Source organism: Phyllostomus discolor, chromosome 13 (genome assembly GCF_004126475.2).
Source record: "Phyllostomus discolor isolate MPI-MPIP mPhyDis1 chromosome 13, mPhyDis1.pri.v3, whole genome shotgun sequence".
Classification (NCBI taxonomy): domain Eukaryota; kingdom Metazoa; phylum Chordata; class Mammalia; order Chiroptera; family Phyllostomidae; genus Phyllostomus; species Phyllostomus discolor.
This window is the reverse complement of record NC_040915.2, coordinates 43,088,669-43,358,058: the sequence shown is the minus strand read 5'-3', so window position 1 is coordinate 43,358,058 and position 269,390 is coordinate 43,088,669. Positions and strand designations below refer to the sequence as shown.

The 269,390-nt window shown below is 66.6% G+C and overlaps 2 protein-coding genes across 13 annotated transcripts; one reads left to right on the top strand and one right to left on the bottom strand.

Moving 5' to 3' along the window:
* The first annotated feature begins 79,288 nt into the window (after positions 1 to 79,288).
* Positions 79,289 to 89,493, top strand: LOC114509847 (refilin-A). 3 transcript variants are annotated; one of them, XM_036013956.1, is made up of 4 exons: positions 79,289 to 79,603; positions 79,833 to 80,148; positions 88,148 to 88,257; positions 88,734 to 89,493. In XM_036013956.1, the coding sequence occupies exons 2-4, from the start codon at positions 79,942 to 79,944 to the stop codon at positions 89,065 to 89,067; spliced, it is 651 nt and encodes a 216-aa protein (XP_035869849.1). In that variant the 5' UTR covers positions 79,289 to 79,603; positions 79,833 to 79,941; the 3' UTR covers positions 89,068 to 89,493. The 3 variants fall into 3 exon arrangements, with proteins under 3 accessions (XP_035869849.1, XP_035869850.1, XP_028384199.1); XM_036013957.1 differs by having other exon boundaries at positions 79,298 to 79,603; positions 79,966 to 80,148; positions 88,734 to 89,492; XM_028528398.2 differs by lacking the exon at positions 79,289 to 79,603 and having other exon boundaries at positions 79,690 to 80,148.
* A 5,245-nt stretch (positions 89,494 to 94,738) lies between these two features.
* Positions 94,739 to 246,372, bottom strand: NCOR2 (nuclear receptor corepressor 2). Of its 10 annotated transcripts, none has more exons than XM_036014359.1 (50): positions 246,080 to 246,372; positions 226,506 to 226,551; positions 202,104 to 202,303; positions 196,964 to 197,091; positions 195,082 to 195,259; positions 190,194 to 190,373; positions 186,389 to 186,502; positions 179,870 to 179,926; positions 175,487 to 175,539; positions 170,989 to 171,055; positions 167,654 to 167,826; positions 166,777 to 166,870; positions 164,262 to 164,440; positions 161,315 to 161,369; positions 158,461 to 158,559; positions 155,590 to 155,592; positions 150,143 to 150,270; positions 148,945 to 149,117; positions 146,893 to 146,955; positions 136,569 to 136,711; positions 129,751 to 129,898; positions 126,929 to 126,979; positions 125,598 to 126,225; positions 119,915 to 120,035; positions 118,835 to 118,991; positions 116,764 to 116,925; positions 115,711 to 115,850; positions 114,942 to 115,044; positions 114,642 to 114,746; positions 114,302 to 114,405; positions 113,410 to 113,560; positions 111,799 to 111,939; positions 111,396 to 111,485; positions 110,632 to 110,927; positions 109,028 to 109,382; positions 107,691 to 107,912; positions 106,928 to 107,182; positions 106,209 to 106,358; positions 105,945 to 106,076; positions 105,614 to 105,815; positions 104,052 to 104,596; positions 102,979 to 103,128; positions 102,657 to 102,802; positions 102,120 to 102,313; positions 101,157 to 101,306; positions 100,347 to 100,492; positions 100,184 to 100,237; positions 97,529 to 97,750; positions 96,414 to 96,593; positions 94,739 to 95,881 (listed from the first exon to the last, which is right to left on the bottom strand). In XM_036014359.1, exons 3-50 carry the CDS (start codon positions 202,206 to 202,208, stop codon positions 95,700 to 95,702), a joined length of 7,674 nt encoding a protein of 2,557 aa, XP_035870252.1. In that variant the 5' UTR covers positions 202,209 to 202,303; positions 226,506 to 226,551; positions 246,080 to 246,372; the 3' UTR covers positions 94,739 to 95,699. The 10 variants fall into 10 exon arrangements, with proteins under 10 accessions (XP_035870252.1, XP_035870253.1, XP_035870254.1 ...); XM_036014360.1 differs by having other exon boundaries at positions 100,347 to 100,495; positions 106,928 to 107,179; XM_036014361.1 differs by having other exon boundaries at positions 104,166 to 104,596; positions 106,928 to 107,179.
* Positions 246,373 to 269,390: the final 23,018 nt, after the last annotated feature.

Sequence of the window (269,390 nt, the reverse complement as noted above, 5' to 3'; positions counted from 1 at the left end):
TGGGGACGCATCTGCCAGGACTCGGCATAGACCTGAAGGGACGGCCACTGTCACACCAAACCACTTCATTGCCCGGATGTAGTCGTTTGCTGATAAGACACGTTTTCAGAGTCAAGGGCAGCAGGCTCAGATTGCTCCTGCCGATTTCCAGGGGGGTTATGCATTTCACAGGCTCTGTTTCGTGTGCACCCTGCTCCTTACGCCTGCTAAAAACCACAGCCGGGAGTGTGTTCCCCGGAGACGCCCCCTCCTCTGACACCCTCCCCGTCCCGCCCCGGCCAGCTCCTCCCTGCCTGGCGAGTTTTGGTGGGAGTGTTGTGTGCGAAGAGTTTTAAACCCAGGGCCCACAGATGGGTTCCAGAGAGGTCTAGAACCTTCTTAAAATCGTGTGCAGGATTTTGTATGTGGGTACATGCATTTTCCTGGAAAGGAGGGCTGTTGTTAAACCCGTGGCCCTTGTAGACGAAGAACGATAATGGAGGAACAGCCACAGGTTGGGCCACGGAGCTCTCCCCCGTGTGGGGACTCCGGGCCCCCGGAGCCGACAGCAGATGCCGGACATGGTACACGGGAGGAGGCTCACCGTGCCGGGCTGGGAAGAGGCACGGGCCGTTGGCATGAAACGGAAGGTGCATCTGCGTGCGTGCGTGCATGGGTTCACGTGGCTCAGGCAATGCACCGTGTTGAGTGTGATGTCACACGCTCACAGGAGACGTGCGTGAACAGGGCTCGAATGCCCGCCAGTGAGAGCAGCAGCCAAGTCAGAGGGCCTGCCCGGGGCGGGAAGGGCGCTCCATGGGAACAGAAAAGGCGGGTGATGCGGTGGAGGCGGTTCCTGCCCTGACACTGGCCCCAGCGCCGGCACAGGCCATTTCAGAGTCCCCGGTGGGCCTGCTCACGGCGCTCACTCGGTGCTGCGGCCCTTGGCATCTCATGTCTGGCCCACGTCACCTGCCTGGAGCACAGGGCGAAGGTCCTGTCTCATCACGGTGTCTGCAACTCTGTAGGCACCATACTGGAGCCAGTGGTCGGGCTGCAGGTCCGAGTTTGAGCCCCTGACCCCTCTGATATGTCGGAACGCAGCACCCTGGTGGTCACTGTTTTCTGATCCGTGTTCACTGGTCGTTGCTGTTACGTCTCGTACCCAAGAATTGTTTGGACGAGTCCGTTTATTTTCTTCAATGTTCCGTGCTCTCTCTTCCAAGAATCGCTGTGCAGTCACTGCTTTGAAGATCTGGAACACACACACGCAAAGGAAGCAAATGAGGAGTCTCTCTCCCTGGCAAAGGTGGAGAAGGGACCCCCTGCCCCCCACAAAAAAGCCCAAGTCACATGTCATAATAGATTTTAAAAACAATTAGAATGGAAAAATAAAGTTCTCTCTCTTTACCCCCTGAGCTGGTAGACTCAAATTCATACCTTCCGCCCTGGCGTATGTGATCGTGAGTTACGGAGAAATTCGGTGGCTTTTTTTTTTTTTTTTTTTTTTTTGCAACTGTGGACAAATCAATTAAAAAAAATAAACGTGAAGCAGTAGCTCTGGAAGCCCAGTGCCCCCACCCCCGACCCTCTGCCCGTGAGCTCTGGGCGCGGCCTCAGGGTGGGGGGCTGCGTGTTGACTTTTGTGGACTCCGCTCCCTCGCATTTTGTTTTCTGAAGCCCACAGACGCAGGTGGCATGTGTACTCACGTGTCTCCCCCAGGTGTGTGCCTTTCCCAGTTGTAAATCAAGCTAGCAGGGGGTCCGGTGAGACACGTCCTGCCCTCCGGGGAGGCCACTCCACCTGCGCGCTGGGACTCGGTGATTCCCTGCTGGTCACAGAGCTGCAGGAGGGTGGGCTCTCCCAGCCTGCGGCCCAGGTACTGGCCACCCCCCACCCCCTCCCCTGCAGAGAGCCCCCCTCCGGGTCTGCAGCAGCAGCACGCTCTGCAGAGGGGGCCCCAGAAGACAAGCCTCATGCAGCCCCCAGAGCAGGTCGGGCCTGCTGGGAAGGGACCCTCCAGGATGGGGCTGCTTGGAGCCTGGTGCAGGGTCAGGGCTCCAGGGCGGCTCCTCCCTGAGGCTCCTGAGAGTGGGGACCCTGCTGTCCAGACCCCAGGGCAGCGCAGACTGACCACATACCTCCAAGATTTTGATAGCAATGGTATCGGGCAAGCCCAGCCCGACGGGAATGCCCGCCCCGTGTGAACATGATGACGCTCCGGTCTGCGGCCGCCTGTGCAGGGCACGAGCCTGTCAGTGTTCCCAGCCCTTTCCCGACGTCCTCAGCGTCCTGGCTTCACGCTGGCCGCGGTGTCCGACCCTCTCCAGGTCACAGGGCAGGAAGGCGTGTGAGTAACTCTTCCTCCAGTGGAAGGGTTTCAGCCTCAGCGAAAGTGCTGAGCAAGATCCTGAGAGCCCCTTGGGCTGCCAGATGCCCGCGAGATACAGATCTTCCGCCTCGCAACGCAGGAGGTCGTTGGCGGCCCAAGGGGCCCAGTCAGGGACCCCGGGGAGCGGCAGGGGCTCCTCGGCGGCACTGAGCGTCGACCCAGGACTCCTCCCCTCCTCACGCTCTTAAACGCACAGAGAGGACTTGCGGCCAAGATGGAGGCAGGGGTGGACACACTGTGCCTCCTCGCACAACCAAGACAGGGATGACAACCATTTAGAAACAGAATAACAACCGGAACTGACAGGAAATTGAACTGAATGGAAGTCAGACAATCAGGGAGTTAAAAATAGACAGGTTCCTCCAGATGGGTAGGAGGGGCGGAGTCGGGCAGCGGGGCGTGGGTCGAGGTGCAGAGAGCGGGGAGCGTTGGGACCGGGCCCATAAGGCTCCCGGGGCGAGCAAGCGGCAGCGGGCAGACCCAGCGAGGCGGCGACTGTGAAGCGAGGCACTATGGGCAACCCAGGATCCCAGCGCCGGGAAATAGAGCCTCGGGGCACTGATTGAAAACACCTGTGGGGGGTGAGGCACAGGGAGAGACTCCCAGCCTCACAGGAGAGGTCCTTGGAGGGTCCCACGGAGTGCACAAGCCCACCCACACGGGAATCAGCACCAGAGGGGCCCCGTTTGCTTGGGGGAAGTGGCTGAAGGGACTGAGGTCCAATGGAGAGTGGAGCAAGCGCCATTGTTCCCTCTCGACCCCACCCCCACATACGTCACAACCCAGTGACTGGGGTGCCCCACTCTGGGGAACATCTAAGGCTCCTCCCCTCATACGTAACAGGTGCGACCAGACCAAAGCAGGGGTGGGGGTGGGGGGGATGGCTCAAACAGAAGAACAAATGAAAGCCCCAAAACCAGTACTTTTTAGTGACCGAGAGATAGCCACCCTATCAGATGCACAGTTCAAAGCACTGGTGATCAGGATGCTCACAGGATTGGCTGATTTTGGTTGCAAATTAGATGAAAAAATGAAGGCTAGAATAAGTGAAATGAAGAAAAATGCAGAGGGAACCAATAGCGATGGAATGAAAGCTGGGTTTCACATCAATGGAGTGGACCAGAAGAAAGAAAAAAAAACATACAATGAGAAAAGAATGAAGACATAAGAATTCAAAAAAGTGAGGAGAGGCTTAGGAACCTCCAGGACATCTTTAAACATTCCAGCGTCCGAATTATAGGGGTACCAGAAGGGGAAGAGGAAGAGCAACAAGTGGAAAGCTTATTTGAACAAATAATAAAGGGGAACTTCCTTCCAATCTGGCAAAGGAAATAGATTTTCAGGAAGTCCAGAAAGCTCAGAGAGTCCCAAAGAAGTTGGACCCAAAGAGGAACGCACCAAGGCACATCATAATTACATTAGCCAAGGTAAAAATGAAGGAGAGACTCCTAGAAGCAGCAAGAGATAAGAAGAGAGTTACCTACAAAGGAGTTCCCATAAGACTGTCAGCTGATTTCTCAAAAGAGACCTTACAGGCAAGAAGGGGCTGGAAAGAAGTATTCCAAGTCATGAAAGACAAGGACCTACATCCAAGATTGCTCTATCCAGCAAAGCTTTTATTTAGAATGGAAGGGCAAATAAAGTGCTTCTCAGATAAGGTCAAGTTAAAGGAGTTCATCATCACCAAGCCCTTATTATATGCAATGTTAAAGGGACTTATCTAGGAAAAAGAAGATAAAAAACATGTACAGTAAAATGACAGCAAACTCACAATCATTAACCACCACACCTAAAACAAAAACAAAAACTAAGCAAACAACTAGAACAGGAACAGAAGCACAGAAATGGAGATCACATGGAGGGTTAGCAACAGGGGAGTGGGAGGAGGAGAGAGGGGGAAAAGGTACAGAGAATAAGTAGCAGAGATGGTAGGTGGAAAATAGACAGGGGGAGGGCAAGAATAGTATGGGAAATGTAGAAGCCATAGAACTTATGACAACTGGACATGAACTAAAGGGGGGAATGTGGGTGGGAGGGGCGTGCAGAGTGGAGGGGAATGGTGAGGGGGTAATGGGACAACTGTAATAGCATAATCAATAAAATGTATTTTAAAAAAGACATAATGACTGAATAAAGGATGATTACTTGGAAGTGTGCTTATAAGAATGACTCCAACCTGGCTGGCATAGCTCAGTGAATTGAGCTCGGGCTGCAAACCAAAGCATCGCAGGTTCGATTCCCAGTCAGGGCACATGCCTGTGTTGCAGGCCACGGCCCTTAGCAACTGCACATTGATGTTTCTCTCTCTCTCTTTCTCCCTCCCTTCCCTCTCTAAAAATAAATAAATAAAATCTTTAAAAAATGACTTCATTAATAGGTCTAAGCAAAAAATTATATAATTTTCATAACACTAAAAGTGTTTTTGATCAAATCTAATGCCTATTCCTAATAAAAAAAACTTGAGAAAGTAAAAAAGAAAAAAAAAGAAGAAACAAAACGCACAGAAAGGCCCCCCACTTCCCCAGGCTGTAAGGGCACGGCCTCCGACGGTCACATCCAGCGTTAACACGCAGACCAAGGGCACAAGTGACGGCCTTCACGGTCTGCAGGAGTTTGGGGGTCACGCCCCAGGGGCGCGGCTTCGGAACCAGTCATCACACATTTGCCTTCAGGACTCAGGTGTGAAGAATGTGGTTAGGTGAGCTCACCTTCCGGGAGCAAAGGTGAACCACACGGGCAGCTGGGAAGGGGCCAGTCAGAGGGCGGAGGAGGCCCAGGCTGAGACTCGCTGCCTTGGGGAAGAAGGGCCACCTAGCGGGTGCTGGGGCGTTCACAGGGAGCGGAGTATCAACCAGATGCTGAGCGGCCTGTGTCCTCGGGGCAGCCGGGGGGCGTTTTTTCAAGCCGTAAAACCGTGGGACCTGTTTGACTTTCTTTTATGCGACAAATAAAGAAGTGCCACTCCTGGAGGACCATGGCTTTGCTATTCCCTTTCCACTGGAAACAGTTGCTACCACCTCTGTCAGAGCGGATACATTCAAAAACAAAACTAAGACAAAACTGGAGAGAGAGGTTTTATTATCACGGCAGAGCTGCACGCCCGCTGTTTTCCTCGGGGAAACGGAGGGAAGCACAGACCGCAGAGCGTGAAAAGACCTGACAGTTCTTTGTTGTGTGGCCGCAGAGGCAGAAAATGAGATCCTCGGTTACTCTGGGTCCAGCGCGTTGGAACCTGGTCACTTCTCTTTGGAACACGGAGCAGAGATGTGGCTTGAAATGAAGGGGATGCGCTGCCCCTAGTGGTCAAGAGAGGTGGGTGGGGGGCCGGACCCCGTCCTTTGTAACTGGCAGGTTCCGGTCCCCCAACAGCCAACCCTGTCTTGAGACGGGGAAGGCGCACGGAACCCCCACCCCCTGCTTGTTGTCTCAGACCCTCGTCAAGTTTGTTGGTTTTTTTTGTTCACAAAGTTTCGTTCTGGTTTTCGTGTTGCCCACCACAAACACCGCAGAAGCAGCCGCTCTGGGTCATCACGCCTCACGGTCCCAAGTGTGAGCTCACCCTCTCTCTGCTTCTCTCACCCGATGTAAGCGTTGACGGCCCCGACGCCCCACACCCACGCACTGCGTTTCACCCCTCCAAATTCTTAGTTAACGCTAAGTGCTGTTAACTCCAGCGAGGCTAGTTCTTAGCGATCACTCATGTGGAAGACAACAAAAGTATGAGTAATAACACTAAGGAGACTTTCTGGGGGGGAAAGAGGTCGTATTATATAAAAATAAAAGCACGATGCAATGTCATCAGGCCGTTTTGGGGATAACAGGAAATGAGAATTGACGGTGTAGACTTCACGAGGTTACAAACCATTGCTTCCTTTGTGCTGCGGATTCAAATGCAGTTTTCCTCCCCAGGATTCTGCCGGTACACGTAAATCAGACCACTGATAGCGTTAAAAAAAAATCTGTGAATAACTGCATAGCAAGGGGCGCCGGGAATCATCTGTCACCAGACAGCCCGTTGCTAACACCATTCCTAGGGGTCTGCAAGTCCCAGGCACGGGCGTCTGCAGCCAGACACGGTCTCCCCTTCTCTGTCCCCGTGGGCCCACCGGCCACTGTTACCGAGCAAAGGGGGTCCCGCTGGAGAGAGGAGGAGGCTGGAAAGCTGGCCCAGCTGCCCAGCAGCCCCGGAGAGAGGATTTCAGCCCGGGGATCACCACAGCTGGTGGTTAACCCTTCGCCTCCCCTTCCCTTCCGGGCAGAACTACAAGGAACGTGTGATCTGTCTTTACATACTTATCGTTGTAGTGGCCGCAGCCATTCGGGGGGGGGGGGGGGGGGGGGGGGGAGTCCCCTGCTCCGTGCACGGAACACGGGAAAGGGTGTTCAGAGATTTTCGAAGGAGAGGAGATGACGCTGGCCAGACCCCACGTGCCCTGAAGTTACCGTGGGGTCCCGCCACCCACGTCCGGGCCTGCAGTCCAAGGAACCGAAAGTGGCGTCGGAAGGGGCATCGGAAGGGGCATCGGCAGGGGCATCTGCACCCCGGTGCTCGTGGCTGCGCTCCTCACAGCGGCCGGCAGGGGCGCCAGCCCGGTGTCCATCGACCACATGCGGTCCCTCCGCACGCCGAGTATCATCGGCCTGGTAAAGGGAGGGGCCCTGACCCGTGCTGCCACCCGGAGGGACCTGGGGGACGTGATGCCCCGTGCAGTGAGCCGGGTGCCAGAGGACGACGCTGCACGATTCCACGCACAAGGGGGACCCAGACCGCCACATGCCCGGCAGGGAGCAGGGCCGGGGTGGGGGCTGGGAGTCCGTGTCTGATGGGGGCGTGGCTTCAGTTCGGGAGGCTGGGACAGTTCTGGAGGCGGGTGGTGGCGGCGGTCACACAACCACGTGAATGGCTCAAGGCCAAAGGGCTCCTCGCTACACCCGTGCAGCCCAGGAGGCGAGAAAGCCTCCCCAGCGAACAATTACGGCTCAGAGTCCTAGCCATCCCGACGGAAGCGTGACCCAGGCACAGAGGCAGCGCGGAGGCCGCACGGACAGCCCTCCCGGGGCTGCAGGAGCCGGGAGAGGCTTCCAACAGCGGGGCTTCAAGGGATGCGTAGGAGTTCGCCCACCCAGCGCAGCGGGATAGGGGAGGAGACACACCACCCCGTGGTTCTCAAAGTGCGCCCTGCTCCAGAGCCCCCCCCCCCCCCCCGAGGGCGTGTGAAACCGAGGTCCCCGAGCCCCGCCCCGGGTTCCGGCTCAGCGGGTGTGGCCGTGGCGCCCGAGAACCACTGTCTCTGTGAAGTCCCCGGGGGCTGCCGTCACCCCGAGGAGCACGCTGGGGGAACTGCAGAGGCCCTCGAGGACCCGAAGCCTGCAGGCACGGGGCGTGTTTGGGGACCTGTACGTCACCTCACGTCACCAGAACCAGGTGTCTGGGTGGTGCGTGGGAGAGTCTGGGGGGGCCTGAGTGTCGGGGAGCCGTGGGCAAGGGGAGCAAAGAAACACACGTGTGTATATTCTGGCAGCGGAGGCGCTGTGTGTGATAAGGGCGCACGGTGTGATGAGGTGTTCAACCCTGATGATGGGTGATACGCTCTCTCGTAATGTTCAGCCCACGTGATGTGATATGACGCATGATATATGATACGGTACAATGTGATGGTGCATGGGCGTTGCGCCCATTGTACAGATGGGGTCCTTGTGTAGCTGTCACATGGGGAGCCGGCTGGACAGAGAGACGTAGGAGGCAGGGGCCCCTGGGCTTGGTGGCTGACGGGACCTGGAGAGGGACATGGACATCTAAATTCTGGACTTTGGAGGCAGATCACCAGGGGATGCAGTGACCGTGCCTGAGGTGGGGGGCAGAGGGGTGCGAGTGTGCAGTGTTCTGTCCGGATCGGGGCCAGGTAGTCCCCTCCCCCCACAGTCCTCGTCCTTCCCCGCCCACCGCTCCCTCCCCGGTCACCTCTGCCTTTTATTTTCTCATTGCACTCACTGTCTTAAGGTTTCCCTGCTGGCTGGCAGGCTAGCGAGGTATTCACCGACGTCTTCATCATCCTCGTGCACTTAGGGTCTGACAGGAAAACTACAATAAGGCGGCGGCTGGACAGGGGGCAAGGGACGGGACATTAACCCCCTGTTGGAGTCCGGGCTGCTTGAGAGAGTGTCTTCTTTCTAGGAAGAAAAATTTCCAAGAGGAAAGAATGGAGCCATCGATACCCCCGCGCCCTTCCCACCACGAACTCTTCTGGCCCTGCCAGGTTCCCGCCCCTCCCCCCTGGGGCCGTTCAGAGTGGACTGCCGACGGGGTCTCCGGAAACGAGGGTGTTTTTCCCACCAGCCACAGCGTGGCACGCTCCGCAGAAGAAACAAAACCCAGTCGGTCTTCCGGGGCTTGGCCCGTCTTCCAGTACGTCCGGCATCTCTTCCCCCCCGAGGTCCTCACACGTCGGAAGGGTTTCCCCCCAGCCCCTCCTCCCGCCCGGACACAGCAGCTTGCTTTGCCTCGAGCCTCTCCGTCTGTCCATCCATCCATCCGTCTGTCATTCCCTCCTCGTCGCCCCGTGCATTTCAGAGCGGGACGCAGATGCCTGGGCCCCCCTGGCCGGCTGTTGCTGGACCACAGGCGGAACTCAGCGTCCGCCGACCGTCTCCCCGTGGGGCCGTCTCGCACGCAGCCACAGGCACTCGTGTTCAGGGCTGCATGTAACGGGTCAGGACACGCGCCCACACCCCTGGGCCCCTCTCTGGAGAGGGGGCAGCGTCGTCGCCCCAGAGAGCTGCCCCGGCCAGCCCCCTGCCGCAGGCGACCCCCATCCTGGTTGTCCTACCGCGCCCGCCCCCGGGACTCCCCGTGCCAGAAGCACACCGTGTGTGGCTGCTTCCACGCGGCACGGCGGTGTGGGGCGTCCGTGCGGGCTGTGTGTGTTGAGAGAGGGCCTCTGCACGGCCGCCCGGTGTCCCGGGGTGTGGGTGCCCCCCGTTTATCCCCCGGACCCCCTGTCGGTGGACACCCCAGCTATTTCTCCTTTCCGGCGGCTGTGAACAAAGCCGCCGTGAACATCCACGTTTGGGGCGAGCGTGCATGCATGTGTGTGTGCGCGTGTGCATGGGTGTGCGTGTGCGTGTGTGTGTGTGCACGCGCTCTCCCGACATCTCACCGCTGGTTGGTTTGAACCACAGTCCCGCCCAGGCTGCAGCCTCTGTGCCTCTCACGTCTCTGGGGTCTGACGTGGGGGGAGATGTGCCCACAGGCGTCACCCTGACTTCTGCTGAGCCACTGGTGTCGCCCTTGGGTGTTGGGTTGGAATGGCTGCGGGTGCCCCCGGCCTGGAGTCTGGGGCGGGCAGGGAGCCTCAGCACCAGGCCCGTTGCCCTGTCCCTCCGCGGAGTCAGGGAGGACGCGCTGCCGGGCTGCAGCCACCAGAGGGCGCTCGGCACCCGGCACGATGGAAACTGGCCAGGCCCAGCCAAGAAAGAGACGGTGTTTTTCCAGAAAATGTCCTTTGAAGGTTGGCCTCCGGTGTTTTCCGTTCCATTGAACTCACTGGTGACGTCCGTTCAATTGTTTCTCACATGTTTACTGGACACCCCCACGCCTCACCCCTGTGCGGGGGGCACTGTCGGGGTGAGGGAACAGGCATTTTCCCGGCTCCCGGCTCTGGCACCAACCAGCAGGGCCCCGGCCCCAGGGCGGAGGGGTGGCGTGACCTGTGACCCTCAGGTGGCCGTGAGCTGGGATGCGGTGAGGTCAAAGGAGCGCCGGCGAGGGGCCCGAAGGTGCTGGAACACAGGCCTGAGCCCTTCAGACACGGGGTGTGGACCTTGCCACCCTCCGCCCCTCCAACGCCGGGCGGGGGAGGGGCGCTCACCTGGTCGGGGCAAATTTTTCAAGTTTCCTCCCAGACCAAAGGAAACTTTAAAACCCGCAGACCTGAAGATTAAACCTGCAAAAGTGGCAGGTGAACATGTTGGCCCGTCCTATATTTTTGTTAGTGAAAGGAATTTTTCACTTTCATCATTGAATTGAAACGTCGGCCAGGCCCAGAGAATTTAATCTCCAGTCACTTTGTACTGAAATGTTTCACCGTGAAGAACATTTTTTAGTTTTCGCCGTGAATTGCCATCTGTAGGTCCTTTTTCTGTGCGTTGCTCTCTTCCGGGAATGCTGGCGAGGAAGACAATGATGGTGATTCTGGTTTCAAAACTAACTCCGTTTCCACTTTATTTCTTCTTTGTGTTTTTATTGAATGCATTGGGGAGACATTGGTTACTAAAATTAGATGTTTCAGGTGTACAGTTCTAAACACGGCTTCTGCGTGTTATACTGAGCGTTCCCCACCCCAAGTCCAGTCTCCTTCCGTCACCATTTCTCCCCCACCCCGCCCCGGGACCCTCTTCTGCTACCCCTGGGTGTTCCAGCCGCAACCCCAGCCCTCGCTCACCACCCAGTCTCTGCAGAAGGTGGGATGTGGAAGGCGTGGGTGTGGCCGCCGTGCAAGGAAACGCGGCAGCCAGGCCTGGGGTGGGGGGGGGGGGTTCAAACAGCTGCGAGGAGTCATGTTTATTCTCTCAGACAGAACCCGCCCTGCCCACGGGCTGCCGAGCGTGCTCGCGCGGACAGATATTCTGCAGGGAGAGACTCGAGCCCTTGCTTCCCGTGGAGTCCTTGCTCCGGGGCACCTGCAGGCCTCGTGGGGGTGCGGTCCCGGCGGCCGGGGCCCGAGTCTGTCCCAACTGGGTGTGGAGGGCGGTGGGCTGTCCCACGGCGCCTGGGGACGGGGAGGGTGGCCCCGGCCGCCTTGGTGCCTGACGGCTGGTTCCACGAACACGTTTGTGCTGCGTGTCCTGGCGGAGCTGCCTCACCAGAGTCAGCGAGGACAGAGGAAAGCCTGTCGAGTCTGCCTGCTCCCCGGGAGGGACCGGTCTGGGGGGGCGGGGAGACGAGGGAGTGGCCGCAGCCGGCTCTGTGGGCCCGGGTGCAGACGGAGCGGCGTCTGGGCTGGGTCACCAGGGACTTAGTTCCCGGCGATGAAGGGATCCGACAGACTCCTTGGGGCGATTCCTTTCCCACCAAGAGGCGTTTCAGTCTCTTCGAGGCTCCTGTCCCCCGGGGGTCTGGGGCTTTTCGTGACGGGCAGGGTGGCGGGTGCTGGCCCAGCCCTGGGGAAGCGCGGGCGGGAGCTGGAGCCCCACCCGCGGACCTTGCCGCACCTGCTCCGGGGCCAGGGGGCGTCCGGGGAAAGACAGTTGCCCTGTCTTATCAGTGGTGTGGGAGGAGACGAGACGTGAAGGGCGTCCGGAGAGAAAGGCGGCGTGGAGACGCACGTGAGGGGCCCCCCAAGTGTCACCTCCCACTTTCTGGGGCCCCGAGTGTCACCTCACTGCATCTGCAGTGACCCTGGGCACCATGGTCAGCTAAGTGCCGGCTCGAGGTGAGAAAGGACCCTTCAGCCCGGCAGCCCCTCCCCGGCTCGGGTGAGTGGGAGTCCAGCCCTGGCTTCAGGGGCAGAAAGAAGAGGGGGGCTTAGTGGGCGGAGAGAAGTGGGGGAAAGAGCCTCTTCGGGAAATGAAGGGCGGCCACAGAGGAAGGGGGGGAACCCCACCTCCCACGCTGACGTGGACCAGGGAAAAGGGCAGACAACCAGGCAGGGCCCGGGTCAGGCGGGCAGGGACCGGATCTGCCGGCTCCCTTCCAGCTCCTTCTGCCTCGGTGCGGCTTCCCGTGCTCTGGGAGACACTGCCCAGGGAGCTGGGGGCTATTTCTGCAAAGCCACCCCCCCCCTTCCTAGACTGAAGCCAGACTGCCCGCGGTCACTACAGAGAGTGGCCACCAGGGGGCAGCCGAGCACAGCTCATGGGAGCCCCAGCTCCACCTCCCCACACCGGACGGCGGCCCCCTCTGCCCCCTCTTTGGGGTCCCCCTCCGCTTTCTCCAGAATCCACACGTTTCCTGTCACACGCCGGCCTATTTTTAAACCCACTTTCCATGAGCCGGGAGCCCAGAGTGGAAAAGAATACATAATGAACGGCGGGAGGAAGTGGAGCCTGGGGGTACACGTCCCTGGCGGGGCGTCGCGGCCCGCAGAAGTCGCCCCCTTTCAGACCATTGTGACTATTTCTGGGACGAGAGCCGGTCTCGGGGGGCTGGGGGGGGAGGGGTGGGAGGGGGGCGTCCCTGGTCCGCCATCCTCCGATCAGCACACAAACCCGGGGTCCGCGGCGCGAACAGCGCCCCCTTTTTATTACGAAACCTTTTATCTCAGAACCGTAAGCATGTCATTCTGCCACGTGACAACGTCACTCTCAGGCACACCCTGTGACACTGTAGCTGACGTGTCCAAGTGGCTGTCCGCCCCTCGGGAGACAGTCACAGGCCCCACCGCCCGCACCCAGGCGGCCTCGTGCCTGCCGGGCCCCGAGTGTCGCCCACCTGCGTGGGTGCGGGCGGGGGGGCACGGGGCGCCTTAGACACCGTCCGTGTCCTCCGGAGGGTCGCCTCTGGTGGGAAGGAAGGCGGCGGGTCTGCGGGGGGCTCTGACAGAGAGCGCGGCCCATCGCGGCGGCCACCAGGGAGGCACCCCGAGTGCTAAGGGGGGCAGAGGGTGTTCTGGGGGACGGGGCCCGGAGTGGGTTCAGAAACCACACATATCTTGTCAATGGGGTTCGTTGGCCAAGCCCGTTGTCGGCATGGTGAGGAAGTGTCCACCCCCCCCCACCCCCGGCAGGAGGGACAGCAGAGGGACCTCGGACGCCCGGGGCACGTCTCGCCACAGTGGGCGCCAGGCAGCTCGGACGGTGCCGTGGGAGCTCTTTTCCCCGCTGCTGTGGGTCTGCAGGGGGTCCCTGGTGAGCCGCCGCACAGGCGGGCGAGCCAGGGCTGCAGTGGGTGGACCCGGGGGAGGGAAAGAGGGGAACGAGGAGAGGAGAAAGGGCAGAAAAGGTTCCGCTGAGCCCACAAACCGAGTCGGGGCCGGGAACTCGACCCAGCGATGCTGCGGCTGGTCAGGAAGGACGCTTGGGCCCAGGCGCTGGGGGGTTCGACAGGAAGAGCGGGGGGTGGGGGGGGCCTTGCCCTGCCGAAGGGCGAACCTGGTGCAGAGCCACACTAGGTGAGGAGGGAGGGAGGGTGGTGCTACATCGAGCACAGAGCAGCGGACCCGGGGGCGGGCAGGGGGCCCAGACACAGGCCGCTGGAGGTTCCGGACTGTGTCACAGGAACCGACCCCTCCTGGGCAATGGGGGGCGGGGCAGTCCGGTCAGTAAACAGTCTGGGGGGGACTGAGTCTCTGGGAGAAAAACCAGTCGAGAGGTCCACCTCCCTCCACACACCAAAGACGTCTTAGTGGCGCCAGGGAGGCATGTACGTTGACAAAATCCGGACGAACTAGAAGAAAATGTGGGTGAGGGTGTTTGGGGGCTCCCTGGACCGGGGGTCCTTTTTTTCCAAGTGCGGGAACCGCAGGAAAAGCTGCTCAGTGAAGAAACTAATGGATCGGTCACATAAAAAATGCTACGTTCCACGTACAACCTTTTCTTTTCCTGTAGAAAGTGAAAGGCCAGAGATGAACTGTGACAACACATGCTTGTCCAGGTACATCAACGTCACGTCCTGAGACGCACGGGGCACAGGCATGGACCGTGTAGAGTGAGGTGAGGGTCCCGGCAGGGGAAGGGGTGCCCCGAGGTCCTCACACGGTCCCGTGTCTGGGTCCAGAGCGGACCTGTGGGCCCGCTGGCTGTGGTTGGCACCCAGGAGCGCCCTGGGCGAACGGGGGCCGGACGCCCTTCTCACATTTAACTTGGGAGTCGGTGACCCTTACGCCACCTCCAGGCGGCCACCCTAAAGTGTGCAGGTTCCGTGCTGTCGGCCACGAGCCCGGGGTCTGACTCCCCCGGCCCCGGGGGGTGAGCGAGGGGAGGGCCTCCATCTGGTCTCTGCTCAGAGGATGTCCCGGTGATGGAGAAGGTGCACAGCACCCGCGGGCTACAGGGTGCGGGCGGGGGGCGGGCAGTGCCGTCACCTCGGCGTCCCCTCCTGCCCCGGTCACCCCCGACTGTGGTGCTGTGCAAACCCTGTGTCCCTGGGGAACAGGCTCCCCCAGCTTGGGGCCCCCCCCTGCACCCACCATCTTCTTGCTCACCCGTGTTCCCGGTGGGTCCCCTCCCCACTCCTCACCGGGGAGGGTGTGCAGACACACGAACTTGGGTCTGAGGGGGAGGAAAGGCTGCCCGGGGTGGGAGAGGTGATGACCTTCGAATCCAGTTCCCACCCCTTTGCTGTCTCCCGCCGCCTTCGGTCACGGGCTCCCCCTCTGGTAGTCAGGGCTTCGGGTCCTCGTGTTGACGAGAGCGGTTCCGGAGGCCTGGGGGGGCTTCAGGAGGGAGGGCACCCTTGGGCGTCTGAGGGTCTCAGCTGCAGCAGGGGGCAGCAGACCTCCCGGACTTCGAGCTTCGCAAGGACTAGCCTCACTCATCTGGAAGCAAACCTGGAACCCCGTGGCCGGATTTCTGCCCGGTGCTCCTGGCACCGGGAGAAGGAGGCGACTCTGGCCATTGCTGCCTGACACCCTCCGCCGGCCGCCTGCAGGCTCGCACCGCGGCCTCCACCTCCGTGTGGTGTTCCTGCTCCGGCCACCGCAGGCGGTGTCGCCGGGACCCCCTGCTTAGGGAGCGGCGGATGCTCTCGGCTCCAAGGGCCGTGTGGCCCGTGTCTCAACAGGACTTTGCCCTCGGAGCAAGAAAGCCTTCGCACACAGTATGCCAGCAGACGCGTGTGGCCCCGTGCCGATAAAACTTTATTCACACAAACGAGCGGGGGGCCGCTAACGGCTGTTCGGCCGGCTCAGTGCTCGGGCGTCGGTGTCCAATGTCTGAAAAGTGGGTTCTGATCTCGTGCGGCGGGGGAAGGCCCGGGGTGCCCGGTCCCTGCCGGCGACTTTGACAGGGACTCACTCCTGCCCGGTCCCAGGGACAGGCCGGGGCCCTCCGGGGCGTGAAGACGGAGGCGGGGCAGCTCCATCCCCCGCAAGCAGACCCGGCCCCGTGCGGCCTGCACGTCTCAAGTTCAGAGTCACAGCTGGAAGCGTTTTCCCAGGAAATTCGGCGATCACAAAGGCATCCAGGCCGTGTTTTCTCTGTAATTGGCTAATTTATGCCTTATTTACCTTGCGGACACGATCTGAGAGGCAGCGCCGGGGACCGCGGCCTCCCTCTGCTCCGCGCCGTCAGGGGAATGGATGTCTCCTCGCGTAGCAACGCTTTAACACGCGCCACGGGGCTTTGGAGAGAGTCCTCCGCCGCGGCCCCGAGGAGCGCCCCGCCCCCGCGCTCCGGTTCGGTCGGGTGGGAACTAGTTTCCGCCGAGAACAGGCAGACGGTTCCCTGCGAGCAGGATGGGGGGGTGGGGGTGGCGAGTCTCCCAGGGCCAGCGCTGCTGGACGTCACGGCGGGCACCGCCCAGCTCCAGGCCGGACCCCGCTGAAGCCCCTGGCACGGTCGCCTCGTCCAGCGCCCGGAGCCCGGCCCGCGCGTGGGCGCAGGCGTGGGGTGCGCGCCCCGTCCTGCCTCCGTCACCACGGAGCTGCCGAGGGGAATCTGCACGTACCGCACCGGCCCCCCCTTTGTCTTTCTCCTCTCGCCCCTCCCCCTCCCCCCTCCAACCTCCCCCTCCCTTATGCTGTCTCCCTCCCTCCCTCCCCCTTCCCCCCTCTGTCAGCCACAAACCCTGCACCTTTTAAAAATTACTTTTCATCTTGCAGTAATTGTGGGTTCTCCAGAAAACCGCATGAGTGGCACAGTGTACCCCCAGTGTAGTGAGCGGGCCCCACGAGGGGGCCGTGTCCCACAGGAAAGGACCCGGGGACCCCGCAGGGGACAGCGACCCTGTCCTCAGCCCTTGCACTCGTAAGGCCCACTTCCCACGCAAGCCGACTCCTTTTCAGGGCTCCTAGCCGGCCCCCAGATCGGTGATCCTGTGGCGGTGTTCTGCCTGAGACCCTTCTCCACCGCCCCCTTCTGCTCGGCCCTCGGGGCCCTCCCAGCCGCCAGCAGGGGGGGGGGGGGGGACCTGAGGACAGGCAGAGTCCGGGATCTTGCCGGCGGCACCGCTGGAGATACGTTCTGACGCCCGCCCTGGCCGCCCTCCACTCATGTTCGCCGGAGCCGTGGGAGGAGGCGGGGCTGAGATGAGCCCGCCTCGCTCCGGGCCAGACGCTCCGATGGCAGAGTCCAGGAGGGGGCTGTGCGAGGCCGAGCCCGCCGTTCCGACCAGTAGACGGCGGGGTGCGAGTCCCGGGAGATGGTGGGTGTGCAGCTTCCGGCTCCTCCCGCCGTCCCCCGTGACCTTCATCTCTGACTGGAGCGTGGGGCGGTCACCGGTGGGGGCCCGGGACTGAGGCCCGGGCCTGAGCCGCCGGGGGTGTCCGGGAAGGGGACCAGGCTGCTCCTGCTGACCCAGGAAGGATTCCCATTCCCCGAATCCCCCCCAGATCCCTTGGGGCTGGGGCACCCTTCGCAAATCATCATCGATTCCAGAACCTGGGCTGAGAGGTGTGGCCAGACGCCCTGTGATCGGTCCAGTTTGGACTCGGACTCCCTCTGGGACGAGGAGGTGTGGCTAGGCCCACCAGGTGGGGCTCGGGGACCGGACAACCTCGAGTGAGGGACCGTCTCTCCTGAGCTCCGGCTCCCTGTGGGGGGCCCAGCCCGCTGCTGTCCCCGTCCTTGTCACCGTGTCCCAGTCCTCCCCGGAGGGGAGCCTGTCCTCCTCCTGTCCCCAGGAAGGACGGCTCCCCACAGCCCAGACCCCGCCGTCCTCCCGCTGTCCCTAGCCTGGGGACCCTGCGCTCTGTTCACTGGCTCTGGCCCACAGCCCTGGCAAACGAGATGCTGGCATTTCGGGGGGCCAGCGCGAAAGGGTTCTACCCTCTGCTCCCCACCCGCCCCCCCTTTTAAAAAGTCGACCCCCCAGGGGCTGCGTTTCCTGCCGTTTGGAGGTTCAGTCAGACAGACGGACTGCCACCCTGGAGAGCCCCCACCCCTCGCCCCCCCCACCCCCACTCTGCCTTCTCCTCCGGGTCTGAGGGCCCACGGTGTCCCCTCTCGACGTCCGCTTCTGTTCGTCTCGAAGTTCCGGGACTTCTAGGAGGGGGGACCGTCTGGGGCGTTTTCCCTCTTTGCCCGTCATCTCCGCGCAGCCCTGTCCGTGGGCGGACCGTCTCGGCCGCCCCGTGAGCTGGAAGCGTGCTCCTCACTGTGGCTGAGCGAGCGCGGTTCAGCCGTGGAATGTAAACGAGCACGCAGCACGGGCAAGGAGGGGTGTGAGCGAGCGAAGAGACGGTTCGTTGTTTCTCCCCTCGGTGCCGTCTCCTGGGCTCCGTCACAGCCCTTCTCCACCTTCGCCGTGACCTTGCGGGCAGTCCCCAGCGCCCACCTGGTGGCACCGGTGAGTCCCAACAGTGTACCGAGTCCCATTAGTAATCACAGGCGCTTGCGTCCCTCTGCGGCTGTGAACAGCCCTGCACACCGGCTTTGTTCGGGACAGAGGGCGGGGAGGCCAGCGGCCAAGCTGACGTGAGGGTCTGTTTAAAGCGCAGGGGGCAGACACGAGGCCCCAGGGCCCTCCCCTTGCTCTATCCGGCCTGGCACCTTGCTTCTACCCGGCGGCAGCGCCGGGCTCTCACTTAACTGTTACGGAGTTGTTACATTTGCACAGCCCTGAAATTACACTCGGCCCTTTGAAGGTGACCACGAGGCTGATGTGGCCGCCCGGTGACAATGAGTCTGACGCCCCCGGAACTTTAAAGGCTCGTGACCAGGTCACACTTCTCTCCACTCTGTCATGTCCTCCCTCTTGCGCTTCTCCGGGGACAGGAGGCAGGAGGTGGAGTGGCCGTCCGTAGCCTGGACGGGCAGGCCCCACGCGTGGTGGGGAGGCAGCTGCAAGCCCCTCCGGGGGGCCGGGCTCGTTCTCCTGGCTGTGGAGGCCGATCGGGGGCCGACACGCAGGAACCTCAGAGAGGGGAGACGCTGTTCCGAGGGGACGTCAGTGACGTCCCTGTCACAGACATGCTCCAGCGGTAGCAGACTCCCGTGGGTGGGGGCAGGGGACCGTGGGCGGGAGCAGCAAACAGGGCCACCTCTGGCGTCCCTGTCCCTGATGGGGTGTGACGACGACCCAGCTGCAGGAGGCCCGTCTCCGCGGCTTTGGATCACGTCGAGCTCGAGAGGTGGTCTGCGATTCCTGGTGTCGTTTCTCGTTTTAACGAGAACGTTAGCATTCGCTCTGCTCCTTTATTCCCGGGGACTCCGGCTGGCGGACGGGTCCCCAACGCTGAGCTCAGCTCCTCCCCCCACCCGCCTGCCCCGAGGCCCACACTCATCAATCTTTCTCCTGCGATTTTACCCAAAGACCTTTTGTGTGCATTGAAAATGCAAAAGACCGACCCCGTGCCAAATTCCAGCAACGTGCAAATGCGGGGAGGCTGGTTTTCGGGGGTTCCCTGTGGCAGCCGCCACCGCGGTTGTTGGGTCGTGAATTCCACTGGCGAGGGAGGTTGACGTTTGGTCGTAAAAACGCCTCTCCCCTCCCGATAATCCCGTCTGCCCCCGCAGCTGTCTAGACAATGAAAAAATTAATGCCACGAAACAGAATAGTTTAAAAACCTTTGGGGCCAAATACATTCCTTTTTAAAAAAAAAAAAAATTGAACTCCACGGTGAGAAATGTGAGAGCAATTAGTTAATTGCACCAGGGATCCCGGAGTTCCAGCCTTGAATAGTAATCAGGCCTCGTGTCTGAGCAGCATTTTAATGCTCTGAAAAGGGGCTTCCCGTACGCTGTCCCCTGGGGTCCCCGGGAACGGGTGGTAGTGTTGTGGTGACCTTGCTCCAGGGTCGGAGGGACCGCCCCAGTGCGGCCCCGCAGCCCTCTGCTGTTGCTGTCACCTCCTCCTCCTCCCCCTCGAACAGCCAGCTCCCCTAGGGCGTGCAACCCCAGCTGTTCACAGAGGTCCGCGTGTGACCTTGCGGACAGCAAAGAAAATAGCGCATCCATCTTTTTATCCTTCAGCTCTTAAAATGCTCTGTTGGTTTTCCGTGGCTCTGGGATCAGATCCTCCCCAATTTCGCCCTGGTTGGTGGGGCTCAGTTGGTTGGAGCGTCGTCCCAGAAACCAAGAGGCCGCCGGTTCGATCCCCAGTCAGAGCACACACCTGGGTGGCGGGTTCGGTCCCCGGGGTCAAGGCGTGGACAAGAGGCAATCGATGATGTTTCTCTCCCTCCCTTCCCTTCTCCCTAAAACCAATAGGCATGTCCTCGAGTGAGGATAAAAAAAATGGTGCTGGAACAATCAGACATACATTGGCCAAAAAATGACCTCGCACCTAAGAGGGAAAAAATGTTTTTCCCATCGTGTCCGAGGCCTGGCATGACTCGGCCGCAGCAAACCTCCGCCCGGTCTCATGCCTGGTAACGCCCCCTGGCCCTTCTCCCCTCGGTCCAAGCCGGCCTTTGGAAAGTTCTGACAACACAGGTCGCCGCTGCCTGCACTGCCCCTTCACCCGCTCCATAGGAGCCGACAGCAGGGCAGCCGGAGGCCAGAGACGGGAGTCAACGCTGACGATCCGGCTCCGGACCGAGCGTGTGGGACAATTTCCGCTCCCCACGCCCTCGCTCCCCCTGGAAAAGTGTAAGGACACTCCGCCTGGGCCGTGGTATTCCGGACAAACCCCCTCTCGCCTTCCAGGGAGACCACGGCTTGGGTGCAGGTCTCCATGGACACCACGCAGGGCGGGAGAAGGGCGAAGCCACACCCTGCCCAAAGCCGGGCCACGGAATTGCGAGCGTGAATAAACACGCCCTCCTGTTAAGTTGCTACGTTTTGGACGTGCTTGCTACGCTGCAGCCGCTCCCTGGAGCACACGGTGACCGAGCACATGACCGAGACGTTGTGTTTGGCGGGGAAGGGGGGGGCGCCCCTGGCTCCCGTGGGCAGCTTCCTGCCGGTTTCTCCGGACGAGGACGGCCACGCGGGCGGAAGCACTCCCACGCACCTGCGAGGACCGGCGCCGCGCGCACTGCCCTGTCGCGCTGGGAGCCGCGGAGGCAGCTCCTTTTAGAGCCGGGGGCGGGGCGGTCGGGATCTTTGAAAACCGCGCTCTCTTCCCAGGCCAGGGAACCTGCGACTTTCCAGAACAGAGTGTTTTCAAGGAAGCTTCCAGAGGCCGGGCAGCACCGCGTTCCCGGGGGTGGAGGCCAGGGAACGCTCGGTGTGCGGGAGGATGGGCTCGGCAAACGCACGGGCAACCCCCAGCGGCCCAGCGGCGGGTCCGGAGGCGGCAACTGTTGTCAGCTCGGCTTCCGGCCGCACCCCAACCTTCCCCGCCGCCCCTGCCCCGCTCCCTCCAAAACCAGGGCCCTCCCCCCTCCCGGGGGCGGGGCTCAGCGCACGGGCGTGTCCTTGTTGAGATGCTCAGGGTTGTGGGTTCGATCCCCGGTCAGGACACATACAAGCAGCCAGTGAATGTGTGGATGAGTGGGACAAAAAATCCATCCCTCTCTCTCTCTCCCCCCACCCCCACCCCCATCTCCCTTCCTCTCTTCCTCTAAAATCAATAAATAAAAATTTTAAAAGAGAACGAGTACCCCTTAAGTCTGTAAACTACGACGCGGTTCTACAAACAGCAGCCCCGGTTGCACAGCCGGAGAACCCGCCGGAAGACATGTGCAAGGCGGGGGCATCGTCAATTCCAAACGGAAGGCTGGTTTCGCCGCGAGGGTTTGGGGCCCGGGCGGGGGGCGTGGAGAGCGGCCAGGGCTGGCGCGGAGGGAGCGGGGCGCGGAGGGAGAGGGAGCGGGCGGGAACCAGGGCGTGAAAATTCAACCAGGAACGGCCACCGGGGTTTTCCAGCTGGAGAGCGATTACGAACCGAAATGAATGAACCAGAACTCAAAGTCTCAATGTCCTTCCTGCGCTGCGGGAAAACTGAAAGTCTCGGTCCCCCCCAGATGCCGGTAGAAATGAGTGTCGGCCACTGTAAGAACCATGAGCGAGGGGCCGGCCTGTTCAGGTGGGTGTTTATTCTCTTCTCCTGTCTCCTCCCCCCTGCTCGCCACGGCTGTCCCAGCCCCAGCGCCAGTGCCACCCCCTGTTGTCATCACCCCCTCCCCCACTGTCACGGGGCAACCTTATTTTAAGTCCGGTGAAAGTGACTTTGCTATGTGGCTCAGAAACATGGCTGCCGTAACTCAGTGGGAGCCTCTTCCAGGAGGGCCCATTAGAAGGTGTCAGAAGCAGTTCGGGGTCCCAGCCTGGACCCCGAAGGAACACAGCCCTGTTCCTCCAGACACCACAGCGGGGCCAGAACCCAGACCCAGGGCCCTGAGACGTGGGGTCCACTCCCAGGCCTGTCGAAAACGCCTCGCCCCCTGACCTGGCCGCCGTGCAGACCCGAGATGGTGGTGGACGCGGTGAGGGCATCTGCTCCAGGGAGGACCGGAGGGTGCGAACCCGAGGCTCCACCGTCCGTGGCACTGAGGCCGGTGCTGTGGGTGGCAGGCTGCCCCCCCTCCCAGCCCTACCCCTCCTCCTGAAACCCTCCAGTCCCGGCCCAAGGGCACAGGGCTCCTTCCCGGACCCCTGAAGTGTCTTGGGGGTGAGAGGTCCGTGGTGCTTGCTCGCTCGTTGGCTCCTGAAACAGACCCTGGAAATAGAACAGGACGCAGGAGAGGCCAGAGTGCTCCTTGGGGCTATTAACACAGCCCTGGAAAAATCGATTTGTCCCGTGCCTCTGAAGCTGGCTGGGATGGAGGAGGCCGAGCGTCTGGTTTTCCGAGTAGCAGGAGCCACGGGGGCCCGAGTGCCTGGTTCTGGAAAGCGCTCTGTTTGGAGTGCAGAGGGAAGGGGGGCAGCTTCTGCCCGAGGAGCCAAAAATAGGGCCCCAGAGGAGGGTGCATGGGGGCAGGACCAATCTGTGTCCTTCAGGGCTGCAGGCTCCAAGCTCTGCCTCACGGGGGCCCTGGGGCGGCCGGATGGTGTGCTGGGGGCCCACCCAGCCCTGAGCCTGCTACCCCGCCCCCCCCGCTCCCCAGGGCCAGGGGTCCTCAGGATGAGGGCGAGTGCCCGCCCAGGGATGGCAGTGCCCCGCAGGCCTGCAGGCGGGGGGGGGGGGCGGGCAGAGAGCCCGGGGGCACCTGGCAGGAGATGCTCGATCTCAGGGGGCCCGAGCGGCCCCTGCCTCACCCCCACCCTGGCTGTGGCCCAGGGCAGCTCCGGGTACCTGGGACCCCAGAGCCTGCTGCCCAGTGGCCCGAGCTTGCGACAGACACTGTGCCAGGGCGTGAGTCCCAGACCTGAGGGGCAGCCGAGCGGCGGGCTCCAGGGGAGTGTGGGCAGGGCTGGGGCGTCCGTCTGCACCCACGGGAGGCTCCTGGAGGTGCAGGACGGGGGGCGATGATGCCCCGGTCTCGTTCATCGTCATCTCATGGTGGCGTGGAGGAGGAGCGGTCGGCCCCTGGCCGGGCCACTGTCTGTGGGGAGCCTGCACGGCCTAGGCCAAACGCTGAGTGGGAACCTGTGAATAGGGCTCTGGGGACGCCATGGACCCCAGATCTTCCTCCTGCAGGAAAGGCTTTTGAATAAGAGACCGTCCAGGTTCCCTCCTTCCCTCCCTGGGATTTGTGGCTTCGTTATTAACTGTGATGTCGGGTGCGGATTCTCCGGGGGCCACTGGGGCCAGAGAGAGGGCTGTGGCCCCGTCCGCCAAGTTCAAGGCCCACAGTGGCCATCCTGTCTTTCTGATGCCGCATCACGTCTACCTGCTCGTCTTCCTCCTTTCCTGTCCTGTAAGGGCTTTGTGGTGGCCCTGGTCCCACCGGGATCATCCAGAACAATCTCCTTATTCCTAGGTCAGCTGACTGGCAGCCTTGAACGCCGGCCACCGTGAAGCCTGACCCATTCCCGGGGCCGGGGGACTGGGGTGTGGGTGTCTCTGGGGCACCGTTGTCCCTCCCCCTCCTTACAGGGCCAGTCCCCCTGGACGGAGTGAGTGGGCCGTCGGGTGAGGTGGGCGCCGTGGGCAGGGAGGAGAGACTTCTGCACACCAAACAAAATCCATCGCCACCACGGCGGACACTCACTCAACGCCGACCGTGAACTTGGCCCATGACACACGTCCTCTCGTTGCATTCTGGGAGGTAGACGCTACCCCCGAGTCCCCGTCACAGAGGAAGCAGCGCAGAAGCTCATCGGATCAAGGAACGACTTTGCTCTGAATGGTCGTGAGTGGCCAGAGGCTGCCCTCACGCAGAGTACGGATGTGCTGATGAGAGTTGGTTCATTCAGCTAAAATTGATTATCGACGAGTGCGCAGTCTGGCCCCGAGGTCACCTTCCCTCCTTTGTCACGTGCCTGTCACTCGCCGACGGAAACACAAGGCCAACCTGCCTGCAGGTAGAGAGGGCGGTCCCTCTGGGGGCGAGCTGGGCTGTGGGGGGCACGACAGGTGGCCCCGGGCCTGTCTGTGCCCCAAGACCCCCAGGGTCCTGGCAGCTCTGGACCCTGGGGGTCTCGGGACAAGTGGCTCTGAGTTCTGGGGAGGGGTGAAGAAGGGTTTCCTTTCTTTTTTTAAATACATTTTATTGATTATGCTATTACATCTGTCCCATTTCCCCCCTTCATTTCCCTCCCCCCTGCACACCCCTTCCCACCCACATTCCGCCCTTTAGTTCATGTCCATGTGTCATAAGTTCTTTGGCTTCTACATTTCCCATACTATTCTTGCCCTCCCCTGTTTTCCACCCACCATCTATGCTACTCATTCTCTGTACCTTTTCCCCCCTCTCCTCCTCCCACCCCCCTGTTGATAACCCTCCATGTGATCTCCATTTCTGTGGTTCTGTCCCTGTTCTAGTTGTCTGCTTAGTTTGCTTTTGTTTTAGGTGTGGTTGTTATTAATTGTGAGTTTGCTGTCATTTTACTGCACACGTTTTTTACCTTCATGTTTGAAGAAGAGTTTTCTGAACCAGGAAGGACCACCAGACACGGAAGGAAGGTGGGAACACTGAATGGTGTCCCCCTGGCCCCTCACCCTCAGAGCTGCGGACAAGTTGGCCTGGACCTCATTGGGGCATTCCCAGGCTGGGCTGCTCAGGGACACACCCAGGGACACACCCAGGGGCACACCGGGCCCCAGTGCAGGCCCCTCCCGCCGCTCTGGCCCCTGGCTTCCTCACTGCCACCTGTTACCCAGGGTCTTCTGGATGCTTCTCTCCACTCCCATCCAGCTCCCTTTGTGCGGCTGGGAATTCCCAAACGCTGGGGCCAATGTGCAGAGCAGGCAAACCTGCCAGCGGCCGACAGAACTTTCCGGAATCCCTGCCTCCTCCCGAGCAGTGCAATGCACACCGTGTTTCACAGTTTACAGAACGGCTGTTTGTTGGTTTTCTCCAGGGAATCCCTCCCGGGGGGGTGGACAAAGGTCGGTGACTCTTCTGGAACCGTTTCAGGGCAAATATCGACACAACCTTCCTGGTGGCCTCCGGGGGCCCCGTGGGGGCACGCAGGTCCCGCCCTCAGCTGGACAGCTGTCCAGCCGGCACGGGAAAGCTTCCAGTTGAGGACAGAGGAAAGGTTTCTTTTCAGCCTCAGGCAAAAAATTTAAATTCACGCCTGTAGGCAGGACAGACGCACTAGAGGCTGGCGTGAACCAGAGCTTTGGGCATGAGAGGCCTTCGGTTGATCACGCAGCAGCCACGTGAAAGCCACGGGGGGGGGCGTGGAAGGCTGGTGAACTTGGACGTGGAGTTCCGCCAGGCTGGCCACCCGGTGTGTACGCCGGTTCCTGCCCCCTCGCCTCTGCGGGGTGTGCTCTCCGCCTCCTTTTCCGGCGTTTTCCTTCGGTCCGTTCACTGCCCAGGCAGCCACGGGGCTGCGGGCCCCGTTCCGCACCCGGGTCGAACCTTTGCTCCCGTCCACCCGTCCGAAAAGCGTTTCTTTACTTCCCCTTTCTGCTCGCCATGAGTTGAATTTTTAATCTTTAAAAATATGTATATTACCTTTAAGGGATGTTCCCCGGTGACAGAGGATTAGGAAGAAGACGGGCCCCCCGCACCGTCTCCGTGTTGTGCGGTCTCTGCGAGCACCTGAAACAAACCTGCCCTCTGCAGCGCGGGAGAGTTCGAAGGGTCAATCGGCTTTCGAAAATGAGAAGTTCAGGGTCACTGCAATTTTCTCCTCCTTTCTCGGCCAGAGAGGTGCCGTGGCTGTTTGCGGCCAGAATGCCTCACATAACCGTAACTGCAGCCCGACTCCCTTTCTTCTCCACCCGCCCCCACCCCAGACCCCGCCCCCCACTCCCGCGGAGCAGACAGAAACCAGATCCACCCCGCCCCCAGCCCGGTCGACGAAATCTCAGGTCAGGAACACACGAGGCTTTGTCTGGAAGGCGACCGATGGCGGAGAGAGACTCTGCCATCCCCATCGTCTCTCCCTCCTGGGGGTGCAGCTCCGTCCAGACCCAGGGGTCTGCCCTGCGCTCGCACGTGCATCTCGTAGGCGCTTCCCGGGGAGGACGCAGCCCGCCGGCCTGTCTGATGCGTGGTCCTGTCCCTCAGTGGTAGCGCTCTGCTGGGTCCCCGATCTGCTCGGGCAGACCTCTGGCTGTTAGAACTGTGCCCTGGTTTCCTGCCCTGGCCAGGCGGCTCTGCTGGTTGGAGTGTCTCCCATACACTGAAAGGTCGCTGGTTTGGTTCCCAGTGGGGGCACGTGCCTGGGTGGGGGGTTCTGTCCCCGGTCGGGTGCGTGCGAGAGGCAGCCGATGGATGTTTCTCTCCCTCTCTCTCTCTGTCCCTTCCCTTCTCTCTAAAACCAACAAGCATGTGCTTGGGTGAGGATAAAAAAGAAAGAAAAAAAGAAATATACCCTGGTTTCTTAAAGCCATCTGTGATTTAATTACAGCCCGGTGCCGGACCCCCAGAACGGCAACATCGGAGACGCCTAGAGTGTGCGCTGCCACGCCGCCTGTCGGAGGGGGTGGCCGGGAGCCCTGCACACGCGTTGGTGGTGAGAGTGTGGTGATTAGAAGGCCAGGATGGTGATAATCCTCCTCCTCCTCCTCCTCTTCCTCCTGCAGTCAATTCACACGACAGGATCACCCAGGTTAAACCGAACCTCCAGGGACAGTTGGTCCGTTCGGAATGCTGTGTGGCTGCCCCGTCTTTCTAGTCCCCATACATTCCCTCTCCCCCACACCAGGCCCGCACCCGGGAAGCAGCCTCCCCCCACTCTGGTCTCCCTCCCCGGCCGCCACCAGTGTGCTCGCCGGGTGCTGGGCTTCGCCCGTCCCGTGCGTGTCATGCAACAGCTCCCGACGACACGGGCCCTTTTACCTGCGGCTCCTCTCGCCCGGCGCCGTGGTTTGGAGGCCCGTCCCCGTGGTCACGTGGGTCAGGACGCCAGGCCCCTTTGCGGCGGAGTGATATCCCACTGTGTGGCCGGGCTGCCTTCCCGCTGCCCGCCCACCGGTGAGCGTCGGCGTGGCTTCCACCTCTCGTCTCCCGTGGGTGACGCGGAGACAGGTGCCCTCCGAGGGACGGACGAGTGGTTCTCGAGGCTGGGGGGTGGCCAGGGCATCGTCTCCCCCAGGAAACGTTCCCGGGCTCTGTCCTCCCCCCGCGGGGCGCACACCCCAGGTCTCTGAATCAGAGGCTGTTAACCAGCCTCTACGCTAATCTTCGCGCGTGGCCGCCGCTGTCCACGCAAACATCCGTTGCCAGTCAGGTGCCGGGAGGGTCCCGGAGCTGCGCGCAGCTTCCAAACAAGCGGCCAATCATGCCGGACCTGTGGGTGTGGGGACGCCCTCGGCTCTGCCCCTTACCTGCCAGGTAGCCGCAGGTGTGTCACCGAGCAGCGGCGTCATGCTCTTCCCGGGCCCCCGGGAAAGGAGCATGAGAAATAACACCCGCTCCCAGCGTCCTGGGAAGGGCCCCGCGGCGAGAACGTGAAATGCTGACCCTGGAGCCCGGGGGCCGGGTGCTCATTGTTGTCTCGCAACCGTCGGCGTTTGGGGGCGGGACCCAAGCATGCCCAGCTCTGTCCAGGCCCCCTGTGAGATGCTGGGGTTCTGTGGTCGAGGGCTTGGGGCAGTTACAGGGGGGCGCTAGCAGACGACCTGGGTGTTGCGGGGTTAGCCGTCCCCTCCTTTGGAGGGACGTTTCCGGATCATCGCCCGGGGAAGGAGACGAAAGACAAACCCAGAGGAGCTCTCTCTCGGCCTCTCTGTTTCTCTAGCACTCTGTCGTCCGTCCCTCCGTCTCTGCTTCCCCCTCTCTGGCTCCGCCTCCTTCCAGCCCCACTGCCGAGTCAGCCTAAACCGTGTCTGATCCATGCTGCTTATCGGGGACACCGATCTTTTCTAAACACGGGCCGAGCTCCAAGTCCGTCCCAGGAACACCCAGGACGTCTGGGCGTGCTTACCTCTGGATTGGGGCGAGCCGGGAACTTGGACCCGTGTTTGTTTTAACCTGGTGGTGGCTGGCGTCCGATCAGACACCGGCCGGCCTGGCCGGGCTCTGTTGGTCCAGGAGACAGACCAAAAGAATCAGAGAGGAATGCGTTTTCCCGTGTTGTGTGCACAACAGGTAGTTCCCACCTGCAGAGACGTCGAATCTGTGGGCGTGGCAACTCTCTGTGAGGGGGCGGATGGAGGTGGGATCTTGTCGTGTTGTGAAGGAAGAAGCTCGAGGCAGAAAATACTGAGGTTTTTTCCCAACCGAACAGCCATGCACCTTCTTCCCTTTCCCCCAGATGGGGGTGAATCCTGATTGGTGGAAGCACACACGTAGCCCCACCCCCTTTTGTCTGTTTCTGGCTTAGGCGGGGCCACATGTCCCAGCTCTGGCCAATGAGATGGAAGAAGTCTCTTGGGGGGGCCTCTGCAAAGAGTTCTTAGCTCCCATGCAGTGACAGGGAAAAGCCAGCGGGATGTGGTGTGTGGATGCTTTGCCCAGAGCTGTGGCAGCCTTCTTGAGACCATGAGGAGTGACTGTGAGGATGACGGTGAGAAGGGCTGAAAGGACAAGCCCAGGTGTCATCACTGAGGTGCTGAACTCACCACCCCTAGAGCCAGCTCTGCCTCCGGCTGTCTTGCTGGGGGTGGGGATGATCACTGTCTTCAGCACGGAAACCCTTTTGTTGGACTTGCTGGTACTTCCGGCCAAAGGCACTGCACCTGATGCAATGTTCTGTGACTCCAGGTCTCGCCAGAGCAGCACTGGGGCGAGGTTGGGGGGTGGGATACCGGGTTGGTCGGCTGAGTCTAGGTGGAAGCCTGCCCTTGGGGCCCCCCCGCCTGCCTCGCCAGCCTGTGCCTGTGGCCTCTTCAACGCCCGGCACATGGTGGCTCGGCCGTGGCTGGCCTCGAAGGGAACGGGCGTCTTCACAGGGACCCCCGGGCCTTGCAGGAGGAGCCACCCTCGGAAACAGCAGTGGCCCGGTCCCTGCCTCTCGCCTTCTCAGCGGAGTGGGGCCGGCCGCCAGCCAGCGTCCCCCGGCCGCGTGTATTCAGTGGGGACACAAGCGGTCGTTTTGGGGGACGGAGAAGTGATGACTGGCGAGTGCCTAGGATGGCGCCCGGCGCCCAGTAAGCGATCAGTATGCGCGCCCGTGGTCCTCGGGTCTTCTCGCTCACAGGCGGCACCTCAACAGGGATGCGTGTGGCCTGAGATGCCACCTCGTCGATCCGCGTGAGGGACCTACGTCCCCCTGAGAGGACTGAAGAGCAGACCAGGAGGAGAAGGGGGTTCTGGGACAGGGGAGTCGGTGGGAAGAGGTGGGAGGGGAGGGGAGGGAGGAGCGGCAGGTCCCCCCAGCCCAGGAGCCCTGGGTTGCAGAGAACGTTCCGCAGGAGCTGGGCCCTGACGTGGGTGCCCGAGATCTCTAAGTCCTGGCCCACCGCCCCCTCGCTGGGCTCCCGCCCTGAGCCAGCTGGTGTCCTGTAAGGGGGAGCAGATGGCTCCCCGACTCAAAGGCTTTCTCACCACGTGCCTTTTCCAGAGCCCCTCCTTCCCAGGGCTTCTGTTCCCCTGATTAAGTGCTGCTTCTAAATTTGTAGCGCGGAGCAAGGCAGCAAGCGGCTGACGGCAGCCCGAGCCTGCCAGCCCGCGCCCGTGCCCGGCGGCGGAGCTTCCGGAGCGCGGCGGCTCTGCGACCAGAGGCGCTCTCCGGGCCAAGCTGCCTGGCGAGGGGAGCCGGCCTGCGGTCCAAGGCTCTGGGCTAACGTTGCCTCCCAGCGCCCGGAGGAGCCACAAGGTCTGACTCACCAACGACGGCCCCTTCTTCCCGGCCGAACCCACCGCAGGCCTGTGTCTGGCGTGGCATCCGGGCCTACGCGGCAGGAAGGGAGACGCCGGTTGTGACAACCTCTGTGAGCAGATGACAGCCCAGCAGCCACGGGGAGTGCCGGGCCACAGGAGGGGTGCTGTGGGGCCAAGACATTAACCCGCCGTTTCCTGAGCCGGAAGGGTGAGGGAACAGAAGGAATCACCATGTTCAGCTGGAGCTCAGAGGCTGCGTGTGGTGGGGGGAACGCGCCACCCAGGAGAGCGCGGCAGGCTTTCTGGAAGCTCGGACTCTCAGCTCATGTCCGGGGGGTGCACTCCTCGCCAGTCGAGGCCCCTGTGGCCTGCTGGGTCCACGCGCCCAGCCCTGGGTCCAGCGTGCGGTTTGGGGATGCCCTGGGGAGCTCACAGCTAGTCCTGGGGCTCATGGACTCCCCAGCAGTGGCTGCTTCTCTACCACACGGAGCTGTCCCCCTTCAATGTGCATACTCTGTCTTTTCCAAGTTCAAGATCAAGTCCCTCCCTTTCCCCTCCCCCTGGGGCTGGTATGAAGTTAACCTCAGGGTCAGTGGTGTGGTGCCATTTAAATGATCCTGGGGGAACTCTCTGGGTCAGCGACATCTGGTGGCCTACCTGGGTACCCATTCTCTCTTTGTTCCTCAGAAGGAGAGTCTGAATAACGCACCCCACTAGACTGCATTTCCCGGCTCCTTTGTGGCTAAGGACGCCCGTGGGGCTGAGTCCTGGCCGATGTGAGTGGAAGTGTTGTGTGGCACTTCTAAGAAGTCTTCCGAAAGAGAGCTGATGCAACTGGGAGATGAGCCCCTTTTGTTCTTTTTTTCCTTCCGATTGCCTGGAAGGTAGGCTTGATGGCTGGAGCTCCAGCAGCCATCTTGGACCACGAGATGACCTTGAGGATGGAAGCCATGTACTGGGAGAACAATACAGAAATGTGAGAGGAGTCTGAGTCCCCAAGGGCTGAGTGTCTTGGACTACCCACTGCCAGGCTCCTTTTCTGTAAGGGAGAAGTGAACTCGTGTCGCGTTTAGTTGCCTGTTCCTTTGGGTGTTCTGTGTGTGCAGCCAAAACTATTCCTAATGCATATACATGTTCAGATCTTCTCTTTCTTATCCTGGTGCCTCGGTGCATGGAATCCGGCTCCTAGAGACTTACCGGTTTGTGTTAAGCTCACCCTTTCTGGCACATCGACCCTTGCTAAAGTGGAAGCAGGGCAAAGGTCAAGTTCATTTCTGCACCTCCTCCTGAGTTTGGTTCTCTTCTTCCAGGCTGCGGTCTCTTCCTGTCTGCTCCCCTCCCCCTCCACCCCCCACATTGGTTTGCTTCTAGTTCTTGGCCGAGTAGTTTTCCCCAGCTGGCAGCTGATTACGTCTTCCGGGACATTCGGTGTCAGTCAGGCCGTCCTTCCCTGCCGCGTCACTCCTGCGCGTGACAAAGCGGCCGTAATAACGGCAACCGGAGAAGCAGCCTCACCCCTGACTCCGCATCCCTCTGGAGCCCTGGCCCCATTCCTCCGCTCCCCTTTAAAGCAAAGATTCTGGAAGGTTCATCTAGACCAGGGCTGCCCCGCGGGGCGGCAGCAAGCAGCGTTCTCCTCGCAGCCCCGCGGAGGGCACCTGGGTGGGCAGCACAGGACCTGTGGGCGGCTCGGCCGGTGCCCCCTGCTCCCACTGCCTTAGCTCAGTCTCCTGGGAGCCCCCGGTCCGCGGGGCCTTTGCTCCCACCCCTCCCCCCGAAACAGAGCTCCTCAGGGTGCCCAGGGAGAGACCTCAGCCCTCGCCCCCTTCCTCCCGCCAGCAGCAGGTGCCGGCCACGCCTCCTACCAACACCCCTCTGTCCCCGGCTGCTGCGGGCCCTGCCCCGGGCTTTCCTCCTCCTCCTGCACTGACCTGGACTTGCAGCCCCTTGGCAGGCGTCCTCTGCACGGCCGCGGCCGACGGCCCCGCTGGCGCGTGGAGCAGTGCCCGGCGCCCGGCAGGCATCGGACGGACGGGTGCCTGGGGTCATGTCCGAAGGAGCTGGTGCCAGACGGTGGGATCTCGGGTGCCATGGTGGCAGTCTTGGTGTCTTAGGGTGGTGGCTATTTCTGCCAAGACACCAGAGACGTGCGGGGGGCAGGGGAGGCTGTGGGGAGCTGCTTCCTTTGCGTGGAATCACAGGCCTGTTCCTGGGCCCAGGCCCTGCCTCTAAAACACGGGGGGCTCGTTGCTCACAGCAGCCAGGAGGTGGAGACCCCCTGAGTGTCCGCCGGTGGCGGAGTGGGTAACAGGGGTGGGGCTTGCACAGGGGAATGCCACTCGGCCAGGAGGAAGAAGGCCGTCCTGCTGTTCTCGACCATGTGGGTGGGCCCAGCGGGCTCCGTGCGAAGTGAGATCACCCCGCCAGAGAGAGACACAAGCCCCACGCGACCTCCCCTTGGTGTGGAATCTGGAAACGCTAGGCTCTCGGAACCAGAGGGTGGAAGGTGGTTGCGGGGGGCTGGGGGGCAAGGCAGTGGGCAGGGGGCGTCCGTCTAAGGCGACGAACCCCCAGCTAGGCGACTGATAGTTTCTGGGACTCTAATACACAGCAGTAATAAACGCTGGGTTATATATTTGAACGTTGCTGAGAGAGCAGGTTGTAAATGTTCTCAGCACAAAAAATGAACGGTCATTCCGTGACATGCTGGGGCGTCCGCGGACGCCGGGGTGGCAAGCGTTTCGCAATAAGTTAGTGTGTGGCATCCGCACGTGGCCCCCTGGTGGTTACCCCGGGGCCACCCAGGGAGCCCGGGGCGGTGTCTCCATCTCAGGACCCTGGACCTGACCTCCACCGCCAAGCCGCCAAGCCCTCTCTCCACGTCCAGTCCCTTCACCTGGCCTCGTGCGGGCTCGGGGCTAGGGGGTGGGCCTCTTCGGGGGCTGCTCTGTGTCCACCACACTCCCTGTCGTCCTGCGTCCCCCCCTGTGCCACCGTCCCGGCGAGGGATGCTTTCATACGGCCACTTGTCCCAAGTGCCCCGGCCGCCTGCTCTGTAGACTTTTCCCTCTAACCAATATGTCATTTTTTTTTAAGATTTTATTTATGTATTTTTAGACAGGGAAGGGGGGGGAACATCAATGTGCGGTTGCTGGGGGCCGTGGCCTGCAACCCAGGCATGTACCCTGACTGGGAATCGAACCTGCGACACTTTGGTTCGCAGCCTGCAATCAATCCACTGAGCTACGCCAGCCAGGGCTACCAATGTATCATTTCTTACTGCCTTGCCCTTCTTACCCGTTTCCCCCACAGAACGCCGGCTGGGAGGGCAGGCATCCTGGTCACTTTCTACTACTGCCGCTTCTCCGGGGCCCGGCGACTGGGGGTGCTCGGTAAACACCAGTGAATTTACTGATTCCCGGCGGATGGAATGGTACCCAAGGACCCTCAAACCTCAGCCCCGCCTTTTCTAACCTGACCTTGAGACCCACCCACGGACAGGTTGCTCAGAACCTGAACCTCGGCCACGAGACAAGGCAGGGGACCCTCCCTCCAGCCCGGCCCTGGGAGACGGTGAGCCTCCCCGGGCAGAGTCCCCGGTCACCACTGAGGCTCCAGGGGGGACCCGGGACATGATGACCGCACGGCCGGCAGAGGCTCTGGGGACCTGAGGGAGGCGCTGTTCACTGAAAGGGAACGTGAGGGCCACCGGCCGCTGTCACACACGCGCTCTGTCCCACACGGGTGGCTCCAGAAGCAGACACCCGGTGCCGCTGCACTGTGCTCGCTCGCGAGCCCTGGCCCTGCAGCGGGAGGCTGGGTGGCCCCAGCAGCTGGCCTGCCTCCCGCAGGCGAGGGTGGGGTCTGCTCTCCTGACCTGTGGCTTTAGGCCTGGGGCCCTTCCTCTTCCTCAGAGACTGCACCGGGCACTGGCTTGGGCCCCAGCGGCCACGTGCACGGCCTGCTTTCCTCCAGTGGCAGCCGTCAGTCTGACGTCAGTCTGAGAGCACTTGCTGTCCTGCCGTCTCAGAGGCGCTCGGCCGCCTCGGAGGATGAGCTCTGGTTTATTCGTCTTCATCTCGTCCGGCGGTCTCGTCCAGCCCAGCGGGGCATCCTGCAGGAGTTTGGCGGGACTTCTAGGGAGCTCGCCTGGTGGCGACAGAATAACCCAGGGCCCGGGCCAGCTGGCTTCCCCAAAACACACCCTCTGACGGGGTTCGCGGCCCGCTTGGGCTGCAGCTGGGGGGAAAGGAGAAGAGACGGAGGGGGAGGGGAAGGTTTTCTGCAGGGTTCCGGGAAGCCAGATTTGGGTGTGCCTGAGGCAGGCGGTTCACGTTAAAGTCGGGGAAAAGGCCAAAACCCAGAAAGCCCCACCATGCAAAAGCACTAGACCCAAACAGGGGGGCTCTCCTAATGCGAAACCCACAAAAAACCCTGTCGGTTAATCATGCCCTCCTCACTCCCTAGTTCATGTTTTTTTTGTTGGCTTTCAAATTTGGGGAGCAGTGAAAAATATCCCAGGACTGGGGGGGCGGGGTGAGGACTCCCAGGGAATAACTGGACTCGGCCCCGAGGGCAAGCTGGGCGACTCGGCGACTCCGGGGAGACCGCTCGCCCTCTCTGGGTTCTCGTCTCCCTCGCGTGTGCCGTCAGGGAGACAGAGGCGTCCGGCTGCTGAGGCTGTGGGAGAGCCACAGGGAGAAAACTCACTGTGTGGTGATGGTCCACAGCACCCCTGCAGTCACGGTGGACACGGCTCCAGGTCGGGGGAGGGGAGACGGGGCCGGCCGGCGAGCGCCCGGGGTCTTTGCTGCAACCTCCAGAATCCTCCCGGCGGTTTTCTTTCACGGTGACTCAGCTAAGTTAGCTCTGACACAGGCAGGCAGTTAGTTACTCAAAGTGTAACTAACACTTCACCGGCACAGCAGCCCTGTCTGGCTGCTGTCAATCAGATCGCATCATTGTTGCAAAACCTCCACTGCTCAGGGCAGAGCCCCCCCCCCCCCCCACCCCCCCCCGCTCTGGCTCCGGGAGGTTCTCATCTTCACCGAGCAGTCTCGATGTACAGAGGCCGCCTGACGGGGGAGATGCTTGACGTCATGGTTTTGGGGTGCTGTGGTGCACAGCCGGTCCCTTTCCTTTTTACTGGAGAGGGAACCCGTTTAGCCGGAAAAGCAACGCCCCTTCTTCGAGTGACTTTGGCACCCCCACCCCCCATGAAAGCGGCGAGTATGGTTGGGAGTTTTCTGCTCCGGGGGCAAGACCCGTAACCACCTGGGGGTTGTTTCCGCATCCAGTTATCGTGGGCGACGGAAGCAACTCAGTGTGGCGTCATGAGGATTAGAAGTGACGTCAGCCTGAGCACCTGTGGGGCGGCTGCCTGGCAGCCAGCACCCACCCTGGGCCTGGAGACCGCCGTCTTGGGCAGGCTGCTCTCGCCCTGCATGGGGCTGGCGCATGAGGTCAACAAGACGCTGCCGAAATGTCAACGTGTGGCTCCCCGGGCCAGGCCTCAGGGCACGTGGCAGCTTGACCCCTGTCCCCTCTTCACCCCGGTCTCCGGGACAACCAGTGGCCACAGCACGGGGACCCTCTGGCGGCCCCGTCCACGGGTCTCTGTGGCAAGGACCCACACTGGTTTGTGAGTCCCATGGGCGGCCCCACCAGGCACGTGCAGTCCTGGGAGACCCCCTGAGCCGGGCCACTCCCGGATCCCGGCCTCCGAAACCAGGTTGGATGATAACTGACCACTGCTGTTGTCGGCTGCTAGGTTGTGGGGTGATTGGTCACGCAGGGCAGATGACGGCTGTGCCCTGGCGTCACACGGCACCGCCGGTCCGTGTTGACATGGTAAACGTGGGGCACATTAAACGTGCATTAAGCTCCAGAGGTGAACAGCAGGTACGTGGCCCCTTCCCACTGGGTGCGTGTCGACGAAGCCTGATGCACAGCACCCTCCCAGAGCGGGTGCTCAGAGTCTGTGCTGCGGGGGGGTTACCCAGGTAGGCCAGGGGGTGGGTGGTAAATCAGAGGTGGGTTTCAGAATGTGTGTGTGCTGTGACCTCCGTCACCACCAGGTGGCGCCCTGGAGGCCTTGGCGTCCCCTGGGGCCCAGGCTCTGCAGAGTGGCTCTCCGGGTCTGGGTTGGGTCCCACAGGCCTTGAGGGGCCAGGGCTCCTCCCCCGTTTCCCTGGACGGGGTTCTGCTGGCTTCTGGAGGTGCCGTTTCCAGAGGCGTTCTCCTGTCTTTACATACTCTCTGGAGACTTGATGGTGACGGCTCCGTATACGACGTTGAACCACAGGAAGATACCGTAACTTCCTCGCTCCCTCTTCTTTTGGGGGGACTAGAAACTACCTCTCCTTCTTAACAGTCACGTGCCGCCGTGCCCTCCACCCACGCGAACACGCACCCACGTCCCGGCCTGTCTTCTGAGGGTGGGTTTCTGCAGGTGGAGTCGCCCCACCAGAGGGGAACAGCGGTTTCCAGTGGAGGGGCCCGCTCACCGCCAGACGGCGGGTGTGCACTGTTCCGCAGCCTCGTCTACACTCGGTTTTTAATTAAAAAAGAAACTTTCTAAGTTTGGCGAGCTTCTAAAACACGTCTTTGTACGCAGTCCCACGGCTGTAGCCGCCCAGGTGAGCGCCCCCGGGAGACGCAGGAGCCCCTGCTGGACAGAAACGTTGTCGCTTCTCTGTTGGAGTGGCTGCTGCTTCCTCATTGGCTCCTAAGAACTGTGTGTGCGTGAAGGACGTCGCGTGCCGGGCCGCTGTCGGAGTGGCCAACGTTCTTCCCCGGTGCTGTGTCTGCCCTTCAGCTGCGTCCGCGACCTCACCCGACTCCCAGAGGTGGTGGTGTGCGTGCAGTGACATCTGTCCATCTCCCAGAGTTCTCTCCCTGTTTGCGGCTGAGAAAGCTTCGTCCCACCCAGACATCAGATAAGCATCTGCTTCTTTTCTTTTTTTTTTTAAAAGATTTTATTTATTTATTTTTAGAGAGGGAAGGGAGGGAGAAAGAGAGACAGAGAGAAACATCAATGTGCGGTTGCTGGGGGCCGTGGCCTGCAACCCAGGCATGTGCCCTGACTGGGAATCGAACCTGCAATGCTTTGGTTCGCAGCCCACGCTCAATCCACTGAGCTACGCCAGCCAGGGCTTAGTATCTGTTTCTTTGTTTTCTTGCTTGCTTGGGGGCTTTATCATTATTATTCTCTTGCACCGACTTCTTCTTGGATCTGTCTGGACTTTGTTCTGCTCTGTGATGCCGAGGAACCAACTTTACTTCTTTCTCCAAGAGCTGCCCCGCTGCCCCGGCGACAGTGATGAACTCCTTCCTCCTGCCGTGATTTGCAGCCCACGCCCACCGTGGGCTTCAAAGGATATGGGCTGGACCCTCGCCTGTGCACAACCCACCGTTTCTGTGCCCCTGAGCCCTCCAGGGGTCTCCGGCCCCCCCAGGCCTCTTCCCAGCCGTCCCTGTCCCTGCGTGAGACCTGTCTGTTCCCTCAGCCTTCTGGGGACGAGCCACACCTTGTCCCCTCCCTGCCCGCCCCCTCGCACCCTGTTCCAAGTTGCTCCGGTGCCCGGGGCACGGCGGCCTGTCCTGACGTTACTCTGACCCCCGGGTCTGCCCTGCCCCTGAGTTCCTGAGAATCGGGAAACAGCCCTGGACTTTTCCCCTCCCACCAAGAGCCCCGCAGGCAGTCCCCACGCGCCTTTGTAGGCCATTTGGTCCCGCCCCCCTCCCCGGAGTTTCGGGAGGCCCTTCCCGAGAGGAGCCGCTGGGCTGGGTTGTGGGGGGGCCCGGCTCAGAGAGCCTTCTGAAACCCAGTCTGCATCTCAAGTATGTCTTGAGCCGTGTTCAACGTTCTTAACGCTCTGCGAAAATTTGGATTTAATTAATTTTTCTTGCGTTCTGAAGTAGCGTGATCGTTCTATTTTTTTGTGTCCTGGCCCGAAGCCCTGCCACATTCGTGGAAAAACGGACGGGGCGGGGGCGGCGGTGGGAATTCTTCCTCGGCAGGATGGCTGGGAGGCCGACCGAAGTCACTGCCGGAGGGGAAACGGCTGGTTTCTGGCCCCGACTCCGCGCTCGGGGTCCAGCCTGCCGCGTCCCCGCCAGCCACACGCCGGCGGGCGTGACGGGACGCCTTCTGACCCCACAGCCCAGAGAGGGGCTTGTCACGCTGTCCTGTGTCAGCGCGCCAGCCGCCCCCTCCGCGGGCCGACGGCCTTGGAGCCGCGGAGACGCAGCGGCGGCGGCCTGGACTCGGTGGGCGGGGCTCCGTCTGGAACGCGCCCCGTGTGTGTGTGTGGGTTTCCTGTTATTCCTGTAACACATCGCCACGAACTCGGTGGCTACAAACCACACGCGTGTGCTCTGCTGCGGTCCCGGAGGCCAGGAGACCCACACGGGCCTCATGGGGCTGACGTCGAGGTGTCAGCTGGGCCCGGCTCCTTCTGGAAGCTCCTGGGGCCCGGCCGGCCTTGGCTCCAGCCCCCCAGGGCCACCCGCAGCCCTGGGCTCACAGCCACGTCACTCCGCCCCCTGTGCTCTGCCATCACATCTCTAACTCCGCCCCCTGCCCCCCCCCCCCACCAGGACCCCTGTGGTCGCACTGGGCTCAACCCCGTGATCAGGACACTCCACCCGTCTCGGGTGCCCCAACTTCCTCACACCTGCAAAGGGGCCGTGCGCGGCCACAGAGTCACCGGTTCAGGGGTTAGGACGCAGAATTCTTTGGGGGTCTTGTTCTGTCTGTCACCATGCTTGCCCCGTCCTGGGGCCCCTATCCCAATGACCGCTGCCTGCTGGCATTTGGAGATGGGGCCAGAATGGTCTTTCGGAAATGTATCAGCTGATAAATCGCGTCAGCTCCTGCGTAAAATCTCCCACTGGCTCCCCTGCGCTCCTACCGCCAAGTCCGGACTCCTTTCCGAGGGTCTCCCTGACCTGCCCCCCGCCCACCTCTTCCAGTTCGTCTCATGTCACTCACTCCAGGCCACTGGCCTTGCTGTTCCTCCAGGGTGCCATGCTTGTCCCTTCACTTCCTGCTCCCTTTGTCTGGAAGCTCTTTCCCTTGGGCTCCACAGGACCTGTTTTTCCTTGCAATCGTAGCCCCGAATCTGCCCTGAGTTTGGCAGACCCTCCCGTCTCTCCCCTCTCCATCTATGTTATTTATGGGCGCGCACACTTCTCCCCTGCCTCTCCCCCCACCCCAGAAGGCCTCTTCCCTTGGTCTCGATCGCCGCTGTGCTTGGCCCAGAGTGGGAAATGGAATGACATGTCTGATTATTTTAATCGATTAGCCAAGAACGAAACCCGCGGCTGAGGACTTAGTTTACATGTTGGCGTCAGACCCAAGCAGGTGGGTTTACTTTGGAGCCGAAATCGCCGGCTCCTCACCCACACCAACCCCCTGGAAGGCCCTGCATAGAATTGTTAATTTGCAGTTTTGTCTTTCTTTTTATGTAAAAAAAAAACAACAGTGTCCTCTGACGTTGGATACGCTTCACCCTCCCCCGGACCTGGCTGTGCTCTTGCCGTCAGGGCTAGCAATGGGTTAGAGGCCATGTGCCTGGCGGGGGGGTAAATGCTAGTAATAATAATAATAGTAGTAATAATAATAATAACAATAATTAACAATACAAGGATGATAATCACAGCAGTCCGAGAGCAGCGATAATAACAACCCTCACGGCAACCGCCTCCAGCCAGCGCAACACTGGCCCCACACCCGCCTGGGGCTGTGTCCTTGCGCCCATTGATGAGACAGGCAGCTGGAGGCTCAGGGGGTCGAGAACCCTGCAGCGCGGGCTCATGTGCGCCCGGCACTTAAACCCGCCTCCGCCCCGGCTTGGATTTCATCGGGAGGGCGCAGGGAGCGGCCCACGTGGGCTGACCTTTGGAAGGCGTGTTCTGTCCGGGCCCCCGGGTCCCATGGGCTCGGCTGAATTTTGCAAAAGCATCCTAGCGCCCTCCGTCCGGGGTCTGCCTGTCCTCTTCTTTCCCGACGACCCCGATGTGACCCTGCAAAGCTGAGCTCGGGCAGAGGCGTGTGGGGGGCGCTCTGTGCCAGTTACGCTGCGCACAGTCAGCCCTCACCCCTCCGCGTTTCCGGACTTGCGAAGCCGCCTGCTCACAGACACTTATGTCACCCCCGGTCAACGCTCGGGGCGCCTTCTGCGTCGCTGGAACGCACGTGAGGCATCGTTGCTCGCGCCCGTTCCCGGCGGAGGCCAACCGGGACCCCTCGCCCCGTCTCGCTGCGTCGCATGCTGCAGAAGAGCGTCCTTTCCCCCGGGGTCTTAGGTGCCACGTTTTCCGCATTTTTGCGCCTCGTGGAGGGGTCTCGGCTGTTTGAAGTGGGCCCAGGCGTGCCCCTAAGGCGCCGTCCCGTGTCCCTGAGCGCAGGAGGCTGTGACACGCCTCGTGGAGAAAACCCGCGTCAGAGAAGTTCCGGGCAGGCGTGAGTGATGGTGCCGTCAACCGAGTTCAAGGTGAAGGAATCAACGACATCTATTAAGTGAGGGCCTCGAAACAGAAACACACACGCAAGGAGCTCACGCATCGCTCGGCGGATGAACACACGGTGAGCGTTGGATGCGTTACGGTATCCCCGGCGCGCGGTAGGTTCCCGGGGAGCCGGAACCGCCGTCTCTCTCCCGCTCCCACGCCCCCAGGCTCAGGCCCCAGGCCCCGGAGCCCACGCACGGTCGGTGCCCGGTGAGCCCCGTTCCTGCCCGTGCTGTGGGGCTTCGCAGCCCACGGGCGCCCGCACCCCGGGCAAACGTGCCGGAGGTGGGAACCCGGGGCTGGGTTTCAGGAATGGTTCCCGCCTGCGCTCCGCAACCCCCCGGGGAGCTGCCCTGCGTCTCTCGGCCCACCAGGGGTGCGCGACTGATCACACAGCACGCCCGTGGCCAGCGCCCGGCCCCCGGGAGCCCGTGAACCGCCGCCCCACTTGCTCGTGCTGCTGCGGGCCTGCCCTGCTCTCGGCCACGTCCGCGGCAGCCTGCGTTATAAGAAGACCCTTCCTGCTGTGAACCCGGTTCCCTTTATAAAGCGTGGACTCCGGCTTCTTTCCCTTCCCTGGGCCCAGGTCCCTCGTAAGCCCCCCTCCCTCAGCCTTCTCCGCTGGTTATTCTGCCGCCTTTCATGGGGCCTGTGTGGCACCGGAGGGCTGACCACGCTCCCTCTTGTTTTCACGGGGCTGCTGGGGGCAGGGGGCCCCCCCGGAGGGGGCAGAGCTGGGGGAGCCCCCTGGGCCAGGAAACGGAGCCCCGCCCCTTTCCTGGGCTGGGCCTGCCCTGCGCCAGCCCGGCTGGGGAATGCCAGCTCAGCCCGTTTACAAGCAGGGCTTGGCCAGCGGCACGCTTTCCTACAGCAAGGGGTGGGGGCAGGGGGCGAGGAGAGGGGGCTGTCGGAGGCCCGGGAGTGCTCAGAGCGGTTGAGTTGGGGAAGGAGGAGAAGGGGAGAAAGCGTGTTCTGGGAGCCTCTGTGTCCGTTTGTCCTTGATGGAGCGACCTGTGTGTTCTGTGCGTGTGCATGGGTGTGCGTGGCATGTGCACATCGAGTGTGTCACCTGGACACACTGGGCTTGGGGGGCAGCACCTGGAGCGTGTGGATGGGGGGTGGGGCGGGGTGGGCCTCCGGCTCTCGCCCCAGGAGGAAGGTCAATGACCGGAGCATTCTGTTTGGGCTCTGATGGGCAGGGGCAGAGAAGTGCCCCTCAGTGTGGGCCCTGCCTTCCTGCCGCAGACCAGGGGCGAGGGGCCCAGTGTCCCAGCCCCGGGGGCGGGGCTGCGCCTGGACGTGATGGGGGGCTCCCCAGAAACTCAAGGCCTGAGGAAAACCAGAGGAATTCTCCCGCTTCTTGCTCACTCCCGAGACTCTGGGCAGGGCAGCGTGGCGCGGCCTGCCATTCCCCGGCGAAGTCGGACCCCAGGGACGGTTCTGTGTCACCCAGGCTGACAGCAGACCCAGCCTCAGGGGCCAAGCAGCCTTTTGCGACCCGGCTGCTCGAGCAGGCTCCGCCCTGGCGCCCCGTGGGGAGATGACCCCAGGGAGGCCAGGGTAACTTGGGTTCAGACGAGCACGAAGTAACATGAGGGAGCCAGTACTGGTTTAGTCACGAGTGATAAAGGAGCCGTGGGGATACAGGGAAACGTCCTTACTTCCTGGGGACACGAGCCAAGGAGTCTCGAGCTGAGCCACCACGGTGTCTGTGGTTTCCTTTAAAGTGGGACAGAGAGAGAGAGAGAGAGAGAGAGAGAGAGGAGGGGAGAAACGGCAGCATCTTGACCTGTTCATGATTGTTGACATTCCGCACAATGTGTTTCTCCTTTTCCTTCGCCTTGAACTTCTTCATAGTAGCAAGAAACTTTTTACATGCTTTGGGGGGAGAACCACTTAAGAATAAATCTAAGATATGGCATAAGAAAACTTTTGGGGGGCTTTCTCAAAGGAGAACCTCAAAATCAGAGTTTCTGCGTTCCCCGGCGCCAGCCCGGCAGAGAGGCGGGCAGGGAGGGGAGTCACCTGGAGAGCCGGCCTGGAGGAGTGGGGACAGGGGACAGCGGGCCCAGCCTCACCACCTCCTGCCTAAACACGGCCCGAAGACCGGTGGGTGTGAGCCAGGACACTGCACCACGGCGACGGCCCGCTCTGCGGGTCCAGTTTCTCCTTCCGCCACCAGCCAGCTCTGCTTCTGAAGCTCGGTCTCCCCCAGGAGCCGGACCCTGATGGACTGGCGGGAAGGAACAGGCCGCCTTCCCCCAGCCCGGACCTGTCCAAGCATCACCCCCACAGAAAACGCACCCCCACATCCAATCCCCCAACCCTACGCGGTTGGTGCCATCATCACCCCCATTTCACAGGTGGGGAAACCGAGGCCCAGAGACAGCCCGCATCCATGCAAAGCCCCCGGACTTCCCCGAGGGCTGAGGGATCCAGAACCAGCCCTCTTGTGGCTGCAGACTGACCTCGGCCATAATAACTCCAACAGACACGGTGGCGCATGCAGCCGGGGACGGCAGAAACCAGGGGGGGCCTGCGCCTCGGTGGCCGGGGGACTCTCCCCTCATTTCCCGTGAGTCTTGCGTGGCGCCTTCCTTAGCATGCAGCTTCCTCGCTCGGAACTGCTCCTCTCCCGAGAAGTCTGGGAGGGGTTGGACCTCCAGCTGGTTCGAGAAAAGCCTGCCGCTCCTTTTCATGAAACATACACACCCTCCTCTCCCAAAGGCAGACGGGCTCCCGGTTCTGTCCTTGGCATTGTCTCCGTTTTCAGGCTTCCGTGGTTGCTGCTTTTGGGTCCGACTCCACGTGTGGGTCGGGGCTGCAGGCACGGCGCGCCCCCAAGGGTGGCCCCTCAGGAGGGAGCCGGGTCCTCCCGCAGCTGGCCGGCCCCACGTGCTGGATCCGTACTCGGGGCCTCGGCTCCCAGCGCCGAGCCCGGCCCTTCTGGTGCTGCAGGCACTCCCTAAACAGTTGTTCAAGCGACACGTTTGCTCTCGGGCCCGACACAGGAGAAAGGACCATCGAGCGTGTCTCGGGCACTGCCCCGGAAGCCCAGCGCACAGATCTGGGGCCGTCTGTCGGTCTTCTGCATGGCTCAGGGGAAAAAAGCCATCAATTTTTCCCAAAATAGCACCTGCAGGATGTCCTGATGGGAGCCACACCGAGGCGCAGGCCACGTCGTGAGAGAAGAAAGGGCAGCCCCGCCCGCCGTGTGGGGCTGACTGTGTGGACTCCCGCCGCCGTCTCGGACGCTCCCGGTCCCGGGGAGCCTCCTGTCCCCCAGCGATGGCCTCTGAGCACGGGTGGGGGCGGGGCCGCAAGGCTAACTGGGGGACAGTTGATCCACCTCGACGATCTCAGTACAAATGTGGATGAAATGGTCTTTTACCAATAAGCCCAAAGGAGACTCAGTGTGCACTTGCCTCTGGGTCGCCCCCCTCACGGCTGTCCCCTGCTTGTCCCTGCTTGTCCCCTGCTGGTCTCTACCAGGGACTCGACATGTTTGGGAGGGGCACTGCAGCTGTCACATGGCCAGGGTTCGAATCCCACGTCCCCCGTTTATCAGATGCGTGCTCCTCTGTGAGGTGCTCTGCCTGTGCCTCAGTTTCCTCACCTGGATGATGGAGGTCAGTGTCTGCCTCAGGGGGCTGTGGAGGGGCGAACTTAAAAGCATTTAAATTGTGGCTGCCGCGCTCCGAGTCTGCTGACTGTTCACCATTTCTATTCCCACGGCTGACCGTGTTTGGGTAGCCGGCACCCTCACCCCCACAGCCCCCTAGTTGGGTCACGAGGTCGCTGTCTGCTGACTCCACCGCCCCGAGGCCTGGGAGTTGGCGGACCGCCCACCCCGAGGAGGCCAGGCCACCCATTTCCCCGGGACCGCTATAACAGGCTTCCCTGGACTTGGTGACTTCTAACTAATGACTCAGATGAACCCTTCCGCAGCTCTGGAGGCCAGAAGGCCAAGGTCAGGGTGTCAGCAGGGCCGAGCTCCCGCCAAAGGCTCCAGGGGAGGCCCTTCCTGCCGCCTGCAGCTGCTAGTGGGGCCGCGCTGTGTTGCTTGTGGACAGACACACCACGCCGGCGCCGGCCTCTGCCTCTGCCTCTGCCTCTGCCTCCCGGCCGTCCTCTGCGCCGGTCCCTCTGGGTCTCCTCCTCCTCTTCCTACGGGGGCACAGCACGGGGCTCGCTCGGCCAATTCAGGGTCGCCACACCTCTAGATGCTCCCTTCAATCGCATCTGCAGAGATGTGATTCCCGAACAGGGCGCCATCTGCGGCTTCCCGCTGGGCACGCCTCCTGGGGGCCGCCGCTCCGCCCACGAGGGCCAGCGACTTCTGGCTCCGGGACGCCTGCGGGGGGCCTGGCCCCGTCTCTCCATCCCAGGAGACACCAGGGCAGACCTCACCGTTTCCTGCGGAGCCTCTCGGAGCTCCTCGCCGTGTTATCCGGCCTCCAGTGCCTCCACTTCCAGATCAGCTTCCCCGCTGGAGGCCATTTCCAATGTAACAGTCACTGAGCACCTGCAACGTGGCTCCTGGAAGGGCCATCTGGTCGGCCCTCTCGGGGCTGTGTGCCCTATGGGAACAGGAGTAGCGATGTGTGTCTGCCTGCCTGTCTCCGCCCCCCCGGTGCCTCCTTCCGCCCAGCCCCCGGGGGTCCAGGCCCCGTGTCCTGTTGCCACAATTCAGGCACATTCATGGGGCTTTCTCCTCGGTTCGCTTTACCCACACAGACGCAGCGCACACGGGCTCCCCCCACCCGGCTGCACCGTCGCCTGCCTCTTCCCCCTGGAAGCTGGCCGCCGAGGTGCCCGCGCTGCCCGCGCTGCAGACGGCCGGCCCTTCAGCGTAAACACACGGCGGAGGCCTGGCTCTCCCGGGCGGGCGAGGGCGGGGGGAGGGCTGTGTGCGCCGCTCCTGCGGCGGCGGCGGCGGCCGGCCGTGCGAAGCACAGAGGCGGAATGTGTGTCCGCCCGACCGCGGCACTGGGGCGGCCTCCCCCGTCGGGGCCCCTCTCTCGGCTCCGGCTGTGTTTTCTCAGGTGCCGGCAAGCCGCTCGGGCTCCGAGCGGAGGAAGCCGCGGTCCCGCCTGCACGCCGCGCCGCCTCCGCGCCCCCGCGCCCCCGCGCCTCCGCACACAGGCCTTTTCAGGAGCGCGGGGGCGGACGCCGCCTTCAGACAGGGCGGCCGCCGGGACTTCCGACCTCCAGGCGCTCAGAAAGGCACCTCTTTATGTCGGATCAAGGGGTCTGGGCAGAGGAGGGGCTGGCGGGAGCTTTCAGGATGCGGAGAGCGAGCTGGCAGGTTGTGGTGGTTTGTTGTTTCAGGCCGGGGGACCCACAGGAGAAGCCGTGTGGCGGTGTGGGGGGCTGAGTGGGGCGGGGAGCGGGGCGGGGGGCACAAAATCTGGGCGGGAGGCCGAGGGCCTGGAGGCGGGGTGTGGCACACCGAGGCGAGGTGGGGAGGGCAAGAGGGCATTAGGGGGCCCGGGGGTTCCAGAATCGGGCAGGTTCACTCATTCCTCAGACCAGGGTCAGGGTTCTGAGCACCCCTGTTCACCCCACTGGTGAAGGAGGGTCCCCTGCCCTAAACAGTACGAGACGGCCAAACCGCAACCCAAGACAGCAGATGGATGAGCCTGGCGTTTCCGAGTGCCGATACTCACAGCCTGGGCGCGGGGGAAGGGCAGCACCGTCCATTCCGGGCCACATGGCGGGGGGCAGGGGGCGCACTCGAGCAGGGTGAACCGGCAGGGGCCGCGGGGGGCGGGCTGTGCAGTGACGAGAGGGCGGGGTGTCCCCGAGGGCGGGAGGACTGGTTGGGGCGCCGCTGCAGGCTGGCGGGGAGGCAAGCCCGTCAGGTGGAGCCCTTTGGCGGGGCGGGGGCCTGTCCGACGGGAGAAGGGGCCAGCACGCGGGGGCTCCATGGCGCCCGGGGAAGCACGTTCAGGTCCCAAGTCACAGAAGACAGACTCTTCCAGCCAAGCGCCAGCGAAGACACAGTTTACACTGTGGCAACCAACGGGCGAGATCGGGGGTAGCGTGTCAGTTTGCACATAATACGAGACGGAACAAATTTTCGTATATTTTATCGGTAGACTTTCAAAGTATAATCATCATTGGCGGCAACGTCTTATCGCGCGAGTCTACCAGTGAGAAGGATGGAATTCTTTTGCGGGGGGAGGGGAACGTTTTGCTGAACTGCAGTTCAAAAGTAGCGACCTTTGTCATCCCATCGGTGGCAAGCGTCATCCTGGGACATGCGCCCTTCTCTCGCGGGCCACCCACGGACAGTCCGTGGGGCAGTCTGGGTTTGGCCGCGGGCTGCGGGCTGCCGGCCTCTCATTTAGATACACCGTCGCCCGGTGCTGGGCGCCGCCCCAGGCTGTGGGGGGAGGGGCCAATCGGCGGCGTCACGCAGGCGCACTGACAGCTGTGATTAGGCGTTTCTGATGCTGCTTGGCGACACCGGAGAAGGCTTCTCGGAAGAGGTGGTGTCTGATGAGGGGCAGGCCTGTACCCCAAGACAAAGCGGGGGAACGCTGTCGAGGGAAGGGCCCAGCTAGTGCCCCTGTAAGGACAGGGGGAGGCCCCGCTGACCAGGCACCTGCTCCCCTTCTGGGGAAGCACAGCCTGTCGGGGGACGGTGGGGCCGGGGCAGCTGGACAACCCCTTGCAGGAAGCTGCAGAGGCACACTGGCTCTTGCGCGCCCCCGGGGTGACCCCTGCCGGGGCCCCAGGAAGAGCTCGCTCGCAGCCGTGAGAGCGCTGGGCTGCAAGGGCCAGGGGCTGAGGGCGGAGTCCAGGCACGAGGGAGGGAGGCGCGTCCTGAGGAAGGGGCGTGGGGGTGGGACACAGGGTGAGAGGAGAGGGGTTTCCCAAGGGCCACCAGTGGTGGAAGGGTGACCGGGCCTCTGAGGGTCTTTGGAGGGGCAGGTGACAGGTCCGTAGAGGAAGGGGCTGAAGCAGGGGAGGGACCGGGGGACAGCAGGCCCAGGTTGCCAGGCGGGCGGATACCGCCGGCTAATCTTTCCGAGGTGGAGCGATCGGAGACTGATGGGCGGTTGCCTCGGGGGATCAGGGGATCAGCAGGGAGGACCCTCGAAGGGAAAGGGGTCCAGGAAACTGGACGTGAGAATGGCAGCCACATTGCGCAGAGAGCGGAGGGGGCGCCGCACAGTGGGAGGGGCCTCTGGGCCGGCGCTGAGCTTCGCTCGGCTTTCCTCTGTCCTCTGCTGTGTAAGGGCCGGGCGCGCCCAAGCTGGGGCTAAAGGCAACGTTGTTGTTATCCTCACGGTGCTGGGAGTTGCCTGGCTCGCCTGGGACTCGCCTCCCCCGCATATCCACGTGGCTGGGTCCTTTGCCCCTTTGCTCAGCTGTCCCCCAGCCCGGCTCCCTCTGATCGGCCCCTGCCCTGGGGCTTGGCCCTCTGGGCCCGTCCCACCCACCCCGTGTTCTCCTGTTTCCATTGCACTCCCTCAGCTCCCAGTGGGCCACACCGTTCATTCATGAGGTCATCATATTGCTCAGCGGCCTTTCCTCCCACTGGCTCCAGGAGAGCCGGGACTGGGATCGATTTCATTCATTGATCTATCCCCAGGCCTGGCGCCTGGGCCGGCAGTGCCCCATAAACACGGGGTGAGTGAGTGAGGAAGTCCCCCTGGATGCCGTCCACCTGCCACCTGGTGGGGGGGGGGGGGTCCGTGGTCATCCCTCGGAAGGTCACGTCTCCTTCCGGTCCCTTCTCTCTCGTCACCACACTTCATCCCGCACCAAGGAGCGCTTACCACTGCCTAGTAATGGTCCTGGTCACTGATGTACCGGGTCCCCTTGGCCTTGTCGGGGGCACTCGAGCACCGCGGTGGCGGGGACTTGTCCGTCTCGCGCACCATGCCATGCCGCCCCTCCCACAGTGCCCGGCACGTAGCAGAGTCCCAGTTTCGGGAAGTTTCTATCGAACGCCCGGCCCCATGAGCCTGTTTTCCAATACAGCCCGAGCCTGTGTTCGCAGCCACACCTCCCCCAGGCCCGGAGCGTCCAAGCCCTTGGTCAATATTTGCCCAAGGACACTGTTTCCGCCTGCCTGCCTTGGGCGGGGGCTGGGTCGGGGAGTCCAGGGGCAGAAATGGGCGGCGCCCAGAGCCCGCGCGTGCCTGGCCCAGCCCGTCCACAATGCTGCTTTTCACCGCTTCTCCGAGGCGGCCGCGCACCAGCCCTCGGGGCGGCGGGGCCGGGCCTCCCCACAGTGAGGCCCTGTTCTCCCCTCAGCCCTCCACCTGAACCCTGCTGGCCGGGCGAAGCCCTCCCCAGGGCTGGCTGGGCTCTGTGGCAGGGACTTAAGTGGCCATGCCTGCCTTCTGGGAAGTGATGTGTGGCCCGGAGCAGCTGCATTATCACAGCTCCCCAGCAAATGGGCCCTGTTTTCCTTAAAGGGCCGGGTCTGCCCTGCTCCCCTCACCCCACTCCGACTACACCTGTTACCCGTAGAGCCTATCATGTATTGTGCCTTCCCGTATGCCCCCAGTACTCCCCTTTCATCCTGGCGAAGTCTGACTTAGCTCTTAAAATTCAGCTCCGGAGCCACCTCCTCCAGGAAGTTGGCCCTGAATGCCTCCCACCAATCTGCATTAAATGCCTCTCCCCTGACGTCCCAGGGCTCGTACTTGCCTGTGTGTGTCCCACGGGGTGATGAGTTCCCTGGGAGCCGCAGCACCGAGCGCAGTGGCCAGCGCAGAGCGGGCAGGCAGGGGCTGCTCATGAGCACGAGAAAGAAGGCGTCAAAGAATGGGCAAGCGGATGAGTGAGTGACGTGTCTGCAGCCGCCGTGTGGGCGGGGTCCGTGCAGCAGTGGTTTGCCGGTTCGCTCAACGAGGGCTGGTCTTGTGCTTCCTCTGGAATCCCTTAGCCCGGTGTTTTCAGCTCAGTTGATTTTTTTTTTTTTACTCCCCAGGACACACATGTCAATGTCGGCAGACATCTTGGGTCGTCGAGGCTGGGGGGAGGCATGTGTCCTACTGACATCTAGTGGGCAGAGGCCAGGGGTACTGCTGAACACCCTCCGGGCCCCAGACAGCCGCCGCCACAAAGGATCCTCCGGCCCAAAAGCCAGTGATGGTGAGGCTGAAACCCTCCCAGACGTTTTGTGAAGTTGCCCTGTGGATCCTGAGGTCCCCGGGGTGGGGGGGGACTGGCTCCCGCACGTTGTGTGACAAACCATCCTGGAGGGCCCAGCACTGCCGTCCGTGACTCCTTGAGTGTCTCTCGGCCAGCCGGGCGTTCGGCTGACCTGGGCTGGGCTCGGCTGGCCTCTGTGTGTCCGTGGGCCGCTGGTGCGTCAGCCGGGGGCTGGCTGGTTGAACTTGGCCTCAGCTGGGAGGACCCTACAGCTCCGTGCTGCATGGTCTCTGGTCCCCAGCCGGCTCACACCGTCCCTTCCACCACCTGCCGTCGACCGGAGCAAGTCACATGGCTGAGCTCAAGTCAGAGAGAGCGGGTCGGCCTAGCCTCGGGAGGGGAAGCTGCCCGGTCACTTCGCCAAGGGGCGTGGGGGTGGGGGCGTGGGTCGGGGACGGGCTTGGGTGTGCAGCCCCCTGCTCTCGAGGGTCAGGTGACGCCGGTGTTGCCCTGACTTCCTCAGTTCTGCTCACAGCCCCAGCGAGACCGAGCCACCTGAGAAAGGGGCACTCAGCTGCCCCCCAGCTGCCCGTGTACCCTGTCATGTGATGACCATCAGCGTGCCCTGGCCACCCTACTAGCCTCCGACCCCTCCCCACTGAAGGATTTCACCCCGACACTCACAAGAGCACACACACTGTGCCTGCTAGGCGTCCCCACCCGGCTGTCTGGACATGGCCCCTCACGTCCCCAGCACAAACCCACCCGCCTTCCTGAACTTCCCCTCCAGCCCACAGCATGGCCCCCTGCTGGCCTGAGCCGGAAGGGCACACCTGTCCCGGGCTCCCCAATGCCCCCACCCCGGTCCCCCACATCCGGTCAGTGTCCAGGCTCTGCCAATTTTACCTCCCAGAGGCTCCTCCGACTTCCTTCCCGATGCTGCCCACACTTGGCAATGCCCCCCCCTCCTTGGGTATTGCGGCCGCCTCTTCCCTGGGTCCCCAGGTCTGGCCGCGCCCTCTTCCTCCCTGCCCCTCCACTAGATCACCCCCAGACACCCACCCCGACACTGTCGCTGGACAGGAAGTGAAGGCTTTCCCAACCAGGAGCGTCTGGGCCGCACCCTGCGCGTCGCCTCCTCTGTCCGCAGGAGTCCCGGGGCGCACACGCACGGGACGTGAGACCAGGGACGGAATGGACATCAACTCTGTGAGCTGGGTCGCAGCACCGCCTCCCCTAGAGGGACCGAGGTGACCTCCTTTGTCGCCCGGCTCTGAGCTCTCAGGGCTCCCCCCCCCCCCCCTCACGGAGCAAGGCCCACCCCCTGCAGCCCTCCGCGCCAGTTATGGAGCGGTGTAACGACCCGCCCAGGGGCCGGGGTCCAGGGGTTCAGGGGGCAGCAGCTTCTCTTCGCTCCATAGTGTCTGGGGCTCCGGCTGGGGGGACCCGAGGTTGGAGGGGGCCGGCTGGCCGAGGTCTGAAGGGACCTGAAGCCTCGCTCGCCCGCACATCCGTGAGGGGACGCTGTGTCTCGGCCGGAACCTCTGCGGAGAGTATGAGCTGACACACGCCTGGGTGGACTCTCCCCGGGGCTGCCCGGGCTTCCGTGCAGGGGGCGGCTGGACTCTCAGAGCGAGTGCCGAGGAGAACCAAGCGGAGGCTGCGTGCTCTGATGGCCCAGCCTCGGGAGGAACACAGCAGCACCTCCCCCAGGATTCGAATTCCCAGCTTCCAGCTGGGCGCGGGGCCCCCGAGATAAAGACTACGCATTTCTTTGGGGCCAAGGACTGGGGACGGCCCCTCCCCCACTGGGCCCCCTCCCGCCCGCCGCCCACCTTCCCTCGCCCCACGGAGAAGGGTCTTCGATGAAGGAAAGTCCGGGCTGAAATTCGCGGTCCGAGTCTCTTTCACTTGGGCTTTGGATTCCTCGGTGACCCGTGCACCCACACCCCGGAAAAGCAGGTCCGGCTACAGGAAAAGACGAAACGCAGCTTTGTTCTTCCGCCGCCGCACTGCGCTTATTTCAAAGGAGATGCATCCGCAGCCTCCGCAGTGAACGTGGGAAGGATGCGCGCGGCACAGGAGTTCCACCGAAGGGTCTCCGGCTCCGGATGCCGCGCCTGTCGCTGGGCGCTGCCGTGGTCGGGGGCCCCGAGGCTGGCGTGCACCGTAGCGGCATCCCAGGCTTCGCTGGCTCTGCGGCCCCTCTGTGGTCTCGCCCGGGAAGCAGCAGGCAGCCCGGCCTGGGCGGGCGCTGTTCATGGAGCCCCAGCGAGAGCGTCTTCCCGGCGGTGTCTCTGAACAAAACCTGTCGGATCGTGTGACGCCATGGGAGCTTCAAGGGACATGTTCACAGGGAAGTGACTGGACTTGGAAAAGGAGACGCCGACCTCAGGGAAGTCGCCACCCCGAGGGCAACAGAGTGAGAACGTGTCACTCTTCCCCAGGGCGGGCCTGGGGGGAGTGTAACCGGACTGTGATCCGCTCTCCCCGCTGACCCTGTGCTCTGTCGCCGGGACCCCGTCAGCTGGGAGCAAAGGTGCGGCCCGGCTCCCACTCAGTACAGGAGGGCACAGCCTGGTGCACCATCCGTGCTCAGCGAGGGCTGATTATGCAGGGTCCTGGTGTGGCACCGGCCCCGTCCGCCCCCAGGTCCGTGCGCCCTCCGTCGAGGCCCGGGCCCTAGCTGAGGGCCCTGCGTGTGTGTCAGCTGCCCCAGGGAGAAGGAGAGCAGAAAGGGGAGGGTCCCCTTGGTGAGGCAGGCGGTCCCTGCAGCTGCGGAGCAGCACGGCCCCCCACCAGCTCTGCTTTGGGAGGCGCTGTTTTGAACTAACCCCCAGGCCTCCTGCATGGTGTGTGTGTGTGCGGGGGGAGCGGTTTGTCTCCCTTCCCACGTCTGCATTACTTTAAAAAACAGACTTCCCTCTCGTTCTATGAGACCCGACCCCTAGCCCAGCACCAGGCTCACAGCAGCAGACCAGGGCTGGTGGGACAAGTGACTGAGTGGGGGGGGTGGGCCCTGGCCTCCGCAGAGAGCCCTGGACCAGCTCTCCTGGAAGGAAAACCAACGAACAAAAAAGCCTTGGTGTGCAGCCCGTGCCGGTTTCTGTGGCGTAAGGACTCTCTCCCTGGCTGACCGTCAGCCACCAGGAGACGCCACTGAAGGCGGCACGGGGGAGAGGCACGGGGTCATCCCCAGCGAGCGCCTGGAGCCGCGTAGGCATGCCCTTGCGTCCCCTCTGCCATGGAAGAAACAGCCCAGTCCGTCAAAGAGCAGGCCACTCCCTTCGGGACTGGTGCCATTGTCACCGAACTCTCACATTCAATGGCCGACGGGCGTCTTCCTTGGAGAAGAAGACGGGAGCGAAGGGATGGAGACTGTCTTGCTGTGTGACCTCCCGCAGGCACTTTGCCCTCTCTGGGCTCCAAGGCGCGAGAAGGATGAGAACCAGGGAGTCGCGCAGCTTCAGGCCGACCCGGGGGAAGAACGCCGCCCGCTGGGGGGCGCTGCAGGAGATGCTCTTCGGTGGGACCCCGAGCACGTGCCCAGCGTGGCGGACGTCGTCGGGGGACGCCCCCACGCACGGCGCTCCGCCCCGGAGCACGCCCGTCCTCGTCACCAGCCAGACGGACAAACGCGCCCAGAAATCCTCCCGCAGGAATTCCAAAGCAGCCCAGCCCGGAGACCCGGCAGCAGGTAACCAAGAAAAACAAAGGAGGGAAACAAAAATCGCCTTATTCGGGGAGAAAGTTCAAGTGCGGGCCAGAGCCTGTTCATACGGTTTCAGGGCAGCGAAAGGAATGGAAAATTTCGCGCGCTCAAGTCTTTTTGCAAAAGCCCCCCGCCCCCTGCCCCCGGCTCCAGGGGCCTCGGTCCTGCTACAGCGCATGTGTGGACGTCCTGGCCGCCCCCGCCCCCCGCCGTCCCCGCCCTCCTCCTCTCCAGACACTGCGACGAGGGTTGGGTTTCGTCCCTGGTCTCCGCCGGGGCCAGGCAGGCATGCCGGCTCTCCAGTCTGGGTCGGAGGCTGGTGACCTTCAGGGCAGGTGGCGAACTCCCTGCCTAGTGAGGGGGGCCTGCTTCCCCCTGGGGGACTGTCTGGAACTTTGGGAGCGGGCGGCCGGCCCCACCACAGCCCTCGCAGCAGGGCTGTGAAACAGCCAGGTTGGGGGGCATCTCCCAGAGACCGGCCACCGGCGAGCGGTCCGATGCCGGGCGAGGCGGCGAGGGCGTGTGCCGTGCGGCTCCATTTACGCCGAGTCCGGAAGCCGCCCGTGACCCTGCAGGGTCGGGAGCCTCGCGCCGGCCGCGCTGGGTGGTTGTGGAGGTGGGACGGGCCCCAGGAGGGGACCCGGGGAAGGTGCGGGCCTTTCACCTGGCTGCTGCCGGGGCGCTCGCTCGCTCCGGAAACGCAGTCAGCTGTGCACGTCCGGTGTGTGTGCGCCTCTGTGTGAGCTCCGCCTCCGTACCGTGTGCTTAGGTACATCAGTGTAAAGGGAGACGCAGAGCTGCGTGGTGGCCCGGCGCCGCCCCGCGCCTGGATGCGAGCGATGCCCTTTCTGTCTGCTCTCGGTTACGGATGTGACGGCAGGTCATCGGCTTTGCCTGGGGCCTCGGGGGAAAGGTGGCTTTGTCTCTAGGCGAAGAAACCTGGCGTCGGGTATGCCGAGTGCTGGCACGCCTCACAGGCCCCAGAGGAACCCGTGTCCCTCCTGCGGCTCGGGTGTCCCGAGGTTGGACCTCGGCCACGGTCGGCTGCCCGGAGCAAGCCGGCTCGCCCTGAAAGTTGCCTCGTGGCCCTGGTCATGTCCTAGCAGGAGCCCCGGGCTGCTCCCCCGTCCCCCGCCCCAGCCTGGGGTGGCCAGCCCCAATGTCAGGGACAAAGACGTTTTTAGGAGAGCGACTGAGAACCATTTTGGCAGCTTCTCCGGATCTGCTGCAGCCTGTAACCAACCTCAGGGTCCAGCTGGGAGGTCCTTGCAGCCCGTGAAATTGACACGAGGCATCTAGTCACCAGGGCCGCCCTTGGACCAGAGTTCTCTTTCTGGGACACCTGAGACCCAGGTGGAGCATCTACCAGCTCCCATGTGTTCCTCCAGCGAGTGCAGGGAGCGTGCGGCAGGGTATCACCTGGATGGCGATCGGGGCCAGGGAGTTATGGGGGGCCATGCGAATTAGCCCGAGAAGAGGCTTTGTGGGGCTGGCCACGTGTGAGGGGTAGGGGAGCACCCTGCAATCCTGAGTGGGGAGCAGGTCAGCGTGGCCTGTTGGAGCTCAGACCCAAAGGGCGAACAGAAGTCACCAGGCGCAGAAGGACAGAAAAACCACCCCCGGAAGAGAGCGTGGCCTGTGCGAAGGCCCTGGGGCAGAAGCAAGCAGGAGAGAAGGCTGGGTGGCCAGGGCCCAGAGGGTGACAGGAGTGTGAACAGGCGGCAGGATCCGGACCCCAGGGGGCCTGAGGGCTCTCAGAAGACTCTCGCCTTCCCCCAAAGCCAACAGGAAGTCACTGGAAGGTGCGAGCGAAGACAGAGCTGGGCGGGAGCGGCGCCGACAGGACCCCATCTGCGTGCGGAGAGGCCGTGCTGCTGAAATCCCCGCTCCCTGCAAAGCTGCCCCCGGTGCGGAGGGGAGACGGACCGTGGCCTGTGTCTCAGGAAGTCCACGGTCCCGGGGGAAGGACGGGGACACGCCGGTGGTGAGGGGACAGCGCCCGGGCCGGCGACCTCCCTGGAGAGCCGCATCCACCGGAAACTGCACGGGAGCTGCCACACCCACATGCTCCTCTCACGTTTCCCAGCAGCCACAGTTTTTTCTTAAAATAAAAAGAAACAGGTGAAATTAATTTTAATACATGTTTTATTGAACCCAGTATACTTAACGCGTTTTCACTTCGGCATGTCATCGGCGTAGGACGTGATTCATGAGACGTTCCACGTTTGTCTGGCACTGCGGCACTGGAATCGGTGTGCGTGTGACCTCTCCCGCCCGTCCTGACTTGGACCGGCCACGTTCCCAGCACTCCGTCACCCCGAGAGGCCCGTGGCTGCCGGCGCACGCGGCGTGGGCCTGAGAAAGGGCGCCAGAGACCGAGCCTCTCCGGCAGAGCTGGTGGGGAAGGCGGGACAGAGGCTCCCGCCACATGGCGGTGACACGGAGCAAACCCCAAGCGAGGGAGCCCAGGCAGGCTGTCCGGTGCAGGCGTGTCCACGGTGGCGTGGTTTGTGACAGCGGGGGGGAGGACCAGCCTGGCTGCCCGTCCACAGAGGGAGGGAGCGCCCGTGGGACAGGTGAACGCCCAGGAAGGCCGGGCGGCTCGCCCACGAGGACACTGGACTGGAAAAGGCGGAGAGTAGCAAGTGCTGGCGAGGACACACAGAAGCCGGAGTGCGGTGCGCTGCCGGTGGGGACGCGAGGGGTGCCACCACCTGGAACACAGCCCTCAGTGCCGGTGGGTTCCACCCAGAGGTGCCGCCCGACCCACCATCCTGCCCCCGGGTGGGTGCCTGGGGAACCGAAAGCAGGGGTTCCAGCAGCAACGTGCACGTGGACGGTCTCGGCAGCGCCGTTCAGACAGACCGAGGTGGGGGCACCCCAGATGCCCATCGACAGAGGGAGGAGAGACAGACTGTTTATCCCGTCTGCACCGGGGGCTGTGACTCGGCCACGGAAAGGGACGGAGCTTTGGCGCCGGCCACAGTGTGGACGGACGTGAGGACGCGATGCTGTGTGAGAGATGCCAGAGGCAGAAGGCCACGTAGCGTGGGACTCCGTGTCTGGGACACGTCCCGAACAGCACCTCCATCCGGACGGAACGCCGACTAGGGGTGGCCGGGGGGGGGGGGGAAGGGAGGAGTGGGGAGTCACTGCGTCGTGGGGTGAGGGGCACGTCCTGGAACTAGACAGAGGTGACGGGGCCTGACAGCAGGGACAGGCCAGGTGGCACCCCTCCTTTGTGTCACTCTGCGTGTGGTCCGAGGACCCAAGGCAGCAGGGGGCCCCGGGACCGGGAGATCACCAGCCCGGCCGAGTAAGATGACGCCAGTGGGAGCCTCGGCGCCTGCCAGGCCTGGCAGCTACCCAGAGGCGTGGCCAGGAGTGAGTGACAGGGCGAGTGAGGGACCTCCGGCGGGGGGCTGCAGCCCCCAGAGGGTGTTGTCTGTCGGAGTGTGTCCAGGCAACAGCAGAACACGCAATGCGTGCAGACACACCACTCGTCCTGACTTGGGGGGCAGGCCGAGACGGGAGCCCTCCAACCTCGGTGTGCTGGGTGTCCAGGTGACAACGGGCTGTGTCCTCCCCGCAGCTCTGAGCCCTGCACCGGCGGCCACCAAGGCCTCCCACAGCCGTGTGACGCCGAGAGGGAAGGGGGTTTCGGCTGGGGCCCCGCCTACCCCTCTCAGAGCCGTTCTGTTCCAGGGCCGGTGCGTCCTCTGGGGGAGCCATGGGTGCCCCGCGTCCCCTCCCTGGCGCGTTGTGCTGTGGCCCCTGTTCTCCTCTCTCTTTGCAGCCACACCTTGTGCTCGGTCCCAGGGTGCGCGGTGGCTGAGAACCGCCTTTCAGGAACGGGTATGGGGAGCGCCGGACCTCCAGACGCCAAGGAAGGAGGTTGGACCCGTATCTCACAGCTCGTACGGAAGTCAACTCCAAGTGGATTGAGGGCTCCCACCTCAGACGTGACACCATGAAAACCCCGAGCCAAGGTTTGGGTGTGCGGGGGCTGTTTTGGGAGTGACCCCAGGGAGAAGCCGAGGGCAGCAGGGACAGTGAGGAGGGGGGGAGGGAGGAAGGGGCAGGTGGCTGCTCAGTCAACCGCTAAGGAGCCTGGAAGACAGGAGGGGTCCATGCCTTAGGGCCACCACTGGGGGCGCGCCTGCCCTGATGCCCCGAGGAGGGCATGGGCTCTGGAGCACGTCCGGGCCCGGGGCTCCCAGGACCTCATGTGTCATCCCGCTAGTCCCTGCAGGATGACAGTGGTCAAGACAGGGTCCCGCCGGGTCTCACTGTCCTCAAGGCCCCGTCACATCTCGGCCATTCACCTTCCACCGAGCCCCCCGAGGCCCCGCCCAGGCTGCCAGTGGCCTGGCTTCTAGTCCCGGCGCCCGCGCGGCGCTGGCCTCCTCCCCGCCTGTTTGTGCAGCTCCGCGCTGTTTGTTCTCTGAATCACGCGCCTGACTCACGGGCAGTGATTGTGGCGGGTCGCGCTGAGCTCACGCCCCCGGCCCTCGGCTGGCCGGGCCTGGGTGGGTCGCAGCTCCGGTTTACAGCCGGACTCCGATAGGACGGAGCTCAGGTGCCCGGCCGCCTGCGGTGCCCGTGTCCCTGGGGTCCGCCAGGTGCCCAGGGCCAGACTTTACGACCTCCGCTGCTTGGTGACCGCCTCCACGCGGGGCCCTGAGGGGCCTGGAGCTGAGCACAGACCTCAGGGCACCGGCCCGGGCGGGGCGGGGCTGGGTCACAGCCATCCGGAAGCCGGGGTGGGCGGCTGGTGTCCCGGGTTCAGGCCTGCGAGCTGGGCTCTGCTAGCGGGACTTGTCCTCCCAGCCCAGGGGAGAGGGTTTATTTGCCTTTGTTCCACGGCTCAGGAGGGCAGGGCCTGCCGGCCACCCCGCCCTGGGGAAGGCCAGCAACATGGACCACGCCTTCCACGTGCACGGGGCTCCGGGGGTCAGAGGGCAGCCGCCGCAGATGCAGGAACAGGGTCTCTCTGCACTGGCGCTGCGGGACCTGACTGACTCCGGGCGGAAAACCGGAGGGACCTAAATGAGATAAGCCACGTCCAGAAAGGTTACTCTTCAGTTTCCCTTGAGTCCAACGGATTCTGACCAGGAAAGAGGAAGCTCAGTGCCAATGAGTCACTAACCCCTCCAGAGGACTTCCTAATTTCCCCCTTCCCCCCTTCTATTTAACCCAGAGAGCGGACCTCAGGCTGCAAATCTCCAAGTTTCGTCCTCCTTTTAACAGTAATAACCTTGTTCCACCGTAATCATGTTTAGTTTGTAGGTTTACACATGGCCAGGGTTTCCATTTATGGGATTCGTATGGCCTTTTCTTTTAGTTTATTGTAAATTTGTTCCTTTACAGCGAGTCCGTAACATGTTCTGGGAGTAAGCGTGTGGGTAGGGGTCTGCACACCCCGGCCCTGGGTGCGAGGCAGGCTGCAGCCTGGTTTCCGTCTGTAACGGTCTGCTGGCGCGTAGCCACGCCACTGCTGGGGTTTAGCCACGCCCACTTCTGTTATGTGGCCACGCCCACTGCTGACATCTCTCTTCTCCGGCGGCATTCACCGCCCCGGAGCGGTCCAGCATTGATGGTCCGGCCCATGGAGCCAGACAGGGGGACCCTCCGGCCCTGTGCAGGACAGTTTTACCGACCCCTGGTAGAGGCCTCACACCGCCACAGCAAACACATGGACGGTGACAAGCAAATGTCTAAAGTGTCGGGAAGGATTGGAAAACCAGACACGTGAGTTCCGCCGGCAGGACCCCTTGGCAATCCTAGGAAGACGCCGACCTCCCCCTGTGCCCCGCCGTTTGGCCGGCGCCCTGTCGCCCCGAGACACTGCCGGGGGCCGAGTGAGCCGGAATCGGTGTCGCGGGCGCCTTCCCGGTCCCGGGCAGGCTGCAGCTGGAGCAGCCGGCTGGGAACTCGGACGGGGCGTGAGTGTCCGCTCCCCCACCCCCTTCCCGGCCTGGGCAACTTGGGTTCCTCTCCGGCTCGGGCTCCAGGCCCACGCCCCGCTTCCCGTGTAGTCAGTCCCCTGGCAGCTGGGAGCGACCCTCTTTTCCCGCTTAGTTACTCAGCTACTGTGTCTGCCTCCCGTTCGAGAAGCACGTACTGAGCTGAATTCTGAGTCGGAGATGAGAGAATGAAAGACACCACCTGTTCTCAGGACACCTTACGTCTTGTGGGACCCACCACCCCCATCACCACCCTACCACCAGCATCCCCCACACAGAGGAGCCAGCTTCAGATGCCTAAATGCTTGGAGTTCCCCAGGGGTGTCGTGGGCAGGTCTGGAGATACAGATGCTCACGGCCACTAGCAAACCCCTAAGTGGCCGCGGCACCAACCCCCCCGGGGAGCGCCCACAAGGAAGGAGACAGCTCGGGGCGGCCCCTGTTACGAAGACAGATCTTCACTGGCCTTTGCCCAAACCCCAGGAAGAGCGTCGGCAGCCGAGGACGTCATATGTTACGTCTGAGTGGCTCGAGAACGCAGTTTCTTCTCCCCTGGACACATTTGTCATCTGAGTGTGGCACCGGGAGGGACCCGGGATCCAGTGAGTGCGTCCCTGGGGGCACAAGGAATAAACTCGTGACCCAGGCTGGGAGGGCTCTCACTGTCCAGATGTCAAGACAACACACACACACGCCCGTGGCCACCGCCGTGGAGCTGGTGGCTGGCGCTCGCGTGCCAGAGGAGGGGACGGGAGAAGAAACTCGGGGTCGGCACACAGACCACAGCCCTCCTCATCCACCTCTGTCCCGGGATGCTGTGCAATCATTGCCCGGTGTTCCTCCTGCAGCCCAAGGGCCACAGGTGGCGTCGGGCCCCTGGGGTCGGGCCATGAGGCCCACGGTTGGCGGCAGTCGAGAAAAACAAGGGAGGTGTGCCCTGGGCACGTGTCCATCTCAGGAGCGGCAGCCCTGGGCTCAGCCAACCACACTGGCAGAGCCGTGTCTGGGTGAGAGGCGCAGGGTGAGGAGGAGAGCGCTGCGCTCGGAGGAGTCAGAGGCGGGGGCCGGGCTGGGGCGGAAGAAAGAAGCTGGACCGGGATAGGCGCATTGTCATCGTCCCCTGTGGTGGCCTCCGGCCACTCATGAGTGCTGGCAATGGGGCTGGTTCCCCCGAGGAACTGAATTTCGGTTTAACTGTAACACGCTTCAATGTAGAGGCCGATAACTTGCCCTGGCTGGTGTAGCTCAGTGGATTGAGCTCAGGCTGCGAACCAAGCATCGCAGGTTCGATTCCCAGTCAGGGCACATGCCTGGGTTGCAGGCCATGGCCCCAGCAACCGCACATTGATGTTTCTCTCTCTCTTTCTCTCTCCTTCCCCCTCTAAAAACAAATAAATAAAATTTAAAAAAAGATCGATACTTAATGTGGTGATTAGAAAGCTTTCCCAGTGTGACCGGACAACTTCGGTAGGGGAATCCTGTCTTCTATCTGTGTATTTCAGAAAATACACTATTGTGTTTCAAACTGCAAAACTGACAACATTTGCAAGTTTCCAATGAAAATGTAACCTCCAGATGGACTCGTATGTTAGCATAAAACACATATCAGGTTTCAAGGACTTCCTTCCAAAAAAAAAAGGTCTAAATAATAGGTTTTTAAATAGCAGTTGTATGTTGAGATCATATTTTTAGATACATTGGATTAGAGAGCATGTAATTTTTACTTTTTTAAGAGGAAGAAACTGTGTTCCGTTCATTTCCTTGCTCTGTGCCAGAGCCCTTCCGAAGACTGCAAACAGTGTAGCGTTCCAATCGGCTTCACCTGTTCCAATCGGCTTCACCTGCTCCTCGCTCCTTTTCTGAGGCGGCTACAGAAAACGTGAACTGCCGGGGGCAACAGCACGTTCTCACGTTCTCGCGGGCGAGGCTGCCGGGTGCTGCCGGGCCAGGGTGCCCGCCGGTGCTGGCCGTTGGCCCCGGCGCCGTCCAGGCGTCAGGAGGGGGTGTTTGCCGCCAGGCCGCTCCTCGCCCAGAGAGGAAGGACGGTGTAAATAGGAGCATGAATCATGCGTTAGAAATCTGCAGCTCCCAAGTTATCACTGACTCCGGAACCTTCCACAGAGCCCCGTTCCTCGAGGAGTCCAAGGGGAATCCGGACGTGGGTCACCCCAGGCATCGGACCAGACCAAGTCCGACTTCTCAGGACCCCCAAAGTCCCGACCACGCTGGTGTCTGCCACCACGGGAGATTTTGAAGTTCAAGATACGCAGCGATGCAACTCCTGTAAATCTAAAATTAGTTCCAATTAGAGAGTTCGTTAGAAAAATACGTCACAAGGCTTGCACCTGAAACCACTCGGAAGAGTCTCATTTTACGGCCTCAACGCATCACTTGGTACTTTGCAAAGAAGTCTTTTCTGGCCCCGGGCTCACACGAGGTGGCTCCCGCCCGCGTGGCTCTGGAGCCCTGGACCTGTGTGTCCTCACCAGAACCCGGGCTGGGTGTCGTGTGCCGTGAGAGGGAAGGCAGTGAGCGGCCCATGTGTGTCACCATGTGCTGGAGCTACAGCGTTGTCAACAGGCTGCGTTACATGGTTCGAGTTGATTTCGCCCGATTCTCTTACCCTGGCGAACCGGCATCTGGTCCTGTGTCCGCTGGGGGGGCTGACCGAGGGCCCTCGGCCTCTGCCCTGAGGGGTGATGGACATGGGTCCTGCTCCCACCCACCCGGGGCGGCCGCAGCCAGCTGTGAAGCTACGTCGGCCTCGCTTTCCTCCTCTGGAAAGTGGGTACCCGAGTGGGACCTATTCCGGGAGCTGTCACCAGGACTGAATGAGAGGCATCTCGAGTTTGCCTGTGCAAGTTCTCAGTAAATAAGTACAGTGTGACTTTGTGTCTCCGAGCCCCCTCCCTGCACCTGCTCCTGGGTCTGGCTCCTTTCTCTTTCCTGCCGGTCCTGCTCTCTCTCTCTCATCCCTCGTCCGCAGCACCGTGGCCCCTGTCCCCAAAACCTTCCTGTCCCCCAAGATGCTTGGCTGCCCCAATGCTAAAAAAAAAAAACACTTCCCTTGAACTTGCCTTACCACTTACTGTCCAATCTCCCCCTCACGTGCGGGGCCCAAATTTCGTTCCCCTACCCTTTGGAAGACCATTTTCTAGAGCAGTTTTAGGTTCGAGGCAGAACTGGGCGGAAGGGACAGAGGTGTCCCGTGTCCCCCCGGCCCCCCACGTGCACAACCCCCACTGTCAGCGTCCCCACCAGGCAGCTCACGTGGCACAGCTGAGGAGCCCACACGCACATGCCATGGTCACGCAGAGCCCACAGCGGGCACGGGGCTCACTCCTGGTCTGTGCGCCCTGCAGGCTGGACAGACGGCCGAGGACAGGGCCCTGTCACGACGGCCTCATCCAGAGGACGCTCGCCGCTCCGGACCCCCCCCTGCCCCGCAGGACCCTCCCTCCTCACCCCTCCCAGCGCCCGCCACCCCCCCCAATCTTTCCACCGGCTCCTCAGTCCGCCTGTTCCGGAAGGGCGTGGCTGGGACCCCGCAGCGCGCAGCCGCCTTCTCAGGCTGGTCCCTCCTCCAAGGGACGTGCAGTCACGGCTCCTCCCGGCCCGGGGCTCATGCCTTCCAGCGCCGAGTGACACACGTGCCGTGGTCCCAGGGGCCTCGCGTGTCCACCCACCCCCGCTGAAGGACGGGCGCCTCATTGCTCCCGGGTTGGGCGACAGTGAACAAGGCTGCTGTGAACACCTGTGTGCAGGCCTGGGTGCCGATGTGAGTTTTCAGCTCCTTGGGGTGAACCCCCAGGGGTGCGTGGTTGGCCCCCAGGGAAGCTCCCCGACTTCTGAGTTATCTGCGCCTCTCAGGACCCCGGCAAACCCTGCGTCTGCCCACACCCCTGGGCCCGAACCACCTTAAAACTTCGCCAGCGATGTTCACCACGGCAGCCTCTCACCCAAGCTTCGTTCTTCTCACCCCTTTCAGGGTAAAAACCACAAACGCAGGGATGCTTTTTTCAGAGTGCGTCTCATTACAGCCGGGCTGTGTCCCGGCTGGGGTCTGAGACACTGCCATTCCCTGGGGGGGTGGGGGCGTGGGGGGGCGGGCGGCGGCTCCGTCCTTGATCTCTAAGCTCTGCTGGCGTGCGATCCGAGCGGCCGCCCTTATCTGCGCGGAGGCCGGCGGTGCCCTGCGGGGGCAGAGGCCCCCCTGGCGCCCCTCCAGCCCGCGGTCACCGGAGAGCAACGCCAGGGTCTCCGGTCCAATCGTTTCTTCCTGCCACATGCTCAGCAGTAAACAGCTCTCCGGGACCCAAATAAAAAGGTCTTTATGGAGAGAACAAACACAAGTAAATGCCAGAACCCAATTTAAACGAATAAATAAACCCGTTCCAGGGGCTGCAGGCCACAGGATCAGGGGGAGACGAGCCAAGCGGGCTGGTTTCCGAATTCGAGGGGGGAAGCGAGATCCCAGGCCCTGTGAGCGACCCCCCCACCTCCAAACCTGGGGGCCCAGGCCTGAGGGCCCCACCTTCCTGAGGGGCCGGCAGGCAGCGCCCTGAACCCAGGAGCAGCGTCCCAGACGCGCATTCAGAAACTGGGCGCGCAGGCCCGGGGGTGCGGGCGCCCCGGGGTGTGCGGCGGGCTGGGGCCCGGGAGCTGACGCTGTGCTCGGGGCAGGCTCTAGTGACCGCCTTGTCCTGTCCTCTCAGCCACGCCGGCTCACGCGTCCCCTGCCAGCCTTGGGGACGCGGCCTCCCTGTCGGGGCCTCCGTCCCGCCCCCCCATCCCTCGACACGCCCCGCCGCTGACCCTCCTCCGACGATCTTTGCTTCTCTCCGCCGTCTCACGTGATGCCCGAGGCGCGAGCGAGGCCCCAGCCCCCTCGCCTCGGGGCCCCGCGTGCTCTGCCCTCTCTCTCTCGGTCTCTTGGCTTCGGCCCCACCCCGGACTGGCCAGCTGCCTCTCTCCCGGGTCGGAAATCCCGAAACGGGCCAGAACCTCACAGGGGAGAAGCCCAGACTTTGCCCTGCGCAGGGGCCACGGGTGCTCCGGTCCTGGCCAGGGGGGCGGCCGTGGGTGCAGCAGGCGCCTTAGCTGGACAGGCGGGGCCAGGTTTTCTGCCTGGTGTATGCCCCCCACCTCCGACTCCGTGAACTTCCGTTAGGCCTTCCTCCTCCTGGGCCGGGCCGGGAAACACGAGGGAATTGCACGCCCTCCTGGCCTTGAAGGAACCCCCGGTCCAGAGAGAGAAACAGAACCACAGCAGGATACAGTGAGCGGGATGGGGCAGCCAGCCGCCCCTAAATCCCTGCCGCCACCAGACTACATTTCCCAGCATCCCTTGCCTCTAGGTAAGGTCACGTGACGGGTTCTAGCCAATGGACCATGGGCAAGAATGATGGCCACTTCCAGGCCTGTCCCCTAAAAGCTCCTGAGAGACGCTGCAAGCTCTTTCCAGCCTCCCAGCTGGACACGCGGGACTGGGGGCGGGGGCGCGGGGGCGGGTGCTGGGTGGAGCCACGACAGGGAAGGAGCCTGGGCCCCCGGGTCACCGTAGCAGAGACCTCGCCGCGCTAGCGTGCGTGGGGCACAATTCCGCTGCGTTAAGCCGCTTAGACTTGAAGGTGGTTACCAGGCGGGGCGGGGGGTGGGGGGTCCTCTGTCGAGGAGAGACGCCGCGGTCAGCGGGCGGAGACGGGGTGACGGGCCGGGAGGACCCGATCCCCAGCACTCGGCCGTGGGCAATCCTCGCTTGGCGACGGGCTGGACCGGGACACGCAGAGAGGGAGCCGTGTTCTCCGTGGGGCAGGCGGACTGAGGGCAGGCGGAGGCGGCGTCTCGAGGAGGGCGGGCACGCCTCTGTCGCGCGGGGCGAACCCCTGGGGTCCTGGCTCGGCGAGAGGCCCCCACCAGCACCGCGGACCGGGCGTCGCGAGACCCGAGTGCGCACAACGGTTCAGAAGGGTTCCGTCTCCCGGCGGGGATTGGCGGCACCAGTGTTTCTCCCCCGCCTGGCAAAAAAAAAAAAAAAAAAATTACAAGGAACATTGGGGACAAAAAAAAGTTCACCTACATCTTTTTTTTAAAAAGATTTTATTTATTTTTTTTTTTGAGAGGGAAGGGAGGGAGAGAAAGAGAGAGAGAAACATCGATGTGCGGTTGCTGGGGGTCGTGGCCTGCAACCCAGGCATGTGCCCTGGCTGGGAATGGAACCTGCGACTTTGGTTCGCAGCCCGCGCTCAGTCCACTGAGCTACAGCAGCCAGGAAAAGTTCACCTCCATCTTTAATCTCTAGAGCACAGGCGGCAAACACAAGGCCTGTAGGCGGAATCCGGCCCTGCACCTGTTTTTATCCGGCCCGGCACCTTGTTTCTACCCGGTGGCAGCGCCGGGCTCCTTGCCCCTGGTTAAGGAGCAGTACACTACAGCCCTAGAATCACACTCGACCCTTTGAAGGCGACCACAAGGCTGATGTGGCCCCGGTGACGATGAGTTTGGTACCCCTGCTCTAGAAGCTTAGATTGTTCACAGCTGAAGTTGAAAAATATTTTTTTTTTTACCAACTAGAAAAATGTGAGTTAACAATGAATGTTCTTAGCTGAAGCAAAATTTTAAAGAGAAGGAAAGCCTAGAACGACCCCCCCCCCAGCCCCCCAGCGCCCACCGGGGCGCCCCTGCAGGCGAGCAGGCGGAGCGGACCCTCAGCCCGCCCCGGCAGGTCGCCGCCGGCCCCCGTCCTGCAGGACAATGCGGCATTTTCTGCAGGAAATGGGGCGTCTTGGCCACTCCGGCCCATCTGTCACACCTCCGGCTTTGATCGAAAGTCTGGCTTTCAGGGCGGTGGGCGCCATGGCCGCCAGCAGAGAGGGGGGAGATGGGGGGGGTGCCCTGAGAATGGAGGCTGTGTCTCAGCCGGCACACTGAGCCCTTGTGCGGGAGCGGCAGCCCAGCCGGAAGGCAGGTCCCACCCAGGTCCCCAGCCCCGGGGCCCCGAGGGGCCCGCCGGCCCGTGGTTTCCAAGCGCTGCCTTTCCCCCCTGAGTTAACCCTGCGTGTTGCCCGGTGGAAGTTTAACCTTCACCTGGCATGTGTGCAAGTGCGTGTGCATGTGTGTGGTGCGCATGCATGCTATAGGGGCACAGCAGAGAAAAGGAGCCGGGGGCTGAGCACCAAGTGTAGAAGAATTGTAAGCAGTAAACTCAGCTGCAGTCCCGTCGCCCTCGGGCCACGCAAGGATAAGTCGGAAACGTGTTTTAGGGTTGGCGCTGTGTCGTTGACAGCAGGAGGAGCCGTATGGGCTGAACTGCATCCCCCCAAACTCTAGGGCTGAAGTCCCCATCCCCAGCACCTCGGAATACGCCCGGTTTGGAGACGGGGCTGATGCAGGTGTCATTAGCTAAGGTGTGGCTGCACCGGCGTGGGGCGGCCTGATGCGGCTGACTGGTGCCCTTAAACGGGGGACTTGGCCCCGGGCTCACAAAGGGCGGAGCTCACTAAGATGCACTCAGCTGGCCCTGCCACTGGGTCGACACAGTCTAGAACCTTCTGCCTGTCAGAGGACGTGCTAGCTGTCCGCAGGCCCGTGGTCTCTGCCCTCCAGGACAGAAAACGAGCGAACCAGCAGAACATGCATGAGTGTGAATGAACTTACCACGTTAACACTGAGTCAGAGCAGCGAGTCTATAGCTCGGGTGGTTAGAGCATCATCCTGATGGGCCAAGGTTGCAAGTTCGATCCCCGGTCAGGGCACGTACAAGAGTCAGCCAACGAATGCATCGAAAGTGGAACAACAGACCTCTCTCTCTCTCTCCCTCTTCTCCCCATTTTCTCTCTAAAATTAATTTAAACGTTTTTTAAGTATTTATTTATTTTTAGAGAGGGAAGGGAGGGAGAGAGAGAGAGAGAAACATCAAGTGCAGTTGCTGGGGGTCATGGCCTGCAACCCAGGCATACCCTGACTGGGAATCGAACCTGCAACACTTTGGTTGCAACCCGCGCTCAATCCATAATTTAAAAATTTTAAAGCAGCCACTTGTAGAACAATAGATACAGGAAGATATATATATATATATATATATGCAGCTTAAAAACACGTAATGCAAATTTCAGTGATAAGTTCAGGCGCACGTGGAAATGCCGAGTGACATGTGCAGGACCCACGAGCACAGATGCAGGGTCGCCATCCACTGTGGTGGGGGCCCAGGACTCCCGGGGGTGATGTGTTCCCTCGGATCCAACCGCGGGTGCGTGGCCTGTTGCATCAGTCCTGAAATCTTCCTGATCGCCTGTCGTTTCCACGTCGAAAAGACCATCGGAGGACAGCCAGCAGGGTGAACCGGTAGCCACGTCTCCCCGTGGGCACACAGCCTCCTCCCCCTTCCGCGTGTGTCTCCAGACGGCCGCCCTCAGGGCCGGGCCGCCCTGGGGCCTCTCGGGGCTGGACTGCACTTGCACAGCCCTTGTTTCCGAACACGGCCACCCCCACGGGTCCCTGGGTGAGGACCCCCGCATGCCTTTTGGAGGGGGACACAGTTCACCGCCTCATGGGCCCTGACCCGCCAGTTCCTTGGCCCTGCAGTGAGTGTGCACACGTGTGCACACGTGTGAGCGTGCATGCACGTGTGTCTCTTCAGCGTCCCATCCAGAGTGCCCTGCTGTCGCACTGGGTCTCGATGGTCTAACGCCCCGGCCTCGGCACACTCTCTGACGGTCCCGGACGCCTGGTGGCCCAGAATCACAGACCCCGGGTGAGGGTCTCCGCCCTGGCCGCCCCTGGTGCCTCCTGGTCTGAGAGCTGCGGCTGTGCAGTCTGGGCTCATCCCTGTCCCAAAGGACACCAAGCCCACACTCGGGGCTGGGGCGGGGGGTACCGGCCCGCGGGCAGGGCCCAGAGAGTGTGTTTGGAGACTCCAAAGGTCTCTCTTTTCCACCAGCCCCACAAAGGGGGACTCAGAGCTCCTGCGTGGACAGGTGGAGCGGGCGATAGGCCGGCCTGTCTGCCAGGAGCAGAATGGGCCAATTCATCCCCAGGCCCTGCGAGCCGGCCAGGGCACACGGCGTGAGGCTGGCTCTGGGGGGGCCTCACCGTGAGTGGGCGGGGACCAGCTCCTGGGGCCTCCAGGGCAGGCCTCCCCACGGGAGGGGAGGAGGGGACCCAGCCCGGGGCTCTGCACGGAGCAGCAGACTGACTGAGGCCCAGGACTGGGAGCCTGGGCCAGGGGCGTCACAGCCCACCTGCTGCCTGGAGTGGCCCGAGGGTGGAGGCTGGGCAGCCTGTCCAGCCCCCCGAGAGGGCGGTCCCCGGCGTCCTCAGGTGTGTCCCCGTGGGAGAAACCCCGTGGGAGAAGCTGTGAGTCAGCGCTCTCACCTCGTACAGCCTCACGTGAACGTCCCGTTACCTGGGGCAGGGACAGGAAGGGGACCCTCTGGCCTCAGCACCAGCAGGGGGAACACACCTGGTTGCGTTCAGAGACCCCGTGCTGGGTGGGGCCTGGAGTGTCCCCTGCCGCAAGCCACCTCCTGCTCAGGAAAATGTCCTGGGGGCCTGCCTTCCTGCCTGTCACTCGGCCTCCGTTGGCTGGTTGCCCCGGGACACCCGTGTCCCCCCTCCAGTGGGGCTGCTGAGTGGGGGGAGCTCCAGAACCAGGAAGCTGGAGAAGCCTGGGCCCAGGTGGGGGTTTGCGACTGTCCCGGGGTCTCCCGGCAGCTGGGGCCCATGTATGGGGGGGCCACACGGACCGGGCTCCGGGCCAGAGGAGGACTGGGTTGTGGGCATGGAGGGGGCCCCCCTCCCTGAGCTGCTGCTAAGCTCCCCTTGCTCTGGCTGCAGAGAGCTCAGGGCTCACCCCTGACTCGGGTTAAAAAGAACCCTCTGGAAGGCATGCCCAGCACCCCCCCCACCGTCCAGCCTGGAGCCGGGCATGCAGAAGGATGGCGGTCCGAGTGGCAGCTGCCGCGGAGCCAACTTTGAACTTGAACTGTTTTGAAATCCAGCTCGTAAACCCCCAGCTCAGCCCGGGGGACTCTCCTCCAGGTCCGGGCGTGGAGTCTGCAGGAGGGGCCTGGGGTCCCAGCACAATGCGGCCTTCACGGGGCCGGGCGGGCGCGGGAGCGCGGGAGCGAGCGTGTGTGTGAGCCTGGGGCCAGAGCGCCGCGGACCGTGCCAGCGCCGGGCGCTGCCGACATCTGGAAAGTGTCGGGTTTACTGCCCGAGGCCGCGGGCCGGGTCAGCGCGGAGTACATGTTTGCTCGCGGCGCAGCTGTGCAAACTCCCGCCCGCCGGCCCCTCCGAAGACAGTGGCCCCTTTGTGTCAGAGCCCGCTCCAGCCCCGGGTCCGAGTCACCGGCCACCGGGGGCCGCCCCACACAGCTGCCGGCAGCATCTGTCTGGGGGGCGCTTGCTCCACCTCGAGGGGGGAAAGGTCGTCACTCGGGGGCACGTGCTCTGGCTCTTCTGCCGGGCTCCCCCTGCTCCCCGAGGACCCCCGTTGTCCCAGCTCCCTGTCCCACCGCCCTGGGCGTCCTCGGGTGTCCCAGACACCCCAGGGCACATCGGCGGGCCCCGGGGGAGCTGCCTCAGCTTCACTGGCTGCCCGGTGGTGGCTGTCACTTGGGAGGTCCTTCCCGTGAGGGTGGGGGGCGGGTCGTGTGTGAAGGGCGATGAGGCTGCCACCGTGGGTGCGTGCACCCGAGTGTGCGCACAGCGGGCGGGCGGACCGGAGACCCCTGGGAGCCGGCCGCCTCTCGGCCCGGGCTCCGCACGGCTTCGGGGGGAAGCCTGTGGGCGGGGAGTTCGCACGGGAACGGGGTCCCAGCACACAGGCTGTGCTCGGTGCAAGGGGCGCATTCGGGAATCACCCACAGAAAAGAAACGTGTACACACAACACACACACACACACACACACATATTTCACATTTTCTGCAAAGAAACACGCAGGAGATAGGGCCGGCCCTTCGGAATGCAGTGACGGTTCTATGGTTCTCCAATTTCTTCTTCATGTTTTTCACCTAAGGGTTCGGCTTACCCCACCATTTATTTACTGGCAGCCCGCTGGGTGCCTGGCCCACTCCCAGGTGCTGGGGATGGTGGGCGAGGAAGGAGGAAGGCGCAGCTCCCCCCTCCCCCCCAGGCCGCTGCCCGCTGGCCTGGCGGGCACGGGAACAAGAGGACCCCACCATCCGAGGGGGAGTTGCGTTCCGGGAAGACCGGAAAGCAGGGTGATGGAGGACAGAGGACCCGGGGAGGAGGGGTAGTCAGGGAAGGCTTCCTGAGGAGGTGGCATCTGAGCAGAGCCCCGAAGGGCGAGAAGACTCCATCCTGCCCTGGGTTCCAAGGAAAACAACTCGCTCCCGCCTTCCTCTCCGACAGAGGCCTGGGCACCGAGAGCAGCCGCCACGGAGCCACCTCCGGAGCCTGGGCCGGAGGGGAGGCTCTGAGAAGCTTCCAGGTGTCCAGCTGGCTCTGAGCAACATCCTGACTGGACCTCGGCGCCGGCAGATGCCAGGGGCTCACGGTGGGCACACGCTGCCCGTCTGAAACGGAGGGGTTTTCTTTAGCTGGTTTTTCTTTTCTTTCTCTCTCTTTCTTCTTCTTCTCCTTTTTTTTTTTTTTTTTTTAGCTCTCAGGTTTCCTTGTCCATTAGGAAACCCTGGGAAATTATTTGCTTAACAAGCGCATTCGGCATTTCTCAAAGTCTCTTTTTTATTCAGCCTCCTTTCCTTCGGCTCTTGTTTTTCTTCTCTTTCTTTGGGTTCGGAGCAAGAACTTCCTCCCACTGTGATAGTTTCCCCGTGAGCAGCTGAGCAGCTGAGCCGGCCAGAAAAACAGGGGCGGCGGGAAGCGTGGTGGAGCCGGAAGGCAAGGTCACGGGCAGCCCGGGCAGCTTCCGGGGGCGCCCGGGCAGGGGCCCCGCGGTCAGGTGGCCAGGCAGGCTCCACGGGAGTGTCCTTCCTGGCAGATGCCACTGCTCGAGGTCCCTCAGGTGGGAGGTGGCAGTGGCAGAGGTCCTGCTTGGCACGTCCGGGAGGGAAGAGAGAGAAACGCCCTGGTCCCGTCTGACGTCGGTCACAGGACACCCACCCGGCGGTCAGCGGGGGGACGCAGGCTGGGCCGCCCTTCGCCTGTAGTGCTAAATCTGGCCTGCGGCACGGTGGCCTGGGTTCCAAGGGTTAACCTTGGCCCATGGAAATGAACCTATAGCCGTGGAAGTAAATGGTGATTAAGCCCTTGAACATTTTACCAAAAAGCCTCTGAATCATAGAGCTGCCCGTTCCCCCAAATCTGATGGAAAGTAAATGGAAAAAAATCATTCTTTGTTGTTCATCTGCTCTAACAATTGGAGTTTCCACATGTTGGTAAGTTAAGATGAAAGTGGTTTATCTGAGACTTTTATCATTCTTCAAGTTGACATGTCAATCAAACCTCTTTTTCTCCCTTTCGTTTTAAAAATGTGGGACTTTTGACCCCTATGCTGGGTGGGTTCACCTCGGGTGCCCTGGTTCTGGTGCCCCCTGCCTGTCCGTCCCTCCCCGTGTTTGCCCGCCAGACCGGGCCCCAGAGACAGTTAAGGTAGCCCACGGCCCTGCCCGGCGTCCTGGAAGGCGGCCCCCCGAACACCACCGAGGTGGGGAGCTCCCTTTTCTGGAGTCTCCTGTAGGAGGGGAGAGCCCTGCTCCTCGCCTTCCTCGTCTCCTGTGTATCGGTCAGGACAAGCCGCACTAGCTGCTGTAACAAACAGCCCCCGGCTCTCCGTGGCTGAGCGGCTGTCGGCCAGCAGGCTCTTCCCAGCGTCACTCAGGGACCCAGGCCCCCTCCACCCCGTGGCTCCACCCTCCTGTACGCCCTTGGAGTCCTCTCCACTCAGCCGGTGGTGGAGAGGGCACGCGAGAGGTCCGTGGGCCCGGCCTAGAAGTGGTGCACGCCCACCCCACCCAGGTGCCAGGGGTCAGAACTCAGCCACGTGGCCACGCCTAAGTGCCCAGAAGCCTGGGGCACATAGCACAGCATTGTCCCCCAGAAGAAAAGGCCTTGGAAACCAGCGAGCCGTCTGGCCACACCTCTTCCCCTCCTCCCTTCAGCACCACCGCCCGGTCCCGTTCCTCACGGCGCGGTGTGTCTGGCGAAGCCGCCGGGCTCCCCCTCACAGAGCGGGAGGTCCTCTCCTCTCCCCAGACCTCCCAGGGTTGGTTAGTGCGCCGCCTTGCCGGTCCGTGCTTCGGAAGAGCCTGGCCCTCGGAAATGGTCTCCAAGTTAAGTCCTTCTGCTCCAAGTGGGAATGCGTGTGTGTGTGCAAAATATCTGTGCAAATAGAGTGAGATAAAGACAACACAGATGATCACAGAGACACGTTCTAGTTGAGAATCCATCCATCCACCATCCATCCATCCATCATCCATCCACCATCCATCCACCATCCATCATCCATCCATGCATCCATCCATCCATCCATCATCCACCCATCATCCATCCACCATCCATCATCCATCCACCCATCATCCATCCTCCATCCATCCATCCTCCATCCATCCATCCATCATCCATCATCCATCCATCATCCATCCATCATCCACCATCCCTCCACCATCCATCATCCATCATCCATCCATCATCCATCCACCATCCATCCACCATCCATCCATCATCCATCATCCATCCATCCATCCATCCATCATCCATCCATCCACCATCCATCCACCATCCATCCATCATCCATCCATCCATCCATCATCCATCATCCATCCATCCACCATCCATCCATCATCCATCCATCCATCCATCCATCCACCATCCATCCATCATCCATCCATCCATCATCCATCCATCCATCATCCATCCATCATCCATCATCCATCCATCCATCATCCATCCATCATCCATCCATCCATCATCCATCCATCCATCATCCATCATCCATCCATCCATCATCCATCCATCATCCATCCATCATCCATCCATCCATCATCCATCCATCCATCATCCATCATCCATCCATCCATCATCCACCCATCATCCATCCATCCATCATCCATCATCCATCCACCATCCATCCATCCTTCCATCCATCATCCATCATCCATCCATCCATCCATCCATCATCCACCATCCATCCATCATCCATCCATCATCCATCCATCATCCACCATCCATCCATCATCTATCATCCATCCAGCCTAGCATGACTGCCGCCCCCTGGCCCCGGGCACCCTGCCAGGCACCTGGAACCTTTCACGTGCTTCCGACTCAACATCCTTTTTCTTCACTTTCAGCCTGAAGCTGTTCGACCAGAATCCCTGCCCAGACTTGCGTCTCCCTTGAGCAGTGAGCAGAAATGGTGTTCGGCTGCCCTCCTCCGTGGTGTGCTTTGCCGGGGACACCTGCGGGGGACGGGGCCCTGGGCCCCCCCCCACCTTGGCCCCTGTCACTTGAGTGTGGCAGGAGCTAGGACAGCTGTTCCCTTCTTCGCACGCCTTCCCTCCGCCCCCCGGGCCTCGCTGTGGCTCTGACCAGGTGAGACTTGTCTCCTGTGATTTTTAATGCGCACAGGTGTGGGGTCCTGCCCGCCTCTGTACTCCGGTGGGGTCAGCGGCGGCCCTGTTAGCCGTGTGTGTCATGATGGCTCTTGCAAAGTCATGTTGCTTTTTGGACGTGACTCCTTTTCTCTCTCTGGTGCAACAACTTATGGTCCCCCAAACCCTCCGGTCAAGAAGTGGTAGGTCAGCCTTATGGGTTCCGGCTGCCAGCCTCACCGTTTCATGTGACGGCGCGGTTTCCGGTCCGAGGCCGTCACTTGAAGTGGCTTTGGGTGGCAGGGCCCCTGGGGGACACCCCAGACATTCACCTGTGTAGGTCCGCCCAGTGCCACGCCTCGGCGCCGGCTGAGCGCATCGGGGCCTGGAGGCTGTGGGTCTGACTTGTGCAGGGTGGGGGCGGGGCCACCAGGAGCCCCTAAAACACTGAGAAATGGTGAAGGGAGGAGGAGATTCACTGAAGGCAACCCCAGAGTCCCCTGTGGCCTCTGTCACCCGCTGTCACCGGGACCAGCGGGAGGTCCTGCAGGCCCAGGGCTGCCTGTGGCAGGCATGTGACACACGGTCACCACTGTGTCAGCGGCTGCCGCCAGCCCACAGCCCTTCGTGGAGATGCCAGCCGCGTTGGCAGAGGTCGAGGCCGGTGCGGGACCAGGATGTCCCCGCGGTCTCAGAACACCTACCACAGCCCCCGATGGATCACAAAGGCAGGCAGAGGCGCCTTTACCCCTGAGACATGGGGAAGACGCCGGCCCGAGCTCAGGACGAGATGCTCGTGGGGTGGATCCCGGGGTGAGAAGACAGGACCTGCCTCCTCCTCAAAGTGGCGACCAAAGGCTGTGAAGGGTCTGAGGTGCCCCCAGCCTCCCCCCACCCCGACCTGCTGTGATCATCTGGATGTCGGCAAAGGTTCAAGACTCCAGGGTCAGGGGCCAAAGGGCGTCCCCGCAGCCCTGGCAGCAGCAGCCAGAGGGCCAGCATTTTCTTGTGCCGCTTTCCTGAGCCCCGACTCCCACAGGACCCCCCACAAAGGCCCTGCATAGGAAGCCAGAGATTGGGGACCCAGGTCTTGGGTCGCGGGCGGTGAGCCCGCATGACAGCTTCCCCGGAGAGCAGCGCCTTCTGGTCCATGCTGGACCGTAGCGCACCCGGCTGCCGCCGCCGCTGCCTGTGGAAGCCGTCCTCTGGGGAGACGCCCCTGATGCCACCGCCCGAGGGAAGGCAGCCCCTGCTGGGACCCCACAGAGGGCTGCCCCCCCCACAGCGGCCCCTCCGAGCGACGTGGGTGCGGGCCCTGGATTGGAAAAGAGAGCGGCTTTCACGGACACGACAGGGCCCTCGGGGGCATCTCGCTGTGACGCGGAGGTGACATGGTATCATTGTGCCAGCGGTGGATTCCCCCATAACCCTGCTTCTCGGTCGCCCTCGGGGGGGGGGGCCCTGCTGTGGTGGGTGGGGAGTCGCCTTGGTTCTCGGACGGAGCTCAGGGTCAGGGCGTCTGCCACTCACTTTCCAGCGGTTCAGCGAAGCAGGCCCCGAAGTTGCTTTGCACGCCCACACCCGCACATGCACACACGCACACACTCACACACACGCGTGCAGAGCCGGGCGGGCAGGGACGGGGAGGGAGCTCCGTCCCGGCCCGGCCTTCCCCCAGTGCTCTGCCGACATAAATAAGGCTTGTGTTTGCTCAAGTGTGTGTGTGTGTGGGTGGGGGGGGGCTGGCAGAAAAGGCCTTTTCAGCCGAAAGCTCCTTAAACCCCAAAGGTGTGAACCAGCAAGTAACAGCCACAAACACCCTCTGGCTGGGGACTCCTCGCTTGTGGCCGAGGGGTGACACAGAGTCACCCGGTTCTGGGGCGGGGGGGCAGGGTGGGGGGGCGGCAGGCACGCCGGGCCGGGCCGGGCCGGGCCGTCTGCTGCTTCCAGCGGAGCAGTGACTGCTTTGCCCGGGGCCCCGGGACCCCCGAGCCGTCCCAGATCCGCACACGCAGAGGCCGGCAGGGCACGCCCCCAGCGCACCCTGTATCCAGGCCCCCCTTCCCCCTGTCAGTCGGGATCTGGTCCCTGGAGCGGCCACCCAGGCCGGGCCCGAGGGCGGTGAGGCCGGGGAGCAGTGCCCGAGCCCCAGACGGACAGCTGCCCGGCGAGGACCGGCCGCGGGCTCAGGGGACGCGGCTAAAAATGAAGAGGTGAGTCATTGTGGAAGCACAGGGATGGCAGAGGCCGCGCCGGGGACAGGGAGAGGGCAGGCAGAGGGCGCGCCGGCCGGGCCCTGCAGGGGCCGTGCGGGGGGCTGTCGGCCGGGTCTCTGACTCCGAGCCCGAGTCACGGGCCGGGCCGGGCGCCTGCGCGCAGGTCGAGGGGCCCCGTCGGGAGCCGGCGGTAACACGGCAGCTGTCTCCGCCTCCCCTCCCTCTGCCTCTGCGAACCCCGCCTGGACCTGTGGTGGCGGCTGGGGAGTGCCGAGTGACGGACGTGTGGTTGCCGCTGTCCCCGGGGTCCCCCCCCCGGACGGTGTGCGTGACCTCCGGGCAGAGAAGTGGAGCCCCCCACTCCCTTCCCCTCTTCTTACAGAATGCAGAGACCCAGACACACAGGTACGTATGTGTACATACGGGGGGGGGTGTATTTTAAAACCTACGGATGCGCTAGGTTGCCATGACGACAGAGACCATGAGTCCCAGTGAGGAAGAACGGGGTCCTGCAAAACCCGGGCGCCCTGGCCCCTCCGGGCCAGGCTGGGCCGGGCCGGGGCTGGGCTCGAACCCGGCACGCCCGGAAGTGCCCTGGAGTTACATTACATTTCATCCCTGTAGATTCCATCTCCACTTAAACCCCCGTGTGATTGTCCCCAGGCCTGGACGGGACGCTCAGGCACAGAGAGGGCTTGCAAGTGGCCGGGCCACACAGCAGGGAGGGTCAGGGTTGGCCCCCGGGCCCTGGCAGCTGGAGCAGCCTGAGGACGCCCCCCTCTCCTCTCCAGACAGCTCCCCGGGGGCGGGGGGGGGGGGCGGCTGGGCGGTGCTGGCAGCTCCTCGTTTGTACCAGGTGCTGAGGGAAACCTGCACCCAGGGGTGCACCCCTTGCCGGGTGGCAGGGCGCCCCACCTGGAATTTGTTGGGGGGCACCCCAGGCAGCTCCGGACTCCCCTTGCGCACAGGCCCCACATTTTTGCCAAAGGGAGGAGGGAGCCTTCCGGTGGGTTCTGACTGCGGCCTGGGCGTGGAGAGGCCCGGACGAGCACCGGAAGGGCCCAGGGGAGGGCTGGGCGACCCGGCCCCACTGCGCGCCTTCGGGCAGAGACACTCCCACGCTGGGCCCCACCGTGCGAGCTGCTGGCGTCACACTGGGAGGGGCACGCACCCCCTCAGTGTGTCCCGGAGGTCTGGGGGGCCTGGAGCGCCGGGCGGTGTGTGTGCTCTGGTGACCAGCCCCGGGGGGGTGGGGAGAGCCCGCTCCCGGACCGTCCAGGCGGCTCTCAGTGGGACAGCCTTTCTTCCCGGAGCCCTTCCGCCTGCCCTCCGGCCTTTCTCTCTCGGGGCGGCGCTTCCCTGTCACCCAGCAGCCCAGGGACGTCCCCTGATGTGGGTGCTGGGCGAGCCCCCCTCCTCCTTCACCACAGGCTCCTGATGGCAGGTGGCTCCGCCAGCCCCTGGGTGACCGGCTCTCTCCACACGGGCTGAGGGGTGGGGGCCGTGCACTTCGGGACCCCCCTTCGGGCACCCTAAGGCCCCTTCTGTTAAGTGTCTCTCTCCCTGCCCAAGGGCTCCCTCCTCTCCTCTCCTCTCTTCAATCCACTCTCAGAAGTCCCTGGCACCAGACCATTCCAGAAACTTGCTTCCAAGTTGCTGCAGACCCCCCCACCCCCACCCCTGGGCAGGTAAAGCCCAGATGCCCCAGCACTCCGGCGGGCCGCCCCGCAGCCGCAGCAGCAGGCCCAGAGCGGGCCCCCAGACGTCCTGGCTCGCCCAGCCTCGCACTGCCGAGGCTACGGCCTCTGAGCGGCCGGAGAGCCGCCCGCCCCCCCCCCCCCGCCACCGCCCACTGGCCACCGGCTGCAGCTCACTTATGGAAATCTCGGCCTTTCCTTCCTCTTTGACATTCGCAGACCATCTGGCCCCATGAGAAACAGAAAGAAGTTTTGGAATGGACGTAAATTGTCCACACTGGGGGCTCTCGGTCCAAGGCCTGTGGCATCTGAGCCCCATAGGTCAGAGGTCATGGCCCCTGGGGTCACCGGTGTGGGCTGCTGACTGGGCGTTTGACCTTTGTGGTACCGCCAGCTGTGGGCTTGTCTCCAACGTGACTCCGCTCGAGAGAAGCGGACTGCGGGCACCCGGAGCCATCCGGAACAACCCTCGCGGGCGCGGGAGGGAAGGCCGGCCGGTCAGCGCGGCGGCACTCGCTGGCTAGATCAGGGAGGGTGAGGCGAGCGAGCCTAAGGGGGTATCCGAGAGGGGAAAATCACGACAGACACTGTTTGACTGCGACATTTTAGAGGTCGAAATCAATTCGAAAACTGCCCAAGATGGAGGAAGCGTCAAGGTTCCAAGTCCGGGTGGGCGGGCCTCCCGCTGTGCGCTCCGCCCCTCTCACCTGGCCCTGACTTCCCGCCCCCCCCCCCCCCCCCGTGGGTGCCGTCCCCGAGGGCGCCAAGTGGTCAGTCCCCGTGGTCAGAGCAGTTGGTTCTGCCTGCGGTCGGGGGTCTCGCCTCCAGGAGCACCGAGCGGCGGTCATGGTGGGCTCTGGCTCGCCCCCCCTGGGCCAGTGGCATTCGGGGAGCAGGGGACTCCTCCTGCATTTGTGTTCTGGAAGAGCCGGCCCCCCCACTTTTCGCCCGTGAGACAACAGCCGCTCCCCCCACTTCCGGACCAGAGGCCCGAGGGCCCAGCAAGGCCTGCGTGGCCGGAGCATGGAGGCAAATGGGCCGTTCAGTTTTCTCTCCAGAATGTTCCGGACACTCGGACCCCAGGTCCGTTCTGCTTGGGCAGCAGAGTCTCACGCCGGTCCTGGTTGGCCTGGGGCTGGGTTGCCCGCGTCCCCACCACGGGTCCCTCTGTTCCCGAGCCCTCTTGGGCCGCGTCCCAGGACACACCGCTGGTCCCAGCAGCAGCACCGGGGGCCTTGCTGTCCCCACTCCCTGCCTGCCTGCTTGGGTCTCCCCTGGAAGAGTCACCTCTTGGGGCTGCCTTCCTGGCACACCGAGGCGTGACCCGTCCCTACGATTACGGATGGGGTTTAACTTCCCCGTGAAACTCCCGGCGTTTGTGGGCCGGTGGGTTCGCCCCTGATCAGCCCCGGCTCCCCGGAGCCAGTGGCGCTGGCAGCACGGGGGTGGGGGGCCTGGAGCCGGCCTGGCCCGTGTGTGTGCGCCCCACGCCCAGCCCTTCCCTCTGCCCCAGCTGCCAGCCAGGCCCTGGGCACCCGCCTCCCCTTCCCTGCCCTTCACGAAGCGGCCTGCAGGCAGCCCGGACTCAGCGCCTCCCTGGTGGGGGCTGCCCCGCCCCCCGGGGCTGGGCGGGGCTGTCTGTATGGATGGGTGGGGGCTGGAAGTGCGGGGGCTCCTTGCCAGTCCTCTGAAGAAAGGGGAGTCAGTGCCCTTCCCCCGGGAGGGAGGAAAAGGGGGTACCCCGGTCAGTGAGCAAGAACCTGTTTGGAAGAAACTGGGTGAACAGGGATTCCGGGACGCGTTTCCCAGCGCACCGCCCCGCAGTCCCCTCCCCCACCAAAGCCAGACGCGCTGCCCGGGCGGCGGCGGTGGGCAGCCGACAGCGAACGTAAACAAAGCGCCGGGCCCCGGGGTGGAAGCCGGCCGCAGGGAGCTGGCGCGCGTTCCGGCCGCGGCTGCCCTCCGCCGCAGCGCCAGCTCTCCCGAAATAGACCTTTCTAAGGCGTCTTTTATTCGGGCTCCGGCGGGCCGGGGAGAGCCCGGAGCGGCCCCACGCACTCGGCCCTGGCCCCTCCCCCTCCTCGGGATGACTTGGGGACCCCACAAGCCGCCCCTCCGTGCCGCCGCGGGGCGTTTTCTCCGGGCGGAGGCGCTCAGAAAGCCCTCGTTCGCGGCCCGGCCGGCCGGGTGTGAGTCCCCGGGCGCGGGCCTGGGCGGGCGGCGGGGGCGGGGAGAGGAAGGGAGGGGGCGGCGCCTAGAAAAGGAGGCGCGGGCCGGGAAGGTGCGGAGAGGCCGGCGGCGGGCCCGGCGTGGCGGCGCGGAGCCCGGAGCCCGGTCGCGGCCCCTTCCGGGCGCCCGTGGGGAGCGAGGGCGGCGGGGACGCCGGGCCTCAGCGCCGCCTCTCGGCTCTGTCCGCAGGTCCCGGGCGCGCAGCCCTTGTCCCGGCCGCCGCCGTCAGCCCCGGGCCCGGAGCGCGGTGGCGGAGCCCCCCGAGGAGCCGGGGGCCGGCGCCCCGCGCCCCCCAGACATGGTGGGCCACTTGCATCTGCAGGGCATGGAGGAGAGCCTGCGGGAGCGGAGCCGGGAGGGCCTGCTGGACAGCCCCGACTCCGGGCTGCCCCCCAGCCCCAGCCCCAGCCCGCCCTTCTACTCTCTGGAGCCTGGCATCCTCGACGCCCGCGCGGGGGGCGCCGGCGCCCCCTCGGAGCCCCCCGGACCCGGCGAGGCCAGAGCGGTAAGCGCATTCCCGGGCGCGGAACGGAGAGCGAGGCGGCGGCGGGGAGGGTCGGCGCGCGGCGTGCCCAGAAGGGATAAGTGAGAAGCGAGGACCGAGTTCCTCAGCGCCCCCTCCCCTGCCTGCCCCGCCACCTCCAGCCAAGGTGGCCCAGTGTCGGGCACGCGCCCAGGTGGGGACCAGCGCGCGTGGGTGGGGGCGGTGCAGCCCGACCTCGGGACCTGCAGACGGCTCCCCGGCGGTGGGCCTCCCGCCGCCGCCCGACTCCTCGGTCAGCAGGGAGCGGGCAGGGGGTGCAGGACTGGCCCGAATTCCCGAGGGTTTGGCCCCTCCCAGGCGGCCGGAGCCCTGGGACGCGCAGACCGGCGTCCACACTCGGCCCCTCCGCCGCTCCTGACCCAGTTCCCTGTTTACGGGCCCGCGCTGCCAGCGCGCACGTCTCCTTTTTCTTTTCTTTTTTTTTAAAAAGCAAACCCAGACGGAGCCCTTCCTCCCCCGGGTGGTGAGGGATGTTGACGTGGAGCTGAGGCGGTGCTGGGGGAAGTCTGGGACCCAGGTGGGGAGACTCGGGTCTGTCAGGGGGGCCTCGGCGCGAGCCTGCGGCTTGGCGGCGGGACTGAGACCGGTTCCCGAAGGTGGAGCCCCTGGAGGGGGCACCCGGCTCCTCCCCCCCGGAGGAAATGACAAGTTGGGATTGGAAGATTTCCCGCCGCTGCCCTCGCTCTGCACCGCCCACTGCCCGTTTGGGGGAACAGGACCCCGGGCGTTTTCTGGGGGCCTTGCCCGTGGCCTGGACCTTGGCAGGGCCGCCTGGGGTCCTCTGGGCTGAGGTCCGAAGGAAGGGTTCCCTCCCCTCAGGATGCTGACACGGACCTCGCTTGTGCCCCCCTTGCCTCGTAGCCCCGTGGGCCCCGAACTTGCCTGGGCATTGGACCCTCTCAGGGACCTTTCAAAAACGCCAGGCCTGCCTCCCGGACCCTGCGCCCCCCCATGTCACCCCGACAGGCTGCAGCCTGGGTGTCGGGAGTTTCAAAACCCCCGCGGGTGTTTTTAACGTGCAGCTAAGTTCGGGAACCACTATGTGAGACAAGGATCATGCTGTGCATTTCCATTCCGGTCTCTCTGTCGGGGGCTGGGGCGGGAGGGGCCCTGAAGACTGGCGGGGCCAGCAGAGATGACCCGTGCCGTTGGGACGTGGGTCCTGCCGGCTGTCCTGCAGGTCTTGGACTTGGCACCGTTGCATGGGGGGGGGGGACCTGGGAGCAAATCCCTGTGGCGCCCTACCCCACGGGGCCTGGAGAAAAGGGACAGGGAGCCGGCCTTCCCTCCATTGTGTGGGTGACCCAGAATCCTCCAGAGGCTCTGTCCGCCTGCCAGGTCGGCCACTGTGCCCGCCGGTGCGTCTCGGCCGGTCCAGCGGGCTGGTTTTCTGTCCCCGCCTCGTCTGCTGGCCGCCAGGGCTGCAGCCGCACGACCCCCGGCCCTGCTGTCCGTCTCAGTGGCGGAACCGGGGCCACTTCCGCGAAGGTAGGGGGGCCGTGTGGCCGGCACTGGGAACTGCCCTGAAGGCTTGGGGTGCGGCCACTCGTCTTCTCCATGCTCCGGTGAGGGGGTCGCTCCTGCCCCCACTTTCCGGAGGGGGACGCCGAGGCACAGAGGTCCGCCCGGGGCTGCCCAGCTGGTGCGGGGCCCTGCTGGGCCGGAGCCCTGAATCGGGCTGCGGGTCGCACCCTCAGACCTCACGCCACCCCGCTTCTCACGGCAGGGCCCCCAGACTACCTGTGGGGGTTGTGTGTATTTTTTTTAAATAAAAATCAGAATGCCCGAGACCCTCTGTGGTTCTGAGATGCCGCTCTTGATGAAAAGGGGGGAAACGGTGGCCGCGGGCGGCCTGCTCTCAGCGGGGGGCCTGCCTGCAGCTGCCCCCCTCCCCCTGCGCCCCGAGGACTCCTCCCGGGGGGCAGGACACCCCGCCTCCCGTTAACCCACTGCCACCGCCGACCTGGTGTTTTTTTAAAGATTTTATTTATTTTTTTTAGAGAGGGAAGGGAGGGAGAGAGAGCGCGAGAGAAACATGAATGTGCGGTTGCTGGGGGCCGTGGCCTGCAGCCCAGGCATGTGCCCTGACGGGGAATTGAACCTGTGACACTTTGGTTCGCAGCCCGCGCTCAATTCACTGAGCTACACCAGCCAGGTGACCTGGTGTTTAACGATGTCCTCTTGCCACCGGCTCACTGAGAATGCCCTCCGGGCTGCGTGGGCCGCAGACCTGGCCTGTCTCGGGGTGGGGGGTGGGGGGTGGGGTGGCGATGGAAGCCCGTCCCGGCCTCGGAGGCTGCGGTCGGCCGTGCAGACCCTCCGGCTGGGTCTCAGCCTGCTGTGTGCGCCCGGGGCGGCTGTCTCCGTTCTGACACCCACCGCCCAGCCTGGCGGTCCCGGGCAAAGGGGGTGGCCAGGGGGTTGAGCTAGAGGCCTGTCCCCAAACTCTCGCCGCTGGGGCCCTCATCGGCTCGTCACCGGGTTTGTTATGCTGGATGTGCGTGTGAGGGAAATTCCCTGACGCTTCCCTTTGTCCTGGAGGTCTCCCCCGTCCCCCCACTTTGTGTGAGTGGGCGGGACTTACCTTCCCGAGGGCGCCCTGGCAAGGCAGAGCTCCTGGCTGCCGCCGGACCGCCCCACCCCGGGCACGGGAGGCACTGGACGGGCTGGGTCAGATCAGGCCGCCCAGCCCCACCCCGCCCCGGCCCCTGGGCTTTCCTGCTTGCTCTTTGGAGCCCCGATAGTCATGCTCCTGGTGACCCCAAACCCGTGGAGGCCTGGGAAGCAGGCGTTCACCCCACCTGTGTTTACCGAGCACCTGCTGTATGCCGCGAACACAGAAGGGGCCCTATCGTGCACACCACGGCAGGGAACGAGGTGTTTCAGGCCCCCGCCTCCTGGCACGGTGCTCTGGTGGGACGCGGGACCGGGGTGCTGCTGAGCGGGGGAGGGAGGGCAGAGCCCCGGCAGATGGAGGTTCACGGGAGTGACCTTCCACAGGAACCTCGGGGGGAAGACCAGGGGAGTAGGCTTCGTGGCTGTAGGGCTGAGGTGCGTGCCCACCGGGGAGCAGCCGGCGCAAAGGTCCTGGGGCAGGGGCAGGGGCAGCGAGGAGGCTGGCAGAGCCGGGACCCGTGGGCCCAGCGGGGCCAGCAAGTAAATTCCACTGGGTCTCTTAGACGCGTACTTGTGGCTGTTTTGTTTTTATTCTTTAAAGGCGTTATGCGGTCCCCCACCCCCCAAACTAGAAACCTGGGTCAGAGACTGGATTGGGAGCAGCTGTGTGGATCGGGACCCCTGTGGGGCTTGTGCCCGTGGGCAGGGCCCGGCTGGGAGGGGCGGGCCCGTCAGCTGCCCTCACCCCCCAGGTCCATGGGCCCAGCAGGCCGGGGGGTGGGGTGGGCAGGTCTGTGTCCCTCGCCCCGGCTGGCAGCGCTTACGGGGCCGGGGAGGGGGTGTCGTGGGGAGAGGGGTCCTGTGCAGCCTGTCTCCCCGAGGACCAGGGCAGCCCGAGGAGCTGGTCCTGCCCGTCCTCCTGCCCCAGGGAGGCCACGCAGGGCATCTGGGACCTCCAGCCGAGTCCCCTGGGGGCAGATTCAGGGCACGGCCACCGCCGGGGTGGGTGCGGTGCAGGCAGGCCTCGAGTCTGGGGCGGATGAGGGCCTCAGCCTGCTTCGGGGTGGTGGCAGGAGGCGCTGCGGTTGCCCCCCATCTTCGGTCCGTCGGATTTCTCGGGGGCGCACTTGAGAGTGTCCCTTGGGTCGAGGTGCCGGTCCCCGGGGTCTGGACTCTGTCGGGCGCCCTGAGGGCCGAGTCTGGGTGGCCTTGGTGGTGGGGAGGGGTGTGTCTCGGCTCCGTCGCTGGGAACTTCCCGGGGCTGCCCAGCACTTTGAGACCAGCCCTGGTTGCCGCCGCCTCTCGGGCCCCCGAACCGCCCCCCACTGACCCCCAGACCCCGGAAAATCTTGTTTTTCTGTTTCTGTGACCGTGAGACCAGAGGTGGGGGGAGGGGCGCAGGGGGGAGGGAAGGGGGTTTGGATTTAGGCAGCTAGAGCCCGGGCCTGGGCAGGATGGAGGGATGGATGGAGGGGCGGATGGAGGGGCAGACGGGCAGACCAGCTGAGGAGACAGGGGTCAGCCCCGTGGCCCGCCACAGGCCTCCAGGTGCGCCGCCGGCCAGCGCAGGGGGCGCACAGCCAGGTGGCGGGCCAGGGTGGGAGGGGCCCGAGCAGCATGTGGGGAGGGAAGCCGGAAACCCCAGGGCCTCCCTTCAGCCCCGTGGGCTCGGTCCCGGTGCCCCGGCCACCAGAGGGTCCTGCCCTGCGGTGGGCTCGGCCGTCTGAGAAACCCAGCTCTGCCCGCAGGCCCAGGCCCATGCCCTCCCAGGTGCCCCGGGGACGGAGGAGAGGGCCCAGCAGCGGCCAGCTTCCTGGGAACAGGGCCCCGGGCGAGAGCTGGCAGCCACTCCCCTGGGACCACACGTCTGTCCTTCCGCCCTCCCTGCGCCCGCCGGCCTCCAGGCGGGGGCTGAGATACAGGGCCCCCCCCCCCGCTCTGAATGGGGGAACGTGGGCCCCCCTTGCTGCGGGCCAGGCCCCCCGTGAGAGCAGGCCCCTTTCGTGGAGGCTGCCCAGCCACGGTGAGGGGCCTCTGGGGGATGTGCCCTGGGCTCCCACGGCTGAGGTCGGCGTCCCTCCTTTGGCGGCAGGCAGAACCCTGCGGGTGCCTGTCCCAGGGCCGCCGCCACGAAGCCGCAGACTGGGTGCCCTGGGCACAGCAGCAGCCCCCTCTCCCCGGGCCCTGGAGCCCGGAGTGGGGGCCGCGCCCCCGTGAGGGCAGCAGGGGGCATCCGCCCTGTGTCCGCTCCAGCCTCTGGCGGTGGCCGGCCGGCCAGCCTTGCTGTCCCTGGGCTCGTAGCCGCACCGCCCCGGTCTCCCCGCTGCTGTCACCTGGCCGTCCCCCCTCTGCGTGGGCCCCGCGTCCGGAGTTCCCTCTGGTGTTCTCGGGAGGACACCGGCTCCTGGATTTGGGCCCCCTTACCCAGTAGGACTTCATCGCCACTTGGTGTTTGCGAGGACCCCTTTCCAAACGGGGTCACGGCCACAGGGCACCCATCTTCGTGGGGGTTCCTCTGGCCACCCGGGGCAGGGAGCCGGTCCACTCGCCCTTGAGCCCCGTGTTCAGTCTGTGGCTGCGTCTCAGTCCCACACTTTGGGCGTCGGGTCCCGGCCTGAGGGTCTGTGCTGGGCCCCGTTCAGCTGTCCCTTTGTGCCACGGCGGGGGAGGGCAGGACCCCCCGCCACACACACACACACACACGGACCCTGGGTCTTTCACTAAGAGGCTGAGGATTCCTCAGAGCCCTCTCCATGGATCATTTTCTTCATGGGTGACGGTCAAGGTCAACCTTAGACCAGCTTGTGAACTTCTGGCCTCAAATCCCAAGTACCAGCTGAAGACAATGGAATTTATCTTCCATCCCACCAGAATGTGAGACCAGCCGGTGAGGCCAGTTGAGGGGGGCAAAGGCCCCATATGGCTGTGCCGTGGACGCCCCGCCCCCATGCCCCCGTGGGGTCTCCCTGGTGGCCCGTCGGGGCCCTGGACCCCTCCTCCATCCACTCACCCTCCACTGGTGGGGGCTCCTCATTTCCCGGCTGAAGGGCAAGTTCCAGGTTCCCTGGGCCACACTGTGGCAGCCGTGGGCTCCGCGTGGCACCCGGGCCCACATGCCACTGTGCCGTTCCTGCGTGTCTCTGTCACCCAGGCCAGGACCCCGGGCAGGGCCGCCGTCTCGGGCAGAGCGCTCTGCCCGCCGGCCCAGCGGTTACCTCCCTGCGTCCCGTGGGCCGCGTCCGGCGCCGCAACCAGGATGGGGGCAGGCCGGGCGTCCGGCTGTGCTTCCACTTCCAGTGGCAAGTCCTCGCCCTCGGGGACGGCGCGTGAATCACCTGGCCTGGCAGCGGCCCGTCCCCCGGATCCCTCTCGCTCTCCCGCCCGCCCCCCGCCCGCCGCCGGCTCTCCAGGGCCCCAGAAGCAGCTGGGGGCTGTGGGCCGTCCTGGGTGGGGACAGCAGTGTCCGGGAGACCCTGGAGCCCAGCCTTTACGTTGCAGCTGGTCTGGGGCTGGGACCCCCTCCTCCTCCCCTGCCGGAGCCCCAGGGACCCTGGCCGGCTGGCACCTCAGGCATCCCCCCAGTCTCCCAGGCCCATGTGTGAGCCTCCCGGGGTCTTCCTCCCTCCAGGCGGCCCCTGAGTAGCCGGGCCCTGGGCGTGTCTCCCCATGGGCGGCCCCTCCCCCGCCCTGGAGGCTGCCATCGTCCAGGGTGGTTGGAAGGTCGTCCTCCGAGGCTCCAGCACGGTGTGCTGTCTTGACTGTGACAGGCGCTTTCGGCGCCGGCCCTCAGGCCTTACTGACCCGGCACAGTCCCGGTAGCCCCGCAGCCAGAAGGACACAGCCCCGAGCCCCGGCTCTGCGGGGTCCCCCTTCCCGTGGGCCTGGGGCCCTGCCAGGGCGCCCCTGGGCCTTGGCGACTTCCGGAGCTGTCGCGCCACCAGGCCCGCTGGACGCCAGCAGACGTCTGGGTCTCGCTGCCTGTCCTGGGGCTGTTTTTCCCCGGGGGCCCTCTGGCCGCCGCCGCCCAGGGCCCAGCTGCCCGTGCGGCGAGCCTGTCTCGTGCGCTGGCGGCCCGCCAGGAGCCGGATCTGCCGGCGTGGGGCTGCTGTCCCGTCGGCCCCAAGCCCATTCAGGCCGTGTCTCTAGCCGGGATGGACCCGGGAGGGCGGCCCCTGGGGCTTTGCCTCTCCGAGATGTCCTCCCTGCTCGTGAACTTGGGAATTACTCTTCTTGGGGCCAGGGGGTGGTTAAAACCAGCCAAGGCTGCCCCTCCCACCCCCCCTCCCCCCGCCCCCCAGCAAGCCCACCCGTCTGGACAGGAGAAATGCTTCCGAGAACCTCAGTGTCCGCGCCCCCTCCCCAGGCTGCGTCTTCTCCTGACTCCGCAGTGGCCACGCGCCACCCCTCCTCGACCAAGCAGGGCCCTGGGGGCTCCGGGCCCCGCCCCACCCACCCACAGGGACCTCACACAGTAGGCGCTCAGCACACTGTAGGTGCTCGGCACACACTGGCACATGTTTGGGAAACACCTATTTGGAGGGAGAAGATTGGTTCTAGGAACACCGAGTTCTGGAGTCTCACAGCTGGAGCTGGGGCTGGGGCTGACCTAGCAGGGAGCCCCGGAAGGTGCCGGAAGCATCGGGAGTGTGGTCCTCCCTGCAGAGGATGCGGGGGGGGGGGGGGGGGGGGTGGTGTCTGCGGCCAGTGAGGGACGGCATAGCTGCCACCCTGAAGGGTGCACGGGTTTGGGGGGGCGGCGCTGGAGACCCTGACACTGGCCCGGAGGGGACACACGTCCCAGGCAGAACTTGCCCCAGTAGCACCCAGGGGCGCTGGGAGTGGGGCTTGCACCTCGTGGGAGAGAGAGAGCGCTGACAGCACACGCGCCCCCGGTGGCCACACTGGGCGTCAACTGGGAGGGAGGGCCCTGCCCCCCACCCCCGCTTGTCTCAGGGTCAGGCCGGTTCTGACCATCGAACCAGGTGAAAGCCCCCCTGGGATGTCGCCACGGCACCCCGAGGAGGCTGCCAGGAGTGACCGCAGGTCTCGGAGGGAGGGGCCTGTCCCTGTGGGATTCCTGCTTCACACCCTCGTCTGTCTGCGCCGGCCCGCGGGCTCAGTGCCCCTGCGGGGCGGTCCGGGGGAGGGGCTGTCCTGGGACAGTGGGTTGGGGGTAACGGGGGCAGAGGAGACGTCAGCAACCCCTTATGCACGCTGGGGCTGGGCCACCCCTGGGGTCTCAGGACCCACAGGCCGGGCTGGACCGGGTGGGTGGCCCTCCTGTGCCCAGGGGAGCGGGGGCCACCAACGGCCTGTAACCCCACGTCTGCGGCTCTCCCTGCAGCCCCCGCCTCGCCCCCCGAACCCCCCGGCGCTGGAGATGCGGCCGCGGCTGCTGCCGGTGTTCTTCGGCGAGGGCATCGAGGTGAGCCCTGCGCCTGCGCACGAGATCCGGTGAGTGGGCGTGGGCGGGCAGGGCAGGGCGGCCCGCCCCCCGGGGGCGCTGGGGGGTTGAGGGGCGGGGCTGAGGCTCCGCAGCACCACCTCCCGCCACAGCTGGTTGTAATAACAAACCTCACCAGCACCTCGGGGGGCCCTTTCCCGCTGGGCGTCTCCCAGCGCCAGAGGAACGCTCCGAGTTCCACGGGGCTGAAACCCGGCCCTTTGTCCACCCGGGAGGCCGGTGCCCACCCAGGGTCCATTCTGCCCACCGTCCCAGATGCCCTTTGAGGCACATTTTTATCTCAGTTCAGGGTGCAGCCTCTCTAGTGTCCTCTAAGCTGGCATGGGCCTTCTGTCCTTTGACCTTTTGGCCCTGACCTTTCTGAAGAGCCCAGACCATGTGTAAGAGCCCTGTGGGGGTGGGGCGGAGGCGGGGGGGGGGGCAGACCCCATCCTGGGCTCACACCCGTCCTTCCCACCTTCCCCAGCTGCAACTCTGAGGTCAAGTACGCCTCCGAGAAGCACTTCCGGGACAACGTCTTCTACGCGCACGTGCCCACGGTGACGGCCTACAGCGAGACGATCGTGGCGGCGCCCAACTGCACGTGGCGCAGCTACCGCAGCCAGCTGACCCTGGAGCCGCGCCCGCGCGCCCTGCACTTCGGGAGCACCACCATCATCTTCCCCAAGCACGCCCGCAGCTCCTTCCGCACCACCCTGCACTGCAGCCTGGGCCGGCCCTGCCGCCGCTTCACGTCCAGCGTGCAGCTGCAGCCGGGCCAGCACCCCGGGGCCCACGGCCTCGGGCCCTCCGCGCTCTGACGGGGCGACCGAGGACCGCAGACTCCAGGGCTGAGCCTGGATCCGGGCAGGAGGAGGGTGGGGAGGCCCAGGGCCCGGCCCGCTGCCCGGCCGGTGCGGCCTGGTGGACCCCGTACACGGATCAGTTCTATTAGTCCCTAAAGCACAAGGCGCAGGTGTGAGTCCGCAGCCAGGCGGTGGCCGCCCCCAGGGGCAGGCCGAGGAGTCTTGGCTGGGGGACCTGCTGCAGCTCCGCCAGGCCCTGGCCCCACTGTCTGTCCAGGCTGGGGGACGAGGGACGCTGTCCGGCTTCCCTGGCGCGTGCGGCTTGGCACCAAGGGGCTGAGCAAGCAAGCCCTGGCGTACACGGAGCCGGGAGGTCGGGCTGGGGCCGGAAGGACACTGCTGCCGCGGCTGGTGCTGGGGGGGGGGGGGGGGGGGGGGGGGGGCGGGGGAACGGGGGCGGCCCGGAACAGACCTCGTCCGAGCCGCTCCGGTGCCCTCCCCGTGTGGAAGACGGGGGCACAGCCCTCCCAGCGGAGGCCTTTGAGTTCCGTGTCCCGCGCCTTACCTGCGAGGCGTCCCCCCAACCTCGTCACGCACCGCCTGCAGAGCCGGGACTCTCTGACCTCACCGACTTCGTGCCAGGGGCCCGGGGAGGCGTCCGCTGTCTCCTGCCTGAGGCTCCGGCCCCGCCAGTCGGCTTAAAGGGAGACCTGGGAGGAAGTGACGGTCACCCACCACCAAACGGGATAGCTCCGTTCCTGCAGTGAACCAGGCGCCCCTGGCGTGTGGCGGGCCAGGGGAGGAAGACGGGACAAGCCCGCTCCCCGGGACAAACCAGGTCCCCAGGGCCCGGTCCTTCCCGGGACAGCTCCAGAAGCGCGCGAGCTGCGTGCTGAACCGCTCCCAGGCCTGAGCTGACCGCGGGCTGGGGGCTGCCCGACCGGTGGCCCCGCCCCCGAGGCGGGTCGCAGGCTGGGGCGTCAGCGCCCTCGTGTGGTGCGGGGTGGGAGCGCCCGGCGCTCTCGTCCGCGGGGGGCTAAAGGAATGGTGATGGTTTTACGTATCGACCCAGGCGGTGCGCGCGCTCTCCGGAGATGCCTTCTGACTAACAAAGAAATAACTTAAGAATCGATTGATTATCTTAATAAAAGGCATAAATCCGGTGTGTCAGACCCTCAGTGGCACGGGGGCGGGGAGAGGCGAGTTCGGCCGCTGTAGGCCCACAGTCCCTCCGCGTGGCTGCTGGGCTTGGAGCCTCGTGCTCCGGCCCCCACGGGACAGCCTCGCCGCACACCCCGCCCCATGCAGGGGAGGGGCCAGTTAACAAGTGCAGAGGCCGGGGCCCACCCCAGGGCGCAGTTCTGGGGGCCGTGGGACAGCACCCCTGAGTCAGGCACGTGGGGTGGCGTTTGACCCAGAGGCTTTCGCCGGAGCAGAGCGTCCCCTCAGTGCCACAGGTGGGGGCAGTTGTGGCGTCTTGACGCCGGAACCTTTGCCAGGCGGCAAGTGAAGTGACGGCAGGGATAAGGGGCGCCCGCTCCAGGGGCTGTCTGGCACCCCGCGGTCGACCCTGGGGGCCTTGCCTGCTGAGTCTCCTTGCGCAGGGGCCGGGCAGGGCCCAGATAGGCGGAGGAGCGGAAACCCCGCCCCTAGGGCGTGAGCCCGTGGCTACGCACAGAAGGCACGTGGCTTTACATCCTGAAGCACCTGCAAAATGGGAGCACCTGCAAAATGGGCCCGCGGCCTGACCTCCCACGCTGCTAGGGCGGTGGGAATCGCCCGTGCAGCCCCTGGCGCAGCGGAACCCAGGCAGACCCTTCTTGGGGGCGGGGCGGGGTAGCCACCTCTCCTGCCCACTGAGGAATGCAGGCCGCTGTGGCTCCAGACACCTGTCACGGCCCCCTGGCTGTCACCCCGGGTTCATGCTCACTGGACTCAAATCTAACCCAGCAGCCTGGCTGTCACCCTGCCCCCACAAAAGCAGGTGCCCGCAGCCCCTGGCCTCGTGGGGTCCCATGTCCAAGAAGAAGACCCGCAGCCCTGGCGGCGGACCGAGGAGGGCGCTTGCTGCAGGCCGGCAGCCTGGCCGGCTGTCCACACTTCCCGAGTTTGCCCTTCACCTCGACCCTGGGAGGAGGCTGCTGAGAAGTGCTGACAAGCGGGCCTGGCCTACCTCCAGGGCCGCAGGGGGTCAGCCTGCCCAGCCGCCTCGGCTGACAGAGCGGCCAGACGCCCTCCCACCAGCTGCCTGCGGTTAACTCCCAAATTATGCAAATAAGGTTCTCAGGTGCCGGAACACCTGGCGTTTCTCCTCCCCTCCCTCTCCTTTCCTACCAAGCCCATTTGTCTTTGTTACTGGCCTTGCCCCGCCCCCATCACACACAGGTGGGGGACAGTCCCTGCACGGAAGACTGAGGCAGTGGGTGCCTCCTGCTAGGCTGCTGTCCCCGTGTTGCAGAGGGGAACCTGTCTCTGGGCCTGTTGCTCCCTCGCTGTCCACCCCGCACCCGTGCAGGCCGAGGCCGCCAATCTCACAAAACCTGCAGAAAGGCCTGGGCCCCACGCTGAGCCGGTGCCCGCACCGGCTGACTCGGCTGAGCCCTTCCTTCCTCCAGGCACTGCCCGCTCCAGGAGGCCACGCTGAGCGCTCGGGTCCCCTCGCCTGGCCCCAGGCAGGCTTGCCCTGTGCCGGCCCCTGAGCCAGGGGGACCAGCAGCACCTGCCCCGCTGCGGGAGGTGGCTCTCCACGGGCTCGTGGCCGGGGCCACGGTCTATGGAGACCTGGCGGGACAGGCATGAAGGGGCCAGGTTTGAGCAAGCGTGCCGCTCTGACCTTGGGCTCCTCATCCCCCGCGCCCCCCCCCCCCCCCCCCGCCGTGAGGCTGCAAACCACCTGCATCAGAAACACCTGGGCGGCAAACCACCTGCGAGGAAACCCAGACTGCTCATTGCAAACAGGTTTCCAGGCCCGCCCCGGACCTAGAGAGGCACCCGTATCCCCACGCCCCGGGTGGGGCGCAGGAGCCCGCATTTTAACCGATTTCCCAATGTCCTAAGGCACGGGGACACTTGCCAACAGCTGTCATGCACTTGACAAATCACATTCTCATTGCCTTTTTTTTTCTTAAAGGTTTTATTTATTTTTAGAGAGGAAAGGGAGGGAGAAAGAAAGGGAAACATCCATGTGTGGTTGCCTCTCGTGTGCCCCCTACTGGGCGCCCAAGCACGTGGCCACACTGGGAATCAAACCAGAGACTCTGGTTCACAGGCCAGCGCTCAGCCCGTGGAGCCCTCCAGCCAGGGCTCCCTCTGCTCTCCTCCTGACCCTCACAGAATCGGTTCAGGTCAACGGCCCCCAGGGGCTCGGGGTCAGGAGGAGGAGGAGGAGGAGGAGGAGGACTCGGCCTCTGCCTGCAGGGGCTCTGTGGGTCCGAGTCAAGGGGCTGCCAAGTGTCAGGCGAGACCCAGGGAAAAGGGGGTTGGGGAGGGAGGGGGGGTTTTGAGCTGCGTGTTCTCCAGGAAGCTGCATGGGGCCAGGGTGGACAATCCCAGCCTCCGTGTGAAAGGCGGGGCCGGGAGAAAACCAGACAAAATGGGGCGGGAGGAACCCTCTGGGGGTGGGGGGCTGGCTGGGCGAGGGTGCAGACAGACAGACAGACCGGGTGGGCCCTCGGAGGGCGCCAGGAGGTCCTGAGCTCTCCCTGCCCCCTGAACACACCCGCATGTCGGGTCTGGGTCCCTGGCCCTGACAGGTGGGGGGGGGCCCACTCTGTGGCCAGGGAGACGGGGGTGGGGGCAGAAATGCCCATGATCCTGAGACGTGTGCCCCACCCCAGATATGCCACATCACTCTGGTCTGACCACGCACGACTGAGGAGGGACCCCAGGTGGCGTCAGCGTGTATGGCCGACACCTGGTGGCTGGTGCGGACAGTGCCGCCAGGCCCTCCCTGGGTTCCAGGTGGAGACACTTGAGCCCTGAGTGGAAGCTGGGCCCAGGACCGGCCCCTCTGCTGGCCCAACAGTGCCACCTGCCTGTCAACCTCAGTACTGCAGCCCCGGCGCCAGGCTGAGCCCTGTGGGTGGCCCTTGAGGCCAGGCACAGGGAACAGACAAGCAGACAGGGCTGAGGGCACTCAGAGCGTCCCCAAGGTCGCACAGAATGTCAAGCCACGTGGCTCCAAAGCCTTCTGCCCACTCCACCTCTCTGGCCAAGTCCCTGCTGCAGACTGCTCCCCTCCCCCCTCCCTCGGACCTCCCAGGTGCAAGCCTGGAGGCCAGGCAGCGGCGGCGATTTTTTTAAAAAAGATTTTGCTTATTTTTAGAGGGAAAAAGAGGAAGAGGCAGAGAAACAGAGACCGGTTGCTCTTGCCCGCCCCCGGCCAGGGACTCGGCCTGCCCCCCGGGGCGTGTGCACGATCGTGCCCACACCCTGAGCCACACGAGTCGGGGCGGGTGACAGCGGTTCTCCCTCTCCTCCAGCGCACCCTGGCTCCCCGCTGCGCCCCAGACCCTGCAGAGCTGCTGAACGCAAGGCCGAAGTCTGACGTCCCCCTGAGGCCCCCGAGCAGCCCTGGAAGGCCGGCCCCAAGCTGAAGGAACAGGGTCCCCTCTGCCGGACCTGTTGGCCCGTTCACGAGCCCGCCGGCCCTGCGCTGGGTGTCTGGGGCTGTTTGTCCCTGGGTGGGCTGAGAGGCCAGCACCCCTGGCTTCCTGAGCCAAGAGGCGGAGGGACAGGGACAGAGCGGACCCCGGGACCACAGGACCCTGGGCTTAGCATGACTTGAGCCAAAAGAACCCCTGCTTTGCAGGCTGCCCTGTGGGGTTCACCCTTGTAGTCCCTGACCCCCGACCCCCTCACTTCTCGGCTCCTACAGGCTCCAAGGCCCCAGCAGGACTCGGCCCGAGGCGCCACGTCTCCTGGCCGCCTGTCCACAGGGGCCCTGCCCTCCACAACGCAGGGCTGACCTTTGCTGGGAGGTGGGTGTCAGAGGTCACAGACGCCCTGGGGGCTGTGGGGTGGCTGAGAGGTGGCTCTGGGGTGGGGTGGCCTTCCTCCCTCTGGGTAAACAGGCACGGGGCGGCCCCACCCGCCTCCAACACCCTGGGTGGTCGGGCGTGGGGACAGGAGGGGTGCAGGTGGGCAGCGGGGTCTCCCGCTGCCCTTCCACAGTCTGGCACCCAACCTGGCAGCGGACTGCAGTTTACCCACAGGACACGGGACTCGGGACTGGGTGGGCGCCAAGCTGTAGGCGAGGTGGAGACAGGCTGGGCAGGCAAGAGGGGGAAGGCTCTAGAGGCGGCAGCGCCCCCCACAGGCGAAGAGGGACACGGGTCCTCATTAGGGTCCTGTGCAGCCCAGCCCCAGGTCCCCGAGGGCGCGCAGTGGGCGGGGCCAGGGCTGCTCCGGACACAGGCTGTGTAGTCCACACCGGCCGCCCAAGCGGTTCTCTTCTGCCTCGTAGTCAGAGGCAGCGGTGACGGCTTGTCGCCTGATAATGACACGTGGGACGCCCTCATGGGGACACGCTGTGGGGTCAAGACTCACCTGCAAAGCGGTCCTGTCTGCTGCGTCAGCGGGATGCTCCCCGGCCCCGCCCCCAGCGGCCCCGCCCCTGCCGACGCCGGCCCCGCCGACGACCACCCTCCCAGTGTCCGGTCCCACACAGAGAGGCAGCCTCTGTAACCCGAGTATAATTCGCTTTTTAATGAGAACGTGTGTAAATGACAGAACGCCACCGCCGGGCACAGATGACGGTCACAGAACACCCATCAAATGCATCCTGCCCCAGGGAGGGAAGGGGGGCGGGCGAGCGGGGCGGTGAGCCGGCGGCCCCGCCCTCGGCCCGCAGGCGGGGCCGCCAACCGGGGGCCTGCCGGCTCCCGTGCACGGTAAGCAATCGAAAGCGCAGCAGCAATAATACTGGGTGAGTCCTTCCTTGCGTAAAACATCTGAATTAATTAATTGAAGGTATCAAAAATATACCCTGTAAACCAATACACCATCTACACCGGCCCTTCTCCCCACCGCCGAGGCGACCATGTGCCAGTCCAGTTCCTCCAGCCGCTCCTGGGCCGCCCCCTGGCCCTCTCGCCTGCCCGGCCGGCCGGCCTGACTTGGTTTCCAGCAGTCTCGGTGGCTGGGCCGGCCCGCGGGGGCCGGGGCCAGAGCGCGGGGAGCTGGACAGGGACTGTGTCCGTCTGCCCAGAGCGCTAAGCGGAGTGGGGTCGGAGGAAGGGTACGGGGGCTGCTAGCTCAGTTTCGACTTTGGTTCCAAATGCGTTAAGGGGGGAGGCAGTGGCGTGGGAGGTGCGTGGTCGTCCTGCTTTGGGTCCCTGGCCATCCCAGCTGCGAGTGCGTGGCCGCCACACGCGGGCCGTGCCGCCTCCCCGGCCCCTCCCCTCCCGAGCACCAGGTAAACATCCCCTGAGTAAGGTCACTGCGCAGGGCCAGCCGGGGCGGGAGTCCTAGTTAAGGCTTTAGACAGGCAAGGATGCCGGCTCTGGACGGACGGATGGACAGACGGATGCGCAGGCAGACTCTGGGGCTCCTTCCTCGGCTGGGGGGTCGGCAGTCACCTGCGTCTCGCCCGGCTGCTCGGGACGCTCCTGGGCCCGGGGCCGCCCCGCCCCGCCCCGCCACGAGGGTCACTCGCTGTCGGACAGTGTCTCGTACTGCTCGCACAGCAGCGGCTTGGGCTCCTCGTCCCAGGCGTGGTGCGGGCCGGCGAGGGGCCCGCCGCCCGCGGGGAGGCCCGGCGGGGGTGGGGAGGCCATGACGCCCGCCTGCAGCCGCATGATCAGGGGGTTGTAGGGGAACGGTGTGGAACCTGCCAGAAAGACCAGAGATGCCCATGGGCCCCAGTGAGCCGGGCAGCCCCCACAGGCCCTCCCACCCACCACACGGGCCTCCGGCCGCCGGGGCTGCAGCTGCCCCACCCGCCCAACCTCCCGGAGCACGTCTGGGACCGCTGCTCTCCCCGCCTCCACCCCTCACACACCCCAGCCACCTGTCCCCCGGCTGGACCGGACTGGCAGGCGCCTCCTCGAGGTCCCCGCCCCGCCCCTTGGGTCTGCTCTGCGGCCGACAGCCCTGGTGACCTCGAGTGCCCGCACCGCTCCCCGCCCGAGCCCCAGGGCCGCCTCCGGCTCCCGTGGAACACCTGGCGCCCAGCGGCCCGCCAAGCCCGCGGGCCCGCCACCCTCTCCCTCGACTTCCTGAATCCTCCCTTCTCGCTGTCGAGTCTGGAGGCCGGGCTCCCGGGACAGTGCTCCCCTCACACCTTCCCCTCCACCTGGGCCCCTTCTAGAAGCTTCCTGGCCGCCCAGCAGCTGCGGAGAACAGGCGGCCGCAGCACCCACCTGCAGACGAGGGCCGGTCCTCCCACACGCGGCTGGTGAGCGGGGTGCGGCGGCTGCAGTCGCCTTCCGAGTGCACCGAGGACACGGAGGAGGGCCGGTCCCCCGACGCCAGGCCCGGGGCCGGGGACTTGGCTTTCCGGCTGCCAGGTCTGCTGGAAACTTTGGCCTTCCCGCCGCCACCTGCAGGAGACACATGGGAGGCCGTGATTGACGGCCGGGGTAACGCACGCACCGCGGGCCCAAGGACGGCGGCGGCTCGGCCAGACCAGCCAGGAGCCTGGGCCTCGGGGGAGCTCTCCTGGGGGGCGGGCCGGTCGCCTGCAAAGCCCTCGGCCCGCCCTGCGGCCCCCTCCCCATCCAGTGGCCGGCTGAGGCCCTGCACACGACCGCTGCCCGGGGGGCCGTGCCAAACCCGGCCGGGGGCGGACTCCGCACGGAGAAACCAGGAGCCCCGAGGCCGGGCCCGGGCTTCTGTCGAGTCCAGAGACTCTGAGGCCACAGGGTCCCGGTCAGACAAACCGGCCTGAGCGCTCTGCCCGGCACATGCTCTGACACGCGGAGCGGGGGTGACCAGGAGCGAGGGACCGGGCACGGGCAGCTGGCCCTCGGAGAGCGGGGCTGGCACGGACGCCGGTCTCCTCCCACCGGCCCGAGGGCCGGCGGTGGACGTGCACGGTGGCCCCACAGGCCTCTCTCTCACCTGTGGGCCCAGGGTCCCCCCAACCCACCCGGAGTGGGCGGGTCCTCATTGCAGCCTGACCCCCCACGGAGACACGCAGACCAGGCCAGGCCAGGCCAGGCCGGGGCCCCGCCCCCGCCCCGTGTCCGGCGGGGAGGAAGGCAGGCAGGGCTCGGGCGCGGGGGCGCTTCTACACAAGCAGCAGCTCCTCCGGGCGCGGTGGCCGAGGGGGGCCTCGCGGCATGGACACGCGGGGGGCACCCGCCCAGCGAGGGGATTAGCCGACTCCAGAACCACGTCCAACACGCACAACAATAGTCAGAAGCTCCAAAGCCGGAGGGGTCGGTGAGAGGGCTCGAGGCAGGAGGGTTAATATGACACTGGGGGCACGCGGGGGGCGGGGGCGGCGGGGGCCCAGGCGGAGGAGCCCGCAGACCTGGCGAGGTGAGGGCGAGGTCGCTCCGTCCGTCAGCAGCGGTTACGGGCATAGCAGCGGGCAGGCCGGCACTGGCACTCAGAGCGTTAAAAGCAGGGGCGCCGAGCGGGGGCTCCTCCCACTGGTCATATTTACCCATGAGCGCCTTTCTAATAATGGCCTCCAGCCCCATGTTGGTGCTGGCGTGCTCCGGCGCCGCCTGGCTTCGGCAGGTCATGGGGCCTGGGAGAGACACACACACACACACGGGCCGAGGGGCAGCGGAGAGGGCAGCGGGGAGAGAGGGAAGAGAGAAGACACAGTGAGCACATTTCGGCAAAGCGACACGTCCCTCACCCCTGCCCCGCAGCCAGCCTGCCAGCCTGCCTGCCTGCCTGCCCGCGGGGGGTGGGGGGGTGTGCGCCGGGGGTGTTCCCCGGGGTGGGGAGGGGGCTGGGGAGGCCAGGCCACGCCCCCAGCCCCCTTTCTACTCTGCCCTCCGGGGAATCCGAGACCCCCTCCTGCCCCCCCCCGAGCCCGGTCCCAGCTGGGGCTGCTTCTGGTTTTGAGATCCTGAGTGGCCTGATCAGGAGGGAGCGAGGGGCTGCCCTGTCGGGGGAGGGGGCCGCCGGGAAGCGGGGCCCAGCCGCCTGCGCTCCGCACCGTGGGTGCAGTGGGGGTGGCCGGGGGCTGGGAGACAGACTCTGGGGAGGAAGTGGCCAGACGCTCCCCCCGCCCGTGAGGTCCGGCACCTGCAGCCCCCTGTCTGCCCCCCACCCCCCGCCGGGCCTGACTCCCCCCACCCCGGAGCCACGAGGAGAGAGAGGTGCAGAGACGGACGGTGAGGTGGGTGGCAGCCATGCAGTTACGGTGCGTGCGGGGGACAGGGCAGAGCTGGAGACAACCGCGGGCCGCCCCGGCCCGGCCGCCGGGTCACAGAGCGGTCAGGTCCTCGCACGGGTCCTGGACTGGCCCTCCCGGACGCCCGCCGCCCGCCGCGAAGCCACGCGAAGTGACCCTGCTCCCCTGGCCCTTGCTCTGTCTGGTGGCCCGCCCTGGGGGCTTCTGCAGACCCCGGGGAACGTGTCTCTTTCGGCGGAAGCAGGTGCTGCCGGCGGAGCCCCGAGCCCTCTCTGCAGGCCGCCGGGTGGCGTCGCCGCGGACCGTGAGCCCTCCGCTCCAGGAGAGCCGGGCACGGACGCCGCGTGGGCCCCACGCGTGCCCCTCTGACCCCCACTCATGTGCCGGTGAGACGGAGGGCGGCCGTGGGCACCCCAGGGCAGCTGTCAGCGGCCCATCTCCCTGGCAACCGACTGGCAACTACGGTTTCTCTCCCCTTGGCACCCTCTCCAACCTTTCGGCTGTGTTCCCGCCACATTCACCAGCACTTCCAACAACAAAAAACCCCACAAGAAACCGTGTCCCCAAGAAAAAGCAAAACCCCCAACAGGGGTGAGGGCTGACAAAAGATGCATCCACAACCCTACACACTAGGAAAGCCCAGGGCAAGAGGGACGGTGACCCGAGGGACCCGGGACGCGCCGGTCTCCGGGCAGATCCAGGTGTTGGTGAGCACAGGCGCCCCCGAGCCACCCCCTCCCAAGGCCGCGGCCCGCGGCCCGACGGGACGCTTGCCCGTCTCTGGCCGCGGACGCCAGGCCTGAGGCTGGGTCCGAGCAGCAGAGCCCAGAATCCGGGGAGAGTCTTTTGTGGGGACTGGACGGCTTCAGAGACCAAAGTCCACGGTAACTCCACACACGTTCTAGCACAAATCTCACTGCACTGTCGGCGTGAGCTTCCCCCGACGCGTGCACCTGTGTGTCTAGCTGCCCGTGTCAGGTTTGGAACATTCCGGAAACACTCATTTCTGACCACTGTGCTGTGTCGGACACACTGTCTGGCTGAGGCCAGAGGAGCCCCCAGCGCCTCTGGGTGGACAGACACGACCCCGTTGGGACCCCCACTCGGAGGCCCTGGTGAATCGCCGGCTGTCCCTGGCCCACCCCGGCCCCAGGGGTGACACGGCGGTCCCCAGCACGTGTCCCCCGCTCCCTCTGGCCTTGACCTCCCACGGAAGGACCTCAGGGCAGAGGCGGTGGGGCGGCAGACGCCTCAGCCTCTCCGCCGCACGGTGGGCACGGCCCCCCACCTGACTCGGTGGCCCCGAGCCCTCCCCGCAGGGACGCACTGAGGGGGGCCCCCCCCAAGTCCGAAACATCACAGAAGGCTGGAGTGTGAGCTTAAGAACGGTGTGAGCCACGGCCCCAGCTCCGTCACGCAGCCCTGCGATCTCCGCGGCGCCCTGCGTGGAGTTTCCGTGGGAAGCTGACACGCCAACTGTCAACAGCGCCCACATGGACACTGGGCGACGCTGGGCACCCTGAACACAGCCCAGCCCCGGCCCCCACGCCCCAGGCCCCACTGGGGTCGCAGCAGGCGGCCGGGCAGGTCCCTGGTAGCTGGGCGAGCGTTCAACACGGTGCTAGACGCACTGGGGCTGGGCGGCAACTCCAAGCGGAGACCCCTCGCCCGGGCTCGCGGGCCCCTGCAGGTCCGGTTCAGGCCAGAGGAGGGGACGCGCTGGAACTGAGAGGTCCCCGGGGTCCTTCCAGCCTGACCTCCGCAGGACGCAGCCGGGCTGGGGAAGGGGCCGTGGGGCCGGGGCCAGACACTCACCAGTCCCGGTGATGGCGGGCATGTTGAAGATTTCCGTCCCGGGCTGGCCGATACCTGGGGGGCGGCAACACAAGACGGGTGAGCCCTGCGGCCAGCAAGGCCTTGGGCATCGCCGCCCCCATCACCCGTCCGGCCAGCCCCCGGCCCCGCGGCGGCCCCTTACTGTATTCGGGCTCGTTGCGGTTGTGTGTGTTCAGCTTCTTGTTGATCTCCTGTTTCTTGGACTTGACCATGGCCGAGTTGCTCTCGGTCAGCTTGCTGAAGAAGGCCGGCGGCTGGCTGGTGTTGCCCGGAGACTTGGAGCCCATCCTGCGGCGAGCACGGGACACCCGGGTCAGTTCTCCCGCTGCCCAGCTCGCGGCCCCTCGACGACGGGGCGCTCACCACCCGCGCTGCCTCGGAAACCTGGGACTGAGCTCCCCCTGCTCCCCAGGTTGGGGGTGCTGCATCCTACCCCTTAGGGAACCCCATCTCCTCCAGGCGTCTCTGCAGCTCACCCGTCCCTGGGCTCGAGGTATCTCGGCGGAGCGCCAGCTGCCCAGGTGGGCCAGCTGCCCAGGTGGGCCACACCTGTCTACCCACGGCAGCCCTCCCCGCCACACACCTGCGCAGGGCCCCGCGCACCGGGTGGGCTCCGAGCAAGGCCTTCCTGGAGCCCAGCGGACCTGCCTTTCTCTCCGTCTCCAGCCCACTCTGAATCCCAACTGGGCCCAGCACATTCAGCTCCTTTCTCAGAGCACCTAACCCCCCACCCTGGGTCCCCCACAACACGCCACTCCTGGGACCCAGCCCGAGGAAAGAGACGCCAGCCCGGGGCGCAGGAAGCGGCCGCTAAGGTCCCCCGGGCTTGTGACATGCTCCGGGCTGGTCCAAGGGGCCCCAGCTGGGCACCGCAGCCCTTGTCGGCCCCCGAGGCTACGGCGGGCAAGGGGCCGGGCCCCAAGCAACCCCAGGGGGAGGGTCCCCGAGGCACCTGGGCTCCGCCTGCTCCCCGTCCCGGTATAGCAGCGGGTACATGGCACCGCGGGGGTGCCCGGGCTCCACCCCGCTCTCCGGCGGGGACACGGGCTCGACGCCGTCCTCACCACTGCCCAGGGAGGACGTCTTGCTCGGCTCCGGAGACCTGGGGGGGGGGGAAGGGTCCCAGCTGCAGTCAGAGGGGGACGCGGCCCTCCCTCCACTCCCCCTCCCCCGAGCCTGCCGCGCTCTGAGCCCGGCCGCAGCCAGGCCGCAGCGGCTCTCCCTGGGGGGAGAGAGGACAGGTGTTCCAGGGGCGGGGCCACGGCATCTCCTTTTCAGAGCGTTTCAGAAGCGTCGAGCCACCCCGTGCCCGTGGACTGCACGCACAGGCTGGGGGCTGGAGGCGGCCCACGGACGCCAGTCTGAAGGCCCCTCCTGCCTGCCCCCCACCATAGCCCACTGCCCCCCCAGACGGTCTGCGGTCTCCCTGCCCCCGGGCCTCGTTCAACTGGTGCCCCCGCCCAAAACGGCTCCTTCCCCAGAGCTGGGAACCACCCTCCGTCCCACCCCTCCTGCACGCCCCCCCAGGGACGTGCACGTGGGTGTGGGTGCGTGCACACTGGCAGGCTGCTCTCAAATCGCCAGGCTCTGGTTCAAGTCCCAGCACCGCCCCTCACTGGCCGTGTCTCTGGGCCAGTGAACGAGCTTCCGGCGCCTGGGCCCCTTCCTCTGGGGAACGGGGGCGGGGCTGCCTACACTCCCAGGGGCTGCGCCGGGAAGCCTGGGGGCCTGGGGCCAGGTGCTCAGCTCGGTGCCCGGGGCCCGCAGGTGCCAGCTGCTCCCTGTCCGCTGTGACCCCGAGCACACCTCCCCTCCCCCGGCCCCGTTTCCCGTCAGCACACTGGCATCGAGGCAGACGCCCGACAGGGGCCTCCCGGGGGCTGGCTGGCGAGGGGCACCCACGCCCCGTGCTCACCTCTTGCCCCCTTCGCTGTGGGGAGAGCCACGGGCGGGGGCGCCGTGGTCCGGGGGTGGGAGGTAGAGGTCGCTGGGGGGCCGGCGGAGGTCCAGGACGGGGCAGCTGGCCCCCGGGAAGGAGTACAGCGGGGCGGGGAGGGGTGCACCGAGCTGCTGCGGGTGGTGCCTCGTGTAGTCCTGCGTGATGACCTCCTGCGGGGGCAGGGGCGGGGGAGGGGGGCTCGGGGTCAGGCCGCAGCCAGCCACGCCGCCAGGACCTCCCAGGGAGGGGGCGGGGAGCCGGAGGAGACGGAGCCCCGGACGGCCCAGCAGCCCCGTGGGGGAGACGCAGTGCTCGGGCTCATGCCGCGGCTTCCGCTGGAGGAGGCTCGGCTGCCGTGTGTGACGCTGAGACGTGGGGACCCCCAGGCCCCGCCGCTGGGGCCCAGGCCTCCCACCAGACCGAGGGACTGCGTGTGGCCGCCCCCTTGCCCCCCACCCTGGAGCCTGATCCCACCCCAGGTGCAAAGGTGGGGAGGAGAAGGGGGATAGTTACACTGATATGCTGAGCCAGGGTGACCACCCGCTGGTGACCTTTGACCCCTGGGGCGGCCTGGAGCAGCGGGCTGGAGGAGGGCTGGCTCTCGGGCAGCGGCCGGAGGTGCGGGAGGTGCATGGCCTCCCCGATGAGCTTTGCAGAGCCTGCGGGCCGAGCAGAGCCTGTCAGGGGGCGGGGCGGGCGGGGCAGGTGCCCGGGGCCTCTGCCTCTGGGCACCTCGGTCTCCCCGTCTGAGTGGCGGGGTGACAGTGGTCCCTGCCCCGCCGCAGGGCTGTGGTCAGCGGGCCTCCGTGGGGGTGAGGGTGCGGGGCGGGGCTACCTGGCTGCTTGTGCCGCAGGTCCCCCTCCAGGTGGCCCTTGTCCAGCTCCTCGAGGTGCTTGGGGAGCCCCTTGTCGTGGGCGAGGCTAGGCGAGCTCACGGGGCTGACGGGCTCCACCCCGTCGGGGCTGTAGCTGCTGCCATGGTAACCTGCAGCAAGGTGAGGCCAAGGGTCAGGCCTGGCCCGGACGGGAGGCTGACCGCCCCTCCTGGCCCCTCCCCTCTGCCCTCCCACTCGGGCCAGTCCTCAGCTGGGCACGCGGACGAATGGACAGGGGGCGGGGGGTGAGCTGGAGCAGAGGCTGCTGGCCGGCCGGGGCTGGGCGCGCCGGGGGAGGAGGGAGAGAGAAACGCGTGTGCGGCACACGTGTGTGGGACACAGAGAGGGGGCGTCTCTGGGGAAGGGCATGTGGGTGCTGTGAAGGGCGGGAGGGAGCCACAGCCGCAGGGGGTGTGGCCGGGAGTGACCCTCAAGGCCAGGGGCCCCACAGCCCGCAAAGGGGAAGCCCGGGCTGGGGCCGCAGGTACGGAGGACTCCCCTTCTCCCAGGCCACGGGGGGTGGGGGGGTGCGCCAGGCACCCCCAGGGCTCCCTCACAGCCTGGGTGGGACCCAGGGATCGGGGTCAGGCCCCCAGCTCCTCCCGGCGGGGGGGTGCTCGCCCCCTGCCCCTCCCCGTCTTCCTCGGGAGACCTCCACAGCCAACTCCTGCATCCGTACGCCGCGGCAGCCCGGGCCCTCCCCCACTCCCCCTGGTAGCCCACTCTCTGCCCCCGGGACAAAGGTGCGGAGGGGCGACGGAGGCTCGGGAGGAGTCAAAATCACAGACCCGTTCGTTTGAGGAAAAAAGCAAAAATAAAAAAATCACGATACAATGATGTGCAAACGATGGGGTGTCCCCCACCCCCATTGGAGGGGGCCGCAGCCTGCGGGACCACCGGAGCGTGCAGCCGACACAGAGCGGCCTGCAGACCAGGCACCAGCACCAACGGGAAGGGGGCGGGGGACGGAAGCCGGAGACCTGGCGGCGTCTTGGGGCCGTGGGCGGGCGGGCGGGGCGGGCCGGAGTCTTACCCTCGCGGGCGGAGTCGGCGGCCAGCGGACCTCCTTCTCGCGGCCCTCTATCGGGGGCGATTTGACGCGTGATTATCGCGTCTACGAAGGTGGCGGCCGTCAGGATGGTCTTACCCAGAGAGCGGAGCTCCAGCTCCTGGATGGGAAAGGGTTTACTTTGAGTCTTTTCCCGGTGCAGGTCCGCGGCCGAGGCGGGCGGCGCCGGCAGGTCCGGGCCGGCGTGGTGGGCGGCGAGGCTCTTCGCCGGGGCGCGGGTGATGGCCGAGTGGCTGGAGACGGGGGGCGCCAGGGCCCGGGGCTCGGAGCCCTTGCCCGGGGAGGAGGCGGCGGGCTCCAGCCCCGCGCGGGCAGGGGGCTTGGAGAGGAAGGAGTGGCCGGCGTCCCCCCGGGGCCGCTCCGGCCGGCCAGGCCTCTGGGTGTCCTTGGGCAGCAGGACCGGCTCCACGAGGGTGGGGTAGACCCCGTCCAGGGCGCTGCCCAGCGGGCAGTGGGTGGCAGGTGGGAATGTGGCGGCTGGGCGGACGGGCGAGGAGGTGGAGGTGGACCTGGAGGGAGACAGCGGGGTTCAGGCGGCTGCGGGGCCCGCAGCTGGGCCTGCACCACTCCTTCTCCTACCCCTGGGGGGGGGGGGCGCTGTTGGGGTCCGGGAAGAACCCCCCCCCCCATGCAGGTCTGCGCCGCCCTGAGGGCGTGACCTTCCCCACCCCGGGCCGTCCCATCCTTCATTCCGTCCTTCACTCCTGCCAGCGTTCCGGAACTTGTCACCGAGCACCTACTGCGCGTCGGGGACACAGAGACGAAGCAGACAGACGGAAGCGCCTCGTTCACGTTCTAGTCGAGACAACGGACTACAGACGTGTCGTCGGACAGATCACACCCCCCCCAGAGTGCGGCAACCACCGGCAGGAGGCCGGGCGGGGGAAGGGAGAGGGGTCCGGGGGCGCTCAGGCCGCGGCTCCGGGGACACTGCGCTGCCCTCCCTCCTGACGGGCGGTGTGGGGGAGGCGTCTGACGCAGAGCAGCCGGGGGCGGGGCCCACACGGATGGAAACGTGGCTTCGGCTGTGCCTCCAAGGTCTCCCGCAGGCGCCCTGCCCCCACTTAAGCAGCTCGGGACACCTGTCACCAGAGGGCTCAGGCCCCTGGTGGGAGGAGGGGGCTCCGGGGGAGCTCTCCCATCCTACGGAAACCTCTGGCTGCGGTCCAGGAGAGAGGGAGCCCGTCTCCTCCTCGCAGGGCCCGGCTGAGTCTCGGGCCGGGCTGGCGTCCCCTCCTCTCCACACTCTCCCCCGAACCAGCAGCCGCCCGCCCAACCCCCGTCCACCCACCTACCTGCTCACCTGTCATATCTGCACTTATCCACTCACAAGCCCACCCATCCACTCACCACCCCCCACGCTCACCTCTGCCCGCCGTCCCGCTGTCTCTGCGTCCGTCTGTCCGCCCCCATCCCTCTGCCACCCCCCGTCTGCCTCCCTGCTTCCCCACCCACCGCCACCCTCGCCTGTCTCCACCCCAGGGGCCCGCCGAGGTCCCCGCCGCCCGCCCGCACCCCGTGCCAACCTGGCCCACCTCAGGACCGTGGGCGTGCCGGGCTCCGCGGGGCTGAGGCCCTTCACGCCCGTGTTGTGCAGCACGCTGGGCCTCTGCTGGATGGCGTCCTGGGTCCGGGGCGAGATGGGCGAGTGCTGCAGCGAGTGGGAGTGGGAGGCGGGGCGGCTGCCCCCCCCGCCGCCGCCGCTGCCCCCGCCGCTCTGCTCCGTGCCTGGTGGGGGCGGGCGGTGGCGTCAGACGGGGTGGCGTCGGATGGCCCTCGGGGACCCCCGCCGGTCAGAGGGGCTGGGAGGGGGGGGGGGGGGGTGGGGGGGTGTGGGGGGGTCCCCCCGAGGCCCACCGGGTCTCCAGATGGGCGCGTGCTCCACCGTCGCGGTGCTCGTGAGGACGGGCTTCTCCCGCTCCCGCTCGCGGTCCCGCTCCCGCTCGGGCGCGGACGTGGGCGCGGGCTTCGCCAGGTGAGCGGGGCCTCCTGGAAACACGAGGCCCGACACTCAGCCTGGGTCCGGGAACGGCAGGGTCCGCCCGGGGGCGGTGGGGGCGCAGGGGGGGGCCGGGGCCAGGGCCAGGGCCAGGGCCCGCTCGGGGTGGGGGGCGGCGTCACCTGGGGAGAGCGGGGAGCTGCTGAGCCGGCTGCTGAAGTGCTGGGGGGCGGCGGGGAGGTAGGCCAGGCGGTCCATGGCGGTGGCTGGCGTGCCTGGCGTCGGGGGCACCAGCACGGGCAGGTGTGGCACTTGGGACAGGTCGATGATGCCTGTGGGTGGCAGTGGGGCGGGGTTGCAGGCACAGGGAGCGAGGGGCTGCTGCTGGCTGGACCGCCCGCCGGGGGAGCCCCCCCTGCCTTCCCCTGAACACCCCGAGCGTCCCCCACCCCGGGTCCCAGCACCGGGCGGTGAGCGCCAGGCCCTCCGGAGCCCGAGCACTGAGAAGTGGCCGTGGCCTGCCTGTCCGGCCTCGATTCTCTGTGTTCAGGCCCCACCTTGGCAACGCCCGGTGGGACCGGTCTCCCCACCCGGGTGCTGACTGGCACTCGGGCGTTCCGGGAGCTTTTCCGGAGCGCGACTTCAAGGGAACCAGAGATCCCCACAGGCCCACGTTCTGATCTTTCCTTAACTCCCAGGGCCACGCGGGCAAGCACGCGCACAGCTCACGCCCCCGAGTGCATCCAGGTGCACGCACCTCTCGGCTGCCGCCTGTGCACGCACACGCTCTCGGGGTGGCCACGCCCCCCCGGCCCCCCGGGGACGACCGCTCTCTACCTCCAAGGGGCCCCACTCACCCACAGGCCCCTCCCGCGGGCCCCGAGTGCCTGGCGCCACCCACCTCGCGGGCCGGCGGCGTAGTTGAGCGCCAGCGAGGACTCGCGGGGGGACAGGCCCCGCAGCATGTCGGCGCGCTGGGCCATGGCGCTGGCCGCGTTGTGGTGCATCTGCTGCGAGGTGATGTAGTCGTTGATGATTGTCTGGCGGTTCTCCAGGGCCGCCGTGTCCGGGTAGCCGCGGATGAGGTACGGCGGGTACAGGTGAGGGTAGGTGGGGTTGGGGCCCAGGTGCCGGGGCAGGTAATAGGCAGCAGCTGCCGAGAGAGGGGAGCAGGGTCAGAGGGTGTCAGTCCACCTGTCCTGGAGCCCGCTAGCAGCATCTAGCAGCGTCCCCCAAAGCACCCAAGATGGAGTCTCGGCCTGTAAGTGGAAGATGCTCCCTGAAACCCTCGTCAGCGGGGCCCGTTGGACTGAGGTCCCCCCGGACTCAGGGCCTCAGAAACGCGGGCTGCAGATGTGCCGAGGGGACACACCCTTTACGAAGATTCTCAGGCCACGCCCTTCCGCGGACCCCCACCCCTGCCCTGCCCTCCTGAGAAACGTGTGCGGCCCTAAAGGCCCCAGGAGGAGACCACCACGGACGGAGACACAGCCAACCCAGCACGCCCCTCAGACGCCCCGAGGAACCCCAGCCAGCCGGCTCCCACGGCTGCGCCCCTGAGCCCGTCTCCTCAGCTCTGGGCCTCGGCCTCCCCGGACAGCGGAGCCTCACTGATGGAACCCCCCACCCCGTGCCTCGGGGTCCCGCGGGCCCAGGACGGTCACCTGCATCCAGGGGGATCCCGCGGGAGATGGAGGTGGGGTCGAAGGCTAGAGGGATGTGGCCACGGTACAGGTCCACGCCGCTCACGCCTCGGAGGAGGTGCTCATAGGGCGAGATGGGGTGGGGGTGGTGCTCAGGCACGGCACTGTGCGGGGACTTGGCGATCTCCCGGGGCGTCGACGTCAGCTTGCGGTCCTGGGACGCCTTGCTGGACGAGAGGCTGCCTGTGGGAGGGGGGAGTGGGGCTGGCACCGACCTCTGAGGGTGGGGGGCACCAGGGCCGCTGAGGCCGGGCAGCTGCTGGAGGGAGCGGGTGGCTCCGTCCAACTGCTCATTTGCCTCTCGGTTCTTTTCCTTTTAAATCACGTACCCATTTGCTTCTGTTTTTCTTTTCTTTTTTTTTTTTTTACTTCTTTGAAAAATTGACTTTGTTCCTTTGTTTTAATTTACTCATTCATTCATTCCATCAAAAACTACTCCTGGAGCCCCCGCTGCTTGCCAAGCACTGTTCTGAGAGCTGGGGCCCTGCAGGGCACGCGGCAGACAGAGCCCCGCCCCCGTGGAGCAGACACGGGGGACGGAGCCACCAGATAAGGACCTCAGAGCTCTGAGGAAGCAGAGAACGTGAATGGACGTGACCGCAGCGGGCGGAGGGACGCCTGGTCCCGAGAGGCCTCCCAGGGGATGTGACTCTGGGGCAGAGACCTGAAGGATGGCCAGCCAGCCGGTCAGGGAAAGATCTGGAAGGTGGGGGGCACCTCGAGCAGAGAGGACAGCACGGGCCAAGTCCTGGGGGGAAGGCGCTGAGCATGCTGGGGGGACAGAGGAGGCCGGTCAGGCTGGGCCTGGGGTGGAGGGAGGGGCCTGGCTCAGTGGGGGGCCGCGGGCTCCCCGAGGCCGTGGTGGGAAAGGGCACTTTTCCTCCTGAGTGCAGTGAGAAGTCACTGGAAACACATAAGCTGGAGAATGGGATCGTTCAATGTAAGTTTCTCCAAACACTATCTGGCCACCACTTGAGAAGCAGGGCGTTTGTAGCTGGACAGGAAGGAGGGAAGCCGGTGTGGAGAGCCGCGTGGGGAAGGGTGCTGGTCTGCGCAGGGGCGAGGGGACAGTCCTCGGAGGGATTCGGGGGCAGAACCCGCAGGTCTGGTAGACCGCGGGGAGGAGGCAGCAGTGGGCCGCCTCATCTCCGACTGAGGAGGCAGGGCCCCGCCCCTTAACCCGCCCCCTGAGCCCTCACCCCGATGCTCTGCACCCGCACGCTGCACCCTGTGCACCCATCCACACTCCTCACCCCACACCCGTACCCCTAGCCCTCCAACCACCACGCCCCACGCACCCTCCTGAAGGCGCGGGGTGGGCTCCCGCGTGGTCACGGGAGAGCCGCGGGGCAGGTGGCTGCTGAAGGGCGTCCCGTGGTCCTCATAGGTCAGGGGGCTCTGCCGCGGCTTGCCCAGCTCCGGCACGATGACCGGGGCGCCCCGGGTGATGGAGCCCCCCGAGCCGCTGGCTGCCCCCGGCCGGCTCTTCAGGCTCTCCTCGTAGCAGGCGCGCTCCAGCGCCCGCGGGTCCGCCATCACGTCCAGCGGGTGCAGGGGCGGGAAGGTGCGGCCGGGGCTGCCGATGATGGAGCGCACGTCGTGCTTCTTGGAGCCGGCAGAGGGCGCGCCGCCGTCGTACTTCAGCGGGGTGCCCTGCGGGGCGGGGGCGACCGGGCGTGAGCGCCTGCGGAGGAACTCTCTGGGCCTGGGCTGCTCGGCTGCGGGACGGGGAGCCACGCCCACATCGGAGGGCGCGCTGAGCCCTGCCCCAGAGGACCCCGCCCGCCCTGGCCAACGGCCCCCAGCGCTGCCTGGGGGCGGGGCTCCACAAGGCACAGAGAGGTCACGGGTCAGCCCTTCCTGGGGCAAGCGGGTTTGCTGGAGAGAGAGTGGACACCTCTGGAGGGCAAACTCCTTCCTCCCGTCATTTCGGGGCCCTCCACGGCTGAGCCAGGAGTTTCCCCAGCCGCTTCCGGCCCCACCCCTCGCGGCTCCAGGCTGGGAGGGCAGGGCTGAGGTTCACGAGTGCTCTCCGGCCCTGAAGGGCAGCTGGAGACACAGGGGTCACGTCCCAGCCCCGCCCCCTGGGGGAAGGCCCTGACCTGTGTGGCCAGGCTGGGGAAGCCCCGGGGGTGGAGGGCCCTGTCTGCACAAGTGACACAACACCCTGTTTATTCAGGGCCGCTCCAACGACTTTCCCAGGAAGGGAAGACGCCCGCCTTGTCGAGAGAACGTTCCAGAGTCAGGCTGGTGCCCCTGCTGGCTGCAAGAGGGACTCTTGCCGATGGCCCCACAAGTGTCCGGAGGCTGAGCGCCTCACTGTCCACTGCCTCCACCGGAGGCCCCGCCCTCCTCGTCACGGCAGGCGCCGGTGACCACGGGCGGGGACTGTGGCCTGTGGTGGTCCCCACCAACCTGCCCCTCACAGCTGGAGCTGATGTTCCACCATGAGGCGGGAGCCTCCGGTGGCTGGACGCTGTGAATTTGGGGGCAGCTGGACTTGAGGGTCCCCACAGCCGTGTACTTGCTGCTGTGTGACCCTGGACAGGCCACCTGACCCCCCTGAACTCATGAGAATGGGAGGAGCAGGCGGGAGGGCTGAACGAGCCACAGGCTGCGTGCACGGCTGCCCCGCCCACAGGAAGGACCCTGCGGGGGCAGCACGTTGAGCTCTGGGGCCCCTCCCATCCCCAAGCCCATCCCTGGAGCCTGGGGGTCCGGGGCAGGGCCCTCAAGGCTGTAAAGGCACCACTGGGGTCGCGGCTGAAGCCCTCGGCCTGGAGCCCAGAAGGGACAGCCCGGAGCCCAGCAAGCAGCAGCCGCGTGACCTCGGGGGCAGCTTCCCCGAGTGCAGAGCCCAGGGCAGGGCTGGCAGCCACCCCGGGCGCAGTCGCGCCCGTACCTGCGTGATGGAGCCCTCCTTGAGCGGCCGAGGGGCCAGGGGCAGCTCCGGCGTGCGGCGCAGCTCCTCCCGCGGGATCTCGTGGATGGAGCGGCCGGCTTCCTTCACCGTCGCCACCAGGCCCTCGTGGGCCGGCTTCAGCTTCAGGGGGCCCAGGGCCTCCAAGGGCCGGGCCTTGTAGGCCTCCGCCAGGTCCCGCGGTGGGGGCGGCGGCGGCGGCGTGCCCTCCAGCTTCAGCAGCTTGGCCTCCCGACGCAGGTAGTCTTCCTGGGCCTCCACGTAGGACCGTGGGATCCCTGCCGCAGGACAGGGCACCGGCCTCACCCCTGTTCCGGCGGCCCCCACACCCCCAGGGGGAATCTGACCTCTCTGGGCCCCAGTGTCCCCACCAGGGGGGGCCTCACTGAGATGATGCTGATAAAGAGCCCGAGCCCAGTCATCTAACCTCCCCCCTCCCCCCAACTGTGTCTCCTCTGCGCTGCTCCGCCAGGTAAGGGACCAGCAGCGCTCAGGTCAGCGCTGGCCAGAGCCGGGGGGCCGATGACAGTGTCCAGCGCGGAGGGGCGGGTGGCATTTCGCCTTTTTTGTCTTAGAGTAAGAGACGCCAGGGCTCCGCACTCCGACCCGTGCAGGTGTGCTGTGCGCCTGCCCAGGCACCTGTCCCTGGCGGGCGCTCCCCTGGCCTTGAGGTTCCCCTGCCTGCCCCCCGCCCCGCCGTGACCGAAACCCACTGTGGCTGCCAGGGGTGCAGGGGCGGGCGGTACCTTGCGTGATGGAGCCACGGATGTGGTGCTGCTGCTCTTTGAGGTGGTGGGGGCTGTGTCGCTCAGGCGGGATGGCGCGGCCCATGAGACCTGCGGGAGAGAGCGTCATGACGGGGGTCCCAAGCCAGCTTTGGGCAGCCCCCCTCCCGGCAGTGGGTCCCTGCGGCCACTCAAGGCCGTCCCCGTGATGATGGGGCCGGTGGCGCAGAACCCAGTGAGCGGGCGACCCACCTCCTGGGCCCTGCAAGGACCTCGGTTTTCCCACCTGTGAAACGGGGCTGGCCATCCCATGCCCTCCCTCCAGGGGGCGCCGAGAGACACATCCTCTCCACCATGGGGACCCAGCCCTCCGCTGCCTGGCGTCCGGCGTGGGCTGGAGCAGCACGCTGGGCGGCACGCCCACCTTCGATGCTGGCCGCCGTGATGGCCCGGCTGACGCGGCCCTCCATCATGTCGTAGGTGCGCTTGGGCGCGGCCGTCTCGTGGGGGGGCCCTGAGCTGCTCCTGCCGTCCTCCTTGGAGCACTGGGGCACAGAGAGGCCACCTGGAAGACAGGCCGAGCGCGGTGTGAGGGGCCGGCCAGCGGGCAGCCATGTGCACGGAGCAGGGCCAGCAAGGAGCAAGGCTGCAGACACACACGTGCACTGCAAGTCCTCATGGGAAAGTGTGCGTCAGAGGGAGGGAGCTGCGCCCAGGCAGGGCCAGCCCGGGGGACCAGGACCTGCGGCCAGGCTCACGGCCCCTGGACAGCCTGGGTGTCGCCCTCAGGCTGGGGGCTCGGCCCGGCCCTGGCCCTCAGAGACCACAGGCTCAGCCCGGTGCCCTTCGGGGCCCTGGAAGCGCTGGCCACTGCAGAGGCTGCAAACGCAGTAGGCGCAGCAGACCGACGGAGCTGCTATTGTCGAGTCTCTTTGCAGACTCAGTTGCTGACGTTTAACCCCAGGGGACCTCAGCTGTTGGGGGGGGCAGTCTGGTGGGCGGGTGCACACTCCGGCGGGGCGACTGCCGATGACCAGAGAGGCAGGCACACCTGCTCCCCAGGCCCCCACTCCTCCCTTCCTGCTGCCCCACCCCCACCGGCTGCCCTCGGCCACTGGGCCCAGAAAGCACACAAGAAGTTAAAAGCCCATTTCACAGATGGTGAACTTAACCACAGAGGCTCAGGTGGAGCTGGTCGGGGGCCCGAGGGGAGGTTCCACCCAGGGCGCTCTGCCCCCGGCACCTCGACCGCCGGGCCCTCCATCATCCCCAGGGTGCCCAGCCGGCTACCGAGGCTGCCCCACCCCCGACTGTCCCGGCAACCGGCAGCGGAGCGGCACGTGCCCAAACCACATGGTGCTGCCTCCACTCCCCAGGGCCGAGGTGGGGGCGGCCGGGCACGGGTGGAGGCGGATGGGGAGGACAAGGCGCCTGCCCACCAGAGCTGCAATTCAGGGCCGAGCCGCTGCCAGCTGCAGGGAGGGCGCCCATTAGCAGCTTTTATCTCCACACCCCAGGGCGCCCGCCCGCCTGGCTGCCGGGAAGTTCTCGCCCACCGCCATTCCCTTAACTCCTTCCCTGCAGGGTCCCTGTGGACGTGGGACCGAGAACCGGAGAGGAGGGGGCTGAGGGGCCTGGAGCAGGGTCCTGGGGTGCAGGGACAGGTGGGGGGTGCGTCTGGACATCACCGCTGTGGCCACCCACGGGGGGCCGACCACAGCGTGTGCTGCAGGTGCTGGGCTGGAGGCCTCAGCCCCCCCCCCCCCCCCCCCCGACAAGCCCGGCTGCAAGCGCATGTCCTCAACTGTGAGGAACTGGGCAGGGCGGGGCGGGGGGGGGGGGGGGGGGGGGCAGAAATCGCCGCCCCGGCTACAGCGGGCCTGCACCCCGCAGGCCTGGGGAGGTCGCCACCTCTCGAAACGGCTGCCTGGTGTCACCCCGCCCTGTACCCCCCTGCCCCGACGCCGAACACCCCTCCCCGGGTCCCGGGGCCCCCTTCCTCTTGGGCAGCCACAAGGATGGGGGCCGGACGCACCCTCGTAGGACAGGATGTGGCCTTTCTTGCCCTCGTAGATGACGTGGCCCTTGGGCAGGCCGTCCTCCCGGCTGCGGTCCAGGCGGCCCGGGCTGTCCTCGCCGACGATCCTGGTGATGGTGCCCTTGTAGAGGACCTCCGCCGGCGTGCCCTGCAGGCGCGGGAGTGTGAGCGCCCGCAGCAGGCCTCGCCGGCCCTCGGCCACACGTCCCCTCCAGGCCCGCACAGGGGCCTGCTCGGGCGGGTGGCAGCCGCCTGGGGCGACCTCTGGGCACCCACGAGTGGGGGTCAGCGGCTTTAGCGACGAGCTGCCGCGTGACCTCTGCCCCGTCACTCTGCCACTCGGGACCCCAGCCCGCATGTCCCCAGGATGGTCTCCGTGCCCGTGACTCTCAAAGGCACCTGGCACAGACCAGCTGTCCCCAAATCAGGATGCCCCTCTTTCCTCTCGTCCCAAGAGCCCAGTCAGTGACATGGGGCCCAACTGGGCGTGAAACCCGGGACCCAGCACACGGCCCCCTCCCCGCCCCTCACTGCCCCAGCCGCGGGGCTGGGACGGCAACCGGCCACCCAGGCCCGGAAGGCTGTTCCCTGAGCCTCCGCAGGACCCTCGGCCTCCCAGGGCTCCGCCCACACCATCGGACTCGATGGGGAGCAGGGGCCACTCCACTGTCACTGCCCAGGGTCCTGGCTGGCGGCCCGCTGCTCCCAGGCCAGCCCCTTGGGGACGGTGGCCTTGTGCTCTGCTGGACACCAAGTGCACCCACCAGAGGGGCGGCCGAGGGATGAGCTGCTGTCCCAGGACGGCCCCCCCCACCCACCAAGGCAGGTGCCACGCTCCGTCACAGAGGAACAGAGGTGCTCCCCGCCCCGCCCCCCGCCCGGCACTCACGTGGGTGATGGAGCCGCGGTAGCTGACGGGGCTCTCGGCAGGCGCCCGTGCGCTGGGGACGCCCTTGCTGATGCTCCCGCCCGGGACCGAGCCCAGGGACGTCCCTGCAGACGGGAGACATGGGGCTGAGGGGGCATCTGGGGACTGGCCCCGGCCCGAGAGCCGCCCTGACTGTGCTCCCGGGGACCCGCAGGTCTCCCCTGGGGCCTCCGTGCAGGGGGACCTCTGTCCTGAACGGTGAGGTGGACAGCTGTTTGGGGCGAAGGGTCCCGTTCCTGCCACACCCCTCGAGGACTAAAGCGGCGGCCCCCGGGGACGGGGGGGCGGACCGGGGCCTCACCTCTTAGCACGGACGTCTCCTGGGCCATGGGCACCCCCAGGCTCTCCGGCGGCCCGGCCTGGCCCCGGGGGGACAGCTGCTCCTGCTTCACCCCGCTGAAGGGTGCTGGGGACGGGCATGAGACGTGAGCCATGGGCCACTGGTCTGGGGCCCACCCCAGCCCACCTGGGGTGGGGCCCAGCCCTGTAAGGGGACCCGTGTGCCCACCCTCCAGTCGGGGCGGAGACCCAGGGACATGCTGCCCCCGTCCAATGGGGACCGCTAGAACCAAGCCTGGGCCATCCGAGAGAGGGTCCTTACCCAGCTTCTTGGGGTCCATGGCGAGGGGCAGCCCCATGGTGACAGGGCCCACGGGGACCTTGGCATGCTCTGAGTACGGGACATGGAGCTGCACCGACAGACCCTGCGGGGACAGGGGTCACCGGGTCACAGTGACCCCCGAATCCCTGCACCACAGGCCTTGGCCCAGCTAAGCACCCACACCCCCCCTTTTCAAGGACCCAAGGGGGTGGCCTCGGGAGTCACGGCCGGCCTGGGCCCTGAGGCGAGAGCCACAGCCGGATGCCCCACGGGGCCACCATGGAGGAACCGCAGCCCCTCACCCACGAAAGGGCCGCTGCGACCTGGTGCCGTTTGGAGGGAACAGTACCAGCAGCCCGGGGCGGGGCCCACCCCTCGGCCACCCCCCGGCCACCCCCTCCACCCCTTCCTGCGTGGGGGCTGGTCAGGGAGGCGAAGGCGCAGGCAGCCCCAGGCAGAGGCCCAGCATGGCCGACCTGCCCCTTCACAGAGGGGAGACCGGGGCACGGGGAGGCCGAGACCCGCCCAAGGCCACACGGTGTGGCTGCAGAGTGCAAGTGCTCGGCTGCCCTGCGGGGTGACCTCCGAAGGCCCCAAGCGCCCAGGGCGGGCCCTGGCCAGGCCGGACCCCGGTGCGGCCACGAATAGCGATGGCCCAGCCCCCACCCAGTCCCGACGCCCCCACCTCCCGGGGGGCGAGACCACGTCCCCGGGAGAGGCTGGGCTGCTGCTCCCCGGACGCCCGGGAGGGCCCGCGCCCCAGCCCCGCCCGGGAGGAGGCACCCACCTGCCGGTCGAGGACGCCGGGGTGCCTGGTGGAGGAGATGAGCGGCGGGGGGTTGGAGACGGTGGGAGGGCGCGGCAGGACGGGCCGGGCGCTGTCGTGGAGGCCCAGGGACAGCGGGTGACCTGCAGGGCACACGTCTGTCCATCGCAGGTCCCCAGGCGTGGTCGCGCCCCCGCTGGACAGTTTCACCCCAGGCCTCTCCCACCCCCAGGGGACCCGCTCCTCACGGGCTGTCCCTGAACTTGGTTCCGAGGCCACCACCCCAGGGAGGACGGAGCCACCAGGCCCGGCCCAGGCCCGAAGCTCTCGCCCGGACCCCTGACCAGGCACGCCCACCCCCACTTCCCCCTCGATGGCCACGCCCCCTCGCAGGAACCAGAGGGGCCTTGGACGACCCCTTGGTCTAGGGGCTCCCACTGCCCCCAGCATGACCGTCAGGGCCACCTGGCCCGGTGCTGCCAGTGTCCCCCGGCTCACGGGGTGCCAGGTGTCCACCTCGGCAGCCTGACCCCACCCCTCGAGCTTCCCCCGCCCTTTCCTTCCTGCCCCTGGGCCTTGGCACCTGCTGCTCCCTCGGCCTGGCCTGTCTTTGCCCACGGCCTTCCTGGCCCACCCGGCCCGCCCCCACTCCCAGAAGGCTGCACGGGCACAGCCCTCCCCAGCTGCTGGGGTGGCCCTGCAGAACAGGAGAGCCCCAGAAGGACCTCCAACCCAGCCTGCCTGTCCCCACAGACCAAAGCAGCCCCCTGCCCCCCCAGGCTTCCTCCCTAGCTGCCCCTCCTCTAGCTCCGACGGGAGACACAGCCGCCTGGACCGAGCAGGCACCGCCTGTGGCTCCCAGGCCCCTCAACCCCGAGCCCGAGGGTTCTCCCATCTCACAGACCCCCTCCCGTGTCCCCGCGGCCCAGTCACACCGGCTCGGCCGTGCTCGGTCCTCTGCGGAGAGCCGGCCCGTGCTTGCCGAGGGTGTCCGGCGGCTGCGTCAGCTGCCTCCTGGGGGCGGCCGAGGAGCCCGCGCTCGGGCGGGGTGCTCACCAGGTGAGGCGTAGGAGAAGGCCGAGGGGTCCGGGGCGTGCGGGGAGGCCTTGATCACCTCGCGAGGGGGCACGGGGAAGGGCAGGCCGGACGTCCAGCACGGGGGCTCCGCCGGCAGCTTCTGGCCCTCGGCCGAGAAGGCCGGGAAGAACACAGGTTTCTCTGCCGGCGGGATGGGGGCGGGGGGGCGTGGTCAGCCGTGACTGCAGAGCCACGGCCGCCCCTGCCGCCGCACGTCCCTGTCCAAGCCCACAGCACGGCCCCAGCAGGGGTGAGGGTCCGCTCACACCCTGTGACGGTCTGCTCAGCACAGAGTGTGTCCTGGGGGGGCGGCGGGGGGTTTCTGGCAGAACAGGAGACCCCAAGGGGCCTCTGATTCCGGGCCTCTGATTCCAGGCCCTGGCCCAGGGGCAGGTGGGCAGGTGGGCGGGCAGGGGGCCGGGACACACCTGCAGGCCTTGGTCTGATTCTGCGCCCCTTGCACGGGAGCCCGGTCGTGCCTGCCCACTGGTTTGCCGCCCACAGCGGAGCCACGGCCTCGCGACACAGACGGGCTGGCCCGTGCAGCCCAGGACGCTCACCGAGGGGCCCTCCCCAGGGAAGGCTCGCCGACCTCTGCACACGGCGAAGGCGGCCAAGGAGCTGCGTGTGCGTGTGCAGGGGAATCCCTGGAGTGGGGATCCCCCCGCCCCGTTCACCGCCCGGGCCCCGCTGCCCAGCGCGCTGCCCGGCAGCTGTAGGGGTTCCCCAAGTGCCCTGGCCCAGTGGCCACAACACGGCCTGTGTGGCGGTGCCCAGGACTTGCACGTCACTAGCGGGGAGTGTTCCCCCAGGGACAGCCCTGCCCCGTGCCCTGGGACGGGCACAGCGCCGCCTGCAGGAGGCCGTGGCTGGAGGCCCGCCGGGCTCTCTCAGCTCTCTAGAGACGGAGGGGCGACGGTCCAGCACAGGTGGGCACAGGCGGCACTGGCTGTGCCGGTCAGGGAGGGCCACCCGGGGTCCTGCCACCCCCAGAGCAGCAAGCGGGGGGCCGGGCTGTCCCAGTGTGGGGGACAGGCTGCAGTGCCGGCGACACGCCGGCCGCACCCGCCGCAGGCTGGGCCGGGCCGACCCGGAAGAGAGCTGCAGGGGACGCAGGCGAGGAAGGCCTCGGGCCCTGTGGGGGGAGGGGGGGGCGGGGGCGGGGACAGTGGGGCCAGAGGGAGACCGCGTCCCGCCTGTGCCGAGGTCACAGGGCAACAGCCATCACAGGGAGACAGTGCAGCGAGCCCCGGCCGGGTCCGGGACGCAGCTGCTTGGGGCACCCCGCACCGCTCCCCTCGGTCCCAGCGACCTCGGCCTGAAACAAGGCCAGGGGGAGAGCTGGACAGGGCAGGGCCTCCTGCCCGGGCCGCTGCCCGCTGGGCGCCGGGCCTCGCCCACAGTTCTAGGCGCTCACGCGTGGGCCGAACCACACGGCGTCAGAGGCCTCTGAGGCGCAGGCAGGCTGGTGGGCATGCGCGAGGCTTTCGACATTTTGGGAGGTCGCCCGTGTTGAGAAACAGAAAGCGTCATGTGAAAAGACAGGCTTCTAGCCCTGGCTGGCGTAGCTCAGTGGATTGAGTGCGGGCTGCGAACCAAAGCGTCGCAGGTTCGATTCCCAGTCAGGGCACGTGCCTGGGTTGCAGGCCACGGCCCCCAGCAACCACACATTGATGTTTCCCTTTCTCTCTCCCCCTCCCTTCCCTCTTTAAAAATAAGTAAGTAAAATCTTAATTAAAAAATCTGAAAGCTTCAAATGTTTAAAAAAGAAAAAAAAGAGACTTCTGGTCTCTGGGAGAAAAGCCTCGGGCCCACGCTGCCCCACGGCGGCTCTTGGCTGAGGCCGGTGTGCGCCCACTTCACAGGACACGAGGGCTCTGCCGCCACAGGCCCCGCCACTCCCCACTGCCTCCCCCGCCCACGTGGCCCGCTCCGTCATGACAAGCCTGGCGTTGGTGAAGCTGCTCCGGACACACAAAAGCCCCTTGTCCCCGCCCGCCAGCCACTCCCCACCCTCAGGCTCTACCCCCCACCCCCCAGGGGCACTCACCCTCCTTCTCAGCAGGAGGCGCGGGGCTCCTGCTTTTGCCGCGAGGGCTGCTGCCGGACTGCGGGGGGGCGCCGCTCTCCGGCTGCAGGTGCTGCGGCGTTGCTGGGGCTGGGGGCGCCGCGTCCTCCCGGGGGGGCTCGTGGGCTTTGGTGACCTGCTGAGGGAGACAGGGAGGAGTGAGCGTGTGTCCCCACGGGGCCGGCTGTGGGGGCCCCGCGTGCGGCCAGCCGGGAACTGCGTGGCCACGAAGAGGCAGCGGCTTGCCCCAGGGCGCACAGCGCCGGGACCGGGTGGCCAGGGCACTGCACAGAGCCCGTGGAGCACGCCTGGGATCCCAGCTGCCTGGAGGTCGCCCTCCCCGCCCAGTGCGATGCCAAGTCTCCCCGCGTCCCAGACAGTGGGGGCTGACCGACGGGCTGGTCGGCCTCTGGGAGGGCGCCGTGTGGCCAGCACGGCCCCCGCCCTCGCCGGAAAGCCCCGGTCGTCTCGGAGCCTTGGGCCCTGAGCCCTGGCCCCGGCCAGGGAGGCCAGGCGTGCCTCCAGAGAAGGGGCAGCTCTGCCAGAGGCCGGGCCGCCGTGGGGACGGGGCTGCTGCTTGGCCTGAAGAACCTTCCAGAGAAGCCAGCCTCCCCGAAGGACCTCACGTTTGGAACTGCAGGGGCCTGTGCTTCCCTCTGAGGCCACCACACACAGGGACGGGGGACTCCCTGCCTTCTCAAGGCCCAGGGCCTGGCACTGGGAAACCCCTAGCGGGTCGGGCGGGGGTGGGCCCCGTGGCGAGAGCCACACTGGCTCCCGGGGCCCCCAGGCAGGGCTGGCGGGAGGACAGAAGAGAGGGGCCCGCAGGCCCGGCTCCCCGAGTCCCGCCCCGCGCCGGTCTGCCAGATCTCCTGGTCTCCACGGGGACCTCTCCAGGAAACCGGAGCGGCTGCAGGTGCAGTCCCCCGCCCCGCCCCCCCGGCCCGCTGTGTCCCCGACGGGAATCGAAGGCCGGCCAGGTCGGCTGCGCAGGGCTGCTGCCATGCCTGGCGCAGGAGTTTGGGCCCCCATCCCCCGCCCCCCCCACCCCCCGGCACTCACAATGGGGGGGATGGCAGCCGCTCGCTGCTTCAGCTGCTTCAGGTCCAGAGGCTTCTGGGGGGAGGCGTTGGTCCTGGTGTCGCTGGTCGGGGTCAGGAGGCTGGGACGCGGCGACAGCAGCCTGAGGGGGGAGACGGGCGTCAGGCCCCGGACCGAAGGGGCAGGGAGGGCAAGGCCAGGGGAGCCAGGCCGCCGGCCAGAGGAGCCCGGCCAGTCCTCTGGGGGTGGACAGCGGGGAGGGCTCCTCCCTCCCTCCTCGGGGAGCCGCTCCACCTCTAGCCCGAGGCCCCGGTGGGGGCCCAGTGCCCCCCAAGTCACCCCAAGGCAAGGACGGTCCCAGAGAAGCCCTCCTCGGGGCCCACGCGGCACACGGCCCTTCTGGAGCCGACAAGGCCGAAGAGTGAAGCGGGCTGAGGCTCGGTGAGCTCACGAGGCTCGGGCAGGTGGCACCCGTGGAGGCCGAGGGGCCCGGGCGCCAGGGCAGGGCCTCGGGCAGGGCACTGAGGGGGCCCTGCCTGCGGGACGCGGGGGCCGGGGAGCCCACCAGCTCAACGAGGAAGTTCCGCCGCCTGGACTCTTGCCCGACCCCGTTCACAGAGGAGCCAAAGGCGGCGGGGCCGCAGAAGCCGGTCAGCGGGTGTGCTGCCCACCTGCCAGCCCTGGGTGTGGCGAGCCCAGGACCGTGCCGGCGCAGGGCCGCGGCACCTGGCGCCCGGGCACAGCCTGCCCCGGGGGTGGCTCCCACGCTGCTCATGGGTGTCGCTTCCTCCAGGAAGCCTGCAAGGGTTTCCTGGACGCCCAAGCACGGGGCCCGGCACCCTGCCCCCGGGGCTGCCCTGTCCCAGCCCAGCGGGGCTCCTCCGGGTGAACGGCACACGCCGACCATGCCGCTGCCCCAGCTCTGGGCTTGGGGTGCACGGAGGAGACTCGGAGTCCAGGGCCGGCTGGCAGGGCCCCGGGGGCCAGCTGGACGGCCAAACAGCACGGACGGCGTGGGCCGGGGGAGGGGCCCAGCCGGTACAACCAAGTCCGGCTCCCCCAAGGTCCCGTCAGCCCAGCCCCGATGGTGAGCTGATGCCCCTAACAGCATGTAGGCCACTGCCATGGACTTGAGGCAAGACCAGGGACAATCAGGACACACTCACGCCACCCGGCTCCCGGCAACCGGGCCCTGCTGCCCAGCAGAGAGCAGATGGGGGAAGCGGGCACGTGACCCTCCGCCTCGAAGCCCTCATCGGTGGGGGGACTGCGGCCCGCCCCCGGCCTGACCCGAGGGCCTGGGCCTCCGCCCGCATCTGCCGCATGCTTGGCTGAGCGCGCCAACGCGGCTGCCCGTGGCGTGCAGGTGGGGCCGGGTGCAGGGGAAGGTCGGCCTGACTTTGCCACGCTCAGCGGCCTCCGCAGTCCTCCCACGGGCTCCCTGCCTCCCGCCCTCACCTCTCCTGACCCTCAGGTCCCACTCCCACTCCGAGGACCCCGGGCGCCTCCTCTGTGGCTGCCGTCCTGCCCGGGCCCCCCGACTCGGGCCCAGGTCCGCCTCACCCGCCTCCCTCAGGCCGGCCCCCTGGCCGCATCCCAGCACAGACACGGCCCCCTATCCAGGTGACCCCCCAGCTCCGCTGCAATGGCCCCAAACCCAGCTGCTCCCCCCCGTTCAGGGACACCTCGCATCGGTGACCTTGAAGCTCCAAACACACGCCCTGGAAACCAGTCTGGCAGTCCCTCCAGCAGCCAGTCCCTGAGCTGCCGCCTGAGCCGGCCCTGCCCCTGCATGGCGGGTACCCCCGAGAACCGCGAGATCAGGTCCAGAGATGCCGGGTCACAGAAGACCACAGCGGCAGCCCCGTGCCGGCAGCCACAGCGTCGGGGCAAACGACCCACATGCCTGGAGGAGCAGAGGCACGGAACATGGCCCAGGCACACGGGGGAATACTACGCGGCTGTGAACAGGGCCGGAGCCCCGGCACCTGCTGCAGACGCCAGGGAGAGAGATGACGGACGCGAAGGCCACGTGTGTGGCGCCGTGTGGGAGGATGCCCAGGACGGGCACATCCGCAGGGACACAGGGACGATCTGGCGGTCGCCGGGGTGGGGGCTGGGGAGCGACTTCAAACAGGTGTGAGTTTCGGGTTTTCACTCTGGGGGGGTGGCGGGTAATGACAACACTGTTACTAAACAGCGGTGGCGCTCTCACAACCACGGATGCTGCCAAGGCAGCAGGCGGTGTGCCCGCCGCACCCCGGTGGAGCCGCCGCTGCGGACGGCGAGGGGGGGAGGTGCTGAAGCACGGACCGGGCCCGAGACGGACGGGCCGTCATTTTAGCCACGGTGTTTCTAAGAACAACAAGTAACGCTGTTACGTCACAATTTGTTTTGTGAAACGTCAGTTAAAATGTAAACTTCAGCCTCTGTGTAAACGTCACTTTGTGGAGACACAGGGCATGGCATCTGTGTACCCGGCTCTCAATGAACCGGGGCCTTCCACTCGGGCGGCCATGGTCTCCCCGGGGCTCCACGCCCAGGCAGGGGGCCCCTGGGAGGGGAGGGCGCACCTGCAGGGGGAGGTGCTGGGGGGCCGCCCCCTGGCGTCAGGCAGGAAGTCCGTGGGGACCGAGGTGTGGGCAGCGCCCAAGAACAAGGGCTGCTCTGACCCCCGAGGGTCCTGAGCCCGAGGGCACGGGAAGATGCCCGGCACTCACGGGGCCCCACCCCTAGGGTTCGGTCCTCCCTGCCACCCTCCCCTTCGTGTCCTCAGAGGACAGCGGCTCGGGGACCCCGGCACGGCACACGCAGCCCGGGAGAGGCATAAGGAGACCCAGGCAGCGGGGCTGAGAGAAGCTGGGGCCCCATCCAACCCCATAGTTCAGGGCGCAGGCTTTGGGTTCAAATCCTGCCTCCAGCCATCTGACTTCATCCGATGAAGCACCTCAGTTTCCCCATCTGTAAATGGGTGTGAGGACTGGCGCTCCCTCTGTGCACTGCTCTGTGGGTGGCCGGAGGGGGCAGGCTAAGTGCCCAGAGCTGTTCCCGGTGCCGAAAGGGTCAGGCTGCCTGTCTTCCTGTCGCTGTGGCCTCACCTCCCTCCCGAGAAGGCCAGGACTGGGGGAGGGTCAGCGGGGGAGGGGCGTGGGACCAGTGGCCCACCCCTCCCTGCGGCCCCTGTCAGCACCCCCACCACCACGGGGCTGCGACGTGCTCGCCACCAAGCTGGGCCAGGAGCACGGTGAGGGCTGGTCTGTGAGCGGTGCCCTCACAAACGAGGTCACGTCGCTCCCCTGTGACCCCAGGGTCAAACCCGGACGCCTCAGCTCAACCCACGGGGCCCTGCCCACCTCGTGGCCGCCTCTCCTGCCCTCCCACCCCACCCCACCCCGCCCCGCCGCTGCCTGCCACCGGCCTCCACGCTGTCCTTGGAGCACCAGCGCATGCGGCCACAGGCCCTCTGCACGGCGGCCCCTCCGCTTCCCCGGCCACGCCCGCTCTGCGGGCTCTGATGGCCCTTCGGTGTCCCCTCCTGACCGCTCTGCCCGCTCCCGCCCCCGACCCCACCATCTTCCCACCAGCCACTTGTCACTCGAGCGGTCACTTTCCTCCTTTCTCGTGCAACAGTCTCGGGCTGCTCGCTGCCGCCGGGACGTAAGCCCCCGGATGCGGGGCCCCGTCCGCCCTGCTCCCCGCACCCCGCAGGCCCGGCCCGGTGCCTGGCGTGCACACGGGGGCCCGACCGATCATTCACGGAGCAGAGAAACCACACAGAAGTCGCTGCTGCAACTCTCTTAGGCTTCCAGGGGCCCGGCTGAAGAGGCCACACCCCGGGCCCCTCTCGGCGTGACCTTTGCAGGTGTCTGGAGAGGTCCCACAGCCACGGGAGGGCAGCCAGTTCTTCACGGAGCGCCTCCGCGGGCCTGGCCCCAGGCTGGCAGGTCATGGGGCGGGCACTCACCTGCCCTCAGGGTCCCCGGAGCGGGGACGCCACCCCTGCCTTCCAGGTGTGAAGCAGGTGCCGGGGGAAGGGACCTCCTGCGGGCCGGGCCCGCCCAGAGAGCCCGGCACCTTCTCTGGGAAGTGGAGCGGGGAAGGGCGGGCCCGGCCAGGGCCTGCCGGCAGAGCCGCTCTCCCTGGCTGGGGGCCAAGAAAGCTCCCTGGCACGGCCGCCTGGCAGTGGCCGCGGGGGCCGGCGGGACGCGGCTTTCTCTCCCGAAGCCGCCTGCCCAGGGCCGAGACCAGCAGCGCCCTGCGTCCACCCAGAGACGCCTGGTTCCCTGGGGGGGGTGGGGGGGGCAGTGGGCAGGCGGCCAGGCCCCGGGGCCCTCCGGGGGGCCCGCGCTCCCCGCCGGCCCTTCCGGGAGGCCCTGACTGCCAGGGCCCGCTCTGACGCACCTCTCGGCCGAGCGCGGTGGCAGGCCGCCAGCCGAGAAGAGGTCACCGCAGGCTGGCCCGGGTCCAGCCTCACCCCGAGGGCGGGGGACTGGTCCAGGTCACACAGGGCGTGACTAACCAGGTGTCCTGACTCCCCGCCCGGGACTCTGGCTCCCAGGGGATCGAATGCTGGACAGGCAGGCGGGAGGACTGGACGAGAGCCAGGCCCAGCTGGGGCGGAAAGGCCCCGTCCCTGGGTGGGGCCTCGGGGGAAGTGGGGAGAGGCCGCAAGGTGCCCGAGGGCCTCGGGCCTGGCCAGGGGGGTCCCGGGGGCCGACGGAACTCGGGCCGCCCCTCCCAGCTCTCCCGCCTGGGCTGGCCACGTGCACCCAAACAGACTCCAGCAGGTCGCTTACTGGCACGGTGGCCCCAGGCGCTGAGCACAGACCCTGCGGAGATCAGCCAGCAGGGCCGGTGGCTGGGGAGCCGCCCGGCCTGACCCCTTCACCAGGCACGAAGGGCGGGGCTGGCCAGACCCTGGCCGAGGGCCTCCCCTGCAGACCCAACCGCCGGGAGCACTGTTCTGGCTGCGCCCGCCGGGCGAGCAGCTCGGGAGCTCCGCCCCCTCAGGAGCCCGCCAGCCAGGCCCTGGCTCATCCGGGCCGCCGGTCCCTCCTGCCAGCGGCGGCCACCGAGGACCCCAGGACGCAGGAAGCCAAGGCCGACGTGGCTCACCTACTTCTGTGAACCAGAGACCCACGGAGCGCTGACCACATCTGAGTTTCCTACGGAATGTTCTGGAGCTTGCCATTTCAGCACGCCCCAAGGTGAATCACAGGGCAGAGGAAACGGCTCTGGGCAAACGCGGCGTCAGACTAGAGTCAGACTTTCCTCCCTCTCGCTCTGCCCAGGACTTTTCTGACAGCCGCGAGCAGAGAAAGTGCCCGTGCTGGTGTCAGTCAAAATAGAGCGGCCCGCCTGCCTCGCTGGAAGACACCTCCAGCTGTCCGGGGCAGGGGGGGGGGGGGCCCTGGCCGGGGCCTGGGGGTCCCCGAGCAGCCGTGCCCAAAGGGCTCCGCCTCGGCACTCCTGGGCCTCGGGGCGGCAACCTCGCCGGGAGCCAGGCAGGGGCGAGACGGGGAGGAACGTGTCCCCGAGACTCAGCTCGGCTGCTGCCACCGCCCCCCCCCCCCCCCCCGGCAGACCACACACCGAGGGCAGCGAGAGTCGCCTGTGCCGTCCTGGTACACAGTGGGTGCTCGACAAGTGCTCACAGAACGGGAAGGTAGAGGCCAGCCGCCCGCCCCCTGGCCGCTCCCCTCACCTGTTCTTGTCGCCCCCCTCCGGCTCGTCCACCTCGTCGGCGCTGCAGGTGGCGCTGGAGTCGCTGTCCTGGGGGGCGCCCGAGCCCTTGGCTGGGGGGGCTTTGCCCGCAGGGCCTCCTCCGGCCTCCTTCTTCTCCACCTTGAGCGCCGCCTCCGGCACGGGCTCGGCGCCGGCCTCCGCCGCTCCCTTGTCCGCGCCGTCCTCCGCGGCCTCCTCCTTGCACTCGGCCTTGATGGGCTCCGCAGGCGGCACCTCGTCCGGCTCCTCCTTCTTGCTCACGGCCAGCTCCTGGGCCACGGCGGGCTTCTGCTCCTCCCCCTCCTCCGCCACCGCCGCCGGAGCCTCCGCAATGGCCTCCTCCTCCTTCTCCTCCTTGAGGACCACCGGGAGGGGTGCCGTGGAGGCCGGGGGTGCCAGTGGGGATGTGGGCGGGCCAGCGGCTTCGGGCGCCGGGGCAGGCTCAGTGGGGGCCGGGGCGTCCTCCGGCGGCGGCGTGGGCGGCTCAGGGGGCGGCGCGTCGGTGCCCGGGACGGGCGGGGGCTTGGGCCCGTTCTGCCCGGTGTCCTTGGCAGCCTCCGTGCGGGGCGAGGGGACGCTCTCGGTGTCGGAGCTGTTGTTGACAGCGGCTGTGGGGGAGGAACGGGGAGGGGTGAGCCGTGCGGGGCGCGGGAGGGAGGAGGTGGAGGCTGCCCCCTCCCCGAAGGCCCGGCCTGACTCGGGGCAGGAGTCAGGACACTCCGGCCTGGTCACCCGACCCCAGACGGCCCAGAGGTTCCCGTCCAGCACCCTGGCGGCGCTCTGCTGCCGTGGCATCATTATCAGCGTCCTAACGGGACAGAGGAACCGGGGGCAGGGAGCTTGGAGGAACCCGCCGGCAGCAGCCACGCTGGCCGCACCCCGACCTGTCTCCCTCAGGGCCTGGCACACAGCAGGTGCACGGGCGTGCAGACCGAGGGTGCGGGGGCCCCGGCTCCAGGCCTCAAAAAACCATTCCTGTCACTTCATTGGGTTCCCATGTCCCTCCACTGTCTGTGACGTGGGGGCATTAAAACACCCCCCACTTGCTGGGGGAACTCAAACCAGGCGAGAGTTGGGGACAAAGATGCCAAGGAACATCAACAGGACAGCCGAGCCGAGCGCAACGAGCTGAAGGGAGGCAGGGAACAGCATGGGGAACAGACCCTGTGCTGGGGTGGGTGGGCGGAGGCGGCTGCAGCACGAATGGGGGGCTCACAGGCAAAAGCATGCTCACGGAAGTGGGGCCCCTTGCAGAGGGCAGGTGACCTCGAGACGCCCCCCGCCCCCCAGGCCGGACGGCCACATTCGTACCTGGGCCACTGCATTCCCCTCTGGGCACCTCGATCCCAGAGGCGTGTAAGGCTGGAAGGAAGTGAGAGAAGGGTTAGAAGCCGGAAGCTGGGAGCAGCAGGGAGGGAGGGAGGAGGCTGGGGTGGCCAGGCAGGCAGGGCTGGGGGGCAGCACCAGGGACCTGCCCCGCCCCCCGGGCTGCTCAGCCGCACTGTTCTGCCAGCCCCCGTCCTCGAGCCGATGCACCCCCTCCCTCCGGACGCCAGGAGCCGGGGGGGGGGGGGGGCGGGGGACCCGCGGGGCGAGGAGCGCGCCCCGACCAGTCCTTGTGGCCTCGGGAGGTCATGGCCTTCCCCGTCTCCCAGCTCCCAGGGCCTCACCCCTTAGGTGTGGAGCCAGACCAGCAGGGGCTCCTGGGGCGCTGGGCAAGGCTGCCTCGGCCCCCATGGCCCCCGGCCTCTCCCACTTGGGGCCTCCCTCCCTTCGGGGCTGAGCTGGGGCGATCCCTCCTGGAAACAACCCAGCGACAGCAGCGCGGGCTGGCTCTGGGGGCCCCACCCCGCACGGGGCGACTCTCACCCACCCATTTGCAGGTGAGAAACCCGAGGCCTGGAGAGTGAGGTCACCTGCCCGAGGCCACGCTGCCCGGGGGAGGCGGAGGCCGACCCCAGGAGCCCATGTCCCTGACCTCTGGGCTTCCTGCCCCTGCCGCTGACCCCAGAGCCTGGTTCCCCGCAGCACACGTGGCCAGGGCTGAGGCCTGTGGACGAGAGCCCACACCCCCGGGCCTCGGTCGGCGCGCCCGTCAGTCCTTGGGCGCGAGCACCGGGGGCTGGGGCTCAGGCGGCTGCGTTGCCCCAGCAGGGCTCCCCCGCTTCAGGAGGCGCGGCGGGGCCTGCGAGTCGGCACTCTCACCCACACACGGGCCGGCTCTGGGGCCCTGGGCAGCCACTGCGCCCCGGTTCCCTCGCCCGTGAGCGGGGAAGCAGCAGCGCTGCCCCCTCGGAGTCGAGACCGCCTCCAGGACCCGCGGGGCCCTCCTGCCCTGAGCCACGAGGCCCCTGCCCCCTGCCCCCTGGAGGGGGCCTCTAGGCGCTGGCTGGAGTTTCTGGGAGGTCCCACGGGGGTGGCCTCAGGCCTTCGCCCAGGCCTGCCCCCTCTCCCCAACCCTGGTCTCAGAAGGCAGGGGCGCCCAGCTAGGGCCGGCTGCCCGGCGGCCCCCACTCTGCCACGCACAGGGCACCCTGCCGAGCAGTTCCGCAGCCCCCGGCCTCCGTGCCCTCAGCCGTCAGGTGAGAGTGCCACAGCGCCACCTGTTCTTCCCGTGGGGCCTTCTAGGCTGCCACCCTCAATCTGCTCGGGGCCACCAGCCAGTCACGGAAGCCTCGGCTCCAGCCGCCCAGCCCCGCCCCCGCCCCCCACACCTGACGGGAGGCGACCCTGGTGTGAGCTCAGTGCCGCTCAGCACTCTTGCGGGCAGGTCCGCCTGGCCTCCCCGCCCCCTCCCTGTCCCACCAGGCCTGCGCCTGCACACAGAGGCCTCTGGAGAGGGGCCGGCCGTCCGCTCCCTGGGCCCGCCCTCTGCCTGGGGTGGACCCGGGCACCAACCTGGACTGGCAGCCTGCCATCGGACCCTTGCCAGGCCTCAGGCCGGCCTGGGTAGGGACCCTCAGGCCGGACTCAGACGCCCCAGCCTAAGACAGCGGGGGCAGGCTCTGCCGCGGCCGGAGGTGGGGCTCGGGCTCCCGAGTGCGCGGGGCCGGCAGGGCAGCACTGGCCGCAGGACTGGCTCGCAGAGTGGGAGGGACGCGCGCGCCTGCCCTCGCCACGTGGCCGGGGCTCGGCAGCGTGAACGCAGGGACAGGACGACAGGAGCACGGGGGGGGGGGGGACGCAGGAGGAGGAGAGCAGGTTCCACTGACCAAGAACTGAAGGGCCAGCAGGGGGGCTCGGGCAGGAAGACGGCAGAAGGGGAGCAGAGGCAGAGACGTTGAGCGAAGCCAGGGCTGGGGTCCCTGGGGGCCCTGTGCCTCAGTGGTGGGTGCAGACCCAGGGGGAGGGGGTGTGGGGAGCAAAGACAGGCTCATCACGTGGGGCAGGTCCTGCCTCTACAGACGCCGTCGCACGTCACCAAGGGGGCCGACCTCGTGTGGTCAGACCCCCCGCTCCGAGGCTGGGTGGGCCCCCAGGGCGACCGGGCGTTTCACTGCCTGGGCCTCAGCCCCCCTCCCAGGAAGCAGGCGCGTGGCGTGCCAGCCAACCGGGGCGCCGGGAGCGCGGGAGGACTGCAACCGCACAGCCTGCAGAGCACCCACCGAGCGGTGGGCCGGGGGGGCCTCACGCCCGTCAGCTCCTAACAGTCCAGGGCAACACACGGTGTTGAAAAACAAATTTTTTTTTTTGGTAAAACATGGCAGCATACGTACCCACAGTTGCCCTGGGCTGCGGGGCCGGGGGTGGGCTGGGGGTGCGTGGAGCAGACCGGGGCCCGGCGGGCACCGAGCAGGCGGTCACCGTGCTCGTGGTTTGGGCGCCCTCACCTCCTTCACCATCCTCACCACCATCCTCCTCACCATCCTCACCACCATCCTCACCACCATCCTCCCCACCATCCTCCTCACCACCATCCCCACCATCACCACCATCCTCGTCGTCACCACCGTGGCCACTCTCATCACTGCCTCCCCCTTCACCATCGTCACCCTCACCGTCACCACCACACGCGCCATCCTCACCACCGTCGCCAGCGCCGTCCCACCTGGCTGCCCCTGTGGGGCACTCGGGCGGCCCCGGAAGGACCCGGACGTTTCCGGGGAGGTCGGCCCCTGCCGGCGCAACCTCACCTTCGGCCTCCTCCGCCATCTCCTCCTCGTTCCCGCTGGCGCCGGACGCCTCCATCTCCTCGTCCTCCACCACGGGCGGGAAGGCGGCCTCCTCGCTGGCGGCGGCCGGGGCCTTCTTCTTCTTCCTGCGCGCGCTCCGCTCCTTCTCCTGGGGGGGCGGGGGGAGCGGCGGGTCAGGGCCGGGGCCGGGCCGTCGCCTGGGGACTCCCCGCGCTGAGGCCTCGCCACAGCTGCGAGGGACAGCGACCGGCCACACGGCCGCGGGGGGGTGTCCCGCCCCCTCGCTCCCCACTGCCACGGCCAGACGTGCCAGTGGCTATTTTTACCCAGGGCCTCATCCTCCCATGGTGCCCCGGGGACACCGCGGGTGAGGCCGAGCCCGTGGCCGCCCTGACGGCCCTCCAGGACAGGGGAGCCGGGACAGCCTGCCCCCAGAGGCCCCGCGGGTGCTCGGCTCCACTGCCCACCCTGGCCGGGCAGACGGTCAAGGGGGGCTGCTCCCTGCCCGTCTCACCTGACCCTGCTAAGCCAGGGGTGCGGGGGGACAGGCAGCTCATCACTCTACCCCACCAGTCTTTACAAGGCACCTACTACGTGCGGCCACCGCACCAGGGCAGAGGATGTCCACGAACAAGGCCGACAAGTCCCTGCCCCCAGTGGTCTGCCAGCCGGGAAGGCCAGCAAGCCACGCGTCAGTTAAAAGGACGACCCAGGGGCACGGACACGGCCGGAGAGATCAGAGGGGCCGGGGCCGGGGCCGGGCTCCAGGGGAGGGCGGCGCGGGCGTGGAGGGCTGCAGCACACGCAGGCCTGGAGGCGGCACGTCCCGGAGGCCCTGGTGCCCGAGCCTTTCACTTCCCCCTGCACGGCGCCCCGGTCCCCAGACAGACACCCGGCTGCTCGCGCAGGGGGCCAGCAGCCCGCCGCCCAGCTTGGGGCCTCAGGCCGCTCCGTGTGCATGGCTCCCTGTCCGGCCCATGTGGGGCCAGGCGCTCCAGGGGGGCGGAGGACCGTCCATCTCGGCCGTCTCTTCAGCCGCCATGCCGAGACAGCGAGACAGGCGGAGGCTCGGAGGGGGTCTGTGACCGGCCCGCTGCTCGGGGACTGCAGACGGGCGACGTCTCGGGCTTGGACACACGGCACGGTGCTGGGGGTCTCGAGATGACCAAGGACACCCCAGGAGGGGGCTGCACCCTCGGAGGGCAGGCACCCCGACACGGCCCGAGTGAGCCCCGCGGTCTCCGAGGGAGGAGACGGCAACCCTCGGCCAGGCCCCTTGTCCCGCGTCCGACACTGTCCCCCAGAACTCGGCCACCCAGACCTCAGAACGCGACCTTATTTGGAAATCAGCTCTTAGCAGATGCAATTAGTTAGACTCGATGAGGTCAGACTGGATTAGGGAGGGCCCCCGATCCGACGGCGGGCGTCCTTACGTGAGGGGAACTCGGACACAGAGGCGCACGGGGGAGGGGCCCCTCTGGGAGCCAAGGACCCTCGAGGAAGCCGGCCCCTGCCGGGCGCTGAGGGGACAGGCAGGGCGGCCCCTGGAGCCTCAGGCGGCCCTGCTGATACCTCCACTTTGGACTTCTGACTCCAGAACTGCGGGAGAAAGAGGTCCTCTTGTTTGATGCCGCCTGGCTGGTGGTCCTTCGTCGCACAGGGAACGAGCAGCCAGCACCCCTCCCTGCCGCCCACCCCGCCAGGCCCCAGGAGAGGGCCACCCCGAGCCACAACACAGCACAGCCCGCTCTTGGGGCCGGCGCCAGCAGGCGCTGCCCGCCCTGGCCCCTCACCAGCCTGGTGGGGCGCAGGCCTCGGCGGTCCCCCAGGCCCCGCCCCGCCCCAGGGCAGAACCACGTCCGTTCCCACCTCCTCCCGAAGCAAAGGGGGGTCCTCAGGGCGCAGCCGCTGGGAACCCCGGGAGGAAAAGGGAAATGTGTGCTGGCCCGTTAGTCACGGCTTCCGTCACCAGCGACCAGCGCTGGGGGCCGGAGGGCCAGCGCCCCGCCCCGCCCCGCGCCCGGGGCCGCTGCGGGCACGCCCAGCCCGGCCCCCCACCCACTCCCAGGGCTGCCCCAGCCCTGCCCCAGACCCAAGCTTCCCTCTGCGGGCCCCCCACTGGAGCCCACGGAGGTGCCAGAAAACTGTGTGGTCGTGCTCCTGTGGGCGCGGCGAAGGGTTCCCCCTTCTTCCCCAATCTATTTTTAGCAGGCGGCCACTCGCTCCGGTGCCCGGGACTCGGGGAGGCGGAGACCGGCCGCCTGAGCGGCGGGAGGCTCAGGGAGCTCAGAGCAGCCTGGGGACAGGGTCCTGTGAGCCCGGCCGGGGACACGTCCTCCGTCCTCTGTCGGGAAAGGTCTCTCTGGGAGGCCCCCCAATCAAGCAGGCGGAGCGGGGCGAGCGTGATGTCAACACCCAAACGCTCACACCGGCGCCTGGGGCTGAGAGGCCAGGGGGTCCTGGGAGGTGTACCAGACCCTCCCCCCGCAGCCCTGCACCTCAGAACCGGGAGGTGAGCACAGAGCAGGGTGTTCCTACTGGCAACCACAGTGGATGTTTACTGAGCAGCTACTACGTGCCAGGCGTGTCCCGGACACTAATGTGCCGGGGATCCGCACCGTCACCCAGCAAACCAGAGCATGCTGCTCCCTGCTTCCCTCCCCGTGGGGATCCCCCAAGCCCTCGAAATAAAACCCCAAGTCCTACCTGTTCATACAGCCCCACATAATTTACATTCAGGCCCCGCCCACCGGCCCAGTTTGCTGGTCCACCACACGCCTCCTCGGTCACGTGGCCCTACTTGTGTAGAGGCGGGCTCCACACCCCCACCCCAGGGCCCCTGCCCGGCCCGCCTTCGCCCAGCCACCTGCTGACTCGCTGTCTCACCTCTTCTGAGAGGCCCGCCCTGATCGCCTGTCAAAACCAGCCGGCCCCTGCCACCTGTCCGTCACGCTCTACTACACCCCTCCTCCCCCCACCCCCAGCCCGCTGTGCGCCACGATCTATGTATGTGTTCATGGGTTTCTCAGACTGGAGCCGGCTGTCCCGGGCCCGCCCCCGGCTCCGCGACAGCCGCGTCGGACGCACGAACCTGAGCCGAGACGGCACTGGCTCAGAGAGGCCGAGGACACTCGCCCGAGGCCACCAGCTCAGGAGCCGAGGAGCCCAGCCATGAAGGCAGATGAGGCTCAAGCCCTTCCCGGCCTGGATCCTCCCCCCCCCCCCCCCCCGAAAAACAGGCCTGGGCGGCCTCCGAGGGCAGACGGCGGAGGGGAGCAGGGCACGGCTGAGCCGGGGCCCAGACAAACAGAGACGCAGCAACGCGGAAGCCGGGCCGCGGGGCCCGGACTCGCACACAGATGGGCGAGCGGGGTAACCTCCGGCCAGGAGGGGGCGGGGAGCCTCGAGAAGACACTGTTGCCAAACGTTACATAACTCGGGGCAGCTCGGCCCGCCCGGTCCTGCTTCCTGCTGACGTCGCCGCGGCCACCCTCAGCCGGGCCCGCTGCGAGGCGCACAGGGGACGCCCGCTGACCCTCCGCTTCCCCCACCCCTTCCTGCGCTGGCGGGGGGGCGGGACCCGTCTTCCCGAGCTGCAGACGGGGCCTGGCCGGCAGCCAGAGGCGGCGGCCGCGCATCGGGATCCACCAGGACCCGTCTTCCTCCTGGGGCGGCGGGGTGTGGGGGAGGGGCGGGAGGCGCAGGTCACTGAGGTCAGCAGCCTCCCATGCGACCCGTGTGGACGCGCCAGCACGGGGAGCTCGCCCCTGCTCCAGGGTGGGCCGGGCTCAGCCCGCCGCCCCAGGACCGGTCCCCGGGCCTGCCCACTGCCCTTCCCCCGGAGCTCTCGGGGCGTCTGCCCACAGGGCCGGCCGAGCGGGAGGGAGCCGACTGACCCCACACTCCAAACGGCCCTCTGTCGTCAACGGGCCGGCAGCGCGCTTCGCCGCCGTGCCGGTCCCAGACCGCGGCCAGCCGGCCCCCGCCTGGGGTCCCACAGAGCCGGCCCGCTGCTCGCCCAGCAGGACCACCCTCTGCAGGGCTGCGGGGGCCCCGTCTGCTGACACGGGGCCAGGCGGCAGGGGAAGCCAGGGGCTCCCACGGGCTGGCTCCCAGCCCCGCTGCGTCTCACCACCCACACCTGGGGAGTGGGGACAGCGGAGGTGACCCCAGGGGCTGGGGCGGGGCCCAGGCTGGCCCCCTGGGCCGCTGCCCCCACCAGGTTCCGGGTCAGGGACGCAGAGGGCAGGCAGCCTTCCCTAGCAGCCTTGACTCCGCCTCACCCGGCCCCGGCGGAGCTGCCCCTCGGCCCACGGCCCTCCCAGGGCCCCGCAGTCCCCGAATCAGACACCCACCCCGCCCCCCAGCCCTGCAGGAACCCCACCCCCCGTGGGCCCCAGGGCCCCTGTCGCCGCTTCCCCGGCATACAGAGGGCGCCCGGCGAAGGCCCGCTGAGTGCACGGCAAGGCAAACACTCAGCGGGCTCCGAGCGCTGGCTGAGGCCGGGCCTCGCCCTGGACACGGGGCCTTGTCTGCTTCTCACCGTGGCTCTGGGAGGTCCTCGGTGGCCTGTTTCACAGAGGAAACTGCCCACCGCCCTGAGGCCAGGTGCCCGAGGGCCCCATCTCGGGGCCACACCCTGCCCCCTGCACTGTCCTAGGCTGACTGTCCTGGGCTGCCCGTCCAAGCGAGCAGCTGGAATCGGTCCATCAACCAACCGGCCCCACCGCTCAGCCAGCCCGGGAGCAGGTGGGCCGCACAGCCCCCGGCCACCGAGGGGCCCACGACAGCCAGCAACCCAGCGGCACAGCCACGCCACTGGGGTCCTCACTCACAGGGCACTTCACACGCCGGCCATTCCCGCCCCAGCCCTCTGAGGGGGCCTGTAGCATCACCCCCATTTCAGACGGGAGACTGAGCCATGAAGGTCAAGCCGCTGCCCCATGGCCACAGAGCTGGAGGTTGGGAGAGCGCGGATTTGAACCTAGGTCTCTGGGGCCTAGAGTCCCTGCTCTGGCCAGTCCCGTCCCCAGGGCTCTGTGATGAAATGACAGCAAAGCTGTAGCTGCCACTGCTACTGTCTCAGGGTGTCACCCATTGTCAGCCGCAGCAATCCCCCTGGGCTCCCAGCCCCACACAGGCAGGGACTCACCCCGAATTCTTGGGGTGAGGAAGGGCCTTCCTGTCCCCACTTCACAGAGGAGGAAACTGAGGCTCAGCGGGGTCAAACTGCTGCCCGAGGTCACACAGATGCCCAGTCACCAAGCCAGAACTTGACCCCACGTTCCCGCCCGGGCTCCAGAGCTCCAGTGGCGCTAACCACCTCGCTGGGGTCTCTGGTTCTCTGACGCCCGCTCTCAAGTTCAGTGGCCCCCCGGGGGCACAGTGGGGCCGCGCCCCGAGGAAACCTGGAAAGTGAGGCCAGGGGCCAGCAGGCTGCGAAGGGAGAGGGCGGCGATGGTGCTCGTAACCCGATAGCCTGGACACCGGCTAGAGGGAGCACGACGTGGGGGAGGGGCAGGGAGGAGGGGGGAGGCGAGGGCCAGGGAGGAAGAGGAGGTTGGAGGGAACAGGAAGACACCCTTTTGTGCCCCAGGGGGTGATGCTCAGGGCCACCCCCGAGTGCGGAGTTGGCGTGTGCAGAGGCCCGCCCGCCCCGCGACCCTCCTGGCTGCGTGGGCTCGGCACCCTTTGACCTGCGGTTTCAGCAGGTTCAAGGGCAGGTGCCCGGTGCCCTCGCCCTGGCCGAGCCCTCCTCCTTCCCTGTGGAAACCAGAGTCCTGGAGCCCCAGGACAGAGCAGGGCTGCCGGTGCGCACGGCAGTGCAGCCCGAGGCTCGGGGGGTCCGGGGCGGACTCCAGGGGCCCTGTTGGGGCAGCACACAGGCACAACCTGACCAACGTGACGGGGGTGGACTGCAGGCAGGGCACGGCCTCAGGCGCGTGCCCAGTGCCCCCTCAGAGCACTCCCAGGGGCCGGCACGGGGCGCCCTCAAATTCTGTTTGGTGCTTAAGGGGCGCTCAGCAGGGGGCGCCTGTCTCTGGCCTGCCCTGTGCTGCCTCCGCAGCCTGCTCGCCCTCTCTGGTCCTCGGTGGGCTGTGTGTGTGTGTGTGTGTGTGTGTGGCGGGGGGGGGGGGGGGGGGGATTCAGCACAGCCTCCCAGGATAGGCTATGCCAACCCTAAACCCCACAACAGGTGGCCCAGCGGCGGTGCACTAGGGGTGCCACTGCATGTCCCCCCGCCCCGTGCAGCCCCGCCAATCAGGAGCACGGGTCCCCGGGTTCAAATCCAAGCAGCTGCTTATGAGCCACCTAAGCCTCAGTTTCCCCCTGTCTGGAACAGAGACAACACCTGGCACATCACAAAGTGTGACCAAGTGCGAGGGAGGGGAGATGGGGAAGGGCGAGAGAGAGAGCACACGTGAGCAGCCCCCCCCCCCCCCAGGAACAGCTGTGGAGGAAGCGGCCTCTCCAAGGAGACCGTCCACTGGCTGCGAGGGGCGCGCCCTCCCCGGCCCGTCCCCCGCTCCCCAGGGCAGTCCGGAGACTGTGCAGCCCGACAGGGCGGGGGAGACGCGCACTCGGGGTGCATCTGCCCCTGGCCTGACATTCCGATGAGCTGAGAGCCACAAACCCCGGGTGAGTCAGCCGGCCCCGGCCCCCAGAGGAGCGGGGGGGGGGCAGGGGCAGGCCCGGCCCGTGGGGGCACGCCTGCCCGTCCGTCCCCATGTCCAGCGGGATGTTTCCGGCAGGGTCCCGTGGGGGCCGCTCAGCACGAGCCGGGAGGGGCCCCCGGGCGGCGGGCGGCGGGGACTCACCATCTTCAGCTTGTGCTGCTGCAGGATCTCATCCAGGTTCTGCCTCTTCTTGTAGTTGAAGTAGAAGTTCTTACACTGGGACACCGTCTTGGAGCCCACCATCCGGGCGATGGCCGACCAGTTCCGGCCGTGCTCCAGGAGACCTGCGGGCGGAGGCGGCCGGTGAGAGAGGGGCTGTGCCCACACGGCCTGGGCGTGCACAGGGCCCCGAGACCTGGGAGCAGTGGAGGGGGCACCGGCGAGAGCGAGGGTCAGGGCCTGGGCCACAACTGCCAGCGAGGGGACTGGGCTCCGGGAGCTGGGACGGCAGGGGTGCCTGTCCCAGGTGCGCCCAGGCCAAGGCTGCAGCCGCGCGTGCTGGGGGCCGAGCGCTGGTCAGGGCCGGCACGAGGACCCTGCCGGGCTGGCCCCCTCCCCTCCTGCCCCTGCTGTCGTGACCCAGCGCTGACACGTCCTCACAGCTGCAGACGAGGCCTCGGGAGGCCAGGCTGTTTTCCGGCTGCACCGGCCGGGAGAGGAAGGGACGGGTGAGCGGGGCGGGGGGGCCGGGAAGTCCAGGTGGGGGTGAGCTGGGCCCCGCAGCCTCTGTGCCTAGACTAACCGGGGCGCCCGGGACTCGAAGGCCCCCCGGACACCCCCAGGCCCACCCTGGTCTCGGACCACGCTGGGCTGGTCCAGGGGCCGGGAGTGGACTTGCCCCCAAACCACAGCCCTCCCATCTCCGGGAGCGCCTCCAAGCCTCGCCGCCCCCCCGACGTGGGGAGGAGCCCCCAGGAGCTGGCAGACCCCGAGGCAGAGCCGCCATGGTCAGAGGCCGTTTCCTCATCCCCACAGACAGCAGGCGGGAGCAGTGCCCCTCCCCCGCCGTTTCCAATGCCTTTAAACCGGAGGCTCAGCAAAAACACAGCCCCCCCCACCCCGCCCGCAGCACCCCCTCCGCCCCAGCTCTTGAGGCGGCAGCGCCCTGGGAAGCCTGGCCCCCAGCTCGGCCCATCTGCCCACGGAGCTCCTGCACACGGCCGGTGTGTGAACGTCGGCGCCGCCCCGTGGAGGCCGGCCCACCCGAGCGGAGCAGGCAGGACCAGCCCACTTCCCCATGGACGGTGTGTGCGTGTGTGTGTGCGTGTGTGTGCGTGAGCACGGCGAGAGGCAGCCTCCAGCCCTCCAGGGGCTCCGGGGCAGGCCCGGGGGCCCCCTGAGGGCGGCAGGCACGAAGCCTGAGTCACGTTGCTGGGAATGAACTTGGTGGCCTCTGAGCCCCGGGGCTGGGCTTGCAACAGCTAGTGAGAGAGTTCCCACAGCGGAGTTTGAGGCCGTTTTTCCTTGAGTCAAAGCGAGCTGCGAGCAGGGACGCCGGCTGGCCAGAGCCCGGGGGGCCGGCTCTCTGCATGCCGGCGCCCTGTCTTCCGTCCGCCCCCCCGCCCCCCGCCCGTTCAGGCACAGGCCGCACACACACGGCTCGAGCAGGAACGACGCGGCGAGCCTCCGTTGCGCGGCCAGGTGCCGGGAGTCTGCGCAGCCCTTCAGGGACCTGACTCCCTCTCCTCTCTGTGGCCAGGCCACCGCCGGCCCCCTCCCCCGGGATGGGGGCGTCCAAGGCCGGGGGGTGCGCAGCACAGCAACTCTCGAGCTTGTGGGACAGGCCCAGGGGTCTGGTGGGCCCGGGGCCCCAGGGTTGCTGCCTGCCCCCTGCAGACCCAGCGGGTGGGGGTGGGGGTGGGGGTGGTGCTGGGCTGGCGGCCACCTGCTCTCCCGAGGCGGCCACGGGCCACGTGGCCCCAGGGCTCCTCGGGGCTCCTCGGGGACAGCAGGAGGGGAAGGGAGGGCGTGGGATCAAGTGCAACCGGCCCCCGACCTTCCCCTCCGCCCGAGCCAGCAGCAGCTGCCGCTTCCACAGAACCTGGCGGAGGACGGCGGGGACGCGCGTTTATTTATATTTCCCCGGCCGGGGCCAAGAGAGCCCGGGCAAACACGTCGGGCCGGAACCCTGGGCGGGGGTGGGTGGGCCTCCATCGGGGCCTCCTGGGGGCGGCCGGACCCTGGGGAGGCTGACCCGGGCAGATGAATGAGGAGTCTGGCTGGGGGCGGGGGCAGGGCCCCTGGGCCCCTCCTGACACACAGACGCCCCCCAAGAGCCCCGCACAGAGCCGTCCAGAAGCCCGGCCCGGACGCCCTGCGTGGCTGGGGACGCCCCTCTGCTCTCGGGCCTCAGTTTCCTCAACTGCGGCATGAAGGGCCCGGGCGTGGGTGGCCAGCATGGGCTGCCTACTGGCTCCTGTCCTTCGAACCCAGACCCAGGGTGCAAGGCACGGGGAGAGGCACGTCAGACCCCACCATGCCAGGGAGCCCCCCCGAACAAGGCCCAGCAGGGCCACCCCCAACCGTCCACACAGAGGAGACACCTCTAGCACATGCCAACCGAGACCCCAAAGCCTCCCCCGGACCCCAGTCCTGCCCTCCTTCCTGGGGAGCCCGGGCTGACAGCCACAAAGCCGGGGGGGGTGCCAAGGAAGAGGGTGGAGGTGGGCTCCCGTGGGCACGGAACTCCTGAGTCCCCAGCCCTGGGCTGCCACAGCCGGTCCCTGTGCCCATGGCCCAAAGCCCCCCTGCCCCCCACCCCCAGCGCCACTCACTCACATGCTCTCATCTGTGTCTCCCCCTCGGCCAAGTTTTCCGGAAACATACGGCTTGGAGGGTGCTCCGGGGAGAGGAGCTAGGAGCAGCGGGCCGGGAGGCGGGAGGCTGGGCGGCCGCGGTGCCGGCTCTGGCGTCTGCTGGTGGCTCGGCTCAGCCCCACATCCTTCTCCTCCAACAGCGCCAGCAAGGAGGGAGGGGGGAGGGGGAGGAGGGAGGAGGGAGGGGTGGGGGAGGAGAGAAGGGGAGGAGGGAGGAGGGAGGGGGAGGGGAAAGGGATGGGGAGAGGAGGGAGGGAGGAGGGACCAAGGGTGGGCGATGAAGGGTGGGGAAGCAGGTCCTTGCTGCCCCCCGGCCCAGAGCTCCAGCACTGCCCACCCCTGATTGGCCCCCCCCGGCCCCCCACAGCTGCGGGCAAGTGAGGTGCCCTTTGCCGGTGGGGCAGCCGGCCAGCGGGAAGCGGTCAGTGGTGTGAGCGGTGGCCCATGCCAGGCGTCACCAGGGCTCAACGTCCGTGGCCCTTCTGGGCACCGGGGCGCCCTGTGCTGGCGCTCGGCAAGGGGCACTGGCCCGGAGCCCCCGCCGCTCCCGCCGCTCCGAGTCCCAAGACCCGAGCCCGCAGGGCCCGCGGCGCCGGGGCAGCCCGGCGGAGCACCTGGGCTCCGCGGACCTTCCTGCCGCCTGACCCGGCGAGCCGCCTCGGGGCTGAATGTGACCTCCAGACAGCGGCTCGCAGGAGCGGCGGGCGGGCGGGCGGGCGGGCGGGGGAGCGTGGCAGGAGCCCAGGTTCGGAGGGGGCGGGCCGACTTGGCACTGGCTCCCCCCCTCCTCCCCATCCGCGGCGGCGCGTCAGCAGCCGTGCGAGCAGACGAGGGCTCAGAAAAACAGAGCCTCCCCGCCCCGCAGGCAGACGGAGCAAACAGCTCCTTCCGCCGCGGCTGTCGCGCGCCCCGCGCTCAGACCCACCTGCGGCCCGCCCCCCAGCAGCCAGGCCCGCCCCCTCCAGGGGGGTGGGGGGGGGGCTGGGAGGGCGGAAGGGGACTGGGCTGGCCCGGCAACTGCGGGACGGTTTAGGTCTGGGGGAGACCGCAAAGCGGGGGGAAGGTCCGCAGTCCCCCGAGAACTCCCTGCTGCAGTCTGGCCCCGGCGCCCCTTTCCTCCCTCCCCGAGACGCCCCCGGGAAGCGCGCCAACCTGCTCCCCATACAGACACCTGCCAGATGCCCTCGCCACTCCCGGGAGGTTGAAAGTTAACTGAGTTGAACTTTGGACCCAGATTCAGGTCATGACCGATTTTTCCAGCTCTGAGGTCACTGACCTGCTTGTCCCTTCAGCCCTCGGCCTTTCCCATCGCGCCCAGAGAAACCCCGGAACAAGAGACCACAGGTCTCCGAGGGACCCCGGCCCTAACCCCCTGCCCTCCTCTGAGGGGACCCCGCTGGGGGTGAGGGCAGCGGGCCGGACCGTGTCGGGGTCCGGGACTTCCCTCCTCCACGGGGAGTTCCGAGGGCGCCTTCCGGATGCCGATCCCACCGCGTCACTCCTCTATCCAAACCATCCAATGACAACCCAGGGTCCTCGGGACAAAACCCGACGGCCTCCGCCCACCTGCGTCCCACCCCTGTCCTGTTCATTCGCTCCAGCCACCGAGGCCCGCCACCCAGCCCGGGGACGTACCCCAGGGCACTTGCACCAGCTGCTCCCTCGCCTGAGGGGCCTTTTCCCTGACCGCCCGCTGTCCTTTCCCGCTCTGGGCTCCAGGGACGCCTCCTCACTCATGGCGGCCTGCCTTGACCGCCCCAGGGTTTCACTGTCACCGCCGGGCTGGCAGGGGGCGCTCGGCCAGCGAACAATGTCCACACGCCAGGCCTCGGGGCCTAGAGCCCCCTGGGGTCCCACGGGGGCCCCGACTACCTCTCTGGGGCCCCCTGGGAAGCGGCTGCCCAGAGAGGGGGGTGGGGGGGCTCACCCCTGGTGGGCGCCCTGGACACAGACAAGCAGCAGGGAGAGTGCCGCGCGCACCCTGCACCCAGGGGCGCACCCACACACACACTCGGCTGCGTTGCCCAGAGAGCAGGTTCTGCCAGCGTCTGCTGCGGTCTGGATTCCCCAGCCCCACTTCTAATTTCTAAGGAAGGAGTTTCGTTCCGCAGAGCCGGGGACAGGAACTGGGAAGTGAAATTGACCGAGACAGGAAGTCAGGCCCGGAGGTCTGAGTCACGGGCTGCGAGCTCCGAGTGAGGCGGAGGGAGCGGGGGCGGCCGCAGAGGGGGCGGCCGCAGGGGCATCCCTCCCGGCCTGGCCGGTGGCCGCGCCGGCCGCCCTCGGAAGGAGCTAGGCAGCGGTGCCACCAGGGACCCGGGACACGCCTCTCTCACGGGCACAGCCACCCGGTCCCTAGAGGCCAGGGCTGCTGGCAGATGCCTGCTCTGGGTCCCTCCCGAGCTGCTACCCTCTCCCCTGGGAACCTGCACCCACAGCCAACCGCACCCCCCACCCAAGTTCAGACAACCGGGGCCGGGCACCCGCCCGGCACCCGTGGGCCCCAGGCCGCCGTCCACCCAAGGCCTGGGAGCGTCACGGCTGTTCTCTCCGGGAGCCAGCGAGCCCCTGTCCGCGGAAGATGCGGGCTCCCCACCGCCCGTGGAGGGCGAGCACGGGACCCATCCACACCCTCCTGCCGGCGGCCTCAGTCCACAAGAAACTCCAGGTCCTGCAGCCGAGTTTTCTGCCCGGGACACCGTCAGAGCAGCGCGGAGGGCCCCGCAGGCACGGTTCCAACTCGGCTCTGTCACTTCCTGGTTTCCGACCGAGGCCGCGAGTCCCGGGGAGGGGCCCCTGGGTCATTGCCCCGCCATGCCCGCCAGCCCGGACGTGACGCCCCCAAGGGCTCGGCCTGGACCAACCTCACACCTGAACTCGGCTGACCCTTCGCTTTCCGACCGCTCTCCCCGAAACCATCCGCGTTCTGACCGCTCTCCCCGAAACCACCCGCATCCTGGCTGACTGTTCTCCCCGAAACCAGCCGGGTTCCGACCGCTCTCCCCGAAACCGTCCGCGACGCCCGCTTTAACCTGGGCGGCAGCACCGAGGCTGGGAAGAGCCGCTCTGGCCCCACACGCGATGGAACGCGCTCACGAAGGCGCAGAACACCCCTGCGCGCGGCGCCGTCCACGGGCAGCCTCCCTGCGGAGCTCGGCCGCCGGCCTGCGTTCCCATCTGCGGAGCAGACATCGCACCGGGGTGGCAGGGTGCGTGGGGCGCCTGCCCGGAGGGCCCCGGGAGACCGGGACGAGGCTCACAGTGACGCGGGCGGAGCGCCCAGCCAGTGAGGCCCTGCGACCTGGGAACAGGCCCCCGCACAGCCGCGCCTCCCCCCGAGAAAGCAGGAGCCCGGACCCGGGCGTGTGGGCTTCCCAAGGGGGTGAAGGGGGCAGGCACGCGCCCAGCCGGCCCCCCGATGTCCTCTCCCGCAAAAGCCTGTCTTCCACACGCCAGGAGCATCCGGGTCAAGAGGCGGTGGGGCCACATGTGGCAGCTCCACGGTCCTCGGCGTCCAGCCCAGAGCGGGCCCTTCTCACAGCCCCCTCAGTCACCTGCTCTGACGCCCGCACCGGCCACCAGTGGCTGTGCGCGAACCATGGCGACACTGCCCAGTGTCAGCCCGCGGGGCGCGAGTCCCTGCCGTGGGGGACCTCCGGGGCCTGGGGCTCACACCTCCGCTCCCCAGGCTCTTCGTCCGTGACACCGATGGCCCCATGCCCGGCTTCTCCCTCACTCCCTGGGAAGGGGGGCGCGTCGTCCGGGAGAAGGCCGGAGTTCCAGGGGGACGGGGCTTTCCTGGGGCCAGCATGGAGCTGGGCCAGCGTCTGCGCCTGGTCTGCCATGGTGGGGACTGGGGGCTTCCCCGCCCCTCCGCAGCTGGCACCCCACCCGCCGGAGCAAGGGCGGCCGGGATGGGGAGGAGCCGCCCGCACAGCGGGGTCAAGACTCCGAGCCGGGCCACGCTGACCTTTCCCGGGGGAAATGGAGCCTTACACCCCAGCCCAGGGCCGGGCCTGCCCCTCCTGCCCAGGGTGGCGCCGGGCCCGAGGGCGGGCAGCCAGCTCCCCAGGGCTGCCCAGGTTCCTGGGGAGGCAGCTTCCTGCACATGCGCCATCCAGTCCCCACTCGGCGAGAGCCCCGGGGCAGGCAGCCCCGGCTCCACACACGCCGCAGGGGAGGGTGCCCGCCCGCCCGCCCGGAACTCTGCCCACCCCCTCCCCACCTCGCGCTCAGCACCACAGCCCAGCTCCACCGAGCGTGGGAAGGCCAGGGTCCCCGTGGCTGCTCCATCCCTTGCCCCTTCCCCTCCCCTTCGGGGTGTCCATAGCTTCTCCCTGGACCCCACCACTCACTCTGCCGCAGGGAGGCCGCTGCTTCGGGATCTGCTCCCCCTCCTCGCTGCCTCCCTCGCCGTGGCCTGGCCCCTGGACTGACCCGCCCAGTCTTCCACCAGCCCCATTCCCACTCGGGTTCGAATCGCAGCGCCACCACGTAACAGCTGTGTGACCGGCGGCAGCTCCCGTATCCGCCCTGCACCTCGGTTTCCTCAGCCGGAAAAAGGAACAAGAACAGCACCTGCTCCGCGGGGCCGGCGGGGACGCAGCAGCTGCGCGCACACACGCACGACCTGTGGCAGTCCCCGGCTCCCAGGCCCGCCGGGGCGTCCTGCAGACAGTTACTGAGTGTTCTCGTTCCACGCGCCGCGTCTCAGCCCCACGCCCCTCTGCAGGCTGGCCACCCCCCCGCCCTGCCACCGCCGGCCAGGTGGAGGTCCCCGCCCACCCACCGGTCCTGGGTGCAGACGAGGGGCCTCGGTCCCCAGGGGCGCGGCCACCCACCCCAGGGCACACCCCCAGGTCAGAGCCGGACTCGAACCCAGGAAGAAAAGCCCTGGAGTCTGTGTGCTGCAGTGTGGTCCTGCCACTTCTGAGCACCTACTGTATGCCAAGGGCCACACACGCACGACGCACACGCCCTCAGGACACCCCCGGGAGGCGGCACCCGGGCCGAGTTCTGGAGATGAGGGGGAACAAGGCGGGGAACGGGCTGGGCGGGGGCCTGGCCGTCATCATGAAGAGCGGCCGGAGCGCCATCCACTGGGGACGTCACCGCCCTGAGTGCCTGTGTTCTTCCACTGGAGCCCCGCAGGGGGCGCTGGGCTGGGCTGGGCGGTACCTCCGCACCCCTAGCACCTGCGGGTGTGACCGGGCCCGGAAAGAGGGACTGGGAGACCCAACCAAGTCCCACAACGGCCAGCGGACGGGGCGGGGCCTCCCGAGAAGAGGGGCGTTTAGCGGAGACGCAGAGGGAAGGCAGCCTGTGAGGGTCGAGGCTGTTGGAAGAGAAAAGGCCGGCTCCTCCCCCCCAAGCCTTCACAGGGGGCTTGGCCCTGCAGACCCCTGGATGCCCAACTCCTGGCCCCCAGAGCCCCGACTCCCACCGTGCGGGCGAGGAAACAAGGCACTGGAAGGCCGGCCAAGCGGTCGGAGGTCCTCAAAGGCCCAGAGGCTGAGGTCCACCTCCCCTCTGGGGACGGGGGACCCGGAGCGGCCGGCCCTGAAGGCCGGGCTGGGGGTTGTCTGTCTTCGGGGTGCTCCAGGTAGACTCTGGGGGCCCCCCCCACCCAGGGACACTGGCTGCCTGCCTCTCTGGGCCCCCCGAGAGAGGGACCAGAGCTGGCTGCAACCCACAGCCCACTGATCCACACAAGGGGAAGAAGGGGTGGGGGCGCCATCTGCCCCGAGCACAGCTGGCTCTGGGGCCCTCTCCTGGGTTTCTGAGGCTGGCAGAAGGATCCGGAACGTTCTTAGCCTTCCCACCCCTGCCCACCGTGGAGGAGTCGCCGGGGCCGCCAGCACCTGCCTCCCCGCCCCCGCCTGCAACACACAGCCATTAGCAGCCACCCTGGGCGGTAATTGTCCAGATTGCTGTAATTCTCGCGGACGAGCCCGCTGGCGCGCTGCATCGTTACAAATGTCACTGAGCAGGGCCTCGGCGTGACTCCACGCCGCTGGCTCCGTGGGCAGGACCGGGATGAGCTCACTGCCACCGCCGAGGACCCAACCTGGAGACGCCGGGGCGCGCGCCCGTCTCGGCGGTGAGTCAGCCCCGCCGTCCTCCCCGTCCCCAGTCTGCCCTTCCCAGAGGAGAGAGAGGGCGGCTGCCACCCAGATGACTCCTGCTCCCAGGCCGACGGTGGGGGAGGGTGGGAGGGGCGGGGGCGGGGGGGAGGGGCGGGGCTGGGGCGCCACGGCCACAGTGACGCCCTGGGGAGTGGGAGGCCGTGGGAGCTCGGGCCGGCGGCCTAGGACGCGTGGAGAAGCCAGACGCCACAGACACGGAGGGCAGGCGCCGTGAGACCCCCGTCCTGGGAAGGTCCGGAGGGGCAGGCCCCCACGGGCGAGGCCGGCAGGGCTAGGGTGGGGGCTGGGAGTGCAGGCGCGGCCGAGGCGGACGGCCACCCAGCACCAGAACGCACTCGGAGCCCCTGAAGGATGCACTTTGAACGGTTGCCGTGGGCCATTTCGTGTGTATCTGCTCCCATTAAACAGGAAAACAGCCCCACAGTTTCCAGAAGGCGCCTCGTGCACGCCACCGCGAAGCCCACGCAGAAGCCATCTGGACGCAGAGGACCGAGAAGGGCACGGCGGCCCCTCCAGGGGGTGACGGCACACGCCTGGCCCTGCCAGCAGCGACGAGACGCACCCCCCGCCCCATGAGGGCCCCTCGGAGCCGCGGGAAGCAGGGCCTGAGGCTGAGGGTCCAGCACCCGCCTCTCCTGGGCCTGGGAGAGCAGTGCCCAGACAGGAGCCCCGAGGCAGGGGCCTGCTCCGCTTCCGGAACGCCAGGCCCCTCGGCACACTGTCCCTGGGGTCGGGGTGGGCACAGGGCGGCCAGGCAGCCCGAGGGCCGGGGTCTCGGCCTCACGCACGCCCGTTCCCTCCTCTACCTGCTCCCCGGAGGCCTGGGCACGAGCTGCAGGACCCAGCAGCACTCGGCCTACGGAAGCAGGAGCCCCGCTCCGTGCTGGGGTCAAGGCGGCTGTGGACGCGCGGGCAGAACGCAGCCCGGAGCTGCCACCGCCGGCCTTGCCTCCCCGTGGCTGCCATGCCGTGCCGTGCCGACTGCCCCCTCGCCAGGCGCGGGCGGTGGGACCCGGCCGGGAGCTCCCCGGGGACAGGACAGCCACACTGGCCCAGTCCCAGCAGCACGGGACCCACCCTCTGGTCCCTCACGCCGACAGAGGCACACACGGAGCGGGAGACTGAGGGGCGGGGACGGGTCACCGAGCCGGGAGGGAGGCTGAGGACCAGCTTGCTCGAGCCTGCGGGGGCTCCTGAGGGATGACGGTGGGGGGGCTGGCCCCACAGCACCCCGCAGCCAGCCATCCCTGACCTTGGGGGACGACCCTGCTGCAGTGGCCGCCAGTGGGGCTCCGCACCCCCACCCCAGGGAGGTCAGGTGTGTCCGAGCTCCGGCCCGACAGCACCGGGGGCGCCCGCGGGGCCCGAGGCCGAGACCAGGCGGACGCACGTCCTGGAGAGCAAAACCGAGGCTCCGAGGGGAGCGCCCACAGCCCGGGGCGTGCGCACCCTCCCCCCCGCGCCCGCGGCCCTCAGGACCGGGTGGGGGCCGGCGCCGCTCACCTTTCTTGGCCGTCTCCATCTCCTCCTCGGTCCAGCGGGAGCTCTCGTTCATCTCCATGGAGGCTGCAAAGGGGCACACCGCGTGTCGGCAGCGCCACCAGGGGGCGCCTCCCCCGTCTCCGTCTCCACCGCACGGCACGGGCCCCACCAGCCTCCGCGCAGCCAGCCGGGGCGGGGGTGCGCAGTCACCCCATTTCACAGGTGGGGAAGCTGAGGCAGTCTGAGGCCAGGACCCACAGAGCTGCCTCTCCAGGCACTTGGCTGAGACGCGGGGGGGAGGGGGGGGCCCCCCGGCTGGGAGCACAGTGACGGCGAGAGGACTGGGGCGGCACGGGAGGCGGCTGGGGGCCCGCCCGTGCGTGGCTCCTCGCCAGGGGGCCGTCTTGGGCACCGCCGGGTGTTTGGCAGGGCCCCTGGCCTCTACGCTCCAGAGGGAGGCCAGAGGCCCCCACTCCAACCACCACAGTAAGAACGGCTTCCCACCCCAGCTGGTGATGAGCGCCAGCCTGCGAACCAGAGGGTGGCAGGTTCGATTCCCACTCAGGGCACAGGCCTGGGCTGCGGGCCAGGTCCCCAGTAGGGGGCGCACGAGAGGCAACCACACATGGATGTTTCTCTTCCTCTCTTTCTCTCTCCCTTCCCCTCTCTCTAAAAATAAAGAAATAAAACCCTAAAAAAATCGTTTCCAGTCCTGGCCAAGCATCCCTGGGGGTAAAACGCCCTGCAAACCCGCCTACCAGGCGGTCACTGCCCTCCCCCCCGACGTGTTGGGACGAGGACGGGGTCTCTCGTGCTCCTCGGAAGGGGCAGAGCTGGCCTGGCCTCTGCTGGGGCATTGTGTCTGAATGTCTCCTCTGAGTCCCCCCGAGTGTGGGCCCAGGTCCTCCCCGGCAAGGGGGGGGCAGGCACCACGGGGTTGGGGGGCCATCGGCTTCCTGGACTCGGCGCCCGCACAGAGCCGGGCGCGGGACGTGTGCCCGACGCGCAGCGGCTGGCCAGGGAGGGGGAGTCCAGCAGGAGGGGCTGTGGAGCAGCAGCCCGGGAGAGACAAGGCCCCTCCCTCACAGGCAACCCCCCACCCCTGGCTGACACACCCCTCCCTTCCCACGGGACCCCCAGAAAGAGGCAGTGACGTCAGAGGCTGGGGTGGGTGTGTGGGCACAGCGCACTGGGCTTCCCACCCCCAGTACAGCCCGGCCCCGGCCCCCCGGGGTCCAGGGGAGCGTCTGCAGAAGCCAGGCACGCCCGCGTACTTCCGAGGGGGCCCGCAGTGCTGGGCCCCTGGGAGCGCTGGCCCCTGGAGACAGCCGGTCCACGCTGGAAGGAGCCGCCCGAGATCTGCGGCTCCCTGAGCTAGGCCTGAGTCCCCACAAACCCCGTGGCTTTACAGAGGTCATGCCCTCTGCCTGAGCCTCCAACGGCCCACCCACGAAATGGGCACAAGAGACCACCCCCGGGAAGAAGGGACAGGTGCCTGGAACAGACCCTGGGTGTGCGGGAGGGGCGCGTCTGTGACGAGCGAACATGACCTCCGTCACCTCCCGCCCCGGGCAGGCACCCTGGTGCCTGTGACCTCAGCTCCAGCACTCAGGGCCAGCGGTGGGGGTTCCCACAGACGCAGGAGGGTGGCCACCCGCCCCCCAGCAGCCAAAATGGTACAGGCGACAGACATACATGGGCTGCCCCCCTGTGGTTGCACTCGGGAACTGCTGCCCAATCCTCTCGCCTGCGGCAGTGGTCTGAGGTGCCTACCAGGGGCGGGGCGAGGTGGGGGGGCAGGCAGCACCTTCCAAATAGGGGTGCTGGCTACTCGGCTCCAGCTGCGGCCACCTGGTGGAAACGCGGGCCAGGTGCAGCCAGACCTTCAGACTGAAGGATGAGGCCGGAACCAGCGGTCTGGATTTCTGCGGGCACGCTGGGCCCCGGCTTCCGCCCCCGAGCCTGCCGCAGGCCCGTCCCTCCACGAGGGCGTGGAGACGCCCGGTCACAGGCAGCCAGCGTGCACAGAGAGGCCGGGGAGCGCGCCCCGCCCGGCCCCCGGCGCCCACTCACCCAGCTCCGCGCTCTGCTGCGGGGTGACGGCCTCCTCGCTGTTGGCCTCGTTGGCCATCGAGCGGGTGATGCGGCCTTTGCGCCGCCCCTGGCTGTTGGCGGTTTTGCGGCCTTTGGAGGCCACCGCCTCCTTCTCATCGTTGTCCTCCCCGGAGGTGTCGTCCGTCTTCTCCCTGCGGGCGGGAGGGGGTGGGGGTGGCTACAGCGCCGGATGGGGCAGCGCAGCCTGGGCCACCGGCCAGTTCCTGCACCCCGGGCAGGCGCGGGCTGACCGCTCCGCGGCCCCGCTCCCCACACGCGGCACGGATGGCCAGGGCCCCGCTCGGCCGCCTCACCCCGCACAGCCGTGGGCTGGCCGCTGCGTGCCAGGCCGTGTCGCACACCAGAGAGGGCAGAGGCTCCCTGCGCTGGGGCGTGGAGCCGCATCGTGGGGTGCGGAGCCACGCTGCCCCCCGAGATGTCGCCACCCCACAGACCCTGCAGGTCTGCCGCAGGCTGAGCCAGGTGTGTGGGGGGGCACACGGGGCCTCGACGCCCAGAGCCGGGCCCTTCCCGGAAGCGGACCCGGAGGTTCACTGTGGGGCTGCTCCCCCGCATCATCCCCCCGTCCCATCCATCCATCTCCCCAAAGGCCCTCCCCGGAAGTCTGGGAGACGGAGGGGGTCGGGGAGGCTGGCCAGATGCTCCCTGAAACCGCATTCCTGAGCCCTGCCCGGCCGCTCTCCCACCGCCCTTCTCTGCCTCACTCCCGGGGGGTGCGCCTCGCTCCTCGGAGACTCCCACAACAGTGGGAATTCTGAGGCGGGGGCTGCTGGCCACCTGCATCCCTCGTCCCTCCTGGCTCTTCTGACCCCCGACCCCCTCCCGGCGTCTCGAGAGACCTGCCCAAGGAGGGGGCGGTGGGGATGGGGGCAGGGGTCCAAAGTCGCCGCCCGGATTTATTCGCTCAGGAGTGGAGCTCAAATGAGCTACCAGTGTGCAAGGTCTCGGGAGGGCTGGAGAAGGAAGGGCAGGCGGAGAACGAGGGAGGGGGCGGGGGAAGAGGAGGAAGAGCAGGAGGAAGAGCAGGAGGAAGAGGAGCAGGCTTCCGGGAGGGCTGTCAGGGACAGAGCAGAAAACGCCCCTCTTCCCAGCAGGCGCTCTGCAGGCACCGCGTCACCCCGTCCGCACCCACGGGCCCGGGGCGGGCCGGCCTTACTTGATCAGCTCCTCCTTGTCGTTCTCCGCGTCGGGCCTCTCCTCCTCCTTCTCGGCCTCCTTCTCCTTCTCCTCCTTCTCGTCCTGGCTGCTCCGGGGCATCTGCTGCTGCTGCTGCTGCTGCTGCTGCTATGGCCGCAGAGGGAAGCGGGGAGAGGAAGGCAGGGAGGCAGGTGAGTGCGCACCTGGGCTGGGCGGGCATGCGGGCTGGGGCGGCATGGGGCGGGGTGTGGGGGACACGGGGAGTCGGCCAGAAGAGGCCACGGGCAGAGGGTGCCGCAGGGTGCGGGCTCACAGGGCCCCGCAGACCACAGCCCCCGGGGCCCGGGGCGGCAGGAGTCGTCGCGGGGGGCATGCAGACAGCGCCGGCCGTTGTGGGACTCCTGCCCCCTCCCCTCGGTGGCTCTGCGGCCTCGGGTGGGGGTCTTGGCCACTCTGGGCACTGACTGCTCCCCCGCGTTCAGCCAGCAGACGGGAGGCCCAGGTGGGGGACCCCTCGGAGGGGTATCTCCGTGGAGCCGCAGCAGTGGATGCCAGCAGGCAGGGCCTGGTCGGGCGCAGGCAGGAGCGGAGTGAGCATCGGGGATCCCGGGGCACACCCCTGTCCCCGAGCCCTGCCTGTCCCTGACTCAGGCCGCCCCTCCGAGCCTCCGTCTCCACGGCGATGGCCAGGAGGAGGCCCTAGCACAGGAGCAGGTTCTCCCCATTTTACAGGGGGATCAAAGACGCTCGAGGCGGGGCCGGCGGCCTCCCAGGGCCTCTGTCCTTCCGTCCCCTCCCCAGCGGGCGAGGCGGCCGTCCGGTCGGGCCGGGCCACTGGCCCTGAGTGACAGCAGAGGAAGAGGGGGCAGCCGGCTCCGCCCCCCCACAGCGCACCGCCGCCTGACTTCCTTCCTGCCCCGCCTGGGTTCTTCTAGAGCGCACAGACCCCCTCGGACGCCCCGGAGCCCGCCCTGCGGGCAGCGGCCACACCAGACCATCCCTCCGTCCCGCGGAGCCCAGCGGAGTGAGACCGGACCCACCGAGAAGCCCCCCGGGGTGCACCCAGGCGCGGTCACACGGATTTCCGAGCCAACGGAGAAGGTGGGGGCAGGGCTGCCCCCCACCCCTCATCTTCCCCCGGCACCCAGAGCACACCACACGCCCATCAACACACAGAGCTCCCCGCCCCGCCGCCCTCTCTGCAGCGTCAGTTCAGGGTGCGGCCGGCCGAGCGGGGGCACGATGGCAGGACCCCAGCTCTCCAAGGCCAGGCCTGCCTCCTTCCCAAGAGCCCCCCCCGCCTTCTGTCAGAGGAGCCGAGGGGCACAGGTGGGAGGGCCTCTCGCCGCCGCCACGTTGCTGCCGATTCCCCGCAGGTAGCCGGGGCCCCCGAACTAGCTTGTCCCCGCCACCGGAACCCCTCGCACCCCTCGACCCCGAGGCGTGAACTTCCAGCTGCCGGGGAGCCATGAGCGGAGGCGCGTCCGGAGCTGGCCCCGCTGGAGGAGGCCGGGCAGAGAGGGTCTCCGGTCGCTCCAACGCGGCATAGCCCTCTCCACCCACACCCACCGAGGACGGGTGGGAGTCAGGGGCCGGGGCCCAGGGCCCGCTGGGGCACGGCTTGGCTGACTGGGGAGGGAGGGGTCCCCGGCCACGGCCCCCCCCCCCCGGGCATGGTTGCCATCCCTACCTGTCGCACTAGCCAGCCTCGGCCCACCGAGGAACCCACCGCACCCAGGGCTGGGGACCTGGGGACCTGGGGACCTGGGGGCCGGGGCTTTCCCGCCGCAGGGAGCTTGGCGTCTCCCGAGAGCGCCCTCGGCCACCTCTGGGCCGAGGCGAGGCCCGGACCGGCGGGCCTGGATTCCCCGGGAACCCCAGCGGGCAGCCGGGTGGGGGAAGTGGGGCGTCACCGGGGGCTGGGAAACACTCTGTGGGGCCCAGCGGGTGCCCGCCCCAGGGCCACGGCTCCCTCAGCCTGGCACAGCCACTCCGCTCTGGCCCGGACGCCTGAAGCAGCCGGCAGGCCGTAAACAAACGGGGATGGCTGTGTGCCAATAAAACTTTATTGACAAAAACACGCCATGGCCCCCGGGCAGTGACTCACCAGCCTGCGCTCCAGACCAGCACCGTGCCCACGGGCCCCCTGACGGCGCAGGAACGGAGCGGTCTGATTCAGGGGGTCTGGGGCGGGCCTGGCGCTCTTGAGCGTATGGACAGTGCTGCTGGGGTTCCCGGGCCACCAGACACACCCAGGCCCCTGGCCGCAGGCAGCAGCTGACGCCTGTGGACCTGGGAGCAGCTCCCGAGGCCCGACCCCCCCATCGCAAACGCCGCCGCCGCTCGCGGTGGGTGGGCGTCCTGCTGTGCTGTGCACAAGCGCCGTCGGCCAGGCTGACGTTGGGCTTCCTGCCCAGTGCCTGGTCGGGAACGGCCCCTCCAGGCCGCAGCACGGCTCTGCGGAAGACCTGACCGGGGGCTGCGTGGGGAAGGGCGAGAGCGAACACAGCCGACGCTGGCCGGGCCCCCCAGACGTCTGCTCATTTCCTACCCGCTAGGCAGGGAGCCGAATCCTCCCGACAACCTAATGCTGCCTCTGTGTCACAGAAAGCACTATGAAGACGCAGAGAGGTTAAGCAACCCGCCCAAGGTCACACAGCATTTCCCAGCAAGATGCTATACGCAGGGCTTCTATCTCCCACCCGGGGCCAGGAGACCACGGACTCCCCACCCCCCTCTAAGCCCAACCGCGCCACCCACGCGTCCGTTCCCCCCACGAGCACGCTCCAGGGCCCCGAGGGGAACACCAGGCCGTAGCAAACGCAGCCCCTCCCGTATGGAGCCGGGACCCCGGCTGATGCAGATGAGGAACTGTGGGAGGAGAGACGGCGGCGGTGCGGCGGCGGGGAGACCTTCCACAGGCCCAGCACGCGGCCCTTCGCCCCGACCCCGGGACGAGGGGACACCACAGGAAGGGGACCTACATGGGCCAGGCTCTCGGGCGAGAAAACACCCCTGTCCTCCGCCAGTGGCCCAGGGGACAGCGCTGCAGAGCCCAGCTGCCTGCAAGGCCTGTGCTCGCCAACAGGGGGCGTCCTGCTGGCTGGGGGCAGAGGGCTGGGCAGGGAGGACGTGACCCAGCTCGGGCCGACAGACACCGCGGCAGCTGGTGGAGAGGGGCGGCGGTTACACCCAGGAAGGAAAGCAGAGCCCCGTGGGAGGCGATCCAGGCAGCACAGGTGGGACTGAATTCTCAGGTGGCAGGTCCCCCCAAGTGTCATGAGAACCTCCCGAAACCCCCGGCAACCCAGGCTGTGCTCCAGCTCGCTCGCTCGCTGGACAAACGCTTCACTGAGCACGCACCGCCTGCCGAGGGCCCCAGCAGGCGGACCCGTGGGGGTCTGCCCTGCACGAGCCTCGTCTCTGGACAGTGGGGGAGGGCGTCCCAGGGGCCCGAGGAGGTGGTGGGAAGGGGGTCCAGTGAGGGAACCAGGGCAGGACGGAGCTCCCTGCCGCTGGCAGCCCCTCCCCATCACTCATCCGGCCCGCCCGGGAGAACGCGGGTGGGAGGCCACTAGGGGCGGCTCTCTCAGACGCGGACCCAGGAGTGCCGGAGGGGGCGCGAACCGGCCAGGGGGGTGGGGCCGGACCTCAACGTGTGCTCGAACGCAGTTAGCCGGCTGCTATTTAACACCGAAATACACGACCTCACAACTGAGAAGTTGTAACAAAAGCAAAGGCGATAACTTCTAGAAAACTTCGCCTCCGAGTGACCCGACTACACGTGGCTGTCACCTCTGAGGTCGCTCACGGCCACTGCATTCACGTGGGGGGGGGGGGGGGCACAACAAGGTGCCGGCCCCGCCCCAGCCCAGGTCAGTGGCAGCTCGGAGCCCACCCGGCGGCTCCACCCCAGGAGCTGGCTGCCAACCGCTTGCCAGCACTGCCCGCCGGCACGCCCACGGTGCCCGAGCAGCGTTTAATAACACACACGCCCCACGATGTCCAGCCCAGCTGAGGAGACGCCGACCATGGGGCCACGGCCTCCCGCGGACCCTGTCCTGCCACCCGGGGGTGAAATCTCGGCCCCACCAGACGAGCCCCACCCACCTCGGCACTGGGTCCCGGCCCTAGGGCCTCTGTCCTCACTGTGCCCTCTGCCTGAGCCCGGACGACACCTCCTCAGGGACGCCTTCAGGGTCAGCCGCCCGGCCCCACCGGGTGGGGGCAGCTCGGGGACCTCGTTTACCGCCTGCACTGTGCCGTCACCCGGACTGGCAGGCACAAACACTGCTCTCTGTCACCGTCCCCCGACTCTAGGCAGCCCAGCTTGGGGTGCCCGGGTATGGGGTCAGCCAGCCCCCCACCTCCTGGGGGGTCCACGCTCTCGGTTTCAGGGTGGGACTCCCACAACCGGAGCCCCCCGCCCCTCTGATGTAGCCCCCCTGCCCCGAGTCACGGCCTGTGAGGGGGCTGTGTTTGTCTTTTCCCAGAACAGCAGCTCAGCTTGACGGTCCCCGGGGCACAGCCCCCCGCCTCCCGGGGGCCCACCCACCAGCTGCCTCACTGAGAACAGTGTCCCCTGGGGGGCGTCAGGGGGACTGTGGGCCTGAGGGGCCTCCCGCAGGTCTGTTCCCACTGGGCACACAACGGTGGGAACCAGAGGCACCTGCTCGAGGGAGCCCCGAGTCCAGACCCAGTCCTGCCCCCGGCACGGAGGAGGAAGCGGCGGCGGCCTGCGCACCTGGGCCGCCAGGGAAGGGGACTGACCCCCCCACCGGATGCCCGTCCCCACTGGACGGCCATCCCCGAGACACGAGATCACACTCAGCCAGAAGCACAGCCCAGTCCGGGGGCAACCTGGCCCTGCCCTGCCTGCTGTGTGTCCCCACCCGAGTGCCCCCGCTCAGCTGCCCAGGGGGAGCCAGCGCCGGCCTGCTGGACAGTGGCTGCCCCTCCCAAGTGGACGTGCTTGGCCGGTCCTGCCTGCAACACCTTCCCAGGTCACGCTGTCCCCATTCGAGCTCCCCAAGCCTCCGGAGTGCCACGGCAGCTGCGACAAGGTCACCTGTCTCTCAGCAGGGAGCTGGGGGGGAGGCTGGGGGAGGGGTGGGGAGAGGGACCAGGAAGCAGGGGGTGGGGGGTGTGCGCTCACGTGTTTCAGACAGAGAGGGAAGCAGGGACCCCAACCCTGAGGCGAGCGGGAGACTGGGGGGTGGGGGTGCGGGTGGGGGGCCTGCCCACCCCAGGGCAGTGGGGAACAGGACGGGGGAGCAGCAGCCCCAGGGTCCTGCCGGCCCGGAGCCAGAGGGAGGAGCCGGCCCCCTCTCTGGACGTCCCGCTCAGGCCCCAGGAGGGGCAGGTCCAGAGGCCGGGTGCCCAGGAGGGACGCTGCGTCTTCCCACGCCCTGCTCTGCGGACACGGGAGACCACAGGCCACGTAGCTACAAGGAGGCCCTACTGGACCTGCTCCCCAACTGCCCCCCCCAACCACACCCCATGGGACGAACCCAGTGACAACTCACTCTTGAGAACATGCTCCCTCCGCAGCAGGGCCCCCCACCCCTGGGAGGCCGTGGCGGTGGCCGCACGGTCACCACTGCCCCCAGGACAGGAGGCCCCGCCGCCCGGCCGGCAGCGGCCTCTCCCTCAGTCCCCGACGGTTTGCACAGTTAAGGTCAACCGATGACCAGTGTTCCTGGCCTCGGGTCTGCCACTCGTGGAGATACCTCGGCCCCCTCGCCCATGAATCACAAACTGAAACCACCGTGACGTCACCCGGTGCTCGGAGCCGGCCCGGCCTCAGCCCGTGACTCACCTGGGGGAGAGGCCGTCCGGTCCGGGCCCCGGCCCCACCCACGAGGCCACCAGGACGGGGACCAGGAGACAGGGGCTCGGCCCTTTCCCGCCGAGGCCCAGCCGTGCGGCCCGGTGGTGCTCGGAGGGGGAGGAAGGGCTCGGCCCAGGGGGCGGACCTCCCCCCGGTGGCCCGGGGGACGGCTGCCGTGCCCGCGCCAGCCCCGCGGAGGTCCCTGAGTCCGCCTCGGCAGCTCTGCAAGAGACAGTCAGCAGAGCAGCTGCACGGACGCCCCCCCCCGCCAGCTCCCCAAGGAGCAGGTCTGCGGCGGCTCTGTCCCCTCGATGACGGCCCTCTGGACGGACACCCCATGCTGTGCACCTGGCACCCGGGGAGGGGGCCCGACCTTGGGAAGAGGGCAGGAGGGCTTGTGCCGGGCACCTGTGGGAGCGGGCGGAGTCCGCCGCCCCTCGTGGCCGCCCGCAGCAGGGGGTGGTCCCGAGCCACGGAACCACTGCAAGACCACAGACGGGGCCACAGCCTCCGGCAGAGGGGGTGCTGGGGGTGCTGAGAGAGACCACAAGAGGGGGGGCGGGGGTGGGAGACACGGGCCGGAGGGGAAGCAGCCTCTGCACCTCCGAGGTGCACACAGCACCGGGGCCCTGAAGGGCGCCCCGCAGACACGGAAGGGGCTTCCAGCGGTCGGCCCCAGGGCTGGGCGGAGGGGCTTCCCGGGGCGTGGAGCCCGAGACACGGCTGCACAGGGAGCCCCCAGTTCGGTGGACCCCTCAGTCAGCCCCTCCCCTCCCTCCCTCAGCCTCTGCGCCCTCGTCTGCACAACGGGGCCCCCCCCACGGAGCCCCCAGCGCAGCCTGACCAGCGAGGAAGCGGGCGCGAGCGGGCGCTCGACAAGCAGCTGACGATGCTTCTGAAATAAACCGCAAGGCCTTCCTCGCCTCCCGCTCTTCCACAGCCCCCACCTGGCCCTGCTGCCTGCCACGCCTCAGCAGGTGTGTGCCTCCCGACGGCCCTTCGCTGGGGTTGCTGCCTCCCAGTCTAGGAACTCCTGAAGGCGCACCCGTCTCCGGAATGCCACGGCTCGGTCTTCGGAATTCAACAGCCCCGCGCCGGCAACCCTCAGTCCCACACAGCTGGCTGACGGGAAGCCCTATCCGCAGCCAAACCCGCCGCCCCTCCAGGACCCGGGCCGGTGGGGACCAGCGTCCCGCCCCGGTCACTGTGGCCCGACGGGCAGAGCGCCGTGAGGGGCGGCTGGACCCGTCAACGGGTTGGCTGCCCTCACCGCACGCGGCCCGGCCAGCGGGGGTGTGGAGCCCCTCCGGAAGCGTGGTTCCCGGGAGACAAGGATGGAGACACGGGTCCGGGTTAGGAAGCCCACCCGCCGCGGGCCGTGGGACTTGGTCACCGAGCGGCCACTTCACAGTGGACGCCAGGACCCCAGTGGGGGGTGGCTGAACTCAACGTGCCCAGGGCCCAGCCCTGGCTGGCCGGGGAAAGGGAAGGTGGGCAGCTCCGGGGGGGAGGAGCTGGACGAGGCCAGTGCCGGGAGAACCCACCCAAGAAAACCTGGGGTCCTGTCACCCCAGCTCCCGCTCTGCTGGCCCTTGTCGCCCTCCCCAGGGCCCCCAAGGTTACCGTGGTCCCAGGGAAGGAATCACCTCGACTAACTCCAGTCCGGCATCTCACAGCAGCATCGTCAGCCCCCGGCCACGACTCGGGGGCCCCCTGGACCCCACCTCCCCCCACTGGGACCTCCCAATAAGCCCGGGCTGATCCTCAACGGCCGGGAAGCGAAGCAAACCCACCCCCCGCCCTGGTCTCCCGAGCGCCAGGCACTCGCAGCCCCCCTTGGGGCCGGGCGCAGCACCCCGGCGTCGGTCCCGTTCTCTCCCGGACACTTTTCTAAACCAGCGCCCTTTTCTGCCAACGCCAAGGTCAACAGACGGCTTCTGCAAAGAAGCAGACAGCAAATGTCCCGGGCTCCGCAGCGTCTGTCCGGACTACTCACCTCGGCGGTGCGGACGGACGGACGGGAAAGCCGCCCCGGCCACAGGTGAGTGGGTGGGCGTGGCTGTGTGCCAATAAAGCTTTATTCGCAAAACCTGGCGGCTGCGGAGTTGGCCAAGCGCCGGCCTGACTTAACCCTTCAGCCCCCCCCAGGCAGTGCGCTCTGAAAACCCACAGGCTGAAGTGCGGGCTTCTCTTTCTCGCAGGCACGCGTTAAAACCCACACAGTTGTAAGTTCTTAAGTGTCAGCTTGGTGGACCAGCCCACAGCAGCCTGGACACACAGCCCCGTGCTCGGGAAATGCAGCCTTTTAACCACAGGGCCCAGGGGTCCGTCGCCAAGCTGAGTTCTAGAATTTTCCAGGCTGAGAACAAAGTGGCTACTTCTCCCAGCTGTGTTCCCTGCTGCTGGGGAAGGCCAGGTGTCCCCGGAAGGGGCGTCCCAGGCACCCCTGAGCAGAACCCACGGGGAGGGAGCGCCGCCGCCGAGCATGCTGGGAACCGGCCTCTCACCTGGCCCTTCCCGCGCCGCCGGTAGCTCCGCCTCACCAGGCTCTTGTAGTTCTCATTCTTCTTGGTCAGGTAGTAGTAGAGGACACACTCCGCCACCGTCTGCGGGCGGAGAGAGGGGGCGCTGAGGGGTGCCCGTGGGGGTGGGCGGGGCGGCCAGGCCACCCCGCCCGTGCCTCAGTTTCCCCCCCTGTAAAGTGGGGGCACTAACCACACACACCGCAGACCTGTCGTGGAGACCAATTAAGTTAATAAGGGCCCAGGGTGGCGCCCGGCCCAGAGGAGAGGCCGAGTCACGGAGGCTCTCTGCTCTGCTGACGCCTGTGGTGACTGGTGACGCAGCTGTCCCCTGCCCTCCCCAGCCCCAGGACGCCACGGCTTCCAGCTCCCAGCTGGGCAAATGCAGGTCCCCGACCCGCGCTGGGTCCCCCTTCTCTCCCCCCGCCCTCCTCTTCTCCCAGCTTTGGGGCCGGAACAACCCCTCCCAGCCTCCCGCCCCCATACTGACCCGTGTCCCCAAGCGGCTCTCCACCCCCTGAAACGTCTACGGCTTTCCTCTCTGCCCGGTCCCCGTCCCCTAGACCGGGAGCCGAGCCCCTCCACCGCCCCGTCCGAAAGGGCCCGGTCGGGGCGGCCTCGGAAACAGCGCAGGGCGCCAGGAAGACGCCAGGAAGACGCCTGCGCCTGTGGCCTCGAGCCCCGCTCCAGGGGACGGCCCACCGGCCCTGGCAGCTGGCACTGACGCGACACTCGGAGCCAGGCCACGCCAGGAACTCGCCCCCGGGGGCGCTGCCCAGGAGGCAGGCACCCCTCACCCCCACCCGCCTCCCGGCACCCACTCAGGATGGAGGCCGCTCCCAGGCAAGAAACACATTTCATCCCCGACGCGGGTGTCTGCGAGCGGGGCGATGGGCATGTTCGACTTCCCCCTGGACGGCTCAGGAGAGCGCCTCTCCGAGGCAGGTGACCGTGACGGCCCCTCGGCGGCAGCTGTCCCCACAGACCCTAACCCATGGCCAGCCGGGCCCCAGGGCTCCCACCCTGCCGTCGGCCTCGTCCACACTCTGGACCCGCACAGGACAGAGGGCGCCCCCTGCTCAGGCCCTTCTGGAAGTGCTAGTGAGGTCCTGTCCTGGGCCACCTCCGAGCCAAAGAACACCGTCACATCGACCCTCCAGTGTAGGGAGGGACCTCTGATCCCCTCGTCCCCAAACAGCGCTGCTCAAGCACCAATTTCTGAAACCCCTGCCACCATCTCCAGGGCCCCCCTGGGTTGTCCGGCCCTTAGCAAGGCCCGTCGCTAACTCGGGGGAAAAGCTATGGGGGTGGGGGGAACCCAAAAAAACCAGAACCATCTTCTGGAGGGCGGGCCCTTGCAGTCCAGGCTTCCCCCCACTGGGTGTGTGTTCTAGGAACCCATCTGCATGAGTGTGCCAGCTGGTGTTGTTGTGAGAGGCTGTGTTTGGCTTCAGAGAATTTTTTTAAAGTGCACTCTGTCGATGTATTTGCCCATTTCGCCACAGGAGGTGGCTGCGTGCACCTGCCCGCACCACACTGAGGGTTCAGCAGTTTTTGGCCCAAAATGGCATGACCCCTGTGCCCCACAGGCTCCCCTGTTCACTCAGTCTCACCTCAAGCGACTTTTTTTTGTTTCCCCGGATGAAAAAATGTCCCCAAAGGGAAACGTTTCACCCCACGTGGAAGTGGTGAAACAAAAAACAGCAGAACCCCCAAAGGCAGCAAAGCCGACGAGTTCACACACTGTTCTGAGCCGTGGGGGAAAAACGTCCCGATAGGTGTGTGGTTGTCAAATGGAGAAAACTTTGAAGGGGACTGAAGTTTAAGCAGATAAAAATAAACACACAATCTTTTAGAAATAACTCCTGGGTTTTCTGGGTCCCCCTTGTATTTGGGTTTTCAGGTGGGGAGAGGCATCCCCCCAGCCCCCGGCCCGTCCTGCTCTGGCCATCGGCTCGTTAAGGGCAGACCTGGGAATGACACGGACCCACGAAGGGCACCGCGCCCCCACTCTTCCACAGGCAGCAGGGCGCTGGCAGGGCGCCCCGAGAAAGGAGATTTGGGGGGATGCTGCTTCCAGCACCCAGAACAGCAGCCCGGGAAGACAGGCCTCCGGAAGAACCCATTCCCACTCCGTCCTGGGACCCCAGGGTCCCAAGGGCCCACGGACAGGCCACATCCAGCCCCTCACCAGCTTCCCGGGCCTGTGGCCCCTGTGGGCGCTAACTGCCCTGTCCAGCCTCGGGGACCCAAAGGGGGCCTTACTGTCCCTAGAGACGCCTTGTGTCCGCCTGCCGAGAGGGGCTGGAGTAGAAAGGGCACTGCTCCGGGCAGTCTGGGGCCCAGGCGGGGTTCGAGGCCAGCGCGCACCAGCACCACGGGAAGGTGCGTCTGGCGAGGACAGGGCTGCTGGCCGGCAGCACGCCCGGCTAGGCGTCCGAGAGCCAGCACACAGGGAGAAGCGGAGGGACCAGACAGGCCACTGCGTCCAGCCCCTGGAGGAACGCCACTCTGGCCCATAAAGCCTTAACGAGGGCGTCAGGGCCGCCAGAACCCAGGCCCGGTCCGCGAGGACGCCGGCTGCCACCGCGGAGGCGCGGAGACGCCCTGCACTCAGCTCTCCCGGGGTTTCCCGGCGTGCGGCCCCGCCTCCGTGGGCCCTCGGGGCTGGGGCGGGGCCTGCGGCTGCTTCTCCCCAGAGGGGAGGAGGGGGGAAGGACTGACAGACTCGGCAGCGAGAGAGCAGGAGGCCGCGAGCAGAGGCCTGGCAGGCGGAGACAGCATGGACGCCAGCAGGGCGCGCGGGGCGGGGCGGCGGGGCCGGCGCACAGCGACTCACCTTCCTCTCCAGGAAAGATGCGATCAGGCCGAAGTTCTTGGGGTGCTGCATGAACCTGTGGGGGGAGAGGGGTGGGCCTGAGCGCCGGCCGAGGGGTGCTCCCCAGCTGGGCGGCCGCCGAGCTCCCGGGCGCCTGCCATCTCCGCCGGCCCGGCTGGGCGGGCGCCGCCCCACTCGGAGCAATTAAGCCCACGGGGGTGTGGGAGGGCCGGGCGGGCGGGCCAAGGGCTAAGAGAGGGCGTTCCTCCGAGTGAGTCACTGGTTTTAGTGCCTTTGAAAATATATTTGTTTGTCCTGCCGGAGGCGGCTTCCAGGAAAAATGAGGACATGGCATGCAGCTCTTCGGTGGGGTTCCCCCTCCTAAATCTGCTTTTGTTTCTGTCTCCAGCTGGGCCTGGGAAGCTGGCCTCTCGGCCCCCGCCCGCGAGGCCACAGGGCAGGTCTCCGGCGGCGGGAGCCCAGGCTCAGCGCCCTGGGGTGGTGGGGGGAGGGGGGGCAGAGCAGGCCAGCCAAGGAGGCGGCAAGGAGGGACAGGACTGCAGCCAGAGGGGGTGGCGGGAGCCGGCTGGCGCCCCACCAACTGGCTCCCTGCAGCACGGGGAGAACGGCAGGGAGAGCGCTCCACCAGGCTGCGGTGCCAGGGCCGCGGGACCCGCGGGCGGCGGGGGCAGGGATGTGGGTCAGGGCTGCACCGGCCCCAGGGATGCCGGGTGGAGTCGCTGGCCAGGCCGGGGCCCTGGGGCCCCCAGAGGGAGCCTGGGCCAGTGCCTGACCCTCCAGATGGCCGGGCAGGTGGCCAGCCCACCCCGCCCCTGCTCCTGCTCCCCAGCCAGACCCTGGAGAATCCGGAAGGGCCTCTCCTCTCCTCCCGGAGGAAGCGGGCCGTCACTGAGGGCGGGCGTCCCTGCCCGGGCTCCCGGCACCTTGGGCGGCTTGCAAGGCTGGAGCGCCCCCCTCTTCCAGACAGACGGCTCCCCCGCCCCCCACCCCTGCCCCAGGCAGTGTCCCTCCCCCTCGGGGGCTTCCCCAAGCACAGGCGCCCCGGGGTCCGGCAGGGAAATTCCTAGGCCACCTGTCCGCCTCCCTCCCGTCGGCACCTGCGCCCTCTGCCGGCAACGCAGACAACGCAACTGGCCGTGAGGGGGAGCAGCCGGACAGCTGACCCAGTTTAAGGACAGGGAGCCTGAAGCTCCAGGAGGGGGCGTGACAGGGCGCCACGCCCCCCACACGTGACCCTCACGGGCCCCGAGCACCACCGATCCCGCTGGAAAGGAGACCCCAGGCGGGACCCCAGCCCGGGACAGACGTGTTGCTGCCAGCGGGGGCCCCGTCTATGCACTGCCAGCGGCCACGCCTGAGTCTGAACAGTAGCAAGGGGTCTCCAGGAGAGCTGGAACGTGGCAAGCACCCGGAAAAACCGAGCCTCTCTTCTCTTAGATAAATCAGCAGAAACATTTAAAAACGCGCCGGGGGAATCTCAATACCTAACGCAACAGTAATTCTCAGCATCCTTGACCGTTCCGTAGTCACTTCACTGGCTTAAAAGCGTGGAGCACCTCACTCGGGACCTGATCCGACGGGGGTGGGGGGGCAGTGGTCTCTGACTGTGAGGACCTGGCAGGAGCCACCGGGGACTTGGGCTTCTGTGTCTGAGCTTAAACCCCAGACGCGCCACAGGGGACTGACCCCACAGAGCCACTTCCTGCGGGGCACTGCTGACCCAGGACCGCTGGCAGGTGCCCCTCCTGCACGGCCAACCTGGCCGGCCCCTGGCCCTGGGAAGGGCGGAGGCTGCCCCAGACCCGGGCCCAGGTCTGGAAGACACGCTCCCATGGACGAGGCCTCCTCCAGAGGGGCAGGCGGAGGTGGAGGCCAGCGGCCAGGCAGGCAAAGCCGGTCTCCCACACACCTCCTGGCGGTGCACGGAGACCGTGTCCGTCTGTCCCTCCGGGACTCTATGTCCCACCCTCCTACCTCGAGGGGTCCAAGAAGTGCCCTGTTGGTCCTGGGGGTTTTCCACCCATCTCCCTAAACGCAGTCATCCCGCTTTTCATCCAGAGGCCCCGGGCTCCCCTCCTCAGCATCCAGCTCCTGCCTCTGCTTCCAAAGCCCCCCCTCCCAGTGCCCTGGCTCACCCCTCCTCCGCAGGCCTCTGAGCCCAGCTGGGCCCCCTCCCTGCTCCTGGGCTGAGCCCATCTGGCCTCTACCTTTCACCAGCTGTGTGGCCTTCAGTAAGCGTCTTAACCTCTCTGAGCCTGTTTCCTGCCCCGTGTCACCGGACGGGCCCAGCACTGCTGTTCTGATCGCTAAGGAGGGAAAACGCACAAAACCCAGACGACGTCTGGGACGGAGCGCTCCACCGGCCACCACTGGCCACCACTGGCCGCCACTGCTCGAGCAGAGTGAAAACCCAAAAACCCTCGGCCAGCCGCATATCCCCGCCTGAGGCGGCCCCACCCCGAAGCCCCCCCCGCCTCAGCTCAAGCTGCCTTTCTTTACACCGCGCCCCGGTGGAGCGGTGCCCCCAGACCCACGTCTGCCTGCCTGCAGCACGAGACGGCGTCTGGAAACGAGACCCCCACAGGCGCAGTGAGGGGAGACCAGGTCGGACGTACGTGGGGCTTTCCTGGGAAGACCAGGGACGCGGGGAACAGGGGGAAAAACGCGTGAAGACAAAGGCGGAGGAGGGGCGACCCGGCTGCGAGCCGAGGACTGACAGAGCCGCCGGCCGGAAGCCTCCGGAAGGCGGGGCGGAGACGGAACAGGGCGGTGTTCCCGAGGGCTCCCGGAAGGCACCAGCCGCGCGGACACCTTGACCTTGGACCTCTGGCCCCCAGAGCTGGGGTCATCGATTCCCGCTGCTCTCCGCCACCCAGCGTGGGGTCACGGTCAGGGTCGCGGCTCGGGCGGGGGGCGGGGCGAGAGGCGGCCCGGAGCCGGGACTCACTTCTCGCGGAAGGTTTCCTTCTCCTGCTCGCTCCACATGTTCGTGACCTGCCGGTCCTTGTACACCTTCATGGGGTCGTCCATGAGCCCGTTCATGTTGATGAACTTGATGCGCTGCTGGTCGGCGTCGTACAGCATCGGCGGGATCACGGCCAGCTGGCGCATCTGCTTCTCCAGGTTCTGGAGGGGGGCGGGGAGGCGGAGGGCCCGGCGGTCAGGGGGAGCGCGCCCCACACCCAGGCGCGGGATGCACGGGGGGTGGGGGGGGATGCGCCGGGGAGCCGGCGCCGTGAGCGAGAGTGAGAGCAGGCGAAACCAGAGAGAGGGCGGGCAGCGAGCGAATACACAACAAGCCCACCCTCGGGGGGCAGGGGATTTAAAGGCAGCCCGGGCAGGTTCACAGTGGGCAGCGCCGTAAATCAGGCGCAGAGAGCAGCAGCAGCGGCGGCCGGCCGCCTGGTCTGCCAAGAGGGGGGCCGTGAATCTTCCGCGGGAAACGCGGGGCCATAAAACACCGCGGGAAGATAGTCGGTGTGGCCTGGCCGTCCAGGTTCAGAGGGCACACGGGGTGGGGGGCTGAGGGCGTGCTGCCGAACCACGGGCTCCCCAGACGCCCAGCCCAGCCCCGGCGTCGGGTCCTCCCAGGAGCCCACCTGGGACGGGTGTGCGGTGGGAGTCACCCACAATGCATCCGGACAGCCACGAGAGGCCCTGAGCTGCCACTCAGCTGCGCTCCACTCCAGAGACCCCTGCAGCTGCCCATGTCCGGCCCTTCAGTACCCACCTCCGAAGGCAGGCAAGGGCCCAGCCGGCCCACGGTCAGCTAGCTCAAAGGACCCCCTGCTCAGCCCCCCACACCCGACCTCTCTGCTCAGTGTTCGGGGAGGCGGGGGTCAGTCCTGACCCAGCGGGAAGAAGGGCTCCCACAGAGGCCTGAGCCTCCCCAGCCTCACCCCACCAGCTGCCCCAGGAAGAGTGCTGGGGGACCATAGCCGTGGCACCAGGCACCCGCAGGACCCTTGGCTTTGCCCTCCAGGGCTGCTGCCCGGCCCTTCCCCACAGAGCTGCGCCCTGGCTACTGACAGCCCCCTGGAGGAGGGGTCGCTCCCTCTTCCTGCCCAGGGACCCTCAGGTGGGCCTGGGCTGCTGGGGGAACTTTCCACCCTGGTCCCTTTCCGACCCTCTGGACGAGGCTCCGTCCATAACCCCTGGGGACGCCAGCAGATATGTTCTCACGTGGCCAGCGCCTGGGGACACTGGGTCAGCCCAGATGCCCCGGGCCCTGAGCAGGCAGGGCACACACAGGGGAGGGCCTCCCCCTCTGGCTCTGGGGCAGACCAGGCCGCCCACACGGCTGTGGGACAGGCTGGTGGCCGTGGCATCAGTGCGGCTGTGGGCGGGGGCACCCGGAGTTCTGCTTTTTGTGCACCGACAGCATCTGGAACGGGTGCAGCCACGCTTCCGAAGGAAGCCCCATCTCCCAGCCCGAGGATCCCCCGATCAGAATGGCACAGTTAAAACGCAGGTTCCCAGGCTCCGCCTGAGGTGGGCTAAGTCAGAACCTCACGGGGGTGGGGGCCGAGGACTTAAGCCGGACACCCCGTCCCCAGGGCTCTCGGCTGCCCCATGGAGCCGTCGGGGCCGGAGTGGCAGCGGCTGGCCCGGTGGTCCAGCTGCTCGTCCCACGTGGGAGCCACCGATGCCCGAGGCCTCCCTGCGCTCTGGAATGCGTCTGCCGTGGCTGAGGGGCTGGGTTCAGTTTTACTCCATCTCAGCCGGTCTCAGTGCCAACGGCCTCTGGCCACTGCGTGGAGCCGGGGCAACAACACGCCCCACCAGGACAGCGGGCCCCAGGAGGAAGACCTCACCCCCTCCTCCTTGGAGGCGCCCTCGCGGTGACACTGGGGACCGGACGTGGAGGAGGGGCCGGCACATCGCACACTGGACCCGAGAGACCCAGGAGGGGCCAGGCCGACGCCAGCCCGTCCCCAGGAGCAAGTGCCTCCTCCCCTCTCTGCTTCGGGGCCGTCTCTGGGCTCTGGCGGCCACAGCCAGGGTCCCCCAGGCCAAACTCTGGGTATCCAGGTGCCCCTCAGGGAGGCCCCCGAGGACACGGAGGCTGAGCTCGGGCTGGCAGGGTGGGGAGGCCTGACAGGAGGTCCCCGCCAGGTGGACAGCGGTGCAGGGGCTTCTCCCTGTCCCAGCTCCAGGCAGCAAGCAGCCGAACTGGACGCCCAGCGCCCAGGCCCCCTGCCCCCGCCCCCTGCCTCAGCCAGTGGAAGGCACTGAAGGGAGGTGGGGGTGGGAGGGCCAAGACGCCAGGGGACTGACTCCCTGGCTTCCTCCCTGTGGCATCGCAACGGAGCCACGTCCTGCCCGGCGTGCCCTCCTCCGCAGCCCTGCTCACCCTCTGGGCCCGGGTGCCTCCCCACCCCGGCCAGTTCTGCCCACGCTGGGGTAACGAGCCCTGGCTCCCCGCCACCCAGGGCGGCCCGGGGTCCAGACCGCGGACTCACCTCCTGCTCCGAGAGGCCGTCAATGATCTCGGACACCTCGTGCTCGCTGCGTGCGGCCGACATGGAGAGCCCGCCGCCCCGCTGGCCCACCCTGCTGAGAGCCAAAGGGACACACTCAGGACCAGCCCCCGGCGGCGCAGGCCCGAGCCCACAACTTCCCCCAGCGGCGGCGTGTGGGCAGTGGGGAGGGGCCGGGGCCCCCACACCCACCCACAGGGACAGCCTCAAGCCCAGGGGTCCGGGGGGAGGGCGCGGAGCCCCCGCCCTGACCCGGGAATGCCAGAACCCCGACACGGCAGGGGCTCGGCCCCTTCTCCCCTGAGACGCCTCGGGAGAGCCCGTGTTGTCACTGCTCAGGGCCCGTCACCTTGTCTACGTGAACTAAAACAGCAAGGACAACGGAGACCGGAGCCACACGTCGCCGGGCCCTGCTGTGCGCCGGGCCCTGCTGCTCGGGCCCTCACGCCGTCTGCCTGGCAGCCGTGACCGCCAGCATCCTGCCCCTGGCTTCCAGGCTGTGCGGTCCCCTCCCCTTGGACCCGTGCCCCCCCCACCCTGGGATCTCACACTCAGCCCCCCCACAGAGCCCGGCAGGCCACACCCGAGGGTGGGGCGGGGCTGGTGGGTGGTAGCCTGGGACAAGGCAGAAGGAGCCCTTGCTCACGGGAATGGCCTCCAGTTTCCGGTGGGAATCACAGACAAGCGGGGCCTGAGTGCGGCACCCAGGTGCCTGGGGCCATGGGTTCGAGACCCGGCTGCACTGTCCACGCCACACCAGCCAGAGCCCTGTGCTGGCCGGGCCGCAGCCGCCCCAGGCCCTGGCGAGTCCCGGGCAGGGGTTGGGGTGCGGGGGAGCTCGAGGAAGGCGCCCGCTCACCTCTGCACGCGCTCCTGCAGCTCGCGCTGCTTGCGGATCTCGGGGAACTGCTTCTCGTAGTACTCGCGCACCTTGCTCTCCCGGGCCCGCCGCCGCGGGTTGCTCTCGATGCGCTCCACCTTCTTCTCCCAGGCCTCCATGAGCTGGTCATAGCGCTGGCAGAACTTCTGCTCCTGGGCCGCGGCAGGGGGCGCTGCTGAGGGCCCGCACGCGGCTGCCCTGCCGCCCCGCTCCCCTGCTGCGCGGCCACACGGACATGCACACACGGTCAAAGACACGCACACATGGTCACGGACACACGCACAGGCACAAAGGGTCACACACACTCGTGGTCACACGGACATGCCCACACACACGGTCACACGGACATACACACGTGGTCATGTGAGGCCTGGGCAAACCCGGGTCCTTGAAGAAAACCCAGGGGCTTCCCCAAGGGCACGGCCGCCTCCCTCCCTGGGGACCGGCCCCCCACCTGGCCGCCCCCTAGCCAGGCCTCGTCTTCCGGAAAAGCCCGCCCCGTCTCCTTCCATGGCTCGTGCTTTGTGTCACACGCAGGGCCCCGCCGCCAAACCCAAGGTCGCGCAGGCCCACCCCGTGGGGTTTTCCTCGGAATGCTGCCCTCTGGTGCGCCGTGAGCTAACGCCGTGTTAGTTCTGGGGGTGGGGGTCCGGCCCCACCCTTTGGTGCATGAATGTCCAGTTGCCCCAGCGCCGAATGCCAAAGAGACCGCCCTCCGTCACTGAACGGGCTGGCCTCTGGCCGCCCCCCCATTCCAGCCCATTCCTCCCCCCGTGGGTCCTGACGCCAGAACCACCGTTTTGAGGACTGTAGCTTCTTCACGTTTGCAATGGGGAAGTGAGACCTCCAACGTGGTCACTCTCTTCCAAGATGGTTTTGGCTATGGGGGTCCCCTGCCACCCCGCATTCAGGACCGGCTGGCAGCTGCCAGGGTAGAGCGCCATCTGTGTGCTGGGGGTCACCCTGAGCAACCGCCCACCCTGCAGCCCGGCATGGCGGGCGAGGAAACTCAGTTTCCTCCACCAACGGGAGAGGAAACTGAGGCCTGAAGTCAAATGACTTGTCCCGGCTGGGACCCCTCCTGCCCTGCCAGGTGCAGCTCCAGGCGGCCGTGCACTTAGGGAGCAATGCACAGGGGGTGCCTAGAAGGCGCCCCCAAACCAGGGAAGGCAGCCTCACGCCAGGGGACAGGGAGGATGGCCACCTGGGACCAGTGTCTCTGCCCGGGCCGCACGGAGCCCGCGAGAGTCCAGCCCCGCCCCTCACTGTCCTGAGCGTGAGGTTCCGCCCCGCCCCCACGTGTCCAGCAACGCGAGCCGGGGACAAGGAGGGGGCTCGTCTACCCGCCCTGCCTGCCGCTCCGGCTGCAGCAGCCAGGCGGGCGCCGGGTGGGGACGCGCAGACCCAGGTCTGGGGGCGTCTGGGCCAAGCCCCCACCCGGGGCTCGAGAGGACAAGGCAGTCAGGGCCTTTGGCTCACGAGGTAAAACGTGAGGTCGAGAGCCAGGGCCTTCCAGACCCCCCCCCCCCCCGCTCCCGCTGCCGCCTCTGCGGTTCAGGGCTCCGCTCACGAGGGCCTCTCTCGGGACGGGCTCCGCAAAGACACCAGAGACTTCTGGGAAGTCTCCAGTGCTTCTGCCTTTATTTCCCCCTTTTTAAAAAATTAAACGTTATGGGTTATGTTACCTCAGTTGTCCCGATCTCTCCCCCTCTGCCCCCTCCATCTAGCACCCCCAATCCCTCAGGCCGTCCCCCCACCACTGCTCACGCCCATGGGTCATGCGTGTAAGTTCCCTGAAGAAGCCGATTCCCCCTCCACCCACTCAGGGGCCCCCGAGGAGCTATTTGAGATTTCTTAAGAACAGCACACCCACCCCAACTCCATCCCCAGCAGCTGGGGTACCCTTTTAAAATGTCAACCAGCCCCTCTTCCCCCCAGTGAACCCCGGACGCCACCCCCAGGCAGGACACACGGGCGCACCGTGGGCGCACTGCACCCTGGGAAACGGCCCTGGAGGACCGAGGGCCCCGTCGCAAAGCCTCTGCGTTCTTCGCTAAGGCCTCACGCAGCAAGTGAGCCAAGCGTCCCGCTGTGCTTAGAACAAGACGCAAGCGTTCTGCCCGAGCAGTGATCCGACTCCCAGGTTTTTGTGCCAGCACCCCTGCCCCCGCACCCCCCCTTTGCTCTGCCCCGTGCTCCCCCTGCGGCTCCTGCCTCGGGGCCTCTGCCCTCACACCCAACCTCCAGGTCCTCACGCGGCTTGTTCTTTGTCACCGAGGTCCCCACCCCGCGTTGCCCCTCTGCCTCCTCCTCCCAGGCCCAGCACCGCTCGGCCCCTCGCCAGGCCCGCAGTGGGTCCTCGGGAAACACTTAACGAGTAGGACCGGACACCCTCTTTCACAAGCCCTATCCACCCTACCGGCTGCCCCCGGTCATCGTCTTGAGAAACGAAGCGCTGGGAAGCCAGCCGCTTCACACCCCGCAGGGCCGTGGGGGTCCCAAGTGCTGCCCATCCGGCTTCCCACCCGCCCAGCGTCTGGGCCAGAAGCGCCTCCTATGTCCGAAGGCGCAAACCTGCTCCTAGGAATCCAGGTCCCCAGGAAAGCTGGTTTGTCAACGTACCGACATACAGAGTTGAGGGGGAAAAAATACTGCATGGGAATAAAGGTGAAGCCGGATCAAACCTCTCCTGAACTCCACCCAGGAAGCCTTTCCAGCTACACAAACTTTTTTTTTTTTTTTTTTTTACCATCTAAGCCCAGCCCTTCCTCCCCTCAGAGCTGAAAGAACACCAGCAGGTAATGGCCCCCCCGTCACTCGGCCTGCCCCGCCCCAGGAGGAAACAACCACCTCACACCCCAGCTACGCTCTCCCGGCGGGCACAGGAGCTGGCGCCCATCCCTCGGATGTGGCCACTGCCTGCCGGGCCGGGCCCGTTTCTGAGGGAGGGAGCTCCCTACCATCGCCCAGCTCATGGTCCACCCCAGGCCCCCGACTCCGACCACGAGCCCCTCTCCTTCCGCCGAGAGCACGCACAGTGTGCCCTCAACGACGAGGAGCCAGCCAGCCTGCCCACCAGTGCTCCGCTCTTCCCCGTCCGGGCTGGGCAAGAGAGAGAACCCCGGGCCCTGGCCACACCGAGGCCTCCTTGGGGCGGCCGAGCCCGGAGCCACCCACTTCCCTGAGGCGGCTTCTGTCCCCGGCGTTCCTTCGCAGCCTGGACACTTGGGGCGGAGACGGCGGCAGAGCTGCGGGGACCCGGGGAGGTGGCCCCGACGAGACGCTGGGGGTAGGGGGTCCGAGGGGCGACTCACCCATTGTTTCCGCGCGTGGTTCCTCCTCTTGAAGTACAGGATCAGCTTCTTCCGCATCGCCTGGTTTCTGCACGGGAGGGCAGCGGGGGCACCTCGGTCACCCAGGCCCAGGTGCCCGGCCCCCCCACCCTGGGTCTGAGCGCCAGCCCCGACGTGGCCCACGGCGGCCCCAGAGCAAGCTGCCAGCTGCCCGGGTCTCTCCTCTCCCAGCGCTGATGCATGAGGGAAGCTCCCCCCACACCCACCTCACGGCACTCAAAAGGCCTGGGATCATCCAGACACGGGGACTCCCAACAGCCACCAGGGCCTCAGGAGGCCCGCTGCCAGGCCGGCCACACTCAGGGCCGGCCACCAGGCTTCCGCCCCAGGCCAGGAGGCACCCCTGGGCCCGTCCCACCCACCCAGACCTCCGGGCGGAACCCAGTGTCCCCACCACCTGGCCTCACGTCCCCAACTCGGACGGGAAGGGTCCCGATGAGAAGGGAAAGGCCACGGGCCCACGTGGGCAGCGGCCCCTCTCTGCAGCCTCCGCAGACCCCAGCCGGGCCCCGAGCCCCCTCCCTCCCCGCTCCCCCGACTCGGAAACGCCACACCCACGGCCATGGAATTGGCGGGGCCGCCCAGTCTCCAGCCCCCCGGCCCAGCGGGGTCCGGCACCAGGGTGGAGGCCCACGTGCCACCAGAGGAGACTCTGAGCAGACCTCAGAGGCCGTCTCCCTGCCTCAGTTTCCCCGCACAGAACTCGAGGACGCCGGGCGAACTCTGGGAACCAGGAGAGGCGGCACAGGAGCCTCCCCGAGAGCCTCCCCGGCCCCAGGTGGCACCCCGGTTTCCGACCTCCGGCTCCAGCACCGAGAGAACACGGCACTGCTGTGCACAGCCACCCGGTCTGTGGTGTCAGCCCCACAGCCCCGGGCCACCAACCCCGCACACCATGGTCCTTAACGAGCAGCAGAGCCAGGGCTGCGAGCCCCGTGTGCGCCAAGGGCGTGGTGCAGCGGCCCAAGTCTCCCTGGACCGCCCTCGTCCCCCGCTGAGGCGGGCACCAGGCCTGGCACCCGGAGGCACCTGCTTGCCGTTGCCCCCAGGGGCCACAGGTGGCAGATGGGCGCAGCCCACCCGCCGGGGCCAGAGCCCGGTGTTTGGACTGCGGTGCTTTCCGAACACCCCCACGCCCTGGCAGCAAGGAGAACCAGAGGCTGCGGTGTCCAACGCCCCACTTAAAGCTTCTCGGGAAACGCCAGGGGGTCTGGCCGCACTCCCTCCGGCCACAGACTGGGAACCGAGGCCGGGGGCCCCTTTAAAGGGGCGAAGAGCCTGCCGTTCACCCGCCAGAGCCCCCAGCCCTCCACGCTGCCTTTCTTCCCGCAGTGAGGCCAGCACGAGGGACAGCACCCCGAGACGGCGGGCTCGGGGTGTCCCCTTATGCAGCGTCCATCCGGCAAACACTTGCGTGTTTATTTGGCACCAAGAAGCGTGTTGATGTCGGAGACGCGAACAGCCCACTGCACACAGAGCTCCCCTACGGAGATCTGTCCGGTGACGCTGGAAGCCACGGGACAGCCTGTCAGGGGCTCCGGAGGGAGGGCGGCCGCCCCAGCAGCAGTGGGGGTGCCCGGGGGCGGCCCCCGACGGGGTGCGAGGCGTGGCTGCAGGCGTGTGTGAGACAGCCCAGCCTCCGGGGCGCCCTGGGCCTCGACCTCTGACCCGGAGTCGGGAGGGGAGACGTGAACCAGGAGGGAGCAGCGAGGAAACGGAGACCCCAAGGATGTTCGAGGAGGCGCTGGCCAGGCCCCAGGTGCGGCCAGCCCTGGGACCCGTGTGGTTCTGGGAAAGCGAAGCCTGGGGCAATCAGGGGAGGCTTCCTGGAGGCAGGAGCATCTGCGCCTAGGCCTGGGGGACGCAGAGGTTCCGGGCTCGGTAGGAGTGACAGTGGATTTGGAGGGGGGAGGCAGCGTGTCCGTCCGGGGCTGCTGGGGAAGGGTCGGAGGCAGGCAGTCAGGTGACGCCCTGGGAGGAGCCTGTCCCACGGGGAGGCTGACGGTCCGAAGCACTTTCCCTGCGTGAGGCGGATGCTCCAAGGAGCCTGACACTCTAATGGGCAGAGTGCAGGGACATGCCAGGGCCCCTGGGCTAGAGGGGGCAGTGCCCGGCCCGCAGACCCAGGGGGAGGTACCCGGCACCTCTGAACCCCCAGAGCAGGACCACACGGCCCAACAACAGGGACCTGGGCCCCGAGAGACCTTCCAGAGTGTGCAGCCCCTGGGCCGGCGGCCCCAGGCGGCCCAGCCCCCACCCCAGGCAGAAGGGGGAAGAAACTGGGACCAGAGGGGCCTGGGCCCCGTTGCCAGGCCAGGGCGGGGCCACACGGCCCACGGGAGCAGTCGGTGGATGTCCCCCCGCACGCTGCCCGCCGGGTCACACGTGGTTTTCACAACAGCAGCACCTTCTGCAGAGCCCCCTTCGGGCCGGTCCTGCCGAGGGGCACCTCCCCCGACACAGCACCCACTCCTGCCGCTCAGGGCCGCCCCTGCCCGCCCCCCTGCTCCTCACCGTGGGGTGCGGGCGGCCCCCCCACCTCCTCCCGCAGGTAGAGCGGCAGAGGCGGTCCAGGTGACTCCAACACGTCCGAAACTGCCGGTGCCGCGGGAAGCCAGGCGTGAAATTAGCTTCAGCCCTGCGGCCCGGCACGCAGACACCGGCACGCAGACACGGAGGAATTAAAGGGACGGGGCAGCTCCCAGCTGGCAGCGATTACAGCAGCAGGGGGGAGGGGGCCCGGCGGGGGCGGGGGCGGGGGAGGGGATGGGGGACGCGAGGGCGAGCCCTGCACCGCCCCAGCCCGATTCTCTCACTGTTCCGCCTGCCGCCGCCTCACCGGCGTGTGTGTGACCCACCGGCCTGCGCCACAGGACGCCGGGCCGCGCCCCCGGCTGTCTCCCCCGGCCCAGGACGCAGCCGCGCACGGCAGGTGCTCGGCAGGCGTGTGTGGGCAGAGTGGGCGGGTGGGGAGCGAGCCTGGGTGTCTGCAGGCCGAGGAAGGAGATGGGAAGCACAGGACGCTGACTGGCCTGCCCAGAGCAGCCGGGAGACGGGCGCTGTGCCCTTCCCGCCGCACGGGGGTGGGGGGGCCCCCGAGGAGCTGAGGGAGCGAAGGGCCCTGAACCTGCCCCTGCACTGTCAGCGTCCGTCTCGGGAAGTGGCTTCACCGTCCGCGCCCAGAGCTGCCCAGACCCCTGCCTGACCTTGGTATCCACAGGACCACGCTGTCCTGATCCCCCACACCGCTGCGCCCCCACAGTTCCCACTGGGTAGGCTCCACTGGCTTCCTCACCACCACCGCTTGTCCAGGGGCTGCAGTGACCTTGGCCGAGGTCTCACCACCCCCAGGCCTTTCTCCCTGCAACCACCGCCAGCAGGGGCTTTCAAAAACAAAAACCCAGCCACGCCACTTCCCAGAATAAACCCCACCAGGAGTCCAGCCTCCACAGACACACGGACAGCATCAGGAGATGTGCATGCCCCCAGGGACGGGGGGCTCACTACTGCACATGCACACTGCAACTCCACCCCAGGAGCGCCCAGACAAGCAGACAGGCTACACTGCCCCCTGGACCCGCTGAACACTGTCCTTCAAAGTTGCACAAAACAGCCTGCACCCTCTCCCAACACAGAGCCTTGAACAGCCCAAAGACTACGACCCCAATGCGCCTCCATCCTAACCCCCAGAGCGCTCCCGGCCAAGTGTCCCCAAGAGGCAAGAGCTGCCTGCACCCTTGGACCTTCTGGGCGCCAGGGCAACAACACAAAGGACAACCCCTTCCTCAGCCGATGGTGCTGGGCTCCCCCTTGTGCGCCCACAAAAAAGCCCCCCCCCCCACCCAGCCAGAGCCACCGCGCCTCGTGCCCAGCTGGAAGACGCGAAGCCACCAGCCCCGCCACGCCAGCCCAGCCCCCCGAGTGCGCGTGGCACATGGCTGACACACTTCCGCCCGCAGCGTCCCTCCGGGGAGGGCCCCAGCATCACCGGGACTTCAGCCGCCTGCCTGCACGGCCTCCGGGCCCGGGGAGTGCCCTGCTGCTCTGCGCCGGGCGGCTGCGCCACAGCCCGCAGGACGCTCCCGCACAGGCTGAGGCCGGGGCCCAGACCTCAGGCCCCCGCGCCCCCTGGGGCCACCCCGTCACCCTGAGCTCGAGGCACTACTGCGCTCACAGGGTGAGGACTCTCGACCCCCCTCCTCATCTCTGGGGCTGTGCGTGTGCAGCATCCTCGCCCACCCGCCCTCCCTCCCCACCTGAGGCCTGTTTCCCGAAGCTCCACAGGGCCCCTCCCTGGCGCCCCCTCCCAGCCCAGGCTGGCTCTGACCCCAGCTGGGCTCTGCCTGGCCCAGAACTCTGGTCCACACCGCCACCCTGCCCCATCTCCTGTGCCCAGGCTCCCGAGACCTGAGAGCCTGCCCCACCCCCCAAGCCTCTGCAGCGGCCCGCACCTACTCACATTTTGATGTTCTCATGGTACTGCCTGGTGTCGGAGGGCTGGTTGTACAGTGGCTGCAGGGGAGAGAGAGGGCACCTGTGAGTGGCGGGCCAGGCCGGCTGCAGCCCTACCACAGACCCAGCAGCCGCCGTGCCGGAGGCCCCGATGCCTGGGAGCGGCCCATCCTCCAGTGTGAGAGCCAGCCACCCACAGGAACAAAATGGAACATGGGGACCCAGCCCACGGCCCCAGCCGGGAACAGGCTGTCGCCCTCTGGGCACAGCTGGGGGACCGTGACTCCCCGGCGAGGCCGCCGCGGCTCCTCCGCAGGGCACGCACGGGGCAGGGCTGGCCCGAGTGCCAGAGACCAGCACAGCCGTCCCAGGAGGGCCGAGACCAGCAGTGGTCTCAGATGGGAAGAACTGCCCGGCCGCGCAGCATGCAGCCACGTGAGCGGCCCCGGGGCCCATCTGAGCGACAAAAGACAGGCCAGGTGCTGGCGAGGGCGCGGGGAGACGGGGAGGCGGGCACACGGCTCCCGCAGGCGCGTTCGGGTGACAAGCCTGGGAGAGCAGTGCCGAGGCCCACCTTAAAGAGCGAAGGGGCGCCTGCCCACAGCCCCCCGCCCTCCTGCGGAAGCCCCGGGGACGCTGGACCCCGCATCCCCCCGTGAGAGGGACGACAGAATGCCCAGACAGCGGTGCTCCCCACAGGGACACGCCAACAAGTAAAGCACCCACCACCAGAAGGGGGAATGAGACCAGGACGCCATGTCGGGAGGACTATACAGCACCGAAGAAGGCGTGCCCGGGGCCACACAGTCAGGGCCTTGCGGCGCAGCCTGGGGTCACGGCCTGGCCTTAACACTCCCTGGCCATGTGTCTCTGGGGGAGCCACTTAAGCCATCTGTGCCCCCGGTTTTCACCTACAAAGAGGGCTCCACCCTGAGGGTTTGCTGCGCAGCTGAAATGAGGCAAGGCCTGCAAGCTCGCCACCCAGCGCTGGGCGGAAACACCCAGGGCTCCCCTCAAGTGGGAGACCCTCGGGAGACCCTCAAGTGGGTCTACCCTCACAGCAAACGGCCGCCGGCGCTTGTCCCGGGCCACTGCATTTTGCTGCGCAGCAGCAGCCGCAGCTGATGGACGCAGGTCTCGCCCCCACGTTACACGCGGGGAATGCACCCCTGACAGGGAGACGTGCTTGCCTGAGGCTGGTAGACCAGCCGGCCCGAGGAGCCCGGCTCGCCCCCGCCCCTCCCGTCTCTCACTGGGGCCCATGCGTGCAGCAGGGACCTCGGGGGCGGCCACGGGCGACTATGGCAGGAGAACCGGGCACAGCGTGTGGGGGGATCAAGCAGGACGGGAAGGACAAGCACCTGGAGCCCTAGCCTCGGGCAGGACGGTGGGGGGGGGGGGGGCACACCCACTCTGCAGCAGAGCTTCCCACTGGGGGCGGGGCGGACATGCTGCCCGACACCCACAAACCCCAGGCAGACACCAGTGGGGGGTGACGGCCCCCAGGCCCCACCTTGCCCCCAAGCTGCAGGGCCCAAGGCAGGGGTCTTCCCGAAGCCTCTGCAAACCACCCACAGAGGGGTCCGCCCAAGGCCAGGCAGGGTCTCATCTATCCCAGGAGGCAAGTCCCTGTGTGGTGACAACGAGGCCACCGAGGCCCTCCCGGCCACAGCAGCCGCTGGGGCGCAGCATTCCCCCGCCCCCCACTGTCGGACCCCCTGCCGGGGACCCAGCACCCCGAGGGGATAACCCTGTGGGAATAACCCCACCCCTGTCCCGCCCTTGCTCCGGGACACCAGGGCAGTCCAGCCCTCCTGGCTGGGCCCTGGGTCTCACCCTCTCCACGCCCCCATCTCCTCCTCGAAAAATGGGGGCACAGCCAAACAGTCGGAGGACAGAGGGAGAGGGCCAGGGGCAGGGTGGGTGTGACAGCAGACACACAGGGCGGTGAAGCCCTACGCGGGGACGAGAGACGCTGCTGTCACCCGAGAGGAAAAGCTGGGCCTCGGGGACGAGGAGGGGCCCCGTTCGGGCCTGACTGCGGCCGGGCAGTGGCGGGGGGGGGGGCCGGGGGGGCCGAGAGAGCCAGCAACCCCAGGTGGACAGAGCTGCTAGGAAGCGAAGTGTCAGCGCTCGCCCTCAACCCCGTGGTGACACCGCATTCCTAAAATAACACCTCCGAACAGGAAGGAAACCGGTGACTCACGGCAGCGCGGGGTGTTGACCGCACACGGCCCCGCCTCCAGGCCCGCCCGGCCAGGCCCCAGGGAGCCAAAAGGAGGGAGGGGCCTTGCCCCTCGAGGGTTTCTCCCAGGCCCAGACATCACGCAAGAGGTCCCCCAGTGCACACCCCAGTTCTGGAGGCCGAGAGGCCGCAACCTGGGCTAAGCGCCCCTGGGTGCAGCTGGGAGACCTGCAGGGAGCTGGATTCCCGGTGGTGCAGCCCGGGGCCCCACCAAGTGGTCCCCACAGAGGGTGCCCCTCAGACCTGCCTCTGCCTGGAGAACAGCTTTGGCCACCTGAGCCTCTCGGTGACCACACAGCGGTCGGACCCGTGCAGAAGGAGCGGGCCACGCCCCATGGGCTCAGCACACCAGCCCTCATCTCCTGCTGTGTGGCCCTGGGCAACGCACTGCCCTCTCTGTGCCTCCTCTACAAAAGGGACAATGACACTCCCACGGGGCCCGACACACGGCAGGCACTTTGTCCCCGTGAGCCTCCTCTCGGGCAGCGAAGGCTCCGGAGCCGGCGGCGTGCAGACATGCAGCGCCTCGGGAACGGAGACACGGCCCCAGACCGCAGCCTCGGGGGCCGCCAGCTGCAGGGAGGCTCTGCCTCGGGACCCCACGCAGGGGGTGACCGGGGAAGGACCGCTCAGATCCTGAGCCCAGCAGGCCCCCGCCCGCCCCCCAGGGACACTGGCCCGCCCCCCAGGGCACTCCTCTGGCCCCAGACACAGCAGCCTCCGTCCACACCCCCTCTTGGGGGGCCCAGGACTACACGGGACGGGAAGGGGGACAGGAACAGCCCCCGGGTCTGGGGACAGTTGGGCACCACCTCTAGTCCTGCCGTCCCGCTAGTAGGAAAGGGAAACCGAGGCAGGAAGCAGCCCACAGGTGGGGCTAGAAGCAGCCTGGCAACCCGCAGGGGGCCGCGCACAGTTACCATGACGTGGCCCAGCGGTCCGGGCACATGCCAGGAGGACACACGGCACGGGGCTCCATGGACAGACGGCGTCCACGGACACAGTGAGGAGGGCGATAGCTGGTGGGCGGGGGCACCGGGAGGCACAGAGGGGGCAGTCGGGGGCACAGAGTCCCGACCCGGATGGAGAGCGCTCTGCACGTGACCTCGGACACGGGCACGCACGCCTGCGGCTGGGATGAGACCGCGGAGCCGTGCGCTCTCAATGGGGGGATTGTACGGCCGGGGACTCCCTGCTTCACGAAGCTGCCTTCTTACTGACCAGAAGAGGCCGTGGGAGACGGCCCGGAGATCTCGGCCCGGCCTGGGCGCCTGCGGCTCCCCCCGGTCCCCGGCAGACGGCAAGCAGCCCCTGCCCTGCACCCCGGGTCGTGGCACCGAACCTCAGAAAGACCCCAACTCCCCATTTCACGGACGAGGAGACGAGGCCCTTTCCCGAGGCCACGCGGCAAAACCGGCAGCCGAGTTCAAACTGAGGCCCTCAGTGAGTCAGGCCGTCCTTGTCCCCAGTGGGCACGCCCGAGCCCACTCCAGAGCCGCCGAGGACGTGGGGGCCGCCACCGCACACACCAGCCTGCCGGCAGCGCCCCCACACGCCGCCATGCAGCTCCGCACCGACGCCTGGCGCCTTCCCGTCAGGGAAAGGGCACTGACAGCCCTGATGCGGCAACTGGCGCACCCCTGCCCGCCAGGCACCGTGCCTGGGGCCTTGTGAACCGTCGCGGTCAGTCACCATGACACCCCACGGGGATGCACGTCGCCATGGTGTTCGCGCAACGGGGGAGGGGAGGGGGGCACAGAGGAGTTAGGACACTGGCTCAGGGTCACACAGCCACAGAGGGGCAGACCTAGGAGCTGAACTCAGGTCACGTGGCCAAGAGCATGGGCCCTCCACGCCGAGCCGGACCGAACGGGCTGGGCCACGATGCGTCAGTCTCCCTGAGGCCTGGGCGGCAGCCTCAGGAGTCTGGCAGGAGCACCAGGGCCCTGCCACCGCCCCTGGCGGCCCGGCCCACCCACCGGCTATCTGCCAGGCCCTCTTATCACAGGGTGCGCTTCCTGCCTCCGCCGGGGACAGGGCAGCACCGGGCAACACAGGGCTTCCTCCCCCCACACCCTCCTGCCGCCCGCCTGCCCACGGCCCCGGCCGCCCCCTCCCGGGCTCCCGCCCTGTCCCCTGGCTCACCAGCTCCACCTGGGGCCCCAGGCCTTCCAGAATCCGGTGTGCAGCTTCAGCCTTCTTCTGCAGGATGACGGAGAAGAGGAGGAATTAAACACACGCTCACACACTCACACTCACACACTCACTCACACACAGAGAACAGGTTATAAATAGAGGCCTCCGGGAATGGCAGGCAGCTGCCCAGCCCAGCACGCCCATCCACAGCCCGTGAGGGGAGGGGGGGAGGCCAGGCCCCCCGCACGCCCTCCTCCGGCTGGAAACCCACTCACACACAGAGCTGCCCCCCCCCCCAGCCTCCCCGCAGCATCCCTGGCAAGCTCGCCAAGTTTCGCTTCTAACAGACGCACCGTGTTCTCGGGTGATGCCCACCCCCTGGGCCCGCAGGCCCACTGCCCTGGCCCCGTAGGGGGGCCCAGCTCCCCGCCAGCCGGCCCACGCTGCCAACGGAGGTGCCTTCCTGCACCCCGGAGGCTGGCTGGGTGTCTACTGTTACCTCTGCGCGGGTGCTGCCAGCGTGCGGGGCGGGGGGGCGGATGGGGGGGGACCGGGGGCGGGGGGGATGGAGATACTCCGAGATCGGAGATAGCCTTTCCAGGATTCTTGTGTTTCACAGTCACGTGACCGTGCCTGGGCCGCCCCGGGGCCTCCCCGCCCCCTCCTCCCGTACAACCCAGGACTTATTAGGAAAACAGGCACATGTGGCAGAAAGGCCCCAGTGGCCGCACGTTCAGCAGGCTGGACCTCGGGGCCTGGCCGTGAAGGCGGACATTGTGCCTCTGCCAGGCCCCGCCGGCCCCGTCCTGGGACCACCAGGGACGCCTGGGGAGGCCCGGGGGCGGCCGGGCCAGCTGGGGGACGGGGCAGACCGGGGCCTCCGAAGGGGCTTCTGTATGGGGTCTTCGCAGGGTCTGGGCCACGGTGTGCGACGGAAAGTGGGGAGGCCACGGCGTGCACATGGGGGGCCTCAGCCTCTCCCGTGACCCAGGAAACGCTGGGCTCCTGACTCAGTGAGTTTGGCCTGGGCAGGGGGCGCCAGGTGAAGCAAGTCACTGTCATCCAACTGAACCACCCCCCGATGAGCCCCAAATCCAGACCCACTCAAAGAGGGGGACCCAGCACCCGGGGGCATGCGGCTGACGACAGAGTCCAAGGTGCAGGCCCCCGTGTCAGGCAGGGAGGAGGGAGGGGTGCAGGGGCCAGCCCCACGCCCCTCTGTAGCCCCAGGCGACATGTCAGCATGTAGGTGGGCTCCAGCTGGCACCTAGAACTCACTCCTCCTAGAGCCCTGGGCCCATCCCACCCAGGACCAGCACCACGCTCTCGGCCCCCACGTGCCGAGCCGAACCCCAAGGCCTGCAGGCCCAAGTGCGGCCGGGGCCGCAGGTCCAGGGGCAGACGGTGGCGGCGATGACCGCCACCTTAGTGAGCTCCTCCACGAGCCAAGCTCGGAGCACACCTCACACGACCCTGATACTGAAATCCCGCATAAACACCATGTGAGGCTCGCAGGAGACGCAGCCCCACTTCGTAGACGACGAAACTGAGGCCCAGGAAGACGGCATGAGGAGGACGTCCCTCTGGTCTCCAGGTTCCAGGAGAAGAAGAAGACAAGGGCTGGGTCCTCTCCAGGGAAGCGGCAGCCCTCGGACAGGGGGGCAGAGGCCACTGTAACCGTCACCACAGACGCACCCCGGGGACAAGGGGAGGCCCAGGGCGGGGTGGGGAGGGAGCGGGGCAGTGCCGCAAACCCTCCCGGAGCTCCCAGTCTGCGTGAGGCTCGAGGGCGGGCGGCGTGAGACCCAGCCTCGGGGGCAGCTGGTCCAGAGCCGGGAGGGAGGGCCAGTGCGCTCAGGAGACGGGGGGCGTGTGCCACGTGGGGGGTAGGGGCGGGCTTCCCACGCAAGTGCCTCCTCTGGACGGGGGACAGGAGGGACCCACAAGCTGGGCTGGGAGGGATGAACAGAAGGCTGCGTGCACTTGTGAGGTGCTGCGGGGGTCAGCAGCAGCTGGACACGGGGATGCCGCCAGACTCGGGGGGATCACTGTAGACTGACGGAGCATCCAGAGGGGCCCCCGTCTCGGATCTGGGTCCAGGGCACGTGCCGGGGGCTCCAGAGACCTGTGTCCCTCGAGGTGCAGTGGGTCCCACCCTCCAACACACCCTCACTATCTCAGGTATACGGGCGCCTGGGGGCAGGGTCCGTGGCCCCTCCAGACGGCAGCCAGGGGGAACCCCGTCCTGCCCCGCCCCCACCAAGGGCGCCCGGGCACCTCCCCATCACCCACCTGCTGTGACAGTTCCCTGTCTCCCCCACAGGCCCCCCCCCCAAGCCCTGAGCCACCCGGGGGCCGCGTGAGAAGCAGCTCCCTTTCCAAAAGGTGGTGCCCCGACCCTTTCCCCGGAAAGACAGCCCACCGACGCCATGTGCCGGGGAGACAGCGCGTGGAGGCCGAGAGCGAGGGTCCACGGCCAGCAGCCAGGGTCCATGTTCGCTCACTGACCTCGTGGCCCTGAGCATGTCCCTTCACCCCACAGCCTCTGCTTCCTCATCTGTAAAACGGGGTACCAACGGCACCCTCACGGGGCCGATATGAAAATTAAAGTTGCCGACCCTTATAGGACTCAGAAATCAGGAGCTGGCGTGCAGTAGGTGCTACGTGAGAGCCGGCAGCTGCTGCTGCTGCTGCCTCTGCGAACAGCAGTGACGAGGCTGTGGCTCTCGCCGGGCGGGCCCTGCACGTGCCAGGCCCTGGCCCGGACCCACCGTGTGGGAGGTTCTGGCATCAGCCCCATTTCCACACAGAAAGCTGAGGCTCGCCCTGGCCGGTGGGGTTCTGTGGGCTGAGTGCCGGGCTGCGAACCAAAGTGTCACCGGTTCGATTCCCAGTCAGGGCACGTGCCTGGGTTGTGGGCCAGGTCCCCAGTAGGAGGTGCACAAGAGGCAACCACATATTGATGTCTCTCTCCCTCCCTTCCCCTGTCTCTAAAAATAAGTAAATAAACATCTTATAAAAAAGCAAGCCAGTCAAGACTCTGTGGTGCGGCTGGGGGGACGGGTCAAACACTGGGCCCGCAGCCCTGGACCAGCACCCTCCCCTCCCCATCTCCCTGGGCATTCCTTCCCCCTCCCCCAAAGCCCCCGTGCTGGGGCAGTGGGATGTCCTGCCTACCAGATCCCTCCCCAGGAGGGCAGGGCTCCTCCGGCACCCCAGTCCCTCAGGGGCCACCCCTGTGGGGTCGGCTCTGCTGCAGCCAGCCCTCAGCAAGTGACTCCGCTGTCCGAGCCTCAGTCTCCCCATCTGCAAAATGGGCAGGGCGCCCAACCCCCCAGGACTTCTGCAAGGGTGCTCCATGAGGAACAGAGGGACGTGCACGTTGTCCCTTCCCTCTGAACGTCCGTCTCCGAAGGGAGGGGAGGCGGGCCCTGGATGGCGGGCAGCACGGCCGTCCGGGGCGCACAGGCACCCACCCCAGCACCCCCTCACCCCTCAGCGGGCCGCTTCTCGCAGGTTCACTCGAGCGCGCGCGCACACATCCGTGCAGGGTGTGGAAGAGCACAGAGGATCGTGTGTCCCCTCTACCGAAATCACCCTTCTACCTTTTCCGGGAGTGCGCACTTCCGCGGACCAGCTCAAGCCCCGCCCCCTCCAGGAAGTCCGCCTCGATTGCCCGCGGCCCTGAATTCCTATGGCGTCACCACCGCGCGCACCGCCCCTTACGTATCCATCCGCCACTAGTGCTGCAGGTGCTTGCTCTCTCCAGACTCAAAGCCGAGCACCCTCCCAGGCCCCCGCCCCCACACCACACTGCCTTTGAAGATCCAGCGAGACCCCCGTCCCCTCCACTCGGGTGCCCTCCTGGGGCCCACGGCCCACCCACTGCTTCTGCCACCCCTGCCGGGCCTGCCCCTCGGCCTCCCGCTCCGCCATCTGCGCGCACCTGCCCGGCCCCTCCGCGCGCGCGGCTCCCGGGAGGCAGGGAGAGCCGGCTTGGCCGGCTCCCCCCTGCGAGCTGGCGCCGTGCTCATGTGCCCCGAATGGGTAATGAGCCGGAGTCCGGCACGCAGCGGAGCCGGGCAGCCCTGCCTGGCGGGGAGGCTGCGTCTTCCAGCCAGCGCAGCGTCTAGAGACAGGCCCTTCTCCGCCGGCCGCCTCCTCGCACAGGCTCCAGCGGAGAGGAAGGAGGATTAAAATTTAATCCCATTGATCCCCCAAGGGGCGGTGAGCCCTAGCTGCTCCTGCTAAAGGCAGCCGGGGGCCTCTGCCCACCCGGCCTCCGGCCCCAGAGGCTCAGCCTGGGCAGACGGACGCCCCCCGACCCAGCCCCCACGGGAACAGGGGCCGGTCCCCCAAACCTGCAGGGGGACGTCTCCCCTCCCCTGAGCCCTCCCTTCACATGTTCGAAAAAACACTGAGCACCTACTGTGTGCCAGGCACCGTCCTGGGTGCTGGGGACCTGGACAAGGGAACAGAGGGACAAAGATCCCCTGTCCTCACAGAGTGTCCACCCACAACAAGCAGAACAGACACGAAACGTGAATCACGCCTGGTTTCACGGGGGTGAGGGGGGAAATTAAAGCCAGAAAGGGGAAAGACCGGGGTTGAAGGGTCTGCAGGGTGAACCAGAAGGTCAAAATGGGCCTCACTGAAGGAGCCGGAGCACATGTCCGTGGGGGAGGAGCCCCGTGGGAAAGGGGGAGGCGGAGGGCACAGCCAGGGGGGCAAAGGCCCCGGGGCAGCGCACCTGCAGGGTCCAGGGTCGCACAAGCACCAAGGCTAGCGGGCCGGGACCGGGTGGGGGGGTGGGGGGGGGGTAAGGGAATGAAAGGCCATAAGGGGGCGCTGGGGACAAGGAGCAAAATTCCTCGGCTCAATGGTGTGCCCCAGGGGCGGGGACCTGGGGCTGTGATTCTGTTTCCCCCAACAGGAGGAGGGTGGGGGGACAGGGGCCGAGGTCGCTGCGGGTCCCCAGTGCCTAGAAGAGCAGCAGGCATCCCACACCTGGCTGCTGAGCGAACGAACAGGTGGATGGATAGACGGACGGACGGACGGCACATGGGTGAGGTGCCCAGTGCACCTGGACGAGGATGACAGCACGGCCAGCCCTTACCTAGTGCCAGTGCTGCTCTGGGGTGCTACAGAGTGAACTCTTTTAACCTCCTCACCGCTGCGTCCGGAGGCAAGACCATTACCCTCACCTTGCTGGTGTGACACGTGAGAGAGGGTCAGATCAGGTGTGTGCGGGTGCAGAGCCAGGAGGTGGCAGGGATGGGCTCTGAACGCAGACACCTGGCTCAAGCGCACGTGGGGTGACCAGCCCCACCAGGCCCGGCACACAGTTCCCAGGCCCCGGCAGGCTGGGTCTCATCCTGCATCTATCGCTGCTCCGGGAGGTGGAGGCATAGCACCAGTCGACCCAGCGGCTTCCTGCCCGGAGGGACAGCCGCAGGCACCTGTCCAGTGTGCCCAGGCTCCTCCAGGGCCGCTATCCAGGCCCCAGCACACCAGGCGCGCCCCGGCCAGCACCCGCACTCGGAGCGCTGACCCAGCAGCCGAGAGCCTGTCCCACAGCCCAGACCGCTGGGAAGGGTGGGCCGAGGCCAGCCCCTCTCTGGGCCCCAGTCTCCTTCCTCGTCTGTAACACGCGGGGCCTCGACACCCTCCGGCCCCGCGCACAGCTGGGCAGAGCCAACGGTAAGTCACAGAGGTGAGGTGCACAGCGGCTTCCTAGACACGGCAGGGGTGAGCTCAGCACCTCAGAGGACATCAGGCGCCCCTTTGGGACAGCCCGGGCCCTGGGCATCAGCCCCCACAGACGCTCTACTCGTGGTGCCCGGAATTCCTCCCCAGGCCCGCGCCCCTCCGGACCCCCAGCAGCTGCCCTCCAGGGATCCCTGGGAGCCCCCACAGCTTGCTACAGACCCCGCGTCTGACCATCCCACAGGCCCCGTCCAGGGCGAAAAGTCAGGAGAGGCTGGTGCTGACAAACCAGGGCCCGGGGCCTGATGCACCACGAATTCAAGTCCCAGGTCCGCCACGTCCTAGCTGTGTGACTTTGAACAAGTCACTTGGCCCCTCTGAGCCTCCACCCCTCCGTGTGCCCAGTGGAAACAATCACTGCCCCTGCCCTCCGAGAACCACCGGGGGAAAAGCCTGGCCCGTGGCCTGCAGAGGAGGAGCCGCTCGGGCACCGCTTGCTGTTATTGTGAATAATAACGAGACCACTGTCTTCTGTGTTATAGGATTGTCTTTTACTTGAGTGCCTCAGTGGCCGCCCATCCCCCACGGATCAGCTGGCCCCTGCTGCCCTCCTACGGCCTCACGCCCACGTCTTCACACTCAGACCGCATCCCAGAGGCCCGCTGCGATCCCGGCTCCGCCAGGTCTCCGCCGGCCAGCCCTCCTCCCCCCACCGCTCACGGGCCAGCTCCCTGAGTGCGCGCAGGTGAGTGGGAGCGCTGGGGCCCAGGGCAGAGCCAGCCCAGAGCGCGCTGCGGCGGGGGGAGGGGCCTCGACGCCTACCCGGTTCTCGTCGTAGATGATCTGCACCAGGCTGCGGTGCTTGGACTCGATGGGCGGCGGCGACACGGGCTTCTCGGGCTCGGGCGGCTTGGCGGCCTCCTCCTCCAGCTGTTGCTGTGGGAAGGACAGAGTGTGGCGGTGAGCGCGCCGCGGCCGCCGGCGGAAGGAGGGGTGGCGGCACCCCCACGGCAGAGGGGCGGCCCCGCGCACGCCGGGCTGGTGGCCGCGCACAGGAAGTCAGGCTGCTAACCATTTCCTCTGAGTCACCCGCGGGGACTCCGGGCCCTGGAGGGGCCCCAGCTCCCTCTGCAGAGCCGGCGGCAGCCTCCAGCTCTGCAGGACGGAGCAGTGCGGGGAACGTGAGCGAGCAGCGTAACCCTGCTGCACCTCCGTTTCTTCTCCTGTGGGACGGGGCCACGGGAGGAGGGGGTGAGCCAGTGCCCGTGCGGCCCAGGCCCGAGCGCGCTGCACGCCAGCTGTCACTGCCCAGCACCAGCACCGGGACCGTCACCCTCGGGAGGGGCTGTGCACCCTCTGGAGCCACACTGTGTTTGCGGGGACCCTAATCCGGCTACGTCCCCGCCGTGGGGCCTTCTCCAGCCTCGCTCTGCTCATCTGCACAGTGGGTGCAATTTGGTCTCCTGCCCTAGAGCGGGCAAAGCACTCCGCACTTGGTACTGAGCAATCTCCCATCATCGTCACCATGACCACTGCCCTGTGGTGCCCACACAGGGCCTGTCCCCAGCTCCATAAAGTTCTTCCCTTCACGCTGCCGTCTGTTTGGTGCCAGAAGGGAATGAAAAGACCAGGCAGCTTAAAACAGCACACTCGGCTCACCATGCACGCACAGCCTGCCCGTGACCATGGGGCAACCCGCTGTGAACCCAGAGAGACGGCCGAGAGAGAGCGATGCAGAGAGGGCCAGAAAACCCGGTTCTGGTTCCTGGAGGCCCGAAGGCAGGGCAGGTGGAGCCCCGCTGCCCCAGTCCCACAGCGCCCCCTGGCAGCAGCTTCCAGAAGGGCCGTTTGCATCTGGCACAGCCTCAAAATCCCTCCAAAAAGGTGTAAACACACGAAGGGGAAGAAGCACACAGCCGGAGAGGGTGGGCGGAGGTTCTCGCCTGTCAGTGCAGGCGTCCTTCCCCGGGGCACTGAGGAAAGGTAACACAGAGACCCAGCTTGGAAGGGGACTGAGGCTGCGGCCAGGCCCAAGTGCAAACCTCAGGTCTGCGGCCGCCCAGCTCCGGGGCCTTGTGCAAGTCCCTCAACCTCTCGGACCCTGGACCCCGAGCCAGCCCCAGAGGACGCAGGAGCAACCATGCTGGCCTCACAGGGCTGTCCCAAGGGTCACAGGAGATGACACACAGGAAGCACCGCTGGGCAACTTGATAAAAGCTGGTTACCAGGTGCAAACGAAGCCACAGGGGTCACCACTGTGCACCCACAGCGAGGCTGCACTTGGAGAGGGTGTGGACAAACCAGGACACCTTGTGCACTGTCGATGGGAACGGAAAATGGGGCGGCGGCCGTGGACAACAGCCAGGCAGTTCCTCGAAGGGTTAGACGCGGAGGAGCCGCCCGGCCCAGCAGTCCACCCCCTGGGGTGCACGGGAACGAATTCACAACAGCAGATGCTCCAACAGGACCCTGGACACACAGGCCCCCAGGAGCTCCACCCACGATGGCCACAAGGCAGAAGACCCCAGGTGCCTGCCGGTCAGTGAACGAGGAACACGTGCGGTCCGTCCACACGGTGGAACACAGCTCAGCCGACGCCGGCTACAGCGCGGACGGACCGTGAGGACACGGTGCTGCGTGAGAGACGCCAGACACAGAGGCCGCACAGGGCAGGACGCCACGCGTGTGGGACGTCCGGGAGGCGAATCCACAGAGGGCAGTCTGGCACCTTGGGGTGGGGGAGGGGGATGGGGGAGCGGCTGCCAGGGAGTCTGGAACCTCCTTCCCAGGGTGGCGCGAATGTCCTGGGACCAGACAGAGGCAGTGGTGGTGGTGGTGCGACGCTGTGAGTGTGTTCCACGCCGCTGGCCTGTTCCCACTACCATCAGTGATCTTATGTTTTATGCATTTTAGTTAAAAAAAAAAAAAGCCAAAGTGGAATTTTTAAGAAGTCTAACTGTCGAGGGCTGGGTGAGCCACCTGGCCGCCGGCCGCAGGCACGCGCGTGCGCACAGCACCTGCAGAGGCAGCCCCTCCCAAAGCCGGGCCGGCGGAGCGAAAGGTGAGGCCTGGGCCACCATCTTGGAGACCCGCCCATCTCCCCCAAGGTCCGGGACAGCTGGCTGAGCCTCCCCGGCGGGCCCAGCTGCTGGGCCGCCCCCAAGGCCCACCCATCCATGCCGGCAACGGCCCCGGTGCCCTGCCTCCCCCCGCACGTCCTTCAAAGCCCACTCACGGGGCCCCGGACTGCCTCCCTGGGGGCTCCTCTCAGCAGCCTCACGCCACAGCTGCCCAAGGTGGCCGGGGTGGGCCCTGCACCCCACAGGAGTCTACGCTCCTTACCTGGACACGGCCAGGTGTGACCCTGACCCCAGGCACCACCCCGACGGGCCCATGTGACGATAATGTCACCCTGACTCTACCAACAGGTTTTCACGAGCACCCACTCCGTTCTGGCACTGCCAGGGGCACAGCGGCGAGCGGGTGAGGGACAAGGACCTGCCACTAGGTCTTGGGGAGAAGGCCACAGCAAAGCAGAACGTGGAATAATTCACACGGCCATGACATCGACAAGGCGACAGGAGAGGGGGCAGTGAATGTGTCCTGTGAAGGCGCAGGTGGTAAATGCTTTCGGCTTTGCTGGCTGCAGGGTCTCCGTGGGGACCCCTCAACTCTGACGTCGTATTAAAGCTGCCACGGACGCTGTGTCAACCAACTGACGTGGCTACGTGCCAATAAAACTTTATTTACAAAAAGCAGGCACCTCGCCCGGCTGGGCTGGGTTTTCGGGGCTCCGGGAGGGAGGAGGGCGGGTGTGAGGGCTCCACGAAGGGCAGGGAAGGGGGGCTGCCTGTGGTGGGGGCCGCTGAGCAGAGACCTGAAGGGCCAGGGAGGGTCACATGTAAAGATCTGGCAAAAGGCAGAGTATTAAGTTAACTTTATATCAATATTAAAATTGAAATCATAAGACCGATGTAAATATTTATATTAACTTCGGTGTCAACACTCACTCTGAGGATTAACTCCTCGGCACACAACCTGCTCCCTCCTCACGACCTATTGGGGGGGGGGGGGGGGCGTCCAGTCTGTGCCCATTTTACAGACAAGGAAACAGAGGCAGAGCCCGGAGACCCAGCCCAGTCAGATGCCAGGGCCAGGGCCAGAGTCTCGCAACACATCCCCCGACACATCGTGGCGGGGACGAGGACAGTGAGGCAGGAAGGGAAGCAGCAGGGACGGAGTGGGAACCTGACCTCCCCCTGCCCGCCGATCCGAGAAGTCCAGCACAGAGGCCGAAAGGCTCTTCCGGGGTCAGTTTCACTGAATTGAAATCAAACTAAATCAAAAGCTCAGCCCCTCAGCCACACAAAGCACATTTCCGGTGACCCTACCTTGGATGGTGCAGACCCAGAACACGCCCAGGGCGGCGGAGGGTTCCGTCGGCCCGCACGGCGCCGCACGGAACAGCGCCCTTGCCCACACACGTTCAGGACGCGCAGACGAGCCCGCACGTGGGCCGTGCTCAGCGCGCACGCACGGCCGCCCCGGCTAATACTGTCATCTCAGCCATGGCCGCCGGACCGGAAACTCGGAGCCGGCCCCCGCCCCCGGGGCCCCGCCCCCTCACCTGCTTCTTCTTCAGCTTGGAGATCTGCTGCTCCACCATGGTGATCTCGCGGTCCACGCGGTCCATGCTCTGGATCAGCTCCTCCTTGGACAGCCGCGGAGGCACCAGCTCCAGCTCGGGGTCGGCGTGCGGGGGGCTGGGAGGGGACACGGGCTCCAGCTTGCCCGTCAGGCTGCGGTCCTGTGGCGGGGAGGACACGGGCACAGGGTCGGCGTGAGGTGCCCCAGTGAATCCTGCCGGCCTTCCGGCCGCAGGGTCCCTGCAAACACCGCTCAGCTCCGCTGCCGGGTCGGGAAAGCCGCCGCGGACACTGTGTCAACAAACGGACGTGGCTGTGTGCCAATAAAACTTTATTTACAGAAGCAGGCACCCCGCGTTTCCAGGCCTGACTCTGAGCCCCAGCACACTGGACATCTGTCACCACGGCCCCACGTCCAGTCGCGTCCCCAGGCTGCTCACCAGCCCTGCCTCCCTGCCTTTGTCCTCACTGGGCCCCGGGCCAGGGGCACCCTTCCCCCACGTGGCTCACTGAGCAAAGGTCAGAGCCCTCCTACCCTCCTCCAGGAAGGGCTTCCCAGCCTCCCCAGAGCCGCGAAGCTTCCCTGGTCCCACTCCCTGGCCACGCCCCTCTCAGCCCCTCGCCCCGCCCACTCAACCACACTCCTCAAACGCAGGCGCAGGACCCTCCGCCCCGCCCCCGAGGCCCCGCCCCTGCTGACGCTCCTTGAACACCGGCTGGAACCAGGCAGTCACAGGGCATTGTGCAGGGATCACAGACACGTGGATGTGCAGGAAACACACACACACACACACACACACGCGCGCGCGCGGAACCTAAAGAACGCGACACACGCAGGCAGGCAACAGGGGTGCCCTGGGTGCCCAGCGGGGTGCGGGGCCAATTCCACGGCCTCCTCTGGGTTCGCCAGCATGTCCCTGCTTTTCCTCCCATGAGCGTCACGCTCTGCGTGCTAAAGCCGTTTTTAAAAATGCGTTAAACCAACAAGGGAACCCTGTGCTGGGCTCCTCCTCGACTCCATCCCAACTGAAGTTTGTTAGGGCTCACCCTCGAAGCCCTGGGTTCAAACCCCGGTCCCCTGTGCCACCTCCCAGCTCCGGGACCTCAAGCAGATCTCGCACCAAGCCCCACCTCAGTTTCCGCATCTGCTCTACGGGACAGTTCCCACCTCCGGCCCCTAGTGTGGCTTGAATGCGTTCACACGCACAGGGCGCTTGGCTCAGGGCCTGGCACTCGAAGGCCTCGTCCGCACTGGCTGGATGCTCCCACCCCCACACCCCGGCTCCGGGCCTGGCAGCGCAGGTGGACCCAGCCCCGCCCCCCACGCCGCGCGGCCCTCAAGGCCAGGCCGGCAGCTGCTGGCAGGGGAGGCCCTGGGAGGCGATCCAGGCTGCTGCCTCCCCCACCGCCTCGGCAGCTGCACCGGAGGACAGAGGACACATTATTCCCTGAGACAACTGCAGCCCCAGGGGCTGCCAATTCCCCCCCACCCCAGCCAGGGACACAAGGACTGTGGGCACCTGGCCCCTCCCACACGGAAGCAGAAGCAGCTCCCGCGTCCTGGCACCTCGGAGCCTTTGCACGAGCCGTCCCCTCAGCCCACAGGGTCCAACCCCACACCTCCCCGGCAGCTGAAATCAGACCCACCCTCCTGTCCAGCCCTTCCCGCCCCTAATGGAGACCGGCCCCGCCCCTCCCTAGGTACGTGGGGGTCTCCCTGGCAGCCTCACTCATCTCGCAGGGTCCTGGGAGCCCAGTGGTGGTGGGCGGGACCGGGCTCCGGGAGCCCAGGAGCAGCGGGACACGTCTCCCACCCACCGGGAGCAGGAAAGGAGATAACAGGACACGGACAAGGGCCATGGGCAGAAAGGCTCCGGGCCAGGACACCTGGAACGGCGAGCCCAGCCTGGGTGTGATTCTCAAGAGCAACATCAGCAAAAGGAAGGTTTCCGTCCCCGAGGCTGGCAGCATGTCAGATGCTGCGACTGGCAACTGCCAGGAACCGCAGGAAGAGGGGGTGGGAACTTCCCCGTAAATTCGGGGGGCGGGGCACAAGCTGTCTTCTTCCGTGGGTGCTTCTCAAGGTTCCTTCAGGCTGTGCTTTTATTCCCACCCGAGACGCACAAGTGGGTGCTTCCACCGCCGAACCGGTGAGTGCAACGCGGTCCACCCCTAAACGAAAAGGCGGCTCGAACCACCACCAACGAACAACAACAAAAGCGAAACGCAGGCGCCTGCGGCCCCACGGATGACCCCGAGGACGCGATGCTGCGTGACCGGCGCCAGACACAGAGGTCACGCAGCGTGTGACCCCACTGACAGGGGACGTCCAGGCCAGGCAGACCCGCAGGGAGGGAAAGCAGACCCGTGGTCCCAGGGGCTGGGGGACCAGGGCTGGGGAGTGACTGCCGGTGGGTGTGGGGTTTCTTTTTGGGGTGACGAGAACATTCTGGAACTAGGCAGGGGTGGCGGCGGCACAACAGTGCAAGTGTACCACGTTACACGCCTTGTTCACGGTCAGCCGTGAGCCTCACCTGACGCGGTCGGCTCCGGGCTGGCGTGCGCACCAGGGAGGGCAGGGAACGCCGCCGCCTCCTCTCCGGTGCTGAGTTTTCCAGGAACGCGGCTGAGGGCCCTGGCCGCACGGGGCCTCCCGCTGGCGGTTCTCAGGCGGCGGCTGCCGAGCCACAGGAGGAAAACAGCACGCCCCTGCCGATGCCCCCGCCTGCCGCCAGGTAGCGGCTGGCACCGCTTCCCCCGTCAGAGGCCCTGGGTGTAAACATGCAGGCCGGAGGCGAAGAGGGAAGCTCGCGACGCAGAACTGAAGACACAGGCAGCCAAAGCCTCGGGGCCGGAGAGGTGGGCGGGGCCAAGCCCGGCACCCAGTGCCCCCCAACCCCTCATCACAACGACACCTTCCAGCTCAGGAACAGGTCGCCGGAAGGCAGGAGGAGCGGCAGCTGTGGGCTGGACCCCGCACGGCCTTGAGCATGCGAGGAGGAAGGCCCAGCGCGTCGAGCACACCAGGACCACAGGGAAGGTGGCAGGCAGGACCAAGAGCTACGCTGAGCCGGGGGCCTGAGAGATCATCGCGTCGCCTGGATTCAGCTGTGCCTGAAGCCGGCCAGCCCCTGAGGTCGGTTCCATGAGCCGGGACGCAAGTCGGCCCGACGTGGGTTTTCCGGCCCTGCCGGCCCACAGAGCCCCGGCGGACAACGACGTTCTCACACACACATGGTCTGCTTGCGATGAGTCCAAAGTCCCCAGTGTGTGGTGACTTCCAAAGGAAACCTCCCCGCCATAGGACTCCAGGGGCCCCGGCACAGGGGAGTGTCGGAAAACAACATTTTCACAGGAAAAAGAAACACCGCAGGGGGCGGGGGGTGGGGGCGGCAGTGTCAATAAAAAAAAAAATCCCATCACACTCCTGCCTCCAGCGCCAGCTGAATTCCACACGGCAGACGCAAACACAGCTGACCACACCCCCTTGGGGCAGCGCCACCCGCAGCCTGGAGCGACCACAGCAGCAGGCCCCTGGGCCGGCCCCGCCCACCCCAGCTCCAGGACGAGGACACACACACACGGAGACTGAGAAAGACCCACCGACAGAGAGGGAGTCCCCCAGGGAACCAGGAGGAGGACAGGGAGAAGCATCCAGGCTCCGAGCCACATGACGCGTGGCTGCTCCTCAAGACCCACAGGCCACGTCCCCATTCTGAAGAGCCAGTCTGGGGGGTGGGGAGGGGGAGAGACAACCACCGGCCCCTTCTCGGGGCAGACCGGACACTGGTGGGGGGAGGGGGGCACAGTGCCCTGGGGGCCCTGGTCCTGGGAGGAAGCACAGTCTCACCAGCGTGGCCCCGTGCCCCCTTCACACACATCCCTGCCTGCCCAAGACCTGCTGCAGGAAACAGAGGCACCCTCGGGAGACCAGAGCGGGGGGCCGCAGAGGGACAGCCCCTCCCCCACCTCCCCACGGCCATGGGCAAGTGGTTTCCGCTGAGCCTGGGTCTCCATCTATAAAATAGGGGGTCGCAGGTCGGCCGTCACGGGGCTGAGCACGACACACAGCCAGCACTGACCCAACGGTAGCTCGTCACCGCCACCCCTGCCACCACGGGAACGCCCCTTCCCTGCCGGCTCCCCAATAAAGGACCCACCTCGCCTGAAACCCCGCCATTCCATCACACCTGGCGTCAGGCAGAGACGACGACCCAGCAGGTGCCCAAGGGGGCCACCTCCCTCCCACCGCCCCCGACCCCCAGTTCTCAGCCGCCCCCACCAGTGCGGCAGCAACATGAGCGCTGACCTCACCCGGCAGCTGGGAGGCCGTTCATGAGCTCGTGCGTGTCCCCGTGGTCGCGAAGAAGCCCCACGGAACCGCTCAGCATGCACGGCAGGGACAGCCATCACGCAGCCGACCAAGGACGACGAGCGTGTTGCCTGGGCCGTCCCCGCCTCACCCCAGGCAGCCGGGTGACCCTGGGGACAGCCAAGGGATCCCTCCACGGGCACCCCCCCACTGGCTCCGTCTGTGTAAATGGAGGCCCCACGGCCTGCAGACTCCGCCGTCCTGTGCTTCACGGGAAAAGCAGCATCCGCCCACCCCACCCCCAGCAGCAAAGCACAGGTGCTGGACCTGGGTGCCGGCACCTCAGCGTGACCTTCTCTTCTCAAGAGCGAACCCAAAGGGCCCTCAGCAGTGGGGGGCCTGCAGTCAGGACCCGAGAGGGGGGAGCTGTCCCTCTCCGGCCGAGAAACGGCCCCAGAGCTGCCCTTGTCCCCAGCCCCCCTCCCACTGCTCGGCCCCACCCACAGCCTCAGCCAGTGCTGCCTGCCCCACACCCCCCAGCAGACGCCAGGCCTTACCTTGGACAGGTCCTCGGAGCCCCCCGGCGGGCCGGCGGCCAGCACGGGCGAGGGCCGCAGCAGGGGGTCGGGCAGCAGCTCCAGGCGCGGGCGCTTGCTGTCCAGGAGCTCCATCTCCGCCTTGCCCAGCTCGGGCAGGTACGCATGCGGCTCGGGCCTCAGGTGCAGCTCCTGGGACCTGCGGACGGCGAGGGCACAGGCGTCAGGGCTCCGGCCCTCCCCACGGAGCGCTGCTGGGCGCCGTGCCCTCCTCAGCCCCGTGGGGGGCATCCAGGGCAGGCAGGACGGAGACCCGCACTGGCCTCCCCCCGGAGTCAACACTCACTGACTCCGGTCTACAGGAGCAAAGCAGCCCAACTCCGTGCACTCTCGCTCCGGGGCGCGGCCCCGCCCCAGAAGCATCGCCCCCCTCCCCCGACCCGGAGCCCCAGACCTGCCGAGTCAGACTCTGCACGTAAACAAGGGATTCCGGGCCACATATGGCACGGTCAAGTCCGAAAGACACCGTGGGCCTAGCACACGTGGCGTCACATGCACCTCGTGACGTCACCCAGGGCAGACATCACCAGCCGATCGCAGCTCTCCTGCTGCTCAGCCGGGCCCTGCCTCCTGCTACGGGAGCCGCCTGGTGCAGAGACAGCTGCGGCCCAGCTCAGTCGCTCCTGACTGGCTCCCCACTCCCACCCCCACCCCCAGCCCAGGCTGCAAAGAGGAAACAGCCCCACAGAGGCTGAGGCCTTGCTGGAGTGCCCACAGCGGTGCCGGGACGCTCGCACAGCCCCACTGACCCTGCCGAAATGCTGGTCAGGTCAATGCCTCTCCCAGTGACCCGGGACAGAGCACGCACAAACACTGGCCATCCCACGACCTCGAGGCCTCAGCACGGGGCTGGCGCGTCAGTGGGATGGGCCTCAGGGCCAGGCCAGTCTCGGCAGTCCCCCCACCCCCTCCAATCGCCTTGCACAGCCTGGCGGGGCCTAGAATGGAAGTTACACCCTGTGCCTCTGACCCTAAAACCCTTCCACGGACCCCCTGATGCGCACCCTTCCTGCTGCAGTCGGCTGCTCTCTCCGGCCTCCAGGCTTCCTGGGCTCCCTGCCCCAGGGACGCCCCCAGCACATCCCCCCCCTCCCCGCCCCGCACATTCCCGCCGTGGGCCCCCACCCGCCTGGGCCGGGACACCATCACCCAACTCTGCACAGCCGGCTGCTCATCAACCCGGAGTCCCTCCTCCCAGAGGCCTTTCCCACCACCCTACCCTGTAGGTGGTAGGTCACCTTTCACACCTGGGGTCACCCAGTGTGTGTGTGTGTGTGTGTGTGTGTGTGTGTGTCTGGGCCGGCCCCACTGGGATCTGAGCGATCCTGCCACTATCCCCTGGGGCGCTGAGGGGCCCTGCCCTGGCCCTGGCCTTCCTCTCGCTGGGGTCCCTGCGCTGCCCCACTGGCTCCTCCCTTCCCACCAGGATTCAAGGAATGCTGGGCTGGCCCCAGCAGAAAGCGGACGCTGCGGGGCCTGGTCTACCGGCTGAGGGGCGGAAGAGGCCTCAGAGAACGGGGCCAACAGAAGGGGACGAGGTGTGGGTGTGGCCCTCCCAACCAGCCACCCAGAAGCCTGCTCCCCCACATCTCGGATGTCACCCCCTCCTGCCTGGGCTGCACCCCTGGAAACCGCTGAAGCTCCACGGCCGGAAGTCCAAGGGAGGGCCACGTGGTTCCTGCCTGCGCATCTCCGCCCTCGCCCCAAGGACAAGGGTGACCCACACAGCCCGGCACCCCGCTGTGACGCCGGTCTTGTGAGCCCCTGTCCCTCTGTGGACCCCCGAGTCCCCACCGGAGAAATGGCCCTGGAGCTCTGGGCAGGCCCGAGGGCCCGTCCTCACCTCTCGTTCCCGGGCTGGAACTCGGACAGCAGGGAGGGCCGCCTCCTCTGGGGCTGGATGATGGAGCCGGGCGACAGGTGGGAGGCGTAGTCCCGGGGGTGGTGCTGGTACTCAAGCAGCCCGACGTCCTGCAGTGGGAGGGGGGAGGGCAGTGTGAGCGGGCCGGAGCCGGCGTGGCCCCACCCACGAGGCAGGACCCCTCCTCCCCCACACCCTCGCTGGCCCTCGAGGCCCAGCGTGGCCAGAGGGCATTGCCGAGGCCTGGGGCCCATCCAGCTAAGGCACGCTGGGCCAGCTCCATGCTTGGGGCCTCGCTTGGCTCTGTGACTCTGCCCATTTCCCAGAACGGACAACCGAGGCTGCATGTTCGCAGGGACGCCTAGTAACACGCTGCGGCCTGATGTCTGCCTGGGGCCTCGGGGGTCCGTCTGTGGGGCTCACAGACCAGCCTCCGGAACGAAGCAAAAGCCCCCCAACATGGGTCCCACGTGCAAACAGAGACCACAGTCAGGAGACGAAAGTCAGGCGAAAAGAAACCCTCCCCCCGTCAGTAAACGACCATTCGTTATCCATTATCAACCAGGAAAAGCCGAACAGTAACAAATCACAGGCACCCGGGTTGTCAAATGTTCTGAAACACAAAGCAAGTCTTTCACACGAGATGCAGGGCGGGCTTCCCAAGGGCCCCCCATACAAATCGATCAGTCCTGTCTGCCTCGAACACTCAGTGGTGGAGTGTGGCAATCGATTGGTGATGTCTGACACGGGCAGGCTCAGGGCAGAGTGGGAATGATGGCGATTTATTTTCCTGTTGGCACCTGTCTGAATTCTCCCGATTTCCCATACAAATCCCACCTTCCCTTTACTATCTGGCTTATTTTAGGCAGTTGTTTCTGCAAAGAGAGAACCTGGTGACACCAGGGAGGTGTGCTGAGGAGGTGTGCGGCTCAGACACGCCGGACAGGCGTGCAAGAGGCCGGGAGGCCAGAGAGCCTGAGAACTGGAGGTGCCCTCAGCGCCCGAAGACACAGCAGGGAGGGCCTTCCAGGGCCGCCCGACGCAGCAACAGGGTTGTGGGGCTGTGGGCTGGAGGCCTCCGTCTGTCAGTCAAACCCACTGAGCCTCAGTCTCCCCATCTCTGAAACGGGTGGCTGACCCACACGGAAGGAGGCCCCTGTGCTTCCCACCTCTCACCCCCCTTCACTTTCCAAGGGCCTTCCCCCCGAGGCCGAGGCAGCTTCCAGACAGCAGAGGAGGGCTCCCCCGCCCCCGCCCCGCGGGCCGTCTGGCACAAAGCGCCAGGTGTTGGCGAAGGGGAGGCAGACAGGCAGGCGGGGGAGGAGGAAGAAGAAAGGGCTCAAGGGGGAAGCGGGGTGCCTCGGGGACCACTCCGGCAAGGCTGCCAGGCAAAACCTCTCGCTCGCGCACGCACGCACAGAGGTGTGAGCAGGAATCAGCGAGCCGCACAGTCTGCCAGGAGGAAACGTCTCCCGCTGGCTCTTCCGCACAAAAGGAAAACGAGCCTCGCGGCAGGGCGCACGCAGGGACGTCCCCCGGGTGGGGGTTGGGGGGAGGCCTGGGCTCCACGGTGCCTGCGGCTGCCCGGCAAGGGGGCGGGAAGAGGCACGTGGCATAAGGGCCCCGAAGCTGGTGTCAGGGCGGAGCCCGGGGACGCCCAGGGCACCCGGAAGCCCTACAGCGCAGGTGGCAGACACGAGGCCCGCGGGCGGCACCTGGTTTTATCCGGCCCGGCACCTGCTTCTACCCCTGGGGCAGCGCCAACCTCACGCTTAACTGTTAAAGGAGTGGTTACATGTACATAGCCCTAAAATTACATTCAGCCCCTTGAAGGCAACCACGAGGCTGCTGTGGTCCCCGGTGACAATGAGTTTGACACCCCTGCTCTACAGGAAGAAAGAGAGCTGGGGAGCCCCCAAGAAGGTCTGACCGGAGATGGGGTTCACTGTGATCACGTGTGTGCCCCTGCTACCCAATGCCTTCTCTGTACTAATTCACTTAACACCTATGGCAACCCCGTAGCTCCCGCATGAGAACTCTGAGGCCAAGGAGCTGGCCGGGGCCACAGGGCAAGGAGCCAGGAGGTTCTGAGATGCACGAAGGAGGCTACGCTGGGAAGAGAATCATCTCTGCGGCCGGGGTAGGAGAAAGGCCCCCCCCCCCCACCCCAGGAGGGGCTGAGGAGACATCGGAGCAGGGAAAGGAAGAGCTCAGTCCACTCTGGGGCCCACACTCCAGGGTCCCCCCGGGAGTGACAAGGGTCACAGCCAAGGCGGCTCCCGCCTCAGGGCCTTTGCACATGCTGTTGTACCCTGCCTAGAACATTCTCTAGGCAGATGCCACGTGGCTGCCCCTGTGGCTGCCTCCAGGTTCCCACTCCAATGTCAGCTTGTCAGCCAGACCTCCTCCCCTGAACTCGCAACTCGATTAGGAACCCCTCAGTCTCGGCCGTCCCGCCCCCCTCGGCCCCTGCTCTCCAACCCCCCACAAGAACATCAGTGCCGGGAGGCAGGGGTGCTTCCGTTCTGTTCACAGCTGCATTTCCGGGGCAGAGAAGGGACTCCTGGTAAGTGTTTGCTGAGTGAGTGAGGGAGGGAGAGAGGGAGTGAATGAGTGGATGAGTGAGTGAATGAGGGAGGGAGGGAGGGAGGGAGGGAGTGAGTGAATGAGTGAGTGAATGAGTGAACGGTGTTCCCAGCGTGGGGGTCCCCAACGGGCTGGCTCTGGGAGGCCACGCCATCTCTCGGGGCCATTCCCAAAGCAGGAGGAGCCATAAAGCTAAGGGAGAGGTCACCCCAGGCGGCATTCGGGGTACAGGCAAAGGATCTGGCATCCCATCCCACCCCCACCCCCCACTCCTGCGCAGGGCCCACTCTGGCCAGGCAGGCAGGCCCCCGGGCCCCAGGCGGCGCTGCTCCCCGTGAGGTCCAGGGCACCGCAGGCCCGAGGCGGGTGCAGTGGACATCTGCATTCTGACCCTTTCCTGCTCATCCACCCAACTGCCCCCGCCCCATCCCGAGCGCACAGCCGGCATGCGTCCTGCTGGCCTCAGCGGAGAGCCCCCCCGTCCACTGACTGGGTCAGGCGCAGCAGGGCCAAGGGCCGGTCTGTGACAGACTGCAAACCGAACCGACGGGAGTTTCCCTCAGCGTGTGATAAGCCCCGATCTGGGGCAGAAGTCAGCCGACCCAAGGCCAGCGCCAGGCTCGGCCCGGCCCGTCACATGCCGCTGGCTCAGGGCCACGGCCGCGGCTCTCCGTCTTCGCTGAGCTGCCTGCACGAGACCACGGGAGCAGCACCAGGGCGCTGGGCCGGAGCCTCTCAGCCCGGGGAGCCCGGAACACTCACAGAGAAGGCCGGCCCTGCTCCACAAGAGGAAAAGCCTGCCGTGGGCCCCGGGGGCGGAATGAAACAGAAGCTAATGGCCGCACATTGTCATCATCACATCCAATCGCAGCAGTGCACGCGCGCTCTGTCCCAGCCCCCCCAGCCGGCTGGGGAGGGCCTCTGCCCACGCCAGCTGGGCTGACCCTCACCCACTCACAAACCTTCTCTGTCAACTGCGGGGAAACTGAGGCACGGGCAGGCAGGACCATGCCCCGAGTTCCAGAGCTGGGGCACTGCCAAGGCAGGATGTGACCATGAGCGGTCTGGCTCCACGGCCCGTGCTCCGCACCGCCCTCCGACACTGAGGCACCGAGAGGTTCAGCAACCTGCCCAAGGCCACAGGGCGGGGAGGGAGAGCTCTGGGATTCCTTCAAGCTGCAGGCCTTTAGGGTTTAACACATTCGTTCCGCATGAGGACTGCGGAGCTCAGGGGAGCTTGGGGGGCCCTGGGGGACTCGGGGGGGCTTGGGGGAGATGGCAGAGCTGAGCCTGACAAAGCCCCACAGGAGGGAGGCGCGTTGGGACTCTCCGTGCTGGGACACCCCCAGTGCCAGCGGTCCCCCAGGACCCTCTGGGGAAGATGCACGGTCCTGACACTGTGGGGGAGGGAAGGCGAGAACACAGAGACCTCGGAAACAGGACAGAGAGCCCCCGCAGGCGGGGCAGGGGCCCCATGAGCTACGCACACGGCGCCAATGCTGGAGTCGGAGGCTCGGCCTTTGCCCACAGCTGGGCCAGGGTAACAGGGCTTCCAGGGCCTGGCACCCAGGCCCATCTACAAGCACAGCCGGAATCCGGCCCTCCACCACCAAGGCTGCACGCAAGTGGCGCCGCCCACAACCAGGCTGGCACGGGGGCAGCCCCTGCTGCCCCTGCCGGAGCCCAGGGTCCCACAACCCGGACGAGAACAGGCCCTCCTTGGCTCCTGCCGCCCCACTCACTGACGGAAATGCATTCCGCCATTTCTTCTGTGTCTCACGCGGAGGGGCCGCATGGGCTGAGCAGGACACGCACCCACCCACACAGGTCAGCAGAGCCACAGCCACCCAGCTGCGGGGCCCTGCACCCCTTGCAAGCAGCCAGGAGCACCCGGGAGCCCTCTGGCAAGCACCTGAGAACGTGGTATACAGGAGGTGCCCAATAACAAACACCGGCAGAGCCGGACCAAAGGCCCACCCTCATACAGCTAAGGTGACAGCAGCAGGAAGTGGGGCCCCACAGGGAGGCAGACAGAGCGCAGGCAGCCTAGGAGACCCGGGCACAAGGGCACCAGCTCCCTGCACAGCAAGTGGCCCCCCGCCCTGTGAGCACAACCAGCCCCCTGGACCCCCAGATGCAGGACTCAGAGACAGGACGTGGGTTAGGCCTCATCACCTCAGGACCCAAGCTCCATCTGTGAAGAAACTCCAGGAGGTGGGGGGCAGGGGATAGCGGGCTGTGGCTCCCAGGAACCACCCTCTTCGTAAAGCAAGGAGGGAGCTCAGGTGGGGCTGGGCTATGGGGACAGTGTATACAACAGGTGCTCCACGTTTGCATGCAATTCCACTGAGGACTCGGAGCTGCAGACCTGCAAGGCCCGGGAAGGGTACGGTGCCGGCAACCTCTGCCGAGGTGCCCACCTCTCCCCCAGGCCACGGGGAGCCCCGCCAGCCCTGATTCTAGGAGGGAAGGGACGGGACGGGGAGGGACCTCAGTGACAGAGCAGTCCCCAAAGGCGGCCCTGGGCACCCCTTACCGTGTGGGATCGGGCGATCTGCACGGGGTAGGAGATGCCGTGGGGTGGGTAGCGGGGCTCCGTGGCCCTCCACGTCTGTGCCACGGGCTGCGTGGACCCCGACATGGCGCGGGCAGTCCGGACAAGCTCCCTCTCGTCGGCCACCGAGGACTAAGGGCCAGTCCTCGTCATCTGCTCGCGAGCAGCCCGGTCACAGGCACCTGGGAGGAAAGCAGAGGGGGAGAAAGATCAGCCGGGGAGTGCCAGCCCGCCCCCAGTGCCAGCGAGGACACCGCGCCACAGCCAGGCCAGCAGCGTGAGGCCCTCACGAAGCAGGCTCAGAGACCCAGCCACAGGGCGCTGCTGCACCCCCACCCCCACCGTGTCCCAAGCCCCCCCAGCCCACCCGAACTCATGCCACGGCCCCCACTGGCGCCCAGTCACAGGGGGAAGCTCTCCGACAACACCCAGCCAGGCGTGGCGGGTGCGGCTAGCGCGGGCGGGACGGCAGCCCCACAGCGGCCCCCTGCGGGAGGGCAGCGCCGTGGCGTGGGAGCGGGGCGTGGGCCCGAGGGTGGGATGGGGACTCCGAGGACACGGAGGACAGTCACCTGGGCCCCCAGGCTCCCAGGGAAAAGCCCACCCGGGTCCACGCTGGGCAGAACCTCAAGAAACGCCTGCTGGCCTCGCACATGGGCAACTGAGACCCGGAGAGAAGGAGGCAGTCCAGCCGACCCCAGTCAGGAGCCCTTCCACCCAGAGATCCCCCAGTTCCCCCGCCCCCCGGGACCCTTCGCCGCCTTCTCTGCCGGCCCCTGCTCCGCCCCCCGCCACCCAGGGTCGCCACGGGCCCTCCACACCCAGCCCCCCAGAACAGCTGTGTCCCCCAGGCCCCGCCACCAGCAAGACTCCCGACGCCCACGCCCAGCTGGACAACCCTGAGATGGCGCAGGGGCCCAGCACCCACCCGCACGTCTCCGAGCTCCACGGAGGCCACCACCCAGCGCACAGCACGCCCCGCCCCCTGCCGTGCCCCCCCCCGCCCCCCGTCGCCCTGCCCTCCTACACACCACTGCCCTCCAAGGATGGCCACCCTGCCCCTGCACTGGCGATCTGCCCTCGGAGGTGGACCGCCGTCGGGAGGGAAGAACGGGGTGCATCGTGGTGGTCCGAGGGGGGACGAGGCACCCCCTCCCTGCCCGCACCCCGCTTCCACCGCATCTCCTGCCACCGTGAACCTGACTTTCCTTTCTGAAACCATCTTTCCTTCCCAGGAGGCAGAACCGGTCACGTGATCTAGGCACGGCCAATCAGAGTCTCCTGCTCCCTGCGGACCAGGGATTGGTTCAGGGATGGGCATGTGACCCACTCGGAGCCAATGAGGGTCCACCCTGAGCCTTGGCGGCCGGAGGAGCCAGAAACAAGCAGGTGCTTGTGCAGGGGCCGGAAGCTGGAGGAAAAGCCTGGGGCTCCCCGGCCGCCCGAGGACACGAGCCCGTGGAGGCGACGATGCCGGCCCGCTGGAAGGCAGGGCTGGCGGGCGGAGAGAGGGCAGGCGGCCCCCGCCTCGGGGGAGCCACGGCGAGCCTCGGCCACTTCGCCTTCACCTTCGCCCAACCTGGGCGTTTGTCACTCGCCACCAAGCGTTCCGACTCCCCCGGGGAAGGCGGGGGTCACAGAGGAGGCGGTCCGTCCGTCAGCGGGGCGCCACCAACCCATCCGACCCGGAAAAGCCGACGGGGTCCAGTGCCGGGACCCACACACCGCGACCCCCTTGGGGAGTCCCCCACGCGCGCTGTCTCCCGCCATGGGGGGCAGGGTGTGCCCCGTCCACACGGGACACGTCCTGCTCGGCCATCAGGGGCTGCTGGGATGGCCACGACCCACGGACGCGCTGGCGTGGGAGGCGGAAGGGCCGCCCCGAGAGTTCCCACCAGGGGCAGCGGGGCATCAGCCCTGCGGCCCAGGGGCGGGAGATGGGGCTTGGGAGGGGGCACGAGGTGACCACCAAAGGGGACGCTGTTCCAGAACCCCCTCCCCTGTTCCCGCTGGCCTCCAGACCCACAGCCCCCGGTCGTCCGACGCAGCACAACGCACCCGGTTCCGCCCTCCGGGTTTCAAACAGCTGCCAGCTCGGCTCTGCTCTGCTCTCCGCCGAGCAGCGGGGCCAGAACTCCGCAGCAGCGCTGCTCCCTGCTCTGGCCGGGCGCCCCTCCCCCAGCCCCTGGGGCCACGTCCAAGCTGCTGTCTGGTTCTGCGTTGCCCACGGTGGCGACTACTCCCTTCCAACCTCCTCTAACAAAGGGCTGGCTGGTCGCTCGCACACACTGCCAGGGGGGTGACGCCTTTTCCAAGCAGCCCTGGGGAGTCCTCGGCTGCTTCCCTGCCCTCCCCGCCTCGAGGCCCTGGGCCTGGCTGGCCGCCCCCTCTCTAGAGACTCACGGGGTGTCCACCGCCCAACTTGGGGGGCTGAAGCCCCCGCCCCCCACCCATCCAGGGGTTGCCCCACCGTCTCCCCGGCCCAGTGCCCGTCCTCACACGCACGCAGGCTGTCCCCAAAGCTAAGGTGGGGATCCCATGCCTCCTCGCCCACCACGAGCGTATTTAATAATAAACCCTGATTTCCACCCCTTCCCACCTCAGTCACACTTCCTGAAAAGTTTTTTTAGGAGCACAGTCTGGCAGTTCCTCAAAACGTTCACACACAGAGTCACCGACTGCTGCGTCGCTACCAACTCCTAGGCACGACCTCAAAAGAGCTCAAAGCAGGGACGCACGCACACGACCTGCACGCGTGTGACAGCAGCACACCCACCTCGCCGCAGGCGGAGACAGCCCAGTCCGGGGGCCGAGGCCCAGACCCGCAGCCGTGGTCCCTGTGCATGGGGGGAGGGGGGAGGGGGAACAGTGGCTCAGCCGTGAAGGGAACAGAGTGCCGACGGCCATGGGGACAGACCGTGAGAACACCAAGCTGCGGGAGACACGCCTCTGCCCGGGAAACGCAGGCAGATCCAGAGACAGACAGCAGACTGCAGTGGGGGGGGGGGGGGTTCTGTCCCAAGGGCCACAGGGAGCCACGGGGGGTGGTGACGCAGGGACTCCAGGGTAGCAGTGTTCGACAAGTGGGGGATGTGCAGAGCAAGCGTGGAACCGACCGAGACGCCTGGGGGGAGGGGTCCCCGCAAACGTCCCTGCTCGAGATGACGCTGGTGGGATCGGGGCAGCAGCGACTGAGAAGGAGGCTCCGTGGGTCTCGGGCATGGCACTGTGGGTGGAGCCAAGCAGGCCCAGGGATGGGGCCCCTCATCCCCACACGGGGCGAGACGCCCAGGGCCACCAGCCTCCGTGTGCTCAGCTGCAAAGGGGCGTGCCCGTCAGCCGCCACCAGGAGCTCAGTGAGGAAAGCTCAGCAAGTCCAGGCCCCCAGGAGGGAGGGAGGACAGCGCTCCGGCAAGCTGAAGAATCCCCATGCCCACAGGGCCCCACGCGCCTGTACTTTTCTCGGAACAAACGGGCACTGACACTGAACTTGTGACACAGGTCGGGGAGCCTAGGAATTAGAACCCAGCCGCCAGGCAGGAGCAAAGCCACCACCACGTGCACAGGCGCACGCACACACACGTGCACCCATCAGAACCCCCCGAGGGCCCGGAGGAGCCCATGTCCCACAGGGGGGACCTGTCTGCCACATCCCACCCACGGCCAGCCTGTCGCTGCCAGGGCCCGTGGGTGCCCCTCCCCGCCGTCTCTCAGGCACCTGGAAGGGAGCCTGGCGCACGGCAGGTGCTCCGTGCTCGTCTGCCTGAGAGCTGGCTCCCCCACGGGAGGCGAGGTGCCTGCGCACAGTAGGTGTGACGGCGTCCTCCAGCAGCCGTCACAAACTGTCACAAACGGAGGACTAAAAACGGCAGGAATTCACCTTCTAAACGAGGTCCTGTGCACAGACCCCGGGGGGCAGGGAGTGGAGGCGACACTATTGAGCCCCCCCAGAGCGGGCGCTCAGCACGTGCTGGGTTTGTGCAGCTAGCACGGTGGCCGGGTCACCATGCAGAGGGCCCAGCCCAGGGCGCTGCTGCCCGCTCGGCCCCAAGGCGGGACCGGCAGGGCGAGCCCAGCGCCCATCCGTCAGCCTGGTCAGTCAGGAACTGGTCTGAGCATCTGCCACATGCAGACTCAGGGGTCCCGGTGGGGGGCCGGGCAGGCACGAGGCTGCCAGTCGGGGGACGTCCAGGGACAACGGACGATGGACGGACAGACGGATAGATGGACGGATGGGGAAAGGAAGGAGCAAAGGAGGGGAGAGAGAATGGGTGGATGGACAGACGGATGGATGGACAGATGAATGGACAGACTGAGGGACACCAATTTAACTGCTCCATTTCCCAGGGTGTTTCTAGTCTCACTCCTTACACCAACCGCCAGGCCCCGGGTGCCTTTATCCCACTGACATCCCCACGCTGGGTCCCTGCCGGCCACCATGAGGATGCGGATGAGCACCTCCATGCCCAGGAGCGCCCGGGCCCACACAGCCGCTCCCCGAGCCCCAGTCTGCGGGGCACAGGGGACCCTGGGGAGACGACCTCTGGTCCCAGCTCCAGAATCTGACCGGGGAGGGGCTGACGGGAAGCTCCATGCCTAGGGGGGGGTTCAAGGCCGCCACTACCATGCGCTGCTGAGAATACTGTGCGGGCTGGGGGGAGGGGAGGCAAGTTAACGGTGACAATGACAACACCATCAGGAACAGGGGTAGTTACTGTCCCCACTTTGCAGATGAGCGAACGGAGGCCGCGTGAGGGGAACAGACCCAACGAGAGAGCGGGTCCCCACTGAGGACGTCCCACTGGACGGGGGGGCCCACGCCTAAAGGCAGGAAGGGCTGCTGGGGGTGAGCTGGGCCCCCCCGTACCCCCTGTCCAGGCAGCCCCGAAACCCTGGCGGCAGGCACGTCACCCAGCGCCCTCTCGGTGCAGACGGGGAGACGAGGCCCGAGGGATGTGGACGTGAGCGCGGCCTGCTGCGTGGCTGGACTCCAGCCTCCCCCACTGGAGCCCTCTGCCCGAGGGCCTCTGGGGAGGTGGGGACAGCAGCCTGGGCAGAGCCCACCTCGGACCCTTCAGGGCAGCACACCCCCGGGGGCCGCGGGGAATGGGACCCAAGTCCCAAGACAGAAGGCCACGGCAGCAGCCTGGTGAAGGGCCGGGTCCCACAGGCCAGAGCCGAGGCCAGGGCAAAACCCACCCACCCTCCCCCTAAAAACAGCCCAGCACTGGGGCACACTCCACCCGGTCCTGCCTCGCGCCCCGCCAGGGCCCTCCTGTCCCCTCGCCTGAGCCCCACCACGGGCACCCCACGGGAGGCTCCGGTGTCCCTCACCGAACACGGCTGCCCACCTCGAGGACCAGGAACCGGGGGCTCAGGGGGTGACGCACCCGCCCAAGGTCACACAGCCACACGGCAGCCAGGCTGGTGGATCCCGAAGGCCACGGCCGTCGCCGTGCGCCCCCCCCCACACACACACCCCCCCACGGCGAGCGGAGGGGAAGTGGCGCTGGCTGCAGCCGCCAAGGAGGTCTGTGTGTTCCTCATTTAATCGGTGCGTTCCTGGCCGCTGGACGGCGGCCAGCGCGGGCCGGCCCTGCGCCCCGGCCAAGAGGATCCGCTCAGGATCTCTTCCTCCTCGACTTCTCGTTCTCCCGTTTAATTTCAGAAGGAAGAGAGAGAGCAACCACAGCTGCGACAGCCCTCCCCGCACACCAGGTCACAGGGCTCCGCAGGGGACCCCTCGCCGCTCCGAGGCCGCCCCCTCGGGTGTCACCTCCCAAGCACCGCCAGCCTGGCCCTCCCTGGGTCCCCTGTGCCCCGAGCGCCCCGGGGAAGGACGAGTTTTCCATGAGACCCGGTTCCTCCGTGCGGCCTTCAGCAGGACCATTTTCTCTGCGGGGGGGGGGGGGGCCCAGGGGAGCAGCAGACACCCGGCCGTGCGCACCCGCTGTGGGGCCCCACCCTCAGCCCCCGCCCTGGGCTGGGAACGGAGGGGCAACTGCCTCAGGCTCAGCCCACGGTGACGGCTCACCACTCAGGACACGCTGGGTCTCTAAAGGGGCCTGGGACCCTTCCCCTTCACCGCCCGGCCCAGAAGGACCCCACCGCCGAGGGGGACATGGACCACGGGTCGCAGCTCCAACACACGCATGGCGGGGGGGGGGGGGGGGAGGAGCAGGCGCAGAAGGCCAGGTGCCGTGGGGTTTCCGTGCTGCGGCGCACCCAGAGGAGGGAGGTTTGCAGACCAGAAAGAGGGGTGCAGGTGACCGGGGCCGGGGAGGCGGGGGAAGACGGTGTTTAATGGGAACTGAGTCTCAGTTTTGCAAGATCAAAAACTTCTGGAGGTGGCGGGCGGGGGGGGGGGGGGAGGGGGCGGTTGCACACCACCACGGGCGCACACGGAACACCGCTGTGAGCTGCACGCGCCCTGCGGAGCGGCTGGGATTCGGAAGCTCTCTGCTTACGTGCATTTTGCTCCAGTTTAAAGGAGAATATTCAAATGCAGCACACACCTCCTCCAGGCAGGCCTCCCCAGCCGCTGGCCCACAGGACCCCGCCGGGCTCGTGTTGCTGTGGTGGGTCCCCCACCAGGGCTACCCCACGGAACAAGAGTGTTGCCAAGCGCCCCCCAGGGGTCCGGCGTTCAGCAGCCCCCCACCGTGCAGACCTCCCTGGCTCTGGTCCACCTCACCTCAGGCCCCAAGGGCCGCCTGCGACCTGGCGGCCGGGACGCAGGGATGGGCGGATCCAACACTCTGTCCCGCAGCCCCCGGCCGGGCCCTGCCTCCGCCCCATCCTGCCGAGACCCCGAGTGAGGCCCCCCACCCCCACCCCGCCGACCTCCCTGCACCAACATCTGGCCACCGTGTCCGCAGCTGTGCAGCTGCCGGAAATGCCTCCTCCCGCCCCCTCCCCCGCGCACGCAAGCCCTCGAGAACAGCTTTCCGAGGAATGCTCGGGGTCGCCCCGAGTATGTCGGGGCGGATCTCTGGGGGGCCTCCTCCGCCACATGTGCACGAGGACCGACGCTTCTGCCCGTCAGAGCCGCTTCGCCGGCGGCGGTGACCAGGCCTGGAGCCCACCCACCCGACGGCAGCCCTCCCACGCACTCCCCCAGGCCAGACCCGGGGTGGGGGGGGCACCCACCTCCCACAGGCCTGGCCCAGTTCCAGCAGACGCCCAGGCCACAGAGGAGAGGGCCCACCCTAACCGGCCGGCCCAGCGATGAAATGGAGCCGTCGAGAACCCGGAGGCCCCCAGCCCCAGCCCACGCGGCCAGCAGCCTGGGTGGTGAGGGGCACGTGCGTGGTGCCCAGGGGCGGGCACCTGCCTGGGGGGTGCTTCTCCGTCTGCAGAGGGGGCGAGACGGACCCCGCCCCGGGGAGAGGGTCCCAGGCAGGAAGGAGGAGCGGAAAAAGGAGGGCTGCGGAGGCCCCGGGAGGAAGTCCGGCAGGGAGGCGAGGGGCAGGTGGGGGTGGCGTCTGTCGAAGGCCACGGGAAGGAGGTGACCGCTGATCGCAGAGGTGGCCCCGGGGACCCACAGCCCCCAATTCTTTCAGGAGGAGCAAGTCCAGCGGGGAGACACCTCTCAATTCACAATTTTTATTTGAAAAATACTGGCTATGACCCTGAACTGTCAATCACCCCCACACAGCCCACGGGCCACTGGATGTGACCTGTGCCTGCGACAGGCGGGCGGCCCACGGGCCACCAGGAGCCACGAGGAGGGCCAGCAAGGCCCAAGGGAGCCCGAGGAAGTGGGGCGGCCAGTGACAGGCGAGACGCCCTCCCGGGAGAACCAAAGCTTGGAGGGGAGCCCCGAGGGGACCCCCAACTTCACCAAGCAGAGGGAGGGGCTGGGCCTGCTGTCCAGGGACCCCTCAGTGTACCCCCACCCCGGCAGGACACACACTGCCATGAAGGGCCACGAAGCCCCACCGGTCCCTTTCGCTTCCACCCCCGAGTCCTCAGTCCTGGACCCTGGGCAGGCCCAGGAGCCGCTGCCGGGGCCTCTCGCTGCTCCCAAGTCTCCAGGGGAGGCCTCCTCCTGCCCGCGCCAGCGTCTGGCCGCTCCAGGCGTCCCCCGGCTTATGACCGCGTCACCCCGATCTCTGCCCGGCCTCAGAAGGCCGCCCCCTGCGTCTTTCTCTTTGTCTCTCCCGAGGTCACCGGTCCCTGTGTCCGGGGCTCACCGGTCACCCACGGGGACCTTGTCTCAAGACGGGTCTCACGTCCAGGGCCAGGTGGTCACAGGTGCTCCGTGTTTTGGGGGCCGCCTCTACCCGGCCGCAGCCTCCCCTGCCAGGCTCTGCTCCCGGCCACCGGCCCCAGCCTGCCCCCCCCAACCCCCCCGGCCGAGGCCGAGGCCCAGGCCCAGCAGACTCCGCACGGAGCAGGTGGAGAACGAGGCGCGGAGACGGAAGCCACACGCCCGGGGTCTGAGCTGCTTTCTGGGAGCGGGCCGGACGCACAGCGCGGCACTGGGCAGCGCAGGAAACGGGGACTCTCACGCCCACGCCGCTGGGGAGCAGGCCCGCGGCCAAGACTCGCCCCTTCCCGGGCCCGGGGGGCTCGGCGTGGGGGCTGCACACTTCTCGGAGTCTCTGCGTGCTCCCCGTGTCCGGGCGAGCACAGCCCACCTCCCAGGCCCCGGGGTCCCCACCTCTCCGTGGACCCCAGCCCTGCCCTGCCCTGCCGCCGGCCCACCCAGCCGCCCACCCAGCGCAGAAAGGGCCCATTATGACTTCACAGGCCGGGAATTATGTTATTAGCCTGGGAGGGAGGCTGCGCCCGGGGACAAAGGGCTCATTGTCATGCAAATGCCCGACTCGGAAGGCGGGGTGGCTCCTCCAGCCTCCAGCTTCCAGCCTCCAGCCGCGGGCACAGACCCACTCACTGCAGGCCCGGCAGGGGCGGGCGGGCGCCCGGGCCTCAGCGCAGGACCGAACGAACAGGGCTCTCTCGGACGGCCCCCCCAGCACCTGGGTTCGAGTCCCGCCTCCTCTGCCGCTGAGCCACTGCCTGGAGTCGGGGTGCCACAGGATCCGAGAGAAGAACCCGCTCACGGCGCTGGGCGTCATTGCCTGGCACAGAGACACCGGCCCGGGAGCGGCCCTTAGCTGCGCACAGCGCCCGCGAGGGGCAAGCCGGAGGCTGTGTGTCTCCGGGCACGCTGCTGACCCTCTCTGGGCTCCCGCTGGGAGAGGGTGCTTCGGGCCCTCGTCCAGGGCTGGCAGGAGGACTCAGTGAATGCAGGGATGCGGGCACTCGTCACACTCCATCTGTCCTCAGTACATGGAGCGGACGCCCCTGCACCCCCCCAGCCCCCTCCCCTGGCCCCCCCTTCCCTTACTCAGGAGCCTGACCTCTCTAAGTTTATCCAGGAAAAGCAGACGAAAATTTCCGGGGGTGCATTCTTGAGCGAATAAATGCACAACAGCTTTTTCAAAAGACCCTAGTTCTCCAGGCGTACCCCAAAACACATTCTTGACCCCCGGCCCCACCCCGCGGAAGTTCTGGAAGGGAGGGAGGTGAGCACGACGTGAATTCCGACTCGGGGGCCGGAGTCCCCCCGCCGAAGCCCTTGCAGGTGCGGCCGACCCGACGCTCTGCGGGAGCACCTGCGCCCCCCGAGAGGCCCCGAGTCCTGGGGGGGGCACCGTGTCAGGCATGGCCGCGTGCCCAGCGCTGGAGGCACAGCAGTGACCGAGACGGACGCAATCCTGGGGGGGACGTGCTGGGTAAACCTGCAGCAAGTCCCAGGTGGGGCCGACGCCAAGGGGACAGGGAGTGGCCACGGGGGGTGGGGGAGGGCCTCTCTCGGGCCTGAGAGAGGGGAGGGCGGGAGGACCTCGGAGCAGGTGCCTTGGGCAGAGGGCGGCACGCACGCGTGGCGGGGGACACGTGTGAGTTCGGCCCCACGCACTTTCTCGTGTCGGCGCAGCGACGGCACCGGGAGCAGGAAGGTCCCACCGCAAGGGGAGCGCGAGCCCTGAGACCCTCAGGGCCGAGCAGGGGCGGCCCCCCGAAGGACTCGGGGACAGCGCGGGGGCACACGTGGGGTCCTCGGCCGGGCGGGCCTTTCCCAGGGCCCCCTGGAGAGGAATGAGGACACCCAGACGGCAGGCGGCCGGCGCGGGCAGCCTGCGCTCAAGGGGGACTCCCAGGTGGCTCCCGCGGGCCCCGAAGGAGAGGCCCTGAGCCAGCCGGCCACCGGCCCGGCATCCGGTGTGACTTACCAGCACGGCTCGGCCGCTGCCCTCAGGGGCGAGCTGGCCCTGCCCACTCGGACCCCAGACCGCAGCGGGCCGAATCTAGGTGTCTGGTGCAGGTTTGGGGGGGCAGACAGGACAGAAACGTCCTGCGCTGGGGGGACCCTGGGGTCCCCTGGCCCTGGGCCAAATGCAGACGGTCCAGGGACCGGCCACCTCCAACTGTCCGGGCTGGGGTTTCCACGTCTCTGAAACGGAGGGGTTCTCAGCAAGGGGGACCCAGACGTGGCCGGCTTAAACTTGAGCCTGGGCCTACATGCCCGGGGCACCCAGACACGGCTGAGCGGGGCAGCACCCTGGGGACCAGTCCCAGTTTCCCCAGACATCCCTGCAGGAGGCTCCTGCCGCACGGAGGAGGGACCTGAGGTTCCACAAAACCCCGTGACCTGCCCCAGTTCGCACTGTCTGTGAGGGGCGGGGTGGCAGCATGCACAGGCCTCTGTACGCCACACAGCAACTTGTGGGGTGGGGACAGATGGCACGTCCATTTGTCAGATGGGAAAACCGAGGCTGAGGACAGTGCCTCATCCCAGGTCACATGGCCAGGACACGGCCCCGGCTGTCGGCCCGGGAGTGAGGCAGGAAGCAGGAGGCGCCGCAGCTCCCGTGACGCCCCCTGACGCCTGTGGGACCCCCACTGGGGCCCCATCTTACGGGTGAGGACACTAGTCTCACACGGGGGAGGCGAGGCCGCCCGGGGCAGGAAGGGGGAAGGAGCCGGGATTCCACCCCGGGACGTGGCGGGCGGGCCGCCCGGCCGGGGACCCAGACCCTCCGGGGCCCAGGCTGGAGCCCCCAGGAGCGGCGGGCAGCCGCCTCCCCCAGTCCTGGCCCGCCCAGACCTCCGGACACGTCGCGCCCTCGGCCCTCCGCTTGCCACTGAGGGCTCCTTGTGAGCGCGGGAAGCCCGCCCAACTTTCCAATGTTTACCCGCTCCCGGCCGCCAGGGCCCGGGCAAGCCTGGGCCGGTGGCGCTGCTTTCAAACCAGACACGGGCGCCCGGCCAAGCGCCACCGCGGTGGGAGCCGGGCGCCAGGGACGCCGCGGCGCGGCCTGCACCTGGCCCCCTCCCCCGCTGCGCCCCCAACACCCGAGGCCCGGGGACCACCTCCGGGGCCGGGACCACCCAGACCCTCGGCTCTGCCCGGGGTCCCGGAAGAGCAGTGCTGGCGGCCCACCCCACGCGTCCCCTCCCACGGACAGCGGCCAAGGGGAGCTGCCCCCCCAGGGCACCCACCCCCTCAGCTGACAAGGTGGCCCCACTGTCCGATCAGGCCGGCAGCCCGAGGTTCGTGCAGCCCGGCCCAAGGCCACCGCGCCGGGCAGGATGGGGCTCCGGCCGGGAGAACCATGGGCACCCCCAGAGGCATCCCCCGCCCCGGTCCCATCTGGCCCGTGAGCCGCGGCCGCGTCCTCGCCCACCCGCCCTGCCCGCCTGCCCACCGCCGGGCTGGAAACTTCTCTTACCGAGCACATGACCAGCCTTCCACTCACGTCAGCTCCCAACACAACTTGAAGTAACTCTCCCACAAAAAAAAAAAAAAAAAAAAAGGAAAAGAAAAGAAAAGAAAAAAGAAAGGCCAGGAACCGTGCCAGCGGCGGGGCAGCGGAGCGCGCACACAGCCCGTGCCGCTGGCTTCCAGCAGACGCGCCGCGGCCGGCGTCAAACCATCCTCCCCGCAGGCCCGACCCCGGGAGGGGGCGGCCCCTCCGGCCCTGCCGCCTTCCCGCGAGACTACGGGCTCCCCTCGGGGCGGCCGGGCCCGCGGCCCCCGGGCCCCACGCGATGACGTCCCCCCACCAAGACAGGCCCGCCGGCCGGGCCACCGGGGACGAGCCGTGCGCGGGCGCCCGCCCCGCAGCGGAGCCGCCACCGGGGTCAGGCGTCCGCGCTCCCGCCCGCCGCCCGCCGCCCGGGCCTGCAAACACGGGGAATTACATAAGTCCACTCCTCTTGTGGAGGAGCCAAAAGTAGGAGCCTTTTCTCCCAGCCTTGGCAGTAAGTAATAATTCCTCATCGCCATGGTAACCCTGGCGGGCTTCCAGCCGCCACTCAGGAGCTGAAACACTGGGAGGCCTTTTTATAGCTCGGGGAGAAAAACCTCTTCACCGTTCCCTTGCTCGCTCGCTCGCTCGCTGGCAGGGAGAGCGAGCTCTGGGCCCGAGTTCCCCTCCGCGACCGCTTCCTCCCAGCCGGAAGGCCCCCCGGAGCGCCCCCAGCCCCGGCCCCGGGAGCCCGGGCCTGCCGGCCGCCCGCCGCCTCTGGCCTGGGCCTGCCACGGAACCCGAGCCGCTGCCCCCGTCCCCTCCCGTCCGCCGGTCTCCAGGGTGACGTGGCCGGAGGGCAGCTGGGCCTTCAAAGCGTCTCTGTGCTTGTCCTCCCGGGAAAAGCAAGCATGACCCTCGCATTGGCATTCCGAACAGGGGTCATCCCGGTGACGGGCCCGGAGGGAGAGGAGATGCAGCCCCGCCCCCCAGGCACACAAGGGCCGGCCCGGAGGCCACGGTGGTCAGCCAGCCAGGGCTCTGGACCTTGGCTGTGACTGGCCCAGGGAGTCACGCCCGCCGGAGCCTCTCTGAGTGTCGGCGTCCCGTCCGGGGCCGGACGGGCGCAGCAGCCTTGCTTCCCACACTGTCCTCGGAGCGGCAGTGAGCACCTGTCCGGGTGCGGAGGGTCCCCACGGTGGTCTCCAGCCTCCCTCCCTCGCCCCCGCAGCCAGGAGTGGGGCCCGGCGACGCCTGCCCGGGGCAGCGCCTGCGGGAGACGCAGCGAGGGCAGGGCCCTGGAGGCAGCACCGAGTCTGGTGTCGCCAAAGCCGGGAGCAGGCTGGGGTGGCGAGTGCAGTGGTTTTGGGGGGCAGCGGGGGGGTGTCAGGGAGTAACGGAAAGTGTGTGGGGCTGGGGGCAGCTCTTAAGGGCTTTGGGCAAGCCCCTCCGTGAACTGGGGGTGCTCCCAGGGGCGACAGCAAGAGCAGTGGCTGGTACTGTCACTCAGCACCGCAGAGGCTCTTCGCCCGTCGGCCCCTCCCCCCTCAGGAGAGCACCTTGGGGGGTGGGTGCGGCTCGGTGCCCCCCCCCCCCCACACACACACACAGAGGCAGACGGCCAGAGGCTCAGCGGCGGGAACGCGGCTGCGGTGGGAACGGGGACACCTGGCCGGCCCCCACCACGCCACCGAGGACCTGGGGTAACCTGGGGTCGACGGGGTCTGCGCGAGCCACCAAGGTCTCCGGCCGCGGGACCAGCAGCTAGGCCCCGAGCAGCCGCTAGGTGACCGGGGAAGAGGCCCCGGAGGCCACTCGAGGGTCAGCTGTCATCAGCCCCCCTCCCGCTCTCCCCAAGGAAACCCCTGCCCGGCAGCCACGGCGGGGACCTTCCTCCCCCCCGAGCCTTCTTCTCCTGGGTGGGGAAACCGAGGCACACACGTCCATGAGCGGCTGGAGGCCGTGTTTTTAGACGGCAGCGCCGGGCACCGTCCTGCTGGCTGGCCCCCTCCCTGACCCGCCAGAGCCGCTGGAGCCCCTGGAGCCGGACGAGCCAGACCGGCCCCAGCGACCCCGGGCAGGGAGCAGGCCGCTGGTTCCTCTCGTCCCTTCCTGTTGGAGCTGGACGCCGGCCGGCACCTGGACCTTCGCGGAGACTGGCCCCAGCAACCCGGGAACCACATCCAAACCCCCGGAGCTGTTCGTGCTCCGGGCAGGCTAGGGCTGGGCTGCGCCGTTCCACAGCCCCTTCTCTCGTCTCCCCGGGAGGGAGCTGGGCAGTGGGGATGGGGGGGTTGGGGGGGGTTGCCGAGTGACCTCCCAGGGAGGCAAAGCGTCCGAGACCAGACAGACCGGGAGCTGCGCCCTCCCCGCGGAGCCAGCACCAGCATGCAGCCGTCTGCCCCGCACCAGCACCCTCCACCCCGGGGCCTCCCACCGCGAGCCCCGGCCAGACAGTGCCGCAGGCCACTCCCGAATCCCGTCGGCCCGGCCAAGCTCTGGGGGCCGTGGGAAAGGTCGGTGACGGCGTCAAAGGACATGCTCTGATGGGGGACGCGGAGGCCCGGGGGCTCCAAGAGGAGAGGGTTCCTTAGACGGAGTGGTCCCCGTCGAGGCCCCGCCTCGGTCCGCTCAGCGGGAAATGCGGGTTTTCCCGTCCCCTGCCTCTCTTGGGGTCCCCACAAACCGTGCCTGCGGGGGCGGGGAGGGGGGCTCCAGTGACTAGAGAGGACCCTCCGCCCAGCTCCCGTTTGGCATCCAGCCCCAAGTGGACGGGATCCTAGTGTGCTCCCTCCGAGGGCGGCTGCCGCTGCCTAACCAGACTTCCTGACCAGCACGGATATCAGGCTGGACTCAGGGGCCAGGGGACACGGGGGGAGAGAGAGACAGGGCACTGGACACGTCTCCTGGTTTCACCTCCTGCTCCTCTGCCCTGCCCCCCAGCGCCCTGAGACCTAGGCAGATAGGTGGCCACGCCCTCTCCACACTGCCTCAGTTTCCCCATCTGAAAGGCCACTTAGGAGACGCTTTTTGTGGACACACGCCGCCCCACAGGACGCGCCTCGGCCGTGACCGCTGCTGCCAGTGGACGGTCCTCGAAAACACGGCGCTGAGGGAGGGACGCCGGCCACGGAGGCCACACAGGGTGGGGGGGATTCCGTGGACGGGAATGTCCCGAAGAGGCAGAGCCACGGGGACAGAAAGCGGGTTGGTGCTGGCCGGGCTGGGGAACGGAGGGGGCCACTCCCGGGGACAGGGTTTCCTCCTGGGGTGACGAACACAGGTGATAACTAGGCGGAGACGGAGGCTGTGCGACACTGTGACCAAACGTACTAAAAACTCACGAGTCGCTCACTTACAAGCAGCTGATTTTACGTGATCCACAGGAAAACAGATGGTTTGGTTGAGTGACCCCCGTTCCCCCGCCCAGGTCACTGCCTTCCTGAGAGACAGTGTCTGCCTTCCCGCTGGCCAGAGCCCCTGACCCCAGGCCTGGAGCCGGCAGACACTGCGCACTTACTGGGCACCGACTGTATGCACTGGGCTCGGGGGACACAGCCGGAACGAGACACGGCGGCCTGCCCCGAGGGGCTGACCTGAAGGAGGTGAGCGAGTCAACAGGAGACACAGACGGGATGGAATTCAAGCAGCGACCCCGCTGTGGACAGGTGGCTCCTGGGGCCGGGACGGTCCACAGTGGCCCGGGAGGAGCGAGGGACTCGGTGTGGAAACCTCCCGGGAGCCGGGTCCCGCGTGGAGACACAGCCCGGACGAAGGCCCCGAGGGGAGTTCCGGAACAGCCGGGACGGGCGAGCCACGGCAGCGTGTGGCCGGGACCGTCCACCGGGTCACAAGCTCCAGGTCACCTAGGCCCCGGGGCCACAAACAGGTCTTGAAATCTCAAGTGTTGTTAACGTAACATCCACAGCTGCATCCGTGTCCCGGGGCGGCTCACACAAGCAACCCCAGACCAGGGGGGCTTAAAACTCCGCAGTTTGTTCTCTGACCGCCCTGGAGGCCAGCGGCTCGGCATCGCGGGGGCGGCTGGGGTGACCGCCCTTCGGAGTTTCTACAGGAGGGTCCCTCCTGCCTCCTCCAGCTCCCAGTGCCCCCCCCCCAGCGGCTCCTGGGCTCCTGGACCCATCACTCCCACCTCTGCCTGGGGCACGGGTCGCATGGGCCTCCCCCCCCCCACCGTGGTCACCAAAGTTAGGGCCCATCGTGGTGATCTTGGAGGATCTTACCTCCGTCCTTAACTTGACCTCATCTGCCCAGACCCTGGGTCCACACAAGGTCACATGCCCGGTTCCAAGCAGACAAACCCTTTGGGGCCACAACTCAGCCGCCTGCCACACAATTCATCAAGATTCTCCAAGATTCGGGGTGCAGAACGCTCCAGCCGTGCCTGACCCCTCTCCTCCCCTCTCCTCAGGATTCTGGGGAGCCAGGCGACAGGTTGTGGGGAGACACCTGAACACCTTAGGGAGCCCCTCCCCCCACCCCTGTGCCCGGCCCTCTCCCGCCTGAGCCGCCACGAACAGACCCCAGATCCCCTTCCATACGAGGGGCAGCCGGGAGCTGCCCACGGGGGGCTTGCAGGAAAGCGCACCCTTGACCAGGAGCTCCACAGGCCATGACCTTAACCCGGCATGGAGACATCCTGGACCCAAATGCACCCTGCCTTCCCCATGCCTCCACCTGGGCACCGAAGTGTCCATGTTGGTGGCCAGGGCCAGCACACTGTCCTTCCAGCTGTCTTTGTTTTTTTAAAGATTTTATTTATTTATTTTTAGAGAGGAAAGGGAAAGAGAGAGAGAGAGAGAGAGAAACATCCATGTGCAGTTGCTGGGGGTTACGGCCTGCAACCCAGGCGTGTGCCCTGACTGGGAATCGAACCTGCGATGCCTGGTTTGCAACTCGCGCTCAATCCACTGAGCTACGCCAGCCAGGGCTGGGCTGTTTTTATTCTGAAAGGGCCGCCCCCACTCGCGGCCACTCTGAGCTGAGAGCAGGCAGAGCCCGCTGCAGAGCACCGGCCGGTGTGGCCGGGCAGGGGCGGCAGCTGCCTGCCCTGAGGCCTCAGGAGCCCACCCCTGGGGGGGGGGAGCGGCAGAGGAAGGAGGAGGTGTCCGGGGAACGCCCCTGGCCAATGCCACCGGCTGGGTCCCGGGACCCTACGAGGAAAGGGCAATTTTACCAGGCAGACCCCCACACACGCAGCCCAGGGGCAGGCACTGGACTGGGGGCAGACTTCACCCAGGCCCCTCAGGCCTCCCAACAATCCCACCCCCCCTCCCCCATTACAGACGGGGGACCCGAGGCACGGAGCCGTGGCGTGCCTTGCCCAGGGGCACCCAGGAGGAACAGCAGGGCCTGAACCCGGGGAATGCGGCACCTGGGCCTGCATCACTAACCGCAAGGCTCGCTTACTCCCAGGAGACCTCAGGCACCCTGGAGGACTCTCTGAGACATCGAGGGGGCCAGAGGGGGGGCCCTGGGCCCAGTGTTTGGGAAAGGGCCTCTCCAGGGGCGTTGAATGTGACTTCCCAAGCCTTGGGACCTTCTGGGACATTCCATGGGACATTCTGCCCAGACAACAGAAGGCAAAATACTTTCGGATAAAAGTCACAGCTAAGAACAGAGGCCACAAAATGATGACAGCCAGCTGTGGCCAACAAGGAAGCTCTTTCTAACACACACGCGTTTTTTTAAAAAATCAGGACATTGCTTATAAAGTCCAGATTTCGGCCTCTCTTGGGGGAAAAATAGTCAGAACATTCAGCACGCCAGTTAGTCACAATCCTCACCCCTCCCTTCTGCCTCATGCCTTTCCGCAACTGTGTCTGAGTTTGGGACACCCCTTCCCCCGACCCTGGCCTCCTGCCCCGGCTGTTGAAGACAGATGAACAAGTTCAAGGCACACGGACAGGAGAGAGGGGAGTCTGCTTCACCTTGGCTGGTGGAGCTGGTGACACGAGAACCTGCCTGAGAACACGGCCCCTGCAGGCTCTCCCCAAGGCAAGGTTTAAGCTCCTGGATCCAGCCGTGCCTGAACTTGTCCTCCCTGGACTTTGCCATCATGCGCAAATTTCCCCTCGTGGCCTGAACCTGCCTGAGTATGTTTCCGCCACGACCTGGGAGTCCTAACTGATCACCCCGGGTCTGACCTTCACCCACACTGGGCCACGGACGCCTGCCCCGAGCACAGATTCCAATCTGGTCACGCTCCAGCGACCTGAACTCTGTCCCCACAGCCTTCCCCGCCCTGGGTAGCACTTGTTGAACCGACACTCTCTCTCGGGACGCTGAACTCCTCAAAGGCGTGGGCAATGTCCAGCTTTTCCATCTGGCTGGGGACCTGGGGTTCACGTGGGCGGCACGTGAGAGCAACCCCGACCCCAGTCACCTTCATCCTTCCTGACCCCAAAATGAGGTGGGTCCAGCTGGCCTCTCCTCTGCCCCACCGCCCACCACGACCCCCGGACAGCCAGCCAGCCAGCCAGGCTTGCCAGTCAAGCTAGCTGAGGTCACCACCACAGCCCGGACCTGGGCACAGCCAGCCTGTGGCTCGCACGGCCTGCCCACTTCCCGGACGGAGAGGCGGCGCCACCCCCCACCCCGACACGCACACCGGGGGCCCGGAGTGGCCTCCACTCCCCGAACCCTGTGCTGAGGGCAGGTTCGAACGCCAGCACCGCCACCATGGGCCGTGACCTCGCTGAGCCGCTCCACCCACCGCCCCGACCCTCAGTTTCCTCGTCTGGAAAATGGGTCTAACGACCCTGCTCGCAGTGCCACGGGCAGGACCAGGAGGGCATGCCCCAAGATCTGTCAGGGCCCAGCCACCGACAGAGAGAGGAGAGACCGGGAAGGAAACGACTCTCACTCCTCACACGGGGTTGCCCAGGGACCAACTACGGGGAGCACCAGTGTGGGGTTCTGCACGGCAACCGTGGACGGACCAGGCTGTGAGCTGCCGCCCTACGATAGCCCGTCCCCCAGCTCATCCAGAAACGCACAGACCCTCGTCCCGGCACCAGTCGGGGCAGGTAGGCAGGCTCAGCAGGGAGCTGCAGGGTGGGTGGGCAGGAAAAAGGGCGTGGCCTCGGGGGCAGGCAGCCTGGGGCACTGCCCCCCCCACCCCGTGTGACCTCAGGCAGGTCACTGCACTTCCCTGCTCCCCAGTTTCCCACGGAGTGGCGACAGTAACAATCCCTCCTTCTCGAGGGATTCTGGGAGATTAGGTACATCGTACCACGTAGAGGGAGGGACAATTACTATTAGGAACTGTCGCTGCTACCGCTGCCGGCACTGGTGACCGTTTCAAGCCTCAGGCGGGTTTAGAACCCCGACTGCAGGGCCCAAGACAAGGCCCCCCAGACCCCGGGGGCCCGCCGGGCCGCCCCCGACAGGCAGCGCCCCGCTCCGCCCCGCGGCTGGGGGCGGGGGTCACCGCCAGAGGGGAGGAGACGCGCGTCAGAGCCGGGGATGAGACACGAGCACCCTCCTCGGGCAGGCATCCATCCGTAATTATGAACTCGATGTAATTAGGCACCCCACTAACTTCGTTACTTATTTATTTACAGGATTGCTTATTTAATTTGCGGGCCTCCTTCCCTGAAAAGTCGTCTTAGCTAACACTCCTCGGGCGAGGGAAGGAGGGGGGGGAGGCCGCGTCTTCTGTCCCCTCCCCCATTCCCGGGCTCCCGCTGGTCCCGCCCCCTGAAACAGCCCCGCCCCCTCCGCGAGACTCCGCCCAGCACTGCGGACCCTCCTTCACACCCTCGACGACCCCCCCCCCCCCCCCGCAGAGGAGACCCGGCGTGACCCTCGGGACCAGCACACGCGTCACAGCGACCAGAGACTGGCACCCCCCAACCCGGGGAACGACAGAGAGCACGCGACACCGGCGCAACGGCTTCAGGTACGAAGCTTGCCCTGCCAGAGCCTCGGTCGCCTCGTCTGTAAAATGGGAGTGTTAACACCCCCCCCCCCCCCCCCCGCCAGCTGACACCGACCCCCAACTGCCGCCACCCAGGGCCACGCACGGCCCTCGGCCCACGCGACACGGCAAGAGAAACCAACGAGGGGCACGAAGACTTTCTAGTTTGATTCGTCAGAGCTCAAAACTGGAAAACGCCGAAAGGGCCACCCCCTCAGGAACGGGTGGACCAACTGGGGTACGTTCCCGCCGGGGAGGGTTACGTGGAGATAAAAAATAATAAACTGTCGATGCGTGCACCGACACAGGTGGTGGGTCTCAAAAACACGCGGAGAGAAGGAAGCGCAGCACAAAAAGTGCACCCCGCCCTAGCTGGCGTAGCTCAGTGGATTGAGCGCGGGCTGGGAACCAAAGTGTCCCAGGTTCGATTCCCAGTCAAGGCACATGCCTGGGTTGCAGGCCATAACCCCCAGCAACCGCACATTGATGTTTCTCTCTCTCTCTCTCTCTCTCTCTCTCTATCTCCCTCCCTTCCCTCTCTAAAAAATTAAAAAAAAAAAAAAGTGCACCCCGAGTACATGCTTTGTAATTCTGCTACAAAAACCTAGATGATTCGACGACGGGACCGTGGGGGCTTCTGGTGGGGGGCGGGGGTTCTCTTGGGGGTGATGGGAACACTCCACAGTGACTGGTGGTTGTTACCGTTTGTCAAAGCTCATGCGTGAGTCCTGTTAAGTCTTTTTTTAAAAGAGTATTTACTTATTTATAGAGAGAAGGGAAGAGGGGAGAAAGAGAGGGAGAGAAACATCCGTGTGTGGTTGTTTCTCACGCGCCCCCTACCGGGGACCTGGCCCGCAACCCAGGCCTGTGCCCTGACAGGGAATCGAACCAGTGACCCTTACGTTCACAGGCCGGCGCTCAGCCCACTGAGCCACACCAGTCAGGGCTCATGGGTGAGGCTTATTACAGGTTAAACACATCCCCATAAGTTGGTTTTTTTTCTAACGAGAACAGGAAAATAAGCAGGTGTAGAGGAGCACCCCTAACCCGACCCGGGGCCCGGGGACTGGTTCCCCACGTCCAGGCCAGGTCTGCGGGGCCTGTCTCGGGCCCTCGAGTTCCCCAAGCCCCCGATGCGCGAGTGCTGGACCAGGAAGGTCAGGGCTCGCCTCCCTGCCCGTCAAGGTCCCCGTCCACAAAGGCGGGTTATAAATAGCACGCTCCTGCGAGAGTGACTGTGCAGGGAGCTGAGGGGGAGCGCCGGCTGGCTGCAGGCCCGGGCATACAGCAGGGGCCTCATTACTGCGGGCGCCAGGGGAGGGGTCTGTCCCAAGGGGGGCACAGTGGGCCCTGGGAGGTCACCAGGCCTAAGGGGAGGACATGAGGTATGATGAGGGTCACCCCAGAGCCCACCCACTTACGAGAGACAGATAATAACGAGAGGGCGGCGGGGCGTGTCTGCCTGGCGGAGGGCAGGTCCCGCGCCCCGGGAGGGACGGGGTGGGCAGGCTGTTCGGAGGAGCTGTGGCAGGGGGCGGGGGCGTCCCCCGGGCCCGGTTAGCGGGCCAGCCGCGGGCAGACTCGCTCGACTGTCAGCCTTGTCCTCCCAGCCCGCCGGCCACCACGCCACGGGGGCACCAGTAATTGCTGTCATTTGAGGGTGGCCTGTGGGGAGAGGGAGGGGGTTGTGGGAAGGAGAGGGGAGGGGGGAGGAGGAGGGAGCGGTGGGGGAGGGGAGGACAAGCCGCCTGGAGCTGAGCCTCCTGAGCTGGAAGGAAAGGGACCCTCGCGGGCTGTCTTCCTCCTCCTCCTCCCCGTGGGGGACCAGGGCCCCATCCAACGAGGGGCCCACTGCCCAGGGGACTAACAGCCCACAGGGGTGTGAGCCCCCCCACACACACACCTGTCTGCCTGGTCCTGGCCTTCCCACCTGCTCGGGCAGCCCAGAGAGCCTGGGCCCCAGCCCCCTCCGCTGTGGGCCCCCACCCGCATCCGACCTCACGCTGCTCCCCGCCCAGCACCCACGTCCACTCCTGGCTCCGGGGGACCCAAACGCCTCCTCCTGCAGGAACCACTCCAGCGCAAAGGGTCCCTTCCAGAGCAAGTGCCGGGATCCACTTCTCCCTCCGCCACGCGCACACCTGGGGACATCCCCCCCCCCACCCACCCCGGGCATCATTTATGCAGTGGGGACAACGGCAGGTGCCCCCCGCCTCGAGGCAGCGCTGAGGACCCACCGGCCTGGTCCCCCGCAGCGCTGAGAAGGGCTCAGGCCCTGTGAGTGCCCGAGTGTGGGCTGCTGCTACTGCTGGCCCTCGTCCCCCCGGCCCTGTCCCCCTGCCCCTGCCTCCCTGCCCCGGCCTCCAGGCCGCCCCAGGTGACGAGGGCCCAGAAAGGCCGCACAAGCTGCCCTCAGCTGGAGGGAGAGCAGGGGTCAGCGTCCCTCCGGCTGCCCCTCCCTGGGCGAGCCTCCTCTCTGGGCTGCGGGAGCTCCTGGGAGCATTGGGGGGGGGCCCTGCCCCCTCCGCCTGCCCCCCCCTCCCCCCCTCGCCCTCAGAGGTGATGGATCGCCCCGGAGGAGGCAGCTAAGTGCTGGCAGACAAAAAGCCCTTTTATCGTCCTCGGGTGGGTCCTGGTATGACAAGCAGATAACTCAGCCCTGGAGGAAGGCTCCCCATTAGGCCTGGGGACCGATGGAGGGCCGGTGGGGGTGGGGGGAAGAGGAGGAGGAGGAGGAGGAGGAGGAAGGCAAAACACCAGGGCAAGGCCACCTTCCTCCCAACGTCAAAGGCACCAAGCACACCAGGGGGAGAACTTGGGCAGACCGTCTGGAGGGACCCCCCCGATGCCGCTGGTGTTGCCCAGGCTCCCACCTCCAAGGTGAAGGCCACCACAGGGCCCCGCCCACCACAGGCTCAGGAAGCAGGAGCCTCCAAGGCTGTTCCTCCCTGGTCCTGGCTCCTGGGGCCCCAGAGGGTCAGGGACCAAGGGGAGAGGCCTGCCCGCCCCCCAATCCTGCCAACTCCTACAAAGGAACCGGCCGTTCCCACAGCCCCGGGCCTTTGCACGGGCTGTCCCCTCTCTGAGACCCCCCCCCACAGGCCCGCACACCCCTGTCCTTCCCTCCTGCAGGTGTCTGCTGAAGTGCCCCCTGGCCAGGGAAGCCCAGCCTGCCCACCCCCACTCAAAACTGCAGCCCCCAGCCCAGCCACGCTCCCCAAGCCCCCTCTGCTGGTCTCACACCCCAGAACTTCCCGTCTGCCCAGCGAGGATGGGGGTTTGTCCTTCCCATTCACGGCGCTCAGAACAGGGCCTGGCACACAGTAGGTGCTTTAGAAATCACCGCGCTGTGAATGAACATCTCGGAAGAGGACTGAAATCTGACAGCGGTCTGTCCTGACCCAGACCGTGCCGAGTGACCACTGTGCACCCAGCGAGGGGGCCCATTTGACAGATGAGGAAACTGAGGCACGGCCGTGTCTCAGCTCCCAGGGGTTTGCACCCCAGCCTGTGAGAAGCATGCCTGTGGCGGAACCTCCCCGGGAACCCAGGACACCGGCCCAGGAACCAGGACCAGAACTCATCCCGAGTGCCCTCCGCACTGTGGTCCCAACCAAGGGGGGGTGGCAGCCAGGGACCGGCAGCCAGGGACCGGCACTCAGCAGCCGGCTCCAGAGCCCCCGCTGGGACACACCGGGCTGCTCCCGGGTAAAGCGGGACAAAGTAAGAGACACCACACGCCGGCCCGGCTGATGGCTGGATCCCCGCCTCCAAGCCTTGCCGAGCCACACCCGACTGCCGCCCCCTCCCTGACACCCCCCACCCTGGCTGCCACCGGGGTCCCTGAAACAGTCACGGGGCTACAGTCCCAGCCACGTCCTTCCAGTCGGGAGACGGGACAGGTGACGATGCACCTGTGCCTCTCGGTGTCACCACTTGTAAAGCGAGGACAGCAGCCCGCTCGAAAGAACTGCTCTAAGGGTCACCCAACGGGGTGACACGTGACAAGCACTCACTCTGACTAATAGCTTGCTGAGCACTCACGGGGCCAGGTGCCGCTCGCGGCAGCCCTTGGAGGGGGCACTGTCACCCCTGCACTGACAGAGGGGGATGTGGAGGCACCGAGAGAGGGAGTGGCTGGCCTGGGGACCCCGAGTGAAAGGGGCAGCGCCAGGCCAGGCTCCCAGGCCGCCTCCTCTCACGCCAGAGCCAGTGACCGTGAGGCGGGTGCACAGGCGGTCCACCCGCGTGCGTCCCCCAACGCCAGCCACCCCGACAGGAGGGCCCTTGCACGGTCCCGGCCACCCCCAGGTCTGCAGCCCACCCTCAGAGCACAGAGCCCCCAGGAAGGAGGAAGTCCACATCCCCCCCCGACACCACCAGGGACCACCCCACCCTTTCTCTTGGGCCTCGTCCGAAAATCACTGCCCTTGGCCAGGAAATACCCCCTCCCCGGGGGGGGGCACGTGCCACAAGCTCCTCCGGCCGTTCCCACCCTGGGCAACTCCGGGTGCCAGACCCCAACCTGCACGGTCCCCCTGAGCCCCCGCCAGAGCCCCCCACCACACCCGCCAGGTGGAGCCCGGCTCTCGGGCTGCTCCCGCCCCTCCCCCCCACCCGGCCATGAGAAGGCCCCTCGGACCTGCCAGAGACAGCAAGGCACAGGGACAGATGTGAACCTACCAGAGACGGCCACCAGCAACGCCGTGTCCTCCGAGACTCCAGGGGCCTGCGGGGAAAACGGGGGTCTCGTGAGTCGAGAGCGCACCCTCCACCCTGGGGCTCCGACAGGCCCACCTCGCCGTGGGGGCGGAGACGGGAGGCCCGCGGGCCTGGCACCCGTGTCTCCAGGACGACCCGAGAGGCAGGCACCGCCCAGCTGTCGGCGGGCTCCAAGAATCAGTGTCACGCCCCCGGCCCAGGGCTGGGCGTCCGAGCCAGACCGAGGGGCCACAGAGGTGGCCCTCACACGGGTCGGGCCAGCGAGGGGCGCAGTGTCCCCGTGAAGCCCCTCGGTGAACTTCCCAGAGCACGCCACGAACAAGAGAGGAAGTGGCCCCCACAAGGGTAGGCCCACTACTCCCATTCAAGCGTCTCCGGGTCTCCGTCCAAAGCCAGAACCAGCACGATGACGACACCTACGTCCGGAATGCCGAGCCCACAGTAAGAAGAGCCAGCGGCCGATACACAAATGGGGGAGCCCTGGCCGGGCCGCTCAGTGGGTCGGAGCGTCGGCCTGTATGCCCAGCGGCTGCAGGTTCGATCCCCGTCGGGGCACAGCCTAGGCTGCGGGTATGACCCCCTGTCAGGGCGTGGGCGAGAGGCAACTCGCCAATGTTTCTCCCCCTCTCTCCCCACCACACCCTTCCTGTCCCTAAAGTCCACAAAGACATATCCTCACGTGAGGATGCAAAAAAGAGAAGGAAAATGGGGGGAAGGCTCCATAGCACTTCGAGAAGTAGCCCCACCAACTGGTGGACAAGGAGCACGGAAGATGCCCGGCACCGGAATCGGCAGGGAGTGGGGACCTCGTGGGCGTGGCGCTGCAGGAGGGGACTGACAGTCCCAGGTGTCAGCGAGAACATGGGCCCGGCAAGTGGGGTGCCGGGCGGGGAGCCCGGCTTCGGGAAGCAGGCTGGCGGTTTCTTATTGTGTGAAACCCCCCGCCTGGGGACCACGTGCCCCAGCCACCCCACTCCCGGGTGGGTGTCCCCCCGCCCCGGGGGAAACGGAAGCCTGTGTCCACACACAAGACACGCACGTGAGTGTGTGTGACAGCGCTCCCCACCATCGCAACGAGCCCAGGGACAGTCGGACTGTCCGTCAGCAGATGAGGGACAGGCGGTGGTGGCCCCATCCGCACCGCGGGCGCTGCGCCGTGACAGGGACGAACCGCGGAGACACACGGCCACCCAGAGGACGGCCAGACTCGGGCTGGGCGCACACGCCGGGCTCCCGGCTGCACACCCCGGGGTGCCGCTTGTGTGATTCTGGGGAGGCCCGAGCCCCACATCCCACAGAGGGGGCTGCCACAAGGTGAGGACGCCGACCGCGTCTGGGGAGAAGCGGGCAGGCGGCCATCGGCGTCCCCCAAATAATAACTATTCATTCACCCGCGCCCTGTGCGTTTTGGCCTTCTGTGCTGTCTTAGCGTCTGCACCAAAAACGAGTCCAAAACCCGCACAGTGAGCAGAGCACCTGAGAGATTTGGAGCACCTGGACACAGCAGTCCCAGCTCTTCCACGGACGGGACGGTGGTCGTGACCCTGGGCAAGCCCCCAGGTCCCTCCGAGCTCCGTCTTCCCACCCAGAAAATGGGCCCGCGCCCCTGGGCGGTCTCCAAGGCCTGCCCCTTCCAACGCTGCTCAGGCCGGAGGGGATTTCCTGCGGCCCCGCCTTCCCCCCCAAACGCTCCGTGGGGTCAGATCAGGTCAGCTTCTACAAAACCACCAGGGGCCCAGCGCGATGCCTGCCAGTTTGAAGAAAGGGAAGTGACACCCACGTGAGCTCCCACGTGGCAGCCACGGCCGCAGGGTGAACCGCGCCAGGCCAGGAGGAGCAAGCCGCCAGGCGTGCTCTGCACAACCCTAAGCAGGACGCCGGGCCCCAAAAGATCCGGGCACTGGGCCTCCAAGGGGGGGTCCTCGCTTCCGGAAGCGACAGCAGGTTGGATTGGGGGACTTCAGGCACTGGAGGCGGGGGAGGGCCTGACACTGTCCCCTCACTCAGCCATCTGGCTCATCTCTTCACCCCGGGGACCAGGGGACGCTCCGTGTCCCTGGGGCCAGGTGCCGCCCACCCGGTCACTGCGGCAGAGGGCGGCCCACACAGCCGGGCTGGGAGGGAGGCAGACTTCCGTTTAAATGACACCAGGACGTCACTCTCCTTCCCCAGCGACCAGCAACAGCAGAGGCATGCCCAGCCCCACGCAGGCTCCCCTTGATGCTGCCAGGGAGGCGGTTACGGGGTTCACTGAGGTCTGACCCCCGCCAGTGGCAGGGCGGCGTGGGCGGGACTGAGGTGACGGGGCCGAGAGAGAGGGCCGGCCGGTGTGATGCTGAGGCACACTGTCGGGGGGGGGGGGGGCCTGAGGAACACCCCCAGACCCAAGTCCATCCGTCCGGGCTCCCAGAGAGGTGTGCCCTGGTGCCAGTCCTCACAACAAGAACAGCCCCCCTTGTGCACAGCCCCGGCCGGACCCTGGGTGGCCCTGAGCTCCTGCTCGCCGGGCACTGTCCTGACCCGACCCTGGGTCAGACAAGGGGGTGGAACCCGCCCAGGATCGCACGGCCAGGGAGGCATGGGGCAGAGCCCAGGCATCCGTCTGCCCTCGGCAACCCCACCATCCCCCGCCCCCACCCCCACGTGGCCCCCCCCACCCCCAGCTCCCCGCTGCGGGGTGCGGGACGCAGGCCGGACGGTCTGCAGAGACAGCGGCCGCCAGGAGCAATTAGACGCCAGGAAGGAGCTGGGATATCGACCGCTGCGGGAGGCAGGGGGGCCGCCGGGCGCCAGGCCAGGCACAGGCCGGGCGGGAGGGCCGGGGGAGGGCTTCGCCCCCACGCCTGTGCAGGCGGCAGAGCTGAGAAGCCATCTGTCCGTCCACCTGTCTGTCCGCCACCGGAACGGCAGCCCGCCGGGGCCTGGGACTCCCTCCCGAGGGGTTCTCTGTGCTGGGCACAATGCTAAGCCCTTCAACGCTAATTAAGGGATCTAACTCTCACGCCCACCCGAGGTGCCAGTCCCTCTGATCGCTCCCCCTCACCACCCACCAGTTTTGCAGACGGGCGGGGGGGGGGGGGGACAGTGAGGCAGGAGACCTCACCCGGGTCCTTCCCACAGCTGAAATGTGCACCCAGCCGCCCGAGGTCACCTCACGTCCCCTGTGCCAGGCGCCCTGCCCCGGAGCCCCCTCAGGAACAGTGCATGGGGGACAGGGGGGTGGAAACCTCCAGGGGCCTCTGAGGGTGCCCCTCCATGGCCCATCACAGGCCCCTTGTAAAGACAAGCGAGGTTCTGCACGTAGGGGCACAAGGCTAGCGCCCCGAAGCGTTAGCTGCTGGGCTCCCCGGGGACAGGCCGCCCGGCCCCAGGTGCTGACGCCACAGACCCTCCCGCCCAGGCGCAGGGTCTGGGCCCCCAGCGGCCGCAGGGCGGGCCGGGCCTCGGAGCCATCGACCGCCAGGAGCAATTAATTGCCCAGGTCAACAGATAGGGAAAGAGATTTGTCACCAGGGCCCAGGGGACACACAGCCCAGGGAGTCTGGCAACCCAGGCGGAAGGGCGGCTCCTGCTGACTCGGTCCTGAGACAGAGTAGGGCCCTCCCCGCCCCTCCAGCACCCCCTCTCCCTCTCCCTGCCTCCCCCGGGCCCCCAGAGAGCTCCCCACTCACAGCTTCCAACCCCCACGGAACACCCCCATGTGGGGACGCAGCCCCTGACCCAGCGCAAGATCTGCACAAGGAGAGGGACCCGCCCACCCCGCAGGCGGCACCCTCTGCAGGGACGCAGCCTCGGCAGCCCCGCAGCCCAGGACCTCACCGGAGGGAGACACAGCTCCCACCCTGGCTGCCCTGCGTCCTGCTCCGGGGCGGTTGACACCCAGCCCACCCGGGCTCAGACCCCAGCTCTGCCGTGCTGCGAAGTCACCTAAGGAAACCACCTCGCCTCTCTGAGCCTCAGTTTCCTCTTCTGTAAAAGGGGGTGGTGCCGAGGGCTGCTCTCTGTGAAATATGCAGCAGGGGCTGAGCTCAAACTGGCTGCAGAGGTCCAAGGGTCAGTCGGTAACCCCATCACCTAGGACCCAAGGCCCCGAGCCAGGCCAGGGCGAGACCACACGGAGCCCAGGCCCTGTCCCAGCCTCTGCAGCGGGACCGCAAGGAAGACTGGGGCGTGGGTGGCCACCATTCACACCCAGGCTTGGTGGCCAGCGGCCACGAGGACGCACACAGCCCTCCACCCAGACCCTCCAAGGACAGGGAGCGGACTCCCTCTGAGCCTCACCCCACTTCCAGCCCCTCGTGCCTGCACCAACCCCCCCCGCCCCCCAACATCCTGCACACACGCAGCCCCTCGCTCCCACTGTGTGCCGTGAGAGACGCCAAGGAACCCCTCCCTCACCGCCCCCACCCCCACCCGGCCGTGCAGACGGGAAACCGAGGCCCAGGGCAGCTGGCACAGGGCAGCCCCCAAAAGCGCTTCTTGGTGTCCCACAGGGGCAAGGGCTCAGCCCAGCAGGTGCGCAGAAGCCCGGGTCCCCGAGGCCAGGATGGCACTGAGTCACGGCGAGGAACTCTCCGGAAACGAGAGCAGCCCCCGAGGGCCCACGCTATCTGCCGCCAGAGTGAACCGCGCTGATTCACAGTCCGCCGCCCGCCCGGGGCCGTGCTGGGAAGTTCCTGCTTCTGTGCCCGGGGCTGGGGCGGGGGCGGGGGCGGGGACGAGGGGCACGGAACAGCCACCGGGCCTGGGGCTGGTGAGCCAGCCTAAATCTCTGCGGAGAGAGCCCAGGCACGCCCGCCCTCTCGAGCAGCACCTGCCGGTTGCTTGCGGCTGGGGGGCGGGCAGCAAGAGAGCCTCACCCCCCCCCCACACACACATACCCTGGGGGGCAGGCACAGGAGAGCCTGGCCCCTCCCACCCGCCTCTCCCCCGTTGGGCTCAGCCCACAGGGAGGCCTTGAAGGTCAGCTGGTGACCTCAGCTCTGGCCTGAGACCCCGGGCGGTCTGTGGCTTTCTAGCTGTGTGACCCCGGCGCGTTGCTGAGCGTCTCTGAGCCAGTCCCTCCCCACGAGACGGAGCCCCGGTCTCCCCCGGCTGAGGTGCCGACGCAGGGTGGACGCGCGCACACACTGCGTGCCAGGCAACCAGCGAGGGCTCCGCGACCGCCCGCCTTTTTCAGGCCCCAGATCGCTCCTTTATGGAGGCGACAGTCACGCAATGAAAAAGCAACCAAAGCGAACAAGTCGGCGGCACACAGCACACTGACGAGGCTGGGCAACCAGCGCGCCTACCTCCTTCCAAAGCATCTCCGTCTCCCAAAAAGAGCAGGCCCGCCCGGCCCGCCCAGGCCCCGCCCCGGCCCCGCCTCCCGCCTCCGGCTCCGCCCCCGGCCCCCTGCGGACCGGCTTTCCATCTCCCCATCTCTCCGCCTTTGCCTGGAACGGAATCGCACCCCGTGTGACCTTTCGTGTCTGGCTTCGCTCGCTCGGCGCGCATCAACCTCATTTCCTTTCCACGGCTGCACGGTATTCTGCTGTGTGGATAGACCAATTATAGATTTTTTTAAATAAGAAAAATGTGTGATGAATAATACAGAAATGGAACACGATAACGTAATATGGTATAATACACACAGACTGGAAGTAGTAAGAAATGGCTGCATTCTGAAATAAATAACCACCCTGACTGTGATGGGTGGGACCTGGCTGGTGGGAAGCTCCAATGTGAGGCCTCCCGTGTCCCGGCCCTGCTGTGCTGTGTGACCCTGGGCCAGCTCCTTGCCCTCTCTGGGCCTCAGCCCGCCCACAGGAAAACAAGGGCAGTGACGGGGACCCTCTCAGGGGGTCTTCCCCCACGGACCACGGCAATTCTCAAGAGCCTCCAAGCCTCCCTGGGCCTCGGGAAAGAGAGGCTGTGGCAGCCAGGGACGGTGGCAATGGCAAGGACACCACGCACCTCCATCCAGGATGCCTGGACGCCGTGCCCAAGGGCGCGCTCCGGACCACTGAGACGTGGACACAGCACAGAAAGGGAGCCTCAGTGTGCCCCGCCCGCCCCCGCCCGGGCCACCCACCCTGGGCTAGTTCCTGAGGCATCTGAGGAGCCACCTGGAGCAGCCCCCCGCCCCAGGGAGGGGACACTGCAAAATGACCCGGGACAGCCCTGCTCTGCGGACCCCATCCCCACCCCGGGCCCCGAGGGCCTCTTGGCCAGCAGGAAACGGCAGCCACCATGGCAGTCCTGGGGGGCGAGGGCTGGGCTGACCCTTCTCCTCCAGGTCAGGCCAGGCCCCTCTCTCCGCCAAGGGACCCCCATTCGTCCACGCCACAACCTGACGGGGCCCCTCCTCCGGCCCGTCGGTCCCAGGCTCCGGGGCCCAGCAGCCAAGCCCTCTGCTGCCCGGGGCCCGACGTGGGAAGACCAGCAGCACCCGAGGGACGAGGCACCGAGGAACGTCCCTCCTGCATCAGCAGCTGCAGACCACAGGCCCCAGGGAGGGCCCCAGGGAGGCGCTGCGCCAGTCTGCAGGGAACAGCGTTCCAGGTGGGGAACAGACAGCACCACGGCCCAGGGGCGGAATGGCTGCAGCAGGAGTCAGGGGCAGCCCCCCACATCGGGGAGGGGGTCAGGGTTTATGCTCACAGGACAAGGGGTGGGTAGGGCGCACAAGCTCCTGCTGAGGGGGCCCCTCGGGCTGCCGCTTGAACAACAGTGGGTAAAAACCAAGAGTGGATTTGGGGGTCTAGGAGGAGGCTGCTGCAGATGCCCGAGTCAGAGAGTTGGGGGGCGGGGCCACCCATCACAGTGCCTGGTGCCATTACGGTCAACAGACGGGGTCTTGCTGCAGTGCCCCCACCCCCATCCCAGCACCCACTACTGTCGTTCGTGACTCTCGTCACTGCAGAGAGGGGTGGCGTTGTCCAGGCACAGGGGCCTCCACAGCCGTCCCCACACAACTGTCAAACGACCTGGCCGTTTAAAAAAAAAAAAACCACCAGCAGCGACCCAAACACCAGCTTCTCTGACTGCCACTTTCACACGTCTGCAGCCCCCACCCCCCCCACTCTCTCCAGGCGGCACTGGCTCACGCCGCGTGGGAGCCGGCCTGCCCGGCCTCCTCTCACTTCCCTTTGCGCCGCCGCAGGGACATCTCACTGATTTCTGCTGCTGCCACTTCCGCGCACAGGCAGGCGCGTGAGGGAGGGGTTTCGGCGCCCAGCGCAGAGGGGATTTTTCGAGTGTGAGTATGTAAATACCGTGAGGCGCGCCCGAGGCTGTGCGGCGCTCGGCGAGCGCACCGGGCTCCCTGGGCCTGGGCTGGCCTGGCACCCAGAGCGCTTGCCGGCTCCCGAGATTGAGCAGATTCGGTGAATGCAGGGGGCGGGTGCCGGCCGCGGTCTGGTGTGCACGCACAGCCCACGGCCCTCGGGCCCCTGCCGCCCCTGCCGCCGCAGCAGAAAGAGCTGGAGGCTGGAGGTGGGCGGGCAGAAGCCCCCGGCATGGGCCCCAGCCGGGCAGGGGTTGGAGGATAAAAGCCCCACACTCCCCGCCCGGGCCAGGTGGCTCGCTGCCTGCCAGCCTTTCATCTCCAGGAGATAAGCTGCCTGCTCAAGTTCACGTTCAGGATCAAATGAACCCACTTAATCGCCTTAGGGATCTTCACTGAGCTGGCTCCTCGGGGGCCTGGGGAGGAGGGCAGGGGCTGCGAGGCCCCGCCAGCCAGTGCAGCCAGGCGCGGACGGTGCCGTGAGTGCATCCCGCACACCTCCCCCCCTCCCCCAGGCACCACCCCCCTCGGTCACCCCAGGGGCAAGGCCGGGCCTCCGGAGTCTACGCACACGGCATCTGCTCACTATCACAAAGCACCTACTGTGCACCGCAGGCCTGAGGCAAAGGGACACACTCAATCCCCACAGCAACCCACCAGGTCAGCACTACCACAAACCCCTTTCCTGATGGGGAAACTGAGGCCAGGGAGGGAAACAGCCAGCCCAAGGTGACGGAGCCCCTCCCGGGCCCACCTGCAACCCTCGTCCTGGTTCACAGAAGGGGAGACCGAGGCAGGAACACGCCTTAAGTTGCCACCATATCCCCACGTGGGTGGGGAGGCGGGAGCACACGCCTGCCTCGTCCTGGGCTGTGCCGAGCACCAAGGACAGCTCCCAGCACACAGTAGGTCCTCAACGAGAGCACCTGTGTGAACACAATCCACACGCTTGAGAGGAACTCCAAAGAAAATGCCTTCGTGGGCCTCGCCGCCCTGCAGACAGTCCACTCCGAGCCTCCTTCACGGACCACGAGGGTCCTGGGGGCGAGGGGGGCTGTCCCCCTCGGGGAACAAGGTCTGGAGTCCTGTCTGGTCACCGCCATGCAGGAAGGGGGGGGCACTGGCACAGAGACCAGGGACGCTGCGCAGGTAAGCACCCTGCGATGCACGGAACAGCCTCCAAACAGAACTACCTGGCCCGGACGTCGGGGGCACCCAGCTGAGAGCCCCACGCAGTGCATTCGCTCAGCCACCGGCTGAGCACCTACGGTGTGCAGGGCTGCCAGGAGACCAGGGCCCAGGGATCCCTGCCCCACAGCTACTGCAGGGCACAGGCAGGACTCGAACCCGGGTTCAATGGACCCAAAACCACACCACAGGCCCACCCCATTCCAAGGAGCACGGGCTGCGGACCCCTACACACCTCACCGCCCCCACCTCACGGCTGCGCGGCCCAGGCCGGGGCGGGTCCTTCCCATCAAAACCCACACGGCTCTGAGACACAGCCGGTCTCTCTGATAGTGGGAACCGTGGTCCTGCTTTCTGCATGGGCAGGATTTTTTCCCTTCATCTTCCAATTTACTGAGAATACGTCTGTGGTGCTTCTAAAAACCAAAAAAGCCTTTTCCACCAGGCAGTGGTCAAACCGCAGGCCCTGCCCACGGGCTTGGCCCAGGGGAGAGCTCAGGGCGCCCCCTGCCCCCAGAGGGTCCGGGCTCAGCCCCGGCTGCATCCGGAGGAGCCCCCGGGAATACCTGCAGGAGACAGAACAGCCCCTGAGCACCCACAGGGCTGGGAGGAGGTCCGAACACCACAGTCACCCAGAGCGCTGCCCCCAGGGGGCACGCGGACCCCGAGACCCACGTGCCACGGCCAAACATCATCGACACAGAAGTCACGCTCTGCCGATGACATCTCCCTCCAAAATAACTCTCCCGGCGCCGTCCTACCTTGCACAGTCCCTTCCGACCCTCAAGACCCCGTTTTACATATTAGGGAAACTGAGGCAGGGAGAGGCACGGCCATGTGGCTGACGACGCAGACTCGGCGCTGTCAGCGGCTGCAGAGGGGGCGGGGGCTGCCGGGGGGACGGAGCCGTCAGAATCTCTGGCTCGCAACCACCGAGGCTGCCGCCTGCCTGCGCGTGGGGAGGAAATTACTAGGTTGAGTTCTATAAAATCTGTCGATGTTCGACCACTTCTGACCTACAAAGCTGGCAGGCGCAGGCACGCTCCCTGACCGGGAGCTGCTCAAGGGAAGGCATCCGCGCAGGGCTCTCCAGCCGCAGGGGAGACAACGGGTGCCCCCCCAGGCCACGGAGGCCTGGGGGCGGGGCACACAACCGGTTGCAAGGGCTGCTGAGCGGTGGCCGCCTCTGGGGAGGGGACCTGCGGGAGCCGAGAGCCACCTGCGGGTCTTCTCTGAATAAAAGCCAGCCGCCCGGACCGGGGCTGCCAGGTGTGTGCCCGCCCCTCTCCGCCCCCCGGCCCCCAGGCCCCAGAGTCCCGGCCAGAGCTGCGGCTGAGGAGCTGCGGGTGCCCGCAGCCTCGTCTGCTGGGGGGCGGGGAAGGTCCCCTCGCCGAAGGATCACGTTTCACCTAATGGCAAGCTTCGGGTTTCTGGACGCGGGCCCTCCTCGTCCTCTCCTCGTCCTCCTGTCGGAGAGGCCGGGAAGGAAGCCCCATCTGCCCGGAGAATCTGGAACAAGGGCCCCTGGGGAGCGGGGCCGTGGCAAAAGACCCGGTGCACCCGGGAGCGCCAACCCTGGCTCCCCGCAGCAGGGGGCTGGGCGGGGATGGTCGGGGGGCATCCTTTTTTCCTGGCCATTCCTTGGGCCAGGCACCCACGCTGGGTTTGAAGGGATTAAGAATGCAGGGCAAGTGAACCCCGACATCCCCACCTCACGCCACCCTTCCGCCTCCCAGGGGGCCTCTCTCTGCTTCCGGATGTCCCCCTTGCATTGTCCCCTTCCTCTGTCACAGCCCTGTACAGCTTACGGGTCCCTCTTCCCACTGCGGGTCCCTCGCCCACAGCTCCAGGTCGAGGCCAAGGTCATGGGCAGCGGGGCCCCTCCACAGCGCTCTCCCACTGCTGGAGGGTGTCTGCCCCCTGGGAGGAGTGGCTGGGCTAGGGGGGCGGATGAGATGGGGGGACAGAGGACACAGAGCCCTGGTGCCCACCCCCTGCTTTAACTGGTCACCAGAGGGGTCACCCACACATAATTCCCACCAGAAGCCCCAACCCCGCAGGCCTGGCCGGGCCCCCCAGACCCCGAAGGGGTCCCTGGCTCCAGCCGGGCTCCTCCACGCCCGCCCCACGTCCCCAGCTCCACCGCTGGCCGGCGGCCTGGCAGAGACGCCCAGCAGAGACCCGGGGCAGCACATCCCCGGCCCCCCCTCGGCCCAGCAGGCTCGCCTCGTTAGCCTAACGAGCAGGCCACAGTGCCAGCCGGTTGCCATGGCCACAGAGACACCGCGCAGCCCCAGGGCAGTGCTCCCAGAGGGTTTGCGGCAGGCCTGGAGTTCAGAATGGGGACAAGTGGCGAGGAGGAGAGGGGGCCTCCCAGACACCCCCTCCCCACAGGCACCTCAGGGCCTGGCCTCCGGGGCTTCCAACTGCCAGCGTCTCCCGGAGAGACCCTGAGAGGCCACTGAAAGCTCCATTCCCCACCCTCACCCCTCCAGACCTGCCAGCCCAGAAGTCCCACATTGTGACCGCGGGGCAGCTGGCCAAGGGGAGGTCAGAGGTCGGCCAGGGCCTGGCAGACAGGCCCCCAAGGTGGTGAGAACGGTCTGGACTTCGTGCAAGAAGCGGTGGGAAGCCCCGCAGGGCCCTGAGTGAGGTCAGGGCACGACACAGCGCGGTGGCCCCTGGGGCCGCTGCGTGGGAAGCGCAGCCACAGGGAGGGACAGACTCTGGGACACCAGGGAGCGGGCGGCAGCCAAGAGGGCGGGGACACCACCGCCTTCTGTGGCCTGTGCCTCATACACCAGGAGGGAGCCCAGGAAGGGAGGCAGCTGCAAGGGGACAGGCCTGGCGGGAGGCCCCTGGGGGACACCCGTGGGCAAAGGACGCAGGAAGCTGCTGGACCCGCCTGCCTGGCCCGAGGGCGGCTCCACGGGTCAGTGAGCCACGGACAGGGGTCAGGGCACGCCCGACTCCAGCCTCAAACGGCCCCTCAGCTCCACTCAGCTGTGAGGCCACACAGTTCGCTCATCAGCCCATTTCGCTGCTGGGCAAACTGAGGGGCTTGGCACAGAGGCCCCAGAACTTGTCCCGGGATGCGCCGCCCAGCCTGCTAGAAACTGGCCAGTTTCTAAGCCCTAAGCCACCAACGAAGGTCACCAGACACCCGGCCAAGCCCAGCACTCGGGGGGCGGGGGTCCGAGAGAGAGAGACCCCCCTTCCCTGTGAGCCTCCCAGCCTTCCAGCCCCCAGGCCCCCCCACTCCTCAGGCTGACATCTGTCCCCACGTCCTTCCCAGCCAGCAGGGAAAGCAGCACAGCGGCCCTGTGGACACACCTGCAGGACGGCCACCGCCACACCCAGAGTCCCCCAGCGCCGGTCCCCAGATGTGGAGCAGACAGCCTCACACTCCACCCGAGTGGGCACATCACCTGCCCCCCACACACACCAGGGCCTCCCCTCAGGCCAAGTGGCTCTCAAGGGACACAGGCCTGACACAGGGACATCTTCCACTGTCCCCGTCACTCCCTGTCCCATTCCCAAGTCTGATGGGCATCCCAAGACCCCAGTTCTCACCCGGGGGCAGACCTCAGTGAGGACACTCCAAGGGGCCAGCCCTTGGTCTCCTCCTGGGATCCTCCATCAGGAGCACCCCCACCCCACCCCCCAGCACCGGGGAAGAACAGTCTGGAAAGTGTTTTCTTGACTCCCGTCCCACTCCAGGCTGCCCCTCAAGAGCAGAGAAACTTTCAGGAATGCAACTATACGATAAACGGTACCGCGAGGGCAGAGCAAAGGGAAAACACAGGGGCAAACTAACCTGAAATTAGGGCTCATGACATAAAAACCAAAACACAAACCAAACCACACTGTAAATCTGGCTCTGAGCTTCCTGCCAGCCAAAGCAAAGGGGGAAATTAGATGGGTTACGAGTAACTTGGCGAAAACTGTGAAGGCTACAGAGCGTGGTACAGAAGGTGAGTGGGACCCTCTGCAGAGGGGACCACGATCCCTCGGGCACCACACGAGGCCAAAAATCCTGCCGGAAGTCAGCCCTCCCCCACGCTGCCTCTCCCGCCCCCTCCCGCCCTGCCTCCCACAGCAGCAGCCTGGTGTGACCCTCAAACTGATGCCTCCCTCTGGGCCCATGGTGAAAACCCCGGAGGGCTATGCTGAATGGCGGACGGCGACGCGGCCACACACGAGAAGGAACCTGACCGTCTGCGGCAGCGCGGACGGGCCTGGAGGGCGTTGTGCTGCGTGAAACAAGCCGGACAGAGGAGGATGAACCCCCGTGACTTCACTTTTACGGGCAGTCTCAAGAACAGACTAAAGGAACCCGCAAAACAGAAACAGGCTCAGATGCAGAGGAGGAGCTGAGGGCTGCCAGATGGGAGGGGCGCTGGGGGGTGCGGGTGGAAAAAGGGGACGCCAGCAGGAAGCACACTCGGACTGGCAGCCCCCAACAGTCTCGGACACGCAAGGTCCAGCCCAGGGAAAACGGCCAGTGTCGGTGTGGTGACCCCGCCCGGGGGGTCCGGGAGGCGCCGAGGACACTGTGTAAAGCCCACCATCCTCTACCCCCTGGGCTGTACACCCGAAACCAACACCAAAGATACCGAACATCAACTGTGGATGAAAAATAAAATAAAAAAAAAAAAAAATGGGCCCGCTGCCTGTCCGGGCTGGGCAAGTGGTTTTCGTCCAGGGCCAGAGAGAAGTCCGATAGATGTAAGGGTCCCACCTCCGACCTCTAGCCTCCGACCCCTGCCGCACTCCGGGCCACGGACCACACAGGGCTGAGCGGGCGGGGCCGCGCGTCCCAACGGGGCTCCCTCCGTGGACTCTGAGATGTGAGTTTCACAGGTCACGGGAGAGTCGTCCCCGTTGCATTTTCTCCAGCCGTGAAAGGTGTAAAACCCGTCCCGAGCTCGCACTCGGTGTAATAACAGGAAGGGGCCCCCCTAGGTCCCCGGGGTGCAGCTGGCGGGTCGGAGCGCGCTCCCGCTCCGAGAGGCATCGGAGCTCCGGGGGGAGGGGAGGGAGCACGTGGTCTGCGCGCGCGCTCCCGCGTCCACCGTCCATCCGAGGCGGGCACCGGGCCAGAGGTCCCTGCCCGGAGCGGGGAGCGTTCCCGGCGTGGGTCTGCCCCCCAGGGCACGGAAACTGGGAGGCCGGGACCGGGAACGGGTCCCTCCCTACCTGTGCGCGTGAGTTTCATTTCTGAGCAGACCCGGGCATTTTGTTTTAGGAAAGTGAGTGTTTAGGAAGCCCAAAGCACGCAGCAGCGTCTGGATGCATCACGTTTCGGTTTTCCATTTCCGCAATGACACACGGGAAGCAACGTCCTCCGGAAAAGAGGTTCACGGAGACGTTCTCTCCACGGATGGATTCCTTCAGGGCAGAAAAAACGACGGGGCGTGACAGCAGGGTCCGAGAGCGGCCTCACCGACGCCTCTGCCGGAGCCAAGCGCACGGGGCTGAGGGGCAATCGTCCCCACTGCGGGGGGGGGGGGGGGGGGGGGGGGGGTCCCTGGCCCCAAGGGTGAGAGGCGCCCACCCTGCTGCACACACCTGGGCTGGCCTCCTGTGCTCAAGACCAGACCGCCAGTGAAGGACATGGGGACACGGAGCACAGCGCTCCCGTCTCAGGGACGGCCGCCTGCAGAGCCAGGAGGAAGAGCACGCTTGGCCAGTGGCCCCACCATGACCTGTGACCCTCAGTCAGCAGAGAAGGCCCACCCTGGAAGCCACTGGCCACCGGGGGGGGGGGGGGGGCTGTTCAAATGTATTCAGATGAAGCCAAACACAACCCCACTCCTGGGTCACCTCAGCCTCCCTTCAAGAGCTCGAAACCACCCGTGGCTGTGGCCACGGAGTTGGGCGGGGCACATCCAGGACTCCCCCCCCCGGGAAATGTCCACGGGACAGGGGAGGGAGACAGAGGGCGGAGGGGCCTGGGCCAGCTCGGGGGGGGGGGGGGGGGGGGGGGCAGGCAGGGGACAGCACAGGGGGAAGGAACACGTCGGACGCCAAGAGCCAGGCCCCGCTCCCGCACTCGGAACCGCACTCTGCCCTCCGGCCCTGGGCTGTCTGGTCCGGCAGCCATCAGCCACAGCCACTTGTGTCCATTCAAATTCAAGTTCATGACGGTGAAACGAAATGACCAGCTCAGTCGCACTAGCCACGTTTCAGGAGCTCAGCAGCCACACGCACCTGACGGCCCCCGGCGGGGACAGCTCGGACATTCTCTGGGCCGAGGCGGGCGGACTGGACCGGGCTGCTCCGGGCTGCCCCCCGCTGCCCCCCGAGGTGGGCACTATCCCCCGCCCCCTTAAGGGTCAGGAAACTGAGGCCAGAAGGTCAGAGACTGCACTCGGGTAACTGGTGACTGACAGAAGCAGGGTTCCATCCCGAGTCTAACTCCCAAGGAACCCTTTCTAGAACCACCCCAGGTGCAGGGGCCCTCGGCCCTCCCTCAGGAGGCCCCTCCGTCTGCTCCCCGGCCCGCCCCGCCCTGCAGACCACCCCAGACCTCCCAGGTCCCGAAAGAAAAGGCAGAGAAGGGAGCTGAGCCCACCCGTGCATCACCCACCAGCCCAGCAGGAAGGGGCTGCTGTGCCTGGAGGGCAGGGAGCCCGGGCCCGGGGCTCAGGGGAGGAGGGGCCGGTCCATTGGAGGACCCGTCCCATCAGCCCCTGCAGGGGAGGAATGGCCTGTGTCCAGCCAGCCGGGGTGGGGGGGGAGGACCTGGGCTGGACGAGTCCTACGGGGAAGCCGCTGCCCTCCAAGGGGCAGCCCAAACCAGCCGCCGCAGTGGCGGATGGACGCCAGGACTCTGAGCCCTGACAACAAGGCATCAGAAGTGCCATCGTCATCATCCCCGGCTTAGGGACGAGCATAGCTAAGGCTCATAAGTGACTGGCCCCAAGTCAAACGGCCGAACGTCAAACCCAGCACGCACACATGCTCTCTGACCCTCCACCCTCCCCACGGCCCCCGCGGCCACGTACCCACTCTACGGGGTGGACACCGAACTCTGGGAGCGGCTGGGACTGCAGCTCAGGGGGAGCCGCTCCACGGTCTGCCCGGGTCACGAGCTAAGCACTCCCAGGCTGAGCTCTCGCGCTGGTGTTCGGTGACTCTTCACCGATCTGTGAACCAGGAGACCCTCCCGCGGGGCCCCGCCGGAGCCCGGAGGGCCATGGTGTTGGTTAGCGCCCAGCACGGAAGCCTCACTTCCGGCCGACACAGAGAGAGTCACCAGCGGGAGAGAAATCGCAGCGCTGGGCGACCTGCAGCGCTGGGCGACCTGGAGCTAGCCTGGCCCCCTGACCCTCACCCTCAGCTGCACAACGGGAAAGAGCTGTGTCATCCTCGGACCGCCCCCCCACCCCGGGTCCCCAGCCGCCAACACCCCCGGGCGGGCGGCCTACCTGCAGGTGCTCCGCGGGTGCAGGTCTGCGCCGCGCTAAATAATTCAAAGCCGCGTTTTCACTTCCAGATAAACACAGCCCGGTCGCCAAGAGGAATGCCAAATTTGCATGAATGTTTAAGATAAAATGAGACTTCAAAGAAATGCCAGGCCTGCGGCTGGCTGGCTGGCGCTGGTCCTCTCCCCAAATCCTGGCAGGGGCGGAGGGGGGCGGGGTGGGGTGGGGCAGGGAGAGGACGCACGGGTTCTCCGTCTGCTGACCACCCCGGGGGCAGAGGCCTTTAGGTGCTCACGTGAGACCCACGACTCCTTCACCGCAGGGCAGGTCTGCGGTGCGCCCCCACTGCGCCAACGTGACCTTGAATGACCCCAGGTGCTACCGCACATCCGGACCCCGAGACCTTGGGCAAGTCCCCCAAATTGCCTCTCTGCGCCTCCATGTCACCGTCCACACAATGGGACGATACTGGCCCTGACCGCACAGGCTGGTGAGGGAGAGTCAACCCGCGGGTCCCTGCTGAGCGGAGACCCTGGCCCATGGGAAGTGCTTGGTATGTGTTGGCTGTTACTGTCACTGCACTATACACGTGTGTGAGTGCACATACACACTCCTGTGTACATGTGCACACACATGTATGTGTGACGTGTCACACAGACGACATTTTCCAGGTCCCGGACTAAAGTTCACATGACAGGCCACGAAGCCTGGGTGCTCCGCGGCCGGCACCCTCCAAGGATGCCAGCCGGCCTTTCCCAAGCACCGCTTCCCTGGGGAACCCCGCCAGACCCACCCACGGGGCGAGACCCGGCCCCTTCCGACAGCCCCCTGGCGGGGCCCGCCCTCCCCTGCAAGCGGTCCCCCTTTTCGGAAGCCCAGTCTCCAGGTGTCACCTGGGGAGGCTGCCGTTGGCTCTGAGAGTTGCAGACACACACACACACACACACACACACACACACACGCCCGAGCACAGGCCCTCACCCCCGCCCCACCCTCGCCCCTGTCGGCAGCAGCACGGCCTTGCCGTGGGGACTGTCAGTTCGGAGAGCTGTCGGAAGGAGCGGGGGAGCCGTAGCTCCCTGCTCCTGGCACCGTTAGGTGTAAGGAAGAGCGAACCCTCCCCCCACTCCCACCCCCGCAAAAAAATCTGAGCCATCCACTAACTAACTTCTCCACCCACGGGCCTTGAGTGGGGGGTGGGAACAGAGAAGGAGGCACACCCACCCCTTGCCATCAGGGGGAACCAGGCCAGCAGCCCCGACACGCAGCCTCAACGGGGGCCGCTTTCCCACGCGCCCGCCAGCCAGCGGGTACGTGCCAGCGGCCACCCCCCCACCCTGGCCGCCGGTGCAGAGAGAACAATCAAGCCCTCCCCAGCTCGGGGCTTTCGGGCAGCTGAATGCGTGTTTGCAGAGCTCAGAAATCTTTAGGAGGCGGTACGAGTATTATTAATTGGGGGAAAAGAGCAGGTTATGCCAAATAAATCTTTCCCACGTAGCCAAACCCGGGCCGAGGGAGGGAGGGGGTGTGCGCAGCCCCACGAGGGGTCTCCATCCCTCACCGGGGCCTGACAGCCACATTACCATCTACATGGGTTCATCAATAGTATCGATCCAGAGCGAGCGTAAATAGCTCAGTGGGAAGAGGCCGGGGCCGGCCGGCTGCCTCCCGCCCCCACGTCTGGGCGCCCCAGACTCCCCAGGCACCTGGCAGTGTCGGCGGTAAATTTCCAGGCAGGGACAAGGCAGCAGGCGCGGGGAAGCCAGACAGCGCCCAGGATGCCCCCTGCAGCCCCGCCGCCGGCTCACCGCGCACGGCTGGCTCCAGGCACGGCCGGCTCCAGGGGCCCCCCCCCTCCTGGCGCTAGCTAGCACGGCTGCCTCCATCTGCCCGTCTGTCCAAGGGGCGGAGGGCACCACCGCCCCTCTCCATCCTCAAGGGTAACAGCCAAGGGGAGGGCCAGAGGGCCCCCTCCCCTTACCAAGGCCCCCACCGCCCGGGCACAGCCTCACAGGACTTCCTGACCCTTGGATGAAAGGCCAGGTTTCAGAGTCAGGACCGATGACCGCAGTGGCCATGGGAACACGCGTACAGAGACCTGCCCGGTCTCAGTGCCCTCAGTGCTCTCACAGCACCCCTGTGAGCTCGGTGTCACTGCGGTTACCCCACTCTGCAGACGAGAACCCCGAGGCACAGAGAGGTGAAGTCGTTTGTCGGGGGTCACACAGCCAGGAGAGCGGCCAAAGTCACGTGATTCCAACCCAGGGACTTGAGCTGCAGAGCTGACTGTGAGTGCTGGCTACCCCAGTTCACACCCCCCCTTCCTTTCCCCACCCCCAATCCAAAAAAAAAAAAAAGGCCACCCACAACAACCTGCACAGAAATGCCCTGGGACCCCCTACACCCTCCCTCTGGGCCCCAAGAGCCCCTTAGATCAAAGCAGCCTGAGACCCAGATCCGGCTTAAAAAGGGCAAAGTCAAGGCCACGGATAACACAGCCCATCCAGCCCACAGGGATCTTCTCTCCCCCCGTCCCTGCCTCCCTCACACATCCTTCCTCCAAAGCTGCAACAGAAAAAAAAAATAATCATAATAAAACCAGTTCTCACCAACGGGGGGAGGGGGAGGAAGGGAGGAGGCTGAACCGACAGAAAAGATCCGCCTCCGCTGCACGCGACAGGCGGCGACAGGCGACGAGAGGACACTCGCTTCCCCAAAAAATAAACCTACAATGTAAAGATAACACGGGCGCCCCACGCTAACTGGGCCCGGGGGGCGGCGCTCATCGGCACAGCCTGTCTTTCCCGCCCGCCCGCCCGCTCCCTCCCTCCCTTCCAGCTTTTTCCTGCGAGCGCCTGGGGTGGGGAAGGCGCGCCCCACGGGGCCCCCTACTCCCCGTACGTCTCTGGGGAGAGTCTCCCACAAATGTGGACCCACCGGGTCCGGCCCAAGCGGGATCAGCTCTGAAATCCAACTTCCCAAACTAGTGGCATCCCAAGTATCCGCACAGCCTGGGGGAGGGACCAGCAGGCGGCCCAATGGGGCGTCACCAGCCGCGGGAGGCAGGCCCAGACACCAGGAACACCGGCGGCGGGGGAGGGGGGAACAACAGGCGCCTCTCCCGGGGGTACCCCCGCCCAGCGCCCTCAGGTCCCCTGCCTGGGAGCGCCCGAGGCCAGGGGCACCCCTCAGCTAGCAAGAACCCTCATGCGCCCTTTCACCGCAGCCAGGCCGGGGAGCCGTGCGTGCCATCTCCAGGGGCTCCCCAAACCCGCGCTGCACGCTGAAAAATAAGGCGCAGTGTCACCCCCAAACTCTGGTGCTGCTACGGGAGGAGGCAGGAGCATGGCGGCCATGCCCCACAAGATGGGGGCTGACCTCCGCATTTCCAGGGCGCCCCCGCGCCCCCCCACTCCCTCTTGCCGGGGAGCTGGAGTTCCCCTAAGTTCCCCGGTGCCCCCACGCACGCGGGCTGCAGTGTCGATGGGGCGCCCTGCTCCCCAGCAGGCCAGCCCCCGAGAGCGCCAACTCGAGAGTGCAGGGGCCCCGCCAACTCCGCCGCGTGCGCCACCCGCTCTTGCCCGGATCCCCCGGAAGCGCACCCCGCGCCTCCACCGGGCCCTCCACAGGGACCCCCGACCCCAACTCACCTCGCGGAGGTGGCGGTGGCTGCGCCCAGAGTCGGGGCGCGCTCAGATCGCCCAGGCGCTCAGGCAAGTGGCGGTGCGGATCCGGCTGGGGGCGCGCAGTAGGCCGTGCCTCCAGCCGGGGCGCGATCCTCCCGCCGCCGCCTCCTAGGGCGCCGGCCCCGGGTCCCCGGCCCGCAACTTGGCGCGCATGGCGGGGCGCAGGGCGCTGGCGCACGGCTAGGGCGGGGCGCGGGCGGACGCGGGGCTGCTGTGCGGCCCGGCCTGCCCGCGGCTCCGCTCCCCGGCGGCGGCGGCGGCGGTGGCTGCGGCGGCGGCAGCAGCGGCAGGAGGGGGAGGAGGGGGCGGGGCGGGAGCCCGGGAGGCGGTGGCTCGGCCTCGCAGCTCCGGGCTCCCCGCCCGCACCAACGCGCACAGCCCGTCCCCCTCAGGCTCCTTAAAGGGCCCGCGTCTCCTCCTCCGGTCCTGCGCGCACTCAGGCTGTCGCGCGCGCGCACGTTGCTCTATACACACACACATACTTGCGAGCGAGGCCGAGTTTCTTTTTAAACCTCTCCCCGAAGGAAGAAGGAGGGGAAAACACCTCCTCCTGTTCCCAGTTGTCCGGCGGGCCGCACACCGTCTTCCTCCTCCCCAGCCCCTGATACTTCACTGGGATCGCCTTTCAGCCTTTAAATGATAACTCAGGAGTGGCCAGGGGATGGGGAGGGGACGCACGGGGAGGGCCACACACAGCTGCGCGGGGACCCGCGCGGTGGAGCTGCCTCCCTCGGGAGCTCGAGCACACAGTAGGACGCGGGACTCGCTCCAGGGGGCGTGCACACAGAAGATGAAGTTCAAGTGGACGCGAGGAAACACAGCCCCCACGCCGGGGGAAGCGCGGCCTGGGGCCCACAGATAAACGCTGGGATGCGCACTCGAGCTCACATACCCGCAGGCCCACACACTCCAGTGTCCGTTTCATGAGGGCCGGGATGTCTGACGGTTTGTTCACGGCTCTTACACAGTGGGGACTGGGGATGTGCCGCGAGTGAACGGCCATTTGGGGACATTCGGGGACACAGTGCACAGACTCGACGCTGCGAGGCTGTGGTCGGACACACTTGGACGCACGCACCCAGACGGCGCGGCACGCACGCAGGCTCCCAGACGAGCACACGTGCGGGCGTCGCGGCGCACTCGCAGGCAGCAGCCCCGCCGCCGCCCAGACAACTGCGCGTCCTCGTTTGCCCCCGCCCGCCCCCTCCCAGGGCCCTCCCAGGCCTGGGGAGATCTCTTCAAACAGCAGAGGGCACTGGGAGCGCCGGGCCTGCGGCCTCCCTCCGCCTCTCCGCCTGCCCCTAAGAGGTTGGAGAGTTTAATTTTTTTTTTTTTTTTCAGTTCAACTTTCCTTTTTTGGAGCGACGTCTCAGCAGATTCAGTTCTGCCATCTGCCAACATCTGAGAACCCCCGGAGGGAGTGGGGAATGGATGCGGTGGAGGCGGCTACGCAGTTTCCAGGGGCTCCAGGGGCGGGGGGGGGGGGGGGGGGGGGGGCGCACTCCCTCTCCCACCAGCACGAGGGGGGGCCTGCTCCCCTTGTAGCAATGTGTCCCCCCCTCCCGCCGGCTGCTGGTGTTCTCTGGGGGCTGGAGGCACCTGGGGCTGACAAAATCTGGGAAAAGGGAAGTGTGTATGGAGGGGCCCGGAGGAGGGTGCCGTTTGGAACAGGGGCGGGTCACAGGTCAAGGTCCCCACCCTCCCAGTCCTGTCCCCACCAGCTGCCAAGCAGACCGTGGGAATCCACAAGCAAAAAGCCAGACCTGCAGAAGGCCCAGTGGGGAGGAGGGGGGGCGGGGGGGGGGCGGGGGAGGGCAGGAAGAGGGGAGCCCTCTGCAGTGAGCAGCCTCCTCAGCGCCCCCACCTTGGTGTGTCACCTGAGAGGGGGCCTGGGATTCGCATCTCAATGAAGTTCAGCTTCTGCGTTGGAGGGATGTCTTCAGGGGTTCCTCCTCCCGGCGCCCCCCCCCCCGCGCCCCCCACCCAAGGTTGCTCTGGGGCTTCAGCGGAGTCTGCAGGCTTAGGAGCGGGTCAGGAAGGCTGGGTGTCCGTCAGGGATTTGCAGTCTCCCGGGGATTGCCTCTGGACTGGCCAAATGGAAATGCCGAGGCCAGGAAAGGGGGAGGGAGCTATTTTTCCGAAAAGGACTCGCCCTTTCTCTTTCCCGCTCCCACTCCCGTCTCTCCAGTTATTAATCTTGCCCTCGGGGGTGCAAGGCGCCACGCAAGGGCCTCCCCTCAGGAGCCCCCGAAGGCCCCCAGATGCTTGGGTGAGGGGCGCAGGTGCCCTGGGATTGATCCCACATTCCAGATGGGGAAACTGAGGCCCAGGGACTCATTCCGCTAGTGAGTCCACGTGGGTACTCCAAAGGGTTGAGCTGGGAGGGGTCTCAGCGGGGCCCCTGCCCACGCAGCACCCACAGACGGGCACCCCACACCCCGGTCCCTGCTCCCTGCACAGATTGCTCCTGGGCTGTGACAGGCAGCCCGGTCTCGGGGACTGCAGCTCTGAGAAGCTGGCAGGGGAGGCCCTGCCCCAAACAGCCGCTCTGGAGGCCCCTGGCCCCTGGGCACGCGGGTCCTCCCCGAACATCTCATCAAGCCTTTTACAGGTGAGGGGACTGAGACGGTTCTGGAAGTCACCCAAGGACGCTGGGCAGCACCCAGGAAGTGGCCCTGGGCAGACCGGAACTGGGGGAGGGCAGGTCACACACCTCCAGGCAGTTCTGGCCAGGCTGGAGCCAAATCCTGCCCTCAGGCTGTGTTCCCACCGTCGCCCTCCCCCTTCCCATCGCCCAAAGGCTTACACCCAGCCCTGCCTCGGGGCCTTTGCACTGGCCGTCCGAGCTGTCCGGGACAGCAGTCTTCCACCCTCGGGTCCGGCCCAGTGTCAGCTCCTCGGAGGGGCCTTCACGGACCCCCTGTCTGAAGCCGCCAAGGCACACGCTAACACACCACCCCGCTCATTTCCACACCGGTTCACACCACCTGACATTATCTTGGCCACACCGCGTGTATCTCCTTCTGTCACCGGAATGACTAGCTCCCTGTGGTATCTCCAGCACAGAGTGGGCACTCAGCTAAAAAGTGTTGAGAGTGAAGGAGCAAATGAGTACATGGGACAGGCGAGAGGGGGGCTGGCCGGGTCCGCTGGGCCCCTGCACCCCCGTGTCCTAGCACCCCCTCCTCTGGGGCGGGTGTCAGAGCCTGTCCCCACCGCACACACGGAGAGAAACCCCTGCCTCACCAGGACTGTGTATGCATGGGACATATATTGTCCTTACTTTTTAAAAAAGATTTTATTTATTATTTTTTCGAGAGGGGAAGGAGGGAGGGACAGAAACATCAACGTGTGGTTGCCTCTCACACGCCCCCTACTGGGGACCTGGCCCGCAACCCAGGCCTGTGCCCTGAGTGGGAATCCAACTGGAAGCTGGTGCTCAGTCCACTGAGCCCCGCCAGCCAGGGCTATATTTTTCTGACTTCCGACGGGCTTTGAAGCGGGGGCTGCACGCGGAGAAGCCCTCGGGGCCTGTGCCGGCCCCTCCCACGGCCGGTCCCCAGGCTTTCCCAGCCCCCTCCGTGTGCAGCACAAGTGAGCGAGCAAGCAAGCGGCCAAAGCAAACAAACACCAAATGGCCGGGTGGGCCGCGGTCAGAGGGTGGCCTGTCTGTGACCCCTGCAAAGCAGCGGCTCCCTGGGCCATTTTTCCACTCTGCCATGCGCCCCCCAAAAAGGCGGGGACAGGTGGGTGGGGGGTGGGAAGTACAGCCTTCTTCGTGGGGAGGGGAGGGCACCCTCTTTCAGAAATGCAGGCCAGAGGAGGAAAAGCCCGGTTTCAAGGTATGCCCCCAGCTTTGTTCACTCTGCCACGTACAGTAAGCACCTACTGTGTGCGGGCACTGCGGGGTTACACCGTGCAGAAGAGGGGCCTGGCCCTGCCAGGAATGAGCTCCCAGCGGGGACCAGATGCCCGGAATATGCGGTGAGGCCAGCACCTGCGTGCTCTGGCCCTTTAAGCAGACACGCTGGTGCTCAAAGAAAAGTGACGCCCCAGGACGTAGAGGACTGCAGAGGCCACGGGAGCCCCCAGCTGTCCGCCCCGGAGGCCCCTGCCGGTCTCCCAGAGCCACACAGGCATCCCCGAGTGCCCCCCCCAGGCCCCCAGCCACGCCCGCCCCTGCTGCACGAAGCTGCGCCGTCAGCCCGGCTTCCTCTGACGTCGAGCCTTTCCTTAGAAAGAAGGAAGTGGAGAGCCGGGTCACACCCCGTCCGAGGGGCCTGAGGGTCTCTGAAGATAAACAGCTCGCCCTCTGCCAGGGCTACCCTTCTGGAACGTTCTTCCGCTGCCCTGGGGCCTCTGCTTTGGTCTCCGGTCTCAGGCGCCACAGAGACAGGGACAGAGCAGCGCCCTGTGAAGGGGACACCGTGGGCGGCGGGCGGCGGGGTGGGCTGCGTGGCCCCTGGGCGTCGTCCCTCCAGGGAGACGGTGGCAGCTGCGGACACGCGGGAGAACGGCCCGGGGCCTTCCGAAGGAGGCGGAGCTCCGGGGCACACTGCCCGGCACCAACGCACGTGCAGGACACTGTGCAAAAGTGCACGATGGGGCGGGGGTAGATGTGCCTCTGCCCGTGAGGGTGCTCGTGGAGGCTTCCGGAAGGAGAGTCGTGCCTGTGGCGTGCCCGCGGTGTGCTAGGCACCGTGCGAGGTGAGCAGAGCACCCGGCAGCGACCCAGGCCGGCGCAGTCTCTGCCCTCAGGGAGCTGACAGTCCAACGGGGAGACACACGAGGACACGGAGTGAGTGAGCAGGGGGTCAGGCTCTGGGACACGGTGCGCCCGCGTGGACAGCGGTGGGCGGGCCGGGGCGGGCCTTCCTGAGGGGCCGACGGGCCAGCGACTGACCCGCCCGAAGGAGCTAAGGGAGGGGACCACTCGGGGTCGGGGGCAAGGGGCACACACCAGGCCTCGTCAAGGAACAAGGGGGAAGGCCGGTGTGACCAGGACAGACGGAGTGGGCTGGGGGGATGGGGGGCTTGGAGAAGGAGCGGGACACATGCACACGGACACCAGGGACAGGCTGGGGGCCGGGGCTGAATCGGGGGCTGAAAGCAGGGATCCCATGTAGACTGTTTAAAGATGCATAATGAAACTTCTTAGCCCTGGCTGGCGTAGCTCAGTGGATTGAGCATGGGCTGCGAACCAAAGCGTCGCAGGTTCGATTCCCCGTCAGGGCACATGCCTGGGTTGCAGGCCATGACCCCCAGCAACCGCACACTGATGTTTCTCTCTCTCTCTCTTTCTCCCTCCCTTCCCTCTCTAAAAAATAAATAAGATCTTTAAAAAAAAGGTTTTAAAAAAAGTTCTTTCCTTTTCTTTCTTTCTTTTCTTTCTTTTCTTTGCTCTCTTTTTTTTTTAAGTTTGGACATCTGGTTTTGGACATCCCTGTGTGCGCTTCTGGATTTTTTTTCCTCAAGACTCAAGGCGGCCGGCCTCCTTTCCGGCATCTTCGTGCCACATCTGCAAGGTCTCAGCCTCCCGAGGCTGTCACACACCAGCCCCTGGGTGGCCTGACCTTCCAGCTGGGCCTGGGAAGCCGACAAAACCCAGCCTTCCCAGGGCGGCGGCCGCCTGGCGGTGGGAGAGCCGCAGGAGTGCGTGCGTGGGGCCTCTGGTCTCCCAGCAGCCCCGCCTGACCAGCCCTGCCCCCCGAGCCCAGAGCCCAGGCCCCCCGCCCCGGGGCCGGGCGAGAGAACAACCCTCAGCCCCGCTCACAGCTGGTGGCACCTGTGGTCTTGGACTCGGGCTCGTGTCCCTTCGGGTCCCCCCTGGCTTCCTCGGGACAGAGCCAGTGATAATTTTCACTCGGAAACACCCCTGTGGAGGGTCGCCCCAACTCAGAAGGGCCCTGCAGACCTCCCGGCGCCCCTGGAACCACGGAAGGCCCAGGTCTGGGGATGTGAGGCGTGCAGGGCTCTGGCACCCCCGAGGAGGGCCCAGCGGGCGCCCGAGACGCAAGGGAGTGACGCAAGGGGGTTTTGAGTCAGACACATCCAGGTTCCGCTCCCAACTGGGGCACCGTTTAGTCACTCGACAGACACGCACTGGGCTGGCCCCGGGGCCCAGCGTGGCACTCCCGTGGAGGCAGCATTCTGGCAGGCCCTGCAGGGACGTTGGGGGCCACAGAGCAGGGCAGGCGCATCGCCCCTCCTGGCCAGCTCCCCCCAGTGGCAGGACCAGCCGGCCTGCCTTCCCCTGCCCCGCCACGAGCAGTCCCTGTGGGCCCCGGCTGCAGGAATCCCGAGTGAGCGGCGCCCACGGTGCTGGGGGCTGGGTGGGGAGGCGGGGGCCAGCTGCCGGCCTGGGCACATGCAGCAGGGGGCGGCTCCCGGAACTGGCTTCCTGCCGGGGTGGGGGCGGCCGTTTCTGTTTCCGCAGCGTGACCCCGAGTGTCTTGCCTGGAAGGGCAGCGGCCACGGAACAGTGCTCGGAGTCCCGCCAACCACGGGGGCCCGTGTTCTCCCGGGAAAGGTCTGGGGAGTTAGGAGCACGTGGTCAGAAACAGCTGCGACCGCCCAGTGGAGCCCCTCAGGGGCTGCGGGGGCAGGAGGGAGGGTCCCCCTAAGCGGGGGACATGCTCCTTCAGGCGGCATCCAAAGGTAGAGAGGCGGACGGCCAGAGGGGGAGGGAACAGCATTCCAGGCAGAAGGAACAGCAGGCGCAAAGGCCACCTCACAGGGAGTAACTTATCTTGTTCCAAGAAGGGACAGAAGACCAGCGTGGCTGGAGTGTGAGGAAGGGCCCGTCACTCCACCTGCCTGGGCCTCAGTCTCCTCGTCTGTAAAATGGGCTGGATGACGGCTCAGCCGACTCCTCAGGGTGGCTGCAGGAATTCAGCGACTAGATACAGCTGAGAACCCCGGTGACACCCCAAAGACAGACCGAGGGCACTGCAAGCTCCTGAAGCGTGTTTTCCGAGCTCTTCCTATAACCGGCCCTGGGCCAGCGGGGCCCACCTCAGGGGTCACTGAGGAGGCATCCAGTGTGGCACTCGGGTTAGGCACACACCCCCTGGAGCTGTGTGACCCTGGGCAAGGTACTCACCTTCTCTGAGCCTGCTCCCCGATCTGCAGAGTGAAGAACAGCAGACCCCCCCTCATCGGATTCCTGTGGAAAGTAAGTGGACGGATGCGCGGAAAGGTTGTGGACACAGCAGGCGCTTCAAGCCCCAGCTGTGCGCTGTCTCACCGAGGCCCCCTGGCCGGCCGGGTCAGGGCGGCGGTGGCGGAGAGTGGGCTCCGGAGGCGGGGTGCGGGGAGGCCTGGTCTCGGCCATCACCGGGGAGGGGAGTCACACCCAGCCCAGCTCTGCGGGGCGCTGGAGCCTGCCCCTCACCTTCCCGAGAGATCGGACGACCGACGTTTGGACTGCAATGTCACCCCCCCCAGAGGTGTCCCTACTAGTGACAGGCTGACCACACGCCTGGTGCCAGCCCCACCGTGGGCACCGTGTGTGGGCACCACTCAGGACCGGGTCGGCGTGAACCAGCGCTGCCAGAGCCCTGCCACCCAGGGCTGTCAGTGCCGGGACCGCGTTGCAGGGTGAGAGACAGAAGAGGGACAGCGGGGGCAGGGCAAGGGCCCCCCCTTGCCCCCCCACTCCTCATCCCCACCATCCCTGTCCCTGACTCCGCCCCGCCCACCATGCAGGCCTCCTCAAACCCACCCACTGTGCCTCTGGGCCCCCGCAGGGACCGCGAACACTCCCCCCCACGGCTGCAGACTCGCTCCCGCACGTCTCTGAGCCAGGCTATCTGCCGGCTCTCTCCGAGACAAGCCCCTCTCCCCGGCTTCCGGCTCTCCGCTCCCGCTTTTAACCCACCGGCGGGAGACCCGGGACAGACCCCCGATGTCATGGAGACCACCGTCCTCTCGTGGCGGCCGTCGGACCGAGAGAGAAGCCAGTGTGTGACGCTGCTGTGAGTAACTCCGGCTGGAGCCCAAGGAAGGGGAATGACGCAGAGGGGGCCGAGGGTGGTCAGGGAAGGCCTCTCGGGGGACGTGACGCCGGGCCCAGGCCTGGGCGAAGGGAGACCGCCAGCCCCCGAGGACATCCCTGGAAATGTGTGTCTGGCTGCGGCAGCAGCACATGCAAAGGCCCCGAGGTGGGCCGGACGGCCCCAGCAAGCCCACAGGTCCCAGCATGCCCCAGCAGGGAGTCCAGCCGTCCCTTGCGGGCACCGGGGTGGCGGGGGGCAGGGGTGTGGACGCTGAAGGGCTCTGCGGGACTGAGGTCAGGCTGGCTCGGTGTCAGCGCGGTTACACCTTGAACGGCACGCGGCCTGGCAGTGACACGGCGGGCCAGGGCGGGCCGGGCTGGGGGCAGGAGAAACCGGGCGCCAGAGAGGTTCAAAGGCGAGATGCAGGAACCATTCCCACCCTCCCCCCAGCCTGTGTCCTTCCTTCCTGGCGCGGAGGTCGGACCTGTGGGGCTGGGTGTGGAGACGGGCTTGTCTGTACCTGCCCTCCCGCTCGCCCTGGCAGCCGCCTCGGGGAAAACTCCGGTGTGCGCTCCCTGCCGTTCCTTTGAAGCTATTTATGGAAAGAAAGCGGGAGCCGGGCTGCAGGGCCGTCCTGTTCCCAAGGCCCCGGGAGCCCCGGCTGCCGCACTGCAGCACCGTGGCCCCCTGCAGGCGGGCGGAGCAGGCCTCTTCTCGCCGGTCCCGGGGGTGTCTCGACCTCTCCCCGTCTCCGTCCCCGCCTCTGTGCCATGGGCGTCACTGAGCCCCTTCCTCGTGGGTGGTCCTGGAATTAAACGTGATCTCGGCACCCAGCCTTCAGTGCACGCGGTGTGGGGCAGGCTCCCGCTGCGCCTCCTCTTTGAGTCCGTCTCTGGGCGCCCTGGCCACTCCGGTTGATCACAAGTACCCACGGAGCACGTGCTGTGTGCCAGGCAGCGTGCCAGCCGCTGCAGATACAGCAGCCACCGGGACGGGAGAACGTCCCCTCCGGCACAGATTGGACACCGATTCCGTCACGTCCTCTCCGAGCCGAGGAACGGATCGAAACTCCAGATCCAATCAGCTTTGACAATGAGATCGTTCGTTATTTCACGTAGCAAGAAGTCTGGTGTGGGGGGGTCCCCGTTTGAATGATTAAGTGCCGTTGTCATAGACACCCCCCCCACTCCCCCACACTGCCCAGGTTGGTCCCGTTTGTCTAGTTTCTTTCCCATCCTCAGCTTTGTCCTCGTCCCCAGTTCCCTCGTGACCACTAAGTGGCTGCCACTGCTTCAGCTAAGACATCCAGACGCCACATCCGCTGGCGGGCGTGAGGAACAAGAAACCTTTCCCCAACGCCCACGGCGGCCCTTTGACCACATCTCTGGCTAGAGCTGGGTCCCGTGCCCGTGGCTTGGCCGATCTCCAGCAAAAGGAAAGGGATCGGAGCAACCACCTGAAGCCGCCCTGGGCCCCCCCAGAGCTGGGTCACGCTTTCCTCAGTCACATGGGCTGCCACAGGGACCCCAAATAAAATCAGGGTCTCGCACCAGGAAAGGAGACAATGGCACAGGTGTCAGGTGGCCTGGGTTCAAATCCTGGCTCTCCCACGCTCCTTCTTTGAGTTACTCTCTGGGCCTCAGTTTCCACATCTGTAAAATGGGTGTAGGGACAGGACCCAGGTCATGGACTGTGGCAGTGAAATGACTCCGTGCATGCCACGCCCGGTTCTCAACAAGCCTCAGCTCACTGCAGGGCGGGGCTCAGAACCCCAGCCGTCACCATTGCCTGGACTGTAGACGGCTTTTCTCTAGTTTCTGCCCCAAATGGTGATAGAAAACTGCTCAAGGTGACCGCATTTCATGACCCCACCCTGGAAGCGTGTGGGGAAAGCATTTCGTGGGAGCGCTCTGCACAGACCCAACAGTAATTTGGGGGGCGCTCACCAAGAGCGGGGTGCTGGGCGAAGACGTTGGCACACGAGACCTCTCTCACTTTTACCGTGATCAGCCACCACGGACGGGTGAAGAAACGGAGGCTCAGAGAGAGAGAGCAAGTTGGCCCAGGTCACCCCGAGCAGGAGCAGAGGTGAAGGACCCGGACCCAGGTGGGTGGGGCCTGAGGGTCTGCCTGCAGAAAGTTAGCCCGCCCCCCACGATGTTTTCAACATCCTATTGGCCAGAACTGGGTCACATGCCCATTCCTGAACCCATCTCAGGCAAAGGGGATTGGTGGGCTCACAGGCCAATCAGGGCGCCCCCTGGAGCTGGGGGCGGGCTCAGCTGCCCCGGAGGCTCCCCGCTGGGGAAGAGTGATGGGACCCCAAGAAAATCGGGGGTCAGAACCAGTGGCATCCCCTCCTCGGGTCTTTCCAGACGTGTGACATCCGTATTGCTGATGACGTGTGAGGTGATTTTTAGGTGGTGAGCTTTTTAAAGAGGGTTTTTAGATGAACTTTTTAAGTAGTTGTCAGTTTTTGGTCATAGGTGTTATAACCTTTCATTCGTGGCAAGCGATACTGATTTTTTTGTGACAACCGCACAATTTCCTTTCTAAAATACGTTTAGATTGCACCATTCTGCCCATTGGGAAGAAAAAAGTTTAGGCACGTTGTCATTGTGTGCAATGGCTGAGCCACTCTGGCACACTGCCCAGCACGTGGGGCCACAGTCGCCTGCCCACCTCGCACCCCAGAATGAAACTCACCCGCACCCACGCACCCACAAGGAACAAATCGCGTATTCACGCCACAGGTGCCTGCGCCACAGTCACACCTAACAGCACAGACAAACCGGACACAAAAGGGTCCCACCTGTAAGTGGGACCCCTTGATTTCAAGTCCCAAATGAGGCAAAACCGACTGGCAGTCAAAAGTAAGGTGGTCCTCACCCTTGGGGGTAATGAGTCAAAAGAGGTGGGTGGGGGAACACTGGGGGCTGGGAACACGGTGTTTTGTGAAGTTAGTGTTGGTTACCCTAGTGTGTTCGTTTTTTGAAAATTCGGGGTTTTTTAAGATCTTATTTATTCATTTCTTTTAGAGAGAGGAGAAGGGAAGAGAAAGAGAGGGAGAGAAACATCAGTGTGTGGTTGCCTCTCACGCGTCCCCCCTTGGGGACCTGGCCTGCAACCCTGACTGGGAATCGAACCAGCGATCCTTTGGTTCGCAGCCCGCACTCGATCCACTGAGCTACACCAGCCAGGCTATTTTTTGAAAATTCCTTAAGCTGTATGCTTACAACCTGTGACTTTCCCATAGGGATAATCAACTTCAGTCTAAAGTTCTAGCGAGTGGAGCACTTTTTTAAAAAGAACCAGCCGAACAGTAGAAGGCGTGGCCCCCGGTTGATGACTGTGTGAGGTTTGCAGGAACGGCTGACCTCTGGGGACGTGTCTCCCACCAGCGTCGTCACACCTACGTTCGGTGGCTGGAGTCGAGCACCTGCTGTCAACCACACAGGCTGAGGGTCGAGGCTCGGAGAACAGACGGTGCGTAACGAGCACCACTGGCTTAGACGTGAGTCCATTGAATGTTCCGTGCGGGAAGCTCAAGGCAGATGACCCAGGACTCAGTGAAGACCCGCACCATCGGGATGATGAAACCTTGATGCTATTGAACCTGTAGGGCAGCAGGTACTAAGCGGCCATCTGGTCGACCAGGGTGGTCTCCCTCTCCCTCTCTGTCTCCCTCTCCCTCTCTCTTTCCCTCTCTCTCTCTCTCTCTCTCTCTCCCCCCACCCCCAGAGAACAGGAAACTGTGTCTTCTTCGGGAGCCTGCGTTAGCTTCCGGTGAAGACCGTACTTTCTTCCCAACGGCCACGAGCCATCTGTGGGAGGCGCTGTTCCAGAATTCCGCTGAGGACGCTCGCTGTCGGAGGAACCCCCGCGGGGGTCTCCAGAGGCCGTCGTTTTTCCTGCTAGAAAACGGGGGTCCTCGCCTGTCTTCAGGCTCCGCTTCCTCCCCAGGGGCCTCCTGGGGCTTCCTTCACGGTCCCCCAGCCAGCTGCGAACTCTCGAGTCTCCAAAGAGCCCGCCTTCCTCCCCGGGGGACTGGGGGCACGCCGGTCCCCAGCGGCGGAAGCAGAGCAGCCCCCGAGGGGGAGCAACGCTGCGTCCTCCTGCCGACTGAGCACTCGGCCCCGTCTCCCCGCACGGGGACCCTGCCTTTACCATGGCCGAGTCTCCCTGAGTTCCCAGCACTGCTCCTCCAGGTGTGAAATCCACGTGGCCACTGTATTACACTTTAAAAGCAACAAATGCATGGGATAAAATGAGTCCCTCCCCCCTGGACTCCCAGCACCCCCAGAACCCCACCCCTGGGGACCCACCCCCGCCGTTGCTGGCTCTCCCTTCCTGAGGTGTTTCGTGCCTGTTTCAGGGTTCACATGTGTGCAGACGCCTCTGTGCCCCCTGCCGTCTTTTGTGGCTGCGTGCAAAAAGATACCTACCACAAAATTTACCAATCACAATACATAGCACATTCACAATTATTACCCCTGTCAAGTTCCAGAACATTCTCACCACTCCAAAGGGGACCGAACCCATGGACCCGTCACTCCCCACTCTCCAGGCCCCCCAGCCCCCCGCAGCCGCCCATGCGCTCTGCCCCCACAGGCCTGCCCGTCCTGCACGCTCCCCGCACGGGGAGCCCTCCCTCCACCCCGTGGCCCTCCGGGCCCGGCTCCTCTCGCTCAGCGCACTTCTGAGGCTCGTCCACACGGCACAGGGTGTCAGTGCCTCGTCCCCTGTCATGGCTGGGTCACGGGCTGCTGCACAAACAGGCCACATGCCTCTCGGTCCACCCACCTGCCGGCGGACACCCGAGCTGTTTCCGCCTCTTGGGCACGGCAGCCAGAGCCGCTACGAGCGTTCCCCGGGGGTCGGAGCCCCCGTTCTCAGCCCCTGGGGGTGCACAGCCGGAACTGGAACTGCCGAGTCGGAGGGAAATTCCCGGTTGAACCCTGCCATCCGCCGCGCGCTGTCCACGGCGGCTGCCCCCTTTCCGTTCCCACCGGCAGTGCCCAAGGGTTCCCACCCCACCGGGTCCCGCCAGCACTCGCGCTCTGCCCGTCTCCAGACGCGGCCGTCCTGACGGGTGTGAAGAGGCCTCTCACCGCGGCTCTGACTTCCACGTCCCCTCCTGCTCCTCGACCGAGGTCCAACACAGACGTCACGCCGCCTCTCGGGCCGTCCCGGAACAGTCCGTGCCTGGGGCTCAGTCCTGCACCGTTTCACGTGGAATCCACGTTCCCTTCGGAGCAGAGAGCCAGCCCGGGTCCCGACGGAACCCCGGCGCACCAGCCGGTCCCCGCCGGCCTTCTCGCTCCACCTGGCGCCAAGACAGACGTCCCCGGGTGCGTGTCTTTCCGGACGGCCCTCTCGTTTCCTTAGTTTTCTTCCCCGAAGCCACGGACGGCCCCTCAATGCGAACTTCTCCCCTTGAGGCCTTCCCCGCGGTCTCCGGTGATCGGCACCGAGGACCCCTGCACCCGCCCCCGCGCTAGCAAGGCTCGGTGCCGTTTCTGAGACCTCCCTCGGTCCGGCACTCACGCTGCGCTGTCTCCGTTGGCTCCCTCCAGCGATTCTTTGGCAGCTTTTATTCCCACTGTCCAGGCAGGGGACGGACAGAGGCCCCGACGGTCCCCGTCCCCAGTGTCACAGGGTCAGTGGTGGAGGCAGGACTCAGCCACAGGCCTGTGTGACTCCTGGAGCCACAGCCTTCACTTCTTGCTTCAGAGGGGGACAGAGGGCTTTCCCAGGACAGGGGACCTCTGAGGCTCAAACCCAGCAAGCCCCGGACGAACCGGGGTGAGGTGTTCATGGTGGCCCAGAAAGTCGTCCCACCCTCGCGCTGGGGGCGCTTGGCCCGGAGTTGTTTTTTGCCTCCCTCCCCCTACAGGCACAGCCCACGAGCCTTGGCGGGGCTTGAACTTGCAACCTCGCCTTCTCCTTTCCTTCCCTTCCCCTCCCTCACGCCCTGGCCTGCTCGGCCTCTGTCCCAAATATCCCCACCCACACAGCCCCAGCGAGCCCTTCTGACGAGAGCCCGCAGAGGGGCCAGCCAAAGGCCCTTCCGCCAGCGTCAGCGAAGGGGGAGCCGGCTCCCGGCCACGCTGCCGCGGGGACCGCGTCAGGAGAGAGGAGGAGAGCTGGGCCTTCAGCCTCCTCGGGCGTCTGCATTTTTCACGGTTCCCTGGGTTCCCGTCACACGTCTTGGGATGGAAGACAGCATTCAGGGCCCAGGGGCCCAAGGGTGTCTGTCTGGGTGACTGTGCCCCGCAAATCTGCCGAGGACATAACCGCCACCCCCCCACCCCCCCCGCCCGGCACAGCAAGCCAGCGACGTCTGGGTCACGTCCGTTAGGGCTCAGAACCACTCGCCCAGGTGAAACCCGGGCACGCTGCCCTCTCTCCTCCCACCCCGATCCGCCAGGACCGTAATTAGCTTATTACCAGCCACCTCACGCTAATAATCTTTCCCTTTGTTGCTGCGAGGGGATTAAGGGAGCTAACAGACCGCGGCCAGCCAGTGATCCATCTGCAACCTTGCGCTCTCCCAGTGAGGGCGGAGGCCCAGCGGGTGTCTGCCTGGGTCCCTCCCCGGGCTGGGGGGCTGGGCTGGGCTGGGCTGGGCTGTGGGGGGCACGGAGCTCCCCTCTTTGGGAACACCTCTGGCTCTGCTGGACCTCAGGGGGATGGAGCTGAGGGTGTTGGGTGGGCAAGTGGGGGCCTGGGGAGCCCCCCAAGGATAGGAAGGTGGGAAAAGGGCGATTCGCCATGCCCTGGGCCCGTGTAGCCCCCTGCCTCCTCTGGGCTGGGCCCCAGCACTCAGTGGTGGTCCGGCTTCGGGTCCCCCGGCGGTCGGTTGGGTTCCACGGCGATGCTATTGTCTACATACCCGATGACCTTTCTCCCCGACTTGTCCCTGATGCGGGAAGCTCCACCCTCAGGCAGAGGTGGAACGTTGCAGATCCCTCCTTTCCCAGTGCAGGGCGAGGGGGAGTGTACCCCAGTGAGCTTTCATGGAATCTGCACCTCCGCCTCCAGCTCCTGGGCACCTGGCTGGTGGCCACTCCGTGCCCTGCAGACCCTCGCTGGGGGTGGACGTTCCAGAGCCGGACCGCCGCGGTGTGTTCTGGCAGCCGTGCAGCCACGGCTTGTTTTTCGTCACCCGTGACGGGCGTGCGGGCGGCATCCCACTGTCCCCAGGCGCACACGGGGCCGCAGTGGGGAGTCCTCTGCCTGCTCCTTCGGCGCTCACTCGGAATTCCCCGGAACCCAGCTTCCGCTCCTGCGACAAACGTTTGTGACGCCTCCTCCAGCGTCCTGAACGGGATCCCTGACTGACAGGCGCTACCTACTCACGGAGCTACCAAAAATAAAACACCCACACACAACAAAACACCCGGGCAAGGAGCTCACGTTAAAATGATACGGATGGATTTCTGGCGCCGGCTGGCGCGGCTCCACGGGTGGGGCGCCGGGTCCACTCCCGGGCAGGACACAGGCCTGGGTTGCGAGCAACTGACCGGTCGATTGATGTTCCTCTCCCTCTCTTTCTCCCTCCCTTTCCCTCTCTCTAAAAATAAATACGTAAAATCTTAAAACATAATCATAATAATAACTTGTATTTCTAGAGGCTGGAGCTCACGCGCAGCGACCCCCGTCCACCCACAGGGTCAGGTCTTTTCGGCCCCACGGGGACAGGCCCTGACACTACAGGTAACACGCCGGCAGACAGGGGTGGCGGGGGGGAGGGGCGGTGACTCAGATACCACCAGCAGTGACTCCATCGTGATGTGATTTGCGGAGGTGGCGCCCAACCCTTGGCAAAGGGCTGAACAACACCAGGGTGCCCGTCCGGCACCCTTGGGGGCTCTGGAATGGAAGTATGAAGGCGTCCTGCTTCCCCGTCCGCCCCGTACCCTCCTCCTCCTCCTCACTGCAGAGCAGCCAGGGGCAGCGCGGGTGCAGGGAGCCCCACAGGGGAAGTAAGGGCCGGGTCTCCCGCCCTCCTGTGCCACGTGGCTTGGCTCTGCGCACGAGCACTCGAGCAGGGCCCCTTGGACTCGAGGCACTGACCTCAGCTCAGAGCCTCTCAGCAGCTGCTTTGGGGGCGAAGCTGAGAGCCACACAATCAGCCTTTGTATCTTTATGTATCTTTATGGCCCTCGGGAGTCTGCTTTGTTCTCCCGCCTGCCCAGGCCGGTGTCCCCGTGTCCCCCGGGGGGCTGCGGAGTCAGCACTGACGGTGCCCGCTGGGTCGGTGACAGAGGCGTCCCAGAGCCCAGCCCCCCCCCCGACTCCCAGCCCCTGCCTGGCCACCTTGTCTGTATGGGAGCCCGGGCACCATGTGTCCCGGCCACAGGGGCGAGTGGGGACAGGGCCAGCCTCCGGGGTGTGGCACTTGTGCAGTCACACAGGGACCCACGCTCAGAAGGGCCCGCGCTAGGTTCCAAGCCCCACTGTTGCCGTCTTGAAATTCATCGTTATTTTCATATCAGGGTCGCTGGGAATTCATTTTGCCCCCGGTCCTGCAAATCGTGTGGCTGCCTGGACAGGGGCCCCGTGCGAGACGCACACACAGAGTCCCTGGCAGCCGTGAGAAGCAGCCCTGGCTCCAGCCCCCAAATGCTGTGGCCACAGATCCCCCCACCTCTCGCGCCAAAACTGGAAGAAACACTTTGCCCCCCCCGCCCCCCCCCAGCTATGGAAAAACCTCCACAGAGGTCGGAGCCGCTCTCAGCAGACGGCCATGAGCCGCCGTCCTGTTCTGATTAAACGCCCAGAGCCACTCCATCATTCACCTGCCCCACAGATGGGAAACCCGCCCCCAGCAGCCTGTCCTGCCCGGCCCTCCCCCTGCGGCTCCTGCCAGAAGCCAGGAGCCCCGAGCACAGAGGCAGGGAGGCGGCCTGCAGTCCCCGCGTCTCCCACGCCGAGAGGGCTTCCCCACCTGCTCGCTCCTCTCCCGTCTGGGGTGGGAGGCCAGGGTCTACCTGTCCCATTTAAGAGGGGTTCCAGGAGGGTGTCCTGCCCACACAGCCTTTCCCCACCTTGGGCCCTGGGGCTGGAATTTTGTGAAAGCCCGTGAAACCCTCACCCCGACCTGTTGGGCATTTCTCGTGGCCATTGTGGTGATGATTTCCTTACACATCTGCCTCCCTCTGGGGGGCGGGGGGAGCTTTGGAGGGCAGAGCCCGTGCCCCGGTCATTCCCCTCTCTTGGGCACCTCTGTGTCGGCGCCAATGCGTCCTCAACACCCCGCAGAGGGCCGCCCCTGCGTGGGGCCTCCACGTACCCGCCGAGCAGATGAATGAACCAATGAACGAATGAACGAACGAAGTTACAGCTTACATTTACCGGACACCTGCTAGGCGCCCGGCGCGGCTGGGATGGGTTTGTCCGTATCTCCCCACGTAGCTCTCACGGCAGCCCCGAGTTCAGGGCTATTCTGGTCCCCGCTTACAGAGGGGCCACGGCACCCGGGAAGACACCCCTTACAGAGAGGGCTTCGGACCCGCGCCCCCTCACACGCCCCTGCGCGCCCCACGCATGCGCGCACACGCGCACCCCTGCAAGCCAGAAAGCAGCCGGTTCACCGGCGGGCCGACTTCGGAGCCAAATCAGCGCGAGATCTCGAGACGGTGTTTGTTTCCCCTCGAGTGCTCGAGTCCTAATGACTGTTTATGCTCATAAACATCTAATTTGCGTGCTCAGCCTCCCGGGCAGAGTGCGGTGCCGGGTGGCTCGATGCTTGCTCTCTGGGGGGATATCAGAGCCCCTCCCCGCTTCTTTTACAGAGCCAGACCCCTCCGTGCCCATGCACCTTGCTGGCACCTAGCGGGTGAGCCTTGCTGTCCTCTGCAGCCTCCGAGGCCTCACCGGGCCAGCAGGGAGCAGGCCGGAGGGGAACGAGGGTTCCCCGCAAAGATGGCCATGGCATCCTCCCCTACCTCGGGGGCCCGAAGCCCCTCCCGCCAGGAGGCGGGGTCTCCTGACAGTGGGTGGGCTCTGTGAATGTTTCGACCAATAGGAGGCAGGAGAAGCAATCCCCGGCCACTTCGGGACTGAGCCTTGGAGAAAACCGGCAGCTTCTGCTTTTCCTGTCTTGGGATCCAGCCACCTCCCACGCAAAGAAGCTTTGGCCGCGTTCCAGGAGAACAAGAGCCGCAGGGACAGAGTGAAGCCCGAGGAAATGAGAGACGAACCGTCCAGCCGGCCCAGCTTAGTGCCAAACGCTGTGGGTAAAAAGCCGTGTGGCTCACCCAGCCCCACCCAGCACCCGGCCCCGCGCTGGTGGGAAGCACCGCCGGCTGAGTCAGAGGGTCAGCCCTGCAAACAGCACCTCGCCTGGACTCCCTCGTCCCCACCCCCCCAGCGCTGGCGTGTTTTCCCAACAGGTGTTAAAATAACGACCTCTGGGCTGAAAAGGAAGCTGTGTGCTGGGTGATAAGAGGGTCTGGCAACCCCAACAGGAAGGAGGGAGGGAGGGAACGGAGGTGGAGCATGGTGTGGGGGCGGGGGAGGGCAGCACAGGGGGGGGTGTCACCTGGACTGGGGGCCCAGCGCTTCCTCTCCTTTCCCCTCCCCCTCAGGACTCTGGCCCGGCCTTTTCCTCAGGAACAAGGTCTGCGGGAAACTCGGGCTGGAGACCCACGCCCTCTCCTGCCTCAGGGCCTTTGCACGTGCCAGGCCCTCTGCCTGGACCGCCGGCCCCCCCACCCCCTTCCGGGTTGTGTCGCCCCCCAGACGATATGTTGAAGCCCGACCCCCCAACACCTCCATATGGGAACCTGCTTGGAAACAGGGCTGCTCCCACTGGCACAGGCCTGAGAACAAGTGTCGTGCCCATCGGCGGGGATCCTGCGTGACAGGGGACATCCAGGCGATGGAAGGCTGCATGGCCGGGACAAAGGGCGGCGAGGCCGGCCCATGGTCAGGGTGCAGGGCAGCCTCTGAGATCTGTGTTTTGCATTTTTAAGGCACAAGGTGCATTAGCCTTTAGCGCTTGAGGAACTTTTTTTTAATGTGTCCTTTCAGAAAATAAACTAGCAGTTTCAGCTTCAGGGACCAACGGCTGAGACGGGAGAGCACCCACACTCCCTGCGCCGCTGGCTTCCCCTCGTGCTGGCACCGTGTGTCTGCCGGGCGCACTGGCCACAGTGGACAGATGGCGTTGATCATTACAGGGACTAAAGTCCGTCCCCGGCTCAGCTTTCCCCCGGGGCCCTCCTCCCGCTCCGGGGTTGCAGGGCCAGGATCTGCCCGAGCACCGTCTGGCGAGCCCAGAGTCCCCTGGCGAAACCCAGTTTCTGAGGCTGAGACGGGGCGTCCCAGGCGAGGAGCCGAGGCCCTCCTAGAACAGGGAGCCGCAGCAGTGCTCACCGCTCCCCTGCTGAAACCCTTCTGGTCTCTCCCTCTGCTCCTGGCTCGGAGCCTGGACTCCGCGGCGCAGCCCACCCAGCCCCCTGTGGCTGGCCTCTCCCGCCCCCTCCCTCACGCACCTCCTGCTCTACCACCCAGGCCACCTGGGCCCGGACCTGCTGGGCCCATCCTGCCCCAGGGCCTTTGCATGCGCTGTTCCTCTGCCTGCAGGGCTCCTGCCCCAAGGTTTGCTCCGGCCGCCTGCCATCCCTCCCGCGCCGTTCGCCTGCATTTCGTGACTGTGCACCACGGCTCACAGGCAGACCTCTCGCGCTCATCCCTCTGTTGACAAAGGGACACGGGGACCTTGCCTCGGGTCCCCTGCGTTCACCCCAGTGCCTGGCATTTGGTTCAGGGCTCAGCGAACGCTGGCTGCATGAATCAGAGATCCTCTAAAACAGGCTGCAGGGATGTGGTGACAGCTACACTTTTCAGGCAGGGAAATGGCCTCGCAGTCACACAACCCCGTGTCTGCGGCCGCATCCCCACCCGGAGCTCCTCTGGGGACCGGGTGAGGCTCTGGAGGTGGCCCGCATGCCCGGGTCTCGCCCCCTGGGGAGGAGCAGCTGGCCCTCCCTGGAACCTGCCTCGTGACGGCAGAATTAATCTGCCCTTGGGCTGTGCTGGCTTCCTTCCCAGGAGGTGGTGACTGTCACTCTAGACAGAAAAAGGTGCCTCTCGTCATGGCAACGGGGATGACACCAGGGAGGTGTTTGCACAAAGGGGGTGTCAGGAAACACCCACACACTGGCTGGCGACATGCTGCGGCCTCTCTCCCAGCTTGGAAGCTGCTGCCGGGGGGCGGGGGGGGGCGGTGGCCAACGGCCTCCCCCAGCCCCGGGCTCACCCTCCCCAGAAGGGCAGTTGGAGCACTGCCCTCGGCCTGGCATGGCACTGACCGGGACCGGGCCTCTCCGGTGCACACCCCCCGCACAAATGGGGAGACCGAGGCGAAGAGAGGAGACCTGCTTTAGGCCTAGAAGCCCCGGAGGGCGGGGGGCACCGGTGGGGCTCTGGAGGCTGAGCTGGCCTGGGTCCAAATCCCGGCTTTCCCACTCACCACCTCCATCTCCTCGGACGAGTCGCCGCGTCTCCGAGCCTCGGTGTTCCCCTCTGTGAAAGGGGACAATACCTTTCCAAAACAGCCGCTCACTCACCTGCTTTGTTTTTTTAAGTGAACCATTCAGTGGCTTTGGGACAGTCGCGTAGTTGTACAGCCACCACCTCCGTCTAGTCCCAGAACATTCCCGTCCCTCCACCGAAAGGAGCCCCGGTCCGCGCCCCGTCCTCCCGCCCCCGGCCCCCGGCCCCCAGCCCCCAGCCACCACGGTCTCCGCGGGTTTGCAGACTCTGGACGTTTCCCGTGAGTGGGACTCGGCACCGTGGGGCCCTCTGTGTCCGGCGTCTCCCACGCGGCATCGCGTTCTCATGGTTGGCCCAGGTAGCAGCAGGTGTCAGAGCTCCGCCCCTTTTCATGGCCGAGTCACACTCCACCGGAGCGAGGGACCACATTTCGTGTCTCCGTCCGCCCGCTGACGGGCACTTGTTTCCATTTGCCGTTGTGGAGGGCGCTGCTGAGACCCCCGCGCGCCCCCGTCTGCGTGCGGGCCTGCGCGCGTCCCTCCGAGCGCGCACCCAGGGGCGGGGCGATCGGCTCTTGCATGAGGTGCCTCCAAAGACTTTAGGAACCTGCCGGCTGTTTTCCAAAGTGGCCGTCGGTCCCGTCTGCATCCCGGCAGCCGCGGGGGGGGGGGTGTGAGTCCCACTGTCCCGCAGCCTCACCCACACCGGGCGCACCAATGTCATTTCACCAGCCAGTGCAGCAGGAGCTCCGGGAGTGGCCGGAAGTAACAAGAGACCCCGCGAGGTCCTCGCCACGCCAGCCGCGCGGGTGAGTGGACACACAGAATGTGGCCCGTCCAGACCGCGGGGCGTCACTCAGCCCGAACAAGCCCACCCCACCCACCGTGGGCTCCGCACGCCGCCCTGCCCAAGAGACGCCCCCGGGTGGCCAGCGGTGGCGCCTCTCTGGCCGGCCGAGCTGTGGGAGCCGCAGGGGCCTTGGGCTGCTCTCTGGGGGGGAGACTTTGGTCTGGTGTTGATTGGGGGCTTCACATCCGCCCCCCTCCCCCGGGGAAAGCGCGGAGCACTGACTGAGAGCAGGCAGGCCGTTGGCTCCTGGCCACCGCACGGCCTTCCAACAGGATGAGGGGCCCGCGCTGCTCTCTGCCGAGTTCGGGGTTGGCCCCTGCCCTGCCCTGCTGGCCCTCAGGGTCCCCCGGAAGGAGCCGAGTGGCAGCACTGCGGGAAAGTGGTGTCCCCCACGAGCCACACCCCTCCCAGGAGGGACCAGCTGGGAGACGGGGACCACCCCCTGATGGGGTCCCCACGGCCCTGAGGAGTTTGAGGACGATCAGAGAAGATATACTCGCAGGGGCCAGAGTGGAAGGTGGGCTGTCCCCACGGCCCTAAAGGAGGGGCGGGCTGGCCACTGGAGCACATCAGCGAGGCCAGGGCCCTCCTCCGGGATGCACGGACTGGGTGCCGGCCGCACACCCACGCCTGCCCCCCAGGGTGCCGGTGTCGGGAGGGGGAGCCCCACGATGGGATCAGTGGCGGTCCAGAGGCAGCCCAGGGGCCCTCCGGCCATGCGAGGTCACGGTGAGAAGACACCTGAGAACCAGGGAGCGGACTCTCCTGGCCCCCGAACCCGCCCTTCAGCCTCCAGAGCCCTGAGAAAGACTCTCCTGCCGGCTCAGCCGCCAGTCTGCGGTGCTGCGGAGGCGACCGAGACAGGCCCAGGGAGGCCGGTGACCCTGCAGACAGGAGGAGGGGGGTCCAGGTGGCCAGCCCCAGCGGCTGCGCTGCAGGCTGGTCCCAGAGAGGTGGCAAAGGGCCCTGACACGGAGTGCTGTGTGCCCCCACTTTGTTTGACCGGCCCCCCTGGGTCTCCCCCAGCACCCCCATCCCCACCCCTGCCCAGCTGCCACCTCCCCACCTCCCCCAGGAGGGAGGGATTCTGAGAGGGGTTTCCATCCTAAGGATTGGGGCGCACTGCTTCTTGTGTAAAAACTCCAGTGGAATCCCAAAGCCACGTGAGCAGAGGCCAGGATGCAGCAGGACACCTGGGGAGGCTGGAGAACAGGGCGCTGCGAGGAAGTGGGCGGGACCCACGCGGTGTGGGGGGTGCAGGGGGGAGGGCTTCACGCCTCCCAGACCCCCACAGCCCAGGTCAGAGGTCCCCTCCAACGGGGTTCCCCAGAGGGGTTTCCCAGGGGTCTTTCTAGAGCAGAGCCCCTCCCCATCCCCCACTCCCCCCCACCCCACCGCGCCCCTGTCTTTATCATCATCTTCTACGGAGTTCTGACTCCCGCTGCCCAGGGTCCCAGGTTTGTTTAAGGTCTGCCTCCTGCATGGGGTGCAGGCCGGTTCCCAGGGCGAGGGGGCGGGCAGACGGGGCGAGCCGAGGAATGAGTGAGCAAACCAGTGAGTGCCCAACGCCAGGGCTGGGCGTTGTGGGGGGGGGCGTCTCATAGCAACAAGCACCACGACCTCCTGAGTCTGGGGGCGGGCCCTCTCCCTGGTCCCTGCTGTCCACATCTCGACCTCGAGGCTTCCCGCAGACACGCACAGCGGCAAACCTTGGAAGCGGGCGTTCTGAGAGTGTCTGGACAGGCGGGAGAGGGGGGTGCGGGGGCTGTGACAGCAGCGCTCCTGGTTCCCCAGCAGAAGATGCTTCAGGGAAGTAGCTTTTGTTCCAGAACGCCGCGGGCAGCCGCTTGCCCGAGACCCCTGCCGTGTGCGGGGGAGACCTTGGCCTGCTCCCTGGCTGGCAGACCCCACGGCCTGCAGGA

Bases quoted from the DNA above. Each gene is read 5' to 3' on its own strand.
- LOC114509847 (XM_036013956.1), top strand. From the start codon at position 79,942: ATGGTGGGCCACTTGCATCTGCAGGGCATGGAGGAGAGCCTGCGGGAG. The intron at 80,149-88,147 runs GTAAGCGCATTC...CTCTCCCTGCAG, and splicing joins GACCCGGCGAGGCCAGAGCG to CCCCCGCCTCGCCCCCCGAA. The intron at 88,258-88,733 runs GTGAGTGGGCGT...CACCTTCCCCAG, and splicing joins GCGCCTGCGCACGAGATCCG to CTGCAACTCTGAGGTCAAGT.
- NCOR2 (XM_036014359.1), bottom strand. From the start codon at position 202,208: ATGTCGGGGTCCACGCAGCCCGTGGCACAGACGTGGAGGGCCACGGAG. The intron at 102,803-102,978 runs GTAGCCCCGCCC...CTCGGCCCGCAG, and splicing joins CCTGCGGCACAAGCAGCCAG to GCTCTGCAAAGCTCATCGGG. The intron at 96,594-97,528 runs GTCTGCGGGCTC...TGTCTCCTGCAG, and splicing joins CCTCGCCCTCACCTCGCCAG to GTGGCGGCGGGAAGGCCAAA.